The following is a 255,854-nucleotide window of genomic DNA, read 5'->3' as shown; positions in this document are numbered from 1 at the left end:
AAGCCCCACAAACCATGTGGGGCTGAAAAATGTGTTCATATCTTTCTGAAAAATGTCTTCCATATCTTTCACAACTAAATTCCTGTAACATCTGTAGAGTTCAACATTTGCATCTAGAACGCTAGTGCTCTGATGCATTCCTCTACACTTCTATTGTAGTGGGAGAGAGTCTAGGATGGTCTTTAGTGTTACAAGAGGTAAATAAATACAGCAAATTTTAATTCAGATCTTCACAGGCCTGGACACTTGAAAGAAAACTGTCCCCTCCCATTTCACACCCTACTTGGTTGCTCCCAATTGGGAGAGCACACGGCAGGGGGGAAAAAGATAAAGTGGAAGCCCTGGAGTTCACTGATAAGTGCGCTGTGGTGTAACAGTACTTATCTATAAAATGGAAGCAACATCGCTAGCTTCCTCACAATTTGCTGTGAGATGCTTTAGGTGTTCAACAGCTGATAGCAGACCACAAATGTTTATTGCTATTAACCGTAATGTTGAGGTAATAATGTCAATTATTATTAATTTATTTCCCAAATATCAGGAAATCCCAGTTGTCTCTATGTCCAATTGCTTTGCAGTGCTTTCTTGCCTAAGGGGATTAAACTATATAAATATTTTTAGCTTTGTATTTCTTCATATGAAATCTGGCAAGATACAGTTAGAAATTTTTTGATGTAACACTAGGATAAGAAATTTTTATTTAGTCATTCAACATATATTTAACGAGCAGCTACTAGACCTGATATTGTCTTTGCATGAGAAATAAGCAGGAAATAAGAAAAAAAAAAAAATTCCTTCCTCATAGAGTTTATATTCTTATGGAAAGGAAACAGAAACTTAATAAAAAGTGTATCATATATTCACCCAGTGGTTTTTCAAAGGGTAATTGTTAGAAATGCAAATCTTAGGCTCTTGCCCCAGTCCTACCCAATCAGAAGAAACTATAAGGGTGGGGTCTGGCATTCTGAGTTAAGAGACATTTTAGGTAGTCTGGCAGTCCCTGAAATTTAAGTAATTTTAGCCCTACCGAAATCACAAAGAATGAGAATCTGGGAGGGGAAATCATTAAAAGGATCATACTGGCTACAGTGCAGAGACTAGACCATAAGGCGGGTAAGAGTGGAAGCTGGGAGACCTGTTAAAAGAGGATTGCAATAATGAAGGTGAAGTATGATGGCTTAGACCAGAGGTGGCAGTGGAGGTAACAGGATGTCCTTCGTTTCTGGCTATGTTTTAAGTAGAGACATAGTATTTCCAATAAACTGGATATGAGGTATGAGCATAGGAAGAATGAAGATTGACTCCCAAGTCTTCAACCTGAACGCCTGAAAAGAATGAGTGGTGGTTAATTGCAGTAGAGATAGATTGTTGCTGAACGCTGCTAACATTTAGGCTGAAGTACAATGTTCCCAGGTTCTTGTGACCATCCTGAGTAAAGCTATTTGATAACATTGTTTTGCCAGTGCAGACGGAGGGGGAAGAAAAAATAAGATAAAGTTCTATCTGCACTTGATTGTCAGAGACATCTCACCAAATCACCACTGAGCTGGAGCTAGAAGCCAAGGACTGATCCCAGGGTTAGGGATCCCATGATCAAGGATGTATGCAGGCTTCAAGATTACACCCAGAAAAAGACTCCAGTTACAGTTCTTGAAAGTTAACAGCCTAGGGTGTTCATATGAATTGATCTCTCTATATTTACATAACTTGTACTTCTAGAAATGTGAGGTTACTGTGTATGCCTTAAAATTAGATTATATGCTGTTCTTTTAAAGGAATTTACACCCTAATAGCAGCATTGTTATAAATAATCTTCAACTCTGAAAGAACAGGAACTGACTAGGGGTTGAAGAGTTCCGGTTATCTCCACAACTTCCCCTACCCATCCCCATTATTTTTTAACTTCTCTCACGTTATGTATCAGAGCAATTGGATCAGATCATCTACTTTGGGCCATAAGTAAACTTTCACCAGTAGAAAGTTTCTTTAAAAAGATGACAAAATTTTAAGACATCCCTCATGTGGAGATGTGCTTACCTGGCTGGTGCCCACTAAGGACTAGGCACTATACTCAGTATTTTACATGTGTTAATTCATTTAATCCTGCCCGTGATCCTGAGAGGTGGGTCCTGTTGTTGTCCCTGTTTTATAGGTGAGGAAACTGAGCCAGATACTAACTGTGCCTGAAGCCATACAGCTAATAACTGAAAGTTTCTAAGCTCAGGCTACCTGTTTCAGACAATGCGTTATCATCCATGTAGGTAAATCACCAGTTAAATTGTGAGTATAGTGAGATGTTCTAAGTGAACTCCATATTACCAAGGTCATGGATCTCAGTCAAGGTCACAATCCCTATTATTAGTGGGAGGTGTATCAGCTAGATTTTTCAGTTATCAAGGCAATGTGTTACAATTAACTGCAGGTGTGAGGCAGTGAATAAAGAACAGGAACACACAGTCTGGAGCTGATGGCCTGGCAGTATATGGACTGAGTCCAGGGAGAAAATAAGCAGGAGTTGAATGCAAAGGATAAATATATTATCTTGGAAAGGGTGTCCCACATCACTAGGGAGACCAGAGCTTCCCATTTTTCCTTTTATTTTAAATAATACTACTATTTTGACTCTAAGTATACAAGGTTTATCTCAAGTATTTTTATTTTAAAAATACATTAGACCCATCAGGAAATCAGATAGGGATACGAACATCAATATAAAGTTAATAATCTTTATAATTAGTTACTTCCTCAAACTTCTATCTGAAAATCTGAGGCAAGAGTGCCTGTCCTTCCAGAAATCCCTTGAATTTGGAGGGGGAAAGAGGTGACTGTATAACAATGACTTCTAACTTTCTGGAGAACTAGCTTTGTGGTTCAGCAATATTAAGAGATCTTGTAAAAATATTAGCATCATTCATATGTTCAAAAATAATACGTATTAAGCATCCACAGTCAAGTAAAACTTAACATGATAATGTGATATTATTGGAGGTTATATACAAGACACAGTAGTTCTTCCTGGGAAGGATCAGGGAAGGCCCTGAAGAAGAGTTTGAACTGTAGGTTTACCAGGCAGAGACACAGGGAGAAGTGAGCAAAAACAAAGCATGCACAACAGCAGCATGAAGGGGAAAGAATGTAAGAAATCAGAGGAATTTGAAGAATTTAGTGTTCCTGTGGTAGAAAGCCTATGAGGAATGGGAGTTGTAAATGTGAGATCACAACGGTGGAAAGGGGTTAAGCACTGAATAGTGTCCTGCCGAACTTCCTAAGTTAAAGCCCAACCCCCAATGTGACTGTATTTGGAAATGGGGTCTTTCAGGAGGTAAGTTAGATGAAGTGAGCAGTGCGGCCTGAGTTCCATAGCACTGGTCTCCTTGTGAGAAAGGGAAGAGACAATGAAGATACCTGTCTCTCTCTTTGCTCTCCTTCCTCCCATTCTCTATTTCTCCAAGCACACAAAGAGGTCATGTGAGGCCACAGCAAGACGGCAGCCATCTACAAGCCAGAAAAGAGAGGACTCATGAGAAGCCAGTCCTGGCGGCACCTTGATCCCAGACGTCTAGCCTCCAGAAATGTGAGGAAAAAAATTTCCATCACTGAAACCATCTGTGGTATTTTGTGATGGCAGCCCAAGCTGACTAAGACAGGAGGCAAGAGGATAAAAGCACTGAGGGTCGGGCCAAAGAATTGACGTTATCGTTTTGAAAGTGATGGAAAGTATGACTTCAATTCTCAATTTCCTCCTAAAATCTGTGGCTCAATTTGTGCTTTAAGAAATGATCTGTATCTGTATCTCTACGAAGGCTTCAATCCCCTCAAATATGCCCTTGACCATATTGATTGCTTGCTTCATTGGTGGTAACCCATAGAATTGTTTTGGTCTTCTTGGGCCCTCGGTTGTAATGCTTGTGTTGTGCTCTGGGGGAGAGTCAGAGTCCCGGAAGAAGGAAGAAGGATATTTAGATGTGTCTGCTGCACCACGCTTTATACTTTCTGTCTAAAACTAATGAAACCGGTTCCTCTAACTGTAACCTGGCAAAAATTACCATTTTCCTCTTCATACATCGTGTAAGTTAAGCTTTACTTATACAAATCTCTCTTCATTAAGATGCTAACCTCCTTAATGGTGAGAGCTATTTAGATTTGTAAATCCTTAGTATTCTAGGTGATGCCTGATGTAGACTAAGTATCTCTAACCAGTAAAATTAATAGATGACTGGGTGAGGACTGAAAAAATTATACTGAAATCATCAAATAAATGTTAATTATTGTGCAGAAAACTGTTCTCTAATATTATAGTGTGAGATGAGAATTGCCTCAAAATATTCTGAAATTATCTGTTTATCATTGTTATCTTTAAAAAAAAAAAAACCCTCATTCTACAACATCAGAATACTGGATAATGTATAGAGTCCATACACACCACCCAGAAAGTCTTCACTCCTAATTCAAATGCAGGGTTCTTTATCTGTTGAAATTGTGAAGATAACAGTGAGTCAGATGTGCTCAGAACATTCCTATAGTATCCACTAATAACATCCTAGTAACGACATACAAGTTCTCTGCAGGTGTATGTTATATGTTCTTGATCCATCCATACTCTTGGAGAGATTAATATGTTCAAGCCGATTGTTTTACATCGTTGCGATTGTGAGGGTTAGTTTTCCCACAAATAACAGGAGTGGGCAGGGCTGGATATCAACATCCTTTGAAGATCTCAGATTCTTCAAGTCTCTGAATAATCCTTTGATACAATTTGAGGTCTATAGTCCTTGAATGACTCCTTATTTGAACTAGATGCCTCATTACATTATGTTTTCAAAACTCAAATCCTGACATCCATTTAATAAATAAATATCCCCTGAACATCTTATGCTAATATGTCATGAATTCAGTAAATATATCTCTTTGAATAAAGGGGAAGCCAAGGACCCAGACGGCAAAATAATTACTGTTCCTTTATGTGGGATATTTTCTTCTGCTAGTGTGAAGATTACCAGGGAGAGAAAATCTGACAAGATTTCAGAACAAAGTATACTCCCATGGATAAAGAGAGTCATTTTAAAATGATAAAGTGGTCAATTAATCAACAGAACATTACAACCCTGAGGGTTTATGTACCTAACAAAAGAACTTCAAAATACATGAAGCAAAAACTAATATAATTGCAAGGAGAAGTCTGCAATCATAATCAGAGATTTTAATACCCATCTCAATAGTTGACAGAACAATAAGAAAATATGCCTGGTATCCTAAACCCTTTAAATCTGTCCTTATGACCCTAAATAAAATGAATCCTTTTTTTTTTTTTTTTTTTTTGGCAGTAGTTTCCTTTCTCCTTTTTTTAGAGTGACTTCTCCATAGGATGATATGAGAATGATCTGCTGACCCTGTTTTCCTCATGATTGGAGGTTTTATTTCTACCTGTATGAAGACTGCAAACATGTCTGCCTTTTTTGATGATGAATTAAAATAGATGTCTTTATTTTTAAATGAGTATATTTATTTTGAGTATATACTTATTGATTCTTTTTTTAACATTGTCTTGAGATACTGCTTATGAACATCTCCTGATATCCTAAGTATTTTCAAAATGAATTAGTCTCAGAGCTTTTGCTATAGTAACTGCATCTGGGGAAAAATGTATTCCAAGTCACTATAATAAAAACTGTCAGATTAATTTATTAAGTATTGGTATCATTTTGGGGAAAAATCCCAGTATTGCTTAGAATAACATAAACAATCCTGCTAAATATGTGTTTGTGTATAAAATAATATATATATTTATATACACACACATATACATTTATGTATATGTACCAGATACTAGTAATTCTTTTGAAAATACTCTTTAGAATTATGTGGAGCAAAAAGCAAAATTGTAAGATAACTTATTTTCTATTATTATAACCTGAGGGCACAAAGTTTTGTTAGATGTTTCTGCTGCTCAGGAGCTTAAAATCTATGTAGGCACAGATGTGCATGAGTAAACATAACTGGAGGCATGGTTTTAAGTGCCAGAATGAAAATATTCATGAATTGCTACTGAAACTTAACAATTTTTTTCTCCCCCAAACTGGGGAAGCTGGAGCAGGAATTTCCCTGGGATGGTGACATTTGAGTTGTACCTTATTCCATTAAAATGAAGTGGGTAATTAAGGTAAAGGGGAAACATAAAAAGAAAAACACAGTAGTGGGAAAGGGCATGATAACTTTTTTCAATTACAGCGAAATAGCCATGAGGAGAAACTGGCTAACAGTATAGCCACATTAAGTGAGTACAGTCACATCATTCCAATGAGATAGACAGCAATCTCTTAAAGATGGAATAGATTCCAGTCTAAATCCTTTCCTTCTATATAAATCCTAAGTAAATTCTAAAGCCTTCTAAATAAAGTATTTTTATTCTTTCTCAAGCTGAAAGTGTATCTACTTGTAGATCCCATCTTCGTAGAAGGCCCAGTCCTCTCCATGATCTTCATCCCCCTGCTCTAGGCCTTATGTTTGTCAGAGACCTGAGATCACAGGGAGGGGTCGGTTCCTCCTAAGGATGAGAGTGATATGGGAACAGACAGGACAGAACAGGGCTGGGGGAGAGTGAGGTGGCAAGGAAATTGGAAGCAGGTCAGGGAATGGCTGCTTTAAGAGCTTTAGAAGAAGGAAGTAAGGGGTTAACTCAATCTCAGTAATTCACAGGAAATATCCCTGAAGTCCAACTCGGAGACTCATTGGTGGTTACCATCGCCTAAACTCTTCCACAAGAGCTTATGGTAAGTTATCAGGAAGCTTAAGTTTTTGTAAGAAATTTGTGGGAAAAATTCACCGTGTGCTCTCACAAAAAGGTTTCTGAAGACTTCACCAACTAATCCCTCTTTCATCTGGGTATGAAAGAGTCTGAGTAGGACTGGAGATAGAGCATGTCATGTCAAATGAGTCTTTTGACAAGGAGGAATAAATCTTATAAGGAGTGTGTTTGATAGAGTCACAATTTACTTTTTCAGGAAAGTCTCAGTCCTTAGACATTTAAATTCTTAAACTGCTTGGGAAAACTGAATAATCCTGGAAACTTGAATTCAGTCCTAATGAAGTGTTAAAAACTTTAGTAATGTGACATACACTCTGATTCACGAACTCTTCAAGATGGAAGGGCCCTTAGAAATGATCTAATCCCATCCTCTAAGCAGAGGTTGGGCTTGAGGCCCGGGAGAGATGCAGTTACTTGCTCAGGATCACAAAGCTGGCTAATCAGTAGAACAGAAAAAGCAAAAAGAAAAGAAGGAAAACTCCATTTCTCAGACCAAGGATCTTTTTGTAAAATATATCTTGGTCTAAAAGCTAGATCAAAAAGACTCTCTGCTAATTCTTGACATTTGCATGCCTTCTCCACAACACACATGTAAATTCAGTGAGGATTATTCATTGGATAGTTGGTCAATCACATTGTAAATATTCACTCGCTATTACCCTAAAAAGCCCTATTGCTGTCCGGAAAGAATGCAGATGTATATCCCTTTTCCTTGCAGAGATTCAGAGTGAGGCAGAGCATATATGTGAAAAGACGTCGAGCATCCCAGGGCAATGCAGAACAAGGTGCCCAAAAAACGAGAGAGACAAGAAGGAGGTGCAGGCTCTGCCTGTGTCTGGAAACAATGGAAATGTGCTATGGAGAACGGAGTTGAGAGAGTGACCAAGAGCAGCTCCAAGAGTCCAAGAAGGCTTTGTGGACAAAGCAGAGCTTGAAGAGGATAGGATTTTTCTGATGTTATCAAAACTCCCCCTTACCTGCCATGGTCTTCTTTCAGGCTCACTGTCCTGGATAATTCTTGTGGCCATGGGACAGGCTGTGCTCTCCCCGCCCATGTCAGAATAACATCAGGGTTATCATTTATTTTCTTCCCCTCCCCCCAATCATTTTATTTATTTATTTGAGAGAGAGAGAGAGATCACAAGTAGGCAGAGAGGACGACAGAGAGGCAGGCAGAGAGAGGTGGGGAGGCAGGCTTCCTGCTGAGCAGAAAGCACGATACAGAGCTGGATCCCAAGACCCTGAGATCATGACCTGAGCCAAAAAGAGAGGCCCAACCCACTGAGCCACCCAGGCGCCTCTGTGTTGAAAAGCACAGAGCTTTTCAACCTGAAAGACAATCTGGGGTTGTGGAGGAGAGGAAAAAAAATACATCTTTATTTTTTTAATCTCTAGCTGACATGTAACATTTCTTACAATTAGGAATATAAACCACAAACCATGGCAGGATTAACACTTCTTGTGACACTCTGTCACCAATAAAATCACGACAGATGTTTTTCTCCTTCATTACAGCCTTTGTGATTGTTCCTGATAGATTGGAAAGTCATTGATGGTTATCATTATTTTCCATGTATGGACATTATTTGATCTTCTCTAGATATTATTTATTAATAAAGAAAAACATATTATTTTATTGCAAATTTGGATTTTAATATAATTTTATTATTTATTTCCACATGATTGTTTCATTCATAACCCAATTAGGTAAAATAATGACCTTTAAGGAGGCCCACACCCAAACCCTAGAATCTGTAAGTGGCAAAAGGGACTTCGCAGATGTAATTAAGGTAAAGGACTTTGAGATAGGGATATTATTCTGGATTCTCCAGATGAGCTCAGTCTAACCACAAGCATTCCTGAATGCAGAAAACCTTTCCCAGTGTGGTCAGAGAGGAGAATGAACAAAGGATTTGATTAGCCTTTACAGATTTTGAAGATGGAAAAGGAAGCCAGCAGCCAAGGCATGTGGGTGGCCTTTAGAAACTGCATGAAGACAAGGAGCACAGATTCTCCCTTAGATCCTTCAAAAAGAAGTGCAGTCCTGCCAACACCTTAATTTTAGCCCACAGAGACCTCTCTCAGACTTCTGACCTTCAGAACTTTAAGATGATATATTTGTGCTGTGAAAGCCAACTAAGTTTGTGGCTATTTGTTCTGGCAGCAATAGAAAACTAGTACACTGTTTATTTTATACATTTAAAAATAACATTCTGAGAAACTTCTCCAAAGGCCTTCATGCACAAAAGTAAGTTTAAAACTCCTGCCTAGCACTGTCTGTTGCTACCATTAAAAGGAAAACCTTAGGTAGTTTGACAATGACACCAATCAGTAAGTGGTGAGGCCCCTAGGGGTAGATGGTATATTTTTTTGACAGTTGTCCAAATGTTCCAGTAAAAAATTTTGTAGCAAGGGGCACCTGGGTGGCTCAGTGGGTTAAAGCCTCTGCCTTCAGCTCAGGTCATGATCCCAGGGTCCTGAGATCAAGCTCTGAGTGGGGATCTCTGCTCAGCGGGGAACCTGCTTCCTTCTCTCTCTCTCTGCCTGCCTCTCTGCCTACTTGTGATCTCTGTTTGTCAAATAAATAAATAAAATTTTTTTAAAAAAAATTTGTAACAAAATCATAGTTATAGTTCTTATTCAAACTTTATTTTTTCTCTCCCTTTTCTTAGGGGTTCTTATTTTTTCTGGCTTCCACCATTTCCAAATCTAGATTACCTTCATATATGCAACTCATTCATGCAATAATCAGAGCCAAGGGAGGAGTGATTTTAATCCTTTTAATCAGCATTATTACTTTATGAGCTTCCAAATGAGCCCAGCAGCTACTAAAATATCATGTTAGGGAATTGTTGTAGGAAAATGAAAACCCAACAAAGAAGTCCTATGCCAAAGGAGATGTATTTTCCATTCCCAGTGGTGGTAGAATCTCTGATGATTCTTTATTGAAATTCTTGGGATCAATTCCTAATTTGTTATAACACATTAATGCAAAAATTATTTACAAAGGAGTTCCATTAACCTACTTGTTAAATATAAATGGCACCTTTTGAAGTATCTGGTTAATGAAAATTAGTAATGATATTTGGGTTCACTAAAGTTCTAGGGAAGTACCTGATATAATTCTACCAATGCATTCTTATCTATTATTTTGTAGTCTATCATAAAAAAAAGTTTTTTCTTTGTAATTCCAAAAGAGATGTTTCTTCCCTCATAGAAAACCACAATCATGAGGTAACTAACATGAGTTTGCCAACAGCAGCGTGATCTGTCTGCCGTTGGGCACTTGCAACACATTCTCAGCGTGTCCACATTCTCTTATTACAAGCAGTCTTTCTAGATGTGTGCATTTGGATCTTAAGAAAATTAAAAAAAAAAAAATAAAACTGCCAAGGCAAACATTATAAAATTCTAAATTATCAATCAATTTATTTTCAAAAATATACATAAAACAATCTAATCCTTCTTTCCTAGGACTGGGTCCTTTGAGTAATTAAAGACAGACATGCTAGTTTTGCTGAGGTCAAATACATACAGTATATAATAAAGGATGATATCTGGACCTTGGACAAAACAGAATGCCAAAACCAGAATGTTGCCAACTTTCCACTGTGCAAGGTCTCATTTAGTTAATACATCTGCTTTCCATACTTCATGAACCCTAATGCATTCTCAGGAATTCAAAGCTAGTATTTCTCATTACTAAAGATGCATAGTCATCCTGACCTCAGGAACATAAAGTTGTATTAAATAACATAGATTTTTACATAGAAGATTTTTAGAATGTCTTTCAGAGAGTTTTCTAAAATGTAAAAAAGTAAAATGGTGCTAAAATTTGGTTTAAAATCCATAAATACTTAACTTGTGCTTCATAGCAAGTTTTTTCATTAAAGCACTTACATACTTTCATACCTAACAGACATCTCATGTCTCTAGTAGCAATCCTCAACTAAGACTAGCATTTTATTGGTATATTCATATAACTACACACTTCCTAAATACTTGTGTATTGTATGGTAAATATTAACAAAAGAGAGAAAATACATATTGGTGATGCAAACAGTTTGGACTAAGCAGCTCTGGTTTTTTTGAAATTAATTTATCTCATAGAAAATAACATACTGCCAAAACCAGATAAAGATGCCACCATAAGAAAAGAAAATTCCAGGCCGTATCACTGATGAACACAGACACAAAAATACTTAGCAAAATATTAGTAAACCTAATTCATCAGTACACTAAAAGGATCATACACCACGATCAAGTAGGATAGGGTCCTGTAACTGAAACTTATAAAAATGTTTACTACAACATATTTTTTTGGTTCTGATTTTTTATTATTTAAACTTAGTTGGAACCCAACAACAGAATAAGATAAGAGACCTAAGTGCTACTCTTCATATGCTTTACAAATGAACGTCTGTGAAAGGAGAGGCTAAAGCTAATAACTAGTTTATTAAATTAGACCTGGGGGACAATATCAGGGCTCAATTTACTCTTTGTTAATGTAAGGTCTGACATCCAGCTTAATTGATTACTCTCTTTGATTTGATCAAGTATTTAGTTCTGAAATAAAATACAGCTTTTGTATTATCCTCATGCCACTTTCATTAAATAAAGATGATGGAAAACATGAACCTAGAGTCCATACTGTATTATATATATAAAACACAAGTATATGGAGTGCCTGGGTGGCTCAGTGGGGTAAAGCCTCTGCCTTCCACTCAGGTCATGATCCCAGGGTCCAGGGATTGAGCAGGGAGCCTGCTTCCCCCCCTCTCTCTGCCTGCCTCTCTGCCTACTTGTGATCTCTCTCTCTCTCTCTCTCTCTCTCAAATAATTAAATAAATAAATAAAATCTTTAAAAAAAAAAAAAACCACACACACACAAGTATATTTGGATCTATTCTGTACAGTCAAATCATGCATACCAGTTAATTTATATTTGTATTTTCTTGTTGATAATTTCCCCATGTAGATTCCTTTAACTTTGAGAAGAAATTAAAACCAAACTCAAAAAAAAAACCAAACATGGGCACCTGGATGGCTCAGTCAGTTAAGGGTCCGCCTTTGGCTCAGGTCATGATCCCAGGTCCTGGGATGGAGCCCTACCTTGGGCTTCCTGCTCAGTAGGGAGCCTCCTTCTCCCTCTTCCTCTCCCTCTCTCTCTGCCTCTTCTCCCCATGCATGTTTTCACGCTCTCTCTCTCTCTCTCACTCTCTCAAATAAAATACCTCAAATAAAATAATCTCAAATAAAATTTTATCTCAAATAAAATAAATGAAATCTTTAAAAAAATAAGCAAACATTTAAATAAATACATATTTGATTCCTAGCCACTAGACCACCAGGGAGTTTAAATAAATACATATTTGAAAGAAAACTTCTATTAAGAGTATCCTTAAAAGTATAATTGTGCTAATTTCCTTTATTCTCATTATGCTAATGTACTTTAAATTAATAACTAAAATAATTCAAAGAATTGTAAGGATCCTTGCTTCTCTGAAAACACTAAATCAATGTATCACCTTGTCACAAGACGCTGTGATGTAGAGAGCCCTGATCTAGGAGTCAGAAGACCCGCCCTTCATACTCCAGGCCCCGCCCCCCATTTAGCCTAGGACAGAAGCCTCCTGTTTCCGCTTCCTCCCGGTGCACAAGATTCAGGGAGATCTCTGCCTTTTCTAAAACGTTATCACTTATTTGTGAAATCAATCTCTCTCCCTCTTTTCAGGGTTCAGCACAAGATGTCGTGGATCAGAAGACTGCAGGAAATCGGTGTCTATATCTATCACATGAATTGCATATTAAGCACGTTTTCTGTGACAGGCCCTCGGCAAAGGGCGTGCTGTGTGTGCAATCTTACGGTAGCTCTGGAGGGTGTGTGCTCGTTCCTTTTTACATCAAAGGACTCTGAAACCAAAGAGATTGAGTAAGTTTCCAAGTCCCTGAAGCTAGTAAGGACAGGAGGTGGTATTTATATCATATCCCTGTGACTTCAAAGTCTGAACACTACCATTACACACCCGCACTCTTGTCACTTGCTGTCATAGATATTTCCTGGGTCAATGAGAGCATTGCATGGTCATCAGTCTCAGGAACAATTTTTGTTCTTGTAAGATACAGGCTTGGAATTTCTCTATTTGCTGTGGCTTAACCATTTTGTTCTTTTATATAGTAATAAGCTTTGGATGATTTTTTTTTTAATAACGGGCTTTTTCTGAAGAAAATGTAGAAAAATATATAAATAACAAGGATCACCCATAATCCCATCATGCTGAGAAATCCCCCCCCCCCAATAACGTCAGCATCCGTCCTTCTCAGACATTGAGGAGGAAAGGCAGCTGGATGTGCTCAGCTGTCAGGCTGCCCAAGGCCAACCAGACTGCAGTCCTCAAAGGGACAGTAAGAGACCCACCCTGAGGACACAGCTCCTAGCTTCTCCAGGGCCTGTGGTGAAGAGTTTGAAAAAGAAAAGCCCTGTTCCTCAGGAAACATGTACAGCTCTCTGCTCACCTCACCAAGCACATCTTTCAACACCTCTGTGTATAAGAAGGGATTGGTCTGCTGTAGTTTTAAGGTCTATCTGTGTAGAAACAACATGTCAAAACCTCCTGACCTAGCCTGCTTTTCTTAGTGAAATTCCCTTTGTCTGTGCTGATCTGTCTTCCTTTCTCTCTGGCTTCCTAACACTGTGGATGCATAGGAATCATGGAAACTGTAACCCCCACTGTGCACCACTATCTCAACTCTTCCCCATGAGGCCACCTGCCACCCTCACCCACCCAGTGCACTGAACTTGGAGGATGACATGGTCAATTATGTCTGATGGCTAATTCCTGCAGTGTTTGGGGAATCGGATCTCTGACAGGACACACAAGAAGAAAAACCAACAGGAGAAGGAGGAGAGCACTCTGATGGCCTTGAGAAGCAACACTCTCTGAGCAGAGGACGAGAGGTCTACTCTTCTACTTAGTTCGGAATTCTGTTCACCATTTATTGTCAGATGCTTTATCACTCCATTAAGGCAAAGACTGTGTTTCCTTCACTGCTGTAACTCCAGGCCCTAGACAGGTCCCAATACACTGTAAGCACTCAGTACATACTTGGTAAATTATTTAGATCGTCTGAAAAAAAATCAGGAACCCTCAATAGGATCTTCCTCCCCCAGCCATTAAAGGTGGGATCCCTCACACTGCTGATCTGGGCTCTTCTACCTCTCTCCCTACTCTGTCTCATCTCCCTGCCAACCCTCAGTTAACCACGGACTTGCTGATGATTTCTAATTGTATTACTTAGATCTTGTTTTTTCTTCTATATTCCAGACTTCATCTGACATTTCTATTGGGATGACTCTAAAGGTAGACAAGTTAAACATGCTCCAAACTTTTTAAAACCTTAGATCTGATTCTTCTGTACCACTGTTTAAACACCCTCAGTATGACCCCACTGCCCTGTGGCTAAAGACCAGAATCCTTCACAGTGCTTGTCAGGTGCTCTGTCATCTGAGCCACACCTGCCTCTCGACTTGGCCTCGTATTACTCTCTGCCTTGGTCTTCGTATGAAGCCACTCAAGGCTTTTCAAAGGTCCCCCCAAATCATTGTTTTCTCCTGCCCCAGGATGCTCATATATACTGAAGCTCTATCTAGAAATATTCTCTCCCTCAACTTCATTCTATACTTAACCTCATTCAATCTCACTCGTTTTTTGACATCAAATAGATTGCATATGTGTTTTAACACACTTCTGTATGAAAAGATCCTTAAATTCTAGATGTTATGTTTATTTGAAAAATTAGTGATGAACATATATTTTATTAGTAGTTTAAATGTTTCTCATACTTCACTTTGTATGCAAGTATAGCTGACATTTCATTATAAGAATTAAGAACACTGGGAGTATATTTGCCTAGAGAAGATGCCTTCTTTCACAGGAGCAAAGTGGCACTAATTCTATCAAGGTATTAAACAATGTTACCTCAGGATTTTATATCATAGAGCAGAGGTCAGCAAAGTATGACCCAAATCTGGCCCACCACTAGTTTTTATCAATAAAGTTTTAGTAGAACAAGGCCATTTATTTATATATTCTTTTATGCATTGTTTGAGGATGCTTTCATGATGCAGTACCAGTAGTTGACTAGTCAGGACCAAAATTGGAGAGCCCAAGAAAGCCTAAATTATTTATTTTTTGGCCCTTTAGAGAAAGTTTCCTGATTCCTGTCATAAAATATAATGACAAGGATTTTAATCAAGAGAGTTCAATGCCAGGAAGTACCAGTAATCCTGGAAGACATTAAGTATGAATTCTTTAGAAAACCTCGAATAAATTATACTCTGTTCTGACAGACCTGATAGAAAGAGTGGCCCACAAAAATGTACAATAATAACAGAATTAACTGATTTGTCTAAAGAGTGACTGGGAACTGTATATTCAAATATTAGAAATTTATGCCAAAATATGTGTGTGTGTGTGTGTGTGTGTGTGTGTGTTTGGAGAAGTTAATGTTATGATGTTGAGTTGTTCTATCAAAGAGTAACTAGTCATCAGTCTCTACTTTTAAAGATATCTTCGTTTATGATAGGAAAGAGCCATCATTATTGAAGAGGTTTTTTTTTGTTGTTGTTGTTATTAACCGACTGATGTGTGCAACTCATCTAAAGATCAAATCATTTAGAAATGTTAGCAAGAGGTAAGCATGGCTTTCAACAACCTCTTTTCTGTCCCTTAGTATTGTTCTGATCTGCCCAGAGAATATTTCTTTAATCTCCAACTCTAACAGTAATATTTCAATACTGCCTTTGAGACTCTTGTTAAAAGTAGGTCTTCCACTCTCTGAACCTCAGTTGAAGCAGTAAGTGCATGCTTATTTGCATAAATTCATCTGTAATTTTATATTTATGGGTATATAATAAATAATTATCTCCTCATGGGAAAAAAATAAATGAATAATAATAAAAATACAGGCCTCGATGTCCAGTCACCAGATAAATTCTGGTTCATCAACTCACTGGCCATGTTGCCATGGACAAGTTACTTAAAACGACAAAACTTCTATTTCTTTTTTTATGAAGTGGTGGAGATATTAATACCTAGACATAAGGTTTGCTTGAGTAAAAATAGCCTTTTTTGAAGCACTTATGTGATGTCCTGCGTAAAGTGTAAATGTAAGTGTGTCAGCCCATGCTTATGTCAAGTCATGCAAGTGGGCCTACCAACTTTTCCCACGTCTGGACATTAAAGCTGATGATAAACCAACACAAGAGGCAGAGTCCTAAACAATGATGGTGAAAAGGGTACTACATCTTCTGAATCTGTTCTCAGTGAGAAGAAAAAGCACAGGGGGGCATCTGGGTGGCACAGTCCATTAAGTGTCTGCCTTTGGCTTAAGTTATGATCTGAGGGTCCTGGGATTAAGCCCTGCCAGGCTCCCCGGTCAGCAGGGAGTCAGCTTCTCCTTTTGCCTCTCCTCTTCCCCCTGATTGTGCTCTCTCTCTCTCTCTAAATAAATAAAATCTTTTAAAAAAAGAAAAAAAAAGCACAGCTATGAGCAATAGTGGAAAAGCTATACTTAAATCCACTTCTTCCTTATTCAAGATATAGAATTGACATATTCAAAACTCCAGTATCTCAAGAAAAAAAAGTTATAATATAAAGTAATGTCTAAATAAACTGGGAGGCACACTTCATAAAAGGGAATTACTTCTTTGAAAATAGAATAAATCAATGCTTCTCAAATGTTCTTCTCCAGAAGACAGAGAATGAACACATATCTGCCAAGTGTTCTGGAGAGGAACAGAAGAACGTGACAGCTTTGAAGTCATGAGCTGTAGCTTCTGATTCATAAAAATGTTATATTCTACATCTTGCCTTTTATATTTATTTTGAAATTTCCTCAAAGTCTCAATGAAAAGGAGCATCTTACGCATTTGAGGGCTTCCCTACACACCATACCTTACTTGGTAAGAAGCACAAGTTGAACAAGGGTTCATCCCAGGTACAATCACCTGCTGAGGGAATTCTCTTTAAAGAATAAATTGATTTAGGAAGGGGAAAAAACAACAACTATGTCCTTGAACAACACCCAAACAGTTAGTTACAATAATTTTTCCCTTAAGGTCTATGAAATTAAAGTGATATTGGAGAGTCACTATTTAAACAGTCTTTTGGGGAAACCATTATATTTGTATTCAAGGGAACCCAAGGTAATCTTGACCTTAGGAAACTAGATGTGTATTGGGAAAAAATGAGAATTTTGCCGTTGGTGTGTTACAAACCTGGGTCTGCCACTTACTACCTGAAGGAAAGTTATCTAATCTCTCTGAGCCTCAATTTCTTCAGCTGCAAAAAAAAAAAGGGAAATAACAATGAAGAATTGTTCAAACAACCGGAAAGGATGGGTATGAAATGCCTGACTTAGTTATTACATGGAGTGGATGCTCAGCATAATAGAGACTCAGTGTCATATTGATGAAGTTTTATTCATTCATTCATATATTCATTTATTCAGTTTGGTACAACAGTGTGTCACTGAGACAAGGCGAGAAGTAACGGTCTGAATACTATTCTTGACAAACATTTCATTGATGTCTACACACAGAGGCTTCTCCAGGTAAGAGTGTAGATGACAGTGTGCCCAGGCTGCTGAGTAGCCCACAGCAGTTTGAACAATTTGTCTATGTGCAAAGCAATGAGGTCACAATTCCATTAGGATGAGTTTGCATATAAGTTCACCTAAAAAAATAGTGATTGAGCTCTCACTATGCAAAAAGCATCATCTTAGCCATAAAATGCAAAGGACTGGCATAAAATGGGAGTATAAATTATAAAGGGAGCAAAAACTGCTGTTCCTGACTTTTGGAGAGCTCGCTTCTAACAGAGGATAAAATGATGAATGTGCAATAAGCCCAGTGTATTTGTTTTTGGAAAAACACAGTGAGTCTAGGCTTGAAAAAACATATTCTCAAAGCTTATGAATAAAATTTTCACATAAATGGAATGCTCACGAGAGGCAGGAAGCACTCCAATAAAACTCAGAAAGGTCAACTCTAAAATTGCTGTGTTGCTGGGGCCTAGAGGCCATCTAGTTGCAAGGAGAACCAGACAGCTCTGCTTTGAAGTTTGGATGACTTGCACTCTGATTTTATTTAGGGTGCCTTTGGTGGTGGTGAAAAAGATCATGAAGAACGTTTAACCACAGCTGCTACCCACCATTCTGACCCAGTGACCTCTTGGCACCATCTAAGAAATCTGTGTTTTAGAACTGGTTTTATCCTTACATTTGGAACCTAGAGATAACACCTGTCCTTCAACTATATATTGAATACCTTACAGGTACTCCACTAAGTGCCAGGCAAAGACACAACATGTTTTCCCAGTAGACTCAGGGTCTAGTTCAAGGGACAGAGACTCAAAAATTAGTAAGTACAGCAGTATGATAAACATTAATCCAAACTTCACTCTTTACACAGTAATGTAAATGGGGTGGAAATCAGGTTTTCATTTTCAAGTGGGCTTATCTTTCCAGAATTGGGGTTGCTGGACATAAATGCAACAAGATCCAGGAAATCTTTCTCCATGGCCCAGTTTCTAAAAAATAGTAGGTTTATTTTCAAAACTCATGTTTGTTATAGATATTATCTCCACTGGTAAATTTTAAGAATGGCTCAAAATACAAAAGATTTACACATAACTCCCCTGAGCAAGCCAAAGATTGAAAAAAAAAAATCACTAGCACCGTAATGTTGCACTGGGAGAAAAAGAAAGGTACTTTGGCTGCCGGTTGCTAATACAGTTAATTAGTGCCCAGTGAAAGCAAGGCCTTGTTTTATAAAAAGTTGAATATATTGAGTTACTCTCATGAGCCAGGGATGGTGCTGGGTAATTTATGTATATTATCTCTGTCAGAATCCCTCAGACAGTGCTCCTTCTCTTCCTCTCCTTCTCCTTCTTCTTCTTTTTCCTCAGAATAGTCTTCTTAGATAAACTTATATCCTAAAGCCCTGAATTACTCTTCCCAACAATATTTTGATTTCTAGGAACATCCTTCCCTTCATCTACCAAATACCACTTCAAGGGCAGAGGCTGAAAAACAAGGTCTTAAAAGGGTCATTTTCCTTTTGATTTTGGTCTATGTGGCATCACAAATATCTGGTTTAGAATTGACCATTGCTATGGTATTCCTTAAGTGAGTAAATTCCAGTGTGGCTCTGACTGAAATATTTGCCAAAGTCTTGAGGCTGTCAGGATAGTCTGACTCTAAAGAAATGGATTTCACCAAAGTATAATAGTGCTCGTCTCCCTGGCTTGAAAGTAGTTAGTTTAAGTTTATATTAAATAAAATTTATATAAATTAAGTTCATATAAATTAAGTTTATATTAAATAAAACATTTCTTTATATGTTGAGTTTACTCAATACCAAATCATGTACAATTCAGATCATATAATGCAATGACTAGACATGTAGGGAGCAGCTAGCCCAGGCTGCTCACCTCATGGTTGAGGAAGCCAACGCCAAAGATGAGGAGTCTTCCTTGACATCATGTAGCTTCAAGAGAAATGCAGCTGAGGATAAAATTCACCTCTCCTCACTCCATTTCCCTGCCTCTTCCACCGCACCTCTGCATCTCTTGGTGCTGGCATACGTGGTATTTGTGTGCAGAGTTCCCAAGGAGTGCTCTCTCAGAGTATCATTTTGGTCCATGAGCTGTCTACTCATCCATTATTTTTCTGAAGTACCTCTGAACTTCAAAGAAGGTTACTTCAGAAAATAGTCTTTCATAAGAAAATACCCAGTTGGGATACAAAAGTATCTTAACAATTTGCTATGTCAGGAATCCCCTTCTCCCACTGGATGCTGTGGAATGAACATTGGTAATAATAGTAAAAAATAATTCATTAGAAAACCAAGATAACACATGATCAGAGTTTAGTGGAGAAATGGGCATGTCAACTGTGGGAAGAGCTAAGAGGTTACAATGACATAAACTCAGAACAATATGTTTCAGTTTCTATTAATTAATAGAGGCACAAAATTTCTTGTCTTTCTTACAGCACTTAAAATTTCTCCTTTTGAAACTGTTTTCTATTGGCTTCAGGTACATTGTTCTCTATGGGTCCTCCTTCTCTCCCTTCATCTCTCTCCCATCGGTTTTATTTTTGTTTGTTTGTTTTATTTTGTTTTTTACTTTTTTTTTTAGATTTTATTTATTTATTTATTTATTTATTTATTTGAGAGAGTGAAAGAAAGAAAGGGGGGGTGTGTGGGAAAGATCAGAGGGAGAAGCAGACTCCCCATTGAGCAAGGAGCCTGATGTGGGGCTTGATCCCAGGACTCCAGAATAATGACCTAACTCAAAGACAGACACTTAATCAACTGAGCTACCTAGACACCCCCCTCTGTCTCTCATCTTCTAGATGCCTACTTAATATAATCCTTAGACTGATCTCTTTCTCTCTCTCACTCACCATTATTTTTCTATGGAGCTGTAATTTTGTGTTTTCAACCCTCCCAGAGAGTTTCCACAATTTATTTCTAAGGCATTCATTTTATGTACAGACTTTTCCTTCAGTGGAATGGAGCATATTTCTTTATTCTTTCACAATGTGAGCTGTGCAGAATGACTTTCTTCCAAAAAGTGTAGTAAGAAAATGAGAGGAAAGGGATAATTTCACGGTGAAGAGGCTGGGCAAACACTACCTCAGCCAGGTGATCAACATCAACCAACAACTTGACAGTCTATACCCCTAACATGATATCATAAAAATGGTACTTTTTCTCTGTGTTCTTCCTCCCAAAGTCACGACTCTAGTCCAATCACAAGAAAAAACATCAGACAAATACTAATTGAGGTGCATTCAATAAGATACTTGACCAGTACTTCTCAAAATTGACAAGATCATCAAAAACAAGAAAAGTCTGAGAAACCATCGCAGTCAAGAGAAACCGAAGAAACCATAACAACTAACTGCAATGTCTTATCCTGGAAGAGATCCAGGAACAGAAAAAGACATTAGATAAAAAGTAAGACAATCTGAAGAAAGTATGGAATTTAGTTAACAATTATGTATGAATATGTGATTATTAATGGTGACAAACGTAACACGCTCAGATAAGAGATTAAAAATAGGGAAAATGAGTGTAAGTAGACAAAAAAAAAATCTCTGTGCCATCTTTATAATTTTTCTATGAATCTAAAACTATTCTAAAATGAAAATGTTAAAATAACAAATTCATAATTTTCCCTCCCAAGCCTTTTTTTTTTTAATTATATTCCCTATTTTGTCAGTGTAATTCTGATGGGACAACCAGAACTTTACCCTGGCTATCCATATTTATAAGGCACACGGCTTTTAGTGAATGTTTTATTAATTTTGATATTTAATATCTGAGTTTAGCACCTACATATTGAGAAGAAAATAGCTAAAATAGAAAACTGTCAGATAGCCTCTGTTTATTAATGACACAAATCTGAGCACCACACCATAAAGAACAAAGTTGATTTGAGGCCATTTAAAATGGAGAAGTCAAAATGAACCCACCTTGATTCAGATTCAGAAAACTTTAATTTTTCCATAAATTATCTAAAGTGCTTCATATGAAGATAACCCCACATGACTTCCTGCCTTTCCTGCTTTCCAACTTAATTTTATTAACATCTATTCAGTTTAAATCCTAGAATAAATTTTGAATACTTATCCCTCATCTTCCCCTTTCTGCTTGTCTGACCAGAGATGACTTAACATATCACACACCTTATGTGCCCTGTTGCATGAAGAGGAAAGGAGCACCTACTCTGCCACATCCCTTGCCCTGGTGGCCTCTTCTATGCTTTAGGTTGACCCCACTGGTCACTAACATGGTGCATGGGCTACCACCCACACCAGGTGGCAGACCTAGACCCATCCTGTTCTTTCAGATTCCATTCTTCTCCCATATTACTCTTCAGCAATGGTCTCTACTGCTGTTGTTCCTGACCTCTGGCTTCTTCCAGTTCTAGTACCACTTTTCCAATCCTGGTCCAACACATACAGAAAGTTCTGGATACCTTGCAATCCACATATAGGCCCTGGGAACCGGTAATGCCATTGGAGACCTTTCCACCTAAAGCCCTTCTTTATCACTGATAATAACTGTCTTTGTTCACTGCTGTATTCTTGGGCTGTCATGCTGCTCTGGGATTATGCTGAATGTAGGCCTCTTCAAAGGGGCCAGGCTGTAGAAAAGAAGGAACAAGTTCTCTCCTTTATGATTCTCCCAAACCTACTGGGACTTTTACACTAGAGGACCTAGAGCTAGATCCTCTCCTCCTTCCGCTTGACGAGGTAGCCATGGAGCATGGACGAGATCCCCCACGTGGCTCATCTCTTGCTCTTCATGCTTCACTGTGTTCATGCACTCTCTCTCTTTCTCTCTCTTCTACCTTCTCTCTCCCCGTGACACCCCAGCTCCTCTCCTTAGACATGGAAAGAATTTTTATTTCCTTTTCCTCCCTAACAGGAACTGCCTTCTTGTCCCAGCCACATCCTTCTTTGTTCTGAGGGTTTTGGAGGGGAGGGAGGTGGGGGATGGGTGAGCCTGGTGGTGGGTATTAAGGAGGGCATGTAATGCATGGAGCGCGGAGTGTGGTGCATAAACAATGAATTTGGGAACACTGAAAATAAAATTAAATTAAATTAATAGAAAAAAAACACTTTCTACTACAGTCCTCTGTTTATGACTCTTAATATTCAAAGCCGAGCTTTGAAAATTCTAAGAAAATTCTTTCTCTCCAATAAAGGAAGTCTCTTACAAAATCAAAAGATTTCTTTTAAAACTATCATCTTGCTGTGGACTTAAAAAAATATCTCTTTGAAGTTCAAAGCAGAGTAATGATGATTGCTGAAAAATGTCTTTTTCTGGACCTGCCTTCTGCTACCTTTAGGCAATAAGATCAAGTTTAGGTCTTGGACTTCTTGACAGAAGGACTGCCAGGGACAAATCTCAGTTACTCAGAGGGAAAAAAAAAAAGCAACAGGTAATGCTTAAACTATTATCTCAAAGTAAAAGTTTTTGCTCTGCTTGGCTTCAATCCCACCAGGCCATTGCTCTCATGGAACCCTCATCTGCCCTTGTCATCAACACTGGTAACCAAGACATTTCTTGATCTTTCCTGTGCCTTCACAGTCAATCAAATATTGGGTGTTGTCAATTATGTCATGATAGTATTTCTACTAGTTTCCCCTTTTCCCCATTGCCACTAATTCACCCATTACTTCTCACCTAGATTATTTTTTGTCAACTTCTAACTTCCCTGCTTGAAGTTTCTCCTTCAGTTTTTTTCAGTTATTCTTCCCTCACGTTGCAAATCTGAACCATGGACTGACGTACACCTGAGATCCAATTCTACTTGGACATTGGTGAATTTGAGCAAGCTTTGAAACATCTGTCTCCTTAATTTTGGAAGGATGCAAGGAGATAATATATAAAGAGTGCTTAGCATGGTGATTGTCTGATGCAAAGAAGGCCCAAAAGGTTGCAATTAAAACATAATATTAATATTAATATGAATGATTAAAATTCTCAAAGGTCTGAAATGTTTTCAGAGGTTCATAGATGAGAGAGACACTGAAGGTGGAGTAGGCTTCAAGGCAATGAAGCTGTGAGGAAAGACGGTGAACACAGGTGTGAGGGCAGGAAGGTGCAGAGCACTAAAAGGGCGACAAGATGGAGGTAGAGGATGGCAGGAAGCTAGGAAGAAAAAGATTGGAGAGGCAAATTACAGAGAAGGTAGGGATGACCATAATTTATAAGGTTAAGTATTTGTATTTTATTTCCTAGGCACTAAAGAAGTTTTTGCTTTATCCTAACAGTAAAGTCATGTGTGTGTAGCATGAGCACATGGGTTCCTCTGTGAAATCTACAAGCAAAATCTGAATGTTCAAAGGACAGCAAAAACTAAGAGATCAGCCTGTTGAAATAAACATGCTCACATTCTCTGAACAGTTACTTCAGAGTTTCTAAAGAGATGAATTCTTACAGATGAAATATAAGTATCATAAACTTTCACTCCTATCTATTAGCCAAATACATCATTGAGTTTCTATATAGTGTTTGTTAACTATTCTAATACTTTTTAGCCTTAGTTTATTTTTGCCTTTGGAAAGAGAGGAGAGAGAGAGAGATGTGGAAAGAGAAATGAGAAATGGGAGACAGGGAGAGAGAAATATGTCAGGACCAGGGATAAAGAGAGAAGGAAATTCACAATGTAAGATCAGGAAAAACCCAGGGACAAAATCTGAAGCATGAGAGGTTCATGGAAAGCAAACTTGATTAAGTGAAGTGGCAATAAATGAACTCATGTATCTAGAATAAGTATTCAGTAACTGCTCCCCCAACAAATAACTCAAATAAAGGAATAAGAGATACCATTAGGTAAGAAGCTGAATCTATTTTATCTTCAGAAGCAGAAGGTTCCACGTGCACTATGGGAACGGTGGGAAGTAAAGTTGGGAAGAACTCAGGATTCAGTTCACCAGATGATAAACTACCAAACTCTTAGCATGAAGAAACCATGCCTTGTATATTGTATCAGCTCCCGTCACTAACACATAACTGGCCTTCAGTAAGTTTATTGAACTGAGGTAAATGGAATATCTGAGCATCAGAGAATATGAACTCTGGCCATTGGTTTGGACTGACACTTCCCAGCCTTCACAAGGAGCTCTGTACTGTGCTCCATTAACTACATGAGACCTGGCCTGTAGAACTTGTTGAGTCAAGTCATATTTAATTTTACATTCTTCCAGAGGACTGTTCATTGGCCCTTCAGTGTAAGGAGCATTTACTCATCATGATTTCAATTACTCTCAAGGATCCAATTGTTTCCTTCTACTTCGGTTCTCAGGAACATCACAGAATGGATCAATTCACTGTGTTTCCCCAGAAGGACAGTACTTTACATACAATCCTGATTCACTCCATTTTCGTTCCTATCTGGTCCTTCCGAAAAGGGACTTGAGAATTACTAACGATAACTGAGGAAAAGGAGAGAAGTTAAGAATGCTGGGATTGGTGGATTAATAAAGAAATAAAAACTTAAAAAATGATGTTCTGTTTCTTTTATTCCATGTCCTTCATGCCTTTAATTAACCTCTTCAATGTACGACAAAATAAGGCCTTAACTCCCGGTGGATCAACGTTCCTTGAACCTTTATGGTACACTTCAATTATAGCTATTAATAGTGAGATCATGGAAGAATGAGTAAGACATTCCTACTCATTAAAGAGCTCCCAAATGATACATTCAAAACTTGAAGTTCCTTAAGTGGCTGTAACTTTCCATTAACAATGAAGAAAGATTCCTTATTTTAAAATGTCTAGAAATTAGAACTGTGAAATACATCTACCTCAAAAAAGGTCAATTCATTTGTTGTGAAATATTCTTTTCTCCTTTCTTCCTTATTATTGAGAAGGAGTGAGGGAGTCTTATCCTTTATTCCTTGGTCTCTCCAGGAAATTAGAGATGGATCAGTGAAGATTATGTTAAAGACTCAAAAAGTCTAAAGGTGTTTTAAAAAATGCAGCTACTGTTATTATTGACACGTTGTCTTTGCTATCATTCTGCTAATTTCCATTTTACCTGTTAACCTCCTATTCCCTCTCAGTGGTTTTATTCTGCTCAAAAAAGTCTTAATTTTTAATTAATATTCCCTTTTAAATATGTTAAATAATGAAATACTTTCCCCTTGAACTTAAATGAAAATGAAACTAAAACAGTTTTTTTCTTTTTCTTTTTCTTTTTTTTTTTTTAAGGGAGAGGGAGGGAAGTCTGCTCCTTGAAGAGTTATCAAACGTATTTAGGGGACATCTGTGTCCCAGAACAGCTCTGGTTGCCTGGATCTTTCACAAACCAAGTCTTAGTTTGAAAAGCAGTTGCAAAAAAAAAAAAAAAAAAGCAGTTTTATTTTTTAAATTATTACTATCCAGTTTGAAAATCTGCAAAAGGATGACAGTGTGTTTGTGTGTTTAAGACAAAGAAAATCCACAATTAAAAAACAACAACAAAAATCTAACCTTCTCAGTCCTGAAAAAAGCCCTAATTCAATTTCCTTTTTCCCACACAGCTGAAGTGCTCCAAAGTTGCAATGGGAATAAAATTGAAATGAACCAAAAATGATGTTGATCATAAGGGAGAACTCTGCAGTTTTACTTTTATTCAATTTCATGAAGGATGAGGTTGTACCAGGACCCGACAGGAGGACGAGGTGAGGTTGGCCACTGGGCAGGCTGCAACACTCCTGCAGGGGCACAGAGTAAAAGCCACAGACCGAGCCAAATTAACGTTTCTGCTATATACTATTTCCCAGGAGGTTCACAAATCTAAAACACGTGAAGAAAGTAATCGAGTAGCTATAAATTCCATCATAAAACTTTCCTACTGGGAATAAGCAATAAGTCCATTAAAAATAAACCACAACAGGGATTCTTGATGGTGGAAAACATTACAAATTACTCACACGCTGGCAAGAAATTAAAACCAATAAGAATGTTCTAAAAATAGTGCACGAGAGGAGGGAAACTACCTACAATAAATGATTTCCAAAGGAAATGCCAATTATTCGAAAAAGGCCAACAGATTTGGTGAGGATGGCCCAGGCTCCAGCCTGGAGGCCTCTCTCTCTCCCCACTGGCTGCAGTTTAAAGGAAGAATTTTTTTTTTTTTTTAATTTCCCCATTATAAGTAGTTCCCATGCTTTCATGGAGGTGGAAAATTTACGTATTTTTTTCCCACAATGTAAAAGGGGGCCTTGTTTTTAAAGAATAGGTATTGCAAGCAACTCTTACCACTTTTGTGCCTAGAGAGGTTTTTAGTTCTACATCTTGAAAAACCATCTGCAGAGTTTACAAATGAAGCTGGATGGTGGCTGTAAGTCTTAGTCCTTTAAGAAATGTAGGCATTTAAAATGTACACTTGTGGTGACTGCCCACCAAGAGGCACTGAGGGTTTCGACTCAGACAAGACCTTGGCCTTTCCCTCAGTAGTGAGGCTTGAATGGGGGAAATGAACACATACAAAGGTCACAGTATAATTTGTGTACTAAGAAGGGTCTGGAAAGCCCCAACCAATGAGAGATATCTAACACACTGGGAGGTGATCTGCTGACGTGCTGCAACCTGGATTTTCCTGAAAAATGGAAACAAGAAATATATAGTAAAAAAGTATTACAAGGTGGGTCAGCAATTAAGTCACAAAATATATTTTCTGTGTTGACAAGTTTGTGGTGTCTGGTTTTTGGAAATTATAGTTATTATTTCTTTTCAAATTTTTAATAAATATTTCTTTCCCCACATGATGCATTCTCTATGAGAGTCCCACAAGTTGTATAATAATATTGGAGACCCTCAAAACTTAGATATTTTTCCCTCATTCCCAGCCCATACTTTGAAAAAAGTCATTCTGACAGTTAAATATTACTTTATCATAAGGATTTCAAGTTGTTTGTTTTTGCTTTAAATGAATGTTTACTTGAAGAGAGACAGTAGCATATATTGGGCAGAGGTCTGGCTGGGAGTGAACAGAGCTGAGTGAGTGCTTGGTTTTGCCTCTAGCCTGTGGTGTGTCCAGGGAGATCTTCCACATTTCAACATCTACTCACACTAATGGTACTTCCGACTAAATGTCTCTGACGGTCCTTCTATGGTTCTGGGTTCTGGGGTTCTCTGAAAACCATATGAAAAATACTCTCTCTCATGGGGTGCCTGAGTGGCTCAGTCGTTAAGCGTCCGCCTTCCGCTCAGGTCATGGTACCAGCATCCTGGGATCTAGCCCCACATCAGGCTGCTGGCTCCGCCGGAAGCCTGTTTCTCCCTCTCTCACTCCCCCTGCTTGTGTTTCTTCTCTCGCTGTGCCTGTCTCTCTGACAAATAAATAAATAAAATCTTTAAGAAAAGAAAAATAGTCTCTCTCCATTTAATTTTAGTTTGGCTAATAGGAAATGAACAGGAGAAACCGAGTAAGCAACAACTTCCTATCTGTGGAAATTCGCTTCTACCCCTATCATTGGCATGGTTGAAGCATCTTTACCAATATTATATGTACAGGTCAGTTAAACTGAAATTCTAACAAGAGCAATTAACTATGAAGCGAAGAAAGGTAAGCGGGTCGCTGGGGCCGAAGAGGAACTCCAGATACAACAGAAGATGCTATGAGAAGGGAAAGGCCAGGCTTGGGTCCGTGGTAAATTGGAAGGCCAGATGCAGGTGTGTGAGAACGAAGGCCTGGCCGACGGCCCCGACAGTGAAGGACAGAGAAGGGAGGTGGCAGCAAGAGCAGCAACATCAGCAAGGTCACAGAGCCGACCAGGCTGGGTCCCCACTTTGGTTTGTGGTTCCCAGAGCCGCCAAATGTTAGAATTCACCTGCAGAGCTTTTAAAACCAATAGTGCCCCATCCCATCTCCCCATACTAGTATTTAAATTTTCAAGTGATTCTAATATGCAATCCATTTTGGGAGCCACAGACCTCGATGCTGTGCTTTGGGGGGAAGCCTAGAGGCTAGATGCTTCAGCCTTATTTTAAATAAAGACTAATATCAGAGTTGGATTCATTTCGTAAAAGAATCGAGTTAAATGGAGAGAGCCCACTGAAGGAAAAATATTTTATCATTAGTCACTTACCTGCTAATGCATCTCTTTCCCATCAATGGAACTTTCTGTGTTGATGGAAATGCTCTCTATATAGACTGCTCTCTCAATCAGAGGTTCACTAGCCACATGTGGCTGCTGAGCACTTGAAATGAGGTGAGAAAATCAAGCAACTAAAATTTTAACATGTAATTAATTTAAATTAATTTAAATTTAAAGAGCTACATGTGCCTAGTGGCACTCATATTGTAGGTCAGTGCAGTTCTGGTGTGAATGAGGATCTAAAGCATAGAGAATAAGCGTCTGGAGACTTCAGGAAAGGGTGAGCAGAGCATTACAGATCAGTAAGAAAACAAGGATATTTAATAAATGGCTTTGGGACAAACAACAACAACAACAACAACCTGTGAGAGACAAAGAGATTAGATCTGTAGTACATATCAAATATTTTTTTAAATCCTGGAAAAATTATCAAGTGCTTTGCTCATTCAGTATAATTTATACCATCATTAAATTCAAAGTGTTTATATAGATCAACATGCGTAAACTAATACATAAAAAGTTCAGAAACAGATAAAGTTGCAAGAGTATGTTTGGCATGCCACCACTTACTCAACACTTTAAAATAGAAAAGAACGATAGTGCATATTGTTCATGGAGACATATAAATGTGTGAAACACATAAAAACATGCAGAGCAAAAACTCCCAGTTTTCAGGTAATGGCTGCCTCAGGCAAGTAAACTGAGGAAAGGGAAGAGGGTGGAGGAAGTTCTAGTTTACGGATCTGGAACAAACATGGCGGACTATGAATGTTTACTATCAGCGTTGGGTGCACCTGAGTTATAGTATCTTCTGTGCTCTTTGTGTTTGAAATGAAAATTGTGAAATTTTCGGAACTACAAATTTACTTGTTGTGTGACAACGTTTTGCCATCAGTTTGGAGCAGAATTTTGGGAAGAGTTGTTGGGCAAAATACTTGCAGTCCAAAATCAGATTATAAAATACCAGATACTTTTAGATACTTTCATAGGTAATTGAAGAAATGCAACATTATTTTATGGTGGAAAGTATTCTATATTTATTACTTTTAGACAGCATACTTTTCTAGTCAATACTATACTACCTTGCAGTATCGATTCTACTAATTGAACAAAACTTTCCCATACTTAAAGCTTTGTGTACAAGAATCCCTGATCATCACCATAGAAAACATCAAAGAGAGAGATTTGATCTTTTAAAACAGAGGACCATGAAAGGGTGGTTGGGTTATAGTCATTAGGGAGGGTATGTGCTATGGCGAGTGCTGTGATGTGTGTAAGCCTGACGATTCACAGACCTGTACTCCTGGGGCTAATAATACATTATATGTTAACAAAAAAAGAAGAAAAAAGAAAAAAAAAAGGAAAATAGAGGGCCATGAATAAAAATAAATGAAATGACTATTGTCATATATCAACAAAATAGTTCACACTTATATCCATTTTCATCTTTAAATACACTGGCAAAATCTTTATAGTTTCAGCAAAAAATGCAAGGTAGCAATTTTTATTCTTACCAATAAATCCTCACATTACTAATTAGAATTTAAGCAGAAACTAAAAGATGGTGAAACTATTATTTTGAGTCCAGATTTATCCTATCTCTAATCCTTATTCTGAAACACTAAGCTACACTCTTTTACTTTCTTTATCCCTTTACACAGAGAAGTATTAAAATGAGAAAATCATTGAAAAGACACATCAGAATTTTCGAAGGCCAATATTAGTCCTCCTCGGCCAGTCGACAGTGACTGTTCTTGCCCGTGGTCTTGAGAAAAGTGCATAGGCGTGGACTCACTTCAATCGTATTCTGTGCTGTTGAACAAGGAGGATAAATACATTCAAAGATACCAGTTTTGTTACTAAAATTTTATAGGTAAGCTATTCTGTGTGTGAAGTTCCCAGGTAAATTTCCCTTCTTACTAAGACTAATACTAATATTAATTAACACAAATAAAATGCTAACAGAAGTGCAATGAATATTATAAAAAATTATTTTAACACACTAGGCAGAAAGCACTTTCTCAGATGACTTTAAACGATACAGCTAGAGGTGCCTGGGTGGTTCACTTGACTAAGTGTCCAACTCTTGATGTTGGCTCATTTCATGATCTCAGGGTCCTGAGACTGATCCCAGTGTTAAGCTCTGCGTTCAGCAGGGAGTGTGTTTCTCTCCCTCTCTTTTTGCCCCTCAGTGCTCCCTCCCTCTCTCTCTTTCAAATAAATAAATATTTTTTGGAAAATAAATGATATAGCTGTATCTCTCCTGTTCGATTGACTAAAAAGACCCACTCCCTCATCTTGACATTCTTCATGTATAAATTTGATCTTGCAAATAGTGTTCTGTTCTTCCATGAAACAGACCTATCAAAGAGAATAATTAATTGACAAATATTTAAATTTAGACAAAAATTATGATCAACAAAATATGATAGAGAAATCAGAGTATTGTTATGAGAAAGCTAAATATATTAATGTGAGAGTGATTTTACACCTGAAAATTGCTATATCTGAAAATAGATCACCATTTACTGCCTCTCAATCAATCTGTAGTTCAAGGTAAATAGTAATACACTAAACTTTGGAAAACTCAGATTAAACAAATTTAAATGTTTCATTACAGGACTTCTCAGAGCCTTTATTTTGTTAATCTGATTGATGTTCTTTAAGAGAAAGGTTTACTATGCATAACTGTATGATCTTCCTCTTTGTTCAGACTCTCCTATATGGTGTTTCCAAAAACGTAAACTGAGGTCAGCTGCCCCTAAAAGCTACATCTTTCAAAATCTTATCTTGGTCTTTACTTAGTATGTATGCATTTATTGGATTCCTTTTCCATGTTGGAATCGGGAGACCTCATGAGGTTCAAAGTTTGTTTGGAAAAGCAGATATATGCAAACATCTTGTTACACAATAGGCTTAGTTCAAGCTTGGCTCTGGGTTAGAAGGACACTGGAAGGGAAGGAAGAGAAATCTTTTGCATTAACAGTGCAGAGGAGAATAAAACATCTCGAGGGCAGGCAGTCAGAGAAGTAAAATTTAGGACAGCTCTCACCGGAGACTGAGAAGTGGGGAGTTTATCTTTCGTATCTGCCATAACACTGAAACTCCACCAGGAAGGAACCATGATTTTTCTTTTTCTTTTCAGCAATATATTCAAAGGATCTGGCATAGAGTAGATATTCAAATATTTGTTGGGTTAATTATTGAATGAATGAATGATAATTGGCACGCCCGTGCCAATAACTCACTTAGAATACTCTTCCTTGCAGCTTGTGGGTCTAATTTTTTGTTTCCAACTCACTTCTGGAAATCCCCTGAGGCTCTGGTCTCCTTATCCGTAGTTGAAGATCTCTTTCCTGAACCAACTGAAACACAACTTCCTTTAGTTTTTCCAGAAATGTGTTTTCTTATCCTATCTCTCAAAGCTGGACTTTTTCTATCTTCCAAGGAAACAGCCACTCTATCTGATGGACTGGTTTTCTCACTGCTGAGCTAATGGGTGTGTGTTAGTTTTAGGCCTCTGAAAGCAGATGCCAAAATGGGACTAGAGTGCAAGAGAGTTACTGGGGGACATGCTCGTAAAGGTTCAAGGAAGGGAATAGGAGAGGACATCAGAACCTTCCATCGGACCCCAGGAAAGGAAAGGTGAGAGCAGGAGGACTGGGATGAGAGGGAGAGTCCCAGACTACAGCACATCTCTGAGATTTCAGCCAGGCCAATGAGGGGGGTTCTTGGAACAAAGTTGCCTGTTACAGGAGACCCAGCCAGGTCAGGGTAGCTGGTTCTAATGCCCCTGCAAAGCTCAGCCACTGGCTGGGCGGGGAACACAGCGTGGAGAAGCAGGGTGGGGTGGGCAGCAACAGCTGTAGCCATCCGTCAAATGCGCTCCCACTGCGGAATCTGAGTTGTTCTTTTTTATGACCGCCACAGGAAAGAAGAGAGAGGCGCCCCTTTTGTGTTTCTCTCCTTGCCTGGTAACAAGTGGGCATTTTCTAGTGCTCTCTGGAAACAAGGCTCTCATTTACATTCAAACTTCCCAGGCTTTTTTTGTGTTTGGGCACACAGAGAAAATGATAATATATTGGCAGGGCATTATGGAAAACAGAAGACATAGAAGAGGCTGCTCTAAACAAAGACTCAGGGGCCCAAGCCATTCAGAGATTGAGAAAATCAGCCTCTCAAACTTTTAATCCACTTGAAGCTGTAGAGAATCTGTGCTTTAGGCCTCTGTATAAAATGACCCTCTGTATAAAATAACTAGTTACTTTTTTTTTTTAAAGATTTATTTATTTATTTGACAGAGAGAGATTACAAGTAGGCAGAGAGGCAGGCAGAGAGAGAGAGAGGAGGAAGCAGGCTCCCTGCTGAGCAGAGAGCCCGATGCGGGACTCGATCCCAGGACCCTGAGATCATGACCTGAGCCGAAGGCAGCGGCTTAACCCACTGAGCCACCCAGGCGCCCCAAAATAACTAGTTACTTTACAGAGGGATTTTTCTTTTCTTTTTTTTCCTTAAGATTTTATTTATTTCTAATTAGAGAAAGAGCATGAGAGCAGGGAGGGTCAGAGGGAGAAGCAGAAGTCCTGCCCAGCAGGGAGCCCAATGCGGGACTCAGTCCTGAGACTACAGGATCATGACCTAAGCTGAAGAAGTCACTTAAACAACTGAGCCACCCAGGCACCCTACAGAGGGATTTTCTCTATGCGGTGGTCCTCAACCCTGGCTATACATCTGAATTACCTGGAGAAATTAAAAAAAAAAAAATTAATACCCCGATCCCACTCCAGACCAGTCACAAGCTCATGGTGGATCCCTGACACTGGTATACTGAATTTTGTTTAATCAAAGTTGAGAACCACTGTTCTGGTGCCTCCTACAATGCCAGGACAATAGAAAAGAGAGCATAGGTCAGGCATATCCTACAGCATACATCCTCTTCTCTAAATAAATGTGGCAGGGAGAAGAATGATAATAGTAAAGAGTATTGGGATAGTTGTTGCCTTCAGGATTCTTTTTCTTATTCCCCTTGGTTTCCTAGGGGCTGGGAAGCCTGTGCGGGACTGAATTTCATCATTTGCCATCCAAGCCTGATTTTCAGTAGTGTTTTGTTAACGAATTCATATAGGAAGGCAAAAGAGGGGTACCTGGGTAGCTCAGTTGGTTAAGAATTTACCTTCAGCTCAGGTCATGATCCCAGGGTCCTGGGATCAAGCCCCTGTGGGGCTTTCTGCTCAGAAGAGAGTCTGCTTCTCCCCCTGTGTTCTCTCTCTCTTGCTCTCACTCTCTCTCATGTAAATAAATAAAACTTTAAAAAATTTTTTTTAGAAAACAAAGACAAAAGACTCAGAAAAGTCAACATGATACTGAAGAAGTTTTGTAGTTTTTTGAATTTTTATACCAAGGAAATTGGCAAACATTACAAATCATGATTTTTCTTTTCCCCAGAGTGAGTTTAATAGTATATCACTGTTTTTAAGTATTTTTTTATATTTAGCTTTCTCCTTCCAATGTGATTTATTTATTTACATTGTTGTTGTTGTTGTTGTTCATTTTATTTGTTGCAGATCCTTGGTTAGGTTTGGTGATTATAACATACTGTGGTGTGGTCTAACATGCATTTCCGAGCCAGTGGCATGACCAGGTTCAAGTTGATGGTTTTGAAGACCACATTTTTGGTGTTATGTTCTTCCATACGGAGGCACACAACTAGTGCTTCTCCTCCTTTTGGTGATGTTTGGTCCACTGATGTTCATGAACCTGACCCATTAGTTCATTATGGATTACAGTGCCATTCCTATTTTCTTTGCTTGACTGGAACACATCAATAAAGAAAAACTCCCCTTGTCTATGATTTGGTGACATCTCTTTTATAGGAAAGGCAGGACATACATGGGATTTTCCACCCCTTTATTTACCATTCTCGTAATAATCAATTGGTTCCACCACATCCTCTAACAGCAACCATTAGGCTCTGCTTGTTTCCAGTATTACTAGAAGTCATGGATATAAACATATGAGATGTGTTTTAATCCACTGTAGTCATTATCCTAATAGATGTCCCATCTTTGATCACTTTATGTTAGATCCTGAGTCCTTTTGACCCAATTCTAATCTTTGATAGTTTCATTCAGCTGGTCTAATAATTTGTTCTAGGCTCATTTATATACTTTCTGTCCCAGACGTAGGAATCGTACATATCCCTAAGATAAGTTGGTTTTGTTTTGTTTTGTTTTAATGGAAAATAATAGTTATGGGCCATAATCCATGCTCTAGGGGTACTTTGATACCACTCATCATTTCTAGGTCTTTTCAGTGAACAGAGCTACAAAAAATATAAACTAATTCTGGTATGTCCAATACAAATTCAGAATTGTATGGTTTTTACATATCCTCAACTATCTTAAGCTTTTTTTTTGTTTTTGTTTTTTTGTTTTGTTTTGTTTTTTACTTTTATCCAATACCAAGAATTCTGGTTTTCCAAGATAATGGGATGCTAAAATTTGAATATCATATAAATTACTCATTTGAGTAATGTGAATCACAGAACAGTCTCAGAATAAGAGCAAAATTACTACTAACAATATAACTAAGCATTTTAACAGTTCTTCTGTCCCTTGATAACCCACTAAAGCTACATTAATCCCTGTGTTTTAAAGTAACTTCAAATAGTTCCACTTGGTATATGTGTGGCATCAATAAATAAATACAAAGTAGATTGACTTATTTTTTATTTTATTATTTTTAAAAAATATTTTATTTATTTATTATTTTAGAGAGAGAGAAAGTGCATGATTTGAGGGTGGGGAAGTGGGACAAAAAAAGAATTTCAAGTAGACTCCACGTGGAGCACAGAGCCTGATGCAGAGTTCAATTTCACAATCCTAAGATCATGACCTAAGCTGAAATCAAGAGCTGGATGCTTAATCAACTGAGCCTCCCAGGCAGCCTGATTCACTTGTTTTTTTTTAATGATTTCTTTATATTTGGAAATCATTTTTTAAATTTAAATATTGTTTTAAAATTATGTAAAATACATATACAATTCAACATGCAAATCTATAAAGACAGGAAGTTGTATACCACTTCAAAATTAAAATGTCCAATATGGTTAATGTGAAACTTACACTGGCTGTTGTGAATATAACCTTTTAAAGTAAGTTTGAAATAGCAACATGGAATTTCTAATCTTCAATGGAGAGATATTTTGTTCACAAAATGAAGTGACAACAATATCACAAACTCCTGTTTTACCCATCCACAAACTTAGGAAAGTTTGAATTTATGGAGAAACTGTTTCTTTTTCTTCTCTTATTGATGAACGTGCTCTGATGAGTGAGCACACAGGCTTGAAGCCACTACCCGATGTTGCTGTTGCCAGGGGATGTGGCCAAGCTGATCCTCAGATCAGCTAAACCTGGACTGTAGCCTGTTCCTGGGCACCTGGCAAGCAAGCTCTTCCCACAGCCTCCCCAGTGGAGGAATAGGCTGGGCAGAGGCATTCTCTGAAGCTAGTTGCTAAAGCAGTTGTCGACTTTCTTGGTGATCTTGTTTGACTGGTCACATCACTGAGGAACGGTGAGTGCTAGGTGTTTGTCACCTGCTGGGCACTGGAGCCTGAGCCACCACTTACCATTTGAGGAAATCCAGACAAACCTGCTCTTGGTCAGAAATGACCATCCCCAGGGTTCCAGTCACCCTGAGGGCTGAGGAAATCAGTATCTCCCAGCATACAAGTAACTCGGACTAGCTGAGAAAAGTTGTGATCATGTACTATGAGCAAAACACATCTGAGAGAAAAATGGTCTCTAAATCCTTTCCTTACCACGCTATAGTGGTTGCTATAAAGGGAACGTAGGCCCAAATAGTTATTTTTAAACAGGATCTTTGAAAACTTTTTAGAAATTAGGAAGTTGGGCACCTGTGTAGCTCAGTTGGTTAAGCATTGGCTCTTGATTTTGACTCAGATCATGATCTTGACCACGAGATTGAGTCCCACATCAGGCTCTGTGCTGGGTGTGGAACCTGCTTAAGATTCTCTCTCTCCCTCTGCCCCCCACCCCCATCCCAGCTCATGCTCTCTCCCTCTTGCTCTGTTCTTGCTCTCTTAAAAAAAAAAAAAAAAGAGAGAGAGAGAAGCAAACCTACTGTAGATTTTATTACTTATCTGGATAAAAAGGAGAGTTTTTAGGTAGAAAAACTACGTGCATGTGAGTTGTATCTCCTGGATGACTTCTCACGTTGTCAGCCAGCTGAACTCCAATAGTTATAGCCATCCAGCTGGGTCCCTCAGATTGTGAATCACATCATGGCCTTGCCCTAAGGCTCCGTTCACTACAACTAAATCAGAGAAGTATAAAAATTACAGAGAAAGAATTTTAACTACAGTGTTCTAGTTTTTGAAGATCTCCTGTGAAATCATCACTTCCATGTACATTGAAATCCATTGGTTTGTCGGCACCCAATCCATTCACAATTGGTTGAGGTTAGCATAACAAATTTCTCACTTCTCCAGACAGATCTCAGGAATAATGTAAAGGGATGTGTGTGTGTGTGTGCGTGTGTGTTGGATGGTAGAGGATAGGCACTAAAGTAAGAATGTGCTGGGAGGGGAAGGAAAGTAAAGGCTGAGGGGAAGGCTGGAGAGGGACAGGATTTGGTTGCAAGGAAAGAGGAATTGAGAGAAATATGTGGTCAGAGACAGAAATTGTTATCGTAGTCACAGAAGTGCCCTTTTATAAATTGCTGGCTAATTCCACAAATACTTTCCAAGTGCCTCCTGTACTGGCAGCTGGGTTACAGCAGTGGATAAAACCAGATCAGCCCCCAGCCACTCACATTTTACATTCTAGCAGATTCGGTGCAGCTGCCAAACCTAAGCGAATAATCATCTTATAATATATTTAGGAAAAAAATCCCTATTAATAGTGTGTCTTGAAGGAAAGATGTACATTCTATTTGATTTCTAATCTTGAGAAATGTAGCAAAGAAAAAGTAGTACACAACTGTCAATTTCAAGAGGATGGTGATGTTTAAAAATGTGCAAAATATCACAAATGGTTTTTTGAGAGGTTCTAACAGCAAAGCTATACCGTTCAGCATCACTATGTATTCTCCTTCCTATATTTTTAAAAGGAACTTTGTGGGGTTTGTGTTTTGGGGGAATTTACTTTCAGATTGTCCATTGATCCCAGTATATAAAATCCCTTTATAAACTATCAAAGTATATACAGAGGGGACAGGAGGAATTCTACTTCCCACTTGTATTTCCAGAAGCTTCCCTACCCTGGAGCCTGACCTAGCCCGTTATATTAAACAGTACAGACCATCTTATCACTCTTTAGTAAACGGAACAATAGACCCAGAGGTCTTGTGCTGTGACTTTACCAGAGAAGCTTTGTGGGACAAGGGAGACCTCTGTCTGAAACAGCTTCATGCATCAGGAAGCACTAGTTTCTGTCACTCCTTCCAGAAACACCCAGGACCTGAAAAATCCATCCTACCAGCTCCATCGAAGAGAAAACCAGATGGAACAGCCCAATTTCTTAGCTCAAATCTAGAGAAAGAAGTGTGCCACTGGGGAGGAGAAAGAAAAGGAATATGGCCAGAGAAAGACAATGGACACTCTGACATCCATCTAAATTTATCACTTCGCACTGTGCTCTGGGCTCCAAAATAAGATTTTCAACTAGTAAGAATAAGGTTAAAGAGTTTCATAAATACTTTATTGTTATGGTTATTATTGTTGTTACCATAGAGACAGATTCTAAACATGTATCTCCATCAGACCTCCCATGCGATCAATGCCAGCCCCCAAGATGCAGCAGCAGGGGTCACAGTGGATGTCATAGAGCTGCAGACCATGCCCATTATACCGTGTCCATGGGAATGAGGGAGAAAAAGCCAAGTTCTCCACATCTGAGGACCCAACGTTCACCTTTCTCCTCTTCTGAGGCTCAATAAGTCCCTTTACATTGGTTCTGCTTTCAGAATAGAATGAAATTCTAGGCTGTGGACTGTTGGAAAGTAGAAACTACTCTGTGGAAAAGAACGAAATCCTTAGAAAAGTGTCAGACACCTGAAGTTGTGCTTTTCTCATTTAATCCTAACAATAATGCTGCATATTACTATTTTTATTATCGTTATTTTACAGACAAGCAAACAGGCTCAGAAAAGTTAAGGGAATTGTGACTGGTTACATTGGCCAATGCCTGATAAAAACGGAATCCCTCCTTGAATCTACCCAATGCCAGAGACTCCATATTTTGCTCTTTGTATCACTGCCATGTTAATTTAAGGGGCTCTGTGAAAATATTGTGTGTGCCTACAGTTGCACTGAGTGCTGTGAGGGCCACAAATGAGTCACTACATTGTGTGCTCAGTAAGCAGCTCTGGCTTATGGGCTCACATATTAGCCAGACTTGTTTCAGAGCAGGCATCGAGCATTCTGAGGAGGAGGCTCTAGGTGTTCATCTCCTCTGATGTTATGAAGAATGTTGCCTGAGGAAAATATTCTTTGGATGCCTTCTTTTCCAGAACCTGCTGTTATTTTTTCGGGTATGGGTAATAAGTAGTAAAGTGTATTGGTCAAAAGATGCCGTTTGGAATCAGACCAGAGCTGCATTAAAAAGCTGGTTCCATCACTTTCCAACTATGTAATTTTAGCTAAATTTTCTCATCTGCACAATGCGGATAATATGAATATCTACTCTTGGAGTAACTGAGAATTAATGAAATAATGTACCTAAAATCATAGCACATTGTTTCATAGTAATCCAGGTAGCTGTGTGAGTCTTCTTGGAACTGGCTATGCCTCAGTCAAGACATTATTGTTTACTTTCATTGCCAAGAGCATTTATTCTGACTTTTTAAAAACCTATTTCCCACTCTCTTTTCTGTTTAAAAGGTCATAATTTCTCTATAGATGATTCTCTCTCTTCTGGAAAAAATGATTTCCTTATAAATAACAGCCCCGTGAGGACTTGGTGCCCTTCTAATCACAGCCATGACGAAAAGCCATGTTTATAGACAGGGTTGATAATTCTCCATCTCAATTTTCCATGGTGAAGTTTGTTGTTCCTTTTCTTCTTCAGCCAGGCCACCAAAACACAAAAGGTTGTTCTTTTTCTTCTTCAGCTAGGCCACCTAAACACAAAAGCTCTTACCTATATGAGTGGGTCAAATATGTGTCAGACATCTCTAAAATATGTTTCTCAAAAAAACATCCCTCCCTCTTCAATGCCAAAGCATGGGAAGAACTCAATTGTTAATCAGGAAAGTGTTGGGGTAAAGTTTTTAACCAGCCACATTCTTCTTTTCTAAATATTTTGGTAAGCTTGAGTGGATTTGTATGCAATTTCACTTAATTCAGAGATTTTTCAATTATAAATAGCGAAGTTCATCCCCAAAGGTGCCTTTTCTGGGGTGAGAATGGAAACCCAGACATCAGTATTTCCATGTGATATACAAAAAATCTGGGGAAGCTCGAAGGTGGCAGCCAGATGTTAAGAAAAGTCTGCCTGATGTGGGAAGGAAATAGATCAAAGGGCTGTCTGCAACGCTTTTACTCCAAAAGCCAGAGGAATCCCTTCTAAGAATCTCCTGATTCTTGTATGCTGTATTCTAATAGCCCTGTCCCTCCTCAGCTCTTCAGGTGGTAGGATGGAGTCCATAATTCACACACTGAAAAGATATTTGATTGGTTTCCCTTGTGTTCCCAGCAGTTTGCTAGGAGCTCAGGAGGTCACAAAGAGAAGAGAAAAGCATGCATCCTGCCTTAGGAGTTTATATTTTGTTTGAATAAAGTTGAAACAACCTTTCCCTAAGACGAGTTTGCAAGGTTTGTCCCTCAAGAGCAAAGAACTTATAGCTCTTAATATGAAGTCAAATACATTTGGATACCTAGACGATGCAGTGTGGCCATGAAACAGGAGGGTGAGGAATATGTGAATTTAAAGTCGAGAAATCTGGATTTTTAATCCAAGTTTGTCTTTAACTTTTAGGGTCATCAAAGCCAATCACTTCATTCTAGCCTTTGCTTTCTTTGTTAATAAAGCCTTGATTAAGTCATCTTTAGGTCTCTTTCAGTAATATATCTCTACAGGTCTAAGTGTAGATGATATAATTCCAAGCAACAACACCATATGCAGGAACTTCTAAGCACTGTGCACCGTGTCCCTGGAATGGAAGATGGAGGCATGAGTGAGTCATAGATCCTATGGACAAGGGCTTACTTTCTACTTGGCAAATTGGGTGTGCATCCAATATAGATCTGTGACTAGAGAATATAGGGGGCTACATGCTCTAACAGAGGTCCAGGAAAAGTAAGATAAGAGTGTTTAGATATATTCATTGACTTCATATCTTGTACTTTCTAAGGCACTGGGAAAAGCCAAAAGATGTCTCATACCACACTGATAATTTCTTCTCCCTGATCTGAACCTCCCTTTATTATTATCTCACTCTATATACAAATATCTCTCATATACATATATATGTATACACACACATCATACACACACACACACATTACATTGTACATCATGGGCAAGATATGTTTAAATTGTGTTTTTTATATTAACTACTGTTCTTGATGTACAAGGAGAACTGGTACATTCATCAGGGTTCTTCAGTTGCAAGCAATGTAAACAGACTGGATAATTTAAGCAAAAAGGGAATTTATTGTAAGTTGCTGAGTGAGATCACAGAATTGAAGAAGTGCAAGACCCAGGATAAGAAAGTTCAGGAAACAGCTAGCTCCAGGGCTCCTTGTGGCAACAAAAACCCTATTCCCTTTATCAGTGAGCCACCCAAATTAGAAGGTGTACGTTACAACCATTTTTTTTTTTTTAAATTTAGGCTCAAGAGTTAAAATCCTTAAAAGACAAAATGTGATTAGCTCAGCTATGCCTTTCTGCTTGCCCTGAGGTGAGTCAGAGAGAGCACAGTATTCCCGGATGGCTCCAAGACTGCAAACAATGAAAGGAGATAGGAACCTGGGAGATGTAAATACCTAAAGGAAAGAGTGAATGGGTGCTGAGTAGGAGACACCAACAAACACCCACTGTGGTAAACTCTTGGAAGAAAACCTGAATTTTTCTTTAAGACCAATCATCCTTAAAGTCTTCCTTTGTTCATACAAAGCGAACAAAACTTTTAGAATCTCTAAAAGTAAGAAAGAGAGTTCTGTTCCAGCCCAAAGTAGGATAGCTCCCCAAGAAACACAATCTTCACAGGGAAGATAGTGTCCCGGAGAATGAAGAGTTTTTATGGGATTATATAAATTTTTATACCTTGTAAAAGCTCAAAAGACTATAGATTATCATATAGGCAGGAATCACAAGTTTTAATGACAAGGAACGCAGGGAGTGGGGCTATTGAACAATATCTTAAGGGCAAGATGGTTTTCCGTTTGGCTACTCATTTACAAAGCAGGTATGCAATGTATGCTTAGTGACCATAAACCGGGCTTTTGGTTTATGTAAAGTTTACATACAGTCATGTTGACTTAGGAAGAAATCTATAATGGCCGCCCTTACAACTCAGGCCTAGTGGAGAGTTTTTTCTCTCATCTACCTTAAAGGCTGAGTTTTGGTTTTCACTTATTTTTAAAATTAATGTTCTTTTTAATATATCTGTGATTTATTTATTTATTTATTTATTTAAATTTTTGTGTGTGTGTGGGTAAAATGGACGCCCCAGGAATATACAGCATGTTTACTTGGCTCTAAGTATCCCCTGACACATCCTGTGAAGCTCCTGAGAGCAGTATGGTTGTCTAGGAAAAGGTTGTGTTGAAAGGAGCTGGGCTGTCAGAGAATCTACATTTGAATCTTCATTGTCTACTTGGTGTATACCTTTAGATAAATCCTCTGGCATCTTTGAGTCTCAAATTTTTGAGGTTAAAAGTGCCCCAAATCCCTGACCAATAGTGCTGAAGGAATATAAAACACAGCAATAACCCCCAGATACAACACTCTAGTTACATTATAGTTGTTACTGCCCAGATCAATAGGTCAAAGGAGAGAGGTAAAATGTCTATTTTGCTTTCTAAGGAACTGGAAAAAGTCAAAAGGCTTCTCTCAGGCAAGAATGATAATATATTTTTGCTCTTTTAAAGTGATCCCTAAAATTCAGATATCATCATTTCCTGTTCTTAGAATGTACCACTCTAGCCAGGTATGCCTCCCATTTCCTACTTAGCTCTATTACAATACTTTTTTGATGATAGTGTTTTGCTTACAAATATGTGTCTCCTCCCCTGCTTTCTGTGTTTAACCCATTCCTACATCCAGATATGAAACCACCTTTCACTTCTTTTCCGATTCCCACAGAAGCTGGTCAGCTACTAAGCACATTCATGGAACTTCAACACTAACGATTGAATTTCACAGAAAGAAAGGAAAAGGGGGAAAGAATTATACTTGAGGAATCATAGAACTCATTGCTGCTCTGGGCTTTTCCTTTTCTAAAGTGAATCCAACTTGAATATGGACCCAACTGTTTTAGTTCGGAGAGTTCACGGATCAGAGATCAAAGTGGTCATGGAGGGGTCCATTACTTGTCATTTATTTTCTGCTTCAGAAACCTGAAGACCTCCACGAGCTTCACATATAACTTCCCAGTAAGCTCTCAGCAGCTAATGAGAGGCTATATTTTCAGCAGCTTAGGGATAATTTATACCTTCCATTTTTATTTTTTATTTTTATTTTTTAGTTAGAAGCTTCTGAGGCAGAAGTCAGAGCTCTGACTCCTTACTTTAACTTAGCAGTGGACATAAGATAACCAATCACAGAAAAACAAAAATGTCAATAGGGGGTCATGGGTTTCACCTCTTTGTATCCAGGTTGAACTATAATTGGATAATGATCTACACCCGATCATCTTTCTCAATTTTTAAAAGCAAGTATGTTATTCCACTTTTATCAGTAATCTATTTCACTGATTTACAAATTCAGCTGAACGACATTTTATGTTTTTTTTCTATCATCTTTTGTTTTATTTGCATTTCAAGCCAAAACACTAAAAACTCCATTCTGAGACAACGTGAAATTTACTTTCTATTTGCTGTAGAGGCTCCCTGCCCAATGGGGGTCTTTGCATATTTTTATCTCTGACATCCACATAGCGTTTTCCACAAGGAGCTTTTCACTTTGCTCTGGTTTCCATTGTGACCACTGGATTGTACTGACCACCCACCAGTTCCTTGTTTTTCATGCATAATAAGTTTCAAAACCACATGTTTCTGCCAACATTTCTACCTCAAGGGAGGGAAATTAGGTATTCTTTTGATTTATTAATTGGCCATTAGGCACACACATGTAAGTGAATGCAGAGAAATGCTGCTATGAGGTCCAGGTGGCCAAAGAATAAAGGTTCCTGTAAACAAAATAAAAGGAAACAAAAACAAGCCCCATAGAAACCACATTTGGGGAAGTTTCAGAGGGCATATCTTTATCAGCCTCAAGTACAGGGACAGTGTACAAACTTCTAGTGGAATTCTGAGCACTTATCAAAATACTCCCCTCACTCAACCAATGGGATATTTTAAGGAGGAATTTAATAATGACTTGGCAATGACAACTGTGGGGCACAGCTGCCAGTTCCACACTCAGCTTTGTCAACAGCACAAATATCAAGTGTTCATGATGTACATTTCTATACAGCTGGAAGGTACATAAATGATATTTTTCTTGGACCTTGTGTTGCTTCTGATACAATCCAAGTGAAAGTCTTTCCAGTCATTTTTTTCACATCCACTTATAAACAATTTGGGTTCTGTGTTAACATTGGCATGTTGCATAATAATAAGGTGGTGTTCTCTCTAGATCTTTTAAAAGATTACTCCCTTAAAATGTCACATTCCAGTTGCCATTCTGATGGTAAATATTTTATTTACTCATTTGTCAGAGCATAAGCAAGGAGAGCACCAGGCAGAGGGAGAAGCAGACTCTCCGCTGAGCAGGCAGCCGATGTGGGACTCGAGATCATGACCTGAGCTGAAGATGGATATTTAACTGGCTGAGACAAGCAGGTATCCCGCCATTCTGATATTTTTTCTGATTCCTACTAGTTGAATGTACCTGCTGATTATGGGTCATTTAAAATCGATAAACAGAACTGATTTCCCAGTTGCTGGCAAAGGCTTCTCCTAAAAATTTTCTTTGCGAATATTGTAAATTCCTGAAATTTTACCTTTAGCTATCTATTAATCTTATCCCCTACCTGTTAAACTACAAGTATCCAGGGAAGAAGGCAGCTTCTAGTTTTAATACTATTTATGGCTCTCTCAACTTCTTAGTTGGCAACAGATTTTACTAGGTGTAGAGAGAGAACAGAAAAATCACAAGGTAGCCTAGGTTAGGGACATAGGGGAAATGGGGGAGATAAGAGAAGGAAGATGGGCTCCTGGGTGGCTCTGCTGGTTAAGTGTCTGTGTTTGGCTCAGCTCATGATCTCAGGGTCCTAGGATTGAGCCCCACATTGGCTCTCGACGCAATGGGGACTCTGCTTCTCCCTGTCCCTCTGTGTGCTCTCTCTCTCACACTCTCTCTCAAATAAATAAATAAATAAATAAAATCTTTTAAAAAATAAAAAAATTTTAAAAAGAGAAGAAAAAGGGGAGGCTTTAGGGAGAGATTAGTATGACGGTTCACATTTTTAAGAGCCAATTTAATGTCACTTTCTTCCTGAAGTCTTCCTTGTGCATCCCAGTCAGAAGCAAAATGATGCGTCTTTCCTATGAAATCCAGGAAGATTTCAGCACCAGTGTCATCATATTTGCATATACTCCCTCACACTGTGGTGGTTTTTACAAATGCTTAATTTTGTGATTCGGGTACACATGTATTTTATAAATCTCTTGCATCCTTTCCCTGTCCCCTTCCCCCATGCTTCTAATTCATAAGGGGTTTTTCCTAAACCTGGAACAAGTAATTTTATGCAGTATTTAATTCTGGAGTCAAGAGATGAGGAGCGAGAACAAAGACTGTCTTCTTCCTTGAGAACAAAGGATGCTTCCCTGAACTGTGACCTCAGAATGCCCTGTCAATTAGTAAGTCTGACTTTGGCTATAGGAAAAGCATGCTCTAAACCAGATAACAGCCTGATTTAAGCAAATACTCTGTGTGACTAGATTACGTTCTATTTGAATAATAACAGTAATATTCAAGTCCACACAGGTCTTTGTCCTCACTGCAATATAGCAATTCTATGATGATGATTAGGGTTTGTTAATTTCTCTCTCTCTCTTTTTACATTTTCTGTCTCAATGGAGACATGAGTCATCTGAAGCTTAGCCAAGTTAAATGACTTGTTTAAAGAGCAGAAAGTTCCAGTGTACTATGTCCAGGAACAAGAGTGGCATAACTTTACTATCATAAATGTTTAACTCATTTTTTTCCTATACTTTTTTCTAGCTCTTATTTTGGAATTACCATCCTTTTGTTCATCTAGATAAAGTTTAGAACCATTTTGCCACCTCTTTTGTCCCCAGAACATCAGATCCCTCTTTTCTATTTAATGCCTGTTTCCTTGCCTGAACTGTTCCAACACACACATAAATATTTTAAAACTACAACCCATTTTCTACACTTGTCAGACTATTCTTTTTTTAAAAAAAAATTTTATTTATTTTTTTGACTTCTTTTCAGTGTCACAGAATTCCTTGTTTATGCATGACACCCAGTGCTCCATGCAATACGTGCCCTCTTTAATACCCAGCACCAGGCTCTCTCAATCTCCCATCCTCTACCCCTCCAAAACCCTCAAATTGTTCTTCAGAATCCACAGTCTCTCATAGTTTGTTTCCCCCTCCAATTTCCTCCAACTCCCTTCTCTCCATCTCCCCATGTCCTCCATGTTATTCCTTATGTTCCACAAATACGCAAAACCATATGATAATTGACTCTCTCTGTTTGACTTATTTCCCTCAGCATAATCTCTTCCAGTCCTGTCCATGTTGATACAAAAGTTGGGTATTCATCCTTTCTGATGGAGGCAAAATACTCCATAGAATATATGGACCACATCTTCCTTATCCATTCATCCATTGAAGGGCATCTCTTTTCTTTCCCAGTTTGGAGCCTGTGGGCATTGCTGCTATGAACATTGGGGTACAGATGGCCCTTCTTTTCATTACAGCTGTATCTTTGGGGTAAATACCTAGTAGTACAGTTGCAGGGGTCATAGGGAAGCTCTATTTTTAATTTCTTAAGGAATCTCCACACTGTTTTCCAAAGTGGATGTACCAACTTGCATTCCCACCAACAATGTAAGAGGACTCCCCATTCTCCACATCCTCTCCAACACACGTTGTTTACTGTCTTGTTAATTTTGGCCATTCTAACTGGCAGAAGGTGGTATCTCAATGTGGTTTTGATTTGAATTTCCCTGATGGCTAGTGGTGATGAACATTTTTTCATGTGTCTGTTAGCCATTTGTATGTCTTAATTGCAGAACTGTCTGTTCATGTTTTCTGCCCATTTTTTAAAATTTTTTATTTTTTATAAACATATATTTTTATCCCCAGGGGTACAGGTCTGTGAATCACCAGGTTTACACACTTCACAGCACTCACCAAAGCACATACCCTCCCCAATGTCCATAATCCCACCCCCTTCTCCCAAACCCCTTCCCCCCAGAAACCCTCAGTTTGTTTTGTGAGATTAAGAGTCTCTTATGGTTTGTCATCCCTCCCAATCCCATCTTCTTACATTTATTCTTCTCCTACCCACTTAAGCCCCCATGTTGCATCACCACTTCCTCATATCAGGGAGATCATATGATAGTTGTCTTTCTCTGCTTGACTTATTTTGCTAAGCATAACACGCTCTAGTTCCATCCATGTTGTCGCAAATGGCAAGATTTCATTTCTTTTGATGGCTGCATAGTATTCCATTGTGTATATATACCACATCTTCTTGATTTTTCATCTGTTTATGGACATCTAGGTTCTTTCCATAGTTTGGCTATTGTGGACATTGCTGCTATAAACGTTCGGGTGCACGTGCCCCTTTGGATCACTACGTTTGTAGCTTTAGGGTAAATACCCAATAGTGCAATTGCTGGGTCATAGGGCAGTTCTATTTTCAACATTTTGAGGAACCTCCATGCTGTTTTCCAGAGTGGCTGCACCAGCTTGCATTCCCACCAACAGTGTAGGAGGGTTCCCCTTTCTCCGCATCCTCGCCAGCATCTGTCATTTCCTGACTTGTTGATTTTAGCCATTCTGACTGGTGTGAGGTGATTTCACATTGTGGTTTTGATTTGTATTTCCCTGATGTCGAGTGATATGGAGCACTTTTTCATGTGTCTGTTGGCCATCTGGATGTCTTCTTTGCAGAAATGTCTGTTCATGTCCTCTGCCCATTTCTTGATTGGATTATTTGTTCTTTGGGTGTTGAGTTTGCTAAGTTCTTTATAAATTCTGGACACTAGTCCTTTATCTGATATGTCGTTTGCAAATATCTTCTCCCATTCTGTCAGTTGTCTTTTGATTTTGTTAACTGTTTCCTTTGCTGTGCAAAAGCTTTTGATCTTGATGAAATCCCAATAGTTCATTTTTGCCCTTGCTTCCCTTGCCTTTGGCGTTGTTCCTAGGAAGATGTTGCTGTGGCTCAGGTCGAAGAGGTTGCTGCCTGTGTTCTCCTCAAGGATTTTGATGGATTCCTTTCGCACATTGAGGTCCTTCATCCATTTTGAGTCTATTTTTGTGTGTGGTGTAAGGAAATGGTCCAATTTCATTTTTATGCATGTGGCTGTCCAATTTTCCCAGCACCATTTATTGAAGAGGCTGTCTTTTTTCCATTGGACATTCTTTCCTGCTTTGTCGAAGATTAGTTGACCATAGAGTTGAGGGTCTATTTCTGGGCTCTCTATTCTGTTCCATTGATCTATGTGTCTGTTTTTGTGCCAGTACCATGCTGTCTTGATGATGACAGCTTTGTAATAGAGCTTGAAGTCCAGAATTGTGATGCCACCAACGGTGGCTTTCTTTTTCAATATCCCTTTGGCTATTCGAGGTCTTTTCTGGTTCCATATAAATTTTAGAATGATTTGTTCCATTTCTTTGAAAAAGATGGATGGTACTTTGATAGGAATTGCATTAAATGTGTAGATTGCTTTAGGTAGCATAGATATTTTCACAGTATTTATTCTTCCAATCCAGGAGCATGGAACATTTTTCCATTTCTTTGTGTCTTCCTCAATTTCTTTCATGAGTACTTTATAGTTTTCTGAGTATAGATTCTGTGCCTCTTTGGTTAGGTTTATTCCTAGGTATCTTATGGTTTTGGGTGCAATTGTAAATGGGATTGACTCCTTAATTTCTCTTTCTTCTTTCTTGCTGTTGGTGTAGAGAAATGCAACTGATTTCTGTGCATTGATTTTATATCCTGACACTTTACTGAATTCCTGTATAAGTTCTAGCAGTTTTTGAGTGGAGTCTTTTGGGTTTTCCACATATAGTATCATATCATCTGCAAAGAGTGATAATTTGACTTTTTCTTTGCCGATTTGGATGCCTTTAATTTCCTTTTGTTGTCTGATTGCTGAGGCTAGGACCTCTAGTACTGTGTTGAATAGCAGTGGTGATAATGGACATCCCTGCCGTGTTCCTGACCTTAGCGGAAAAGCTTTCAGTTTTTCTCCATTGAGAATGATATTTGTGGTGGGTTTTTCATAGATGGCTTTGATGATATTGAGGTATGTGCCTTCTATCCCTACACTTTGAAGAGTTTTGATCAGGATGGGATGCTGTACTTTGTCAAATGCTTTTTCAGCATCTATTGAGAGTATCATATGGTTCTAGTTCTTTCTTTTATTGATGTATTGTATCACATTGACTGATTTGTGGATGTTGAACCAACCTTGCAGCCCTGGAATAAATCCCACTTGGTCGTGGTGAATAATCCTTTTAATGTACTGTTGAATCCTATTGGCTAGTATTTTGTTGAGTATTTTTGCATCTGTGTTCATCAAGGATATTGGTCTATAGCTCTCTTTTTTGATGGAATCCTTGTCTGGTTTTGGGATCAAGGTGATGCTGGCCTCATAAAATGAGTTTGGAAGTTTTCCTTCCATTTCTATTTTTTGGAACAGTTTCAGGAGAATAGGAATTAGTTCTTCTTTAAATGTTTGGTAGAATTCCCCCGGGAAGCCATCTGGCCCTGGGCTTTTGTTTGTTTGGAGATTTTTTTTTTTTAAAGATTTTATTTATTTATTTGACAGAGAGAAATCACAAGTAGATGGAGAGGCAGGCAGAGAGAGAGAGGAAAGCAGGCTCTCTGCTGAGCAGAGAGCCCAATGCGGGACTCGATCCCAGGACTCTGAGATCATGACCTGAGCCGAAGGCAGCAGCTTAACCCACTGAGCCACCCAGGCGCCCCTTGTTTGGAGATTTTTAATGACTGTTTCAATCTCCTTACTGGTTATGGGTCTGTTCAGGCTTTCTATTTCTTCCTGGTTCTGTTGTGGTAGTTTATATGTTTCTAGGAATGCATCCATTTCTTCCAGATTGTCAAATTTATTGGCGTAGAGTTGCTCATAGTATGTTCTTATAATGGTTTGTATTTCTTTGGTGTTAGTTGTGATCTCTCCTCTTTCATTCATGATTTTATTTATTTGAGTCCTTTCTCTTTTCTTTTAGATAAGTCGGGCCAGGGGTTTATCAATTTTATTAATTCTTTCGAAGAACCAGCTCCTAGTTTCGTTGATTTGCTCTATTGTTTTTTGGTTTCTATTTCATTGATTTCTGCTATGATCTTTATGATTTCTCTTCTCCTGCTGGGCTTAGGGTTTCTTTCTTGTTCTTTCTCCAGCTCCTTTAGGTGTAGGGTTCGGTTGTGTACCTGAGACCTTCCTTGTTTCTTGAGGAAGGCTTGTACCGCTTTATATTTTCCTCTCAGGACTGCCTTTGTTGTGTCCCACAGATTTTGAACCGTTGTATTTTCATTATCATTTGTTTCCATGATTTTTTTCAATTCTTCTTTAATTTCCTGGTTGACCCATTCATTCTTTAGAAGGATACTGTTTAGTCTCCATGTATTTGGGTTCTTTCCAAACTTCCTTTTGTTGTTGAGTTCTAGCTTTAGAGCATTGTGGTCTGAAAATATGCAGGGAATGATCCCAATCTTTTGATATCGGTTGAGTCCTGATTTAGGACCAAGGATGTGATCTATTCTGGAGAATGTTCCATGTGGACTAGAGAAGAATGTGTATTCTGTTGCTTTGGGATGAAATGTTCTGAATATATCTGTGATGTCCATCTGGTCCAGTGTGTCGTTTAAGGCCTTTATTTCCTTGCTGATCTTTTGCTTGGATGATCTGTCCATTTCAGTGAGGGGAGTGTTAAAGTCCCCTACTATTATTGTATTATTGTTTATGTGTTTCTTTGATTTTGTTATTAATTGGTTTATATAGTTGGCTGCTCCCACGTTGGGTGCATAGATATTTAAAATTGTTAAATCTTATTGTTGGACAGACCCTTTGAGTATGATATAGTGTCCTTCCTCATCTCTTATTATAGTCTTTGGCTTAGAATCTAATTGATCTGATATAAGGATTGCCACTTCTGCTTTCTTCTGATGCCCATTAGCATGGTAAATTCTTTTCCACCCCCTCACTTTAAATCTGGAGGTGTCTTCGGGTTTAAAATGAGTTTCTTGGAGGCAACATATAGATGAGTTTTGTTTTTTTATCCATTCTGATACCCTGTGTCTTTTGACAGGGGCATTTAGCCCATTCACATTCAGGGTAACTATTGAGAGATATGAAATTAGTGCCATTGTATTGCCTGTAAGGTGGCTGTTACTGTATATGGTCTCTGTTCCATTCTGATCTACCACTTGTAGGCTCTCTCTTTGCTTAGAGGACCCCTTTCAAGATTTCCTGTAGAGCTGGTTTGGTGTTTGCAAATTCTTTCAGTTTTTGTTTGTCCTGGAAGCTTTTAATCTCTCCTCCTATTTTCAATGATAGCCTAGGTGGATATAGTATTCTTGGTTGCATGTTTTTCTCGTTTAGTGCTCTGAAAATATCATGCCAGTTCTTTCTGGCCTGCCAGGTCTCTGTGGATAAGTCAGCTGCCAATCTAATATTTTTACCATTGTATGTTACAGACTTCTTTGCCTGGGATGCTTTCAGGATTTTCTCTTTGTCACTGAGACTTGTAAATTTTACTATTAGGTGACAGGGTGTGGGCCTATTCTTATTGATTTTGAGGAGCGTTCTCTAATCCTCCTGAATTTTGATGCTCGTTCCCTTTGCCATATTGGGGAAATTCTCCCCAATAATTCTCTCCAGTATACCTTCTGCTCCCCTCTCTCTTTCTTCTTCTTCTGGAATCCCAATTATTCTAATGTTGTTTTGTCTTATGGTGTCACTTATCTCTCGAATTCGCCCCTCGTGCTCCAGTAGCTGTTTGTCCCTCTTTTGCTCAGCTTCTTTATTCTCTGTCATTTGTTCTTCTATATCACTAATTCTTTCTTCTGCCTCATTTATCCTAGCAGTGAGAGCCTCCATTTTTGATTGCACCTCATTAATAGCTTTTTTGATTTCACCTTGGTTAGATTTTAGTTCTTTTATTTCTCCAGAAAGGGCTTTTATATCTCTCGAGAGGGTTTCTCTCATATCTACCATGCCTTTTTCGAGCCTGGCTAGAACCTTGAGAATTGTCATTCTGAACTCTAGATCTGACATATTACCAATGTCCGTATTGATTAGGTTCCTAGCCTTTGGTACTGCCTCTTGTTCTTTTTTGTGTTGAATTTTTCCGTCTTGTCATTTTGTCCAGATAAGAGTGTATGAAGGAGCAAGGAAAATACTAAAAGGGTGGCGACAACCCCAGGAAAATATGCTTTAACCAAATTAGAAGAGATCCCAAATCATGAGGGGGGAGAAAGGGGATAAAAAGAGGTTCAAAAAGGAAGAAAGAAAAAAAAGAAAGAAAAAGAAAAAAAAAGAAAAGAAAAGAATTTAAAAAATAAAACAAATAAGAAAAATATAAAAAAGAAAAAATATGTATATTAGATAAACTAGTTAAAAAACGTTAAAAAAGAAAAAGGTAAAAGTTAAAAAAAAATTTTGAAACCGCACTCCTTGGTAGGTGAACTTGGTCTCGGCTGGATTTCCTGTTGATTTTCTGGGGGAGGGGCCTGTTGTAGTGATTCTCAAGTGTCTTTGCCCCAGGCGGAATTGAACCGCCCTTATCAGGGGCGGTGTGAGTAATCCCCTCAGGTTTGCTTTCAGGGGCTTTTGTTCCCTGAGTGCTTTCCGTAGACTTCCAGAGGACGGGAATACAAATGGCGGCCTCCTGGTCTCCGGCCTGGAGGAGCCAAGAGCCCAGGTCCCCACTCCTCAGTGCGCCCTCAGAGAACAGCGCCCAGTAACTCCCGTCTGCCTGACCTCCGGCCGCGCTCCAAGCTCACCGAGCCTGCGACCAGTTCAAGGTAACACCGAGCTGTGAGCTTACTGTCGGCTCTGTCTCTGTAGCCGGCTTTCCCGTTCCAATACCCGCAAGCTCTGTGACACTCAGACATCCCTGATCCTTCTGTGACCCTGCGGGACCTGAGGCCACGCTGAGCCCGTGTGGGTTTCGCCCCGGTTTAGCCTCTGGAGCGATGTCCTTCAGCGGAACAGACTTTTAAAAGTCCTGATTTTGTGCACCGTTGCTCCGCCGCTTGCCGGGAGCCGGCCCCTCCCCCCGGGGTCTATCTTCCCATCGCTTTGGATTCACTTCTTCGCCGGTCCTACCTTTCAGAAAGTGGTTGTTTTTCTGTTTCCAGAATTGCTGTTCTTCTTCTCTTCTATCTGCGGATGGATTTTCAGGTGTTTGCAATCTTTAGATAAGCTATCTAGCTGATCTCCGGCTAGCTGAAGTAGTCTCAGCCTGCTACTTCTCCGCCATCTTGACTCCTCCCCCCTCTGCCCATTTTTTTACATGATTATCTGTTTTGTGTATGTTGAATTTGAGGAATTCTTTATAGATCTTGGATATTAGCCCTTTTTCTGCATTGTCATTTGCAAATATCTTCTCCCATTCTGTGGGTGGCCTCTTAGTTTTATTGACTGTTTCCTTTGCTGTGCAGAAGCTTTTGATCTTGATGAAGTCTCAAAAATCCATTTTCACTTTGTTTCCTTTGCCTTTGGAGACATATCTTGAAAGAAGTTGCTGTGGCCAATGTCAAAACGGTTACTGCCTACATTCTTCTCTAGGATTCTGATGGATTCCTGCTTCACGTTGAGGTCTTTTATCCATTTCGAGTTTATCTTTGTGTATGGTGTAAGAGAATGGTTGAGTTTCATTCTTCTACATATAGCTGGCCAATTTTCCCAGCTCCATTTATTGAAGAGACTGTCTTTTTCCACTGTGTATTTTTTCCTGCTTTGTCAAAGAGTATTTGACCATAGAGTTGAGGGTACATATCTGGGCTCTCTACTATGTTCCACTGGTCTATGTGTCTCTTTTTATGCCAGTACCATGCCGTCTTGGTGATCACAGCTTAAACATTGTTAAAATGTCTACACTGCCTAGAGCAATCTAAACTTTCAATGCCATTCCGATCAAAATTCCACTGGCATTTTTCAAAGAGCTGGAGCAAACAATCCTAAAATTTGTGTGGAATCAGAAGAGACCCCAAATTGCTAAGGAAATGTTGAAAAAGAAAAACAAAACTGGAGGCATCACGTTGAAAGCTTGATTTCAAGCTTTACTACAAAGCTGTCAGACTATTCTTCTTAAAGTTTTGAATATTTCACAACTTGATTCAACTATCCATGGATGTGTGTGGGATAAAAGGCACTTTCCACTCAGCAAGACCTTCAGAAAATTGCCTCTTTAATTCTTCATCTCAGTAGTTGATTCCCTTACTTCAAATCTAGTCATCTAGAAAAAGAAGCATCTTGGTCTTTACCGAGACATGTCTGTGCTGTTCTAACTCTGCTTCTTCTCAGTGTTTTCTCAACCTGATATCTATATCTAAAATTTGTTGACCTTATTCCATTTCCTGGGTTCTGTTTTAAGTAATGTTTATACATTATCTACCATTCATTCCTCACAACAATCCCGTGATAAGAGGTTTTTTTTTTTCCCCCAGTTTACAATTAGTACAGAGATAGAGTAACTGTCCAGAATTATAAAGTAAGTAAGAGCAGAATGTGAATCCCCATCTACCTGATTTTAAAGTGCTGCTCTTCATGTTTCTGCCTCTTGTATGGAAAATTTCCCAACTAACAAGTTCCATCTCAAATGCAAATATTTCCTTCCTCTTCTTCTACTATTTGTGTCGTACTGTATTTAAATCTCTGATGTACTTAGGGATTTTTGCAACTGAGCTTACTTACGAGAAATATTTGTGGATTTTTTGTCTTGCAATTTTTTCTTTCTGATTTTTCTGTCAGTTATAATGGCCCCATAAAACAAGTTGGTAAATATTCTCCTTTTTCTGTTTTCTGATAGAATTTGTGTAGGACTAATACTATTTCTTTAATGTTTGATAGGATTTACCAGTTAAGCCAACTGGGATCAGAATTTTTTGTAGAAAGTATTTTAATTATGAATTTGATACTTTTTTAAAAGATTTTATTTATTTACTTGAGGAGATCACAAGTAGGCAGAGAGGCAGACAGAGAGAGAGGAAAGGAAGCAGTCTTCCTGCCAAGCTGAAAGCCTAATGCGGAGCTCGATCCCAGGACCCTGGGATCAGGACCCGAGCAGAAGGCAGAGGCCCCAACCCACTGACCCACCCAGGCACCCCATGAATTTGACCCATGAATGGTGATTTTAAAGTCACCATTCAGATTTTCTCTTTCTTCTTAGATTCAGATTTTAGTAGTTTTTTTTTAAGGAACTTGTCTATTTAAGTATTGCTTCATTGGCATAGAGTTTTTCGTAATATGATCATTTCAATATCTATAGAACCCTCTCATCTTTTTCATTCCTGATATTGACATATTGTGTTTCTCTTTTTTATTGATCAGATGAGCTAGAGTTTTACCAATTTATCAAGGTTTTTTAAAAGCCACCTTCTCGTTTCATATATTTTCTCTATTGCTCTACTCCTTTCTATTTCATTGATTTCCAATCTTTTTTTGTTTCATCCATTCTACTTAAATAGGTTTTTTTTTAATATTAGCTTTTTAACTTGAAAGTTTATGTCTTATTCTAGATCTTTCTTATTTTCTCATGTAAGCATTGATTGCTATAAATTTCCCTTGAAGGGGCACCTGGATGGTTCAATCATAAAGCATCTGAATTAGGTTCAAGTCATGATCTCAGGGTCCTGGGATTCACCCCTACATTGGGCTTTGCATTCAGCCTGGAGTCTATTTATCCCTCTCCCTCTGCCCCTCCCCTCATCTGTGGGGTCACTCTTTCTCTCTCAAATAAATAAATAAAATCTAAAATAGAATTTCCCTTTTAGCCCTGCTTTATTTTCATTCTACAAATTTTGCTGTAACATGTGTCCACTATCATTCATCTCAAAATGCTTTCTAATTCTTTTTAGTTATTTTTTTGGCTAATGGGTTAATTAAATTTCTAAATATTTAATTTCAAAATACTTGGGTAAATTTCCACATATGCATGTGTTTGAATTCAAGTTTCATATTGTTGTTGCAGAACACACTTTGTATGATATCAATACGTCACATTTATTGATAATTGTATGGCTTTTGGTCCATATTGACAAATAGCCCATGTATGCTTAAATTGATTGTATATCATGTTGGGTTACGTGGTGTCTTCTATAAGTGTCAATTGGTTGATAGTGTGTTCAAGTCTTCTCTATTCTTCCCAATTTTTTTGTCTATGTTTTATATCAAATACTGAGAAAGGAGTATGAAAATCTTCTACTATGGTTTTAAATTTATCTATTTCTCCTTTTATTTCTGCCAGTTTTAGGAGATCTGTAATTAGATGTCTATAAATTTATATTCGTTGAATCAACTCTTTCAACTTCATGAAAGTTTCACTTTTTCTGCTGCAATATTCCTTAGTTAGAAGTTTTTGTCTTATATTAATAGAGTAATAAAGCAACTCCAGTTTTCTTGTGCTTTTTATTTATCTGTACATTGTATTCTCCCCTTTTTCTTTCAACCTATTTTAATTTCTCTCAATTATTTTAACTTAAAAATGTCTTGATTTTTTTAAAAATCAGATTTATTTTTTATTGGACCAATTTTCCTGGGATAAAATTTTTTTGTTTTTTATATATATATATATTTTTCATTTCTTTTCAGCATAACAGTATTCATTGTTTTTGCACCACACCCAGTGCTCCATGCAATACATGCCCTCCCTAATACCCACTACTTGGGTATTATTATTTTGACGAATTTAAGAAATTTTAAGCCATTATTTCTTTAAATTTTTTTGGTTTTGCTTTTTCTGCCAGCTTCTTTCAGTCCTTTTCTTCTGGGTCTCTGATTACACGTGTGTTGCATCACTTGATACTGTCACACAATTTTTTTCATTTTATTCAATCTTTTCTTCCTTTTTACTTGTCAGATGGGATAATTTTTCAAATGTATTAGTTTTTTTTTCTTGCAACATATGAGATCCTCTGAGTCCATTGTTATTTTTTAAACTTCAGTTATTGTACTCTTTTATATTTAGATTTTTCAGTTTTCAAAATTAGTTTCTATTTCTTTGTTGGTATCCCTACATATTTACTCATTAGTATGATATTTTCTTTAGTTATTTGAAAAAATTTCTTTTAATTACTTGAATATATTTGCAGTAGTGTTTTGAATTTTATAACTATTAAATTCAACCCCCTGGACCCACTTTAAATTAGTGTCTATTGATAGTTTTGCTCCCTAATTTTTCTGTATTATAGCTAATACATTTTAGTTAAAAATTAGACACAGCAGCAATTATGGAACCTGTTTTGCTCTTCTGAGGACTGTTGGTTTTTGTCAAGTAGTCTGCAACTTGCCCAGACTCAAATTGTGAAACTTGTCTTCATGTGGTGGATTGTACCTGATGTCTCTGCTGCCTAGTTTTTTGGGCTTATAATTGCTGTCTTTTGTTTGTTTGTTTGTTTTGTTTTGTTTTGTTTTGTTTTTGTTTTAGCTGGCATTCTGGAAAACCATTGATCAGGAAAAACAATTCATACAACCAAAGGGGTGTGTGTGTGTGTGTGTGTGTGTGTGTGTGTATGCACACACGTGACTTGTCCTAATTTTGTCTTGAGTTTGCTTGATGAAAATTACAGTTGTAGTACTATAACTCACTGAGAGTCTCCACTATACTGCCATATCAATACACTGTTTCTTTCTAAATTGACATGTTTTTTTCATTTCTTCATTCAATCTTGCTTCCCCTTCCAGAGAGCATGATGCCAAGAGGGTTGAAGGATGCTTCAGAGTCCATCCAGACTACCCCACTCTAATTGTTCCAAACATCAGATTATTGGCTTTGACCATGAATGTTTCTACTTACACTGAAGTACACTAAGCTCTGCCAAATCTGCCCAAGTTCTTCTCCTTGTATTCTCTCCTATAATGGAAGGGTTTTATCACACTTGGAGGCCCTTCTTAATTTATTATGGTTCAACATTATGACAGTGTTTCTTACTGTCATCAAAGATGAAGCTGTTGATTTTTTTATGACATGCTAAACTAGAAATCTAAAAACAATTTAAATCACATGGAAAATATTCAGATAATAACATATATGTGCCCAACCCTTTGCAGTTTTTAAGGCATTGCCCATCTATTATTTAATGTGATCCACACAATGTGTGAAATAGGTGTTGCTATAATTCCAATTTTACCAAAATTAAGCTAAATATTCAAAGTCTTTTAGATAGTTATGAAGCATAGTCACAGAATGCAAGAGACAATGCTTTAATATCCCCATGGTCCATTCTGTACTCCAACTTAGCTTCTCTGGAACTATGGCAAGGCTCCATATTTATTTTCACTCCAAAATTAATGCTTCTTTCATTTTATACTATGTTTCTGTACCTATAAATATTATAGAACCAGTAACTACATCAAAACTGTTAGTCTTAGAAATCTAAAAATTAAATCTAAAAGACAAATAATTAAAAATATTCTTACATTTTAAATTCAGATTAAATTTGTACCAGATATATTTATATACGATTACAAAACTCATACCTCACACTTATATTTATGTAATATATAGTGTGTTGATCAAACCCCAAATATTAACTTTACCATATCATTATTTTGCATATGAAAATTAAGGAAAATATATAATGTAAATAATTATAAACTTCATAATATATGCAAAGTGAAATGTGACCAAACAGGAAAAATATGATATCAACTTATTAATAAATTATAATGTATGGCAGAAATTCAGGGTTAAATTTGATTTGAAGGAAAGAAATTTATATCTTTAGGAGGAAATTTAGATACATAAAAGAATAAGTAAAAAATGATGAAAGTATTATGTCAAATCTTTTCCTTAATTATGGGGGATTGTTTTGAACACAAAATAATGGTACAAAAATAAAATGTAATACTTTTGTTAACAATAACAATTATTGTAATTTACTGAATCCCTTTTTTGTCCCAGGCTATATAATTAATAAATGTTTTATGTTTATTAGTCTTTTCAGTTAGATATAAAAAGGGAACTTTATTACATTGGTAAAATCTGATTAATGAATTTGAAGAGTAGCTTTAGATATGAGCACACATAAAAAATAATCTTCCAGTCTGGGATTATCATTCCTCTTTCTATGAAATACTGAATAATACCTCTCATTGAGTCCTTTATACATTAGAAACTCAGGAAATGTTGATTTGCTAATAATTAAATCTAAGAAATTCCCAATTGTTTCATGACTCTTGCTCGGAGGGTCAAATTATTTTCATATCTTCTCATCTACTTTTATAATGATTCAGAAAAGGGTAATTTCTTCCATAAGAGACAGTGGCCATTTTAAGTATATTTGAAAAATAAATCTAGCCACTTTAAAATATGACTTTATTTTGTGTTAACAGTGTTAGCGTGATGAAAAAGACTGAAGGCCAAACAGTGTCTAGTAGGAATAGATTAATAGTTCTCTTGAGCTTCAGTGGAGTCAGTTCCTCTCCAAAGCAATGACCTATGCCTTGATTATAAGAGTAAAAGCTTGTTGAGTCTAGCTGAGTTAGGAAAGCAAGATCTGTGATTCAGGTTCATTTGGGGAAACCATAAAAATGATCAGGCGTTCACAGACATGAATCTTATTAGTTTTGGCAGAGATTTCCTTCCACTTAAATCAATGGCCAGATATAAAAATAGAAATATGTGAGCTAATGATGCAACTCCATAGATCATAAATGGTATTTAGCATTCAAACAGTAGTCATGTTAAATTTAAAGGACATATATGGAGATTCTGACAAAGTAAAACAAAAAACCAGTTTGTGGTATGAATGATGATTTCTTTGATACCAGCCATAATTTTTTAAGTGGGTGAGGAGAAACTGATTACAAATATATTAATATGCTATAGAAATGATTAAGAAAAATAGCATTATACTACTGAATGAATATATCATTTAAAAATATTTTTAATAAAATACAGTTAAAAATATTTTATTGGTTGAATCAGTTTGGATTCTAGACATAGTTGCCCATGCCCAAATGCACTAGCATTTTCCATGTCAAATATTTTTTTTCCTGAAACTACCTAACCATTAGCAGCTGTCTATGTGAGAATAGAGGGAGGATTGTTTTCACTTCACTCAAAGATTAATGATATTTCACAGCTTCAAAAGAAGTTTTTAATTCTGGCTTTCATGGCAGGCACCTCCTTCTTGTCTCCTTTACTTTTATTGCCACTTTTTAAACATAATTATTCATTCTGTGGCATATTAAAATAGTCTACAAAGCAAAAGTTTTTATTGGAAAAAGATTTGCTTGCTATAAAGTCTATAAAGTTACCCTTCCCTCTTTCTTTCATTTACCAGGTAGCATTGTAATCATTCCAAACATTTTTTTGTTTTATTTTTGCTCAAATATTTAATGCTGGCTAATGGAGACAGGGAAAAGGGGGAAGAGAAGTGAGTAGAATTTGTTCTATTTTCCTCCAGGTTGAATTTATTTTTGGTTCTTCAGAAATGATGTAGCAAATTTCAAAGATAAGAATTAAGTTCTGAGCTAGTGAGATTATCCACAGCCACAATCTCTGACCTGTTATCAGAGGTGGAATTGGGTTGCAGAAGGGTCATAAACTTGTAATCAGCATGGACTCCACCAGCCCCATCCTGTTTCTAATCACAAGCATGACTCTGTTTCAAAAGCCTTGGGTTCACTGGGTACTTTGTAATGTTATGTGTGATTTCTATAGGACACCCTCCCAACTCCGAGAATTAAACTTCTAATAATGCATGTAACAACCAACCAAAACCTCAGCAAGATATTTTGTAGATATTGACAAACTCATTCCAAAGTTTATACAGAGAGGCAGGAGACTCAAACTAGCTAACATCAAATTAAAGAAGATAAAGTCAGAAAACGGACATGACCTGACATCAAGACTTATTATAAACCAACAGTAATCAAGATTGTGGTAATAGTGAAAGAATAGACAAACAGATCAGGAGCACAGAATAGAGCCCAGAAATAGACCCATATAAACATAGTGACTGATCTTTGACAAAGGAGCAAAAACAGCAGAGTGGGGACGAGATAATCTTTTCAATGAATGGTGCTGTAACAATTTTTTTGCCAAATGCAAAAATCAATGGCAGACACACACCATACACTCTTCATAGAAATTAACTCAAAATAGATCACAGTCCTAACTATAAAACCAAACCATTAGTCTCCTAGAAGGTAACCTATGAGAAACTATGAGTATAAGGATGACTCTTTAGATATAACACCAAAGGCACAATCTGTGAAAGACTTCATTAAAATTAAACATTTCTGCTCTGCCAAAGACAATGAGCAGAAAAGCAACAGACTTGGAAAAAATACTTGTAGAAGATACATCTGATAAAGGACAATTATCCAAGATATACAAAGAACACTTAAAATCCAATAGTAAAACAAACAACTCAGTTGAAAAGCAGGCCTTAACAGATACCTTGACAAAGAAGACATACAGATGAAAAGTCAATATATGAAAAAAGGCTCCACTCATATGTCATTAGGGAAATGCAAATTAAGATGAGATATCACTACACACCTATTGCAATGGTCAAAATCCAGAACGCTGACAACACCAAATGCTGGCAAGAATGTGGAACAATAGGAATCCTCATTCAGTGCTGGTGAAAATGCAAAATCGTACGGCCACTTTGGAATATAGTTTGGCAGTGTCTTACAAACCTAAATATATCCTTACCATATGATCCAACAATGATGCTCTTTGGTATTAATGCAAAAAAGTTGTAAACTTACATCTGCATGAAAACCTGTACATGGGTATTTATAGCAGATGTTTTCCTAACTGTTAAGACTTAGAGCCACCAAGATGTCCTTCAGTATGGGTAAGATTAAAAACACAGGAAATAACATGCTGGCAAGGTTGTGCAGAAAAAGAAACCCTCTCGCACTGTTGATAGGAATGCAAACTAGGGTAGCTACTGTGGAAAACAGTATGGGGTTTCCTCCAAAAGTTGAAAGGAAAACTACCCTATGATTTAGTAATTGTATATCCCCAAAATGCAAAAACAGTAATTCAAAGGGATATATATCCCTATGTTTATAGTAGTATTTATAATAGCCAAATTATAAGTATCCAGTGATAGTGGAGATATATATATATTCTTTATATATATGGAATATTATATATAATTTATTATATATATGAAATATTATTCAGCCATTAAAAAAGAAAGAAATTTTACCATGACATGGATGGAGCTAGAGGGTATTATACTAAATGAAATAAGTCAGAGAAGGACAAATAACATATGATTTCACTCATGTGTAGAATTTAAGAAACTACAGAAAAAGTGAGCAAAGGTTAAAAAGAGAGAGAGAGAGAGACAAACCAAGAAACAGACTCAGCTATAAAGAGCAACCTGATTGGGGGATGGGGGGCGCCTCCTTGGCTCGGTTAGTAGAACACACAACTCTTGATCTCAGGGTCATGAGTACAGATCTCACATTGAGCATAGAGCTTGTTTTAAAACAAAAAACATAAAACCCTCTAACAAATCAGTGGTTACTGGAGGGGAAGTGGGTAGGGGGATGGGTGAAATAGGTGATGGATATAAAGGAGTGCACTTATCCTGATGAGCACTAAGTGATGACTGGAATAGTTGAGTTACTATATTGTAAAATGGAAACTAATATAATACTGTAACTATACAAGAATTAAAATGTAAAAAAAAAAAGTTCTTCAGTAGGTAAATGGATAGATAAACTATGTCCAGAGGATAGAATTTTATTCAGCACTAGAAAGAAATGAGCTATCAAGACATGGAAGAAATTTAAAGGGGTATTGCTAAGTGAATGAAATCAATCATACATAAAATTCCAACCATATAACATTGTGCAAAAAGCATAACTATGGAGACAGTAAAACGATCAGTGGTTGCCAGGGGTTGAGGGAGGGAGGGATGAATAGATGGAGCATGGAGGATTTTTAGGAGGATGAAAATATTCTGTGGTACTATATAACATACATGCATGTCCTAATACACTGGTCCAAACTCATGGAATGCATAACAAGGATGAACTCTAACATAAACTATGGACTTGGAGGTTATAATGATGTGTCAGTGTAGGTTCATCAGTTGCAGTAAAAGTGTCACTCTGGTGGGGGGATGGTGGCAATGGAGGCGGCTGTGCCTGTGTGGGGACAGAGGGATGTTTGGGAAATCTCTGTATCATCCTCTCAATTTTGCTATGAACCTAAAACTGCTCCTTTAAAAAACGTCAATTAACAATAAGGTTAATTAATAATTTATGCCTTTGGAAGTGGAAAAAAAACCCTATAACCTTAAAAAGAAATGAAATTCTGATATGTGCTGCAACACAGATGAAATATGAAGATGTTATGCCAAGTGAAATGAACCAGACACAAAGGAAACATATTTGATGCCCCTAGAATAAATCAAATCCATGGAGATAGAAAGCCGAATAGAAATTACCTGAGGCTGGGGGAGGTGAGAAAGAGGAGTTACTGTTTAATAGGTAAAGAGTTTCAGATTGGAAAGATGAAGAAGTTCTGAAGATAGAAAGTACTGTTGGTTGACAACAATGAGAATGTACTTAATGCACTGAACTATACACTTGAAAATGTTTAAAACGGTAAATTTGTGTTATGTGTATTTTACTACAGTAAAAAAAAAGATGATGTAGCTCAATATATTATTCTAACTTTATTTTAAAAAATATGTTATATATTTATTTGAGAGAGAGAGAGAGTGCATATGCAGGGGGGGTGTGGCAGGCAGAGGGAGACGGAGAAGCAGACTCCCCTCTAAGCAGAGAGCCCAGTGTGGGATTTAATTCCAGGATCCTGGGATCATGACCTGAGCTGAAAGCAGATGCTTAACTGACTGAGCCACCTAGGTGCTCCTTATTTTAACTTTAGTTTGAAAAGACATTTTGGAATGTTTCAATAAAACAAATAAATTATTTTTAAAAACCCCATGCATAATACAAGTGACACTTCAGGGAAACTATGAGACCAAGAGTCTTGTAATTTTCTTGTCAATCAAAAACAGAACCGGTTTATAGAGAACTCAGAAAAAAGTAGTTTCTGGTGATGGTACTGCTCACAAAATTATTGGAAGGGTTTTAGGTGTACCCAGTTTACCTGGCTTATACATTTACAGTAAATACAGAGACACCAAAAAATCTTTGGTGGGCATGTCAGACCTCCATAGTCCAAGATCTTTGTCTTTATTCTATGGTGGTCAGCCAGACCATGAACATTTGAGATAGCAAAATCTATTACACCATCATTCAAGGAATGCTGTGTACAACTATATGCAAGATGGGAACATACAGACACTAAACAGAGTAATAGAATCCAAGTTGGTTTGATTTAATCACTATTTTTTGCTATATATTGTTAGTGAATTTTGCCTTCTTCACTGAGGGAATTATTTTTTTTCCATAGAAAGACCTGATTCTGTTTCTAGTTACAATTAATAATAATAGCTCCTGTCATCTCTAAGCTCTGACTCCACCCAACATTTTACAAATAAGATCTCTAAGCATAATAACAAGGAATGAAGCCAGGCATCATTTATTCCCACTTATTGATATGGAATCAGGCTCAAGACCAATCTCTGCCCAAGGCCACCTAATGAGTGAGTGGTAAAGCTTGGGTTTTTATCCCTGCTTCTGTGGTTCCCATCTGTGTGTTTTCCCCGCTGTGCTCTGTTTTCTACTGGAGTCCCAAGTTCATTACTCTTTCTGCTGGACCCAGGTTCTAGAACTTCTTGATTTCTCACTCTTTGAGGCCTCTAAATTCAATGAGCAGCTATTGATTTGAAACAAATTTGACTGCTTATTCCTTTTTTTAACAACTCTCCTCTACTGTTTAAAAGATATGTTTTATTTTCAGTCATATTTCTTGGCCTGGGATTGTGCTTTCTTTTGTTCCCAATTGTTCTGACTCTATCTGACAATTCTAACAATAAAATTCATTTCTCCAAAATCAGCAGATAAAATTTGATTAAAAGTGCTATGAAATAAGAGAAAAAGAAGTCCCAACTCTGGCAACATTCCACATCAATTAGCATACTTAATATCAAATCAATAATCAATAATCTAGTTGGAACTTAAGCATGCATACATTTCTAGACAAAATATATTCAAATGTTTAAAACATGTGAATTGATATCTTGGACTGAAAAATAAATTGTATAAATCTGTAATGAAAAAAGCCTATTTTTTCAAACAGTTGACATTGTAAACCAGTTCTAATTTTGCTAAGGAATACATGGATTTAAAAACTAAGATCAATTTTTCCTTCCTAAAAATCTTCTTATGGCAGATTAGTACCTCTACTTAGCTTTTCCTCTAGATACTGATAGAATTTTGTCAACTGTCAACATGTTTGATGAGTCAAGTATTCTGTGTATGAGGGAGCATTTGTTAGTGTTTCTAGAAGTATAAGCAATATATACTGATTTTGATTTTTGTTTCAAAATTTTCTGCACTAAAACCTGATATAAGAGTTGATTATTTCAGAATCACTGAAGAAGCATTGCAATAAGATTCAGTAGGATGTAGTAAGTATGCCTTAAAAATTAGCACTGGAAATGATAGCTACTATTGTTTTTGAGGTCTTTATATTTATTTATGAACTAGGACAAGATTACAGCACATAGGTATCTTAAATAAAATGTGTTAAATAAAAAAATGTGAGATTAACTTCATTGATGTTAAGAAATTGCACTTAGGGGGCGCCTGGGTGGCTCAGTGGGTTAAAGCCTCTGCCTTCGGCTCAGGTCATGATCTCAGGGTCCTGGGATCGAGCCCCGCATCGGGCTCTCTGCTCGGCGGTGAGCCTGCTTCCTCCTGCCTCTCTGCCTACTTGTGATCTCTGTCTGTCAAATAAAAAATAAATAAATAAAATCTTTAAAAAAAAAAGAAATTGCACTTAGTTCAAAGTTATGGCAGAGTAAAGATACTACTTAAGAATATAAATTCAATTAGCTCAGCATGACAAGGATTTTACATATTTTGAAACTCAGCTTTTAAGCATAATTTTTGAAAAATCAGAACAAAGGTATTCAACTTCAACTTTGTAAGTAATTAATTTTCAATAAATGTGCTCAAGTTCGTAAGGTATTCTTCAGGTTTTAAATGATCATTTTCACCATTTACCCCACTACTTAACATTTATTTTTCATGATCATGAAATATTTTGCCTTCGAACAAACTCCATCTTCAGTGGGACTTGGAGATACTTGTCATCCAAAGATCAATACATGAATTTGGAAAGCTAATGGAAGAAAGAAATGTTACTTCGCAGATGGAAGTCAAACTTAGATGTGCTGCGATGGAGACCAATAGTGAACAAGCATAACTGCTCTCAATCCAGGAAGGCTCAGAAATTGGAGGTACGAGGGACACCTGGGTGGCTCAGATGGTTACATGTCTGCTTGTGGCTCAGGTCATAATCCCAGGGTCCTGGAACGGAGCCCCACATTTGTCTCTCTGCTCAGAGGGGAGCCTACTTCTCCCTCTCCCTCTGCCTGCCACTCTTCCTTCTTGTGCTCTCCCTCTCTCTCTCTCTCTGTGTCAAATAAATAAATAAAATCTTGAGAAAAAAAAAAAAGAAAGAAATTGAAGGTATGAAATTCCTCTCCTTTCAATAGTGAGGAAGGGGACTGCTTTGGGATCTATATAAGGAGCAGCTTAGACGAAAGACCTACTAAGATGCAACATCATGGGTAAAGGGGAATTCTGACTAAGTAAACTTGACAGGATTCTTGCGCAGGTAAGCCACGATGACCAGATACTACCTGGGAAATGGCTGGGATGAGGAATTTTTTCAGATATTAAGGGTGGGGTTTCTGGCTAAACTGACTTAGCAGGATTCTTGCTAAAACAGCTCTTGAGGACATGCCCAAGGATAGGGTCTAGTTAGGCTCTGAGGAGCAGACCCAGAGTTTGGTCCAGAAGAGTCTTTGCCAGTTCTAAAATGCCTAAAATGTAAAACTGGTGTCTGTTCACATCTATAAATATTCTTGGCATGTGGTTCTAAATGAAATGACATAATGTCCTTTGTGTTGAGTGTGTTTATCTTTTTAGTCAGCTTTTCGAATTAATTATTTTTTCTCCAATTGTAGAAAAGTATCTCAGATATTAAGCTCTGTAGCAGTAAAGAATATTAGTATTGGTTTCACAAAGTGTTTACTTCCTGTCTCTATTTGTTTTTCTCCCATGAGGAATTTGATTTTCCCCTCTCTCATGCACATGCGCACGCACACGCATGCACATACACACACATATGCACACACTTTCCATTTTCTGCCAAATCCCTGGAAAATTACTTTCCTTTGATTAAAAAAAAAAACGGGTCACAGAAAACTTGTATAGAATAAACTCAGGAAAGCAAATACATAATAAAAACTACTACTTCCTGTTTGCTTGTCTCTTTTTGGCCAGAGTTATGAATATCATTACAGTTTGTGTTAAATCTGTTGCTCAATACTTTTGAAAAACAAAAATAAGATTTCCCACATAAAATACGTTCCTTTAAATTATTTAAATATCTTTGACATTTGACTGTATAATACTTTATCAATTCCTCAGATAACAGTTACTGTATCAGTTCAGGATTAACTAGATTATTCCCTAGTAACAAATAACCCCAATTTTAGTGGTTTATAGGAACAAATTTTCTCACTCACACTTGACTCTGCTGGTTTGCTGGAGTAGCTGTTCTAATCATCCTTACTTTGAAACTGATGAAATCAGCTGATGCAATCTCCACCAGTTTTTTGTTGTTGTTGTTGTTGTTTTTAGATTTTATTTATTTATTTGACAGAGATCACAAGTAGGCAGAGAGGCAGGCAGAGAGAGAGAGGAGGAAGCAGGCTCCCCGCCGAGCATAGAGCCCAATGTGGGGCTCGATCACAGGACCCTGGGATCATGACCGGAGCTGAAGGCAGAGGCTTTAACCCACTGAGCCACCCAGGTGCCCCACAATCTCCACCAGTTTTTAATATTGCCAGTGGCTGCATCAGGAAGAGATGGTGATAAATTTGCACTCTACTTTTTAAAAACTTCTGCCCCAGGGCATTTGGATGGCTCAGATGGTTAAGCATCTGCCTTCAGTTGAGGTCATGATCTCCAGGTCCTGGGTTTGAGCCCCATCTCAGGCTCCCAGCTTCTCTCTCGGCCTCTGTGTCTCCCTCTGCTTATGCACTCTCTCTTTCAAATGAATACATAAAACCTTTAAAAATAATAAAAAATAAAAAATAAAAACTCTGTCCCAAGAAATGACACACACCATTTATGCTCATCTCCTATTTCCCAAAGCAAGTCACATTCCTGTGCCTCACGTCCTAGAGAATGAAAGTCCTCCTACCACGTGCTGAGAAAGAGAACGACTACCCTGGTAAACAACCCTAACGACTCCCACAGCTAGAGTGTGTAAAAATAACAAAGGATTATGTATAATTGTGTAAATTAACAAGAATCCAGGCAATCATACTTTGTTGGGATGATGCCAAACATCAAAGAGCTTTGGTATCTGTTATGGAGTTTGGACTAGATAAGAACCACATCTCCTTGCCTTCATAAGCCTCTTGAACCTGTTGCTTGCTTTCCATTTCCATTGTTCCCACAATACTTTCTCACTCAGAGCTACTACAGTCCTCCTGTTGCATAAATCTTCTCCAATATAGTCCATCCTGATTAATTCTCTACAAACATTGCTTTCATCCTGTGGCTCCTTTGCCAACTAGATAAACAAAAACAGACGACAATTGAAAATAAGTCAAACTCTTTAGTCTGACCCTCCAAGCCTTCCACAATCTGCCATCAATTAGCCTTTCACTCCTTATCAGCCTCTAGAATCTATGACTGTAGCCAGGCCATTTCCTTGCTTGCCCTTAAGTATTTATCATCATTTCCTACATTGTGATTAAAACAGCCCCACTGCTCCAAATTCTCACTCTCTTTCCTCTGTTGCTGAGAATCAAATTTATTCTTCATGACTTCATGAAATTTCTTACTTTTCTAAGAAAGTTTATTCTACAAACAGTTGCCAAAGAAATTTGACAGAGATCTCAAGAAAAATCTTAGGATGCAATGCTTGCTTGCTTAATTAAGTAAGGAACTTTTATCAAGCACCTAACACACTTCCAAGCAGTGTGATAATTGCATGTATTATATTGTTTAATAGACATCTCACACTTACCATCTCTAAAACTGACGTCTTGATTTCCCTCCCAAAACTGCTTCTCCCTCAGTCTGCTCCCTCAGGTATTAACAACTCAACTCACTCAGCTATCGAGGTGAAAAGGCCAGAGTACTCGCATTTCTGCTCCAGATCCAGTTATCAGCAAATTACCTTCAAAATATCCCAAGTCCAATAACTTTTCACCGCTTCAGTTTCTATCACCTTAGTTTAAATCATTAGTATCTCTTTCTTTGATGATGCAGCCTGCTAAACAGTCTCTCTGCTTCCACTTTTGAACTCCTAGTTTCTATTTTCCAATATGTCAGACGACACTTTTGTCTATTCAAAATTATTCCAATGTTTATTTATCCTACAAAAAAATCCAATGTCTGTTCTCTTGCCTGTGCTCTCTCAAATTTCATTCTTTCTTTTTGCTTCAAGTCTTGTCTCTCTGTTCTCCTTACTCTGATATGCAGGCTAAGCCTATACTGCTACAGGGCATTTGCACATGTTATCCTTCCTGATTGGAACACTCTCCCTTTGTATACTGCCTGGTTCTATTCACCACTTAATTCAAATTTCTTCTATGATGGCATCTTACCAGAGAGGCTTTCCCTGACCACTCTTTTAGAAAATTGCACCTGTCATCACAATCTTTTAAAATCCCTCCTTGCTTATGTTTCATGGACTTATCAGCATCTATAGACTCCAAAAGTATTTTTTATTACCTTACCATTTACCTTCGCTCCTACCCCAAGGGGAATTTAAGCTCAATGAAAGCAGACTTTATTTTTGTCCATTGCTATAATGACAGTGCTTAGAACAATGCTTGACATAAAGTAGGCAATCAACATTTTTACTGATGAATGAACAAATGAATGAAAGGGAAATTAATGATTACTTGGATGAATGTAGCTCTTATTATCGCATTTATTTACATTTTATCTTCTTATATAATTCAGGATTGTCTCCCAGCTTTTGAAACTGAGAAGTTTATCTGTTTAGCTGGATTCTCAGACACGTTAACTAATGGGCACCCTGCTACTGAAAGCTGGTTTTAGAGTGCTTTTAAAAGCTGAGTAACACAAGCAGAAACACCTGTATGCTTGTACCTGTATGCTAGATCCATATCTACTTCGCTTGCATGTCTTCTGACCAGACTGCCCACTCAAACCTCTATGTAAATGTTCCAGGCAACTACAGCTAGACCAGGGTAGGTTGGTCAAGGGTTTAGGAGTTGAGGTAGAAAAAACTGAGTTTAAGTTTTGATTGTCTAGGCTCTTTTAGGCCAAATCTCAGTATCTTCAGTGCGAGTGTGAAGAGTAAAGGAGGTACTGCATGTAATTATTTCAATAGAGTGTCAGTTGTGTAGGCAGCTCTAATGATGGTAATTGCTGTCAATATTAATATTTTCATTATCAGTGGAAGACTGCAGAGCTAGCTGCCAGGGCCCGAAATTCACAGCAGCCTATGTTAGTCACCAAAGGCTAGGAGAATCAGACTCGCAATGCATGTCACATCAGCTTTAAAACAATACTTAATTTGTTTTCATTTTATCATCAGGAAAAAGGATTTGTGGGAAGTAGGATCTAATGAATTTGCTGTTCCTTCTAGAAATTGTCAAGGATGGGTTACAAAAGATAACTTTGAGCCCTTGAACAGAAGGAGATATTACTAAGAGCCAGTAAGAGCTCACCAAGAGCAAGTCCTATCCTCAAACTCATGTTCACAGATGGAAACTAGAACATCTAGATTGGTAAGCAGACCAGGAGACTATAAAAGCTATATGAATTTCCTGACGTATATACTGTCCTGCGATCATCTGGGGGGCCTCAGCTGGGGAAAACAGATGGTAGAAGAGTAAAGCAAGTCAGATAAGAACTGGTTGAAATGTGTGTCTTCCAACATTGACTATTAGTAAATTAGCTATTAGGAAGCAGCCCCTTCATGTCGTTCCACAGGGCTTTACTTGGGTCAGCATTGTCATTTATGACTCAAATATAGAAAATGGAATTATTAAATCTTCATGCAACAAAAACTTGGAAAAGATTAACAACATTAACACAGGAATCAAATTTCAAATGGATTTCTACAAACTGGATTGAATGCAACAAAATAAAATACTAGACGCCCTGACCTGGGTTCAAATTATTGCATTAGGGCAGGACAGGCTGTCTGACCTCATGACCCCTCATGGGAAAAGGTAAGTGGGGCCAACAGCGAAGAGAAGCTGTGCGGGAAAAATACAATATTGGAAATCAGACTGGTGTGGGCTCAGCTTTCCCTTCCTCGCTGTGTGATCTTGGATAAGTTGCATATGCACTTTGAACTTTAATTTCCTATCTTTAAATGGGAAGAACAATTATTTGCAGAGCACCTGAATTAGTGGAGGCATGATATTTTTGTGAGATTAACTTTTTGTTTTCCTTTTTCTCTTTAGTTATTTCCCCTTCTCCTTCTGCCTATACAAGTTTCAAGCTGATGGATGCTCACAGCTTCTGGAAATGATGGAGCCGAGAAGAAAAAACAGGAGGAATTTGGAGTGTCTGGATTTCTTTTTCATACCCTAAGCATCACACCAAGAGAACTAAGAGGAGTGAAGATATAGATGAAGTGTTGAGACACAGCAGAGAAAGAGAAACTATCTCCCTTCTCAGGTTAGAAGAGGAAGGAAGAGAGACTGTGGGTGTATTAGAACAGAGAACTGAGTGGTTTCCTGAATGCTGCCCCTCCCATCTCTGTGAGATTCCAGAGAGGGAACTAGGGCCTCGAATGGGCTAGGTTGATGGATAGTGATGACCCATCAAGAAGTCAAGAGAGAGTCGCAAACCTGGAGGGGACTCTTGACAAGATTGACAAACCTATGTGGACTGATGATCAGGTCATCAGCATCCCTGGACATTAGCGGGTTGATGTCTGCTGACACAGATAAATCAAGGACCTGTTTTTCTACCCTCCCTTCTAAAGAAAGCAGCTAGCCTTGTGAAAGGGGGAGGAATCCAACTGATTAAAGCAGAATGAGAGATTAAAACAGAAATTGGGTTGAATTATTTACAAATTAAGATATATATCTTGAGCAACTAGCTTTGTAGCATGAAATTTATACACTCCCTACCATGTGGTAGAAGATCAATATAATAATAGGTACTCCTATTCCTACTATAAATATTTATGTGGCTGCTTAAAAGGTCAACATTAGCTTTTGTTTACACAAGAGAAATATCCAGTTCAGGAAAGGTAAAGATCTCACTGTTATCAGGAGCTAAAGAATCCACCTTGAGTACATTGTCGAGAGGAATGATACTGACTCCCGTTTCCACAGGAAAGGGTGAATCACATGTGTAATGAGGGGCCAGGCACTGAATGGTTAAAATAATCATGGCTGTGGAAACTGAATAAGGAAAAGCTGAGTAGAGAGAGAGATGCTAGCTGTCTTCAGATATTTGAAAGGCTTTTTGTGGAAGATAGAATGTCCTTGTTCTGAATGGAAGTTGATGGCATGAATGTTTGATTCAATCAACAGAAAGAGGAAGTTTCTCATAGTTGCGTGTTCATCAATGCTAAGGATTCAAACAGATGTTCAATATTCATTTTGTCTGGAATGTTGTCAGAGGATTCTTGTGTGCAAAGGAATGTGGTCCTGTTACTTTCAGTTTTAGGATGAGGCATGAGGCAGGCAAAGGCAGCAGATATTACCAAATTCCAGGAAATATGCTGGGTGCTCTGTCTTGTTAGCTCATTGAAGCTGCCTAATGACCCCATGAGTTAAACATTATAAGTATTATTACAAATCAGGTTTATGGTTTACATAGTAAACTGCCAGAGTTCATAGTGCTGGTGAATTACAGGAACAAGTTTTGAACTCAGGTTGTTGCATTAAAAGATCATGTACTTTCCTGTTCATTCTCCCTTTCCCTAGCATGCTCTTTCTTATTTTTGTTTAAAAGATTTTATTTACTTATTTGAGACAGAGAAAGAGAGAGAGCACAAGCAGGGAAGAGGGTGAGCGGGAGAGGGAGGAACAGGCTCCCACTGAGCAGGGAGCCCAATGTGGGGCTCGATCCCCAGACCCTGAGATCCTGACCTGAACTGAAGGCAGGCATTTGACTGAAAGAACCATACAGATGTTCTTCCTAACAAACTCTTTCAAAGAAAAGAACAAATCCTCATTTCAAGGACAGAAGTATCAAAATATACAGGTTTCACTAATGTACTGATGAATGAGAGACCCTGTCTCAAGAAATATTTTACCTATGACTCATAGAATCATATAGAATAACAATATATATATTTTATGAACATTTTAGCATATAATGGCACATGTAAATATACTACTCCCATCTTCTAGGCATATGTGTATTTGTTTCAGTTACTATGATGTTTAATTTTATTTGTCTGCTTGGCTGGGCCACAGTGTCCAGATATTTGATCAAACATTATTCTGGATGTATCTGTGAAGATGTTTTTTAGACAAGGTTAACATTTAGATCAGTGGACATTGAGTAAAGCACATTCCTGTCCGTAATGGAGGTGGGCCTCCTCCAATTAGTGGAAGGTCTTAATAGAACAAAGACTCACCTTCTGCCATCAGACTACCTTTGTACTTGGACTGTAGCTCTTTCCTGTCTCTAGCCTGATGGCTTACTCTGCAGATTTTGAACTTGTATTCTACAATCACACAGGCTAATTCCTTAAATCTCTCCTTATATGTACATATATATCCTCTTTGTTCTATTTCTCTACAGAACCCCAAAACAATTATTTATATTTCATTTTTTGCCTTTATGTTTCCCAGCTTTAAAATTCTGAGGGGAGCCAACTACACACATGAACTTGGAAGTGGCTCACTCCTCAGTCATGCCTTCAGATGAGACTATAGCCTTAGCCAGTCTTGTGAGATACTGGGCTAAGCTGCCCTCAGATTCCTGCCCCTGAGAACCATGAAATAATAAATACTGTTGCTCTAAAGAAAATTCAAGGAGTAGCACTTAAATTTTCCTCGGACATCCTGGGGTCATAGTGCCTGATTTGAATTATAAGACCTGGTTTCTAGTCCTTGGCCACTTCCAGCTAGTTAGTGCAGACCTCACATCTCTGGGTCTCATTTCCCATTCTGTAATAGGAGAGCTCTGGAGAGAGGAACTAATTTTCCCTTAAGTACTAAATTCAATGTCTCTATTAATTATACTGTTTATTCATCAAAATAAACATTGATGAAAGTCACAAGAAGAACACACCCTGGGTTTTCAGCCCTCTGAATTTGGTGGCGGCCTTCCAGCTTCCTCTCTGCCAGTAACTGTCTGTGCTCCAGCCCTGCTCTACTTTCTTTCCACCCAGACAGTTTTCTATCCTGAGCCTATCCATGCTTTATAAATTTGTCGGCACTTCTTTGTGTGGCCCGTGTATGTATATGTGTGCATGCTCACCGTTCAAGCCGTTCAAGCCGGGCTGCTCCAAGGCAGTGCACTTTTCCTCAGTGAGTTCCTGGGGTTTGTATTTGCAAATCAATCCTGCTGAATGAAATGTTTTGTCAACATTTTCCCAGCCCCCTTCCTTCTTCTTCTTCTTTTTCTTCTTCTTCTTCTTCTTCTTTTTTTTTTTTTTTGAATGATGCAGGTTTTAAAAGAAAGTGCAATTTATGTAGTCCTATTTTTAAGACCCAGTGAAGCAATAGAGAGGGTCCTGGTAGGACCTGCTCAGTCAAAACTGTGGATCAAACAGTTTGCCACAGTCCTGCCAAGTTTTGCTTTCACTGAATCTCTCTGCACCCATTTTCAGACCCCCCCCCCCCAGTTTGTTTCCACCTCATATCACAGCACTCACTCCCCCTTCAAATGCTTCTTTCCTGAAGGGATTTGAACAACTCAGACTAAAGGCAGTGGCAAAGGTTTTAAGTATTACCACTTCTCGGCGGTATTTAGAGGCACGTAATGAAGAAGACAAAATTCTAAGTCAAAATGATGAATATCTACATGTGGAACTATAGGTGTCGGCAAATGGGGGGGGACAGGTAGTGGGTGTATCTGTGGTGGGTGCGGGAGAGGGAATAGGTGTACTGAAACTGCCACCTTCTCAGCCTCCTCTTACTTCTGGTCTTCACCCTCGGTGGAGAAGCGTGTGGTCAGAGACATCCCCTTTCCCGCAGAGACCACGCGATGGGGCGATGGTACCGGAAGACACACGGACTTCACTCCGATTTTTAGAAGGAAAAGGAACAAGAGAACGAAGAAAGAAGGAAAAAGGGGAGCGGTGAAAGAAAACAGGAGTTAGAGATCAGGGAAGGAAAAAGGACAGAAAAGATCAAGAAAAGTACAGAAAAGCAAGACGGTGTCCGGGAGCTCGGTGGAGGGGTCCCGCGCAGGGACCTGGGTGGGCTGAGAGCACGGAATCCCAGCAGGCGGGGAGGAGATGCCCACTTCGCCGCCCGCATTCCGAGCTTCTCGTTTCTTGGGCGGAGAGTCTCCCGAATTCAGGGCTCACGGCTTTCTGCTGACCTCGGGTCTGCCCCGTCCCCTCCCCCCGCCGGGAGCCGAGCCCGGCCCTGCGCCAATCGCCCATCCCGACCCGGCTGCCCGTTGGGGGAGCGCCTCTCCAGCCTCGCAGTCTGACTGCCCCGGGGCAGGCGCTCCTGGGTGGGGCAGCCGCGCTTTGGGGACGGCCCCCGCAGAGGAGCGTCGAGACTGGGGCCGCCGCAGGGCCGCGCGGGGCCGGGCCAGACGCCGCGCGCCGCCGGGGCAGCCGCACCTGAGCTCCCAGCTCCTGCCGAGTGGACGGGCGCTGGGAGCCGCTGGAGCCCGCGGGCGGGGGCTGGGGGTGGGGAAAGAGAGCCACAAAGGGTGACCACGTGCCGCCTCCCGCGGGCGGGGGCGAGGACTTGCCGGGTCAGACCCCTCCACCCCGCGCCCGGCCCAGATCACCTGGAGCACCCGGCACCAGCTCAGAGGCAGACCCAACCGCCCTCACGTCCTCGCCCTAACTTTTCTTAAACTTGTCTGTAAGGGGGAACCTGCCGCCCCGCCCTCCCCCTAACCGCGACGATCCGTACTTGAACTCCGCCGCGCCGGCCTGCCACCTTGCGCGGGCGTGGAGTGACTGCCAGGAAACCCCGATGAACTCTCCAGAAAGAGCGTGAAGGAGGGTCCGGCCGCCGCGCTCCGCTCGGGCGCCCGGGGTCTCCATCGGGGAGCTCAGAGCTGAAGAGCCAGGGGGAAGACTGTGGACCATGACCGTGCGGGCCCTGGGGACCTCAGCGCAGTGATGCCAGCATGTAAGTCTCACCTTTCAGCTGAGAATTCCTTCACACCTTTACCTGTATCTACCCCTACGCCCCCCACCTCAACTAAGTGATTTTGTAAGTACTACATTAAAAGAATAAACCGGTTTGTCTTCAGTTTGACCCCTGAGGCACCGAGGAGTGAGCTGGTATTGCCAGGCGGAGCTGTAACATGTGTGTGCGGCTTGCTTTTTTTTTTTTTTTTTTCCCCAGGGAGAGGTAAACCTCACATTTGGGCGGTGTAAAGCATAATAAAAAGGGCAGGGCTTCAAGAATGGAGAAAACGTGTTTTCGAGTCAAATTAAACAAGGAGTAACAGCCACAGCTCCTCTATGCAGGGGCCTTGCCCTGCCAAGAAAGAGGGATCCTGGATCAACACCTGGGGGCTTGGAAAGGTACTGGTATACCGAGAAAATGTTGACTTTACACGTTGACACCCTTGACTGTAGAAGTTATTCTTGGATCTTTGGGTTATTTGAATGGTTAAAAAAAAAAAAAAACGCGCAGAAAAATTTCTTGGTTGTATTTTGTAGATTAAAAAGTAATGAAGGAATATGCCATTTATGGGATGGTACCCGGGAGGCAACTTGCCTTGAATTAGAAGTGGGGTACATAAGGCTATGCATGGTCAGAGAAGCCTAAAAGGTTTTGATTTTATGGAGTTACCATGGAAGTGGTGAGGTTCCTCAGAGCGACCCCGCGAAAGGGCCACCGAGAATGGCATGGGCCTTCCAGCATGCAAAAAAGAAAATTGTTCTAAAAAGAGCCCATTTTTGTGGCCAATTCAGAAGTTGCTTTTTCTTGTAATATGTAATTTTCCCTCTGATGTTTTATTTAATCTTGCGCAGATACCCTGACAGACATTTTACTCCCTGCCACTGATACACACGTGTTTCTAGAAATTGATACTTACCCTCCCTTCCCCAGCTACTGGGTCCTTAAGTATTTCCATTAAAATTTCCTCTTTCAGCTTAATACCTGGGAAAAGACTTGCGCCTCAGGCCCTGTCTTTCCCTTGTCTGGCAGCTTCTCCTCTTCTCCCCTCCCAGCACACAGTTTTCAAACAGGAAAAGAGTAGTGCCCACAAGCCCAACACTCTGCCCCACTGTTCCTGGTAGTGAGCAGTATAATTAGGAAAGAACTACTTATTTTTATTAAAACTGCATGTGAAGTAATTCCACACCTGTGAGTTTTAAGGTTTCATTTATGCCAGTGGAATCAGTAAGGTATAACCTGAAATAATTTATCTTGGGATACGGCCAACAGTCCCACATAAGAGTGCTTCTCATACAGGCGGCATATTTTAAATAAATGTGAATTTGTTTTGAACTTTGGTTTTTCCTAAAAATATCGTAAGGTTTTTAACAGCAGATATTTGTCTAGCTTCCTTTCAGCTTTCCTAGGTAATTTAGATCTCATGGGAAATGAAGAAAAGTGGGAATACCAATTTTTAAAATAAAACCTGTGAAACTGATCAACAGGTATTGTACAGAATTCCTCATTATTCATTAAGTTATTTAGCCCGTTTGAATTGCATATGACTAAAACTTCTTGTTATATAGAGTAAAAATATGAATATTTAATCACCTAAGATACAGAGTTTATTACCCTAATTTCAGTTTCTTTATTGAGCTTTTTCCATCTCTTGCCAGATTATAACTGTTTCTTTTTCCATTTTGCTCTTTACAATTCATACGGAATGGGTTAAGATGATCTGAATTCTTTTAGATATTAGTATGTTAGAATATATGGAAATAATATCAACCTTTCCACAATAAATATTCTTACTATCTTGTTGAAAAATGTTAAAATGGAAATACAAACTCCATTATATTTTAAATTTTAATTTTAATGGGTTCAGGCACACAAACATATTTTCTGCCTACTCTTTGTGAAGAAAGAGTATTAATATATTGTAACACTCAAGTTATGGAATTACAGATTTTATAAGCATATTTGGAGTTGTAGCAACTCATTTTTCATATCCTAAGAAATTTAATAGATTTAGCAAGACTTGGTCTTGCTAAACTGGTCTCAAGCTGTATGAAGCTCCTGATCTTTCCATTTATGGCTTATATAAATTACATGACATTGTGCTTTTCCAGTGTGAATGGTGAATGAGGCTATTGTCTCTTGGCTTATGGGAAATATTAGAAGCTTGTAGTTTTACTGCCTAACTGGACACGTCACTCTGATTTCTGGAAATAATGATTTGAAAGAGAATCAGTTTATACATTAAAAATAAACTGACAACCACTTCCTTAAACTTGACCATTTTTTCTAACTGCCCATCTCTTACAGAGTTTACATTTCTGATGGGATGATTAAAAGTTTCTAGAGACAATTTGGACTTTAGACTAAATAGAATAAGACTTTGTTCGATGTGTGTGGCGTGCTTAGGCAAAAAAAACCCCATATCTTTCCATTTTGTTTCTGATTGGATGCCCTTATCTTATTATCTACATTGGATTGTGTTAAGATGCATACTTGGTGAGTGGGGTGCTAACATTTAAAGGACTTTTCAGTGGTAACTAAAAATGCCAGTAAAACTTGAACGTGGCTACCTGAGTATCATCTTACTTTCCCTTATAAGCATTACTCAGGATGGAATTATTTGGAATGCTCTAAGGAAAACTTCAAGATTACTGTGTTTAAAACTATTTGTAGCAAATATGACAAAGTTTTCATATATTAATTAATTAATTAATGTATTTTGTATAGCATTGGTTAAAAAAAATCACAAATCACTAAGAAAAATATTTCTATTATAATAGAAAACTTACAAAAAGAATTTGAACATGCCAACCCAAATAAAGGAAATCCAAATGAGATGCTACGTCTATCAAGCTGTTGACGATGAAAAAATAATAGTGATGGGAGTGTCATGAAAAACTTCATGTGATACACTTCAGTGTAAATGTGAATGGCTCTGTTGAAATTTATTTAGAAAGAATTTTAAACCTACAGAAAAGTTGCAAGAATAATACAAAGAACACCTGTTTATTCTTTACGCAGAATCATTTAATGTAAATGTTTACCCCATTTGCTTTATTTTCCATCCTTTCTTCTTCCCACCAACCCACTACTCTCTGTACACACACACACACACACACACAGTATTTTTCTTGAATCATCTGAATATAAATTATATACATCAGGGCTTTAGGCTTTGCTTTTTTAATTGAAAATTTTATTGAAAAGTTTGTAGATTTCATATGGTTGGAAGAAATAGTAAAGACCCAGTGCACCCTTTACCCAGTTTCTCCCAATTATGAGCAGACTTGAATAAACCAAATTACATTTTTTTCACTCTAGAAGAATTAAGGTATTCTCTGCTACTCCTCATGCCCCTTTCTGACAAGATTTGATACAGAAATACACTTGGGAGGTGAGGAATGAATGTAATTCTGACCGTTACAGGTAATGGAATTAGTGCCATGTCAGTTTCTCCACTGATTTCAAAATGTCTTCACTAATTCCTCTTTAAATTTGACTTTTAAGGGACCCTGTAGGACTAAAAAGGTGCAAGACGGTAGCTTTTCGAGATTACAGATTATTTCAGTGATGTGTTTGCATTAAGTCACATTTACAAGGGGTCATTCTGATGTTAAAACAATTCCTATGGAAGGGTTAAGTTCTAGAGTTCCTGAAATAGGACTCAAGCATACTGTATTTTGTAGCCTATGCCATTTGAAAAGGGGAATAAGTTTGCAGTTAGAGGTAGGTGACTTGGAAGCCCAGTGACTCAGAGGGTGTTTTGGCTGTGCCACCACTGATTACATGATGTTGGCCAAGAAGTTTAGCTTTGTAATGTTTTTTGCCTCTGCAGTGATAGTTTTATATTTTTGGATTCTGTTCAGGTGATAGTAGTCTATGTATGACTCTCATTTACTTTAAAAAAAAAAAATGTTCTTGCTCTCTTCAGAACTTTGAGGCTGCAACTCAAGTGATACAAGATTGCATTATGTTTTTTGTAGTTCCCATTTAGAATCTTAGTAACCCTGTTCAGGATTTTCCGTTCTTGTGAGAAAGTTATTTGAATCTCAGGGATGTGTCTTTTCTAAGTGATCCCCTGAGAAGACAGTGCTTTCCTTCCTCTGTTCTATTCTTAATTTATTTGTTTCTGTTCTTCAGAAAACAGTCAAGTGGATGAAAGTTGACTTGTCACGGGGTTTGAGTTTGGTTCCAAGTGCTTGCCCTGTCCTGGGTCCTTTTCAATACAAAGTGATGGAGTCTTGGGACCCAGAATGCATGAGGTGCTGGGTCATTTGAAGTTTTTGTCTGAAAGGATTGCAGGCAGTTTTTGTAAAACAACTTCAGGTTTGAGTCTGGAGTTCTTAACTGTCAGAACCTGTTGTAGCAAAACAAAGTTGCATGGTGAAAGAAATGGAATTGAATGTTACCAAGCTAACAAACATTCTTTGAGGATTGTTGAGAGAGCACCTAGATCTGAGAGGAGTCCATCATTCGCATACTGATAAAGGAAAGCTATCATGTGCCATAAAGATTAAGAAGCTGGGAATTCTCTTGGGCTGACATTCCTGACTGGTGATGGTACAGTAGGCAGCCAGTTTTGATGGCTCTGCCCCTTTATTTCCCTGGGCCTCAGTTTCCTCCTCTGTGAAACGAGAAGGTTAGACTTCATCTTTGGTCTTCCCGACTCTAAACTTCTTTGAATATATAACTGTGTTTTGTTTTTGTTGTTGTTGTTATTGTTGTTTTACAAGCATACTTATTCATCCGTGGCATGAATGGGAAACACCTCATTCATCTACCATCAGTGGGAAATGAACCTATTCTTCCAAATGAGTGAACTTTTCATGTAACAGAAGTCTATGGTCTACCATTTTTTCCCCCAAAGATTTTATTTATTTATTTAAGAGAGCAAGAGCTGGAGAACACAAGCAGGAGGAAGGGCTGAGGGAGAGGGAGAAGCAAGCTCCCCTCTGAGCAGGAAAGCTGACATGGGGCCGGATCCCAGGACCCTGGGATCATGACCTGAGCTGAAGGCAGCTTAATCAACTGAACCACCCAGACACCCCTATTGTCTACCCTTTTTTAAAGCCCTTACTAAGTGACGTGCAGTATTTCTTCTACCTTTTTGGTGGATGATACTCTATTTAAAGTAGAGGAAATAGTCCTGAGTTTTAAGTACTTGTCTCTAAAAAGTCACACAATAAATAGAAGCAGCAGGTTGTAATTCGCTGTTCCAGAGTTCACATCCATGATGATGATGATGATGTACGGTGGCATATTGCTTTTCATAAGTGGTAATATTGCTTTAAATTTCAAACATTTTGGATGGAGGTATTTTAAAACATGCCCTCCATACAGAAAAGTACTCTTCAGATCTTAAGCTTTGCCTAGTTTGGAATTTCCTGTAGGAGCTCTGTGATGCTAGAACTTCTAGTTGGGTAAATAGAAAAACATGGATGAGTATAAGACAGGCCTCAGAATTTCTGTATTCATGGCAGACTTGAATAACCCATTCCATTTCTCTTCCCAGGTGACCCAGAAGTAGTCACAAAGTAAATCGATTGGTGTTGGTTTATGACATCCTATTGTCCGCTCTTGTTTAAGCCTTTTCTTTTGATTTTACTATGGACAGAATAACCATTCTCACATTAGAATGCCCAGGATGGGCGCCTGGGTGGCTCAGTGGGTTAAGCCGCTGCCTTCGGCTCAGGTCATGATCTCGGGGTCCTGGGATCGAGTCCCGCGTCGGGCTCTCTGCTCGGCGGGGAGCCTGCTTCCCTCTCTCTCTCTCTCTGCCTGCCTCTCCATCTGCTTGTGATTCCTCTCTGTCAAATAAATAAATAAATAAAACCTTTAAAAAAATAAAATAAAATAAAAAGAATGCCCAGGATGGTGGTAGCAATAATAATAACCAATATTTGTTGAGTGCTGAGTGTCAGGCACTGTTCTTAAAAGATGTGCTCCGATTTTTTTGACATGTTCTGATTTAATCATCCAACAACTATATGGTTTATGTTCTATTGCTTTTTCTGTTTGATGGGTGAAAAATAGGAGGTGCAACCCTCAGTTTCTTTTGTGAGATTAGGAGTCTCTTGTGGTGGGGCGGGTAGGGACAGGGTGGCTGGGTGTTGGACACTGGGGAGGGTATGTGCTATGGTGAGTGCTGTGAAATCTGTAAGCCTGGTGATTCACAGACCTGTACCCGTGGGGCAAGTAATACATTATATGTTACTAAAAATAATTAAAAAAATTAAAAATTAAATTAAAAATTAAAAAAAAAATAGGAGGTAGAGGGTGGTCAAGTGAATTTCCCAAGTGTTGCATGGTTTAACAGGTAGCAACCTTGATCTGTCTCACTCTGGAGCTTGTTCTCTTTGCTGCTTAGATGGTTTCTAACAGTAAAGATGGACTGGAAGTGAAGGCTTGAGGCAAGTGTAGGAATCACTTGATGTCTCTTTTTGCTTATTTGAGCATTCCTTTTCCTACTTTTCTGGTTTTGTGCTTGGTATTCCAGATTTTGCTCCAGATAAACAACCTTCAGGTAAAGAAGGTATTACTGGGATCCTACAGTATCTTATTGGTTGTTTCTCTTTTTAGAAATAAAAAGACTCTCAGATATCCCCTGGAACTACAGTAACTCCTTTTGAAGATTTTAAGATCTGGAGATTTCTTACTGCTACTTAACCATCTTCCTGCCTGATGGCTGTCATGCTCACTGATCCTTTTATCGCCCTTATGGTGACTGACCTTTACACTTGCTACACTATTCTCAGGCTTGCCTCTTGTGATGGGGTTGAGTCAATGCATGGTATCATACCACTCTTTGAAGCCAGGATAAAATGGATGTTTCTGTCTAAACTATTATAGGTACTCTTTTGAGCTTAAAGATGAGGTCACTGTATAGGCAAATAATTGAGAGTTTTCAAAGCACCAGCCCTCCATCTAATGTCATTTACTAGTTCTATAATACTTGGTGTTTACTAGTGATTTAAAAACATTGGTAACTAGTGTTATATATAAAGAAGTTATTCTCCTTGGATGTTAATGCTTCATTGCTTTATTTTAGGGGAAAAAATACGAGTAGACAATTTATTTTTATTTTAAATGTTTCCATTTGTAAAAGAGCAGATTTTATAAAATGAAAACATTTCCTTAAAGTCTAAATTTTTGGAAGGTTATAGAAGTGGTATATAGAAAATCCTCTTGCCACACAGATGGGCATGTGACTGGTGATGCTGAAGGTTGAAACTGAAATTGCTTTATTTTTTAATAAATGAACTTGAATTATCTGAATATTTCCCCATCTTCACTGGGAAATCATGGGTTATGTATATTCTCTGATAAGGAAGGTGCCACCAAGTGGCAAATAACATGTATGGATTTTTTTTTTCTTTTGCCTAATTAGCTTAAAGTTCCCTCTTTATTAGGAAGCAAGATTGGAAATGATTTCTATTTTCTGATCTCTGCTGAAAACCTACACTTTGACTATGATTGTCTAATGCTTTACTGAATACCGAGTGTCCTGAGGGTTACTTTCTTCTGTTGCAGGATGTTTCACTCAGACCAAATGTGGAACTGTCATTGGAAAAGGAAGCTGCATTCTCTTTTGTTCTTACTGGCTTTATGTATTGTGTATGTTCCTCTTTCAGGTAAGTAAGACTCTTTCTCTTTCAAACGCTCAATTTAATAGTGATCGTATTGCCTTCAGTATAACTGTGCTACTGATTTAAGTCAGCTTTATTTCTTGTCTTTTTCTTTTTCTGCTACTTTCCTTACAGGCTTTTGCTGTCCATGGCCTCTCTGACATCTATGTGGATACTATTACTTTGATCATTGCTCTATTTTCTAATGAGTGTATTTCTTTAATCTTTGCTGCATTTCTATTAGTTTTATTTATTTATCTAGCCCATATTGAATGAGGAGATAGCTACATGTCTGACATTAAAAATGTGCCAGTTCTTTCTTCTGCTATTGAATAAATATACAGTACTTGATTCTTTCTTTTCTCAAGTTTTCTTATAGTTATTTATGGAAAGTAAAGTATAGACTTAGTTGTTTGTATTCATCTTGATTTTCTCACGATGTTGCAGTATAAGACAGGAATTTGAAATTAAGTTTTTAGAACAAGAAGTTTATTTAGTTGGCTTAAAATGATATGAAAAATTTAATTTTAATTATAGCATTTTTTGGAATAAAAATATCAAATATTTTTAATTACAATTTTTGAACTGTTAAACAAGATCCTTTGAGCTATTGTTGCAAGCAAAATTTTCTATGAACAGTTAATTGTGTGACTGAGCCAATCAACCTGAAGAATGTAAGTGATATTTAAAAGTAAACTTTCCCCAATATCTGATTTTGTGTCTGAGCAAACTGCATTTCTCTTAAACCCATTTTGTTTTACTCTTTTTTTTTTAATTGCTATATTCATTCAGTTTGCTTTATTTGTTTTTAGAATAAAATGGTTACTCATGTAGTCTTTTTTTTTTTTAAGATTTCATTTATTTATTTGACAGAGAGAGATCACAAGCAGGCTGAGAGGCAGGCGGTGGGGGTGGGGGGAGGGTAGGTTGGGGGGAAGGGGAAGCAGGCTCCCCGCTGAGCAGAGAGCCTGACATGGTGCTGGATCCCAGGACCCCGGAGATCATGACCTGAGCTGAAGGCAGAGGCTTTAACCCACTGAGCCACCCAGGCACCCCACTCATGTAATCTTATGTATTTATTACTTGGGGTTTAATCAAGATTTTATGCATTTCATATTTATAATGTATCTGTATGTTAAAAATCATACATTTAATGCATCATAAAATAGATTATCTGCTAAAATCGTTTATTCATGGATTAAGAGATTCAACTTGTATTTAATATATAAGTATGATTTTCCAAGCCAGCAAGTATTTTAAGAGTTTCAGCTACTAACTTGGAAAATCCCTGGCACTTGCTTAATGGCTTCAAAACAAAACTGATCTTTGAAGTTTTTTGTGTATTTGTTGCAGTTTCATGATAAAGCCACCCTTTCTCTTACTTTCATTGTCAAAAGAGGAAAGAAACTTGTGAAGAGAACTGAAAATTCAATATACATTGGATTTACTTGGTTACAGTATTGGACTTCTTCTTAACTTTGAAAAGTAATCCTCTAAGAACCAATTACATGATGTAGAATAAATTATGAGATTAAAATTATTGAGATCTGTTTACTTTCATTTTTATTAGGTCATGACCTTTGTCAATTTTCAAGCCTTCTCCAGACCTTAAATTGAGACTTTTTATTTTTGATGTCAACATTTTAATTGACATATGCACTTTCACTTTCTTAATCACTTGAATCAGTGAAACAAAGCACATGTTCTCAGACTAATTTAAAGGAGTTTGCTGGCTAGGCTAGGGTGGGGCCAGCAAAGCAACTAGGTTTCAATCTCAAGGTCATGGGAATCAGAGTCCTTAAGTTTGTTTTTAAGTTACCGTCTCACACAAGAAATCTTTTTTAAAAATTCTTTGCATTACCTAGTACTTTATGTGCATCATGTAGGGCTTTGTGACAGATAGTAATCTGTGTTTACTTATGAACCCAGAACACTTTGTATCTATATATCTATAATCATGAGTCACTCAGAATGCCGCCACTTCACCCATAAGTATCTAACTCACAAAAAATGTTTTGGGGATTATTACTGGTACTTTAATATAAAATTTTTGCCTTACAACTCGGTAAAGGATTCCCTAAAATAATACATATCAAAACTACAGACATATCCAATGATCAAAGTCCTATCTTTACATCATAGTGTAATTTTGAGTAACTCTATGTTTGAAGAACATTTGGTGCTTAACTGTGATGTTGTGTCTCAGTGTATGCACTCTCTGATGTTTTCACTTCTTTGGATGACCTCTAAGTAATCTTATGGAGTTCAGTGGTTTTCAATCGCATCTTGATGCCAATGTCTCCTAAATCTGTATTTTCAGCAGTGGCCCCGTCCTTGACTCTGGAGTTATTTCTATGGTAGCTTTTTTCCATCCATACTGTGATGTATGATGGGCCTCAAACTTGGCGAGCAAGACTCATGATTTCTACCTCCTACCCCAACTGACTTCACTTTCTATCTGTACTCTCCCACCTTACTGTTTTCTAGATAGGTTGCCCTGTTTCTTGACCATGCCTCCCTTATCCCCTCTTCTTCCTTAATTGCACATACCTGATTATTTCTTGACACTACGATCTTAATTATTACCACCTCAGATAAGCCTTCCGGTCCCCTAATTCAAAGGTGCCCCTTTGCCACCCTCTTACCATGTTACCCTTTACTGATAATCTGTATAGAATTTGGGTGCTCCCTTGGTTGTTAATGTTTTGGTGATTTGGTTGTGATAGCTGGGCTGGAGGGTTGAGAAAACCTCCTTTGATTGTTAAGATTGAATTTAGGCCAGGTGATTAAAAATCAGAATCCTGTAGATTTGTCTAACATCCTTCATTTAATTCATATAATAAAATTACAAGATTAAGTCTTTCAGTAGGTGAGGTAAGTTAACAATTGTAGCTTCAAGGGGGCATTTACAATGCAAATAGTACAAAAGTTTGTGCCCTTCAGGATTTAAAAAAGGAATGTAGAAAAAACTCATTCTCTATTGGCAAGTGACAAATATAACTTTTAATAGGGACTACAACAAATCAACAGCTGAATATTTAAACTAGTCCCACAGAAGTGCAGATTAAAATAATAAAACATGATTCTTTTTTATCCACTACCTGGACAACATTTAGAAACATTGATAATATCCATATCCAATATTCTCAGAGTTGTTGGGGAAAGGGAACACATTAACACTATTGGCTCTGTCTCTTGGGAGAGTAAGAAGGTAACATTTTTTTTTAAATTAGGAATTTGTATTTTATTTGATATATCACTCCCACATGTAGGTATCTATCCTACACAAAAAAATAATATACAGAGAAATATGTACCGGTATGTTAACTCTAACACTATAGTAGCAAACATTCAACAAAGACTTAATTTTTCTTCAATGGGGGAATGGCTATATAAATTATTTTACATTAATACTATGAAATATTATGCAGTCACTCAAAACAATGTGGTCAAATGGTATATTAGCTTTGAAAGATGTCATTGATAAGAATGTTAAGTTAAAAAACAAATTGCTGAACAATATCAGATCTGTAATCGGTTACATTATAAAACTGGAATGTGTTATGTGTATATATGTTTGTTTAAGATTATTTAAAAATCATAGTAACATATAGAATGATACACATCAGGTTTTATAATGGGGCATCCTCGAGCATAGGTTGGAACAAGGGGAAGCCAGTGGGACTTCATATGGCTCTGAATTATTTGCCTTGTTACAATGAACATATATTACTTTAGTAATTTGGAAAAACAAAAGAAAACCTGATCATTTTTTTTGTTTTGTTTTTTTAAGCCACGTAAAAAAACTGACCAGGGAGACTGTTGAAATACATGAATGTTTTGATTTTCTGTTAGACATGCAACTGTTACTCTGGCTCTTCCTTTATTTGATAGGAATCTCTTAAAGGTGTTTCAAAAAATAATCTCTTTTTATGTAGCATGACACTCCATGGCTCTGAGGATGAATGATGGTATCTGAAGCAGCTGAAGGTTACTGCTTGAAGTGAAGTGGGAAACAGCCAGCCAGGAGCCAATGAATTCCTAAGCAACCCAGAGCCTGTTTCCATACAGATAGCCTTAGTCATGAGCACTGAAGGAGGAGCCTCCCTTCTCTTCTGAAAAATAGATGATATCAGCAGATTATTTCAAAGCTCAGTGTTCTGATATCTATGATACATCAGTAGCTAAAAGGGGAAATGTTTTTGAAAGTACAATCTGGCCTGAATTATGTACTTTCTAGCCCAGAGCACAGCACAGTTCTAGAAGACAGGTAGGTAAAAACAATCCTATACTTGTTTGTGTGTTAATTTTTTTCATGATCAAAGAATAAGCAATTATCCTATAGCAGCAATTACCTTGCAATTTATATTTATGTGTTAGACATCTATCACCTTATACATATTTTTATATTTGATCAAAAAGGCTTTCAAATGGATAGAAAAAAATCTTTTTACAAGTCTGCCAATTTTGGGGGGGATATTTTAGTATGAAATGTGTCTGAAAGGTAAAAAAAAAAAAAGGCTCCAATTATGCTATTATCTTTTTAAATTCCATTAGAGTGAGCATACAGCGTAATATTAGTTTCAAATGTACAATATAGTGATCCAGCACTTCCACAGGTCACCCAGTGCTCGTGATGCCAGGTGCACTCCTTAATCACTATCACCCATTTCACCCGTCCCCCCATATGCCTCACTTCTGGTAGCCATCAGTTCTCAGTAGTTAAGAGTCTTTTCCTTGGCTTCTCTGTCTTTTTTCATGCTCATTTGTTTTCTTTTTTAAATTCCACATATGAGGGAAATCATAAGGTATTTGTTTTTCTCTTATTTCACTTAGCATTATACTCTCTAGTATACTAGAGTATAATGAGAGTATAATATTATACTCTCATGTTGTTACAAATGGCAAGATTTTATTCCTTTTTATGGCTGAATAATATTCCATTATATGCATATGCATGCCACATCTTATGATATGAACACCCTATAGCATACCATACTGTATCATATGTATATATACACATCTTCTTTATTCATCTGTCTGTCAGTGGACACTTGGGCTGCTTCTCAAATTTGACAATTGTAAATAATGCTGCTATAAATCACTCATCATCAAGGAAATGCAAATCAAAACTACTAATAAGATACCACCTAACACCTGCTGGGATGGCTAAAATCAAAGATACAAGAAACAGTAAGTGTTGGCAAGGATGTGGAGAAAAAGGAACCCTCACACACTGTTGGTGGGAATGCAAGCTGGTGCAGCCACTGTGGAAACAGTATGGTGGTTCCTCAAAAAGTTAAAAATAGAACTACCTTATGACCCAGCAGACTGTTCTTACCAAATGAAAAAAATAGCAGAATAATGATCAAGCAACTAACAGAAAATCATACAGTAATAAAGTTTGTTTTTCAGTCAGGATCAAAATATACCAAATTACTGTCCACAGCCATCAGCTACAAGGCTCTTGTCTTATTCTACACCTGAGATTAGAGGAGTCAATGTGATTGAATAAACAAACCCCAGAAATTGGTACACAAAAATTTCCTTGTAGCATCTTCCAAGATAATTTCCTCTGTGTACCTTTGAGATGATCTGAATTTGATGTAGGTAACCATGAAATCCTACACTGGGGTCGTTAACGTCAATCACATGAATGTGGAAAGAGGATGACTTGTACACCACAGTGATGATTTCAAGTGACTGAGCAGTGATGGGGCCACTAATGAAGCTGACCCCACTTGACGGCATTAGGAAGAAGGGGTTGTCAGCAGAATCCTGCTCTTCCTTGGTCAGGTCACACTGTCTCCAGGCACGGTTGTCATCCTTTAGAGAGAATTCATAAACGGGAGCAGCAGCAGGCAGGTCTGCTCAGTGATGGGTCTTGAGAGGTCTGAGGAGTGTTTCAGGACATCTCTGGGTCCCTGTGCTGTGAGAGCCTCTCTGGGCATGGGCTGCCACTATAGACTCACACCCTTTGTCAGCTACAACTTGGTTGCTTTTGCATAGCAATTCTTTCTTTCTTTCTTTCTTTCTTTTTTTTTTTTTAAAGTAAAAATCCTACTGAATAAAAAAAAAATCAGAGAGATGGCACTTTTACTTTGGAGCAATGAAGTCAGTCAGAGTAAGATAGTGGCCTTCAGATATTTGAAGCATGGTCATTTGGAAGTGATAACAGACTTATTCTAAATTATCTCCAGAGCAAAGATAAGATGATTGGGTTGGTGCTCTAAGTACCAGATGACTCTCCTAGTAATAGGTTGCCAAGAAATAAAACCAGCTGTCCTTTAAATTCCTCCTCGCTGGAAACCAGGACATGAAGAAGGAATCTTAATGCTGAAGAAGAATTTGTACTAAAGATCTTGAAGTTTTTCTCAGTTTACAACTTAGAAAGTGTGTGTGTGTGTGTGTGTGTGTGGTATAGGCTAGTTTTTTTTAAGGTACACATAGTTCAAAAGTTTCTTCTGTGTGCATTTCCTTTCAGTGTAGCAGGTAATTTCTACACTGGAGATTGGTCAGGTAATTTTGTTTGACAGGAGAGATCGGGGGGAACTCTAGACTTTGCCAGATAAACATTTTCCTGGATTTTCAAATGAATAATTCTTTAAGGAGTTTTCGTTTTATTTTAGCAAGTAGAATAGGTGCTTTTTGACACCATTCTTACTACGATTGCAATATCATAGGATTCCATAGGTAAAGAATGTGGAAAAGAACAAAATGGAAACAAACCAGAGAGAGAGAAACTTATTCCAGATTTTAAAAGTAAATATATTTTGCGAGGCGTGGTAGCAGAGGAGAGAAGTATGGTGATTAGATGAGAAAATATATTCATCCCACAATGAGCATGAAGTCACAATATTATAAACATCCTTTCCCTTCCACTGTGCTAAGGCAGTAAAACACCTGAAAAGAAAACAATGTCTTTTGCCGGCACATGGGTGGAGGCTCTCACAGTTCAGATAAACCTTTCTAACTATTAAAAAATAATAATAATTAAAAAAAAAAAAACCAAAGTGGGGGGGGAGACAAAACGAAAAAACCCAGAGAGGCATAAACTAGTCTTGGTTTAACAGTCATTCCTAAATTAGCTTCATTTTAAACTTGTGACTGAGAAAGGATACACTATTTAAAAAAAAGTTTCAAAGTTTTCTTCAGTACATCAACTCTTATGAACCAGAAAGGATGTCTTTCTCTAACATAATCTGCTTCACGCCTGGTGTTTCTGGTTTAGATAAAAGCAATGAAGTGTTCACACTGGAGCTCAGGTGATAGATTGTGTCAACTCAATTAAAAATCAGATTTTTTTCTCTCTCTTTAATTATGAAATTACACTAATCACTGTTATTAGTCAGGGCAAAGGTACAGGGATGAGCTACTGCTCATGCTATTTGCAAATCTCTGAACAAAAGGACCTTCTTAGAAGATTTCCTTCCCTGGTCAAAACTTTAAAGAGTGTTGTAACACTTCACTTTAAAGTAAAGTGAAATAACAGAGCTGGAGAAAAGAAAATCGTCTGAATGGGAATATTAATCACTGCTTTTAAACATGTCCACAGCTCTTTTCTTCCTTTTTTATTTTTTGCTTTAAATATGTATCCTTAATAGTCACCCCTATTGAGTGTAAGTAACAGTTTTGCCGGATTACTGGCTTTATTGAAGAGAATTTTAAGGCCCAGGATGAGAATTTTCTGGTCCTAGTGATTTCAGGGGCCTCCGTAATTGTGCTATGGGGCGAAAGCAAGACTTTTTAAAGATATTTTGCCTGGGTGTTAGGTGTTTCAGAAAGAATGAGCTCTAAGTGTGCACGGGGGCACTGTGGAATGTGGACTCCACCACTTCCTGAATGCTCTTAATCCAATTGTGTGCACCAACTGTCTGCTAGCTGGCTCATCACAGGTCAATATTAGCTTTTCACTCGGACTGCTAATCTCATCTCTCTTGAGAATGGTAACCTGAAAATCTGTGACTTGGAGGAAGCTCGTGACCTCGGCATTTCTATCCAGGACTGATGAAATACGACTGTTTCAATAAACAAGGAGGTTTGTGGTTTTTTCCTCTTGGAGCCTTTGCTCCTTTGACATAGGACCTTTTTCTTCCAGTTCAGTTGCTTTGATGCTTTTGTTGGTGTTTGGTTAGGACTCTCATGACTTACCTTCTGACTTGCATACATGTCTCTCACACATACAGTAGAGACGTCTGCCCCTTTTAGTAACTTCTCCAGAAGAAAGCCATCTCTGAATTTTCAAACATTTCTTGTGTTGAAGGGGTATCTGTTTATAAATATGATGCTTTTCTTGTGTTGAAGGGGATATCTGTTTATGCATATGATGCTTCTTGTGGCCCCAAAAGAGGTTTTCAGCAAATGTGTAATGAATGAATCAAACTGCTTTTCCAAGCCACCCTTCTGTGCCTTTGATTTCCTTAGCAGGGTGAGTCTATCTGATTTAAGATCAGAGCCTTGCCCCTTCCCCTAATAATATTAAAGTATGTTAAACACTTGTGAGAACATGGTTTTATTTAAGTGCCATACAAAGAAAATAGAATTAATATTGCTTTTTAAAGATGCGTTTAAAAGCTGAGGACTATGTCATAATAATATGTGAGTGTTGTGTGTGTATGTGTATCAGATCTATGTTAGAGCAAAATCATGGTCCTGAAGGTCAGGGATTTTTGACATTGTTGATGAGGAGGCTGACATGAGACAAGTAGGAAGTGCCATAATATGTGGTCTAATAGAATTGCAAGGGTGATCTATCAAGGGATGGCAGAGGAGAGCTCAGATATGCTTTCATGGAGGAAATAATGTTAAAACTGTGTCATCGGAATGCCTGGGTGGCTCTGATGGTTAAGTGTCTGCCTTTGACTCAGGTCATGATCCCAGGTCCTGGGATCGAGACAGGCATTGGGCTTCCTTGTCAATGGAGAGCCTGCTTTTCCCTCTTCTTCTGCAGCTCCCCCTGCTTATGCTCTCTCTCTTTCTCTCTCTGTCAGATAAACAAAATCTTTTAAAAAAAACCTCTGTCTTTTACCAGGGGCGATGAACAAAATATTTACAAAATGGTATGGCTTCCCCACTGGCCATTTGAAGGGATTTCCCTGCAATCAGATTGTATGGCCTACTGTAAAAACTGGGGCGGTTTTTCTACCCATCAAGTATCCCTTCTGCTGGGAAGAGAAAGCAGGAAAATGGAAAAAGGTTTTGACAATAGAGAAGGGCAGTGTTGGGGGAGAAAGGGCCAAAGGCAAACCTACGGATGCCTTGAAAATGACTGTGGAAGGATAAATACTTCTTGTTCCTAGAATAAAGGATCTCTGCAGAAGAGAGTAGGGAATGAAGTTAGACAGCCAGTGGAGGGCCAGACTGTGAAGGATGTCATTCAGGGAGCTGTGCTCAAAGAGCCGCGAGAACTTCCAGTCCAGGAGGGGAAAGAGACTTGTCACAACTAGCTAGGACCAGGGGGGTTTGAGCAATCAGAAATGCATGCTGAAGGGAACAGAGGTAAGGAGCTTCCCTACGATTATAGTTAGGTAACTCCAGGACAGACTGTTTTTTGTTTATTGAATGCATAGTGTATGCTTTTTCTCTATAGTATCATTTTGCTTCAGAAATGGTAGCCTCACCTTGCTCACCAATGGTGAATAGCATCCATACTCATGTCAAGAAGCTGGAGTTATAATAGAATTCCAGGCACCCCTGATGCCTTCTCTTTCTTGCTTGAACCCATATTTAATTGTGAGTAAGGGTTGCTGAAACTATATTAGAAATATCACCTTCATCTTTATAACTATTACCTCCAAGGCATTCATCTCAACCAGGTGTGTTAAATGAGCTCCTAATCATCTCCCTGCATTTAATGTTTCTGTTAAACTACACTTGAAATCATGATGCTGTTCTGATTAAGTTGCCTTGAAGATTCTCATTACCTACAAGACAGAGTCCAGTCCTGTTTATGTAATTTCATGGCTCCCGAGCTTTGGTATGTCCTACCAAGTGCCTGCCAAATAGTAGGACCTCAATTAAATATTGAATGAGTGCTGCAAGTGGAGAATTTGTATGTTTTTGTGAAGCAAAAGTAGGATTTAGCCATGGATTTATAAATAACTGTTATATATGAGTTATAAATATCCATTATATAATACGTATCATAAATAGTTACGTTATCATAGGTGCTTTCTTGTATGTTTTCAGTTTTGCTATCATAGGTGTTTAGTTTTAAAAACTAATGGTCGAAACTTCTGTCTTTGTGGAAAACCAACTATTTGAGAGATGAAGTTTCATAAAACTTTACAAGAATTATCTGTGCCAAAAGAAGAAAGTAGTCACTCTAAATGTGTACAATAACCAGAATAGTTTATTTATGTACACTTGCCTCAAGGACTAAGCTTCTTGTGGAAATATGTCTTTTTTTAGTACCAAACTACTCTCATCACTATTAAAATGTACACCTATATTTGTTTTTAAAAATGTCTGGTTTTATTGAAAGTGGAGAAAAAGGTGATTATTGTCTTAAAATTATTTTAGCTGTCCTTCTCTTTCCCCTTTGTTAGTTTTTCCCCAGCTGTCCTCACCATAACCTGTATCTTGAACTTTTATCTTGCTTTATGTCTTCCCCAGGTTAGCTCACAAACATATTCATGTATTGTCTTTTCTAAACAAAAATTTCCCACCTCCCCTCAAAGACTTTTGTTCTTTTAGGAAGTCATTTTCATTTTTTATTCCCTTCATTTTTGAATGCTTGAAAGCGTAGTCTACATTTGGATCTGTTACTTCCTCACCCTTAGAAAATAGATAATTCTGTTTTGGAGATGCATTGACACGTGTGTGTGTGTGTGTGTGTGTGTGTGTGTGTAAACAATTCTGTAATCGTTTTCTAAAGCCCTAAAGATCTCCTGAGTAGTCTAATGTTTTCCAAAGGTTTGTGGGTTTTTTTGTTTTTGTTTTTGTTTTTTTTAAGAATTTTTTAAAGTAGGTGGAACATATTTGCTATAACGATGTTTGCTGCTAAGGGAGTAAGGAAACCCTTCCTTCATAGAAAGTCTCTTTAAGGATGAAACTGTGTCACAAAATAGGATGACTAATGATTTGGAATTTAGTGTATTTGCATTTAACTTTCACAATATACCTTTTTGCATGCAGTTTTTCATATTCTTCAAATTGTTCCTTTAGGTGCCTCTGATTTCCCATCAGCTTATCTTCTCTTTTTTTCTCTCTCATTTAAATCATATTAACATCCCGATTTGCCTAGTTGTTTTCCATTCCTGTTTCTTTCCTTTTCAATATTCCCATTATATCTTAATATTTTCTGGTATTAGGATACTAGCAGTTATTAGGGTATTTATCTCAAAGTGGTTGGTTCGAGTGAAACTAAAAAAAAAAAAAAGCGTGTCTTTAATATTTGTCCCATACTTGTGCCTGGCTTCACTTTACAATGACCTTTATTTTTGTTGTAATTATATTTGAAAACATTTTGAACTGGGAAGTTTTGTTAATTTACATTTAAAGCTCCTATTTGTGGGAAACAGAGATATGTAAGATATAAAAATTTAGTGCTGAAAACCACACCTTACTTAACTGTTTTGGTCATTAGCCTTTGTTAAAATAGGTTGGAAGTCTTTTAGCTTTTAGGGCAGAATATGTAAACTAATCTGATTTTGTTATTCATATTGAAGCAGAAAATTAGATTTGAAATCTAATAATAAAACTGTAATTTTGCTTTCTTTATTATTAAAGGAATTGTCATTTTTTCAAAAGTAAGACCATATTACCTTCTGAGTGTTTTAATTTTCGTAATTCTAGTCAGAAATAAAATCAGAAAACATGTCATGGGCTATTTCCGGTTAAAAATGCTAGTGAATCCTGTACTGTTTGAGAGTAAAAATATGCTTTGGAGAAACATATTTTAAAAATTCAAACCTATGTTGGATTTTATTTAAACTTGAACTCTACATACCAGGACATAAAATTACTTTAAAATGCATCTAAACTAATGATGATAATGAAAAATTTTGTGTGACATCAATGGCATTTGATCAATCAGTAACATGAATTAAATGCAGACTCTGAAATTAAATATTGCAAAATGTTCATTTGCAGCCTGCGATACCTATTCAATGTGTGCTTAAGGCTTTGTGTATATATATATATGTAATTACTAAATAGTAAACATAACCTAAATATCCAACAATGGGGCATTTGATAAATTCTGGAATATTTACATGACAAAATGGTACATATATTTCTATTTTATTTCCAATGTTTAGTATAATGGGATCAAGATTCAAGCACAATTGAAAAGGTCAGAACATCAAACTATAACTAGTATGATTTTTTTAATACAATGGTCTGAGTTAAAATAAAGATAGAAATATAACATGATAGCAATGTGTTCTTGAGATTCAGGTATTTCCTTTTCATCACATCTTTCTTTATGTTTCTAGCAATAACATGCATTGATTTCATAATAATATAAAATTAATGCATACTTCCTGTTTTTATAGTTTTATGTATGAATGAAATGAATATAGTTTATAGACATGATTTTAAAATATCTTGATTTTGTATTGGTGTATATACAGTGTGTGTATGTGTGTGTGTGTGTGTGTGTGTGTGTATATTTATAGTGCTCATTTGTGATATGTATATAAAGTTCCCTAATCTAATTCTACTGGTTAACGTTTCTGCCTAAGAAGACTGTTTGGTTAGTGGTAATCTCATCCTGAAAGCAGGAGACACCACTTCATCTCCACTAGCTTAGCTAGAATTGAAAAAACTGAAAAATTCTAGTGGTGATGAAGATGTGGAACAATTGGAACTTTCATATGTTGCTGGGGCAAGTGTGAAATTGTACAGCCACTTTGCAAAGCTGTCCAGTAGTTTCTTTAAAAGGCTACACACACACACACACACACACATATCTACACTGTGATTTGATAATTTTATTATTGGGTATTCATTCAAAAAAAATTAAAACATTTGCTCACAAAACTTCCATAACTATTTCATAATATCATTATTCTTAATAACCCCAAACTGGGAAAAATTCATACGTCCATCAGGATGTAAATGGATCAACAGATTTTGGTGTATTCGTCAAATAGAGCAGTATTCTGTGAGAAAGAAATCAACTAGTGATATGTCAACAGCATGAATGGGGGCTGTAAAAAATGTTGAGTAAGGAAGGGACACAGAGTATATTCTCTGTGATTTTACTTATATGGACTTCTAGGATAGACCCAACTAACCCATGATGATAAAAATCAGAACAGTTGGTGCCTCCGGGGAGCAACTGACTGGAAGGAGACACAGGAAGATAGCCTGGGTCCAGAGTTTGGCAGGAATATGGTTATGTATGGGAATATGTATGATGGGAATACGCCCATCAAAACTCATTAAAGAGCACCCTTGAAATCTGTGCATTTTACCGCATGTCAGTTACACCTCAAAAAAAAAAAAAAGAAATTTCTAATTGGAAAAAATACTGGTTAATAGTTCTGGGGTCACAACAGATGGAATTTTAGGGACCTCAGAACTCTCAGGATTTTACTAGCTGTATCAAAAATTAAATAGTGGCTTTTAAAAGCACAACTTTATTGTATTTGCTGTGTTTTTTCCTGTTTTTTGTTTATTTGTTTGTTTGCCACCAGGAAAAGAATATTCAGTATTACTATATACGGATTATTATGGTTGTTCAATTTTTTTCAGTACTGAAGAATATTCTTTTGTGTATGTCAGAGAAGACATTTCTATAAAGGATATAAACTTCACCTAGCTCAAGAGTAAGCTTGCATTTCATCCTTCTTTAGTCCCTACACACATTCTGAAGTTCAAATCACACCTTTGCCTGGCAGCGGTTTTCCTTGAGAGGTTCTTTCCTCCATCAAGTAAACCGAATGCAATGATCAGCATATCATTCCTCCTTATTTTCTGTAGTTTTCATACATTAATTGGATTTTGCTTTTTAACTGAAACCTTATGGTAGACTTATTATAGTTTTGACTTGTTACCTTTAATGAAAATTAAAGATAAAAAAGGTGGCCTAGGGAAATTAACTCCCACTGACTTGTTGTAAGCATATTTTTCTTCTGTTTAATTTGTTCTAAATGGAGCGGTTGCTCGATTACTGTGAAGTTATTTGTACTCATTTAAAAAATTCATAGATCTTTTACTGTGAAGTTATTTGTACTCATTTAAAAAATTCATAGATCTTGTGAAAAACTTCACAAATCTTTTTGTAAATTTGATTGCTCAGCAAATATAAAGCATGAATCAGAAAGTAAGTTTCAGTTGAGCACTTCAAAATTCCAACCTGGAGTGGAGTGAGCACCTGGTGAGTGGTTTCTGAGAAGTTATTTGTTCTGCCCTGGTTACTGACTTGAAAGGTTTACATGGGTAAATAGTGGGTTGAAAGCATCAGTCAAGATAGTCTTATTTCTGGAGAAGCACCTGCTATGACTGTAGCCCTGTATAAAGGTCGCTATTTGCCTATGAAGGGTCTAATGAGAATGTGATCATTGATTGAAGCAAAATAATGGGACCTATTATCATCAGCTGTTAATATTAAGATCCCAGATGATGCAGAGATTATACACAAAGCTCTCATGGAAATGAGAATGTATCCTTATTGGGTGGGTAATTTGAGGAAGCACTATGTGTAATTCAGGAAATTTAAAGAGGGTTAGGAGTCTAACTTTACACTTCACAAATATTGCAAAAAGGTAAAGCTCAACTTTTACATCTTAAATTCTGGTCTCATTTCTGAGTTTCATACAAATTTAAAATTAAGCTGATTTGGCAGGTATTTTGCTATGGAAGGCCTGTGCTAATTGTTATAGTATCATTGGTGAGGCCATGGACTAGGACATTTTATTTTCTTAAAAATCTTTGTACATTGGGGCACTTGGGTGGCTCAGTCAGTTAGGCATCCTACTCTTGATTTTGGCTCAGGTAATGATGTCAGGGTTGTGAGATCGAGGCACTGAGCTCCATGCTGAGCGTGGAAAGTTGCTTAAGATTCTCTCCTTCTGCCCTTCCCCATTATTTTTGTGCTGTCTCTCTCTCAAAAAAAAAAAAAATCATACATTATTAAGGTACCAGGGGTATCTTGAAACCAAGCTTATAACATGGTAGAGTAGGGAAAATTTTATAGATAGTCTCTCTTGTGAAGCCACTACCCTCTGCTTGGGTTCCAGTTACCTGTGCAATGGCTCGGAGAGGACTTTCAGACAGATATGTGGGGCTTACCTAGTGTGTTTCTTTTCTCCCAAGGTTGAGAGAGCTTTGTTTTGTCAGTTTTCCAGTATCTGAAAGCAATTGCTTCATGTATTCCATCCACGTCTGTTTTTGCTTATGCTGGGAGAGGAATCCAATACTTGTGACATCATCATGGCTGAGCCAGGAGCCCCCTACCATTTAATTTGCACTTAACATAAGCTTACATTTATTTGCCATTGATTTCATATAGCACTGGGGCCTTTGAGGATAGCTTTGAACTGGAGCTCAGTGTTGTCTGTCTTGCATAAATCAAGCCCATAATGTGCAAGTGATTTTTAAATTTGATTCCTTTACACTGGAGAGAGATCCTTCTGACATGTTCTGAACGCAAAATCTTTGTTTTCCCACCAGAGTCATTCAAGATCGTCAAACCCATATCTAACTGAATGGCTGTTTCATTTATCTTTATAAAAAACTTTCCTAACCATTCAACCAAGTTTTCATGGATTCATATATCCTTTGACTTTCATGTTATTATTGGTTCATGTAAAATATAATACATTTGTAACTACGGTATGAAGTCCAACCAGGAAAAAATAGTCCGAGGACAAACATAGTCAAGAAGCACAACTCACCCAGTGGGAAGCAGCTGAATGCCAGCCTGCCAGGACTAACAACTTTGACTATTCAGCTTGTTGTATTTTTCTTCAATCTAAGATGTTTTTCCTAGTCTCAGTCTTACTAATACCATTATTTTTCTTTCCTCTAGAATTAAAACTTCCAGAGGTATCTTTGTCTCTTTTTTAGCAACACTTCTGAGATCATCTAATCTATTGCAAAATCTGGGAATCTCTTGTTTTTTAATGTTTTTTGTTTGTTGTTGTTGTTGTTGTTTTAAAGATTTTATTTATTTATTTGAGAGAGAGACAGTGAGAGAGAGCATGAGAGGTGAGTAGGTCAGAGGGAGAAGCAGACTCCCCGTGGAGCTGAGAGCCTGATGCAGGACTCCATCCCGGGACTCCAGGACCGTGACCTGAGCCGAAGGCAGTTGCTTAACCAACTGAGCCACCCAGGCGCCCTGTTCTTTGTTTTAATGCAAACTCATTGCTTCTTGCCCCAACTTTTGTAGACATAGAAAAAATTGGCGCTGTTGTCTCCTGTCTTCCTCTGCCACCTAGTAAAAACCACTTTCATATAAATGTTTAGTAAAGGGTAATTTGCTTGGGAACCTCAAAGGGCTTTCAGTTGTGAATTAAATGCTGCCTAAGAGATTGTCAGTCAAGGTCCTTCGCCACGGAGCTTCAGCAGGTATTTTCTAAGCTATTTCTGAGTTTCCCTATTCATAAACTAAGGAAAAAAAATAGAAAAACCTTCTTTTCTCTGGCATTCCATGTACTTCCCTGCCTTCAAGTCTTTCTTCACACCTCGTCCTCAACCTAAAACTCATTTCCCCTTTGCTACCTAATAAAACGCTTCCCCATCTCAAGACCCATAGTAAATGCCCTCTTGATGTCAGAAGCATTTAAAATGAGGCTTTTAAGATGGATGATTTCTTTTCCTTAATTTTCATGTCTGTGTATATCCATGTAACCACAAATTGGATCCCATTTTTAAAAGTAGAATTGGAACAGGGAAAGATTTTTTTTTAAATCTCCAATTTTTCTCCATCTCTCCATTGGAATTCTGTAACAGGCTGTACTTTAGGTTTTGTTGCCATATTGTATTTCACGATTGTTAATGTTCATATTTTTTTTCTTATTGATTAAGAGTGCTTAAAGTTGGGGTCATCTCTTCTTCTTTATTCTGCACAAAACCAAGAGAGTGTAGGTACTCCAATAGAGTGAATGAAGGTACACTATTTAAAGGGAGACATTTGAGATTAGGGTTACCCCTCCAGTCTACAGGTTTGATGGGAAAGGCATAGAAGCCATGTTGTGAAAAAGCAGGCCAAGGCACAGACATCCATTTTAGTTTAGAGCAGGTTTGGCTTGAATTAACCCAAGTGTGGCCAGCCCCTGGTGGCCCATTCTGCATTTCATTCATTTTGACTTTGTTGATAAATAGACAAAATGAGAGAATACCTCCCAAGAAGTTGGTACATAAAAGCCGTGACCTGTACCCCTGGGGATAAAAATATATGTTTATAAAAAATAAAAAATTAAAAAAAAAAGCTGTGATCTTAAAATAGTGTGTCTAAAGGCCAGTATCATGAAGTTTACCTCTACCTGTATTTTTCTGACTAACCCATCCCTTTGATAGGGTTGTGCTCCTGGCACATCCTTCTGCTGTAACCCACATTCCCCACCCTTTCCAGAGGAGAGAAGGAGAGGTACAAATTCATATTCTTTATACCTCCCATGAGGCTCACAGTTTAGCAGAATCTCAGGCTGACGTTCCAGGGTATTAAGTGGGCTAGGGAATCTGGGCTGCTGTTAATTTTGTTTTAGCTATGTTATGGGTTAGCCTAGGATTTTAACAGAATTTTATAATGTTATTTCCGTGGGAAAAAGAATTTTAAGATCCAAACAACCAACTAGGAACTTATTTTTTGCAATACAAAAATTAGTATATTTTGGACTTAGTAGTTTTGACTTTTTAAGACCAAATATTTCAGAATTTATTTTGTCTATGCCCTATTGTTAAAAAGTCAAATTAAAGCATCCTTATTGTGAATTATTTAGAAATATGATATAACCAGTGCTTTATCAGTTTATCTGATATGTTTTTTATTTAAATGAATATATGCAGATTTTTAAAAAGGTTTTATCTCTTGTAACTAGTGGATTTATTATAATAAAATTGTATATGTTTGATTTTTTAAAAATAGTCTTTGATAGATGTATCTGGGAGATGATATTATACCTTCTGATTAATTACTGGGAAAATCTCAAAGAGAATAATTTAATAAAAGCAAAGGCTTTATACATGCTCATTTAATACCATCTATTGTAGAAAAAACAACCATCTAAAGTTCCATTAATACAAAATAATTTTATTAACTACTTCAAAATGACTATAATTATAATGTAGAAATACAAGGTTTAGAATAATAAAGTATCAGGACTAAATATTAGGTATATCATGTTCACAAAATATGCATGTGTATAGGTGACTGGGAGGTAGTAAGCAAATATTAAAATAGGGGAAAGAGAGTTAAGAATATATAGCAAAAAATACATTTTTTCAAAATGTGTCTTCAAAATAATTCTCCTTAATTTTAAGTGAGTTGTTGCTGAAACAATAATGCAGGCTGATTTAAAGCAGTATGCATCAAGATGAATTCAGAACTTTGATTTTGTTTCTCTGTCCTCCCTCCTAAAAAGAAAAATTATTGTTGATAAACGATCCCCATTTGTTGCGGTTCCTTTTCCCTACATAGCTATCCCATTTGTGAATTTTTTAATATCCCATACAAAATAAATAGGAATTAAAAATTAATTTTAAGGGATGCCTGGGTGGCTCAGGTGGTTAAGCATCTGCCTTATGCTCAGGTCATGATCTCAGGGTCCTGGAATAGAACCTTACATCAGGCTCCCTGCTTCTCCTTTCCCTCTGCCTACTTGTGCACTCTCTCTCCCTCTATTTTTTTTTTTAATTTTTTAAAGATTTTTATTTATTTATTTGACAGACTGAGATCCCAAGTAGGCAGAGAGGAAGGCAGAGAGAGAGGGAGGGGGAAGCAGGCTCCCTGCTGAGCAGAGAGCCCAATGCAGGGTTCCATCCCAGCGCCCAGAGATCATGACCTGAGCTGAAGGCAGAGGCTTTAACCCACTGAGCCACCCAGGCGCCCCCTTCTCTCTCTATTAAATAAAAAAAATAATAAAACATTTTAAAAAGTTAATTTTAATTTTAGAAAGATAATTGGCATATTTATCAGGCCTAATTATTTATATTATGCAATGTTATCATAATTTTTCAGACTCTCAGCTTTTCTTTCTTTCTTTCTTTCTTTTTTTTTTTGGTCTTGAATGTGGTTCAAGATGAGTGTCACACTAATGTTGTCTCCTTGTCCAGAAGAGAGTTGTTTTGTTCTTATGTACCTCTTGACTGTTCACTGTTATTTTAACTTAATGGTGCAGGGACAAACTCATTCTATGAGACTGAGATCATCTGTTATCAAAACTTAGTTATTAGGTGGAGACAGACTTCATGGCTGAAGTGATTACAGAAGCATCTGTGAAAAGGGCCATACAATCAAGCTGTGTAAGGGTAAAAGGAGTGTGTGTGTGTGTGTGTGTGTGTGTGTATTGGGGGAGGTCAGTGGTTAGTTGGCTATGAACTCTTTCTATAAACTTACAGAATTTGTATTTCCATGCATTTGCTTTTCATTTAAAAATCTGTTCACTTTAAGAATCCATTTTAGAGTAATTGACATTGATCGTTCTTTTAGAAACTGATAACGTTCAGAAAAATCTGTACATTGTTTAATGATTCAGTACCAAATCGTGGGTATTGTAAAAGTATAATTTCTCATCTTGGTCTGATTATGAAGGACTAGTATAGGGGTGAAAAAAGGTTCCCTCCTTCTCTTCTGGGGTCTTTAGCTGCTCTAATAGTTAAATTGACAGAAGATGGATTCACAGGAAAAAAAAAAAAATTGAGTTTTGTGCATACTAGAGACCTAAAGATATAATACTCAAGGACAAGTCAGTTAGTTGAGGCTCATATCCCATCCTGAGCTGAGGGGTGGGATAAAAGCCTGGGCTTCAAGGAGAGGAGCAGTGATTCACAGCCTGATAAGAAGAGCAGATGTCTGATAATTAGATATCTGCCCTGTCACATCAAAAGTTATGTCTGGGAATAGCTATTTTTCTAGGGTAGGTCCCTATTAAAATTTTTTTAGGTAATTGAGGGAGAAGTATAAGTTTTTCTTGAGTCTGCTGGGTCTTGATTGCCTTCTGTTCAAAACAATCCACAGGCCAAAGTTGCACATTTTGGGGTGGCCTATACTGCTTCCCCACACTGCTGTCACATCTTGTTTTAATACTTTGCTGGGGTATTTATATTTTATTGTTTCCAGATGTAACGCAGTCATCGATGGGATATTTTGCTAAAAATGTTTTAATTTCTGGAGGCTCATAAAATGAAGGCCGAGGCAAATGAACCACGGTTTGAACTAGACTGACAGACAAGAAGAGAAAAAGAGGAATTTAGGTTTTTAAAATTTATTTATTTTAATAAGACTTTGAGAACTAGGAGGAACTGGAAGTACCACAACAGCAATTTTTTGTGCAAACTGGAAACTCCTCTAATTCAAATTTAACAACTGAAGTCTAATTTTTATACTAAGAAACATTGCTTCTGAACACAGTATGAAGATCAGTGCTAGTAAGGAACAGATTTTCTTAGTAGTGACTTTGAATAGACTTCTGAGGTTAAACAGTGTTACTCAGTTTGGTTTAAAAATGGCTGTTAGATATTTTTAGGAAATACATATTACCTTTTTTTGACAATTGCATAACACCAGAACGGTTTTTTACCTGTGTCTGGCAGTAATTGTGAAAGATTTCTTACCCATCACCTTTCTATTTCTGGTCTTTCTCAAGAGAATTGTATAATCAACCTCATTCATTTTATTTCTTGGGAGTCAGTTTTTTTTTTTTTTTTTTTTTTGAGTGCTTTGGGTAGTGCAGACATTTTTTTTTTTTAAGATTTTATTTATTTATTTGACAGATAGATCACAAGTAGGCAGAGAGGCAGGCAGAGAGAGAGGGGAAAGCAGGCTCCCTGCTGAGCAGAGAGCCCGATGCAGGGCTCGATCTCAGGACCCTGGGATCATGACCTGAGCCGAAGGCAGAGGTTTTTAACCCACTGAGCCACCCAGGTGCCCCTAGTCAGTTATTTTTATAAAGGGTAAACTCTTTTCCATTTTTCCCACTAAGTTCTCTTCCATGGTTTCCATTCTTTAGGAAACTTTTGAGTTAAAATGTACTCTAAGCATGATTCATTATGATCAACTATTCATAAACTGGTATAAAATTTAATTTTCTCTAAAGAAAACAAAAGGCCTACATTTTGAGACTAAATCAGATGTAACCAGAGTCACAGTAATATTTAGTTTGTTGTGTATATTTTCCTTAGTATATAAAATATTTTTTATTTAGTTACTTTATCAGATTCTTACAATGTTCCAAAAACAACAACAAATAACAAACAAAAAAAGAAGGAAAGGAATTATTTACTATTGTGTTGCACAGAAGGGGAGACCCACTTTAAGAAGCAGCAGTACAGTTGAGGCTCCTGGGTAGCTCAGTTGGTTAAGCATCTGACTCTCGATTTCGGCTTAGGTCATGATCTCAGGGTTGTGGTATGAAGCCCCATATTGGACTTGTACTCCTTGCTCAGTGTGACACCTGCTTGAGATTCTCTCTCTCCCTCTTCCTCTGCTCCTCCCCTCACTTGCTCTCTCTCTTAAATAAATAAATAAATCTTGGGGGGAAAAAAACAAAAGGCAGCAGCACAGTTCTATGGAAGAAGAACCAGAATGTAGTTCTTCTGGCTCCTAGTCTTTGTTCTTTCCATTTTGTGAGAGGTAAATCCACAAAAGGCCCACAAAGAACAAGCAAGCAAAGGCTGTGATGGTTCACATGCTTATTCTTCTCTGAGTCAATGTACTTCATCTCTGTAACCATGAGTCAGGGTATGCATTTTATGCCTAATGTTTATTCAATTATAGTACTGAACAAAATTTCTTCCACTATGTTTCAATTTTTAGTATCCCTGCTGTGATAGTTTGTAGTTCTTAAAGTGTGGGCTGGTCCTGGGACTAGCAGTCATCCCCATCATGTGGGAACTTGGTAGCAATGCAGATTCTTGGGCCCCATCCCAACCCTACTGATTCAGAAACTGAGAGTGAGATCCAGCAGTCTACGTTTTATCAAGTTCATGTTTTAACAAGTCTATGTTTTAACAAGAGAATCACTGTTTTACACTTTTGTTCATGGCTGTTGAAATTCAAGTTAGAGTTTATTAATCTTTCCCTGAGACATCTAAGGAGCCCAGGCAGTGTTTATAATACTTTTTTGTTTTTTGATTTTGATGTCTGCACCCTCCAACATGGGCTACCTGTGGTGGTTCAGTATGTGGGCCCAGAGGACAGACGACAAGTGGGAGTACTGCTTCTGTGACTTACAAGTCCTGCGGTTTGGGGAGAAGTTACTTCTGTGAAATGTGGCTCTGACAGTTTCTAATCCAGAGGGTGGCTGTGACAGTTGACCAGTCTGCACAATGTATCTATCAGAACCTGACCCCTGAAAAGGCACCAGTGAAATGGTGGCTATAGTTTCTATCATTATTCAGCATAGTGATTTGCACAGTGAATGATTTTTCACCCAGTAAATGGTGTTTTGGAAAATAATATTTTGTTTCAACCAAGGATCTCAAAAATGAACTTTTCAGGAAATGATCCATTTAGAAAACTTTCCAGGAGTAGCACATATTATGCATGTCTTGTTAGCCGTTTTTTTTGTTTGTTTGTTTGTTTTCTAAATGTTTGCAGTTTCGTCTTAATAAACAACTTATGAATAACTAAAAGTAGGCACAAGGACAATATTATCTCCTCCCCAATCATTAGAAGATAATATTCCTCATTTTCTTTCCTCGACTATTTTTGCTTTTGAAAGGGAAGCAGAGAATTATGTAAGCATCCGGCCGCAGGGCATCAGCCATCTGTAGCAACCCTTAGCATCTACTTTTGGTAATCTGTCAGATTTTCATGATCCTTGCTAAAAGAAAATTCTAACAAAGTGAGCTTAAACTACAACATCTAGCCTTTCCTTCTTCCTCCAGTGAAGAGTCATCACTTGTAGAAAGCTCCCATCACTGAAGTCAGAGCCCGTGGTGATCCCTACGAAGGGAGAATCAAGTGAAGGACCTGTATGTGATGAAAATGTGTTCTGACCCTGAAAGTTTCTTTTTCATTTAAACATCAGTGCTTAAACATCCAGGCAGCAGGGACGCCTGGGTGGCTCAGTGGGTTAAGTGGCTGCCTTAGGCTCAGGTCATGATCCCAGCGTCCTGGGATTGAGTCCCACATCGGGCTCCTCGCTCAGCAGGGAGCCTGCTTCTGCCTCTGCCTCTGCCTGCCATTCTGTCTGCCTGTGCTCACTCTCTCTCGCTCTCTCTCTCTGATAAATAAATAAAATCTTTAAAAAAAAACATTCAGGCAGCAAAGGCATTCCCAGGTCACTCCTTGACATCCCTTGCTCCTCTTGTAAGTTTATGGGAGTTGTGGATCTGCTGCCTATGAAGAGGGCAGAAAAAGAAAAGGTGGGGGAAGGCAGCTGTGCAAAGTTTAGTTGTGTGAGAACTGCTACAGAACTTCCCTCTTCAGGGCAGCCCATGGCCAGCAGCTGCTTGCTCTTTTATTTTAGTCTTTAATAGGTTCTGGCAAGGGAAAAAAAAAAAATGTTCTGCTGGAAGAATTTTTTTTTTTTTTTTTTTTTTTTACTTGCCACTGTAACTTTTTTGAAAAGCAGAAAAACAGGGTAGAGGAGAGCCTCAGAACTTGGTGGTGAGAACATTTTTTTCTTAATGGTATTCTCAGCCAGAAGGGACTTCTGCAAGCCGGAAAGGTGTGGGAGTGAATATGGTAATGTCATTCATTGATCATGAAAACCATATTAAGGAAAGGGCTTCCCCTGTCCTGTGGTGTCAGCTACAGGGTCACTGGATCCTGCTGGAACTGAGAGTCTTCTATACTCTGTTTGGAATCAAGAAACAGCTAGTGTGGTAGTGTTTTTGATACCTTGCCTTTCCCTTCAGGAAAAGAAATAACATATGCTTGAGAAGAAGACAGTTTGATTTACTATATAACCTTGTAGTGTTGAATGCATTCAGTGGGCTGAATGTTGAAAATAGTTTATAAGCCTTTTTCCCCGAATAGTCATTAATTTGGGACTTTGAGGAGGAGGAATTTACAAAGTATTCTTTCCATTTTCATTACTAAAATATGAAAACATGCTCTTTCTCTCTTGAAAAATCAATTTTCAATTTGTTAGACATCAGAGGAATCTGTAGCCTGGGATTTTTAAAGCATAGAATTCTTGGCCATATACAACATTTCAGAATTACTTTCAAAAAGGGATTTTTGTTTTAAAGCTTCATTTATGAACTGGGCTTGATCAACAGTTTTTCTGTGGGAGCCCAGAAGCAAAACTTACCTTTGCCTGGAAGTCACTGAAGGTTCAGGGTTCAGGAAGGTGGGGTGTCCTGAGTCGGGGTCAGGGATGCCTGCAAGTCACATGGATATTCTATGGGAGATAGCAGGAGAGCAATAATAATAATAATAAAACAACCATCAAACGAGTGTTTTTGGTTGTCCTAGACTTTTTAGTGTTTCCCCTTCAGTTCTAACCTTTGCTATCCCTGTTCCCCTAGTTCTGAGAAGATTTAGTGCGTCTTCTTGTTCTGTCACTGGCCCTCCCCCCTTGAATCTTATGGCGCCTTCCAAGTGTGTAGTTCAAAGAAAAGCCACAGTGAAAAGGGCTGTGTCTTCTTAGGTCCAGTGAAACATGTCCTGCAGCCCATGGGCTTTGTGTGAGGCTTTCTGTGATCTCATCTTGCAGGGTCAGAAATGAAAAGAGATTCTTCTGTTCTGTGTTTGCCGGTATAATCATCATGCTGTATGACGAAAATGCAATGGGGCTCCAACAATGACATGACCTCCTGAAAAGGATGCTAAAAGAAAACTTTTCAGAAATGTCGCTAACTTGACCTTGCAGTATTTTTATTGATGAAAATAGTTCTGAAAAACCCTGATAGTCACAGACTATGGATCCTGAATGGTATATTTAAAAAAAAAAAAAAGAAACAATATTGATCCCTAGAAGCAAGGTTAATGGAACAGAAGAGTTGATGAAAATTATTGCCCTCTGCTATTTTTTTTAACTTTTTTTTTTTTTTAGTGTACTTATGACTAAGTAGGAAAATATGTCTCATTACTTCCCCCATCCTCTCTCCATTAACTAATCAACTTAATTCACAGCTTGTGGAATTTGGCATGTTTTCATGTTAACGTTTTTGTCTAGAATGTTAGACCATCTTTTAATGAGATGTGAAGTAATACTGGTACCTCAAACAATTCAGGATGGTATTAATATCTTGTGTTAACAAGAGCTTCATGGTGGGACAATTAAATAAAAATCTTTAGATCTTTAGAATAAAATACTGTCAGATCTAAAATTTATATTGGTGTTTCAGAAGAGAAACTGTATCTCAATTCAGATATGGCACCCAGTTCTTCAAATAGATATAACAGAATTTAATATCAAAATACAGGTAGGTTGTCCCTTGTTGATTACTTTAAAATAACTGTATCTCTACATTGTAAAATAGGTTCCCATCCTCCCTGACAAAAGATTTAGATACAGAAGTATTGAAGAAGGGCTCTACTTTTTAGCATAGTGAAAAGTAGGTAGCGTGTCTTGGAGTGTTAGTGATAGTCTCTTTGAAGTCAACTCAGAAATTTAAACATATGCATTAGAAGACATTCCATAGAAATGGAAAGTTTTTATTTTTAATAAAAGTAAGTTATGTAAATATTAGCTTGGTGACCTTTCTGTGTTCTCCCCTAAACTAGAATGTTTTTAACCAGGATGTTTTTTGCCTCATTTGTGAAGGAAGTCTGGGTTAAGCACAGTTGACATTCTGCTGGCTTAGATAATGAGCCACCTCATTCCAAGGCAGTTTCTCTAGGAAATTATTTCCTTTCTTTCTAAATCTTGCTGTGAGGCTTGGATGGTGTGTGGACATAAAACATTATTATGTACCAAGCCAAGATATGAGAGCTTTTGCAAGAGGAATAAAGATAGGTTATGTTTATTTTGTATACATCTGTTTGGTTTGTCTTTGGGGTTTTATCCAGATCTCCCTCCTCTGTAAATTATTCTGTATAAATTAGTGAGAAGACCCTTGAGCCCCTTTTCCTCCTACTCCAGAGATACAAGGACAACATCTTTGGAGGGCTGAGGGATCATGGCAGAGGAACAGACCAATGAGAACTCTTACACTTTCCAGGCAAGGGATTCTATCCAGACGCCTGGAAAGTTAAGCATATGGCAATGCCAGTGTGCTGTCTAGTTATCATCCTAACTTAGCTACACTAGGAAATTGACTGAGTATAAAAATAGCCTGGCGCTTACCTTACTGACTCAGAGGTGTCTGAACAGTTCCAAAAGCTAGAGAGTAGAGATGGTCACAGACTTCCATCATCCAAATGGTGATAACATTACAGAAGTATGATCCTGTGGTTTGTCACACATTTCAGAACAAAGAGAATACATGATACGGGACTTGATTGAAACGACATTAATTTATTTTTCTTGCTTGGGTTTGTTAATCAGTGCCTCAGTGATCAGACGTGCTCAGGGAATAATGTTGAGCAGAATGGGAGGACCAGAGGATTAGAAAAAGAACACTGTATATTGAGTCATTTGTTTTAAATTCATTACCAGGTGTAACAAATGTTGGTATTTCAGGGTTTTATTCCTTCTTAATTATTTTACTATTCCTTAAGCGTCTGCATATGTCATTAGCATCATAAAAGATGATAGATCTTGGATATCAGGGAATTCTTCCTCATTTGAGTGTATGGTATACTCAGGAGTGAGTGTTGGGGTCAGTCCGGTTAGAACCCCTAACTCACCTTCACCACCTTTAAGCTTCGGGGTCTGGGAACTTAGAGACTATACTTCATGTTCTGATCTTTTAAAGATGGAGTTAAAAATACCTATATATTACCTATAGTCAGGTTGAAACAATGTAACAGATGCCTGCCCACCTCCTTGTAGTTTATTATTAGGGTTGAGTAAGTTGAGTTGCAGAGAAGTTTGGAGATTTGCCCATCATGACATTAGGAGGTAGTGGCTGGGTAGGGCTTAAATTTGGACATTCTGTCTCTAATCTCATGTCCTATCCAACTATCACTGCCGTTAATTCAGACATTTTGTGGAATAAAATCTTTTCCAAGGGATTGCATGTATGTAACTTAATGATGTTTGCCAAGGGAGAGCTAATACAGATTACCACCCATTGATGATATCAGATGGTTGACTTGGGAGGAAAGTGGTTTCTCCCAGTGAATGGGTGTAGCAGTCTATTCTGTGGTAGCTTCAGGATGTTTCCAAGGTGAGCCCAAAGCTATGTCAGCTCAACCTGAAATTCTAGAAATACGATCATTAGAAGAAATATAAAATTCTTAGATGAAAGATGGAAGAAAATGACCTAATGGAGAAGCTAGGATGAATAACAGTTCATGTAAGAAGCAGGGAATCAAAACAGTGAGTGGCTAAACAAAGTGGTTAAGGAGAAAGGAAAGGCAAAAGAACTCCTCACTCCCAATGCTATGAGACATACTAAATGGGGTTAGCCACTAGGTGATCTGGACTGGACCAGCCAGTTGCCCCTAAAACAATAAGGTAGATTTGCAGACATTAACAGATTGTAGAAATAACAGAAGCCCAAGTGTTTGTAGCATCAGAGCTGGGAGTGATGAGGAAAACTCACCAGGAAGTATGTGTTGGCCCAGAGTAAGGAAGAACTTTCTAACAATTAGAGCTGCCAACAATGGAATGTCCCAATCCCCAAAGTAATGAGCTTCCTCTCACTGGAGAGTCCGACAGCAGCCAGAACATTGTCTGGCAGGGGTTGCCACATTGGGGTTGTAGCACTGGGTCACAGTTCAAATCAGATGAACTCAAGGGTTCCTTGCCAAGAATCTGTAATTCTATGACTGTTTTGGTTACACCTTATTTCTCTTTCATACTCAAAGTTTTACTGTTTTTCATAAACATCCTTTAATATGCAGAGAGAGCGACTGAGGCTTATGCAATAAGATTAGCTGTGACACTCCTTTAAAACAAAGTAACCAAATAAATTCAAAGTAATGTATGTTTCAGGAAAATAAACAGAGTATGAGATTCTTTTCAAAGTCATATAAAAATCTTTGGGAGTGATTATAACTCTCAGTTGGGTAAGTGTGATTTGCAATGAATGCAAACACATCTAGTAAAGAGTTTATCATTGCATTTAGTATTTGGTATTACTCTGGCAGAGAAAGGAGCTTACACAGGGGAGGGGAAGCACATCTAAGGAGCTAGGAGCAGATATTTTCCTTTAGTAAAGCTGATGGGAGGACAGCACTGGGGCAAAAGCAGTCCGAAGCAGCATTAGGTATTTTGGGTTCAGATGTTTGGCCTTTGGACATGTGATTTCTGTCAAAAGGGTTTTTTTTTTTTCTTTTTAAAGACTTTATTTATTTATTTGACAGAGTGAGTGAGCAGAAGCAAGGCAGAGCAGCAGAGGGAGAGGGTGAAGCACGCTCCCCACTGAGCAGGGAGCCTGATGCAGGGCATGATCCCAGGACCCTGGGATCATGACCTCAGCCGAAGGCAGAGGCTTAACCTACTGAGCCACCGAGGGACCCCTATCGAAGGGCTTTTTTTTTTTTTTTTTTTAAATAAAGGCAGACATGAGTTTTGTTTCACAAATACTAATTTATTAGTAGTGGACAAAAAAGTTTCGGAAAGAAGGATGAGAAGGGAGGGATAAAATATCCAAGTGAAATAAGTTGAAGGGCAGACAGAAGTGGGAATTTGGCTCCTAGGAAGACAATGCTGCCTTTCAGTAAAATGGGAAATGCATAGGGAGGAAAGGATATGGAGGGTATCACAGTAAAGGCAGGTTGTCTTGTCCACCTGACAGCCACCAGTGCGGAACAGAGGTAAGGAATCGAGAAAGAGATCAGGAATTGCAACGGAGGCCAGGAATTGAGACTCGGATCTGGGAGTTATTTACACAGAGGACGAAACTGACATAATCCGATTTGATGAAATCCCAGAAGGAGAAACTCAGGAGAAAAGAGATCTCTAAGCTGAACTTTGGGGAACATCAAAATATAGGGAATGAGAAGGAAAAATCAAAGAAGACAATAATAAAAGAATGATGAATAAGGAAAATAAGCGAGAGAATTTATCGGAAGCTGAGAAAGAAGAGAATTTTTAAGAAAATGTAGTCAGGGGGATGCCAGGGTGGCTAAATCAGTTAAGCACTTGCCTGCATCTCAGGTCATGATCCCAGGGTCCTGGTATCCAACCCTGCATTGCATTGGGCTCCCTGTCCCTCTGCTATGCACTCCCTCTCAGTGTCAAATAAATAAATAAAATCTTATAAGGAAAAAAAAAGAAAAAGAAAATGTAGTCAGGGTCCCTCTGAGAGAGTTGAAGTGTGAGAAGTGAACAAACCCACGTGTCTTTTTCCCTGAGTTGGAGGTATCCGTGAAGGATTCGAACAGCCTTTCAAGAGCTTGGAAACTGGGGCGCCGTATAATTTTTTAAATGTGGAAGAACAAAACAGCCTCCAATTATAAGTTAAGTTTTGTTTGTTACTTGCAGTGACTTTTCATGATGTCCTTTTTTCCTTTCTGGGTAACAGCAATGCCTTTCTGTGCCCAGCTGTGCAGTGTTCTTCCCCACACTGCAGCTCAGACTTCTCTTGGGGATAAAGGCTTTTAAATCAGTCTTAATTCGTAGTTTTGGATCAGCTCCATCGGAGGTTGGCATGGCTCCTCTTTTTCTTTCTTGGGGGAAATTAGGCAACTGGGGCATACTAACAGGGAACTTCCAGTGATCTCTAAAATGACATGCAGGTGATAGCGTTGTCACAAGACTGACTTTGGTCTAAATAGGCATTCAGAAAGTCAAATCCTGATTCACAGCTGGGTTCGCTACACATACAGTTCAGACTGCAATTGTGGAGTCTTTACAGGTTTTCTTTTTTGTGTTTTTCTATTTGTATGATAGAATAACTGCTATAGTTGAAACTAAAATCCTTGACTCAGTAGTTTACTTATGATATCATAGCAACTATAGTATATGCTGCTGGTAATTAAATGCAGTCATTCTACTAATATAACAGCCACCACATGTTGAGGCATGTTCTAAAGTACTATGGTAGCTATTACAGACCATCCTATACACACACATACACAAATACGCATCTGTATTACCTTTTTTTTTTTTATGACAACCGCCTTAGAGAGATGGTGTTATTGTCATTATACCAGTGAGCAAACTGAGTTTGTAAATGTCTGTTTTCAAATCCAATATTCTCCATCCCTGTGTCGTGTTGCATTTTCTGGGAAATGGAGATGCTAAGGTGGGGCCCATCCACAGACTTCACCGTCAAGGTGTGAATGTGTGTGAGCTAATGTGCAGAGAGGTTCAGGGTACTGTTCCTTCCACTACTGTGTGCTTCAGGAGGGGCATTTTTTTTTTCTCTTTTTGAATAAATTTCAGAGACCATTCTATCTAATTTTCATCTTCAAAATTTCTTGCCATTAGCATTCCTTAGGTTTACATGCTATCATTTTATTATGATATTATGTGTCTTCAAGAATGTCACATGATCTGGTATTCTTTGTGATTTTGGGAGTGTGCATTTACCAAAAAAGCCTGAAACTCTGAGGGTGAACAAAATCTCCACCTGCTGGAAGCGCTCAAGTGGCACCAGAGCTTAAGAAAAAATGTTCACTTTGTCTTTTGGAAGTCTTAATTAAAACCAAATAAACTGTGGGTCGGTCTTCTTAGGTTCCCCCTCGCCCCATGGACTGGTTTGCTGAATGCTGCAATATGACTCAAACAATGTAACCAAAACAAACCAGAAAAATGGCCACAGTGTATAGAGGGCAGAAACATACCTTTTCTCCTGATGATTCCTCCCTGTGAAGGAAGCTCTTGGTTGATTTTATTCGTGGAGGAATTTAAATGAGGGGTAATCTGTGGAAGGTGTAACTACATCCTAAGTCTGACTCCACCCTCCTGTGTGGAAGTGACTTCCTACCTGAAGCACAAGGACACCTCTTGATGTAGATGACAAGAATATTAGTGACTAGTTAACATCTGATTACTTATATAACTTTTGACACTGGATTTAAATATATTTCTTACGCTGAAAATGAGAAGATATTCTGGTAACCTTTTTTTGTGCCCTGTACTTTTTATACTTTAATGAAATGAAGGAGATCTGTGGTTTTAATTAAAGTTGTTTCTTAAACAATGTTGAGAATACCTGATTTTCTTTGGTCGTAGTTCAATAATTAAATTCTTAATGAATGCTCTAAATAAGAGTATTTATTCTATTACATAAATTAAAAAACTTAAAACATATACTTGGTGTTTAAATAATGGCTAGTAAGTTTGCATAGATATGTAATCACACTCAGCCATAAGACTTTAAAATATCCAAATTAATTTTCTTTGATATCATTTTAATATAAAAAAGTTTCAACCAAAGTTTTTACTAAGGTAATTAGCATTTCATAAATAGTTGTAGAACATTGACATCATTAGATTTATATATTATAATCCTACAAATAATCTAAAAGAAATTAAGTATAATTCTTAATTTTATCTGGTATATAATGAAACCATTTTAATGATTTTTTTCCAATTCATATAATACCTATCATTTATTCATCCTTTCATCTATCTAGCTCCACACACCCTTGTAAATGTGGAAGCAACCCCGATATAAATGAACTTTCCTCTTGGTGACTGATCCAGAAATTCGCCAACCCCACCCCTTGCCAAAGACAGAAACACAGTCCACATCCCACTGGACATTTTATTAACTCTAAACTTGTAAGAACTTAATCATTATTCTTACATCTTCATATCTTGGACAAATTAATTTGTAACCTGCCTTAGCTAGCTCGTATACAAATCTCAGATATTAATATTAGTATTTATATTCCTTAGTAGGACAAATTCTTCACATTTTTGAGCCAGAGACCTTTTGAGAATCTGACACAAGATATGCACAGACTTTTATAACCACTTACCAGAGGTTAGTAGACCACTCAGAGCTCATGCAAAGACCAGCCAGGTGGGGAATCCCTTCTGTACTGTAAATTGCCCATTGGTGTTGAGGTATAACAATGTTTATGCCTCCAAAGAAGCTGGAGACCAGCAGGCAATCAGAATTGTCATGGAGCAGTGAAACTGAGGATTTGGTTGAGAAACCGTCAAGCATGGTTATACTAGGGCTGATCTCAGGGCTTTGTAGAAACTACATTAAAATTAGAACTCCTCCTTTCCCTCTATCGTGCCAAGAATGAGTACTGATACAAACAGGCCATTTCTTTGTTTCTCCTCCTGCTTTGCTAGAGTACCCATATTTGTCATTCTGTGTTCCTTCTGACATTGTCTTATGTTAAAAAACATAATCCTTTTGTGATTTCAAGGGGTAGGTTTGTGTAGCACTCACACTTAGTGATTACGAGCAGACCTTCCTCAAGACTACCCATGCTCTTCAGACGTTTGGACTTCAAGGATTCTTATGAGCCTTACTAGAAGCACAGAACAAAAACTGCTATGAAATTACCTACTTAATCTTTTCATTACAACTGTTTATATTTAATGCCAGATAATTGTTTCTCAACTGCCTTACATCACTGAAACTTTAGAAACCAGGTGCTTTTTTTCCCCCCATTTTATTCTAGTGAATTACTCTTCAACATAATAGAGTAAGTATTCCCTTCTGCATTGAGTTGTTATTTAACATGTGTCCTGCAGGTGTGGTTGACATTAGAGATTCTGGCTCCTGATCTACAGACAGAAAAGCTTTTAAATATTGGATGCAGAGTTAGGCAATGCGAAGCCACTCTTCTTTGATAAAATTAGCTCCATATTTTTGTCTTATTAGTGATAAATATTGCGTAATACCAGTGGCTCGTATGTGCAGTGAGATCGGGCTCTTGTCTGCATGTGACCACATGTCTGTGGGAAGAGGAACACTAGAAGTGGGAGTTAGATTAATATGTGGTGTTATGCTGACGTACCAACAATTGCTGCAAGTTATTTTGCAAAGAAGACGATGTGGAATACAGATGTAGTCCCAGGAATGAATGCTTATCTGTGGCAATTCATTTATCATCAAATGTTTATTGCCTATCACAAGTCTCCCTGTTCATGAAAGCCCAGTTCCCAGAATGTACATTTAAGCCCCTCTTGGAGGCCTTATGAGACTAAGATCACTTGCAAGAATAAAGAAGTGCTCATGTAGATGTAGGTGTATAAAGTCAGAGAGCACATAATCATCAGTGCTCATATGTCCATCATATAAAACAAGAACTTAAGTGTACTAAGAAGAATTTCCAAAGAATATATCCTTACTCTTTAGTTAACAACAAAATAAAGGGAGAAGGAGACTTCTTTTCTTTCTGGATTTTTAGGCCCTTTGAGTCATAGACTTTCCCAGAGAGAGAAGCATCCTTGTCTTCCCACCTATTCCAAGTAGAACCAGAGAAATCTATTTCTTGAAGAGTGAAGTTGCTGATTTGAAAGTGGGTAAATTTTAAAAGCTTGGAGCATTTATTTGAAATTTCTATAATGTATGTTTCTGTTACCCCAAGGTCTTTGAGGAGACTTTTATATTAAATTGAGGGGTTTATGTGAGTTAGAGTACTGCTTCACTCTATCATTTTCTTTGGTCATCCTAAACTTCAGGGTGTTATAGGATGACATGGGTTGTAACTTTTTCTTTTAAATATATTATTTATTATATATTTAAGAGTGAGAGAGAGAGAGCATGCGAGCGAGCACAAGAAGGGGAGGAGCAGAGGGAGAAGAAGAAGCAGATTCCGTGCTGAGTGTGAGTCTGACCTGGGACTCCATCCTACAACCCTGAGATTCATGACCTGAGCTGAAACCAAGAGTCCAACACTTTTTTTTTTTTTTTTGAAAGAGAGAGAGAGAGAGAGCAGGAGTGCTCAAGCAGGGGGAGTGGCAGACAGACGGAGAAGCTAAGCAGGGAGTTAGTGTGGGACTCCATCCTAGGATGCTGGGATCTTGATCTGAGCTGAAGGCAGATGCTTAGTGGGCTGAGCCACCCAGGTGCCCAGGTAACATTTTTAATAATTACAAAAAACAATGGTTTCACAAATGCAGGGGGTAGGAATTGGTTTAGGAAGTCACTGTAGAAAGATGTCTCCAAAATTAAATAGGGGCACCTGAGTGTCTCAGTCAGTAAACAGCCGACTCTTGATTTGGGCTCAAGTCGTGATCTCAGGGTCCTGGGATTGAGTCCTGCTGTGCTCAGCGTGGCGTCTGCTTAAGACTCTCTCTCTCTTTCTACCCCTCACTGCCAAATAAATAAATCTGAAAGAAAAAGTTAAACAGTAAAAATAAAAAGGAATATGTTAAGAGAGTATGCTTCTGGCTGGTGGATTTTGAGAAAGAAGAGGTCTTCAAAATGGGAAATGACAGCCTAGAATTGACTTCTGGTTTTGAAGGTAGTTAATGATGGTGCTGCTAGGGTGACAGGGAAGTCCTGGAGTGGATTCCTTTAGTTTGAATCCTGCTTCTGGTAACTTGGAAGCTCTATGACTTGGTAGTACTTACTTTTCTTTAAGGTTTGGTTTTATTAACTCAGTAGGGTTATTAATAGTTATTAATTAATAGTTATTAAATGATAGTTATTAATTAATAGTTATTAATAGTGTCTGCCTCATTGAGCGGCTTAGCATTTGGTAAGAGCTTAGTATACTTTTTAATGGAAAATCAAGATCTTGGCTTATTGCTCTTAGAAATATGAAGGGAGAGTTCATTGGAGAGCAAGATTCTAATGGTCGTTATACTATCGAGTAATGTGTGAGTAACTATGTGGCCTTGGACAGGTTACACCGTTTTCCTCCTATTCTTCCTCTTTTTCCTTCTCCTTCTAAATTACACAATGAAATCATGGACTGTCTGCTCTCTAATTCTATTCTAGTTAGAGTTCTATAATTCTGTGAGTATTTTATCAGTGAATACCAACTTTTTTAAAAAAACTTGATCACTCAAATTTGAAATACCCCCAAACTGGTTTTGTTTTGTGAATGTCAAGAGTGGAAGCTGGACTCAGATCCCATGCTTCGAAGGCAGGCCATTTAGGGCTAATCCAGGAAACACTTTTTTGGTGTTTGGTGACTCAGCTGGTTACAAGAGGCTGCCTTACAAGGACCTGTGCTCAGAGACAGAATAAAATGAAGTGAAAGGCAAGCAGGGCAGTGGGAGTTTTGGAAAGATGAACAACTGGTAAAGAGTCAAAGTATAACTGCATGGAAAAAACATTCCCCAGAGGCCAGAGGAAACTGTTGAAAGGAAAAACATTAGGGAACTAAGTTTATCTCAGGGATTTATTCCAAAAATCAGATTCCAAAAGAAATTCATTTCTATAATGCCTTCCCAATTCATATTTTGCTGTAGTTCAATGATAATTATTTATTTAAAATGAGAAATTATAAGATCCTGAAGAACCAAGGAAAATGTAGATGATTTTTATTGTTCTGTAGCACATAGTAGATTCTTTTAAAAGGAATTTTAGGAGACATGATCCTTATCATTAACTTGAAAATATTTATTATGAAACCCTTAATTTCCTGAGCATCCTTATTGAAGCTTTACCATCTAAATAAAGCATCTAAAAGTGTTCATAATTAACTGGCCATCTCAGTTGTTCTTTTCCAAAAATCAGAATAATAAGCCACAAAGCTGAGAGTAGGAGTCTTTCCATTGAATTTCCCTTTTCATTTTGCTAAACTTATAAGCAATTTAAAAAGAGATTATCCAAATTCCTTAAAGCCAATCATCTTGTAGGAAAAAAACAAAATTAATTTCATTCATACTCATCTGGCATGAATTATCTTCCCACACTAAATACATTAAATTTAGAAGAGGAAAATAATGGAAAAGACCAAATTTTACTTATTTTAAAATATAGTTAGACAAGTACAATTTTTACTGAGACTACAGATAAAATCTTGACTTCTGACTTACTCATGTACTACTGCTTTATATGGACCTCGGCTTGGCTCCCAGATACACATAAATGTATTCTTTGTATTAAACTGGGCAAAAATATAGATATTTGTCTACAAATGTATTCTCTTGCTTTTACTGTAAAATGTGATGTGCTTTTGACAACTCTATAAATATGTTGGCTGCTATTTCTAAACTTTTATTTAATAACTACAGTGATACCTAAATAAGTGCCTAGATGGTCTTCATATTCATGAAGAAATTAATTAAAATTTACTTGGTTGGTTGGAATAAAGAAAACACTTGGATGTAAGAAAATAACGTAGTATCCAAAAAAATATTCAGTAGCCAGAGATAGCCATCTTTAAGCAAATATATAGTAAGTTTTACTGTTAATAACAGTCAGAAAAACAAATTATATTTGTTGATTTCAATAAACATGAAGAGGTGCCTTAACATTCTGGACTAAAGATCTTTATTTACTATTTATTTTAAATTACGGTTTTTCTCTCATGATGATCTTATTTAATGAAATTATTCTTTGAAAGATAAAAATATGAAGTTTTTAGAGATGCATGTTTTATTATTTTTATTTTATTATTATTATTTTATTAATTATTATAATACAGGTTTTTCCTGAGATTGTAAAACTATAGATTTTAAGTTATGAATTTTAAAATTTCTACAATATAAAAATAGTTTTAATATTAATAATCAAAGAAGAGAGAAAGAGCAGTGTGTGGGTGGCTCAGTTGGTTAAGTATCTGTGTTCTACTCAGGTTGTGATCTCAGAGTCCTGGGATTAAAGCCCACATCCTAATCCCTGCTCAGCAGGGAGTCTGCTTCTCTCTCTCCCTCTGTCTCTCCCCCTGCTTGTTCTCTCTAGTGCTCTTTCTGCCTCAAATAAACAAATAAAAATCTTGAAAAAAAAAAGAGTGAGAGCAAGAGCCATCAATTTGGAAAATATGTTTAGTGATTAAGTGTAATAATATTTAATCATCCGTAACTTTAAGATTAATGAAATCCACAGCCATGAAAATTTGCAGTTCACTTATTTCTTCAAGACTTTTTATGTGAATTATTTGGCAAACGAAAAAATTCAAAAAGGGGAAGTTCTTAATTTATATTCTTCTGAATTGAAACATTAAGATTTATGATACCCCATCACATTATATTTGGTATACTTCCTTAATATTTGAAATTTTCAGCACTGAATTCCTGTTTCTAAAGTTTATCTACATGCTAAATGAAATGTATGAAAGATATCTGTGTTGAACAATAACTACAGTTCCTACTGGATTTTTTTTTTCCGGTTGGAAGATAGAAAAGATATTCAGAGAGAAATCAGAAAGATCTAGCTTGCAAGCTAACACATGATTCATTATTCTGGATTTATTACTCTATGAAATGTGAAAGGGAAAAAACCTCGTAGATGGTGTCACTGATTGTTTTGTTTCCAGAGTATTAGTGATAAGAAAAATATTGCATGAGGTCAAAATTGTAAAAAGAAAAAAAAAAGAATACATGCTTGAGAAAAATCCCATCTGACAATATGATTATCAGTATAAGTTTTTTTATACTGTAACTTTGTACTAAAATGATATTTGAAATGCTTTACTGCTACTATCTGATTATTTTTCATGAGTTTTAGCATACTACACAAAGTTATTAGGTCATGACTTGAAAGATATAATAGGATTTATCCTTTGCATTTAAAATTAACTTGACATTTAATCACAAACATATTTTAAAGAAAATAATGTGGGAGAATATTTAAACGGAAGAAAATTTCTGAGGCTAGATAGTCTATTAATTTACAATTAACTAGTTAAATGTTTTCTTTAGACATTTAATATTATGTGATATATTAAGAGTCACTGCCTCCTTCAAAAAATTTTGTTAATGTGGCTGGTGCTTTAAAATTGTAAATAAAAAGTTGTTTCCATTTCTATTTCCCATTCTATTTTAGGCGGTAATTGTAGGTAAGATTTAATGGAAAAGATACACAGAAGAGATACACACACACACACACGCACACACACGCCTTGTTTAACATATCTATCATTGTGATATTCACTTATAGTTCCTTAGTTGTCTTTGCAATAAAATAGATTGATGACTACAAAGATATTTGCAGATCCCTTGAGATGATGGTGATATGGGGAAATGATTCTCTCCCCCTTCAAAATAATTCTGCTACCAAGGGTAGAACATAGCAGAAAGGTGAAAGGGGGATTAGAGAAACTGAGTCAAATCAGCCCAAATAAATCAGCGGTCATTCAGAATCAGAATCAGAATCAGAATCAGGGGCATTCAGTGACCGGATAGTAAAATATTGTCCATGATGGAAGTCAGAGGGGGCTAAAGAATATTTCATTTGGCATTTTAAAAAACATGATTGAGAAATTGTCTGCAGAGGGGCAAAGGAGAAAAGAAATAGGTGCTACAGCTTTGGTGACGTGTTAAGGATTTTTGATATAAAAATGTAATTGTCTGTAATCTTTCTTTAGTTTTCAGTTAGTAGCTTGATGAGAGGAAAATGTACATAACTTGGAAAAATATCTCCGTCCTTGGCAGTCATAGCAAAGGCTGTTCTGCGCATACTTGTTGGCTGATGACTATAAACATTGTGTATATAATGAAAATAGGGAATAAAAGTTTGGTCTTTAACTATAAAGTTAAACACTATATTCAGTCTCTTGCTTTTTTTGGTTAGAAATCCTTTTCACAACATGATCAACTGTGTATGAATTCAAAAAGTCTTTCTGGTTTACATGTGAGTTAAATGCACTAATTTTTAGTGGGTGTTTCTGATACTCAAAAGAGAAACAATATCTTAAATATTAACCCCACCCCGTACAGTATGCTCTGAATATGCTCTCTAGGATGGTTTATATTATATTTCATGTAAATTTAGGATCAAATAATTCCCTCAACCAAAAATGCATTTTTCCCAGTGGCAACATGGCTAATGGTCTGGGGGTAAAGCAAAACAAATTGAAAAAGGAAGTTGTTGTATCTCATAATTGAAGTGACTATTTCAATAATCAAACTTATAACTACTAGCCATATTTTCATTTGCAGAAAATTGGCTTATTATCTTAATCCATTATGTTAGTTGCTGTTATGTCTTAGATTTGTGTTCAGACAGCAAAGAGTGTAAACTTGTTTTCTCATGCTGGTGATCTCCCTGTAGGTTCTGTGGGGGGTAATCCTATGGTGTCTGCAGGGCTGGGTCAGAACAGTGGGCTTCCTGTGGTAGGGAGGCTGCTGAAAGTTTCTCAGGAGACCTCTCTGAAGGCTACTCCTCAGCATAGTGAATTGATCTGACCCTGAGTCTTGAAGGCTCAGAAGTTTGGTTTTAAATCCACGATGAAAGTAGATCTATCTCCTAAAAGGAAATTCATCTGTACTAATATATGTTTGCTCATTCATTCATGTGTTCTCAGAGCTAAGGCCAGGGCTAGAACTTATACTAGGTTTTGGAGATATGGTGGCAAATGAGACAGTCCCTGTGCCCAGGAACCTCACTGTGTAAGAGAGGAGAAAAATGTTAAACAAGTAACTGGAAGTTTACTTACCAGTAAAAAGTTAAGTGCAGAAGTCACAGTCAGAACTGTTATTCAGCTGTTTTTCATGGTCTGCCTCTACTCTGATTGGTTAGGGCCCAAGTCCTAATTGTTATGGGTTGTTAAATATTTTTGATAATACCCCTGTTTGTGTTGCTTTTATGGGAATATTAGTACTTGAGAAACCAACTTGTAAAGAGCTAATTTGTTGGTATGTAATGAGTAATATCAGAGGAACCAGAAGAATTGTTGGTCCACCTATGCAGAAAACCAGACAGTGGTCTTAGCATGAATTAGAAGGTTTTGATGAATACCATTTTTGACCTTATCAATCCAGTGAGCCTGTGTCTCCATCTCCTGAGAGGTTTGATCTTATTAGTGGCAGGAGGTCACTGGGCCATTTGCTAGGATTTTCTTGCTGGCCCCATACAGTATTTAGATAGGTGCTACCATTGAGTTCAAGTCTTCCTCAGGAAGACTCTTTCTAAGATGATTATGTCACTATCAATACAAAAGAGTTAAAACTGAACACTTTAAAGAACAATCTGATTTCTAAATTCTTGGGGGAACTCTTCATCATAGCACCCAAGTACTAATAAGAGTTTTTGTTTGAATAAAGTTGCTGAATGTTCTCTTGGATTCCTGGGTTAGTTTTTTTATATTTTGGACCAAACTACCCTGTTTTTTCTGGCCAACAGATTTAAAATCTAAACATAAAGGTTTATTTTTCATAAATATGTTTTGAATTTGACCTTCACAGGGAACATTTTAAGTGTCGTGATCAATGAGGTTTCAGGTACCTCTTTACAGAGAACTACTGTGATTATGTTTTCGTGGTTGGATTTTTCTGAACCCATTAGCTACACGGGAATGGAGTGGTGGAATTAAGGTTTTGAGAATCATCACCCCGCCCGCTTACCAGAAATTCAATGAAACACAAACATGAGCGATAGGTTTATGTTCTAGTACAGTATATTTTTAAAATGGTGTTTGTGAAGCCCTCTAGAGAATATATCAAAGGGAATATAAAAATCCAACTTTGAACAAGTGAACCTTCTTATAATCAGACTCTGTATCGAATGCTAAAAGATCAAATGGGTGAGACAAATTTAGATACAGGCATGAGATAGGTCATTTTCCTGGTGGGAACAATATGTATCTTTGGATTGGTAAAACTAGGATATTCGGAAAATGTCATTTTCTAATTCCCTATGTTATTTAAAACTGTCCTTCTACTGTTCATTCCTGACATCACGTGAAAGCATCTTCACTGTGCACAAAAGTGCTCTTAAGTAGCCTCCTCTCTGGGCCTCAAAAAGTTCATGAGTCATGAGTGAATATATACATAGCCATGGAGTTTTCTTTTGGGATATTTAGAAGGACTAAAACTTACTTCTAGTCTTAGTGGTAATATAGGAAATTTTACTTTCCAATAATATACTTGCATTAGTGTTCCATAATAAGTTATTTTATGCATTTCTACTTGGCTAATCTGGAAAGTTGTGCATTTCAAAACTGTTAAGAAAAACATCACAAAGTTTAAATTCATCATCTCAGGCTTGTGAATGGATTAGGGTTTGATGAAAATGTATGTATTGATTTTTTTTTTTTCAATAGAGGTCATGTTTTTCTTGGCCTGGCCAAAATACTAGGGCCTCAAGGGAGAACTAAAAGGAAGGAACCTAAGCTTTATGTCAAAGTTATAGTCCATCATGTTTTATTTTATTTTATTTTATTTTTAAAAAAATATTTTATTTGTTTACTTGACAGACAGAGATCACAAATAGGCAGAGAGGCAGGCAGAGAGAGAGGAGGAAGCAGGCTCCCTGAGGAGCAGAAAGCCCCATGCGGGACTCGATCCCAGGACCCTGGGATCATGACCTGAGCCGAAGGCAGAGGCTTTAACTCACTGAGCCATCCAGGTGCCCCAGTTCATCACATTTTAAACCATTAAAGCTGGATATTAAATAAGCAGCACAGCATACCTAGGTAGTAACTGGAGCCAAACTTAATACCTTTGAGTTATCACTTTAGTATTTATCACATCTTTACAGTTTGGATAGAGATTTCTTTTTTGAGCATCCTCAATGTCTACCATTTCATTTAGGCACAAGACAATTAAATGATCAGATGATATAGGTTTGGTTCTTGTGGCTCAAACTCTGAGATGGAGATTCATCAGCGAGTATCCTTCAACCAGCCCCTGCGAGGCAGGGAGGGAAGAGCAAGACTGAGGGAGAAGCTGGTCTTCGATGGCCACAGTAGCCTCAGCAGATACTACAGGAAGCTCTGGATCTGGGAGGCTGGGACTTGTATTCTATCTTTGATCTGTCATTGGTTGGGGACTACACCAGGAAAGTGGTGGGACCTTGGGTGAGGTGTCTCTCTTCAGCCGATGGCAGTCTTGAGGAATACTCAACTGTGAACTGTCAACAGTAGCTGACAGTCCTAGCATCTGAGAGAAGAGGGATCTGAAGGGACATCTGCACTCATTACACCATGAGTGATCAAACAGCCATGTCATATCAGCCATGCATGAGGTCCTTTATGGAAGATTTCACTCATCCATTCAGTAGCCACACACACACACACACACACAGAAGGTGACTTCTTTCCTTTTCTAAGAAAAAAAAAGGGGTCTAGAGGTTAAATAACTTGCTCAAGATCACATACAAATGCCTAGTCTCCCTGACTCCAAAGCTTATGTTCTTTTTGCTACCTCTTATGGTAAGAAATATGGTTGGAGTGGGTTATCTAAACTCTAAGATTCCTTGAACTCCTTTCGTTCTGGAGAAAGTGTGGATTAAATTAATTAATATAATACTGTGACCACCCATACTGCCACCACCCAAAATAGGCTTAGCATGTGATATTGGCTAAACCAAGTTAGATGTGCTCCCTGGCTTTCAGAAGTATATGGGCTAGATTATAGAAGTAAAGTGATACATTAAAATGATACAGAGAAATCATTTTTCTCATTAATTAAATCATAACAACATGGTAATTTGCAAGACTGTTATAAGAATTTAATTTACATGTGGAAAGACGATTGAACATGACTTCAGATATTTTGGCATTCTAAATTTATTTACTATGTTTAAATTTAGTAGAGACACACACATATTAGAGAATATTTACATTTAGTGGAGCTGGGAAACAGAAATGATTCTTATTTTGATTTTAATTCATGGTGTTCTCCTTGGCAAGTCTGTTGGTATCTCTGGGCTTTAGCTTCCACATCTGAAAAATGAAGGGCATGGGGTGGGTGAACTAGAAGCAGTAGTATCCTACTAACTGTTTTGACGGTAGAGATCCAAGTGGTTCAAGATGAAACAAATAAAGTCAACAACTGGCATTCGGTAAAGCAGGCCTCTTCTAGATCAACAAGTTTATGACATTTCTGCTGTAGCTTCTTGTTATTCCTGAAGGAAATAATTTTCCTCTTTAGTGCTTATAATGTGTGCCTTATACATAATATATATAAGTCAACTAGAGAGAAGCAAGCATATTATATGAAATCAAATGTAATCTCAGCCTAGAATGGAATTCAGTTTAACTTCTACCATAAGCAGTTAGGAACAAATGACTTAATGCTCTTTTGCCATGTAAAACTCATGATTATTGCAAGAAAAAATTATCTCGTAACATATATATTTAAAAACATGTGAATATATTTATGTTAATGCTGTATATATTTTGAAGGATGCATGTGTAGGGTATGTATTTCCATATCCTTTTTTCTCACTTTTGGGGTGTTTGAGTGGTGAATCCTTGCCATGTGCCATTGGGCATTGGAGATTTAGAAGTGAACCGGGTAGGTGGGCAGCCTGACCACATGGAAATTGTCTACATATATATCATGTATGCATTCAGAAGGCATTATGGATACACACATAGAACTTTTCCCTTTTTTATTATTTATTTATTTATTTATTTTTTAGCTTGACTCATCTTATGAATTTTTGGTATTTAATTCAGAAAAAAAAATATTTGACAAGGAAAACAAGCAAATAAAATTAGGTGAAGGATGCCAAGGAAAATAGTCTGAAGTTTCAGAGGACATGCGACAAGATTTTCAGATCTCCCCAGTCCAACAACAAAAACCCGAAAATACAAAACAAAACAATAACAACAAAAGCTCACCAAAAAAAAAAAAAACAAAAAAACAAACAGTCCTTTCTCTATGTGGTTTGAAGGAAGTCTGTAATTTCATGTATTGGCATTACACAATGTCACAGTATGAACTCAAGATAAGTGGGTCATCTTAGAGATACCCATTTATTTTTTTTCTCTCTACTTCAATTTTTATTGGATACAACCCATAGAATCAAAGAGGAAGCAGACAGCAAAAGGCTCCCGCCCAAGCCATGTCTAAAATGTATCTTACTTTACTTTTTTATATTTCTTACTACCAATTACCAACATAGGTTGACAGGAAAATGTGATAGTTTCATCTGCCCTTATGCATTTCCAATTACATCTAACAAGATAGCACTTGTCTTGCAATGATTTAATCACATCTTATATCAGATATTCTTAGTGTAACATGTTCCCTCCCAGTCTTCCCCTACAATCCTGGGTCACATCAATGAGCACTGACATTATCTTTTCTTTTTCTGTTTTTTTTTTTTTTTCCCCATCCACTAAAGACAGTGAAAGGATAAGCTCATTAATATTACTTGAATGATACACAAAGGGGACTACAATTTGATGTTGTTTTTATTATTCACATTTCATGAACATTAACATTTGCCTTTATTAATGGTTTTAATAGAAAAGTTACTTCAACTTAGGATATTTTTTTCACCAAAGCCTTATATTTCTGAAAGGAGTGTACCCCCAGGGGTAGATGTACATCTTTTTACATGGCTTCTACATCACTGGAAGCCATGTAAAAAAAAAAATCAAACTGTGAATTGAAAGGCTGTACCTAAAAATGACATCATGAAGCAAATTGATTGAATTACACAGGATATAGTGCTGCCTTTGTCTTCTGCTTCAGCAGCCCAAAACGAATTGTTGAATAATGTGCTTTAGAGGACAGTAGTGTCTTTCACTGAAACACTGTGCAGAAAGTTCCAGCCAGTCAGTGTGCTATTTCTAGTCAAGTATATGGAGGGTTTACATACTGAAAACAGCTGTAAAGATGTTGGCATAGGAGCAACTTCAAAGCCAGTTCAACTAGAAACTTAGATTGGTGTCCAAAAGAACTTCTGTGAACCCTAGGTGTTTAATGTTCAGCTCTCCAGGGAGCAAATGTTTAAATCTAGTAAACAAATGACAAGACAGGCTGTCCTTTAACATTCTGCTTTTCTCATAGTCTTCTTTGGAAAGGGCTTTGCTGTGTCTGAGTTGTTGATGACCAGATATGATCCTCCATTTGTCAGCTGTCCGTTGTCTTAGGCACAGTCACTCAGAACATTCTCTCTCATGTTGTAGCCAAGAGCTTTGGCCTGCTCCTTAAGATCAGTGGGATATGTATATTTCCTCCTGACTCTGTTTGTTAGGAGACAGAGAGAATGACCAAGGAACTTCATCTGCATTGTCTGCTTTTGAATCGTGACTTAGTTTTATAGAAAATGTATAAAGTACCATAAAATAACATGCATAAAAATGATGTATTAGACAAAAAAAATTTTGCAGTAATTTAAAAAGTGATTCATTTCAGGCAAAATCACATATATGTAAACTTTTGACATCACTTTACAAGCAAAAATTAATTTTCCTTAAACGTTTGGTTAACTTTGTTCTTTGGCCCATTTTGCATTGTGAGGCTCAGTCCTTCCCCATAGAAGAGAATCACACTGGCTGGGTGGTCTTTCACAAAGCCTTATGTCATGCGCATCATAAAAACTGGAAGTCAGCTGAGTATATTGAAGAAGGAGAAAATTATTTTGATTTTCCTAAGTAGAAATTCAATTCAAATTATTTTAGTAAATAAATTTCAGAAAGATATGTTATCCTATTTACTTTAATGCATTATTAAAGAATCCCCACCCCTAAAGTTTCTCATCTTTTGGGGGTTGAGATTTGATGCCAAGAGGACTTACAGTCCTATAATATTCCTGTCCCTAGAAAAATTATATATATTTATCCAAAGCTTTATATTTATATTGGAATCCCAAATTGCCATTGTTTGAAATTTTCCTTCCAGTTTTTCTGTAAAAGCAACTTCCTTGTGTCATCGTGATAATCCCTGGGGCTCGGCCTGCTTCTTCATCAGTGTTACTTTGGAGTGGCACAACTAAACTGTGTGTTACTAACTTGTATTGAACCAGAATAGAGCTATACCTGTTGTTATTCCAAAGCCATTTCCTTCGAGAATGCCCTCCGAAACTCCCCCGCATGGCGTTCTACGGAGGATCATGAAAGGAATCTGCATGTTAAAATAATATTTCCCCTTTTCTCAATGCTGCACAGCTAAATAGGAGCAATTTATGGTCAAGAGTATAGAAGAAATCTGATGGGAATTTCAAGTGATCATTAAGCCCCTCAAATGGTAGCTGAAACAGATGTTTGCAGCTTGAGCTCACCTCCCCTTTCCAACGGCTGCCCAGTTTGCCCCAGTTCAAATCTCTAGGACACCAGCAAGCTTCTGTTCCTAGGTCTGTGCCTCCAGCTGGAAACATGCTGCACTGTTTGCTCTGCAGACCACCCAGCCCGCCCACTTGTGGTGGTGTGGCCTTCTGTCTGGCTTGTCTGCAGGTGTGACCTTACTCACCCACCTATGACAAGTCACTCTCCCATTTTTCTGGAGTTTAAAAATACAAGTGGCCAGAACAGAGTAAGCAAGTTGATTTTTCTACTACCCTGCAAATTTATAATTATAAAGTTTGGTGACCTTCATGAACTTTCCCAGATTGCTGCAGATTTTGTGATTAATGTGGGCGACCCCTGAGACAGAGGTGAAGCGGTTTAAATGTGAAGTCAGTGGAGTTGCCTGGATGTGCATAACCTTCCAGAAGCCCTGTGAAGTTTGCATCTACATTACCTCATTCCCAACCCAGGGCAGTTTGAAATTTAGATAAACGTTTTGGCAATAGTGTGGCAAACCAAAATTCAACCTTACTTCTCAATAGGTGTATTAACTTTATAAAAGTAATAAACTGTTTTTTCCTTTGTAGAGTAAGCTGGGAGACATCAAGAACACACTAAAGCAGCTATATTAGGTAGTGAGTAGGTGATTTTTTTCCCTGATGTAACCACACTCTAAATCTTTACAGTCTGTCAAGCTGCTCTATAATTCTGAGCCAGCAATATTCAAAATAGCATAATAACCACTGTTAGCAAGATGTGGAAATTTTCTTGAGCAGTCGGAATATGTCCCAGAAGCCAGGATGTTTGCTGACCATTAGCTCTACTTTTATTCAACCTGTAATGGCTGACATCTGGCTCAATGTGGACAAATGAACACAAACATTCAGGTTGGGACTCCTGGATACTCAAGAAGACGCCATTTCCTCATAGTTCCATGAATGATCAGTGCGTTCTTTTCCTTAGGGAAGTATCAGATATCCTCATGACTCTCCCAGAAGCTTTCTCCTACTAAAGGGAACAACTGAAGCTCTATGGTGTGTGAAAATTTGAATCTATCATCCATATTGGGGTTTCAGAGCTGGAAGAGACAATTCTTACAGATGTGGCAACCGAGGCCTTAATGGCTAGTGACTAGCTCAGAGTCCCATGGTTGGTTAATGGAAGAGCCAAGACCAGAACACACTGTGATCCACTCATAATATGACCAAATATTCATATAAATATTATCTCAAGAGGTAAACATTATCTCAATATAGTCTTCTCTCATCTGGCACAAAGTAATCACTCACCAAATGGCTAGTTGTTATCGGGTTGTTAAAATTATTCTCGTTTATATATATATGAGTTTAAATGGCTTATACTGAAATTTTAAAGAAAATACTTTGCGGGCACCTGGGTTGCTCAGTCCGTTAAGAATCTGACTCTTGATTTCAGCTCAGGTCATGATCTCAGGGTCATGAAATCGAGAACCACGTTGGGCTCTGTTTTCTTTCTCCCTTTGCCCCTCCCACTCATTCTCTCTCTCTCTCTCATAAAAAAAAATTACCTCGAAAAATATGATTTTACATCTGGAAAGGATTTTGAGAGAGCTTCTAACTCAGCATCAAGAGTATATTGTCCTTGCCACAGTGTTTCTTTTTCAAAAATAATAAAATATTTTTAATCAGCTCTTGTGATTTAGCTAGGAAAAAGTTGGAAATAGAACTTTATAAAGTTTAATTTCAGAGTGTGCGGAACAAACTTAAGAGAATCTGTTTCTCTTTTTCCTTCCCTCTCATACAGTCCTCAAATATATTATTCTTGAGATCTGTGTGCAAAGTTGACATTATGTAAATATTTTGAAAAGTAATTAATTCCAGCAATGGATTAATTTAAGGCAGTTAGACAGCATATTTAAACAACCCGTTTATGTATTAAATGGAAACTTTTACTAAAAAACATTTTAATTTTAAAAATCTATATTATGGAAATCTTACATCAGCCCTTTCTTATTTCCAAAATGTTTACACAAAAAGTATTCCATAAAGGGGCAAAATTATGCTAGTTGCATCTGTCATTTACTTTGCTCCAAGCCCTTCACAAATTAAACCACTGCCATTTATGTGAACAAACCTAAGTGGGTTTTTTTTGTTGTTGTTATTGTTGTTTTTAATGTCCTCAAATTATAGGCTTATTTGGAAAATTTGAGCTACAGGGCACACTTGCCCTGCCACTGCCATCTTCTTCCAGATATATTCTCCCAACTTATTGGGAGGGCAGGATTGTTAAACCAAAACCCGTTCTAGCAATTAATTTCAGGTTCTTCATCTGTACCAGATAACATGACATGAATTGGAAGCAATGACCTTTGACTCCAACCTCCAATTCTGCCCACCCTCTGTTAACCCTGTGTAAAGACATGGAAGAGAAATCTGGAAATGAGTGGAAGTAAGGGCCCAGTAAAAGGAATGAACGAACGAATGAATGAACTAACAGACTCTGAAATATCGCTCACATGCTCTGCTATGAAGCAGCAACCACAGTCACGACAACACTAAAAACTAACATTATTTGAGCATCTTTCTAGCAGCCAAGTGCAGTCCTAGTATATTGTATGGACCTCTCATTAGTTGCATTCATGTGCTCAAGAAGTAAGTAACTTCCAATAATGATATCATTGCCTTCATGGGTATAGAACTATAATTAGCTTTAATTAGGCTAAGACATTCTTCCATTTGTATTGGTAATATTTAGCAATATTTTTCTGGCTGATGCCAACGTAAACCAGTTTTACCCTGCAATGCTGCCTAGATAATCCATATGCAGAAGTTTTCTGTGACATTCTCAAGCGAAATGAACATTAGGTGGGTGTTTGTTTTTTTATAGTTCCCTCAGTTTTTCGTCAGGGGTAATAAAACGTGTAAGATCACAGTAAGACAGATCTTCGATGAACACTAGATTGGTCACTGTAGATTTCAGATCTTACCCATCAACAGTTAAGCTGTGCTTTGGGGAGTCCTTGCAAAATTAATCTTCCTCTGCTTTTGACCACTATTCTCTCTCCACAAATGAGCCACCAGGGTAGTTTGCTGTCTCTTTCTTCTTGTTTCCTGTCCAGTCTTTTGAGCGAGGCTGCGGGGATTCATACAAGGGAATTTGTTTGCTGGTAGTTTTGTGTTGTTTATATATAGAAGGGTAAGGTTTTAAAAAAAAAAAAAAATCTGTGCTAAACACAAATCAGATTAATTTGCTTTCCCTTAATTAAAACCTCGTATTTTCCCTACTGTTCTTACTATTACTTTAGGATGGCTTGCAGAATTCTGCAGAATCTCATTTCAGCCTACTTTGTCATCTTTATCTCTTGTTTTGCCTCACTTTGGATACTATGTTTCCACAAAATGAAACTCTTAGGTTATCTGAACAGTCTTGTTCTCTTTCATCTGCTGCCCTTTGCACCTGCTGACCTACTGGCCGGCACATTTTTCTTTATATGGCCCACTTCTGTGCTGCATATTTAGGTCTTAGTTTCTTTCTCATTTGTTCGAAATGGCGCTGTTTCCACAAGTTCTAAATCCAGGTGATTGCACTCGTCTACTTGTTCTATTAGATCAATTTTCACATTGTGCTTTATTGCTGTCTACTTACTTGTCTGTATTTGAAATAATCCAGATGTAGGGATTGCATCCTGTCCACAGTATGCTTAATATTCCCAATGCCAGGCACAGAGATGCTTAAGAAGTATTTACTGAGTGACTGGAAATGGGGAGATGGTAAGAGATGATAAGACAGCGTGAACAAGACAATATGGGTGCTGTATGTGTCATTCAAAGAAGCTTGTCTTTTTGGACTCTAGAGAAGATTTTGAGTTAGAGAAAACACATTTTTATCCTTGCATTTATATTTTCATAGATCTTTCTTGTAGTGACATGAAAGATGAGTTGGAGGTGATAAGACAAGGAGACTAGCTAGTGAGCTTTTTGTCCAAGAGAGAAAAGATGTGAACCTTTACCTGAGTAGCATGGGAATGAGATAAGGGATAAACTGAATAACTGTGAATAAGATAGTTACCCAGCTCTTGATCAACTATTTTTGAAAAGGTATAGGAGAAGGAAGACGGGAAGATTCAGAGTTCTAGTCTGGATAGTGTTTCTCGTACTGCTGACAATTGTAAAATGGATAAGAACAAATCACTTGAGGAATGGTATTTGAATTGAGGGATCTATGGGATATCCACGTGGAGCTATTGAATAGACATTCGAGAGTGTGGGTGTGGTATGCATAGGACATGCACATCATCAGCATTTGGACATAGTGAAGGCCTGTGTTTGGATGAGATCATCCAGAAAGACTGAGTGTAGAGACAGAAAAGCTGAAGGGAGAGGAGAGTCCCATAAAGTATTGCCTCGAGGCACTCTTGGTAGTAAGGAACAGAAATCGACTGAAGGTGGATCAAGAGAAATGAGATGGCAGGTGTAAGAGTTCTTATCATAGAATTCAAGGATGAGCCACAAAGAACAGCTCCTCTCATTGACGTCTGGACACGGAATGTATAAAATTAGTCTCTCTGTTTCTCAAAAGTCTGGTTTTCTCTTATCTCTGTGTTCTCTACATTTGCTTTCTTTTTTCTCTGCTCATCAGTGCCCTTCCATTGCAAGAAGGCAAGCTATGCTGCTATCCTTGAATTCATAGAACTTTGGGATGCCATTTTTTATCATTCTCCGAAAAAACCATCTGTGTCCCTAACTTCACATTCTCAGAGAATCTGGGTAGCCAAGCCCATGATTTAGTTCCCTTCAGGTTAGGGGTCCTTCCTTGTGGTGATAGTATCAATATGACACAATGAGTTGTGGGAGGGGCAGATCGCTCTGGAAGAAGGTGTATGTGCTATGATTGTGAATAGCTTCCATAGAATGTTGTTATTTAAAGGAGCATTTCTCAGATTTTAATGTACTTATGAATCACCAGATAATCTTCTTTTTTTTTAGTATTTTATTTATTTATTTGGCAGAGAGAGATCACAAGGAGACAGAAAGGCAGGCAGAGAGAGAGAGAGAGAGAGAGAGAGAGAAGCAGGCTCCTCGCTGAGCAGAGACCCCGATGGGGACTCGATCCCAGGACCCTGAGATCATGACCTGAGCCAAAGGCAGCGGCTTTACCCACTGAGCCACCCAGGTGCCCCAGAAATCTTCTTAAAATACAGGTTTTGCAGCCACCTGGGTGGCTTAGTGGGTTAAGCATCTGATCATGATCAGGTCATGATTTCAGAGTCTCTGGATTGAGACCTGGTTTGGACTCCCTGCTTAGTGGGTAGTCTTCTTCTCCCTTGGACCGTATTCTCTCTCTCTCTTTCTCTCATAAATCAAAATCTTTAAAAAAAATTAAAAGATATGTATACATATTTTTAAATACAAGTTTTGTTCAGTAGGTCTGGTTTATTCTGTATGTCTAACGAGCATGAAGTGATGCTGAAATTGTGGGTCTGAGGATCACACTTAAAATAGCAAAAATTGTGAGGGCAGTTAGAGCAGGGGCAAGCTCAGAGAGGACTAGGAGAAGAGCAGGAGGAGAATCAGGAGAAGATAGGAGCTATGAGTGGAGAGACTCAAGAATCAGGGAATGTTCAGAGACATCGAATGTTGAAGAGAGTGAGTGAGATAAATTTGGAAACCTCTTCAGTATAAATCCACACAGTTTTGTGGATTCTCTTCTGGAAGCCTATGTACTAGAGAGCAAAAGGTCCATGGCTGGATTAATACAGAGTTGGCGGGGGGGTGGGGTGTGCAGTGTAGGAATATGGAGGTCCGGGATAAGAGACTTGAACGTGTTAACCAGAGGTAGGTTAAGTGATGGGCCCTGCAGCTTTAGTTTGTTTAAAGTTATACATTGCCTTTAGGTTGTTTTGTTTGTTTGTTTGTTTGTTTGTTAACAGCTGGAGAAGGATTCAACCACTGGTTAAGAGAGGGGAGTTTCCCGTGAAAATGTGTGTGGGTATGTGTGCATATGCATGCAGACATGCTTGTCTGTTTAATCCCCTTGCAAGGGAAATGTAACTACATAATAAAGTGAGTCTGGAAGGATTTCCAGCAGTTCACATGTTTGGATCCAGAAAGCGTTATCTTTCACAGTTACATATGGAATGTTCTTATGCTCCAGTGATTATGGAAAGGCAAAACTTAAAGTTTAAACATTAATAATATTACAGAAGATAAAACTGTATCTGAAGGTATGGTGCATGTGAATCGCTTTGGGGATTTAAAAAAATTGTTGGGCTTTATGGTGCTTCATCAAGGAAACTTCAAATTCTCGTTAATTTTCTAGCTATATCAAACTTAATTGAACTGATTCAGGTAAAATGCTACCCTTTTAAACTAATATGCAAGTCATGGTGCTGGCTTCATATCCGTGGTGCCTCCAAAGAATATTTTGAGGCTGAAACATCACAGTGGGAAATCAGACAATTTTCTAGCTAACTCTGGGGAAACCAGTGTTTGAGGAGGAGTCGGGGAGCATATTGATATCCTTGCTTGGGTGCTGGAAACTCCAGCAGGAGACTGGAATGACCAGTGTAACCCTGGTTTAGAAGGGATCCTCCCCTCCATGGAAATACTATCTCTGAGTGCAGAGCTTGAAGAGGAGGGGTAAGGGAAGGTGGGAATGCTTGCCAAGTCTGTCACATTAACAGAAACGCAGATGTCACAGCCAGACTGCCTTCAAATTCCTTGCCATCCTGAAAAAATATGCATCGAGGCCTGAAATCACTTAAATTTAAACACTTACTTTGATGGCTATATATTATATATAGTTCTGTCTATTATCAGTCAGCTATTTGACAGCTCAGTGATGTTATGATTGGCAGCATTGTACTCAGTCTGGAGAAATCCTGTGTGACTCCTTTTGGCTTTGTGATGATTGAGGCATTAGAACAGATCCTGGAATTCGTAGTTGTTGACCTTTCCACTTAATCTGCAGAACCCTCTGAGGCTACTAAATATTTTAAACCAAAATTTTCTGAGCTGATTTTCACCGGCGAGGTTTTCTAACAGACTCATCAGCAGCAGTTTGAGATAGCATTCAAATAAAAAACAAGATTGCATTTAAATGCATTCTTTCTGCTCCTCATTTAATACAGTGGAGGAAAAAGTTATTCCATCTATAGATCTGTGTTGAAAGCAGCTAAAATTGATTTCTTTTGATTTATCTTTTGGAACCTGATACTCCAGCTTTAAATTGTAAAGAACATACTATTTGTTTCGGAGGAAGGATTTGAGGCAAGGATGGGATGAGAGTCCCAATCTCTGAGATCAAACGACGACGACAAAAAACGCAGAAGGTCATGATTATGAAATCTGGGTCTAAATGTTGCTTATAAATCGCAATAGGCTTTTGCATGACTGAGAGGCTTTCAGTCTTAGATTTGAGTTTCTTTGAAGAATAAAGTTTTGTGACATAAGCATGAGTAAGTTATTACTAAACATTTATAAGCATAGGCAGGGGCTGAGGGTGGAATTTGGTTTGTTGTTTAGATTACCAAAAAAACTTCGCTTTTATAAATTTATAGGTGTGAATATGTTACACGACTTTGGCTTTTGGAAACCATTTGGGCCAGATGTTTTGAGTTGAGTATCTTAGAAAATATGTTAACTCTGGATTTACCGAGACCGCATTCAGTGCCTCCCACAGTAGCTATCTTTTTAAGTAGCTGTGCCTTTAAGGGGGGGGGTACGAATTAAGTTCTAATGAACCAGTTCATTGTATAGGAATTGATTAAGAGTGACAGTTGATTGCTCTAAATGGTCAAATTCAAATCACCATATTGTGGAAACTTGTCCCCTAGAAAAACACTAGACTTCTATTTAGAACCACTGGTTTGAGTCTTGGTCCTCTTGCCAATTAGATGTTAACTTTGAGCAAATTATAAAATCTGTTAGCCTTATTAGTTCCATCTGAAGATGGAGGTGGTACTAATTCCCAGGGTTGTTCTTGATGTCAAATGAGATAATATATGTGAAGTCCTTTACTGTGAAGTTATCTACAAATATGATGGACATAATGATACTGTGCCTGGTTTAATTGATTTTTTCATCCAACTAAGATCATTGGGGTTTCAGAGCACTCTCTAACTACTGTCTAGTGACTTTAGATGAGAATTGTAGAATGCTTTAAATGGCTTTTAAATGAATATTGTTGCGTTTTTCTCTTTCACTTTTTCATCCCAATGAGTGCCAAAAAGAAAAAGAGATTCTATTAAAGTGGGATGCTGTTTTTATCTCTGAAGTTATCGATGCATGGATTTTGTGTTACAGGGATGGTTAACCATAGCCAACATGGGTGTGGTGCTCCCAGGACACTTGGTGCACTTCTATGGTGTGGCTCCTAGGACTTTTGAATATTAACCTATCTCATCCTCTCAATAACCGTGGGAGGTGGGTGCTTCCATTGCCATCAGTGTGAAATGAATGTTGTGAAACTCAGGCACAGAGAGATTAATTTGTTCAAGATTACAGACTCCATGTGCTCAGTCAGGTCGAAGGTTCCTGTAGTTTTCATTCAGCTCTTAGAGAAGAATTTGGTAAAAAAGTATATACACTGGTATAAAGCAAGTCATGAACATTACTTGGGTGTTCAACATAGGGGATGGTATTTCATTTTGCAAAAATGCTGATACATCACGGATGTTTAGATGACACAGAGATTGTATCTTATTTCCCTTTCCCCCCCTTTTTTTTATTTTTTATTTTTATTTATTTTATTTTAAAGATCTTATTTATTTATTTGATAGAGAGAGATCACAAGTAGGCAGAGAGAGAGGAGGAAGCAGGCTCCCTGCTGAGCAGCGAGCCCGATGCGGGACTCGATCCCAGGACGCTGAGATCATGACCTGAGCCGAAGGCAGTGGCTTAACCCACTGAGCCACCCAGGCACCCGCCCCCCCTTTTTTTTTTTTTAAATCTTTAGTGCCCTTTACTGGGTTCATTATTGTTAATTTAGTAGGATTACTTCCCTCTTTTCGGCTCACGGTATATTAACAGGAAGCTAAAGGGTGAGAGAGGCCCAGTGTTCTCAATCTTATACTGTGAGTGAAACTATTGGAAGAAAGAGCCCAAAGCTTCATCCAAACGGACATTACAGAGCTCATGTACTGTCTTTTTTCTGATTTGGACTTTGTTTGGCTTAGTTTCATATGCTATATTTAGTCCTTCTTTAATTGAGACATGATCTAAGCTATTCATGGATTTATTCACAAATTTCACAAATTTTACCGAAAGTCTTCTGTGTACCAGGGATGCAGTGAGGTCCTGAGGAGTAAGAAGGTAAGCAGAACAGTACCTACTCTGTTTTCTGGGCTCAGAGAAGAGTGGGAAAAACAAACAATAAGTGAATAATGTCACAAGTGGAAGGATCACAACTGCTCTGGTTAGAGATACAGAGAGGAACATGGTGTTCCAGAGGTGCATGAGAGAAGGCGTTTGGCTAACACTTGGTGATCATAATTTGTTTTCCTCTCTCTGTCTTCATCCCCATATAAGACATTGAAGACATAGGGAGGAGGAGCAGAGGGAGGGCAAGTTAGAAAGAATTGATGGGGAGCAGTGTTGTTGAGGATAACTCAACGTGGCCATTAGGGAAAGAAAAAAGAAAAACCTAACCTGAGTGGTGTTAACATATCTGAGAAGTCCTTGCATATTATCAACTGTATTTGTAGTAACTATCACGTTTAAGAAAAAATATTTTATTTTACTCAACCCAGTAAAAGGGGGAGGAACACAAATTTTGAGTGATTTTCATTAACATGGTTAAAGTGTTTTATTGTTTTAAAGTGTATGTGTAAGTTTTATGGCAGCTTATTTATCCAGGATATTGAATAAATGAATTTACTGCCTAGACTTACAGAAATATTTAAAAGAACATGAATATTAATTACCAAAGCACTACCAGACAGAAAGACAGTAGACCTCGGTGTCTGGTTCCACTGGTGACCAGGTCCTGGATGACTAATATTTGAGAAAGGATAGATTGCTTTACTTCTCTTCCTTCCTCTTACTACCATCTGTCATTATATTATTTGTTTATCTTTGGGCCCAGAACTGATGTGTAAGAATGATTCAGACATAGACTTCGTCTTTCTTGCTGATTAATATATACTGTTTAGAATAGTGCTTGGCATGTAACAGGCACTCAATAAATCTTCACTGCATGAATGAAAGAATGAGATCATCACACATGTATAGACTTAACAACTGTAATGAGCACAGGAGATAAGTGAAAGCATTTTAAAAACTATAAATGTTCCACACATGCAAGGTGATGCTAATTTTTTGAATTTTAGAAAAAAGTAAAGTCTGCCAGAAGATAACTTATTTGCTTGTTTATTTTGTATTAGTAGATTTCTCTTTAAATATTTATTTCCTACATATGGATGCTCCTTTATGTCCAAGGTTTTAATACTGACTTCTGTCTTCCTTTATGGTTCTGTAACTCCCTTACCCCAGTGCAGTTACTCTCTACAGTAGAGATTCTTCACCCGGGCCAGTGAACCTTTGGGAAATCCAGGGTTACCTCCTGGGGCTTCATGAACTCCCTAAAACAGTATGCTAAAGTGTAGTATTGTAGTGGCTTCTGTGCATTTGACAGAGATTTACTGTAACTTTCATTAGATTATCTTAGGGTATATGATCCCCCAAGTCTAAGAATCATTGCTTTAAAATTTTCTCTTTTTCTTTCACCTTTTGTTTCTCTGTTTCTTCTCCTTTTTCTCCTTGAGATGGTTTCATTCTTTTTTTATTTTGCATGATTGTGTTTTGGTGTTTTAAAATGCTTCTTGTTTGATTGTGCCCAGTGTGTGGTATTCTCGGTTTATTGTATGCCTCTGATCCCCGCCCTTCTCTCTGTCTCTCTCTTGTCTGGCCAACAGCGTGGGGATGTGCCAACTGCAGGGTTGTCCTGTCCAGCCCTTCTGGGACGTTTACTTCTCCATGCTACCCTAACGACTACCCTAACAGCCAAGCTTGCTTGTGGACCCTGCGAGCCCCCACCGGCTATATCATTCAGATAACGTTTAATGATTTCGACATTGAAGAAGCTCCCAATTGCATTTATGACTCATTATCCCTTGAAAATGGAGAGAGCCAGACTAAATTTTGTGGAGCAACTGCCAAAGGCCTATCATTTAACTCAAGTGCGAATGAGATGCAAGTGTCCTTTTCAAGCGACTTTAGCATCCAGAAGAAAGGTTTCAATGCCAGCTACATCAGAGGTATGTAAACCACAGGCGGCGCCAACCTTCTGCTTTCATTTAACATGTTCTACAGTAAACACCGGGACCAGAAGACAGAGTTATGTGCTTTTATGTGAATGTGAATGATTAGGATTAGAACTTAAGGGCAAGAATCTGTTAATATTCACTGAACATTCTCATTAGCAATATACAGTTACCAGATCCAAAATCTGGTCACAGTAGAGCCAAATTTGTTTATATTGTTTATATGCAGAACATTTAAAGGCTGCTTGGAAGATATTGTAGATATTCCACAGCTAATAATTAAAAGCTGCAATGCTGACAGCTCTTCACTGAACATTTAAAATATTCCTTTTCAGAAATCATTTTATTTTAGGCTTTTAAGATGTTGCCCTTTTAAGGAACTATGCTAGGGGACAAATATAAAAAAATTAGCATTTAAAATAAAAAAGAGCTATTTATAACTAAAGCTAATAAACAACATAGCTTGAGGAAAGCCCCTTAAAAATGACTAATGAAAGGAAAAAAAATTTCTTTCAAACATATTTCCCAGATTTTGGCATATTAAAGCATTGGAATAATCTCAGTCTCTCTAAAACCTCTCTTTGCTTAAGGAAAACTCAAGCTTCGAGGGTAGCTTCGTAAGTAGATGTCATGCGTGAAAGAAACGAAGGAGAAAGGCACCATTATGCAAATGACCCTCATCATTATAATGTTTTAAAAATTGTAAAACATTACAGGAAATTTGAAAATTAAAAAAGAAGCAAAGTGGAATTGGCCATATATCTATAAACCAGCCGTAACTACTAATAAAGTGTTGATGGACATATTTCCTTTCAGCCTTTTCAATAATACATGTAGAATACTGGGTTCCTATTACATAAATATCCCTTTGGGTAATCAGAGCTCTCAAATGCTTTGTTTAAGAAGTAGGCTAAAAATCCATGATTCTATTAAATTCCACCCTGGATTTTTAACTAGAATGTTTACTTTAAAATGCTTTTTCTACCATAGACCTGTTCTTGGTATATATTAAAAAATGTTCAAACTAGCATTCCTATAAAGCTAGCATTAAACAGAATTTTCAAGGAAAGCTACTTCTTTCTCAGTCAGTACATGTTTCATGGTGTCTATTACATTAACAGAGGGTGAAACCCATTATATTATTTAACAATTTCACATGCGTCAGAGATAGGCTGATTCATTTTACTTGGAATATATTATGCAGATGATAATAATAATCTATTAATAACTAGTAACATTAGTACACAATCTTAACTATAGATTGACTTTAACAGACACTTTCCTAGTGCTTTCCGAGTATTAATTCCTGTTGACCACCTGTGTGATATGTGCCATTGTCTTTCATTTTATGGATGAGCAGAATGAGGTACAGAGTGCTGAAGTAACAGGTCCAAGGTCACACTGCATTTTGTGGAAGAGCTGGGATGGGAAGTTGCATTGTCTGCCCCATTTTCCTCTGCTCCTTGCTCTCTCTCAGAAAGGAGTGCAGAGGCCTTGCTATAAAGGAAATATGGCTTAAAATTCCATTTTTATTTTTATTTTTTTTATTGGACTGCCTCTCCATAATAGTATTTTTACCTTTGTTCCTGAAATGGCCTGGTGATGGGGAAAATGAATAGGAAATGGGGTATCTGAAGTAGCATAGGAGTGTTTAAGAAGAGTAAAAGGCTCTTGTTAATGAAAAATAGAACTATTAGCTATTATGTTTAGAAAATTATTTGGAAAAATGTATAAACAGAGCTTTCCTGAAATAGTAGTTTCCTTAATTTGGGTTTTTGAGGGTTTTGTTTTTTGTTTTTGTTTAGGTCTGGTATTAAAAAAAGATGTTTATCATCTTGGTCGTCTCTAGCTCAAAAGTTTTGATGTGAGATCCCACCGTGATTAGAGTGAATATAGATTGGGTTGCATATTGCTGTTATTATTGGTACAAGGTGATGGGTTGGTGATAGAGAATCATGAAAGAGGGTTGGTGGGGCAGAGGTCAGTCAGTCAAGTGGTGTGGTGGGGGTGGGCATATCAGATGCTTTGTATCTCTCATTAGTTCTTATTTGAAGTTAATACATTTTATCTGTTATTATTTTTCCTAGTTGCTGTGTCCTTAAGGAACCAGAAGGTCATTTTACCCCAGATGCTAGATAGTTATCAGGTATCTGTTGCCAAAAGTGTCTCTATTCCAGAGCTCAGCGCTTTCACTCTCTGTTTTGAAGCAACCAAAATTGGCAAGGAAGACCATGAATGGATAGCTTTTTCCTACTCAAATGCATCTTTCACACAGTTGCTTAGCTTTGGAAAGGCCAAGAATGGCTACTTTATTTCTATTTCTGGCTCAAAATGCTTCCTAAACAGCGTGTTACCTGTGAAGGATAAAGAAGACATTTTCACAGAAAGCTTTGAGCAGCTCTGCATCATTTGGAATAATTCTATGGGTTCTGTTGGTGTAAATTTCAAAAGAAACTATGAAGAAGTTCCGTGCGATTCTACCATCAGTGAAGTTATTCCTGGAAATGGGAAGTTGTTGTTAGGCTCCCAGCACAATGAGATTGCCTCCCTCAAAGGGGACATTTATAACTTTCGACTCTGGAATTTTACCATGAATTCCAAAGTCCTCTCCAACCTCAGCTGCCATGTGAAAGGGAATGTGGTTGACTGGCAAAATGACTTCTGGAATATCCCCACCCTAGCTCTGAAAGCAGAAAGCAACTTAAGCTGTGGTAAGTCTGGGCATGCCCCCCCCCCTTTTAAAATTATTCTATGAATGTTGGTGAACAAGAAATCATACACATGTACCTGTGTCTATGTATGTGTGTATATATATGGGTGTGTATGTTTTTGTGTGTGTATATATGTAGTTGTCATTAATGAGCTTTTGATTTTTAAAATGTTATATGCTCAGCCAAACATAGTATACATTTGATTACAAACCTTCGTTATTCAATCAAAGCTCTTGGTTCTACCATTTTAAAGTTTTTCTTATGTCATAAAATATCACACAGTTTATCACTGATGTAACAAAAGTTGTAACTGTCATACCTCGAATAGAAAGGTTAACACTAGGACTGAAACAAAATTAATTAATAAGTAATTGTTTTTGACCACAAAGAGGTACAATAAAAAGCTGATCTTTATGAAATTTCCATTATGTCATTCAAATAAACAACTACCCCTGAAAAGGAATGGTATTTACTCAGCCAGGATAAAATATCGAAGCTGTCCATTTTATGGAAAAATCTTTGATAATCAGAAATTATCAGATTTTTCTTTGAACTTTCTTCTCTGTTTGAAAATGAGCATTTGTTGTTTGTTTTCAATACTCGTAATAGTTGCTCTTTGAGAGACTTAGAATGTAATATTACTGGAAGTAGCTAAATGCAAAATATTTAGGAAAATAATTCCATATGACAACACTATATTAAAATAGACTTCTATCAAACATTCTCTACATACCTAAGTTAATTTTGGAAGTCCTTATTTTATTATAGGACTGATTAAAATACAAAAAGTAAAGTTTCATTGTCACTTTTGATAATGTAATATGACTAAATCTAAAGTGTTGATAATAAATACTTTTTAGTCACAGAAATAACTTTCATTAAAAGAGGAGAGGAGTCTGATGTTAAAAAGTAATACTCATGTGGCTTTGGAGGAGATTTTTTTCAGAACTTCATTCCCAATAGTTTGAACAAAGTAGGACCCCTTTGAAGACCTGAGACCACTTCCCCCATTTCCCTGACCTGTGTGTACCCTTCTGCTCTGGGGAACTCTTGTCAGCAAACTCTCAGTGTAAGTCACCCATCCCTTCGAGTGGTCCATAGTGATCCCACAAATGGTGAGAGGTTATGAAGTGATGCCATTTGAGGGGTATTTTCTTGTGGGTTGTTGGCAGAGGGTAAACCACAAGCATGTTGCAGAAGACGACTGCAGAACTCTATAAGAGCTGATGGTGTTCCCCAGCATCCTCTCAGTCTGACTAGCTACAGAGGGTGGTCAGGGACCCTTGACAAGACTTTCACTCAGTGAAGAAATTGAGAAGATCAAGTGTGTGTGTTTGGTGTGGGTTGGTGAACAGTGAGAGGGCAGTGATAGTCTTCTTATGTCCAGGGTAATTATTTTTGCTCTAGTGGCCTGTTTTCACCATATCTTTGGCTATTATTAGAAAGTCATAATATAGACCATTTAATAGTTGCCTTTCTATGGTGAAATATTTGAGGACTATGGCAACCAAAAATATTTGAGTAGGTGTATTAATAATTGATAACACTTAAATTATGTGCTTAACTTGAATATTCAGTGCATATTTTCTAGGTAGTGTTTTAAGCCCTTTACACATAATCACTCTTTTCTACAACATAGACCCCTGATGTGGGTCTTATTACTAACTCCATTTTGCAGATGTGAAATGTAAGGCCCAAAGAAATTAAGTAACTTATCTAGTGTCAGTTAATAAGTGGCTAAGCCAGGAGGTGAACACAGGAGTTTAATTTTAGAGCTATGTCTCTTACAAGTATAAATTTGACTGTCTTTTGGAATAAACCAGACTAGAAGATGGGACATACTAGAGTAGATGAGCTAGTTCCTGCCTGGATAAGGAGTATGAAGGCCCAGGAGTGATCTGTGGGAAAACACTAGCTTTCTGGGGCATAAATATTTTATTTGTTTTAAATAAAAGTCATAAGTTTTCTTTCCTGTGTTGCCTCTTAGATACATTAATGTGATAAAATGTGAGGGATGTACATGGATTGGTTTCTAAGCTTCTCTAGGAAATCCTTTAGACCAGGGGTTGGCAAACTAGGAAGGCCTATGACAGGCCACCTATTTTTGTAAATAAAGTTTTATTGGACACAGCCATGACTAGGAGGCTTTGTATTGTCTGTGGCTGACTCTTGCTATAGGGTCAGAGTTGGTGATTGTGGAAGACTGTAACATGGCCCACCATCCTAATATTTTTACTATTGGCCCTTCCAGAGAAAATTTGCTGATCCTTGAAAGTAGTCTAAAAAATCATGAGGGTCCAACCTCCCGAAGCACACACTTTGGATGACTGTGGTAAAGACCTGCTAGGTCTCCAGGGCCAGGGGGAGTCAGTCAGCCCCTCATGAGCTCATTTAGCCCTCAGACATCCATGATGGTGGTAGTATTTAGTTGTTCTCATTTATTTATATTTGTTCCACACAAATGCTTTTAAACAATGATTTCTTTCCAACATTAAGAAAATGATCTCAAATAAAAATAAATTTTTGGATTTGCTGGCAAACAAGAAACGAAGCCTGGGCTAGTCTTGCTGCCAGGCCAACACAGCTGGAGCGAGGTGGTGTTCACTCCTTGTGAAGGGATGGGCGTTCTCCTCAGCCCTTACCGCTCTGGGTATTCTTCTTCCACCAGCCCCCTTTCATCTTCAGATGGCCTTCTGGCTCCAGGAGGCATTTCTGTTTGGAATTCCAACTTAGGCCAGTCCCTTCACTTAACATAGGGCAGGAAACTGAAACTTAAAAAAAAAAAAAATTAAGTAAGTGGTCAAGGCAGTTGGTGAACTAACATGCACATCTCCTGTCCCCCTTCCTCAGGTTTTATATCTGGGTGTCCTCACATTTTCTTTAACACTCTCTTTAAAACTCCTTTCCCAAGGCCTAAGATTACTGGGACACATCAAACATATGGTGGTGTAACACAGTCATCTATATGTTTTCAAAATGATTTCATTGAAAGAATAGCACAAGTCACAGACTCAGCGGGCTTGAATTCCTTTAATTTTTATAGCAGTCTTCTTAACATTCCACAGTGATGTCAAACACCCCATTCCGTGGATTCAGATATCCTGGGCTGCATTTCAGGAATCATCACTGGAGAGGGAGTTTCCCGCTGTTCAGTCATCAGCTTTGGGAGTTGAAGAACTGGAGTCACTTATTAACTGGCAGGAAATACCTGTAAGAGAGAGGATATCTAAGCTTGTTAGCTAAGCAGAACTTTGAACAAGTGAAAAAAAGTTTACTCTGTTAACATTTTAACCTTTCTTTTTTTCCTGGAACATTTGGCTTGCTGTTTATCGTAACAGTAATTTCCAAAAACTAATGATCAGTACAGTAACCAATGGGAAAATAGAATTTCATGCCTAACATTCCATTGGACTGACAATGTCTGTTAAATATGACCTTTAATTCCAGATTCAACTTGTGGTAGAAGAATGAATAGATTTTCCAAAGGTCTGTTGCTGAGTAAATTATGATATGAAAATTAAGATGGTAAAACAGAACTGATTATACTAACATTAAAACATCCTGTCATTTATTTCAAATAGTAAATATCCTAGCCTTAATAAAATCAACATGTTATTAATTAATGTTTCAACAATTTCAGATTTAGACTCTTGTTTTCCTACACTATTCTAAACTTTGTGGGGAACTATATCTTAATTAACAAATTTTCAGCAGGCTGTTTTTCTTTTTTTAAAACACAGTTAATCTTGTCTGTTTTTTTTTTTTTTTTCAGAAAGACTTTGTTTAGCAGTAATTCTTTTTCATTTTATAGCATCATTCCTTTTCTTAGAATTTTTACTTTATAATTTTTATTTTATTAAGCATATTTTACTTACCCAATTTTATTAAACATATTCAGTTTTATGACCTCCATAGATAGTTTTCCCAGTGAGTGGACTCTTTAATTATAACTGCAAGTATTTGCCTGTGTTATGTTTTAAGTTTAGGTACTGGCTACTGTCCATGAGTTTTCACAAAGAACAAGTAGTGCCTTCTATATGAGTTTTATTTATTTTCCTGATGACTGCTCTTTCCTGAGGAGTGGTACAGTATAACCCAATAAACAGTCTAAGCTCAAACAAACTACATTTATTTAACAAAATTTATTAAACACTTCCATTTATGAACCACTTTTGGATGTAGAGATAAGACACAATTCCTAAGTACCCAACTTTTTTGTTATTCTTTTCCAGAAATTTTTGGATTTGTACTGACTTTTATTTTCACTTCCAGATTTTTGTTCTTAATTACCAAGGCTTCATCAACTCTTGGATTCCTACCCTTTCATTGTCAATTGTTACAGTTCTGTCCTTCACAGCCATAAAATTGTGACTCACTATTGGCTCCTTCATTCATCCCTAAAAAAATTATTGAGTGTAGCATTTTTAGATAAATGAATTCTTTTTTTAAGTAATAAAATCAGGAAAAAATTACTTTATCTTTACAGAGGACTCTATTCTTTGAAGATGCCCCAAACTCTATGAGAATTAAGAGGTCCAGAAATAATGTTATTTTAAGTATATTTATGAAAAATTATAAAATTCATTTTAATAATAACTGCAAAGAGGGAATTGAAAGCAATTGTTTTTTTTTCTCATTATTGCTACTCGCTGTGAAGATTTGGCTATTATTTGGATTATCATTATGTAGAATATAAGATGAGTTCTTGGCTACACATCAGTCATTTTTTACCACAGCCTGTGTAAATAGTGACTCCTTTCAGTGGCAAGATTTTGGAAGGACAACAGATGGAGAAGAGAGATTAACAAGTTTGCACCCTTTCATCACCTGTTCATTTTCAGTGCCTACATCTTACAAGGAAACTTTGCACTAAGTTTTACAGTTAGTATTAAATAAATGCCTTTGTGGTATCCACAAACATCAATGAACATACATAGGTCACATTCTGAATATAGTCCCTTGATAATAATTATATTATGATCCAGGAAAGAAAATTGTCTCTTCTTCCTTATCAGTCTGGTTCATAAATATGTCCACCTAGGAAAACTGATGCTAGAATGACTTTTTTATGTGGATACGCTGAAAATGGAACTGGGTAGAAATAAAAAGTTTGTGTGTACTTTGTATATTTTATGTATTTGTTTATGTAATTTGGTATATTTGTAATAAAGCTTTCATTTAGCAATGTAATTTTCTGCTAATTACATTTGTCACTTGGAAAGCATCTAGGTGGTTCTGTCAGTTAAGGGTCTGACTCTTCGTTTCAGCGCAGGTCCTGATTTCAGGGTCATGATATTAAGCCACATGTCGGGCTCCCCTCTCAATGCAGAGTCTGCTTGTTCCTCTCCCTCTGCTTCTCCCTGACTCTTTCTTTCTCTCTAATAAATAAATAAATAAATAAATAAATAATGAACTCTTAAAATAAAAAAAAATAATAAGTTTTGTCATTTATACTTACACCAGGTAGTCTCCAGATCTAATTTCTGTTTCTGTATCGAATCATCATAAAACAGTGTTTAATGAGTGTTTATAATGCAGTATCAATTTGCTACAGTATAAGTACCTAAAAAAAGAGCAACCAATAATTTAAATATTGAGAAGTATTATAATTTACTGTGACAGGGATGTCCCATCTTGGAATTTATTCTTGTTATCATACAATGACACTTGTTACTATTTAATAAATTTGTAATTGTTACCATACAATGAATATTTAAAAAATTATTAAGTATCATGCTCTAAATAATAACTCTTCTGATTCTTTCCTCATTTCCACCTTTGAGCCCCTTAACATACTGTGGTGGCAGTGTAGTTAGTCTAGAAACTTCTTTCCCACACCATCTCCTTATCTCTCTTTGTCTTCCAAAGCTATGGTATCAGTGCCAGAAAGACCTAAGGAACCTTTGACAGCCAACATTGTGTGTAATTTGAGAAGCACAGGAACTCCATCCAAGGATCTTTCTCTCTCCCTTATGTTGCAGTGGCTGACGTTTCCTCATTTTGAGTTTTGAAGCCTTTTTAGTTTTCAGAAATTCCTCACTAAAATATAAGTAGCTCACAGAGAAGTAAGATTCTACAAAAAGGGGTCATAAGTAAAATAAGATGAGAAAGAACAGTGGACAGAAACTTTGACAGTAAAATTCTGCCTTGGTCCTGACCAGGCAAGCCTCAACGTCTGCCTCCTCAGATGCCCTTTTCCACAGTACACTGTCTAAGTTTCCAGTCTTTCAAACTCACCCTCCCTGTCTCTGCTTTCTTTCATAGCCAGGCTTCCTTTTCTTGCAGTCACTTCTCAAGTGGTGCTCCTGAGTTCATCATTCCCACGCTACCGAAACGAAGTCCTCTACCATTACCACCAAAATTCCAATGCAGAGTTAAAGGTCTTCTTGGTTTTGACCATTCTTGACCATTTCAGTATACTTGATATGGCCATACCTCTGTGAAACTTTCTTCACTTAAATTCTATAAAGTCACCTTCTTCAAGAACTCTTTTTACTTCTCAGATTTAGAGCTCTTTAAAAAAATAATATGACTGAAAATAAATAAAAAAATTTAAAAAATAATGATATGATATTTGAAAATAGGAGTATCTGTGGTTCCATCAAATCTCTACTCTAGCTTGAGCGATCCCAGACACATATGCAGATTTTGCAGCATTTTTTCTCGGCTAGACTCTTACAAAAACCTGTGTACCTGCCCATGTATCCAGATGTCATACAGGCACCTCAATTCCCATTACTGGACTTATTCATCCCACCCTACCTAAGTCTGCTGTTCTCTTAATATTTCTTCTTTCCTTCTATATCATTTTACACCAATTTCTCAAGCTGGAAACCAGAAAAATATGCCCTAGTCTTCTATTTCTTTCTCTCTTCTCTGATTAGTTACTAAATACTGTACATTCTATCTTTGGATGGCTTATATCCATTTCTTTCTTGTCATCCTCATTGTATTCATGATATCAAGTGTGAATTAATAATATTTATTCTTATATATTCCCTTTTAGTTGACCCTGGAGCCTCAAAAGTGGTTTCAGATTTAAACCTAATTTTCTCACTTACTTTCCTTTTATGTTTTCCCTTTCCTCTAAGAAAGAGTTCAAAATGCTCTCAGTCATTCATGATGTATCCAGAACTGTATTTGCTAAAGATTGAGTACCCACCTACTATGTGTGTGGGATACGCCATTGGAAGAGTCCTACTGCTCATGGTGCCAATATTCTATCAGGCCTCCACTAGTATCCATTGTCTATATATCCAATCATTCCTATACTCTACTCCAGTAATGCCATGTCACCCAGGTTCTCAGAGCTTTTTACTCCCATCTTGGTGTATAATTCAGTAATTCTGTTTGCTAGGAATATCCATCTCTAGTCTTCTGTCCCCACATCAGTATAGTGATACTACTTTCCTTCTTTGTACTGGATTCTCTTTCCCCCTTCTCACCAAGCTGCTAATTATACCCTCCTTTGAGCCACTGAGTACTTACAGCATTGAGAGAACTGTGATTCTATCTTCCATTCTGATGGCAGTGACAATGTCTTAGAGTGTTATTCTAGCCTGTGTGCCTCACACATTAAACAGTGATTACTTTTTTTTGAATGGACATGTAAATGTCTATGATGAGGGTTTCTTGCCAGGTAAATTCATAGACCTGCCTATAGAGTTGAGTTTTTCTGAAGTAACATTTCTTCCTTGGGCTTAGGTGCTTGAGGCAGTTGAGAATGAAGAAGTCATGATTCATGAGATGCTGTTAAAAACTGTTGGGAGGCTTTCTGCTTATGCACATCAATTACCTAATTAGACATCTTTTGTTAGATCATGTACCTGCTCTGCCTTCATGTACTATTCCCACAGGACAGGTTGGAAAATGTTTAAATATTAGACTGGAATCAGTGTTATAGAAATGTCCTTTTAAAATCAAATACATGTATTTGTGCATGCGTATGTATTTATTCTTCTGTCTTTCTGTATAACGCAGGTGCTTTGTGGTAAGCTTAGCACATCTTCCCCAGACTCAACCTGTTGATGAAAGTCTGTTAACTGTCAGGGAGATTTAATGTAACAGAGAAAATCCTTTATCCTACTAGAAAGCCAGCTCTACACTGTTTCTTGCTGAGGATGAGTCAGAAAAAAAAAAAATTGAAATAAAAAGACACAGAGACCAACTTGAAGCCACAGGAACATATTTCTGGAATTGTAAATGGCATATGCTGGTGCCTGTGAACCAAAAATATGCGTTTTATGAATATTAATAATATCTAAGTTTACTTTTGAAACTTATCTTTGATGTTTATATTACTTTATTTATATGAATTTCTTCCAGAGCTTTGTAATTTGTTCTGTGAAATGGCCCTGGATTTTTTACACAAACTTTAATGGGAAGTAGCACTTCTTTTCATTTCATGTGTGGATAGACAATAAATTGAGTTGAAGATTTTGAGGGAAATTTCAATAACCTGATTTTACACTTGTGGAAACAAAGACACAAAAGCTTTAAGAGACTTTCTTCGTGTTAGATTATTATTGATGGACTCTTCTAGGGCTGCTCCCATTATGCCAACCATAAGATTTGTGGGCATTTTGGTGGGTTGTTTTTTTTTTTTTTGGATAATGTCATTAAATCATCAATTAAACTTGTATAATTCCTCTGTGTTGATCAAGGTTCCTACCTGATCCCACTCCCAGCAGCAGAACTAGCCAGCTGTGCCGATTTGGGGACCCTCTGCCAAGGTAGGGAGCCAACATCGTCTTCCGGAGTCTGTTTCCTACTTGCTGTTTTGGATAATGGGGTTGTAATTGTTTTGATTATTATCTTACTTTTCACTTGAGAAGCCAGAAACCAGCAAAACAGAAGAATTTCTGGATGTGTTTTAGTTGTGTGGGTGCACAGTACATACACTGTGGAGAAAGAATGCATTCACATGCTTGACGACCATTTTCCATAAAGGACTGGGTTTTTAAATGTGAATGATTATATGTTATTAAACAAGGATTTATTTCATTTTTTCCTCTTTTTATTCTCAAGAGTATTGCAAAGATCCTGTATAAATATAGTTATGCAGTATTTTGAAAAGGTATTCATGTATAAAAAATAAGGGGTAAATTAAGTTAAATATTCAGTTAAGCTTGAGACAAGACCATAAGGCAGTTCATGGTGTACACTATAACTTAAATATTAAGATAAAATTAGTTATATTAAACTAATCTTAATGTAATTATATTATTATAATGCACAATGACTATATTATGGCCAATATTCCAGTTATAAATTATGTACTAAATAGTTGCATGCAAATAATATATAATTAAAGTTTTAAAATAATAAGTATTTTGCTTTAATTTTATCATTGTTTCTCCTAATTACTTATGACCCATTTTCATCCATTTATTCTATTAAATATTTCTTTACGAAGTAACATATTCTATGTGCCACATTAAGAATCATGACTATGCCTTTTGAAAAAGCTGGATCTCTTATCAGGAGCATCATATCCTGAAAGTGACAGTGGTTAGAAGTGTTTCTTAGTAGTAACCTAAACTCTCTTCTGTGGTTCTAGTGTAGGAGTAGTCAGGAAGAAGGGATGTAATTCAGTATTTCTCATTATTATTATGGATGAATGAGCTATGAAAATAAAGTCATTACAGAATTTCCATGAACTCACTCTAGTCTTGAAATAGTTAAATGAAATAGGAAGAAAACTTAATTTTGCTTAGTTCAAGATCTGAAGGGTTTGTTGTTTTCTTTAAATCTGAGACACCTATAGTCCTGATTCCACAGATCAAAGACCAAATGCCCAGCAATTCCCCTTCCCCATGTCCTAAATGGCCAAAAAGCATTTTTAAATTCATTGATGTATTTTGCATTAAGATAAATATAATTGTTCATAATTAAAAAAAAGAAAAACTTCAAAAAGAATACTTTGGCATGGAAAATTATTTTAGTTAAGGATATATATTTTGAATCAAAGAATTTCACTTTTAGAAGGTAATCATAATCATAATCACTCAATGCATAATCAAGTGAATGTCTTAAATTTAGGTAATATTTTTAAAATTGAGATATGTAACAAATGGCCATTGTAAAGCAGACGTGCTAACCGCTACACTGTGGAACTACGTTATGGTCATTGTGTATATGAATGTACATCTAGTACAAACATACTCCTAAGATAAACTAAAGGGAGATTGTGTGTGTATTTTACTACCTATACAGCTCCTCCAGAATCCCTTAGAAAGATAATAAAGCATTCCATAAGGGTTTAATCTTTGAAAGTTTTAATAGTAGAAGAAGCATAGCTATGACATAATGCCTTGAAAAGGTCTCCCCTGTAAGGCTTGTTCTTTTGAAATCCATTTTATCCATCAACATTTAGTAGAGTTATTGGGATCTGTAAATGATCCTACACATTAATATTCTATATAGTCTATACATTTCATTCTCTTTTGTTTTTCTTCACATTTATCTTCTCAAGAAGAAATACTTTTCCTTGGAGACTATTTCTCTAGTCTCAGTGGAAGACTAACTTAGTTTAGATAATTTCTCAAACTGATATAGGTGCAGTACAGACTGCCTTCTCTAAACTTTTCTTTTTACGAACTTTGGAAATTGGGTTCTAGAAAGATTTAGTAATTCACTCTGTGGTCATCAGTCAGACCTGGGTCTAGAATCTCAATGTTCTTCCTCCTTTTCCTTGGTACCAGCTCCATGCTCTTGCACAATGTGACCCCAGAGGCCATATGAAGTGATTCTTAATGTGCCATAGGAAGCATTGCTTCATTTTATACATTGTAACCCTAGAGTCTGTTGTATTTAGTAGCAAGAAATGGTTTCTATTCCTCCTCTGTATATTTTCATGCATTAATTGTAGATTGCTCATCCAAATTAACTGTCATGTGCTCCTTGCAAAATTACATCTTTCTCATCTTTATTACCAGCTACTGTAGACTCTCCTAGTACTACACCACCCACTGTCACCACTAACATGCCTGTTACTAATAGAATCGCTAAGCAAAGCAATGGTAAGAAATCATTACCTTTTTTACTTGTGGTATGCCGATGTAATAAAAAAATTGTCTTCTAAGAGTGGAAAATCAAATGTTCAAACAAAATTTCTGGTTTTGGACTCAGTCGGTACATTTATACATTTGTAAAGATTAGTAAGAGAAATAAATATTACTTGACTCCCTGGAGTTCCTTATTCTGATGACTGGTGGTATGAGTACATTTCCAGTACTACTCTTGTCCACTTTTTTTTTTTTTTTTTTTTTTTTTTTTTTTTTTTTTTGTGAAGTGTGTAAACCTGGTGATTCACAGACCTGTACCCCTGGGGATAAAAATATATGTTTACTCTTGTCCACTTTTAGCAAAAACTGCTTTCAAAGGAAGCGTTAAGAGAAAAACATTTAATTAAAAGGGATTAATTTGCTTTATACTAGATATCTGAAAAAGTATTCATGGTATTTTGTCAGATTATATGCTCCAGGAAACCAGTTTCTTAAAGAATTTTATAATTTCAAAAAAACTGAATTATGTTAGTAATGTAATTTCTCACTGAAACCAACTTTAAGTGTTCATGATATTTAGATCTATTTATATGATAATACTTTGCTCTCCATTTTTATTTCTTGAAGAGTAATGGTTAGAATATGATTGCATATCAACTAAGTCAATTTTCAACTGATGAAATTTCAATTTAAGTGTCAATACTTCTTGCCTATTTTTCCACATATACTCTTTTATTTATATTTTTTGTAATTTGTAAATAGGGCAGATATATGAGATACAGAAATGAGCAGGGAAAATGCCAGGTAATGTGAGTTATGCCACCTATATGGACTACATAGCCTTGGTAATTCAGAATAAATGGTTTAAGTCTCTCCTAGGAAAGAGAAATTCCAATCAGGTGACCACACCCTTGCCTTGCCTACAGCAATATTCTCAAATATGAGCTATTAGAAACAAAGGAATTTTCTCAACCCCAATCATTTAACTTGTGAGGCCAAAACATCTGTAATATATCAGCAGAGACCAAAACCCAGAGAAAAGAAACCCACATAGTTCATTTTTTTCTTTGGCTTCAGGGGTTACACCAACTTCCTCTGTGAGGACATTTAAATTGGAAGTATGGAATATTTTACATGCTACATAGATATAAATTTTACTAGGGTTATGAAGACATCGATTCAGGGAAGTGTTTATGGTTATTCTGGTAGTTACACCACGGAGATTTATGACGGGGCAAACATTCCAGCAACCCCCAGGAAAGCAGCAGCAGCTGACGTTCCCAGTGCATATTTCACATGGACTCCAGCCAGTGGATGGGAATATTATAATTCTAACTAAGTATTTCACTCTTTGTATGAATATACAAAGAGCCTCTGTGGCATTCTCCCTCTAGGACAGGCACATCCTCTACTGCCCAAGAACATTTATACGATGCTTCAGAGTCCTTGACTTGGTGGAGTGGAGCTGTATTCACTCAATCATGTAATTTCTGACATTCTTGAAGAGAGCCTTGTTCAGCCATTTCTCTCTGCGTCATAATCTTCATTGGATTTTCAACAAAGCAAGCAAATGTTAGACTCAGTTAAAATGGCTTGACTTGACTACATTAAAGGGAAAAATGCAATTTAGATGATTCTTGATTTAAAAAAAAAAGTAATCCTAGCATTTAAAATTACTCCACAGTCATCATGTGGTAGAAATATTCTCAAAATTATGTATTCAAATCTGCGTACTATCAGAATACTTTTTCCTACATCCTTGAGCCATCTGTACTATTGATTTAATAGTTTTAAATCTAAATTGACTCACATTTTAATTTAAACATTTGCACTTATATGGGAAAATCGATATTGCTCTTGTAAAATCAGTAGTTTGTTGTAAAACAGAAATGAAAAGCAAGAGCAAGTGTAATGAAAACAATGTTATTGAATTTTCTCTATATCCTATTGCTTTCTCATATCTCTATGCCTGAAGACTTCATTATCTTTTTAAAAAAGGAAGAGTTAACAAAGAGTTAGAGACAGACTATAATTAATATTTTTTCTTTGATGTAGTCAAATTAGAAGTAATTGGAAAGAGAATTACTTGTTCACCTTGTGAATAAATGGGATTTAACGTCATGTCCTAGACTATCTAAATCATTTATATACTGTCAGCAATTCCAGATACACTTTTCTTATTCCTTGGGAAACTCAGTCAGGCTTACGATCTGATATATCAGAAAATCCTGTTTCATTATTCACTGTAAGAAAGATAGGGACAACTATCAAATTTGTCATCTAACTTATCCAGTCCTTGAAATTCTGGCTTATTGAAGAGTTTTGCTGGGTCTCTCAGTGATGATATGCTGGTGTGGGGAGGGGTGGGGTTGTGACTGTTTGATAATCAGACAGATTTCTTAAGTGTATCCATAAAATTTCTTTTCCTAAACTTTATGAAGTATTCCTGTTTCTCTATGGAAAGTTCTTTTTGTTATCTTCAAATGACTTGTATCTGTTACCTCAGTTTGTATACTAGTAAAATCATATCTTTAAGTTATTTTTCATGAACAGATATTTCAATATGGGATGGATAATCTAGGTATTCCCACAATAACTTTTGGGCCTTTTCCATTATACTCTTAAGGAGAGCTCTTGGGCCAATTATTATTTGCATACTAAATTGTACTTTCTGTGCTTGAATCATCACTCCAGTGCTACTGAATATTAAATCTTGTGGGGTCAACACAAGTAACCCAAGTAAGGGAATAACTCTGTTAGTCCTTATTATTGTTCTAAAAATCTAGCTTACATGTATTAATTACATCACTACTTCCAGATTCTTTTTTTTTTCAAAGATTTTATTTATTTATTTGACAGAGAGATCACAAATAGCCAGAGAGGCAGGCAGAGAGAGAGTTTCCCTCTGCTGAGCAGAGAGCCTGATGCAGAGCTCAATCCCAGGACGCTGGGATCATGACCTGAGCCAAAGGGAAAGGCTTTAACCCACTGAGCATATGTCCAGATTCTTGACATATGTTTAACTATTCAAAAAACATATGTTTAACTATTCAAATAAAAAAAAAAATTCTCTGGATGTGTGTATAGATTGGACAATCAATCTAGCTTTGGATGCCAGTTACCTAAAGAAATGATATGTGTAGAATGAGCAGAACTCCAGTCATATTATAAATCCAACTGTCATGTTATAGTGACCTCATCACCAGTTCAAAGATATCATTTTGACTCTAAAATAACATTTGGTGTATATTATAACATCTCTCTTTTCACACAAATGTTTTAAAACCTACCTTCTCAAACCTATGTTACACATCCTTGACTATAGAATAAATACATAGTGTCATTTCTGTGTCTCCTAAGAAACCCTGGAAAGAGTGCTAAGAAGGAGCAAAAAAAAAAAAAAAAAAAATGATTAATTGGAGAAAGACCTATTGACAGGAATATACTCTTTTGACACCACATCTATAATGGCAAGCAATGATTTCTACTTTAAGGTTCTACTTGATTGGAAGAGTCCTTTATTGGAAAATGGGTATGCTTGTAAATTTGTCCCCCCACCATGCCCCCAACCTTAAGAAATGTCTATCATGAATTTTTTTGGCTTGGATGTCATTATTAGGACAATACATATATCTTTTGAAGTCTCTGGAATATATGAAAATGTGTGATTAGCGTTTCTATTGAGAACCTATGGGAGTTGTTACACCTATAGAAGATGCCTTGACTGCTGGGATGACGCGGGAAAGCCTGAATCAGTATGTCTTAATTGTATATTTTCTGCAACAGCAATGCTTAAGCCAGCTATTTTGCTGCAGTCCAAAACCCCTCCTACCAGTTCTTTGGTGGACATTTTATCTTGTTTTGACAGTTCACTCCTGGACTTGTTTGCCTACATTATTCAGAAATTTTAAATAAGTATAACAAGTAGACTCCCGAGTATATAAATGCCTCATTCTGAGGCTTCTGAAGGGAGATTACTTGAAAATGATCTATAGCATAAGAGAATCTGTAACATAAGATGTTACATTGTTCTCTGTGTTCACGTTTTATTTGCTGTAAGCAATTTAACTCTAGGGAGAGTGCTGTACTTATATATTGATTTAGGCTGTCTCTGATATTGGATGTCTTTTTCATTTATAAATAACAGCAGATTGGGGAAAAAATGAGGCAGGAAATATTTAAAATTTAAAGAAGAATATCTTAAATGTTTCCAAAACATTACAGAAATGTCAGTAATAAAAAAAAATAATGAGTTTTAGTATTTTGCAGTATTTTCCTGAGAGGGAAGAACACTTTACTCTTAAACACATGCTTTAGGTCTCCATCTAGTGGTTGCTTTTTAGCTCCTCTGCTGACACCGGGGATACACAGGATACCCTTAGGATCCTAGAATATCTCTTGGACATCTGCAATTTGGATTTCTCCTCAGTCACTCAGAATGTCCGTGATTTGATATGATGACATATACTGTGTGATAAAGGTTTTTTTAATCTGAATTAATATCATTTGTTTTAAATATACTCCTCTAAATATTTTAAATTCAGAATATTTTGAGAGGCATATAAAATAAAAAATCATTAAAATACTTGAAGAGCTTTAGAAGCTAAATAACCTAGTCTACATAAGTTAAGCCCACCTGTCCTTGGACTTGTGCAAATTTCATGTATTTATATTATTACCTCGGGGAGTGGAAAAATTTTTAGCATGAGATTGTGACCTAATAATGGAAAAGCATTCCTTTAGTAGTGTGACTGGAATTTCCATTTTGATAGATTATAGGGGTTTCTGGAGTCAGAGTTTTATATTTTTTCTACTGACTTCCCAACTTTTTTGTTACATCTATTCCCCCAACATAGTTTTAATTATATATTTCTACATTTTCTGTGCATATTTTACTTAAGATATACCAAACTATAAGCATGAAAAAAGATGACTGACAATAACAGATATTCAATTTTTTTCTCTGTATAGCCTATGATATTTTAAAATGATATATTTTTTATATTAGCTGCTTATAGTAAGTTACCTTCTAACACACTTCTAGAGAGATTTAGCAAAGCCTGGCTGGTAACTTCAATTTACCAGCCAACTCAATTTACATTTACAATATATATATATATATAAATTTACATTTACATTTTTATATAATGCAATTTATTTATATTTATTTACATTTTATATAAATTATATATAAATTTACATTTTATATATAATGTAAATGTAAATTGAGTTGGATAAATTGAGTTATGTAAATATATAAATATATATATACACACACATATATATTTTTTTTTTTCAGGCTACTTTAAAGATTGTCCCAAAAAGAAAAAGGCAGAACTTTCCTCTCCCATAAGATTTTCTTTCTGAAGCAACTTAGCCGAGATAAAACTCTATCTGCAAATATTTTTTCTTTTCCCCCTTTACTCTGAAACAAGCAACTAAATTTATGGAATTTTGATGAAAAATCTGGTAAATGAGTAGAAATAAATGCTATATTCGGGAGGGGAAAGAGTAAAAGAAGAATAAGGGGCCGAGGGCACCAAATATATGTATGCTTATTCTTTTTCAGGTTAACTTCGTCCATCATCCCACTCAAGTTTTCATATCCCAAACTCTGTTGTTCCTTATAGTGTACAAAAAAATGATAATTGTTATAAGAGATCAAATTGTACATGAAAAAGTCATGAAAAAATTTTAGAATTCTATATCCAAAATCCATAGAATTAAAGAAACATGTAGGTGATAATTGTGAGACAATGAATTATTTATAAGAATAAATTGAGAACTCTTTCTAAGAAGTTACAAAGGTCAATGAGCATAACGTCAAAATATCTCAAATTTTCTGTACCTATGTAGAAGGTGTTCTGTTCTTTTTAGGTTTTTTTTTTTTTTTTAACTGAAGTGTAGTTGACAGACAGTGTTAAGGCGTACAACATAGTGATTCAACAAGTGTGTGTGTTATGCTGTACTCACTACAAGTATAGTTACCATCTGTCATCATACAAATGCTATTACAATGCTGCTGACTATGTTCTCTGCACTGTACCTTTTATTATTGTGACTTATGCATTCCTACTGGAATCTCTATCTCCCAAAAAAGGCATTTCTTTTAAAGTGTTTAAAATTGTGTGATTGTAAATTTAAATTGGGAATTATATAACTGTAAATTATAATTAATGGACTAAATCCTATTTCCAATGGACAGATGGAATTATCTATAGAATTTCCATAGTGATGCAAAATATCCTTCGTCACCCTGAGGTTAAAGTGCAGAGCAAGGTAGCAGAATGGGTAAGTGAACTTTTACAATTTCTTCTTTGATTTGAAAACTTTAACCTCTGAAAATCTGGAAGGGACTCTGCTGTCTGGGTAACTGAGTCCACAGATCACACTGGTGCATAGACACTGTTCCTTATATATACTAAGAATAAACATGGAAGTGAGGTATATGCTGATTTCTAGAAAGGGAGGTGCACTTGAATTAAGGACAGGCCTAATAGACGATTAATATCTAAGGAAGAAAAGTACCACACAAATAGAAATATATTTTCATAGGTATATTTGTTTACTACTATATCCCTACATTTTTAGCAGAGCTTTAAGAAATAGATTATATATCTTTAATTTAATTGTTTGAATGTTTGATTCATAAACCAAAAAGCATAACAAAATATATCATGAAAATATTTTACCCATCCCTGTAGCTCATCTCCCTGGAGACCAACCCATCTGCTTAGAAATCAGTTAATTTTTCTTATTTGTTTTTCCCCCCTGAATTTCTTTGTGCATATAAAAGAAAATAAGACTATAGATTCATCTTTTCCCTCCTTTTTACACTAAAAACATATTTTGCATACCATTCTACACTGTACTTACTTTTGTTATTGTCAGATTTATATTGTAAGTGAGCAGAGACCTTCCTTTTCTTTTTTTTTTTTTTTAATGATGCATAGTATTGCATTATGTGGCTACCTGGTCATTGATTTCCCAAGTCTTCTGTTGTTGGAGATTTAGGGCATACTAATTTATTTAATCAGTATTCTATTAATGAAAATTTTTGTAATTTCCAGTAAAAAGAAAACAACCTCAGTATTTTTTTTCTTGTCCTTACAGATATCACCTATTTTTGTCTCCATAACAAAAATTTCATTTTCCATAGGTTTTGTTTTTTCTTTTTTGTCTTTTCTGTCTACTGCATACTGTGATTTTATACTGCTTTTTATATGTAATACTACTATCGACTAAACACTGAATAAAGTCACTCTAGTATACATTTTGTGAAAGACAGGTTTTCTTATGCAGAAGGTATCTAGTAACCATGCCCTTGGTAGCAAAACAAAGCTAAATCATACATTGAGATGTAGAAGTGACAGTCTTTCTGTCTATCTATCTATCTGTCTATCATCTATCTATCTATCTATCTATCTATCTATCTTTGAAGAATAACTTAATATAACAATACAGTCTTGTTTTGAAGGGTCTGTAGTAAGAAAACTCCTATTCTCAATACACTTTAAAACAGGTTAACATAGGAAACAATCATATGGATAGAACAATTCTATTATAAAATTGAGAGGAGCAACATTCTCTAATAGAAGTCAATGAAAAATGCTGCTGTTGACTTTTGGACTGACATATTACAGTCAGTAATTAATTCAAACATTGGGAGATATATGTCATTTCCAAATGGAGGGCAGCCTTACATAAAGAGCCTATTCTTTTTAAAAATTTAATCTAATTTAATTTTTTTTTATTAACATATAATGTATTATTTGTTTCAGGGGTACAGGTCTGTGATTCATCAGTCTTAGACAATTCACAGCACTCACCATAGCACATACTCCCCCAATGTCTTGCAACCCATTTACTTCCAAGAATTCTTTTTGTTTTAAGTCAGAATGATTTAAAAAGATAAAAAAGATAAAAGTGGCTCAAATAAGCCACTACTAATATTATTAACCTGAGAAATTAACATTCACTGGAGAGTCTGTGCCTTAGGCAGCATATAATTTTACATTTATATTTATTACATGCATAGTTTTCAATGCAGCTTCATTCTCATCTGAATCTAAAGTTTACTGGAAACTTTTCATTTAGGAGGCAAGATACCAAAGCAGATGCTTGATACTAGAGAAAACACAAGTAGTGTTCCTGATTCATATTATTGCTGTTTTAATTTTAAAATAATTTAATACTTTTTGTCAGCACCTTGTAGAATTTACATTCAACTTTAAGAATGCTTGCAAGGAAGGCTAACTGTGTATATGAAATAAGACCTAAAAAACCCTTTGAAAGTGATACAGAAATAGGAAGATTTCATAACAGTAAAGCTATCTCATTTGTGATCATATTGGACAGTGCATCATGGGAGGTTGCTATTTATATTGAGAATATAATCCATTGCTTCTTTAAAAAGTCTGGTACTAAGACCTATAAGACTATTAAATAACCCACATAATAATTAACATAGTTCCCAATAATATTGAACTCATTTTGTTTGTTTTTTAAAGGTTTGTTTTGTGTTGTTAATTTGTAATTCTTCTTACTAATATCCTTATGAAGTGATACTTACTAGAAAAATATGTTATTGTACCACAGTGTTTCTTGAAGGAAGAATATAGAAGGTGTTTATTATGCTTATCCTTCTATGTAGCCCTCAGTGTTATGGCTAATTCAAAGAACCACTAGAGTGGGGCCCATTATAATATGGACTAGAGAGGAAAAGTATAGTGTTTCCAGACATACATACTTGGATTCTAATCTGGGATCTGCTACTTCTTAGTCAGGGACATTGGGCAAGCTGTTTCCTCTCCATGAAGCTCAGTTTCTTCATCTATGAGGGTTGGGGAACAGATAATACCTATCTCATTAGTCGTTGTGAGATCGAAGAAACAACCTTTGTAAAGTTCTTGGCATATCATGATCCAGTGAATGTTATTTTTACCTTTCTTTCACTCCTCTGGCTCTCTGGGATTTTCCCAGGATCTTATTCAAATAACAACTTATCTTTTGGGAGGGAAGAAACTAGATTCAGATATTTTTTAGGAAGTATTATCAGAACTCACCCTTTTTCATTGTGTTTTTCAGCTCAATTCAACCTTCCAAAATTGGAACTACACTGTTTATGTGGTTAATATCAGGTAAATGACAGAATGAATGATTTGAAGAATAAAAAGTAGTGTCTAGTTTAATGCTACTCTTCATCTCTCTGACTATACCCCACACACATGACACCAGTACACACATATACATACACCATATATATAGTCTTTCTAAAACAACTCTGTATTATATAATTTCTTTGCATAAAAATCTTCAGTGCTTCAGCAATTGGTTTTAATTTTCTTTTGATCATGGATCCCAATCTTTTTTTTAAAAAAACTAGTATGTATTCCCAAAATATATTTGTGATTTTGTGATTTTATTTAAAATCTGTGTCTTACTTAACCAGTACATGTTATAAATATATTACAAAATATAACAAGATAATCGAGTATATATAGAAGTTGTGTTAGTTTCATCTCACACCCCAGTGAACCAGTGATAGCACCGCGGTTTAGAGACCGTTTTTCTACAAGATAAGACACTTACACTCTGCACCTAGCTTTTCAAAAATATATTTTACTATTCTGTTAAAATACTTGCACTGCCTAGCAAATAGTATCATCCACATATCCTCCTCTGCAACTTGCATTCACAGTTTCAAATTCGCTTTCAAAAGTGTATGTCATTACCCCTAGATAGATGTTCTGTGAACCCAAGAGACATCGTAAGTTAACACATGAAAAGGGATCACATGTTGAATTAGCTCAGGAAGTATGTTCTTAAACAAACTGAAGCAGATTTCTATAAATCCAAATATCTCAGATTATTTAGTGTAACCAACATGACATCATGAGTCTTGAAAAGAGAACAAGGGTGCACAGCTGTCAAGCTAATTTACAAAGGAGCCATTTGATCTGGGGCCTATGAAAAGAACTGGAACCTCAGGACACATGCTGGAAATACTGGCTTACAACGTTCACTTTGCCTCTTTCTTTTACCTCCTCAAATTTTGTTGCTGATGATGTGGCAGATGAGGTTGATAATGAATATTCATATTGTATTTATAGTTTTCACCTGAACATGGGAGAGGACAAGATTAAAGTCAAGAGAAGCATTGTGAATGATCAAAGGTAACACTGACAAAGTCTTATAGAAAGTATAACATCCTTTTTCTAGCTCTTTGTTTTGACTGGTAGAGAAGTGAAAATAATGAGATGAGAGAAACATTTTAACAGGTAATGCTTTTATAGAGGGCACAGATTGCCTGGAGCACTGGGTGTGGTGAAAAAATAATGAATACTGTTATGCTGAAAATAAAAAATAAATTAAAAACAAACAAACAAACAAAAAGCAAAAAACAGGTAATGCTTTTAAGTTATCTCCTTAACACTGGCACACTAATTTTTTTTTCTTGTGGTCAAAGGCATCAAATAGTAGAGTAGATGGAGATGTACATCTGGTGAAAAATAATTCAGAAGTAGAACACTTAAAATGTATGAGTTATTATTTTTTGTATTTTTAGTTTACTTACAATAACCCATTACCTCTTAATTGAAGTTTCAAAAAGGCTGTCAAAGAATAAAAAAGATAGTTACAGCTTTAAGTAAGGTACTTATGTACAGTAGCATCTAATAATATGGGTAATAGTTAATTTTTGGAAGTGTCCATTTTAAAATTTAAATCAAGATGATGACTTAAGCAAGCAGGTAATTTAACAGATCTGTCCTACAGATCCAGCTGGTAGATAAAGGCCAACTGTTCAGAGTGCTGTGTAATTTAAAAAAAAACTTAAACTACTAAATGAAATAAATCTAGTTGGCTTCAGGTAGTCTATTACATTTCCAAAGAAGAGAGAAGGAAATAGTTGAAAGGCAAAAGTTCATGTAAGTCTGGCTCTGTGTCAATACACTGAATTAATTTTACAGATTTAACCATAATGATGGAAAATCCTTCTTTTCAGGTGATATACTCTTACCAGGAGAAGATAAAAATAGAATTTCATATGAGATTTGACCAGAGAGTTTCTTCTTATTTTTCTTTTTCTGTTTAATATTAGGAAGCAGATGTGTTTAAGTTATAATTGAAACTTTTCCTTTTGGTATGTATTCAACAGATTGGCTCGAACTATCAGATGAGGGAAATTTGTTTTTTATCTTTTGTTCTTTTTCCTTTATGATCTGAAGAACAGAACAATTATTTTAATACTATACTCTTGATGGTGACAGGACTTTTCTATTTAGCCAAATCATTTTTTTCTCTAACCTATGCTGCTAGGTCATGTTGAGCTTTTAATAACAGATCAGAGATATGGATCCCTTTGCTGAACACTTTGTCTAATAATTGAGGCAGCCATAGTTTGGGGTATCACCAGTCGTGAATCCTCTTCAGGAAGTCAGCAGTGCCCTTTTTAGTGGACCTTCTGTGATTCTTCTACTACTCAGTAATACTAAGTCCCAGCCATCATTAGTGTATATCAATACCTCAGAAACTCTTGCTTGAAAAACATTTAAATTCATGGACTCTCCGTTTTCTGTTTGTCAAACCAACTTTACAGCAAATTACAGGGAGAGGGAACTAAGACCATGTATATGGGAAAGTCCACATGTTTAATTTTTCTTCGGTATAAATCTTTAAATCTTTGTCTCAAAAATTTTTGAAATTATTTAAAGCCTATTGTTTAAGCATGTTTTAATGATTTTTGAATTGTTTTAAAATGTATTCTTATAGTCTTTCCCCTTTTTTCTCTTCTCTACGCTCATTGATGAATCTTTGTAGTCCCTCATAGTTTTTCTCAAAACCAGAGTCAATTAGTTTTATACACACACTTTTTTCCAAACTTTTCCTTCTATTTGGTTGTAACACTTAACATAGACCATAAGCTCAGATAATGCTATCATCCTCTATTGCCTGGACAGACAGGAAACCAAAGCTGCAGAGACAGGCTTATTCAAATAAAGGATGATTGATGGTAACAGTCAATGAAACTTTGTGGAACCATAACTGAGTTTCATTTTTCAGGATGAGAGAGGAAAATACAGAGATAAGACCAGTGAAAATGCATGGCCGCTCTTGGATTGCTGAATTTGGGTATTCAGGATTATCACAATGCATTTGTGCTCATGATGTTCTCAATATTCAAGAGAAGTAAAAGGTCATGTTCCCAACACTAAGCTCTCAGGAACTGGAGTAGCAAAGCTTATCTTCCTACAATAATTTAATCAGAGGATACTTTTCCTAGGCCACTTAAAACATCATTAAGTTATCACAGTTCACCATTCTTTTTACATCTGTGTCTTGCTCAACCTGAAGTATGACTTATATATGAACAGTGGGGAGTAGATCATTTTTGGGATAAATAGCTTTTCGGACTGAATTATGAGAACAGTCACACTTTGTCTTTGAAATTAACACACATATTTAGGGGGGAAATGGAGCCCTTCTTTAATTTCACCTAGCCTTGAATAGCATAGATTTCATTTAGTCTTTCATTTTTTAGCACCACAAATGTATCAGTATTCGGTTTTATTTTTATTGACACCTGTATAATTTTATAAATACAATATGTCATGCCTCTCTACTGGCAATACTTATTTCAAAAGCAGCATTATTATGTTGAATTTGGCATGTTTTGATTTCTGCTATTGACTCTAGCTATGATTATAGTGGAACAGAAAATTACGTTATTTCAAAATGTAGAACCAAAAGTTTTGGTGGGGTTTTTAGGATACACCTCTGCTTCTCATAGAAATATTTTCTTTTTAAAGACATTCAAGGTCAGACAGTCTATAAACTCCATCTGTAATACCCCCGCAATCACCATGTATATTTTAAGTATTTATTTTGTAACTTTTCACCATACAACATACTTGCAATGCTTCACAGAGATGGAAAATCATTATCACTATTCTGGAGAAATTGTTAACACATTTGTAAACAATAACACCCTTAATAATTTTAAAGTCAAATGATCAGTTTAGTCAGGTTCGTTGGAGCTTAGCTTTTCTAAAAAACTTCATTTTTGGCTCTAAAGAAACAATTAACAAATTAACCACAAGTATGACCCTTTCTTGCCTGTATGCTATAAATATTACTTAAAATAGTTCTTAAAAGAAATGAGGTGATAGTGATATGATATAATAGAATTATACAGGAGATATATATATAATCTATTCATACTGAGATTTTTTTTAAAGATTTTATTTATTTATTTGATATATAGAGAGATCACAAGTAGACAGAGGTAGGCAGAGAGAGAGAGGGAAGCAAGCTCCCTGCTGAGCAGAGAGCCCGATGCGGGACTCGATCCCAGGACCCTGAGATCATGACCCGAGCCGAAGGCAGCGGCTTAACCCACTGAGCCACCCAGGTGCCCAATACTGAGATATTTTTAACATTATAATTTATGTAGCCACAGGAATCTCTGAGTGCCTTGGCCGGTTTCTCCTGTCTCAACCCTTCATGGTCATCCCTCTTACTACCATATCCAAATGTCCTTCTTTTCCACCAAAAAAAATAAAAATAAAAATAAAAATAAATCAACCAACCAATCAGAAATTCCAATAATTACATCTGAAACCTTTTTCTAGGTTGGTGATTTTGGCCCTTCTAGTTTACAATGCTACCAACAATGCCAGTTTAGAAGGAAAAGACATTGAACGGAAGCTCTTAAAAAATAACGAGTCCCTGGATGAAGGCTTGAGGCTGTATACAGTGAGTGTGAGGCAACTGGGTAAGTTGAGTATTTTTTTTTTTAATGTGTATTTTGTATAACTTTTCAGGTTTACTTGAAACAGCAACAACAATATTCTTCCTCTGTGCCTTGTTTGCTTATTGGAAACTATTCTTTCTGATGATGATGTTCATCATATTGGTGGTGTAGTAACAAGTGGGTGACATGGTTCACATCAGAGATATCAACACATGTGAATCTAAAGGAATGAAAGGGGCAGAGGAGAGTTTACACTTTATTTGGGGGACATATTCTGGAAAAACTAAGAACATGAGCAAAGTGCCCATTTAGACTTGATCAGAATTGACTATAGCTTAAGGAATAAAGAGTGTATATGTGGAAGTAGAGGTTATTATACTAAGCGAAATAAGTCAAACAGAGAAAGACAATTATCATGTGATCTCTCTGATCAGAGGAATTTGAGAGGCAGTGTGGGGGAGTCATAAGGGAAAGGGAGGGAAAAATGAAACAAGATGGGACTGGGGAAGGGAGACCAACGATAAGAGACTTGATCTCCGGAAACAAACTGAGGGTTGCTGGGGTGGGGCGGGGAGAGGGATGGGGTGGCTGGGTGATGGACACTGGGGAGGGTACATGCTATGGCGAGTGCTGTGAATTGTGTAAGACTGATGACTCACAGACATGTACCCCTGAAACAAATAGTACATTGTATGTCAATTTTAAAAAGTATATGTGTGGATATATGGGAACTCTAATGAGGTAAATCTTAGAAAAGGCAGTTTCTTATTAGAAAACATCTCTTCTCCTATGCTTCCCATCTTCATTAATGATAGCACTGACTTCACAGGAATAGGTAAAATATGGGACTTCGCCCAGATTTAGAATCAGTTCTTACCTAGACACCATTTGCATGTGGAGCTCCAACCACGCATGTGTACCTCTGCAGACATGCCATGCTCCTTGGTGCTTTTCTGTGTCTTGCCCACACGGTTCTTCCATACTCCCACCCTCCACTTGACATCACACCATTGTTTTAAAGACGGCCCAAAGCTGTCTTTTCTGTGGTGTGTTTTGTGACATCATGATGCATAAGTAGGAGTCAGTGCCTTTGAGCATCCACTTCCTGCTTTCTGGATCCCTAGAACACTGGACAAATTAGAAGACCATAACATTTGACTGGACTTATTTACGTTCTTATGGATATTTTCTTTAAACAGGAATCTCCTCTGGCTTGAGAACACCTCTTAGTATGTTTGTTTTTTTAATCACCCTCACTTCCCACCTGCCCTATGAACACTCAGCACATTCCCTATCACTTAAATACTTGAAAAAATAAGAGAATGAGGTTTGATGTAAATATTTTGGAAAAATTAATGGTCACAAATATGGACAACCAGAAGTGAAGTTATTATTGTAATGTTATATAATTATGTTATGATTAAGCATATTAATAGAGATCAAGAGAAATAAAGCTGATACTTTTCCTGATACACGCACAGTAGGCTAAGGTGAGGGAAGCAAGTATTTCTCAGTTTCTAAGAGGCTGATTCCCACTGAGGCCAGAATCCCGGTGTGATAGAGAAGCAGGCATCCCTGCTTCAATAAGGAATTACCCATATGTAATGTGTCCACTTACACAACTACAGAGAACTCACAGATGTGGTGGAATGCCAGTCATCATTATGGACATCATCCTCGTGAACACTTTCTCAGCCTCTGTGGGAAAGTGGTTGCTTATTAACAAATGAGGCTTCATGAGCCTGGAGAGAGTGCACATGCTGCCTTTCACAAATGAGTCTCCATGAGGAAGTGGCTTGATGAATGGTGGATTATATATGACAGGGTAGCTCTGTGAGGGTCAGTCAGCTTCATCTCTGTTCTAAGGGGCTGAGGAATTCCAGAAAACTCTCTGCATACCTAGACATATAATTTATATGACTTAATTTAAATCCTGTGCTTTATTGTTTTTCTCCAAGTGGGCCTATGAGGAAAAATTCCTACCAATTGAAAATATTAAGAACAAACCCTGGTGATGTTAAGGTTTAAAATGTGTAGATGGGAAATTTCTTTAAATATTTGGTTGGTAACTCTAATAGCAGTTTCCAATAGTCTGGTTTAACTTGCTATTCTTCTGTCCTGAAATGACATAATTTTGTTGTCATTAATATATTGCTTATATTTGAAGTATTTTTTAAAATTGTAAAATCTGAATTACTGATGTCATGACGTTTGCCCAGAGAGTTTTCCAACAACAGGTGGGATGATTTGAGGAGGAGGGCATGTGCAAGAGGCCTGTGATGCTGGTTCATGGGCCTCCTCTTGCCATCCCCCCAGCAAACTTCCAGGCAATAGATGTTTTCAGAGCAGCTAGAAAAGTTTTCCATAAAACATGCTTACAACTCAATGACAGCACAATTACTGCGTTACTTTATAGGGTTTCACCTTTGGAAAAAGATCATGTTTTGATCTTCAAAAATCACATTTTGAACTTTTCAGGATCATCATTGCATGCAGTGTTGTTTTTTTTTTAAATATATTTATCTTACTCATTTTATTGGCTAATGATTTGTATTAGAATAATGATGCATGTTTTATGATTATACTTAAGTGTGTGGTTTGATTTGAATAATTTTTGTATCTGAAATGTACTAAATGTTTATTGTTCCTGATTTCTAAATTTTTACAAATTCTGACCATAAAAAACTGGTACTTTAGTATTACATGAAATAAATACCTAAGTACCAACACCATCATTTTCTCTCATCTTTCACCCCTAACTTCAAAGAATAGATTAACATGTCCATGTTGGCTTTTATTTTCATGTAGGCTTTTGTCTTGCTGATGAGGATCCCAAAGGCTATTACTGGCCAGACATCCACCCTTCTGTATACATCCATCCCTGTGTAGGGAAACAGGGCTTTTCTGCTTCACGGACATGGTAATGCTTTTATTGAATCTTGCTAGTAGAGCTCCACAGTACCTACCTTCCTGGGTTACACAGGCTGCACGATAGCTCCCATGCATTGCATATTGATTGGGAAGATGGGCAAGAGAGTCTGTGAATACCTAAATCACACACTTCATGGAGGGTAAAGAGGCAGGTAGGTTACCCAGAGAAGCCTTTTGACCCCAAGCACCATGATGATTTAAGACTTCTCCAAAGAAAGATGGGGAAATCTGGAAACCATAGGGTGATTCTAGAGCAAAGCATGTGGATGAACAGCACTAACCCACAGCTTTGGAATATGCATCTGAAATTCCAGAACTTTTAAACAGTTGGCAATGGTTATTGTTGGAGTGAAAAGAGGCAGAAAAAGAGGGAATAAATTCAGGGCTCAGGTTGGGCTGCTAATGCAGGCTGTCGGGGAATAGATTTTTCTGAAGAGTTTAACAAAAACCCCAGACCCACGTTGACTGCAGAGGATTCACTGACTACTAAGACCAGCCCTTCACCCTCCGCCTCACCCCCAGTTAGAGTTTTCTCACAGGGACAGAAGAGGTCAGCAATGGAAACTGGCCCAACTTTGCACATTCTGCTGTTTGACATGTGGTAGGAAGGAAGGAAGGAATGAGCTTTAGAGAGTTACTGACCCTAGCTTGAAACAAGGCTCTCCCTCTTCCTGGCTGTGAGACTTCAGAATGTTCTTTGATTTCTCTGTCCTTTCCCTCACCTATAAAGTGTGGATTGTAACCCGATTTACTGAGTCTTGTGAAATCAAAATCAGACTTTATCAAAGTTCTTAAAGAGGTGTTTGACCCATGTTACTGAGTATGCCATTACCCTTAGTAACCAGAATATCCTAGCTTAGGACACACAATAGTGTTTCCAGGGTGCATGACACCTGATTATTTTTTCTAATAAGATTCTTAGTGGGAGTTTTATTTCCATGTATTACAATTTTATTTTCAAATGAAATTTACCTAGGTACCAAAGGCAAATTCTCAAACTTACTATTAACTAATTTTGTCATTTAAACTGTCATTTATGCCAAATATTTGAAATATCTTGTTTTGTTCCACAGTTATCTTAAGGCTGACAACAATTCTGTAGCCTACTGGGGGCCTCCTGATCTCTCCAATTGTTCAAGTGAGCAATTTTTCTTCAGTTCTCACAGGCAAAATGAAATTACTTCATACATCATAGTTTTCATCCTCTTCAGATGTATTCTCCTGCTAAATGATAATCATTGTAATAGCAAAAACTAAGCAAATGATTATTTCACTTAAGGTAGAAAATTCTGTTTTTCCAGATTCCAACTTTTTGTCCTGTTTTTTCTGTTGGAGATTAAAAATAGTCAATTTTAGAGAACATGTAATATATAAATTGATACTTGTGTCAATGTTTTTCAGTTGTGTATTATTTTCTTTAAATATTTTATTTATTATTCATTTGAGGAAGAAAGTGAGCATGAAACCTTGGTTGGGGGTGGAGGGGAAGAGGTAGAGGGAAGCAGGCTCCCCATTTTGCAGGGAGCCCACTGATGGTAGATCCCAGGACCCTGAGACCATGACCTGAGCCTAAGACAGACCCTTAACCAACTGAGCCACCCAGGCACTCCTAGTTGTGTATTATTTTTAGGCAGGAGATATACATTTATATTTTATGATTCTGGGGATATTTCTTTTAGGACTCTGTATGAATATTGGTCCCTCCAAAGTGGGGACTATGAAGTGAAAATATCATAGTATATTTTGGATTCCTGAAATGTTCAAAATCTTGTGTGTGTGTGTGTGTGTGTGTGTGTGTGTGTGTGTGTGTTTTTCCTGTATTTTTTTAGAGGAAGCAAATGAAGTGGCCAACGAAATTTTAAATTTAACCAGTGATGGGCAGATCTTAAGCTCAGCCAATATTACCAGAATCGTAGAACAGGTCAAAAGGATTGTGAATAAAGAAGAAAACATTGATATAATGCTTGGTTCAACTTTAATGAATATATTTTCCAATATCTTAACCAGTCCAGACAGTGACTTGCTTGAGTCTTCTTCTGAGTAAGTATTTTTTTTTTCTTCTGGAGAGTAAAATTTATTGGATACATGTTATGTAATTTCTCAGTTATCTGACTGCTTGGTGTCCAGCTTTCATCATTTAAATCTCCAGAAGATCCATGGACATTTCCCAAGATCATTCACAAAATGGATTTCAAAGTTCTCTATTTTCTCTCTTGAGAAATATAATTTACAAAATGATTAGGATTGTCCATCTGGCAAGATATATAAATAGCTCCAGAAAAACATAATCAGTATGTCATTTCTCATCTGAAAAAAATGTTAACTGGAATTAATTCACAAGATAAGCTATTATATATATTAGCATAGGACACTTTCCTTGCAAAGGAGACACTTAGCAAACATTCCGCTCACATCTTTTATGCATAACGTGGTCAATGTAAATTCTGTCCTACGGACTGTGACATGGAAATGCCATAGCTGTGATCATTGTACTTCAGGAATGAAAATGCTCAGGGCATGTGAAATGTATCATTTTTACACAATTAGTATGCATCCACTTATTTCAATTAATGTGTTAATATTTCTTGTTTCCTTCCTTTCACCCAAATTTTATCAATGAAAATCTTGTATCTTTTAAAATATATTTTTGACTTTCTTTATCTACATAATAATTATAAACTTTTTTATAGTGTCTTAGAGTCCAAAAAAATGCTTTTACCTCATTATTTTCCTTTGATTCTCACTCAGTTATGAAATAGAAAAGGTATTTTTATATATGAGGAAAGAAAAAGGCTAGGAAGTGAAAAACAATATTTGTTTAGGGTGATATAATGGTTGGTATTCCTTAAAGGATAATATTTCTCTTGAGGATGTATTCATCCGTATGATTCTGTATTTTTATTGATGTTGTTATGGTTTGGAGTAATTTTGTTGGTATTCATGCTGTTAAGATCAGAAAATTTAAAGGCAGTTTTACTTGGTCTGTATTTTGTCCCTGCTGCAAATCGCATGTGTACAACTACATAAATAACGTGTTGCTTAACAGTGGCACTGTCATTTCTTTAGAGCTTTAAAAACAATTGACGAATTGGCCTTCAAGATAGACCTAAGTAGCACATCCCATGTGAATATTACAACTCGGAATTTGGCCCTTGGAGTATCATCCCTGTCCCCAGAGACAAATGAAATTTCAAATTTTAGCATCGGTCTTCCAAGCAATAATGAGTCCTATTTCCAGGTAATGAGCTAGTGCTTTCTTTAATTTTAATTAATTAGACAAAGGAAAACTACCTGATCACTTGCCAGTTTCTGCTTCAGCATCTTGGTTGGTGGGGTAACAGGCAAGTAATTCAGGTACTGGCTGAGGTTAATAGTAGCAGTAGCCACAGGCATGTGGACACTGAGAGGAGGTATTCTTTTAGTACCTGCGTGATAGGGTGGTCAGCTTACCTTCTGCAAGAGGTGACGGTGGAACTGAGTGTTCAACCATGAGTGGGAAACCCCTATTGAGGTTGGTGGGCAGGGATCTGCTCAGTTAGAAGAAAGGGCTTTATTCAGGGTCCGGGTGGGAAGAACTGCCATGTATTCAACCCTACCAATTGTTGTCAAACTGCGTACTACTACCTGGTGTGCTTGTCAGAACAGAGTGAGGGCTCCCATCCCCAGAGCTTCTAAGTTAGTCGATCCTGGGTGGATCTCCAAGGTTTGTACTTGGAACAAGTTTCCAGGCATTGCAGATTGGGCTAGTCTTTGAACAGAGCTCTGTTGAGAACCAGTGGCGTGGATCCTGGGAGGGGGTAGGCAGTAATGAGATTGGATGGGTTAACAGAGAGCTTCTCTGCCCTGTGAATGTGACTGTTCAGCAGATAACTTTCAAGTTCCCACGTGTGTCAGTGTTAGCCGTGTGGGTAAATGAAATGATCGGAACATCGTCCTTGAGATGGGAGAGCCCTCAGTGGCGCTTCTCCACTGTGGAGATAAACCAAGATGGAATGTTTAAAAATCTGGAGGAAAGGAAGAATGTTTTTCGCCTCAGAGTAGCGGCTCTTTTGGATATTTCTGTTTCACATTTAAGAGTGAAAAGTTGGTCAGCCTCAGTCTCATTCTGAATCCATTTGTGGAAAGACACGTTTTGTCCTGATCTGTGGGTTCTGGGGAAATGATATCAAAGATTATTCATACAACTTCTGCTGCTTCCTCTGCGCAGAGATACTCGGTCTCAGCAACCAGACAAATCAACTCCAATCTTGTGGGTTTGTTTTTTTTTCCTTTTTTGTAGTTAGCTTTCACTAGGTGTTTTGAGAAAAATTCGAAGTCTATTAAGTGTAAATCTCACTCATATTTGAAGATGTTAACTGATTTGTGGATCGCTCTACTTGCCTTGAAATCAGTGCATCTTCTCTGTTTTTCCACATTTGCAAAACTCAGAGAAGATCCAGGCTTTTGTCTGTAGGGATTCAGTCAGGAGGACAGTGACTCCAGTGAAGGGAAACCCCAGCCCTAGCTAAGTAGCCCTTCTCCTGCCTCGCTCAGTACGTGGAGTAGTTATCATTGTAATTTGTCATTACTTGACCTGTGAATCTCTCTTTGTGTGGCAGATGGATTTTGAGAGTGGACAAATAGACCCATTGGCTTCTGTAATTTTGCCTCCCAACTTACTTGAGAATTTAAGTCAAGAAGATTCTGTATTAGTTAAAAGAGCACAGTTTACTTTCTTCAATAAAACTGGACTTTTCCAGGTAAGGGTTCATTAAATCATTTTTCAGTTGCAAGTTGAGTTTCTTTGTTCAGAAGGAAAATATGAAAGTTTGGATTCCTTGAAAATATATCAAGAGATATAGAGAAATTAACCTACTCTATCTTCAAAAATGAAAAATTTTAACATAATTAGTTAAGCATTTTATTTCAGATGATTATATCCTTATTACAGGAAGTGTTCATTTAGGTTTTTTAAATAAATCAAATACTAGATTAAGACTGGCATGGTACAATTAAGAATGGAATTTGTGGAGAAAGAATTATTTATTATTCCTTTTGTTAAATATTTTATGCTCTCCAACAATTTAGACCTTCAGAGTCAAAGAAACTGTATGCCAAAGGAAAGGTTTGGTTTTTGTTTCTGTTTTTTTAAAATTCAGCAGGAAGGACTGTTTACATAATGGGCAGCATTCTTGGCTTTAATCAGTTTTCCCATTAATATTTCAAAAGACCTTCGGCCATCACACCCCAGAGTTGGGTGGCATTGTGCTGAGCACATACTGTCATTATTATTGGCATCATTTCTAGATACTAGAAAGTCCACTGCCAGCAAACACTGGTGGCCTCTCATTGTCTGTAACAGTGCAACCCTATCCAGAGTAGTTTCACTGAACTCTTTTTTAAAAAATAGAAGTTGTCTACTAAATTAAAGATACCAGCATATATTAAACAATGTCATCTGTGTAAGAGAAAATAGGCAAGCATTGCTTCCAACTGTCACATACAGAGGCATGGCCATATAAGTTGCAGAGAAGAAATACCATGAAATCATTTACAATAATTCTAAAATTTTAACATTTTTTCAGCCAGTGTTTTAGAAACAAGCTATGTAAAATTTTGGGTAAATTAGAATGCGATTACTAATTATTTTGAAGGCTTTAATAGTTAGGAACAAATAAACTGCTCTTGTAAAAATTATTTGAGGCTTACAATGCCACCTTGAAAAACAAAACAATGCAGTATGTGTCACAAAAATGTGATGGGTGGTGAAGGAGGCTCTGTTCAAAGAGGTTGAGTCCAGAGGGAAGGATTTGGGAGAAAGGTTAGAACTGTCAGAATCTGTCATTGTTTCATTTTGAGTCTGTCTTCTGCATGCTGCCTTTCCCTTTTCCCTTGGCAGCTCCCAATCAACATATTATTAGGAAACATATATTTGTTTTTTAAAGCAAATTTATAGCAGAGTCAGAAGATTTTAAGGGTTCTCTGGTACTCTCTTAACATAGTGAACAAGAGATGAATATTTTTTAAAGAAAGGACTAGTTATCCTCAAGGCATTACCAACTTTATTGAGCATGATCACACGTAAGTAACAAAAAACCATACTCTGAATGCTGAGATTTATTTGGCATGTAAGAAGCCATGTAATTGTTCCCAGACAACTGATTTATAAGCTGCAATAGAGAAATGCAGGAGGTTTGACAAGAAAAACACGAGGGAAGAGGGAGTGAGAGAAGGTCTTGCTGGCTGACATGCTGTTGGCCCCAGTCATTTTGCAATATGGATTCACTGATTTGATTTCTTCACAACCTCATCTCCGAAGGGGAAGATCCAGAGGGTGGCAAGTGTACAGTGAAGGAAGGTAGAAATTCTGGATGGGGGTATCTAGATGGTGCAGTTGGTTAAATGTCTGACTCTTGGTTTTGGCTCAGGTCATGACCTCATGGTCATGATCTCAGATCTGAGATTAAGCCCCTCCTCCTCAGCATGGAGTCTGAATAAGACGCCCTCCTTCTCACTCTGCCCCCACACCCATGCTCGTTCTCTCTCTCTCTCTTGCTCTCAAATAAACCTTTAAAAGAAAAAAAGAAAATCTGGATGGGAACTTCATCTAGTAGAATTACATTTCGCTGTAAGTTACTAAACACGTCAGGTCATTGTTAGCAAGGATTTGAATGATGAATTTTTTTTTAGTTTATTTTTCTCTCCATATTTCTTTTATACTTCTCTAAGAGCAAGCGACTTCATCTGTTTTCTAGGGCAGGGAAATGATCTAATTGTTTCGTGGCTTTTATGAGTACATGATTTCTGGGTTCACATTGTTTCTGATGTTAACTGGCTGACATCAGTCACAGCAATCACGAGTGAGGTTTATGAACATTGCCTTATACCATCAGCTCATAATCTTCCCTCAATGTATTTATTATAATAAGGGAAATAGCAAAGCTCTTTCAGGAAAGCCAGCAATTTGATCTTATAAACAGGATGTTCTATAATTGAAAATCTTAAAAGCAAAAAGTGCTGACAGTTTGCGTGTTTGGGAGTACAAAATCAAATACAAGTGTACTTCTGACTAGTAATACACTTTTTTTTTTTCTTTCAAAGGATGTAGAAACCAAGAAATATACCTTAGTGAGTTATGTGATGGCATGCAGTATTGGAAACATGACTATCCAGGGTCTGAAGGATCCTGTTCAAATTAAAATCAAACATATGAGAAACCAGGTAAGAAAATGCCACAAAGGACAATGGAACAGAGGCAGATGACTTCAGAGAAGTGTGGGTCTTTTCTTCTTCTTCTTCTTCTTCTTCTTCTTCTTCTTCTTCTTCTTTCTCCTCCTCCTCCTCCTCCTCCTCCTCTTCTTCTTCTCCTTCTTCTTCTCTACATGTTAAGAATTTTATTCTGGCACTTTTTGGAGGAGGGCAAATTTCCAAAAAGGGGAGAACAGGTAAGCAGGTGGTGCTGTAATGTCACGGTAAATATTGGCAAGTCGGGGGATTCGTCCCTTCTAGGATTCAGCCTTCAGAAGAATGAGAGTGAAGAAGAGGACCCCACTTTTTAAGGAATGACACATTAATTTGAGAAATTAGAGGCAGTTGCAGTTGCACAATCCTGCCATTAAAAGGCTTGGATTGTTTTTTTTAAGTCAGAAATTACTGCTACTGGGAAAGCAGAAGGGAAACAGGGCAGGGTTGACTCATTTTTTGAGAGGTTAGCAGTTATCTAGAATCTTGGCAAATGTTGCTTTTTGTGTTGCTTCAATGCCCTTGCATTGACAATCATCTGTTTATTTGATAAAATTATATGGGGGTCCTTTGGTCTCAGGTAAGGCCAGGCCCAGGCTCTCCTCTCTTTTCAAGAGGGCCCACTCATGGGTCTCCCATTTATTAGGAAAGCAGGAAGGCAGGCAGGAAGGAAACTGGCTGATAAGGACCGAGGCTTGGAAGTTAGGTCATCTAAGCACTAGCCTGGCTTTGTCATCGAGCCCTCTGAGACGTCCTCGTTCTACCCTCTGGCTTCCTTTGTTTCAGCTCCTTCATCCATAAAGAATTTTTTTATTGTGGTAAAATGTACATTACATAATATTTACTATTTTAACCATTTTTAAGTGTACCATTCTGTGACCTTTTAGTGCCTTCCCATTTTTCTGTGCCCATAGAGCCATTCATCCCCGGAACTTCTTCATGTTCTCCAACCAAAACTGTGGGCCGTTATATAGTAGCACCCCATTTCCCCTCCCCTGGGCCCCTATGACCACCATTTTACTCTCCCTTTCTGTGAACTTAACCACTCTAGGCACCTCTTATAATTGAAATTGTATAGTATTTTTCCTTTTGTGACTAGCTTATTTCATTTAACCATCTTTTTCCAGGTTCATTCAGGTTATGGCATGTACCAGAATTTCCTTCCTTTTTAAGGCTGGATAATATTCCATATGCGTGTGTATGTGTGTGTGTCTTCTACATTTTTTAATCCATTTATAATACTTTGATTGTTTCCACCTTTTGGTTCTTGGGAGTAATGTTGCTGTGAACAGGGATGTTTAAAATATCTATTTGAATCCTTACTTTCAATTCTGGGCACTTACTTAGATGTAAAGGAGAATTTTGAAGGTAAACCGAGGTTACAGTGTAAAGAGCTTTGATAAATGCTGAGGACAGCATTTTATGGTGGGACATACATAGTCACCTTTAGATAAATGGGAAGCATGATTCCTCACGAGGTTATGGTTGATTTCCACTTGGAGTCTTTGTGAGAGGAGATCCTTCTGGACTGCCTGCCATTCCTAGGTCGTATCAGCGTGACTAATACTGGTCTCTTTCTTTGTGAAAACCTTAGCATTCTGACTCTTTTCCCATATTCAGATCTTAAGATCTTTCACTTATTTTAAACACAATTTCGCATGTTTATTCTTATGTTAATATAGGCAGTGCTTCATCCCATCTGTGCCTTCTGGGATCTGAGCAAAAACGGTAAGTTTTAAAATATTGGCTGTCTTAAGAACAACTGAATTTTAAACATTGTTAGACACCCCCGTTTCCTTTCATTCCACCCCAGCCAGAATGAGTCACAGTGTAAGTGTGATAACTGAACTGCGGAGTTTAGTTTAGGTAGCTTGGGAAGTGAACCACATTTCTGCAACTTTTTACTCATTGCAAGAAGACATAAGTAAACTTGACTTTTTTTTTTTAACCAAACAATCTCTTTGATTTCAGTTATTTTGAAAATACAGTATGCATTTTGATTGCCACTTTTAGATGAACGTCGATATATGTTTGATCTCATTCTTTTAAGGATGCCTCTGAGATTATTAATATGCATGAGGCACACAATTTAGAATCTAGCTACCAGACTTCAGATTATGTGGAAAACATGCTAAAGGACTATAAATAAGAAATGGTTATAATACATGTATGTTGCTTGAAAGAAATGAACTGCCTCCAAAATGGCATTAGACAATTAAGAGAAAAAGGCAAAATTAAGGGAGAAGTCACTAGGTATGAGGTATGGGGATCTCTTCATACAACTATGAAACTTCCCTCGTTTGCCCCCTAAGGGTCACCTTCTCTTGGGGATACCCGGTGGGATTATCCTGGCTAAATCTAAACCAGGACCAGTCCTACTGCTTCTTGGTAAAAAATGGAGTCTGAAGGTGTCCCAACCTCTGTTTTTGATAAGCCTTATCAGAACTGGAAAGTTGTGGTGTTTGGTTTCTAGTTGCACAGTTTTGAGAAATTGGATTTGCTGGAAAATAATTAAAATGGTATTACCTTGCAGACTTAAAATATTCTTCAAATATATAAATTGCTCATATTCCATATCCTACCATAAAAGTCAGATAAGATGTACTAAGGGCATTTATAAGAGGTTTCCACTGTGCATGATTGCTGTGCACATAATAATAAGAACTCTGACCTCTGTTTGTTCTTATGTCTTTGCAAAAATAAAGGCTGACCCAAGGCAAAAAATGTGTTGATCTTCAGGCTTCATTAGTATGTAACATATTAGAAAGAGGGATACTCTTTTCATGGAAGTTTATTTTGTAATACATTAAAAGTTAAACTAAAATCAAACTTTTGCAGGATCTTCAGTAGAACACAGTTGAAAACCACTGACTAGATAATGTCTTGCTGCCAGCACTAACAATCTATGATTCCAGGAATCTAAATTATTCCGAGTATTGGCAGCTTTAAGAATTGTATCTGTTTGACTGATAAACTGCAAGGCAGAAAAGACTGAGGCATATTTTCCTAAAGAAGGTATCATCCATTATAGAAAAGGAACTGGCCTGCTGTTATTTTCACACTGTTTGTGGACTTCCTCTTGCAGAAGGTTCTGGATTTTGGAATACTTCAGGATGTGTGACACAGAGAAATTCAGATGAGAGCGAGACCGTCTGCTTATGTAACCACCTCACACACTTTGGAGTTCTGATGGTAGGGGAGGAATTTCTAAACTCATTTTGAAATGGTATAATTTGGGAAGGCATACTTCTTTTTGTAAGTCAGCCTTTTTAGATTACGTGTTTTGGGAAATTATTTCCTGATAATTGTCATCTGTATTTTGAATCCTGGTAATTAGCAGAGATCACATATTTAAAATATGTAACAATAATTATAAAAAAGAATTCTTTTTTCCTGTAGTATTAACAGCAGTTATAAATAGTCCTGGAAATAAGAGGATCACCATGAGACTCTTGAATTAAGAGAGACACAGAGTTGGGGAGGCAGAGAGGAAAGGGGGAGGGAGAGAGAAAAAAGTTAAAGAGGAAGACAATGTTGGGTTTTACTCACACTGAGGGGAACTGTGAAAATTTTGATAAAATATTGTTCTTGTATTATCTCTCGTTGGACTGAATGTGACTTTATAGAAGGTACTGTGCTAGGTGATCCAGCTGTCACCCCAAATGATGCAGGCCCCCCCAACCCCTCGTGAGCACAGCATGTTGGGACAGATTAGGGACTAAGACACCATGAAGTCCTCAGGACTGTGAGAGAAGAGGGGGGTGTGACATGCCTGTTACCACTAAACTTCATATTATTCTTTCTTTCCTTCCTTCTTTCCCTATTTTTGTCTCATTAACCAGCCTGTCCACAGTTTTAAAAAACAAAAATTAGATCACATCAACATTTTTTTTTCATCTCGCCAAATTTTTGAGAGCCACCGTCCATGTAATAACTTTCTTGGATTCCCCGATAGACTTATTCCTCTGTCTTATATCTCATAGATGTGTGTCTTTGAGGATAGATTTCAGATGTGTTCTATATCCTTCCGCTTGTAACAGAGCTCTTGTTTCTGGTAGTTGGTTTAGTTCCCAAGGATCAAACCACATTTGCTTTTTAAAATGTTGATGGCATTCGTGTAGGCTGAGACAGTAAAGCTTTTTGAATTTGAATCACAAACATCATGGTTATGTTTCTCCCCTCCCTTAGATCTTACTCCCATTTCCCGTGGGACTAGGCAGGTGCAGTAGGGACTGTGGGATGTGGCATTAGGCTCATGAACCCACTTGCCAATGTAAATGGTCGATGTCATACGGCCATCCTGAAAGTGATCTTCCTGACACTCTACTGCATATATGCTCTGAGGGATAAAGCAAGTCATCGAAAAAGGCAGCAATTATAGCAAATAACTTTTTAACTTTCCAAAAATAGAAGTATTTTTCTCTACTGCTAGAGCATGAAAATGAACAATTAAACTAAAGCACGTTTTCTCTAAGTAAAACAAACACGTTCTTGGTTTTGTTTTGTTTTAAGATTTTATTTTTTTATTTTAGAGAGAGATACAGGTAGAGAGAGTACGAGCTGGAGAAGGGGCAGAGGGAGGGGGGAGAGAGAGAATCTCAAGCAGACTCCACACTGAGTCCAGAGCCTGATACGGGTCTTGATCTCAAGAACCTGAGATAATGACCTAAGCAGAAAGCAAGAGTCAGACATTCACCAGCTGCCCCCAAACCTACTCAGTTTTAACTTCCACTTTCTCCTTTCTCCAAAAGCGATAGTAGACATTCTTGTAGAAAACACTGATTTGCAACATTATTCACTCAGGTATATAAGCTCTAGCTTAATTCATTTATCTCTTTGAATTGTGTACATGTGCACACATGTATGTATGTGCACGTGTGTGTTTGAGCACGATTGTGTATGTTGTAGGTCTAAGGTTAGATAAATAGGTAACCAGTAATACAGTTCAGTATATAGTAGTGATTTATGTGTCACCCAAGTTGGTTTCCTGTTACTTTGGTTAGTTTCTTCACATATGGTTTGAATTTTATTATGAATTTGTAATTGTGTATTTTTCTGTTGTCATTTGATAAAATAATTAGTTTTACATATATGTAAGTATATGCATTTTTTAATACTGTTCTTTGCACCTTGGCTGCTCTTACAAGTTTATAAACTGCTGGGAGACAAACTTTCCAAGAATTTATTCTTCCTGGCAATGAGCCCATGTCCCCTCAGCTTTTCCAGACCACCAGGACTTTGCTAAGAAACTTTCTTGATTTATAAACTCTTTATTCATTTATATAAGATATTCTCAGAGTCTACATTGCCCTGTGACACACTGACCATAGGGGAGGTTAAAAAATATACCCCAGACCTATAATTATTTCTTTTAATCTACAAATATGCAAAGGTTTTAATGTCCTCTATTAACATTCTCTTATAGTAAAACTGAATTTAATGCTTTTAACATTAGTACATTTTCATGTTGGCTAGTTCAGAGGAATAAATATTTTCATATTCTTCATTCTCTAAAAGTACAAACAACATGAGAGTTGTGTATGAATGTGTAATAGTAAACAACATTATTTAATTTACACTTTAAGTTATGGTTTTAATTGTGGCTTGCAAGTTCACCACCTCACCTAGATGGGAAGCCACAAGTTTTTCAAGAGGTAAGAACAAGTCATCTGGAGATTCCTCAAGACCATTTCTCTGCTCCATGAAATCCTGGAGTAACCAAAATGTTGGTCAGGGTAACCTATCCGTGAGTCCACTGGCACTGACTTGAACCCCATCTCATGTGCCAGGGCAGTCCCAGGTTCTTCCAGTGTTTGGAGGGATTTCTGGGAGAAAAAGGTAGGCTATGTCCCTTCTGACCTAGAGCCCTGTGTCTGCTGAATTTGATCACTGTGCATTTTTGGGAGCCACAGAAGTGGTTACCTGTTTCTTACTGCCTTACCCAAACCTTAGACTGACTCTTCTGTCATCATTTCACAGACACAAACTCACATGCAGACACAACCTACCGGAGGCTTTGTTTGTGAGTAACAAGTTTTATTGGCATGCTGGTGAAAATTAAAGAGAATTAAGACATAAAATGAAAATCTTATAAAGCAGAATTTATTTTTTCATAATTTAAGACCTAAAAAAATTTTTTTAAGACCTAAAATTTTAAACCAGATATCCCCTTTGGAATATGGCCTTTCTCCAAGAAGTCTCCATTTTTGAACATCTGCGTATAACAGAGATGTCTTCTCTTCTCCAACCAAGATTAGTGGATGGTCTTAACTCAAGATTTATCCCTAACCCAATTCCCTATTTAAGGAAGAAAAGAAAGATTTCCCTCCCAGACCCAGACTTTACAAGTTTGCCTCTGCATAGTGAAATTAATACTTCATGTTAATATGCTAAGAAGTGTTTACTTCTTTCCATTCCACAAATCATAACACTTAATGGTGTTATAATAATCATAATCATAATGGTGCCCTCTCAGGTCAACAGGGATTTAAAAAAAAAAAAAGTCTCTGTAATCTAAAAATCTATAACGGTTTCTCACTTATAAAAAAATAAATAAATAAAGACCATTTAAACCAGTACATGCCAAGCTTTGAAATGACCACAGTTAAGGTCCTCAGCACTACACTCAGAAGCACCAGTCTCTGGCTGTCCATTGGCTGAGCCCCGCACTACTGGAAAGCCAGCACTTGCCTGAGGGCTCCCATTGGCCATAGTGGCCTCTATTTGTACTTGTGTCCTTAGCCCTGTGAATGTTAGCAATGGGCCTGATCATTTATTATGCAAGGCAGGGACTTCCCCAATTTCTGGTGAGGGACCAACCCAGTGGTTTTGCTCTTCAGTCTATTCTGGTGGGCAAAGGGTTTGGATTACCAGGTAATGAGAGAAAACAACATGCAACCCTCTCAGTAATGCTACACTTTGGTTTATGGAATTATCAGCAAGAGTACAATACATGGAAGCTTCCATATTGATTTGCAGTGTTGCTTTTAGCCCCTTAGATTGTGCTAAAATTGTAAGTGCTAGCAATGAACTTTCTAATAAAACACTATTCCTGTGAAAAGAGAGATTCTTAACAGCTGCTTCCCATGTTTTTATGTAGGACCTTCAAAGAACTGCCTCTCAGATAGATGCAAGAAACACCAAAGTTCTCACCTTCATCACCTATATTGGGTGTGGGTTATCTGCTATATTTTCAGCAGCCACTCTCCTGACATATGTTGCATTTGAGTAAGTATTTTTTATCTGTCAAAAGCCAGTGCTAACTGCCCCAAAACGTGAATAAGGAAATTGCCTTTGCTTTAAAAAAATACCTGTACACTTTCTGAATCATGGAGAGTGGTTCAACTTTAATGTTCAGGTTTCTCATAACATAGATCATGCAACATAAATTTTCTCACTATAGAATCTTAATGTATAATTATTGTATGTCCATGGATAAAACACATTTAATAGATGATTAACATATAAATAAATCAAATAATACATTATGTTAATTTAAAACAAAATTAGTCCTGAAACAAGAACCCTTTTTCGGTAAAGATTTTTTATTTATTCATTTATTTATTCAGAGAGAGAGAGAGAGCTTGTCCCAGAGCATGAACAGGGGGAAGGGGAAGAGTGTCAGAGGGAAAGAGAGAAGCTGACTCTCTTCCAAGCAGTGACCCTAGGGGTAGGGCTCCATCCCAGGATGCCAGATCATGACCTGAAGCAGAGTTCACCAACTGAGCCACCCAGGTACCCTAACAGGAACTTTTTTTTTTTAATGGATCCTTACCTCATTAAAAATCAAGGAAATTTCAGAGAATTTTAGGGAAATTTTTTTAACAAAAATCTCATTTTTATAACTAAGATGTTTTCTAGATTAAAAAAAAAAGCCATTGAAACTTAATTGGAAATTTGGTAAACAATTGGAAACAGTTTTGAAATAAAATTGATATTAAAAAAACTTTAGGAGAAGAATCAATGAAACAAGATGGGATTGGGAAGGAGACAAACCATTAGTGACTCTTAATCTTACAAAACAAACTGAGGGTTGCTGGGGGGAGGGGGTTTGGGAGAAGGGGGGGTGGGGTTATGGACATTGGGGAGAGTATTTGCTTTGGTGAGTGCTGTGAAGTGTGTAAACCTGGCGATTCACAGACCTGTACCCCTGGGAATAAAAATACATGTTTATAAAAAAATAAAAAATTAAAAAAAAAAAAACTTTAGGGACACCTGGGTGGCTCAGTCATTTAAGTATCTGCCTCCTGCTTGGATCGTGATCCCAGGGTCCTGGGGTTAAGCTCTGAGTCTGGCTCTGTGCTCAGCTAGGAGTCTGCTTCTCCCTCTCCCTCTGCCCCTCTCCCTGCTTACGCACTTGTTCTTCTCTCTCTCTCTCAAATAAATAAAATGTTTAATTTTTTTAAAAAACTTAGTAATTTGTCAAATACTCATAAATATTCTTAAATACTCCTAATTAGATACAAATCTCCTCCTAATGGTGCCATCACAAAGATGGCTTTATTGCGGGGATCTGTCGAAGATAGGAATTGACCACCTGTGCTTAAAATACTAATTTACGGTATTCCTTCTTCTCTTCATTTTTCCCTTTTCCAGAAAGTTGCGAAGGGACTATCCCTCCAAAATCCTGATGAACTTGAGTACAGCCCTGTTGTTCTTGAACCTCCTTTTCCTCTTGGATGGCTGGATCGCCTCATTTCATGTGGATGGCCTTTGCACGGCCGTTGCGGCCTTGCTCCATTTCTTCCTTCTTGCAACCTTTACCTGGATGGGGCTGGAAGCAATTCACATGTACATTGCCCTGGTTAAAGTATTTAATACTTACATTCGCAGATACATACTGAAATTCTGCATCGCTGGCTGGGGTAAGCCTCATAAACGTTTTGGCTTTGTGTTCACTGTCAGGGAAATTGACCGTCTCTCACAGGAAAGTCCTAAGTCGAAAGATTAGTGCTGCTAAAAAGAAACTTCAAAATTGTGAATGATGCGGGTTTGGTGTACACATCCCAAGGCAGGGGCTTCCTCAGAATGGTATTTTTAAAAACTATTCAGCTGTTCTTACTAAATTCAGGAGTAAAGTAAAAAGCCCTAGCCTCCTGAGTCACCACAAACTTATTTCCTGTGACCAGAGCCAGCCCACCCAAGTCTGGAGAAGCAGCTGGCGGACAGTGGTGCATTTCCATTATGTTTCAAAATATAAAAGCAGCTTAGACTCCTTGCTGTCCTCACCCCCAAACACATGCGCATGTCTTGGATCCAGCAAGAGAGTGTTATTTTTGTGTGTGCAACCAGAATATTGACAAAATTCTTGCCTTGTACTTCTTAACATGATTCCTTAGCCAGACATGGATGGTAGCCTTAGACTGTTTGGAATCTTCTAAATGGGCTTCTTCTCTATCTGGGTTCATAATGGAGCAAACATTTAGAGCTTGCTCGTTTCTTTTTTTTCTTGGGAGGGTGGTGGGCAGAGATAGCAATACAGATGTATGGGACATTTCCAAGGCGTTGGGAACTAAAAGCATCTTTCAGGGAATTAGGGTGGTGTGGGCTTCCCCAGTGAAATATTCATGAAAATACTTTATTGACTCTCTGGAGAGGAAAGAGGAGACTGTAAAAACTTTACAGCCCCATGGTTTCTTCCCCACTGTTTCTAAGGAGTTTTCTTTACATAGAAAGGGACAAAATAAACTGCAGTTTCCTTACTGCCCAAACTCTGGCAGAGTGGCAGCTGTCATCGACGAAGGACATTTGCTCTGGATTCAGAATAAACCAGGTTCTGGGTCTCTAATGAGTAACAGTAAGCAAACACAATATTTAACTGTTATTTAAGAACAGGTTTTAACTGTTGCCAGTTAAAGTTGGACATTCCTCACCAAAGAAGGGATCGTATTGTTGCTTTTAAGCAAGTTGCAAGTTCTAAAAAAAAATTCTGTGATGTGGGGGGTTTTCTTTCTCTTTCTCTCTTTTCCCCCGCCTGCCATTATCAGTCTTATAAGGCAGTTCTAGATGCTTTGGAGCAGTTGCTTATGTCATGGTCTTTCTATAACAGGTCTGCCTGGCTTTGTTGTGTCCATTGTTCTGGTAAGCAGAAAGCAAAATGAGGTCTACGGAAAAGATACTTATGGAAAAGGACAGGGGGATGAATTGTAAGTAATAACAACTTGTTGGAAATTTATTTGTGATGAGTGTATCTCCTTTGCTTTCTGTGTCATCAGCAGTCTGATTTATTGAGCATTTGTTATATGCCAGGAATCATGTTAGGGTCTGGGATTCAAAGATGTTCAAGACAGATTTTGCCTTTGTGGCAGTCATGTTCCAGTGTGGAATACATAACCCAGAATGATAACCATTTTTACGAGAATTTTTAGATGAATTTAATTGCTTTAAATACTTTATCCAATTTTTGAGGTACCTTAAGAACTCCCATAGTATTAATTAGGCCTGGGGAGCGTCTGTAAATTGTTTAGTTTGTGTTGACATTACTCATAGAACATGTTACACATGGTACCATTTTTAAATTAATTTCATCTATTTTCTGTCTATCTATGTGTGTGCATGTGTGTGTGTGTGTGTGTGTGTGTGTGTGTGTGTGATTCTGAATATCAAGTATATCCTTCCACATCTTATAAAGATGTGATTGGTGTAAGCTTTTTAACTTCATGAGGAGCATTACCATAGGAGTATCAAAGTTCTATAATGAAGTCTTGCCTCAACTAGGCCAATTATTTTGCAACAGTAATGGAATTCGTGATTTACATGTGTCTTAAGTAGGAATTTACTCCACTCGCATGATGGGAGACTTGGAATTAGGCAGCTACTGCCATTGGTCTTATGGCTGAAAATGTTGGGATCAGCAGCTCTACAGCGATCCTGGCCTTTCTCTCAAATTTAGTATGTGGTTGTACAGCTCCAGAGCTTGTTTTCATGGTGGAAGTGGAAAGAACACATTAGGGTCTCTCCCAAAAATCCCCTAGAAGATTTTGCTTCCCCATTTCATAGAACAATGTCCCTGCAAAAGAGATTGAGAAAATGAGTACTTTGATTTCCCATTCTCTGGAGAGTAGTTTCATAAGAGGAAAGGGGTCTAGATTTGGTTTTGGGTGAGCCAAACATGAGTGTCTTCACGCCAAGACAGAATTCAAGAAGCCACCTTGTTTTCTTTTTAACTGTTGACTTAAATAACTTGATATTAAGATGATGGCTAGCCAAAACAAGCCAAACAAACAAACATAACAAAACAAAACAAAATAACTGTGTAAACATCAAAAAAGAAACTGAGGCCCAGGAAAATGAAGTGACTGTCTAAAGGTATTGAGAAAGGCTGAGCTGTGAAATCTGCTGAAACCCAAGCTAGCCAGGAAAAGCCTTCAGTTAACAGGAGGTGGTAATAAATCTTTTTCTTTCTGGTTTCTTCTTCTTTCAGCTGTTGGATTCAGGATCCAGTCGTCTTTTATGTGACCTGCGCTGGGTACTTTGGAGTCATGTTTTTTCTGAATGTTGCCATGTTCATCGTGGTGATGGTGCAAATATGTGGGAGGAATGGCAAAAGAAGCAACCGGACCCTGCGTGAAGAGGTTTTAAGGAACTTGCGCAGTGTGATCAGCCTAACATTTCTGCTGGGCATGACATGGGGTTTTGCTTTCTTTGCCTGGGGACCCTTAAATGTCCCTTTTATGTACCTGTTCTCCATCTTCAATTCATTACAAGGTAAGCTAAGCAATTGCTGCCTTCAGACTTCATCATGGGTACAGACAGTTTCATTTAAGGCCAGATGCTATGCAAATTTCTACATCTTTGTTCCAAATAATGAACATAGTTCCAGGTACAGGGTACTCACTGAAAGGATCTTGAACAGAAAGGTGAGGTAGGATGTCAGTTTGTTTTCAGTGAGGTGTATCACTTAGAATAGTGCCTGGCAGGTATAGGTGCTCAACAAATCTGTATTGTTTAATGACTAAATATGGGGCACGGAGGTATCCAATGGCGAGTTTAAAGGGAGGCACAGATAACTTTTACCTTCTACACATTTTTCCTTAATATCCTACATGGATGTAACAATCTTGGCCAGAAGTTGTTTTAGAATCTATTCAGGGACAGAACAAGTCTCCTAGATTCTTTGACTCCTTGGATTTCAAAATAAATACCAGTACTCCAGCTCAAAAGTGCTCATTTTCTCATGAGATACAGCATTTAGTTGAACAATTTAGCAAACATTTGCCAATGGTCTGCTGTGTACAAAAATCAAAGGCTTCCTCTGAGGAGCTCACTGTCACGCTTCTGATTCCATAATACACACCTGAGTATACTCCATGAGGAACTTAACATTTAAACTTAAATAAACATAAATTATATTTTGCAAAAGGTGAATGACGTTCTTTAAGATATTGGATATACCTTGGGTTGTTGATTAATTTCCCCAATGTTCAGAAGCACCAGGAGGCCCACACAACAAAGGAACAAGGGGACAAAGCTTGGAATTTTTTGAGTAGGGCATTACTGCGGGCTTACCTGAAGCTCCTGGCTGTGCAGTTGTAAGCATGTGGGGAAAGGCAAGCTGACTAAAGCTGACGAAATCTGAGCTGGGGTGGGTGGCGTGGTGGGGGGCATGTTGTATTACTCACTGAATAAGATGCCTGGACAGCTGCTCCCTACACGTGCATTCTAAGAGAACTTGGTATTTATCCGCAGGGGAGTGTTTACTGTTTTATATCATACATACCCGCTTTGTCTCACTCCTAGTTTTTCCACCAGCTCATGAGCTCCTGCAAAAAAAAAAAATATATATATATATATATATATATATTTGTCGTGCAGTAGGTGCTCAGTGATTGTTAAACAAATAAATGGATGGCTGGGTGAAGAAGGGAAGGGGCTTTTGAGATGGCCTAAATCCAACCTGAGACCCTTCTGGCATAAAAAGGCATTAATTAGTTCAGCAAATTTTACAGGTTCACTCTTCCATAACAGAGGAAATCTGTGGGCTCATTATCTTTAGTAAATACAATAATAAGCATCAAGTGCACCTCTAGAAGTCGGAAACTGGATAAATACCATATGAATGCACTTTCATACCGTGCTTTGTAAAGTGAGCATTCCTCTATTTAATTTAGTCTGTAATATACAACATAAAAGTGCCTAGATAAATATTGACAAAAATGTCCATTAACATTAGAAATTCCATGGTTTTATATTTCAGGCACATTAATCTGCCAGCCCAACCTTGTTTTTGCTTTTAGAATTTCCTGGCAGTCCCAGTAAGCTTCAGCACCTACAGTTGTCTGTTCAGCTCTGTCTCCATTAATGAGAACTGGGATGCCTTATTTTTCCCAGCCTAGGTCTCCTGTTGGGAGGGAAAAATATTCTAAGCCATGATCAAGTCCCAGTTCTTCATAAATCGCTAGCTTTTAAGACTGATGTTAAATTATATAAATTCAGAACAGATTTCTGCATACCCAGTCACATTAAAAACACTTCCTGAAAAGGAAATTTAAATTAAAACACAGTGATACCGAGCATATGAGTCCACCAACAATTGCTTACTGGCTGAGCTTGTACAAAAACTTGTCAGGATGCTATAGAAAGTCACTTAATGGTTCTTATTTGAGTCATTTCTGAACCCTCCAAGAAGAGGCTGTTGGTTGTTGTCGGAAGTGTATGCTTTGTTAAAAGGTGCACTTAGAATCTAGACCATCTAAAGAAACAAGTCAGCGAACTGTAGGTAGTATCTAGGCAAAATAAATTGAGGTAAGACTTAGGCAGACTACATTGTCTTTTTTATTCTTTCTAATATTTTTTTTTATTCCAGAAAAAAAAAAAAAGAAACTGGACATGATCCCTTTGTCTCATGGAGTTTATATTCTAGTGGGAGAGACCACCACTAATCAGATAGTCACCTTGTGAAACGTAGCTGGTGGTGGGGAGAACACACGACAGAAACCACAGTGTCTAAGCTGTAATCTGAAGGATATGTAGGGAGAGCGAGGTGAAGGTGCGGGTAGGAACCAAGAAGAGAAAATTTCATGTGGAGGGCCCTCCATGCGCAAAAACCCTGCTATCCGTGATGATTATGAGTATGCCCCCAAAATTTAAAAAAATGCTCAAATAACAGGAGAACCAAGAAGGAGCCACAGAGTGACAGGGTGGGGGGGGAATGGCACAAACGGGAGGCTGGGGCTGGACCAGAAGGCCCTGTGTTTTGATCTTGCTAAGAGCCATGCAAAGTCTTTGAAATCTTCTAGGCCTGTGGAATGACATGATCAAATGTGCGTTTTAGAAAGACGAAGCTGGACATAATGTGGCGAAGGGATTGGAGCTCCCAGAGTATCTGTAGGGAGAGCAGAGAGGAGACTACTGCTGTGGTCCGGGGGAGATAAGGCAGTGCCGTATTTTAGACTATGATGGGGCAGGGGGAGCTGGAGATACATGAGAAGAGTCAAGAGAAAGTTTGGAACGATGCTGCCATAAAACACTCAACACTGGTGTTGAGTTTCATTAAAGTAAACTCTTCTTTTTCTAGAGTGGTTAGGGTGAGCGGTCTTCTTGATTAATGCCATACCATAGCTCATTAACACCTACCAGTATTGGACTCAGCAACAGCCAAAGGTTTAGAATGTGATATAATATTCAAAAAATTAAATCTATACCAAACAAATTTTAATCTCAGATTTATCTTGGAGCTGAGCATCTGAAAATCAGCAGGTCTTCATTTAGAATCCCACAAGTCACCCTTGAGTGTTATAGAGGTGAGGCCTCCAAGGACAGATGTACAAGCTGTGTCTGCAGGGAAGCCAAGATGTCTCTAACACAGGCGTGGCTTCTGCTAGCAGCTTGCATTTCATTTTTGTGTTTCTCTTCCAAACTTTGATTCAAACATGTGAAAAATCCATTTTATCTTTCAGGGTTCTTATAAATAAGTGCATGTATAGATATGAGTATGTTCAAACACATATACATGTATAATTATATGGATACTTACATAAATTCGCAGAGCCTACATTTTAAAATTTTGTACATGTTTTAATATTTTAATGTTCAGTTTAATATATATTTTTGTTATTAGTATATGTATTTTTTAATTTTTATGGGTATTTATAACCATACAACTTAATTGCCAAAATAGTGCTAATTGAATATTAGGAAATTATTATAACCTGTGTGGCTTATAATCAAAATCCTACCTATTTGAATGAGCAAATGAAATCATGAATTGAATTGAGCCTGCATCTAAGCTTATTTTCTAATTTTTCACAGTACATTGCTTCTTCACTTCAACAAATTATATTTTAATCAATCCACTGATTTTTTTTTTGTAAGATAAAAAGATAAATATGTCTTCTCTTGCCATGGTAGTGTTACTTATCTACCTGCTTTTGCTATCTTTGTTGCTTTCCCAGGATGAAAGTGGCAGATCACTGTACTAGATATTTTAGTTTTTTCTAAAGACTACAACTTGAGAAAATGGCATGGTATACAAATTGCTGTTTAAAAGGGAACAGATGTTTGTGTATCATAATTCACATGCCTGAGAACATTAGACTACACTTCAGGAAAAACAGAGTCACTCATTTTAAAGAAGTAAAAGGCAATTCCCAGATTGTTGAGAAGATCATGGCCAGAGTCCTCTTGGGCTCTTCTTGCCCTTGGCAATATCAATGTGCTTGTAGAATAAGTTATTGCTCTGAGATGCAGTATGTGCACAAAAGTCATGAACAGTATTCAGGCCATGTATATTTTTCATTAACTGTACAAAGACATTTGACATTATCTATTAGATTAGGCTTTTTCAACATATAGGGAAGTTTAACACTCCTGGTAAGTTTATCAAGATCTGAAGTTTATTCCCTTAGCAAGAAGGTAGTTTTCAATTTTCCTTTTCTAGGCATGTGAAACATTATTGACTAATCATCTCAGGCACAATCAGCCCATTTTCTATACATATTTTATGAAAGCATAAGATGCAACGTATGGTTCTAGAAATAGAAGCTGCCTCTGAACACAGAGGGTTGTCAGTCTACTCAGATAATGCTTGCTATTAATTAATTTGATAATATTAAGATATACCCAGAGCAATAAAATAATTTATATTTGCATAATGCTTTATGGCTTATAAAAAACTTACACACAGCATCAGTGATTTGATGTAATTCTTAAAGCAACAATAGAAAGTAGGTACCCAAGAAAGAAGGTATTTTCTGCATTTTATAGATGAATAAACAGGGTCAGAAGAGTTAATGATTCCCCCAAGCTCAGTCTGAATTTCACAGTGTAATATTTATAATATAGCATATATGAAAATAGAAAAATACATTATGATGGACTAAAGCATAAGGAAAATAAGTTACTGCCCTTCAATTTTTTGTTTCAAAGTTTCTAGGAAGTATCTGTATCCACTGAAAAAACTATCATTAATTATATGCTTAATGAATAAATGTTATTCTTACCCTTACTCAGAAAAAAATAATTAAAGAGAATATGTTTATTATTATTATTTTAATCTTACTGGTAAAGTAAGAAAATTAAATCCAATTAAGCGTTAGGAGCCTCCTGACAGCTAAGCTGGGTTGTAATCACATACGCAACATAGGGCATTGGTGCCAAGGTAAAGACGTGAACCACCTTTAAAACCCTAACATCCGAAATGATGTCATGTTGGCTGAGATGTCACACACTGCAAGGAAATAAATTACTCCTCTGTTGGCAGGGCATTTTGTGCCACAGAGAAATAATTTTCTAAAGGGCATCTTGGTAGTATGAAAGGAGGAGTCAAGAGGTTCTCAAGGAGAGCTGTAAACCCAGCCCTGCAGCCGGCTGGCTATGTCTCTGTGACAGCGGAATATATGAGCCATTCAGAGACTTGGACTCAGGCTTGCTAGGAAGCGGAGAGGTAATCTAGACCATTTTTGTCAAGAAGCAGTTCTCGTGGGGCGCCTGGGTGGCTCAGTAATTTCAGCAGCCAACCCTTGATCTCAGTCCAGGTCTTGATCTCGAGGTCATGAGTTCAAGCCCTGCATTGGGCTCTACCCTGGGTGTGGAGCCTACTTAAAAAAAAATAAAATAAAATGATTTATCTAAAACATGCATCCTTTTTTGCTCACATATGGGATTTGATTAATTCTTAATTGATTTACCCATCAAAATTCCAGAACAGCTCGTGCTTGTGGACCTGATTAAGATGCCATTCGCTCATCACTACCTATTCTGACTCCACCCTGCATCCCTGAATTTATCTATAGCTAATCTACAGTTTTGCCCCAACTATGTTTCTGGATCTTTTATTATCCAGAGTAAGAAAAAATTAAGGGAGGCCGTTTGTTGGATTTTGTTGATGACAATCTTTTTTTTTTTTTTTAAAGATTTTATTTATTTATTTGACAGAGAGAAATCACAAGTAGTCAGAGAGGCAGGCAGAGAGAGAGAGAGGGAAGCAGGCTCCCTGCTGAGCAGAGAGCCCGATGCGGGACTCGATCCCAGGACTCTGAGATCATGACCTGAGCCGAAGGCAGCGGCCCAACCCACTGAGCCACCCAGGCGCCCAGTTGATGACAATCTTGCTGGAAGTGTCAGTGGCCTTTTGTCAGTAAAGCACTCATTGAGAGTTGAGGACCCTAGGTTTGGGTTTTGATTTGGGTTTTGTTGTTTGTTGTTGTTTTCCCCTCCACCGAGGCTTCTCGAAAGGGACCTTTTGGACCCGAGAAAGAATGATAGTATGTGCTGCCCTGAATTTTACTTCCCCGCTTTCATTTTTATATCCAAGGGGAACTGTTCCTTGGCAATTTTTTTTTTTTTTAACTTTTGATAATCAGGCTCAAGATCTGAGAACATCCCTTTGGCTGCTCATTTTATATCTGCCCCCAGATAGCCCCAGATCTATGCCAGAATCAATCAAAGAGAATGAGTCCCATGCGGGAGCTAAATTCCTAGCCAAAATATTGAGGCTTAGAATTTTTTTTTTTCTAAATTCATAGTAAAACACAGCTCATAAAATCTACAGCAAACATCGTGCCAATATTTAGAAGGAAGCTTCCTCCCCACCGCAGACATGCTGCTTGAAGGCGTTCCCCGGTCAGTGACAGGAGTAGGTATCAAAAACCAAATCCCGTTCTTGATGAGAGTTCTCAGAAATCTTGCTCCAAGTTTAAGTCACTCTTGTAGGTGTCCCTTTGCCATGTTTGCTGACCCAGCTTTGGCCTGTGATGTGCTTCCCAGGGAGGATTTGGGGAAGTGGAGTTCATTACCTTTTCTTCCCTGGCAGTGCCCATGGGCAGACTCACCATCCCACATGCTCGCAACACCATCTGCCATTGAAATTGAAAAGGTCATTTATTTTAAATAAGAAAATGGTACTGTTCGTGGGAATGCAAGTTGGTGCAGCCTCTTTGGAGAACAGTGTGGAGATTCCTCAAGAAATTAAAAATAGAACTTCCCTATGACCCTGCCATTGCACTCCTGAGTATTTACCCCAAAGGTACAGATGTAGTGAAAAGAAGGGCCATCTGTACCCCAATATTTATAGCAGCAATGGCCATGGTTGCCAAACTGTGGAAAGAACCAAGATGCCCTTCAACGGATGAATGGATAAGGAAGATGTGGTCCATATATACTATGGAGTATTATGCCTCCATCAGAAAGGACGAATACCCAACTTTTGTAGCAACATGGATGGGACTGGAAGAGATTATGCGGAGTGAAATAAGTCAAGCAGAGAGAGTCAATTATCATATGGTTTCACTTATTTGAGGAGCATAACAAAAAGCATGGAGGACATGGGGAGTTAGAAGGGGGTTGGGGTAAATTGGAAGTGAAGGTGAATCATGAGAGACTATGGACTCTGAAAAACAATCTGAGGGGTTTGAAGTGGAGGGGGTGGGAGGTCGGGGTACCAGGTGGTAGGTATTATAAGGGCACGGATTGCATGGAGCGCTGGGTGTGGTGCAAAAATAATGATACTGTTATGCTGAAAATAAATAAATGAAAAAAAAAAGAAAATGGCAAAATTTACAGAGAAGTACAACATACTGAATTCACATATTCATCTAGATTTTTGTTTTTTAAGGGGGCAGGTCCCTCTTGTTAGTGAAAGATGGTGTGGCAAAAGGAGGAGATGGGGATGTGTGGGTAGAGGGTGTGTTGGGAATGTATTCGTTTAAAATATGTTTACGTTTTTGTTTTTATTCTTGTTCCAACATGGAATCTGGGTTCATGCAGGTAAAATAAAGAATCAAAGCAGTTATCAAGTCAAAGAAATGATTGCTAAGGAATTTTGGCTTGGATTCATTAGAGTGGTTGGTTTTCAGGCTAAAATTCACCAAAAAAAGACCATCATGAGCTGTGTTTCGTGAGTTATCAAGGTTTCATGGAGCTAGCATTTAGCCTGTCAGGATGAAGTAAAGGTTTTAATTCTGCTTGAATCTTTTCACCCCATTTCAGCTTCCAACTTTTATGAGCAATATTCTCTACTCCCTGGTCAGTTATATAAAGCTGTAAGTCAATATGAAGAGTCTAGTTCAATTATCCTGGTCCCTGCTGAAAGCTCTTTCCAGAAAGCTAGAAGAGCATGTTTTTCCAGGTGGTATGGACATACTCTTTGAGGTGCCGTCTGGTTGATAGGATGATTCTCAAAGGGAAAACATTTGCGGGATGCCTGGGTGGCTCAGTTGGTTAAGCAGCTGCCTTCAGCTCAGGTCATGATCCCGGTGTCCAGGGATCGAGTCCCACATCAGGCTCCTTGCTTGCCAGGGAGCCTGCTTCTCCCTCTGCCTCTGCCTGCCTCTCTGTCTGTCTGTGCTCACTCTCTCTCCCTCTCTCTGACAAATAAATAAAATCTTTTAAAAAAAAAAAAGGGAAAACATTTGCTAGAAAGGGAGCATAGATGGGGATGAGAAATCAAACAGATTCTCTGGGATGTCGGTGAAGAACTTTGAGGTTTTGTGATTTTTAGCTCTGCTTCTGGCACCAAGACCTATAAATAGATGAAGAGGGAGCAGAAAAACCTTCAGAACTGAGGGAATAGCCCTCTGTTTTCTCACTTTGGCCTCCAAGTTCCCTTGGCTCTCCTGCTGCATTTTCTCCACCTCCTCCCCGAAGTATTTAGAATTTCTCTCCATACTGAGTATGTGTGTTCTTCCAGATGCGCATACCTACCACATTCCCCACAGCTGAACTGTAAAAGGGATGTTTTGTCCTGTCAGAATTTTGGTATAATATTTATTGCCAGACTAATTTAAATTTACGCGGAAAGGGTTTGTTACTATGAATAGTAAAATAACCCATTATGAGAATTCTATTCTGCTTTAAAATGGAAATGTATCTCATGGCTAAAGAATCAGCCTAATACCTTGGCGTTTAAAAATATATTAACTCCTAAGAATTCTAATTTCTCGTGCCTGTCATTTAATTTTAGTCTTACAGCATCGCAGTTCGTAGTTGGGGGCAGGGATCATTTCAATGACTGCCATCATAGCAGTTGAGAAGAGATGTTCTGATTTTGAATCTAATTTACATTCCAGCATCTCTTGAACTTACTGGATGCCTCTAGATTTACTGGCACATACAGCTGCTTAAAAATAGGCCCTGTCATCTAATGCTGTGTAATTATAATTTAGAACAGCATTGCACAATCTAAAAAATTGTTTTATTGAGTCAGTTTTATCTTCAACCTCCTCCTCTGTGACTGTGGTCAGTGTCAGTCCCTCAAAGTAATGCCCATCTTAGCATCCCAGCAAGGATGTCCAAGTGACATCCCTCCCAGTGTCCTCAAAACACCAGACATAACCCCTGAAGTTTTTTTTTTCCTCAAATAGATATGACATGTATAAAAATTGTTGAGTGTGACACAAAGGAAGCATCATCCGGCAACTTCACCTCCTGCTCTCCACTAAAAGAAAATCATTTGCTCAGTGCGAGGCCCTATAGTGAGTGACGCATGAGGAGGAAAGTTTCTCATTGAAGTTTGTAATCTCTCCAAGCACCTCTACGTGACTTTGTGAAACAGTGTGTTGAGAACACATGGTTACCTGGGTTTTCAGGATCTGACAAAAAATACCTCTAAGAGCAAACCCTGAAAATTCTGCCCCAGTTCACAAAAATAGAGTAAACCCACGGCAGGGGCTCTGTCCCCTCCACCAGCAGCTGCCTTCATCTATGACTTGTGTTAACCTATCCTCAGGCTTTCATACCCCCTTGATTCTTGCTGCCACCACCTCAAAGAAACTTCAGAGAATCTGTTAACTGATTCAGATTGTTTATATACCTTGGTTCAGTGCTACCGAAAGGCATGTTTACCTATTAAAGGGATTGTCTGTATCAAGCTAACTGCATAGGGAACGGGGGTTGTAGGTGTGGGAAGGTTTTGACAAGCAGACAGATTTAGTCAGTCAGTGTGAGGGTGAGGTCCAGACCCAGTGAGGTCTTCTCCTACTCCCTGGGAAGGTGGGTCAGCCTCCTGGTGCTGACTCTGAGGGTTTGGAGTGTGGAAAGAAATCTTACCCCTACTCTGAGACTTGTCATGCCTAAGCCAGGCAGGTCTGTAAGCAGCCACTTCTCTCTGGTTCTCCCTGCCCAGCCCAGCTGCCATCTTCTTACCCACAGCACAGGCGCCGTCAATAAAGGGTGTGTGTGTGTGTGTGTGTGTGTGTGTGTGTGTGTGTGTTTTCTGATTCATTGTCTAAAATCGGATTCATATTTGTTAGAGCTTTCTTTTAAAATTAGAACTTCCTTACCCTATGTGATATCATTTTGGACAAATAACTAGGTCACTAGGATATATTTCCTTTACTGACCACTTTATTAAGAATAAAATATTAGTAATAATATAATAAGTAAAAGAATAGTTTTACTTATATAAATATACAGAGGATGATTTAATCATAAAAATAATAAATTGGTAATATTGCTGATGACCTATATTACTTCACTTAGGTCATTGTATGTTTTATTTATACCTCTTAGAGATAAATACATTTGCATTTCCCAGGAATTTTTAATAAGTTAGCTATCTATTGAAATCAGTGATCAGAGATAGCAATAGGAATTTATATAGTCCCTCCTGAATGTCAAACACTCACTGGTGATCCAAGAAGCTAATCCCAGAAGAGGAGAATCTGCCACGGTCCTTCACTGGGGTCAGGGCCCAGCCTATAGCAATCCAGCATGCTCCTTTTCTAATAGTTCATAATGTAATTTATTCTGGAATTAAATTATAAACCATTTTGAGTTAAGATATTGAAGCATAGAAACATACAAGCATAACCTTAGACAAACTTTCTGAGTTTAACGACCCATATCAAAAGAGAGTCCTTTGGATATTTTTCCCCACTTTTCCAGTTGTATACGCTACAATGTAATTTACAGTTTTCTTGATGAATACTCCATATTTGAAAAGAGCAGATAAGCCTTAAAGTCTTAATGTCCCTTAAATATACTGTATTTTTTTTTACTTTTATATCTTTCCATGCTAGATCCATTGCCTCATGAGTGCAATGATCATCTATTTTGTTTACCCTTGAATATCCAGCTTAAAACAACTGTTCCTCCTGCCTAACAGTGCTTAGTAGTCACCGAATGAATTGTCCTTTTTGGAAACTTCCCTTGCCTCCCTAGCCAAAGCTTTCTTCAGGTTCAGTTCAAACCGTGTGCCCTCTAAAAGACCCTCCCTTATGTAGATATTCTGGTTACCATGGTATATTACTAATTGGACATTCTTTCCTGCTTTGTCGAAGATTAGTTGGCCATATGACCTCCCTGATATGAGGAAGTGGTGATGCAACATGGGGGCTTAAGTGGGTAGGAGAAGAATCAATGAAACAAGATGGGATTGGGAGGGAGACAAACCATAAGTGACTCTTAATCTCACAAAACAAACTGAGGGTTGCTGGGGGGAGGGGGGTTGGGAGAAGGGGTGTGGGGTTATGGACATTGGAGAGGGTATGTTCTTTGGTGAGTGCTGTGAAGTGTGTAAACCTGGCGATTCACAGACCTGTACCCCTGGGGATAAAAATACATGTTTATAAAAAAATAAAAAATTAAAAAAAAAAAAAAGGTAGTACCTGGGCAACTAGGTTGCATACTTCTTAGAAACTTTTGCCTTAAATGTATTTTCTTTACATTCTGTGGCTCCTTTCTTTGTGTTCTACTCCTATCATTCATCCCCTACCCCCAAATACATTTAACACATTAGAATGTATGTGTAAGTATTCAGTTAGCTCATGTAAATAGATGAGCAGTTAATTACGCTTTCTGTTCATTCATTCAACATTCATGGAGTTCCTGCTTAGTTTCTGGTATCCTTCTGAGAATGACCAGTACAGCATTGGATGACAAATATCCTGTGCTCTTGGAGCTCATTATTTCCTAGCAAAAGACAACCAAGCAAACAAATAAATGAGGAATACAGGAATATCGGGTACTGATTAGTGCCCTGACAAAAGTACGTGCAAGGGTGTGATGAGAGCCAAAACATTAAAGTAACATGAAATAAACAGTTGGTTATGGCCTCTTTGAAGAGTTGATCTAACACCTGAGTGACAGATAGGAAGCACTTCCAGAAAGATTTGAAAGAGGAGCCTTTGAAATGGTATTGGACAGGAAGGAACTTGAGATGTTGGTTTGAGGGTAGTAGTGAAGAGGATGTCTGTTGAGAACATTAGGTGTTTGAGATGCTGCCAGGTAGAGAGATACAGCCAAAGAAGGTGTCCTGTATTTGGTGGTGGTGGCGGGAAGAGAAAGAAATGGGGACAAATGTAAAAATTAGCGTATGGCACTCATAGCACATGACTGGAGAAGATGAGTACTTACTGGCACAGTGTAGCCATAGAAAATATAGTAAGCCAGGGAGTAACTGGGTATGTATGCGGTTACGCATAGAGTCTCCTTGAAATTCTCTCCCCTTTTCCCTCTGCCCCTCATGGTTGTGCTCTCTCTCAAATAAATAAAATCTCTCTCTCTCTAAATTAAATGAATAAAATCTTTTAAAAATGTTGAAAAACTAAAGCAGGCTAGGTAAAGCCACATGAATTTGCTGATTTTTGGCCTGTTTTGACCCACAAAAATACCATTTTTCTGTGGCCCAAACTTATAAAAATACATATACATAAAATAGCTTAGAATATACAAATTGTAATTGAACTTATAGATATTTTCAGTTTTCTCTTTTTTTCTATGATTTTTAGATACTTTTACAGAATTTTAAAACAAACATAGGAGAAGTATTAAATGCCTCTTAAATTGAAAATTGCCCATTTCAGCTTAACTTTTAGGCCAAGTTATAGTAATTGCTGAACAGAACAGACAAAGACAGAATCAGATATATATAATTATTCGAGTTTTATTCGAGCCTTCCTATTCTGTTCTAAAAGATTAAAACATCTACATACTTCGGGGAGCCTGGGTGGCTCAGTGGGTTAAGCCTCTGCCTTCAGCTCAGGTCATGATCTCAGGGTTTTGAGATCGAGCCCCACATCGGGCTCTCTGCTCAGCGGGGAGCCTGCTTCCTCCTCTCTCCCTCTTTGCCTGCCTCTCTGCCTACTTGTGATCTCTCTCTCTGTCAAATAAATAAATAAAATCTTTAAAAAAAATCTACATACTTCAAGATCCCTTAAGATCTTGTTTCTCAGTGACTCAGACACTAAAAAGAAAAAAACAAAACAAAACCTTAAAGTGAATCCATGTGTTTCACAAGATTTATCTTTAAGAATGTGTCTATTGGCTTAAATGTTTATATTTTCTTCTGTTCCAGGCTTATTTATATTTATTTTCCACTGTGCTATGAAGGAGAATGTTCAGAAACAGTGGAGGCGGCATCTCTGCTGTGGGAGATTTCGGTTAGCAGACAACTCAGGTAAAGGGGCATGTTGGTCATTGGTTTTTATACCTAAAAGGAGAGTAGTCAGAAACCTTCCTCATCTGGCCTTCCGTTGTTAGAGCAATGCAGTCCCAGTGGTAGCACATTGTAAAGGTGGTGCCCGTGAAGATGCTTAGTTGGAATCTTGGAATACGAGGACTGCAAGCTATCTGAAGAGTCTGGGCCTGACCCTTCTATTCTACAGAGAAGCGTGAATTCCAGCCAGGTGAACTGAGTTGTTCAAGGTTTTATGTCCAGTTTGACAACTCAGGTATCCAGAGGTTCCACCATACCACCTGCTCCTTTCCATGTTTTCGAGGCCCTTGATCACATTATTACGCAAAGATATTTTTCTTTGCATAAAAATACTTGAAGAATAGCATTACTTTTTTTTGGCAATAATTACCTCTCACCCTTACAAAATTGCGGTAGGATCTTAAACAATATGTGCTATAGGTCAAAGTTTGAAGCTTACTTCTTCATTTTATTATTGTTCATATGCCAGTCTCTTCACTGAGCCCTTTGCTAGCATATACAAGATTGAGTGCTTTGGCTAAATTACTTAAATAATCCAGTGGTGATTTTTCATAGTAGAACATATACCCCCTAAAACACATTCATGGAGAGATGTTCTTTCTTTCAGACTGGAGCAAGACAGCCACCAATATCATTAAGAAAAGTTCTGATAACCTAGGAAAATCTTTGTCCTCAAGCTCCATTGGGTCCAACTCAACATATCTTACATCCAAATCTAAATCCAGCTCTACTACTTACTTCAAAAGGAACAGCCACACTGGTGAGTCACTCTAACAGTAGTAAAATGTTCTTTGGTCCATTTCTCACCATCTTTATATTACAATTGGCATATCATGAAGATTGATAGATAACAGTGCCCTTTAGGGTGCTTATGTTAGATTTATGAAAATCACAATCTCTTTGAAGACTTTATCCAACACTTTTGTGGACGTTTTTGTCTTTTTTTAAGTTTTTTAAGTTTTATAACCAAAATCGAGCCATAATATTATTAGCTCTGAGTATTATTATTATTTAGTTTGCTTTAAACCTGTTTTCTTTTCAAAAATACTGTATTTAAAAAGTTATGTTTTTATTTTAAGAATACAGAAACTGAGTTGTAATTATTTGTAATACTGCGTATTTCATGATTTATAACTTACTATGAAAGTTAATTAGCAAGTTGACATGGGAACAGGTAGAAACACTATACAGGGTATATTACATTTAAGGGTTAAGTCCTTAACCATTGGAAGTGTTATTGCCAATTGCTGATTAAATATGACAGAATAGAGAGCATCATATTTGGCAAGTGATACAGGATGGTGAGAAACATCATGTCTTTGTTCATCTTCTGGACTGTCATGATATTTACAGTGACCACAGGTTCTGACACTAAGCATGTGTGTGAATAATCCTGAAGACAATGTAGAAATAAAGATTCTTTTGCCGTACTTGATAGCCAGTGAGTGGTGTGGAAAGTTGCAATCTTTTAATAATTTCAAAGGAAAAAAGCATAATTGCTATTTTGAAATACTAATTATGCTTCAGGCAAACAGCTGTCAACACTTAGCACCAGCACTTTCCTAATTAAAGATCTTCTAAAGGGATAATGGAAATAACTTAATTTTGAATTTGTTTAGTTATTAAACATAAGCAGAGGTGAATGACACTGAAGAGATTCATATTTGGCTTTTTGCAAATAAGAAACATGTTGTGTAATGTATCTGTAAATGTTAATATTACAAACACTTAGATTTCAAATGACCCTTATGTACATTTGAATCATTTTACATGTCCCTGCTTGCACCACAGTTTGTAACTTGCCACTGGAATGGCCACTGCCTCAGATTCAAGATAGCTCTCTGGAAAAATGTTTGAGCCTTTGGAGAGTTTGTTAATTACAAAATTAATTAAAGGCCTGAAAATTTAGAGCAGCTTAGGATAGCAGTTCTAAACATTTCTTGTAGTAGAGGACACTTACAAGAACCAAATGAAAGCTGTGTACTCCCTTCCAGTATAAGATGCAACCTCTGAGTCCTGTACACAAATAATTTTGCCTAAAATTAAGAGGTCTGTGCATCACCTCTTTAAATAACTGAGTAAGAAAATTGATGACAGGTGTATAGTCTGAGATAGATTATCCTACCTAGTTGGTAGTTCCCTGGCACAAAATTTCTTTTACTTATAATGAATGAATTTTTCACATTATTTATAAAATTAGATGTTTGTATGATCATCTCCATAGATGCAGAAAAAGCACCCAACAAAATACAACATTCATTCATGGTAAAAACAAAGTAGGATTTAGAAGGACCATGCTTCAGCATAATAAACTCACAGGTAACATCATACTCAGTGGTGAAAACTGAGAGCTTTTCCTCTAAGATCAGGAACAAGGATGTCCACTCTCACCACTTTTATTCAACATATTTTTGGAAGACCTAGCCATAGCAGTCAGATAAGAAAAAGAAAAAGGATTCACATTGGTAAGAAAGAAGTAAAATATTCACTATTTGCAGAGGACATGATATTATATTCAGAAAACCCTAAAGATTCTATCATAAGACTACTAGAAATGATAAAGGAATTTCAGTAATGTTGTAGGATACAACACTAATATACTAGAATCTGTTGAATTTCTATATACTAATAATGAGGTGGCAGAAAGAGAAATTAAAGCAATCCCATTTATAAAAAAAAAAATTACTCAATTTTGCTTGCCCTTCTAAAATGCAAATAGTGCATTGTATGTCAGTTAGGAAGGAATAGGGATTAGACCAACTAAATTGTTTTCCTCTTAATACAGCTGAGGATAGCTAGCCAGAAAAATGCCACTATTAAAAAGGGGAGAAAAAATAAGAAGGTAGATCATTTGGAACAGGGGGCATTTTGGAAGGCTTAATGAAACATTTAAGCATATTAAGAATTATGGGGAAAATTGACCAAAAGATAAAAGGAAATACAGAAATGGAGGTGCCAAAGAAAAACTTTGCTATTTCAAAGTGTTGTGCATGTTTTTGTTTTTGTTTTTGTTTTTAAAGGAATGCATTATTGTTTTTCTGTTTCCCATAATAAAAACCTTGGGGTTAAATGAGTTCTTGTCAGCTAGCATAAGTCAGCTATATGACATTACTTCTGTGACATAATAACTTAAGGTTTCCTTTCAACTGATATACCAATGACCTTTAGCTACCTAGCCAGTTCTCAGTGTGACTGCTGGTGTACTGGGTCCCTAGGAGTATGCAAAAATTCACTGCATATCATCTTGGATATCTAGTTGGTTTATTTCTTGAAATTGATCTAGAAATTCATATGTTTATGGTGTAGATAATGTCTTCTAAGAGCATTCCTTCAGCAAAAGTGGATCATTCAGGTAAACATTTATTACTTTTTTGAATGCATGAATTTTTTTGCAAGGTAATAAAAGAATATTTGCATGGATTAAACTAAGATTCTTGCTGCACCAGCAAAATTGCTTGTTCTTTACAATACTCAGCTAGCACAATGACATTCCTTCATTGAGCTGGAATTTCTGGAATTTCGAATGGTTGTGTGCTGTGCTGGTTCTTCTCTGCATGTGGGTGTCTGCAAGCTGCTCCTTCTAGGAAATGTACCATGCTCTAGAGTTAATGGGTCATGTAGCATGTAAAATAATGAAGAGATAGTAGTACTTGAGAAGTTTGTTATAGAAGAGAGTAAAATTCTTTACTTTTCCACTGCTCTTATGAATTACTGGCGATGTCATGGTACATTCATAGAAGTCATAATGGAGAAATTGTCAATTCAAAGCCTGCTTTTGGAAGATTTTTACCTGCTTGATATTTCAGCATAGGTCAAATAATAGTTCATTTCCCTAGCTCCTGGTTTTCAAACTTGCAGCTATAACCAAAATCTCTATTGTTAATGATGTAATGTCTAACCAGAGGACTGGGAATAGCATACATATTGAAATACAGCCCTTGCTCACAATTCTACTTTATTGACTATAAGACCCAGAAAATTGGATCACATATTTGGAAAGGAGCTGGTCAAAAATATCTCAAAGGCCCATGCTCCTGGAAGTTGTCAATGAAGCAGAATGAGTGTATCCTTGAAGCTTCTTTGAGGATGTGTGGTTTTATTTAAAAACATCAAGCACAAATTTCTTGTTACTGATGTTTTAATTAATAGAAAAATCCCCAGTAGAAAACCAATGGCTAGTGACTATATGAACTGAAGGAAGCACAGGATCAATCAGCTTGCTGAGAGCTAAATGGGGAGGGGCCTTTCTACAATGACTTCCTAAGCCTTTCCTCAGCAGTCCTGGGATGTAATCATTCTGCCATGCTTCAACCTGCCATTCTTCCCATGAGCCATCTGTTCTCTCTTTCTTCCTTTAGTATGGGGTGGACACACCATTTCCTCTTTTAGCCTTCATTTTATTTAGTGTCTCCTTCCACACAAGACAGCATTTGAACAATTTGAGTCATTTCCAAAGACAACAGATGGAGCGATGATGGTTTTTACCAATTACTGATGGATTTTTCATGTTATGTCACATGTTGGGGCAACTTACACAAAGCTGAAAAATGGCCGCAATGAACATCCCAAATTTGGAGCCGTGATTCCTAGAAGGAATTTTTCATGATAGAGTTTTTGTCTTTTCCACAATTAATAGAGAATATACAATGTAGGGAATGGAATACTTTATCAAAGGTCACATTTGCTCCTTCATTGGTGTGAGATCCCTGTGGTTAATTTTAGGTTAGAATTTTTCTCCAAAGTGTGTTGAGGAGGCGAAAAGAGCGAATATTACAAAATATTCATAGGGTACATAAAGACAGCCATATGAATTTGTAGATAATAGGGCTTACGTGAGTTTTAGACTACTATCTGAACCAATTTTAGAAAGGTTTTGGCACTAGGGAGATAATACTTAAATATATGGTACTGAGCATTGAATCACTAAATTTCACACCTGAAACTAATATTACACTGCGTATTAACTAACTGGAATTGAAATTAAAACTAATAAATAAATAAATAATCAAATAAATAATATTGAGAAATTCGGAACAGAAATGTATTTAGCAGTCCTCTGTCACCATCAATTGCTCTGATATTATTGCCATCAACAATAACATCATTCTGAGAAAGTAGCATAGATAATAAAATACATACGTAAATATTTCTGATAATTTTGATTTCTATAATTTAGAAATAATTAAGAAAAGATTAATTTTTTTAAGATTTTATTTATTTATTTGGCAGAGATCAAAAGTAGGCAGAGAGGTAGGCAGAGAGAGAGGAGGAAGCAGGCTCCCTGCTGAGCAGAGAGCCCGATGCAGGGCTCAATCCCAGGACCCTGAGATCACGACCTGAGCCAAAGGCAGAGGCTTTAACCCACTGTTCCACCCAGGTGCCCCGAGAAAAGATTACTTTTTTATTCCAATCATTTTTTATAAGTTAAAAACTATGGAGAAATGTGTTCAAAATACCCTTTCATGTTCACTTTCATTCACTTTATTCTTCAACATAGTTTAGATTATGTGTCATAAAAGTTTTTATTATGGAATGTGGTAAACATATATAAAAAGTAGAGCGGATAGTGTAATGTACCGATCAGTTTATGGTCACCTACCCATTTCCCCCAGTCTGTATTATTCTGAAATTTTATCTTAGACATCAGACATTTCTTTCATAGATATTTTGGCCTCTTTTAATTGATTTGCTATATAATCTGTCCCTACTTCTTTTGAGTTATCTGCCACATTTTATTTTTGTGGCAATTTTCTGATTATTCTATTCATTGACCCTTTGAAAAATGCCAGGAACATTTCTTGAAACAAATTCCAACATACATTACTAGGAGGAAAATTAATATTTAATCATGCATAGAAATGCACTTTGAAGATGAGAAGCATGAAATGTTAGTGCTGCCTATTACCTAACCTAAGAAAGAACAGACTTTCATTTCCTTTGTGTACTTGGATGTGCAAATTAATGTCCATTTTGGTGGCCCTTAGGCATATCACCTCATCTGGCAGTCTAATTTCTGGTATCATTTCTTACAGACAGCGCTTCCATGGACAAATCCTTGTCCAAATTGACCCGTGCTGATGGAGAGCAAACATCAATCATCCCTGTCCACCAGGTCATTGATAAGGTCAAGGGTTACTGCAATGCTCATTCAGATAACTTCTATAAAAATATTATCATGTCAGACAACTTCAGCCACAGCACAAAGTTTTAACGTGGTTAGTATGCCAGAGAAGAATCTTTCTACGTGACATGAAGCTCTGTAGCAGTGAAAACCATCATGAGCACACAGGAACGTGCTGTGACCTTGGTAACTGGATGTACGTGTATGAGGAATGTACTTTGTTAAGAAGGCTTTTGTGAAATTTAAAATATCTGTCTTTTCAGTGCATTTCTTCCATGGGAGCATTTTGATCATCACTAAAACTTTAGTACTGAGAGCAACATGACCCAGTAGCCACAGGGGATATGATTTTTTTAAAATCTGTAATTGGATTGGACTAATTAGAACTCAGGGAGGTGGGGGACATTAAAGTTAGTGGACAAGGGAGGGGCAGAGCAAGGGGCAAGCACAGCTCAGAGCTCATTCACACCACACTATTAGGGTTTAGATATGGCCATTTGCTACATCATCTTTCTGAACAATGAAAAGCATAGCAATAGTCCTAACTATTTGGATGCCCACAAGTTGCTTCTCAGTGCTAGTGTCTATGAATGCAGTAGCAATTCTTCACTTTCCATAAATTTTCAACCACAGATACAAAAGAATGCTTAATATCTGGCCCAAGGATTAGAAAGGAATTCATTCTTTTTATATCAAATATTTCACCTACAGAACATTAATATGCTTGAGAAAGAATTTCCAAAATTTTGACTCCGTTAGTACGAGGCCTTGTAAATTTCTATTATTTCACTTACCATACTCAAGACATAAGGTTAAATTTAAACATCATCATAAATTAGAATTTAGTCCCATACATTTGAATGAAGTATAATGTTGAGATTATATTAAAGTGGACTTCCAACTACCTGCTGAGAATGAATCCATTAGACCTCTGGTTTTGCTCCTCTACTATCTGTTGAGCCTATAGACTCATGGGAGGAATGAGGATTTCCTTTAGACATACTGTGTATAATAGCCTCTCCCTTTTAGAAAATACAGTCCTTGAGACTCTGTGGTCCTGTCCTTGCTCTAGAGACTTTAAGACATTTTCATTTGCACAATTGGAAATCCTCTTTACTTCCTTTTCAAGTGTTTTGTTTCAAAGAATATAAACTGAGACATATGGGTGAATTGTTTTAGTCAAAATACTTTATAAACATGTGGGTCTGCAGTTGTTAGTCTAAAAAACATTTGTACATGAGTCCTCTGATTATAAGAGCCAGAGAAGGTCTGGCAAGATAGATAAATAAATTGGGTTTCTGTGTACAAATCATGCATATTAAGTAGTTTACCTAAATTTCCAACTGCCCTCAGTGGCCTGCTTCCTAGTGAATGTGTTAGAGAGGACTTTTAAATTTCTCTTAAATGATGGAGTTGTATTTAGGTCTTTAGAAATTGGTCTCAGTACATGTTGTACTTTTATATTTGCTCTGGGTTATCCGGGAAGTATCAGGTTCTGGGAGACATTAGCCTGTGTGATGAGAAGACAAAGCTTTCTGGTAGTGCCAGTCTGCTTGAAGACAAAAGCTAGAACTGAGCACCTGGGGGTCTTTCTGTGCAAAAAGCAGGTAGCTCTCTCTCTGAGACCTAAGAGAGCTTTCAGGCTATGCAGCATCCAAGGGATCTCTCACCTTTTGCTGATCTTCAGTCATAAAGCTATTTGCCAGACTTAAGTGGGTGATAAGGTAATATGGTGATGGGATTTTGTTACCATTTCATTTTGCAGCAGTCTGGACCAGGCCTGGGAGACATGAGCCTTACCCTGCTTGACTTTCACAGGGGAGGAGTATATATAGTAGGAAAAGATAATAAGCCTCAAGGTCACTAAGATTCACTGAAGTAGAGCCAGATCCTTTGCTATAGGCGTATTATTAATAGGCTGCTTATTCGGCAGAGGTTACATGTAGATAAAAATTAGTCTTAAATCATCACTGAACTTCATATACTTTCCCCCAAGTCTTAGAGATTCATGAGAGAATTTCATTATTTTTCTACTGTGAGATTTCTACTCAAAGTGCATAATTAGTTGATAGTATTTAAGAGATAGCTGCCAAAATGGCTTTCACTTCTACTCCTGTTCATTCAGACCAGGGAAAACATTTTCTTTTTTTCATCATTGACAACAGTGTCAACTCCGCTTTCAAAATTTCCATCAATCAGGTAAGGAGAAATAAAGAAGCAATTGAATAAAAACATTTGCAGATGGATTTAAGAGACTGAGCCAAATTCTACCCTCAGTTCCAAGCATGGGCTTCTCACCTTCAGTGGGTTCCCTCAGAGAAGAATTGTAGGAATTTAGCTGTAGAGCCAAAATTTAGTTCAGACTAATCTTGGGAGTAATACCAATTCATATTCCCTGGTGTTTCTTTTTTTTCTTCCTTTTCATCTTTTTTTAACTACATTATGTTAGTCTTAGTCTAGGGTTCTGAGACACTTTGTCTTCTTACCATTGTTCCTTGCATTGTGAAGCTTTTCTTTGTCCATTGTTGGTATAGAGTCTTTTGTACATATTTATTTATTTGTATAAGTGCCAGCTTGTTTCATATCTTAGCTTTATATTGCCTGGATTTGTTATTTTAATTAACTTTCTATTGGAGAGAATGTATATATTTTTTCCTACTTTGTGAAATAGTTTTCTGTAGTAATATCTTTGAATATGATGAATAAAAGTGACTGTGAGTGCAAATTAGAATTAGTAGTAAGAAGTTACTGTAACTGATTTGTCATTTTACTTAAATGGAGAATGTTTTTCAAATAAATACTTATGTTGTTCGTGATCCAGATTATTCAATTCCTTTATGAGTGAGTGTTTTTCTGACTCCTAAATAGGAAAAGATCGCTGGACAACTGGAAAATAACCTGCCACCAATTAAGCTAGTGACAAGGCGTTACTTTGCCCAAACACTAAGAATGAATATATTACGAAGATCCAGCTCACCGGGGATTAATGCATTTTGAAGTTCTTGGATTTTCTTAAGATGACCAAGCCAAGCCGTGTGGAAGATTAGAAGTAATGTAGGTTCCTTTTTGAGGATATCTTCAGCATCTCAAAAAGAGAACCAAATCAGTAATATAACATGGAGTGAGGTCTTGAGATGTTTTCTCATATTTATAGCTGCTGTTTTCATGGTGGAAAGCTTAGAAAATGACAGAATTTAGCCAGCTTACTTGCATGATTAGAACAGAACCTCCCCATGTTCCTTTTCTGTGGTTATTGAGGCTCTCTCTTCTGCAGAGAGCCAAGGCCAATTTGGCTCCCAGCCCTACTCAGTGCTAAGTTGTGAGGCGTGTTAGCTGGTCACTGTGAAATCGGGTCTTCCGAGCCAATGTTCACAACTCCCGGCCAAGCCCTGTTAAGAAAACAGGCAGGCGGTTGCTCCGATTCTTCTACACTCATACACAAGCCGGTTCCTTCAGAAAGCCTGGGGAGCGGCTGGGGCGCGCGGATGGGAAACACTGATTTGATTCGCTGGGGCGGGCGGACCTGTGTTTGCAATCTTGTGAAATCTAGAGGAACTGGGCTTTACACATGCAGTGTTTGGGAAGCCTTTCTGTGTTGGCCGTTGAATAGCATTCTAATTTCCTTATGTAAAGGCATTCGAGGCCTCTCTCCCTCCCTGCCTCCTGCCCACGGGGTCCTTCCTTTCCTCCATTCTGCTCTCCTCCTCCTCCCCCCACCCTTTCTTCTAACTGACCTCCCTCTTCGTTTTAAGGAAGAGTAAAGTAACGCTTTTCTGTTCCTGCCAACCTAGAGAAAAATGAGAACAAATGTGAAATAGTCAAGTGTTTGCATTTCTATTCTATAGCCTGTCAGAAACACAAAATTGGGGGGGGGGCGGGGGGATGACTTGTTTTATTACCACACGCAGCCTCACACCAAACTGGGTAATTTGGACTTGGGGGCGGTGGGGGGAAACACCTGGGTGGCTCAGTTGGTTAAGCAGTTGCCTTCGGCTCGGGTCATGATCCCAGCGTCCTGGGATCGAGACCCACATCGGGCTCCTTGCTCGGCAGGGAGTCTGCTTCTCCCTCTGCCTCTGCCTGCCATTCTGTCTGCTTGTGCTCGCTCTCTCCCCCTTCTCTCTCTGATAAACAAATAAAATCTTAAAAAAAAAGAAAAAGAAAAAGAAAAAGAAAGATCAAATCTACAAACATACTTGGGTACAAGATACTTCTTTGCTCTCTCTCCTACTTTCTGGCAGAATTCTAGGAGGGGTTATTGTTTTAATCTTCTATTTGGGTCATTGTTGATTGAAGTTGGTAAGTAACCTGTTGTGGCCGCAGAGGAAGTGAGAGTGGGTTCAAAGTAAATCTGTAGGTCTCTGTTCACTCTTCTACATGGGAGGGTCTTTGAGGCCTTCCTCAAAGAACCGGCATCCTCGTGAAGGAAGGCATTGCAAGGATGGGATCCACGTCATGAGATTCCAATGAGAGTTTCCAGAACGTCAGAGAGAAGCTCTGGGCCCACAGCAGATTAGTGACCGTGGGGTCTTCGAATTTCTGAGATTCTTATAGGCCTCTCCTGAGAGTAAGGAGAGTCGTTCCAGGCCTGGTGCTCGGGAAGTCCACAGCAGGGAGTGGAACACAGCTGAGGATGGCATGACTGTGGGGTGTGGAAGCAGAGGGAGGCCGAGTCCAGGTCACAGCTTGAGAGAGGGGCGTGTGGCTGGGGCAGGCACAGGGGAGGCATACAGGTTACAGGCAGGGAAGGAGCAGAATCCTCACTGCAAGGACACTTCAAGATGGTGACCACAGAAGGATAATTAGAAGGCAGAGGTCTCGGACTAGAGGAATGAGGAAGCCTTTTGAGAAGTTGACAGAAGAGCGAGGCGATCCTGTCTTGGGAGTGATATCGCCTGCCGCTAGGCTTCCCAAGGGGCCGCCAGCCCACATTACTAGGTAGGTAGGTGCAAGGTCATTGTACTTAAAACAGTGATGAGCACCCTGTTTGTTCCCGATATCATGTGGTTAGAGGCACTAAGAAACAAAGTAAGTCTTTCAAAGAAGCTGTTTATGTCAAATATGGCAAAGGGGGTGGAGGAGAAGAAATTGTGGTCTTGTTTAAAGAATAGAGTTGACCCTTGAACAACCCGAGTTTGAACTACCCAGATCTACCTATATGTGTGCCGTTTTTGATAAATACAATAAGTGCTGCCAATTATTTCCCTTCCTTACAATTCTCTTAATAATGTTCTCTTTTCTTCCGCTTACTTTATTGTAAGGATACATAGGAACATACACACTGTGTATTCATCAGTTGTGTTATCTGTAAGGTCTGGTTAACAGGATGCTATTAGCAGTTCACTTTGGGGGAGTCACAGCTTATACTGGCTTGTCAGATGCGTGGAGGTAGGTAACCCTAAGCCTGTGTTGCTCAGGACACCTTGAACATAAAGCAAAATGTCTTATGGAGTTTTGTTTCTTGTTTTTTTTTTTTATTATTTTAAATTTTTTTATTTTTTATAAACATATATTTTTATCCCCAGGGGTACAGGTCCGTGAATCGCCAGGTCCACACACTCCCCCCCCATATCCATAACCCCAAACCCCTTCTCCCAAGCCCCCTCGTTTCTTGTTTATGAATGGAATATAAAGGCCTTTTTGAAGGCAAAAAAGAAAGGCAGCAGAACAGAGTAGATGCTATGCTCTCCGTGGAAGGTCCTGGAGGTGAGGGTGTGGGAACTGTAGGGAGAGAGCTAGTCTTGGCAAAGAGAAGAGGCACTGGCGCTGTGTCCTTTGGAGGGAGGAAGATAGTTACTATGTGAGACAAGGAGGGGTAACCAGACAGAGAGTGAGGAAAGCTTGTTGAGTTTCTTGATTTTTATCAGTAAAAATAATGTAGAGCCTCACTTCACATGCTGGGTATTATAACAGAGGTGGTACCCAGATGGGGATCTGAGTAAAATTAAAAAGATTTGGAACAACCTTACAGGGAATGTAAGTCCTTGGCTAATTTACATTAAATAAATTAATAAGTGGTGTTTGCCCTTAGAGTAGTTTTTACAAGTATATTCCCTAAATCATCTCATTAAAATATTTTTATTTGGTATGTTTTGAAAAGCTTGTTTATTCAAGGTCCTAACCAAACACTTAATATTCCAAAGTCTCAAACCTTATTGATCAAGGATTTATTTTAAACATTTATGAATAATTGGATGATGAATCATTTCAGACATACTCCAAAATCTTTTGAATCTTTCAAATTACATCTTCTGGTTGGCTTGACTCATTTTCATTTGGAATCAGTTTAAATGATTTTTATAAATTCAAGATGCCAGTGAAAGTAAAAGATTTGATATTCACATTAAATCCTATTAATATTAATATTTAGAGTGTCTACTTGCACTGCATGAGAAAACAACAATACAAAAGAAAGTTTAAATACTCTTGGAGCAAAAGAAAGATCTCTAGAGCACTGCAGTATTTTCCTTAATTTCCTCCTCATCATCCTGAAGCTCCATCAATCAATTAAATGATTATAACCGTGTAACCATCCTACAAGGAATTTGCTGGGTAGAGTGAATGAATATGACAAGAAGCTATTTTAACTCAAAAAATAATATTTATCTGTAAAGATCTGAGATGTAATCGATACTGACAAATTAGAGTTCATGGATTGTCTGCCGTAACACAATGGCAACAAACATAAACTTGACACATTATATATTTTTTTAAGATTTTTAAAATTTATTTGATAGAGCGAGCAGGAGAGCACAGAGGGAGAATGTGATCGAGAAGCAGACTTCCCCCTGAGCCGGGAACCTGATGCAGGGCTTGATCCCAAGACCCCGAGATCATGTCCTGAGCCGAAAGCAGACACTTAATGTAATGAGCCACCAGGCACCCCTGTATTATGGTTCTTTTGAAAGAACCATACGTGTATGTCTTCTAGTGAATGAAGTTAATATTAAGGGTTAAGCTTATGCTCCTCATTTTCATAGGTGATAGCATATTGGGGCCACATATCAGGTGCTTGGTTTTAAAGTTTATTGAATTAAGTTGAAATTCATATGGACATTGCTGGGTCTGTTTGCATTTTATGTTTCGGAAAAGTAGATCTCCAAAGTACCTTGTATTTTGGTGGGTTTGCAAGAACATAATTTGAAAAACAAAGCAAAGGGAGGAAAAGTATTAACATTACATTGCACTTTGTATGATACAGCAAGTGGGGTAAGATTAAAAAAACATCAGTTTGGTATTAACTCTAAATAATTCTAATGGTATTGAATAAGGAACTAGGTTCAACTCAAGTCTGACACAAATAAATATATAAACCTGCTTTTGAGCCGTTGTCTTGCTAACTGTTGAACGGCGCAAACTAGCTTTAGTACTAGGGAATTCAATGTGAGAGCACAGAGGGTCCTTCTTTGGATAAACACCAAGGAGAACAGTGGCGGGATTGTGTGGTGAGAGTGTGTTTAGTTCCGTAAGAAACCACCAGTCTACAGTGTGGTGAAGCTATGATGTTTCAGCTTTGTGCATCGTTCCACATCTGCTCTAGACTCACGTCCCCCTCATAGCTGTGCTATCTGTGAGGTCTGAAATCACCACCGTGCCAATTTGGGCCTGCACCCTAAATGTGAAATTACAGCTCTGCCTCTCAGTACCAGACCACCTCTTTTTTCAGTATCTCTTAATTTAAATTCTTGAAAAAGAGCCCCTTGTTGGATTAAGATGTACCAACTTCCAGTTACTGATAAAGAACAGGGATGAAGAGCACAGCATAGGAAACGTAGCCTATAATATTGTAATGACCTTGTAGAGTGACAAAAGGTAACCACACTTACTGTGGTGAGCAGAGTATAATGTAAAGGATTGTTGAGTCACTATGTTGCCTATCTGAAACTAATACAACATTGTCAGCTTTACCTCAATTAATAATGGTCTTAAGAGAATGATCAGAACCTTGCAAATCAGAAAAAAAAAAAGAAAGAAAGAAAGAAAAACAACTCTGGTTGACCCAGCTTTATTGAAGTGTCTATATGCTGTCCAACAATATTTGGTATGACTGTGGCTGCACCGGCACCCCCATCAACGGAAGCTGTGGTCATTCAAACGTGCTAATTTAGACAGGATTCTTCAAGTATATTCAATTAGAACAAGTGGATTATGGAAAAAAGTGATTTATTACTAGCTCATCGTGTCAGCTTGGGTCTTCCAGGAAGCAGTATGGATTTAGAAACTCAAGCAATTTACTGAGAATAACACCTGTGAAAGATGAAGGAGCCAGAGGGAGCAGGAGGCAGGGAAGGAGCGTCTGCAGGTGTCACTCCCATGTAAGGAAAGTTGGAGGGAGAAGGATGGTGTAGGAAGAGCCTCGGAGTGCAGCCCAACTCTGAACAAGTCCTGGCAGCCTGCGCAGCCCACAGATCTCTCATCCCTGGGCACCATGTTGGATGGACGCACTGCCCCCCACCCCCATACCCCGCAACTTCTGCTGTGCTCCCTGCTGGTTGGGATTGTTTAGGAAAAGACGGTCTTCATGTCTACAGGGACACCGCACACAGGAGCAGACCTCTGAGGCAAATATCTAGAGGCCATTAGCTGACTCTGCTCCTTGCAGTAAGTTCTCTTGGGAAAGATCCAAGTAGTGCCCCCCACCCCCGCCCCGGGCACCCCTCCCAATTCACAGAAATACAAAATGGCTAGACAGTCTGCCTCAAAGTCTGTGTGGCCAGGAGCCATGCAGAGTCACCCTGATGGATTGCTACCGGACCCCTTCCAAGTGCTGCTGAGCAGAGGCTCAGCAAACATCCAGCACAGAACACCAGAGAGCAGTATCTTCCGCTATGAGTTACAGAGAGAAGATATTTTAATAATACAAAGCAGGGTTTAGAGATTAAATGTGACTACCATATTTTTCTCTCTCTACGTTCAATGCGTAAAATCAAGAGACATTTAGGAAGCATGCTGAATTGAGCATTTGAGAATTAATTTTTATCCCCATTTTGTAAATTCATCAGTTCCCTTGGATGTCTGTCAGGTTGTTGAGAGAACAGTGATAATTTGGCTAACAGAAAGCCAGTATCTTTTAGAGTTGCTTTGTAGGAACTTCTGGCAAATATACTATTGTTCTGGTTAGCTTGTTACAGTTAATGAAAAGTGTGATATCCCAACTAGCATATTAGCCTGGGTTCTATTACTATCTGTCTGACAGTTTCTACAAGTAATCTATGTTACAGCCTACAGCAAGGATGGTAAACTATGATGCTCATAACTAGTAACGATAAGAACTAGAGAAAGCAGTTAATATTGTTTAAGGTTTAGAAAGATATTGATCCCATTTTGCTAAAGCCAATAGCTCCTGCCCTCTGAAAGGAGTCATATATTGTAGAAGGAACATCACAAGTTTAATTTTTAGGAAATGTTTACTCTTCTAGCAATGGTCTATGCTGCATGACTTTAGTATGTCACCCATCTGCTGTGGGCCTCAGTATATCTGGTAAATAAAAGAGGTTGAGGACACCTGGCTGGCTCAGTCAGTGAAGTGTCTGCCTTCGGCTCAGGTCATGATCCCAGGGTCCTGGGACTGAGTCCCACATCGGGCTCCCCGCCCAGCAAGGAGTCTCTTTCTCCCTCTACCCTTCTCCTCTGCTCGTGATCTCTCTCTCTCTTTCAAATAAATAAAATCTTTAAAAATCAATAAATTAATTAAAAGAGGCTGATTAAGAGCTCAAATATTTTTAGCACTAGAATTTTATAATTCCCTTTAACTTCTTTAAATATAAAAACGCGTATAGAATCACACAGAATCTAAAGACCCAAAAACTATCAACCAAGTCTGATCTCCTTCCAACTGAATTTTTCAAGGGAATATGTAAATTCTAAGTCTTTTTATTTTCAAAATAAATGCCTTTTCTGTACACAAACTTTAATATTTTTAGGGCACTAGTGAAATCTTTAGGGATTAAATTAGTAGGAATATTCCCTCTCAAATACAAAGGAGAATACAGCTCATTAGCAAGTCAGTACTTATTGTGAAAATCAGAGATAAAACCCCAGTTTTCTTTGAACAAGTCTGTGGAATTAATGATCTTCCCAACATGGGTACAAAAAAGCCCCATTTCTCCTCCCCAGCTGTGTGACAACAATGTGCATAGCCACAGGGGAAAAGGAGAAAACAAATCAGCAGGAAATACAAAGACAGCAGGCAAAACAGACTTGCCTGTTGCCAAGAATTGTCCTCAAACTTGTAATACAGGATCTCCCTCTGGGTGAGTGAGAAGGCAAAACCAATAGGGCCATTGAATAAATATGCATGGACATGCCCCACAGCCCAGAGGACATCTTATCTTTGCCCCTGAATGCCGAGGCCAGGGCTGCATTCAAATTAAAGAAAGCTTTGTGCATAAAAGTTATGGAAGGCAGTTCTTAGTACAGAATATTGCAGAAAACAGAAGGCACATTTTGAAAGATAATATTCATGTGATTCACTTTCTAGGGCCCTGAGAGTCTCCTAAGTTGTAATGAGTTTACAGACATCACGACAATGGGAAACTGTCTATGGCAAGGCAAATATATTGCAGGGCAGAGGAGGAGGGTTTCTTGAATAACTTGGCAGTCCGGGCAGCTATTAAATTAGTATCTTAAAGTTAATGCAGGTATATTTCTGAAAATATACACTAGTCTGATTAGTTGGCTTCCAGTTACATTTTAACCCAAAGGTAAAACAAAAACCCCCCAAAAAACCAAAAAACAAAAAACAAAAAAAAAAAACCAAAACTGCATTTCTTCAACATTTTTGATAGGTAACTATATATGTGTGAAAATGTATACACATGCACACACAGACTGCTTTCTAAATAAAGTGCTCAGAATTGTTAAAAGGATGTTTTCTTCTCAGAAACAATCCCAAGGAAATACTCCCAACAGAAGAGTTAGAAAATGTTTTGCTAGACCTTTGCCACAATTTACAGAAAAATTGGTTGGTAGCTACAAAGCATTGGCTTGTTTTTTGTTTCGTTTTGTTTTGTTCTGCTTGGGTTTGGTTTGGGGGTTTTTGTTGTTGTTTTCATCCACAAAAGCGATAAGGGATTGCTAACATAGTTGAGGCTTTTCATTCTTCCAAATAATTCTCGATTCACTTGGACATTTTTTTTCAAAGGATCTTTTCCTCGAACATTTGTCCTGCTGTTTTGCACAGTCAGTGTTTACTCCACTGCACAGAGCAGATTCTCCGTAGTTTTTCCCTTGTTTTCTTCATATCTCAAATAGAATGTATATGGGATCCAAGTGGCCATGAATGACCTGGACTCATGGTGGCTCTAGCAGGTACATGACACAGCCTCTCCAAGTTTGCAGATGCCTCTTTATACCTACCGATCTACCCAGGCTGAATGATTCCTAGGGCTTCTAAGCTCTTCTGGAAAGATTTATGACATGCAGCCCCTTGCTTTCTCCAGCTACAAGGAAATAGCAGAGCAAATCCACCGTACCCCAACCCCTCCCTCCTCCTAAATTCTCATCAACACAAACCTCTGTGGAGTCCAGCATGGGTGTGCACAGGTATCTAGAATCTAGTGTTTCCCAAATGAGAGTAGTGTTCTGTTCTCGAATTCATGAACATGGGCTGTTGGTTTTGTTTTTAATTTTTTTTTAAGATTTTATTTATTTATTTGACAGAGAGAGAGGTCACAAGCAGACAGAGAGGCAGACAGAAACAGAGAGGGGAAGCAGGCTCCCTGCTGAGCAGAGAGCCCGATGCGGGGCTCCATCGCAGGACCCTGAGATCATGACCTAAGCCGAAGGCAGAGGCATAACCCACTGAGCCACCCAAGTGTCCAAGCTGATGGTTTTAATGAAACATTCCTTTGGGTACAAATTGCTCCATAATATCCAGGTGAATGAAAATGGTCTCAGGCAATTTGAGTCCTTCTCTGTTTCCTTCTCAAAGAAGGAAATTCAACTGAGATTATTGCCTTCTGTCTTGAACCCTGAACCTCAAACCCGGAGGCAATCGGGGTGTGGTTGTCATCTTGTTAAAAGGATGATCTGTTTACTTGGTCGGCATGCTAGATTTAATTTCATAGGGGGCAGTAGAGCTCATTCATTCAATGGTTGCATAGAGTGTACATAGAGGTGTCTATGAGAGTATCTATGCGTGTATGTATAATGCATATTATAAACTACATAATATAAGTAGTGTTATTGATTATTTAGGGTTCTCCAGAGAAATAAAGCCACCAGATACAGAGAAGTTTATTTCAAGGAATTGGCTCATACAATTGTGGACAAATCCAAAATCTGATGGGAGAGGAAGGCAGGCTGGAGACGCAAGGAAGAGTTGTGGTCTACGTCCAAAAGCCATCTGTTGGCAACACTCATTCTTGCTTGAGAGAAGCAAAAACACCTTCACAGAAACACCAAGCATAATGCTTGGCCAATTGGACACTGTTTCCCAGCCAAGTTGACATGTAAAATTCACCATCACCTGTATGTTAATAGGGAGGGACTCTGTGCAAGGTGCTTCTTGCAGGACAGAGTGCTGTTAACCACTTCATATATCTCTTCTCATTCTTGTCCCCACATAGGATTAGGACATTTTTGGAAGGCAAACACTTGAGCATTTCCTGGAACTTACAAGGGGCAGTGCTAGCTCATGTCTTTGGAAACTGTCTCTGAAAAGGCTGACCTCATGGAATTGAAAGAGGTCATGTGGCCCAGCCACCAGCTCCCAGTTTCTCCGGACCTTATTTCTTCTTTATAATCTCTCTCCAAAAGTCCAGGAAAATGATATAAAAGTGTCATTTCTTTTTAATTAAAATGTTAATAATATTGATGGTTCTGGGCACCTGGCTGAGGCTCAGGTGGTTAAGCAACTGCCTTCGGCTCACGTCAGGATCCCAGGGTCCTGGGATCCAGCCCCGCCTTGGGCTCCCTGCTCAGAGGGGAGCCTGCTTCTCTCCTTCTGCCCCTTCCCTCCCACTGCTTATGCTTTCTCTCGAATAAATAAATAAAATCTTTAATAAAAATTAAAAAAATATTGATGGTTCTTTCTGTCCCTTAAGTGTGATTGCTTTAAATCAAGAAGTTGATAGCATGATGTTGTGAAAACAACAAAAGACTTTCCATTAAGAAGTTAGTTTTGGGGGTGCCTGGGTAGCAGAGCCAGCTGAGGCCTCTGCCTTCTGTTCAGGTTGTGGTCTCAGGATCCTGGGATTAGGCCCCCGAATGGGGCTCCCTTCTCGGTGGGGTTCCTGCTTCCCCTTCTCTCTGTCTCTGCCTGCCTCTCTGCCCACTTGTGCTCTCTGTCTGTCAGGTAAATAAATAAAATCTTAAAAAAAAAAAAAAAAGAAGTTAATTTTGCAGTCCTGACTATTCCTGTAAAGTGATGGTCAGTCTCCGCTCTCTGACCATGACTGGAAATTGTGGTTATTAAAGAAGGCATCTCTTGTGTCTCCATGAGTTACTAACTTGTCGCTCAGAAATTTGACCTTAGACTTGGGAACACTTCTACCTCGTAAGTTGGTGGCCCTACCAAACACAGTCTTTTTCCTGGAATATGGAATTCCCTATTAGAGGATCCCTCAGCTTCGGGAAATGCTTTCTTCCTATAGCACAGCCAGCGGCCTCCCGCATTGGCTGCAAGGCTCTCAGAAAATTACTAGATATACCTCCTGTCCTGGCTGAGTGGAACCAAAACCAGTAATGTGAAGTATCATTAGGGTTTGTAGCTCCTGGGAAAACTAGTGTTTGTGATGCTGGTGACAACCTTGTGCCTTCAAAGTCCAGGCTCTCAAATAGCAATGGAAACATACGATCTTGGCCACATTCTGCAGATGTTGCCAACTTGTTAGTGGGAAAAAACCCGAAGTCCATAATGTCTCCAAAATTTATGATGTTTTTCTGTCAGAATCCAGGTTTCTAGCTAGGCTCATGTTCTCCAAATTTTAGGATGATTTCCTTCTCCCTGTTCTTGGTCTAAGAGAGATGTTTCTGTTTTACTATGATCTATTGTGGCTTTTTCATCCCTTAGTAAGATTCACTACCCAACTCTATCCTTACCATCTCTCAAAATAGCTGCCCATTAGTTTACTAGCATAATCATAATAATAGCAGATATTATGCACTCTATTTATCCTGCGTGTGAATTTCTATTATATGTAAAATCACCCACATCCCTGCTGTCTCCTGTCGCTAATATATATACATACCATACAGCGTAACAAGTACTAAGATTTTGTGAACCTTAATGTTACTCTTTTATCAGTTTGCATGGAGGACTTTTGCATTCATTTTGTTGCTTTGTTCTTAAATTCTTAACTTTGTAAAGCCGTATTTCTAAAATTCATCCAACCCACTTTCATTCAGTATATCGTGTGGTTTGTACACCAAACATCATACACACAGAAAACTGAATAATTTCCCTAAAATCTAAGTTCTGACTGTATCACTACCCTCTCCTCTGTCTTGTTTACTAAATCAGATCTAAAGTCCTTTCCTTAGAGTTCAAGGCTTTCATAATACTCCAAGCCCATGATTGATATCTATGTATATGGATATTTATTGTGGGAACTGTCTTATATGCTTAAGGAGGCTAAGAAATTCCACGCTCTGTTGTCTACAAGTTGGAGACCCAGGAAAGCCAGCTGTGTCACTCAGCCCAAGTCCAAAAGCCAGTCCAAGAGCTGAGCAGATGAATGAGGTGTCCCAACTCAACAAGGGAGGTAAAAAGGGATATGTTCTTTCCTCCACCTTTTGTTCCATTCAGGCCCTCGACAAACTGGATCATGCCCTCCCACATGAGGCGACCTACTCTACAGAGGCCACGGATTCAATGGCTCGTGTCATCCAGAAACATCTTTACAGATACACCCAGAAACAATGGGTAATCTGGGCACACATGGCCCTTGCAAGGTGACACATAAAAGTAACCATGACACCAGCCTTGATGGAAAATAATATAGTTAGTGATTTCTGAATCCCAGGAACAGAACAAAAACCTGTGACAGGGCCTCATGGCTAGCCAGAGTCATCTTGAGGAACCTGAGACTTTGAGGAATTTCACATTCCTCAAAGACACACATCTATTTTTGGATGAATATACCTGTCCCTGTGCTCCTTACATCCATTTTTCTTTTTCCCTGAATGAACTTTATTGATTGTAATCATTTTAAGCAGTTCAGTGAGATTTGACAAAAGTGTAAACCCTTGTAATGTAAACACTACCACAAAATACAGAATTGCCATCTTCCTGAAAGGTCACTCATGTTCTTTGCAATCTCTTTAATCACAGAAAATCACATTCCTGTCACTATAAATTAGTTCTGTTCTAAAAGTTACCACAGATGTAATTACCCAGTACTCATTTTATACTTATTCATTACATACATATTTTCCTCAGCATGCTTTTGAAATCCATCCATCCATCTTCTGGTATCAGTAGCGTTTTTCTTTTTATTGATAGTGTTAGTCCTCCAAATCTTTCTTCTTTTTCAAAATTGTCTTACCTAGGCTAATTCCGTCACTATCATATAAGTTTTAGCACAGAATGGCAATCATTTTCCAAGGGCTAGATAATAAATATCCTAGGCTTTGTAGGCTATAGGGATATGATCTCTGTTGTAACTTCTCAGCTCTCCCATTGTAGCATGAAAGCCGTATGAGACTTTACAAATAAATGAGCAAGGCTGTGGTCTAATAAAATTTTATTTACTAAAACAGATGGCTGGTGAGATTTCGCTGGCGGGCTATATAGTTTGCTGACCCCCAAATTTTTTAATAAGGTGGAGTTTAAGTTTAATAAGTCTATACCTACATCTATCTATCAGCACACACACACAAACACATACATGCAAACACACATATGTAACATATACATATGCCTTTTGGGATTTTGATTGAAGGTGCTTTGAATCTGCAACTCAAGTTGGGATAGCTGACATCTTAAATATATTGACTTCCAACCTGCTAACAGTGGACACATTTCCATCTATTTATATCTCCTTTAATTTCTGTTAGTCATGTCTCATTTTTAATACATCTATATATCAATTGTATCTTTTGTCAGATTTATTGTTTCATATTGTTAATGCTATTATAAATTATATTTTTTAAATTGCAACTTTTTGCTGTTAATTGCCAGAATATAAAAACACAATTGTTTTTGTATCCTGCAACATTTCTAAAGTCATTTATGAGTTCTAGCAACTATTTTATAGGTTCTATTGGATTTGTTATATATACAATCATGTCATCCAGAAATAAAGACAATTTGATTCTTTTCAACCTGGATAACTTTTATTTCTTCTTGTTTTATTGCACTGGCAGAAACCATCAGTTCAATGTTGAATAGGAGTGATAAGATGGGTTTCATTTTAGATAATCACTTACTGTGATGTAAACAGAATAAGGTAGAAAGGGCATATGATTGACTTCATAGATACAGAAAAACTCTCTTATAAACACCTGTTGGCAAGCTAGAAATCTAGATCACCTACGAAATAAATACTACCATAAATATTAGATTTCATATCAAAATATGAAAAGCTTTATTTTGCTTTTGGGAACAAGACAAAGGCTCATGCCAACACCACATCTATTCAGTAAGCCTTAGAGGGACAATCAGACAAGAAAAAATAGAAATTATGAAGACTATAAAGGAAGAGATAAAAATGTAATTATGTTAAAAAAATTAAAATGTAATTATGTGCAGATACTGTGATTCTGTACATAGAACATCTAAAAGAATAATATCTAAATTATTAGAATTAGTAAACAAATTTAATAAGACTACTGGATAAAATGTCAAAAAACATCAAATGTATTTCTCTATATACCTACATACTATGTATCTCTTTATATAAACAATAGCTCACATGAAAACAAAATTATAAAAGATTGACACTCGAAATAGCATAAAAATCATAAAGGTAGAAAAAATATGCAAGATCTTCACACTGAAAAATATAAAACCTTATTGACAAAGGCTGAGGGTTGAAGACGGTATGGATAAAAGGGGAATGTATATGCCACATTCATAGGCTGAGAAAGTCATTAATATAAAAATATTAGTTCTTCTCAAATTGATCTGTACATTCAATTCAATCCTATTTAAAAAATTCCAGTAGGATTTCTTTTGTTATGTACACAAACTGACAAGCTAAAATTACAATTTTTTGTAGAAAAACAGAGACAATCATAACTAAGGCAAGCTTTAAGATCTGAACTAACATTGGCATACATCAAGACTTATTATAAGGCTACAATGGGATGCCTGCCTGGGTGGTGCCATCGGTTAGGCATCCGACTCTTGGTTTCCATACAGGTCGTGATCTCAGGGTCATAGGACTGAGCCCCATACCGGGCTCTACCCTCAGTGAGGAGTCAGCTTATGATGCTCTCTCCCCTCTTTTTCTGCTCTGTGGGGAGCCTGCTTCTCCCTCTCCCTCTGCTGCCTCCTCGTTTCTGCTTTCTCTCACTCTCTCTCCTGATCGCTGTCAAATAAATAAATAAAATCTTTAAATAAATAAATAAAGTTCAGAACCAGGTACAAGTCAAGAAGATTCTTAGGGGAAAGGCTGAGAGCGCCTGTGAAATGGCTATGAGGAAGCATGGCAGGAGCTGTCTGGGACGCTGGGAATGTTCTATTTCTTGATGATGCTAATAACACAGGAACATCCACTGTTTCAAAATTCATCAAGCTGCATTTACTATTCGTAAGTTTCTTTTGTGTATGCAGTTTTAAAAGTAAAACCATGTGATAGTCACTAGAGGGCCAGTTTTAACTCTTCCTGGAATATGGAATTCCCTTGAAGTTCTATAATACAATTTTTGCTGTTTCATAATAAAAGACAATGGAAAATTTTATTTGAGATGCCTATATACTTTTTAGGAGTATTTTCTGAAGCATGCCTTTTCTAGAAACTAAAATACACCTGTAATTAGAGATCATCTCTATGTGTGTGTACTAGTTCCCAGTAGATGCTTTAACATGTTGCCCACAATCTCCGTGGCTTAAAATGATACAGATTTATTCTCTTATGATTCTGGAGACCAGAAGTTCCAAGTCGGATTCAGTGGGCTACACAATCAAGGTCTCAGCCAGGTTACGCTCCCTTGGAGGCTCTAGGGGAGAATCCATTTCTTGGCCTTTCCCAGATTCTTCTCCACTCCTTCCGTTCTCACCTCAGGAACCCTTCCTTCATTTCTAGAGACAAATCTTTCTCGGCTTCAGTCACATTGCCGTCTTCTCTGTCTCTTCCTTCCCTCTCCGTCTTATAAGGACACTTGTGATTATGTTTAGGACCCACGAAATTAATCCAGGACATTCTCGCTATCTCAAGATCCTTAACTGAGTTACACCTGCAAGCCTGTACCATACAAGGTATGGGTCACAGGCTCCAGGGATTAGGACCTGGATGGATTCAGGAGGCATAAATCAGCCTACCACCGTAAGCAAGTGAGAGGGTGCAAAATCTAACTGATACCCAGGATTCTTACCATACCATAGCCTTTTAAGGGGTTTATTTTTTTACTGCAGCTGATATTTTGTGTGTGTGTGTTGGGGGGGGGGGGTTGATGACCTTCATTCATACTCACTCATAACTCCGGAACTAAATAGGCGTTTGACATTGAACATGAATCATTACCTTCCGATTTGCCCTGTTCCAGGCATTCTCTCTGCCAGTCTGTCTCCACCTACAGTTCTGCTGTGGGAATTACAGCAAGCAAGTGGTATTGTGGGCTTCATGGTTTGCCGCCATCCCCTGTCCTATTTGCTCTTGTGCCCTTCACCTCACGAAGCAGCAGTTATTCATGAAGAAGGCAGGGTGGCTCACAGTAGATGTTTCCACGATTTGAATCTCATCTGAGCTAATCACCCGTTGAATGACGTTTATCCAGTTACTGACCTCTAAATTTCAGTCAGACCAACCACAGGCATACCTCAGAGGTATGCAGATTAGGTTCTAGACCATCTCAATTAAGCAAATCTAGTGAATTTTTTGGTTTCCTAGTGCATATAAAAGTTATGTTTATATTATACTGTGGTCTATTAAATGTGCGATAGCATTATGTTTTAAAAAAACAACACACCTACCTTAATTTAAAAAGAATACATTACTGCTAAAAAATGTTAACCATCATCTGAGCTTCCAGTGAGTCGTCCTCTCTCTGCTGGTGGAGGGTCTTGCCTTGATATTAATGGCTGCTGACTGATCAGGGTGGTAGATGCCATCTCATATCGTTGTGGTTTATGGTGCCCTCAACAATTATAGCAGTAACATCAAGGATTGCTGATCACCACAACAAATATAATAATAATGAAAAGGTAGGCTCTATTTCAAAAATTGCCGAAATGTGACACAGAGACACAAAGTGAGCAGCAAGTGCTGTTGGAAAAACAGAACGGATAGACTTGCTTGATGAGGGATTGCCACTAACCTTTCATCTGCAAAACAACACATTATCTGAAAAGCACGATAAAGTGAAGCATAATAAATCAAGGCATGGCTGTATATGATAACACTAGCTATTTCACAGAGCGGTTAGAACAATTAGATTTAAAACTACACATAATAAGATCTGCCAGATTGGCCACTCAATAAACAGTAACTTTGTCGTTGGAGTGAGATGTCTTTCTGATTTGGTGTACCCTGTATAGTCATGAGAGTGAAGTTGCGTTTTCAGAAATTTCACATCAAGGCTATTTGTGGCTGTGATTAATTTCAATTCAACCCGTTTTTATTAGATAGTTACTATATGCTACAACCTGAGCATTGTAGGACATACCTTGCTGAATAGAATCAACTCTTCTTAATTAACTCATCATGGTCTGGCGGGGGAAGCAGGTGTGTTAAAATGGGTGACAGTAATACACAGTGATTGGAGCCTTAAAATTAAGGATATTTGAACAGGGTATTAAGGAGTGGTTGACTTTGCGGAATCTGATAATAGCACCATGATTATATTAAAATCATTATTTATTAAAAATATGTCTGCTACCCATTCCCTATTGCTATTGTAACAGATTGCCATGATTTTAGTGACTTGATACAACACAAATTTATTCTCTTAATGTTCTGGAGATTGGAAGTCTGAAATGAGTCTTCTGGAGAAAGGTGTTGAGATGGCGGATTCTTTCTGGAAGCTCCAGCTTCTGGAGGTTGCTGACAATCTTGGCCGCATCACTTCGATCTATTTCTGCTGTCACATTGTCTTTTTTGATTTTGGTCTTCCTTCCCTCTTTCGAGGCTCCTTGCGATTACATTGAGTTGACCTGTATAATTCAGGATCAACCCCCCCATCGGACGATCCTTAATTTAATCACATCTGCAAACTCCCACTTGCCATGTAAGTTCTCATATTCACAGGCACTGTACCTGAGAGAGAGGAGAGATGGTGAGGACACTTTTGAAGAGGAAAGCTGAAATGCTTAGCAGACTTAATGGTTTTCAAGGTTGTAATTACCTTAGAGTTTCTCTAGAACAATCCATCTTTTATAGGACAACCTCGAGGCCCAGAGAAATCCCACATTGGAGTAACCTATTCTTGTTTCTAAAAAACACAAATTTTTCTCACAAGGGCTTATGTTAAAAGAATTTAAACATGCCAAGGAAGATTTTGTTTCTAAAGGACCAAACCGCATAACAAATCAAATTTGAGAATTTTCTAGGGAGTCAGAAATCTTATTGTTAATTTAAAATTCTTTAAAAAAGGGTCCCACCTCACCATTTAAGGTAAGGCTCAGAATGTCCACAGGGGGGCGCGCCTCCCCATTGTTCGGTTCCTTCTTCCCGATTCAGGTGTATTCGCTTCCAGCCTTTCCCTGGCTTGCTTAGAACTCTCACTATAGGTGAGGGTTCATGTTTTGTCATTTTTGCAGGGAAAATGAAGAGATTTTATGGCCTACAGAGATCATATTTTTTATTTTATTATAAAGACATAAAATGTTCCCACACAATTTTCTCTGTTAAAGCAACATAAAGCAACAAAGGAAAAAGTCCCTCAAGATTTTTCACGGATGCAACTGTAATTACTCATACTGCCAGCAGATGGCATTGCACCATTAATAATAGCTGAGCATAAAATTAGAAAGCGGTGGGTTCAATCTTTGGGGATTGGTATTAAAGAAGGCAGGTGTGTTGATGTGCACTCGGTGTTATACGCAACTAATGAATCGTTGCACGCTACATCAAAAACTAATGATGCCGGCTAATCGAACATAAAAATAAATTCACAAAAATTAATTTTTGTAGAATTAAAGAAAATCTTTGGGGATTGGTATATCAATATACTTAAATGTTTATGGATCTCCTACTGTGTGCAAGGCTCTTATGCAGAGTCTGGTTGCCACTGGTCAATAAACAGTCAAAAACTGCTGTGATGAGTGCTTCTAGTGAAGTAGTATGTGCAAGCAGGAAGAGAGAATTGTCTGGAGCTTCTCTTTAAATTTCCTCTTGTTCTTCCTGACCTTGTTGAAAGCCACATTTCCAAGACAAAATGGTGAAAAGAAGGAAAACAAAAACAGCTAAAATCCTCTTGTATACAGGGAGACTTAAGAATGGGAAAATGATTTCTCTAGTCCCTCAACCAATGTTAATTAGATACACATCAGTTGACCCAACATGAGATAGACTGCGTGACCTTTAAATTACATGGGTCATATTACTCTAGCTTTAAAACCCTGTAGTGACTGTCCTTTGCACTTGAGAGAAAAACCTAAATTCCTCACGTTGACCTATGAGCCCTGTATAATCTTCCTTGACGACTCCTCAACCTTAACTTCTCACTTGCTGACCACACTCCAGCCAAACTAACCTTCCACAGCTCCTGCAACAGCCCACACCTCTCCCACCTTTTAGAACTCTTACGCTTACGACTTCTTTCCCCAGAACACACTGGCATTTCTTAAAGCTTCCGCTAAAATATTTCTCCTCAGAAAGATCTTCTCTGACCATTCTGTCTCAAGTATCAAGAATCAAGCATGCTTTACTCCCTAGCACGGGGGTTAGAAAACGTTGACCCATGGACCAAACTAGCCCACCATCCATTTTTTGGATCAAGTTTTATTGGGACACAACCGTGCTTATTCATTTATGTATCACCCAGGGCTATTTTGGTGCTCCAGTGGCCAAATTTAATAGTTGCAAAGTCTAAAATATATTACTACCTGGCCCTTTACCTAAAAAGTTTTTCAGCCCCAGGGGTGCCTGTTGTAGCTCAGTGGGTTAAAGCCTCGCCTTTGGCTCGGGTCATGGTCTCAGGGTTCTGGGATGAAGCCCCATATCGGGCTCTCTGCTCAACAGGAAGTCTGCTTCCCCCTCTCTCTCTGCCTGCCTCTCTGCCTACTTGTGATCTCTCTCTCTCTGTGTCAAATAAATAAATAAAACCTTTTTAAAAAGTTGATCAACCCCTAGTGTAGTGGACTATCATATTTATTCTCTTCATCACACCAGTCACGTTGGTGATGTTTTTACCTATTTGTGTACTTGCTCATTGTTAGTCACTTCCTTTTCTTTCCATGAGACTGAAGAACTTCTCTGTCTTATTCTCAGTTAGGTGTCCAGGACCATGCCTAACACGATTTATAAATCTATTAATATTGTCAATTACATTGCTTGAAGAAAGTAATACTTGTTGGAGAAAAATAATAGAATCCAGAATCTTCATAATTTATCTTATCCAGTATACAATCCAAAGGACCAAGAAAAAGAAATCATATATAGATACATATCTTTCATAAGAATATGTATCTTTCATAAGTATATATATAAGTATATAGACTTATATGTATAAGTATATATAAGTATCTTTCATAAGATACTTATTTCTTCCAACAGAAACTTACTAATGGAAAATGTTAAAATAATTTTACAGAGAGGAAATCTGGAAGATACTACCTAAATCTGGTAATTGTAGTTAAAATCACCAGTAGTAAGATGGTTATTATGTCTCTCCTAACATGATATACTGAGAAAGATGGAATATTTTATGGAATTTTTGCCAAAAATTTAAAGCTTCAATCTAGTTATTAGGAAACACCAAACTAACTTAAATTGAAGCACATCCTACAAAATAAATGGCTCTTCAAAAATGGCATAACCAAAAAAGTAAGGCTGAGAAGTTTTCCATATTAAAGCATAGCAATTAAATTAGATGTGTAATCCTAGACCTGGTATCAAACCAGAAACATGAAATGCGCGCGCGCGCACACACACACACACACACACACACAGTATCTCTTGAAAGGATATTCATGGGAAACTGGAAATATTTGAAAAAGGTCTGTAGATTACGTAATGGTTCTGTATCATTGTTAATTTCCTGAATTTGACAGTTGTGTATGGTTATATAAAAGAAGGCTCTTATTTTGGAGAAATACACACTGAGGTATTCATCAGTGTATGGGCACAAGGTCTGCAACTTATAACTTCTCTCAAAGAGTTTAGAAAAAATCTATCCATCTACCTACCTACCTACCTATCTATCATCTCTCATCCATGGAAGAGAACGTAAGTCAGACTGAATGATAAAGCAAATGTGGTAAGATATTAGCAGTCGGGGATATAGGTTCAGGGTGAGCAGAAATACTTCATACTATTTTTTCTTGTTTACAGAGATAAAATTATTATAAAATATTATGCTAAAATATGAAGAATATGGGTTTTAGGGTGACCAATAGGAAATATCATAATTCAGTCTTCACACTCCAACATCATTTCATGGTAAATTATATTTACCTTTACAAGATGAAGCACAATAATCCTTAGAAAGGTTTGATAAGTCTACGGCCATACCACCCTGAACGCGCCCGATCTCGTCTGATCTCGGAAGCTAAGCAGGGTCGGGCCTGGTTAGTACTTGGAAGGGAGAAAGGTTTGATAATTCCATGCTTTCCTCCCCCTCCCACACATAGTACAAATGAGCCGGAAGGCTGGATAAAAACATAGTAATCGTGTTTATCTGTAAACTACGATTTCCTGGTGCCATTTGTTTTCTTCTTTAAACTTTTCCAGCTTTCTAAATTTCTATAATGAGTACTTGCGACTCTTATTATTGAATCCTTGAATTTCTACATATTTGCCACCATCAGAGAAAAGAAGGAGAAAAAGGGAAAGTGGGGCAAGGGGAGAAGGAGAGGGGGAAGGAAGACAGAGAGAGAGAAAGAGACCCTGGGATCTTCTTTGGCTGCCTGGGAGCCATTGAATGCACCTGGTTGGGAACAGTCCTGAGGTTGCATCGTGTTGGCTAATGCTTCCAAACCGGTACCAGGAGCCCCATCACGATCCGGCTGCCTAGGAGGGAATGCAGCTGCTCAACTCCCCAGGCTTGACGATGTGGGGGTCACTGACATCCGTCTGGTGGCGAAACTCTAGTTCTATTCCTTTTGTCCTCATTCCACCCTAGAGAAAGAAGCTCACCTCCAAAGACATGAATAAGATCAACACAAAAAGGCAGTGATCCACTGCCAGCTGATCCAAAGAAGCAGACGTGAAGAATTAATGTTGGCACAATGCTGGACAGTGACAAAAGAATTTGTGTGAACTCCTGGAGTGATTCAGATATTGCCGTTCCGTGTTTAAAGCCTTGGAAGTGTACCAAGTACCACAAAATTCACAATTTCCTTTTCTAGGGACAATTTCTTTATTAAGCAGCAGCAATGACAGGCTAAAATAAAGACTTTAATCCACTAGCTACTTGAGTTCTCTCTTCCTGAGTTACTCAAAGGCACAGAGAGGTTTCTTCCTCCATGCCTATCTCCTACTCCTTGGATAGATTTACACCCCACACCTGGCACTGCTAAGCACATTACAGTGCCACATGTTCTCATTAACAAAGCCACGTGCGAGGGTGGAAGTAGGTGTAGGAGAAGGGATGTCACGCAGTTTAATTACTTGGTAGGGGGAATAACCCCATGTGCTCCGGTCTAAAGGGATCGTCATGGTGTACGGTTAGGAAATGACTAGACTCATTAGGCACTGAGCTCTCTGAGTCTTGTCTTCCAGAAGACACCTGTTCTGAAGATGTTTTATAGACTGTGGGCGGAAGGGAGGCATTACATCACTTCGGAGAGGCCACGCTGCTTCCTGTTTCCACTTTCCTTCCGGCTACATTTCGCTCATTCATTCACTGGCCGTTTGGCGCCAAGAGTCAGGAGTACACACATCGTAAAAATTATTTTTCTTGTCATGGCTCACAGATAGACAAAAAAGCCAGCATGCAACACCTCCCTCCGTGAAACCAAATACTTCAGGGAATCAACCATTTGGTCTTGAGTTAAATAGTTTTTTCTGCGACCTCTCGTATTAAACACCAAATCTACCCCAAGCCAGTTCTGAGTTTTCAGGACGGACTGCATGAGAAAGAAACATGTGCACCTCATTTCCGATCTCCTCTCTAATCCAAGGTCACTGTATAACTGTCCGCAATTTCCTTATTCTGCGTGCTTTACTCTCCTCATCTAGAAAATGAGATTAACCACAACCACTTGTCAGTGTTTGTGTTAGGAACAGAAACGGTGCCTATAAAGTATCTTGCCCACATTAGGTGTTTGACAAGGACAATGTCTCTTACAAGTATTACTTCATGAGAATGTGGCTTACTCTCTGACAATTCCCAGGAAAAGAGATTTTCGTTTTTTCTTTTCGTTTTTTAATATTGTCTAATCCAATCGGCAAAGAGAGTCGAGAGGAAATGTTAGAGAAAGAGGGAGGGAAGGAGGGAGAGAAAAAGGAAGGAAGGAAGATTGATTCAAGGAAGAGTCTATTAGGATATTTTGGAGACCAGAGGTGATTCCCCATGGAATTTTAGACATAGCTCGTCAGGCTGTCAATTTTCTATTTGCAAAATGAGGACATCTCATGTGGAGACCGGAAGTCTGTGAGGAAGCAGTTCCTGGGTGTCTGCTTGAGGGAAAGAGTACGTTGTCCCCATGGACTGAACAGCCAGCCCTCTCCCGTATTCCGAGTGGGAACTCTGCGCAACTTGCCTGGAAGTACTTATTTCTCAGGGTGAGATTTCTTCCACAGGAAATTTCCAGCTGAGAATTCTACCCCTCAGAAGCCCTCACCTGCAGCCGCTTGTAAGCAGCCCTCCTTGCACTTAAACCGTGTCAACAGTTACTTCTCTCTTTGAGTTTCAAAAATTTTATTCAAAGGAACCTGTGGTAGTTTTGTGCTCTGGGTTTTTGTTTGGGCCAGCAAAATTATGCTCCTGTATCTCATCTTCCTATCTGGGAACTTTTTAGATTGCTTTTTGCCTATCTGTTTTTAAATGCGGTCTAAGAAATGGCCACACGGAGCGAATAGTCCTGAGAAAGGTCCTTGCTTCAACATGGATGTGTCCTCTTTCTGGTTTGCTGTGCACAGACCTCACCCAGCCTGCAGAGCAGCACTAAGTCGCCCACCTTTGGTAAGACCCTAATGAAAGATGTTAAGTTTAAATTGTTTTTCAGGTGATCTCAGGAGAAGAAGAGCCCTTGGATTTGGGTCTAGCTGCTGCATTTGAACCCCAGCCCTGCTAGTTACCTGCTGTGGGACCTGAGGTCTATAAGTGATGTATACTTTCTGCACTCAGTGGCCTAAGCTGTGAAATAATACCACCCTCTAGGGTGCTAAGAGGATAAATGAGTTAATTTATAAAACCCGAAGAACTGGACTTGACACAAAGAAAGTGCTATATTTAAATATGGTTAGATAAAAGCCACTATGTCTAATAAGCATAATTAGAGTGTGATGTTCCTCATGAGTTGCCTATTCCATAGAGGATAAAGGAAGTAAGTAGGGATCTTTGTTTTTCTTTTTCTTTCTGTGTCCATGGGTATGTGTGTCTCCACTGCTGCATCCGTGATTTTACTGCTCTCCAGTAATTTGCATATCAACCATTGTAATTGGCATTGTCACCAGTGGGCAGATCAGGGTCACGGAAGTCAACTGATGGCTCAGGTCACCACATTTACAAAGAGCAAGGATGGATTCACAATCCTGTTGCCAATATTCAGGACTCGTTCCCTCTCCATTCTCCCTAACCTCCGAAGATACACACGTATACCTGGAGTTGATCTTCACATTCTACTTTAAAGGATGTTTGGGGGAATAATCAGATGCTTTTCCTTTTTCCTTTTTTTTTTTTTTTTTTTAGAAGGAAGGAGAGAAAGAGAAAGACAGGAGGGGCAGAAAAAGAGAGGAAAAGAGAATGTTAAGCAGACTCCATGCTCACTGTGGAGCCAACTCGGGACTCAGTGTCACAATCTTGAGATCATGACCTGAGCCAAAATCAAGAGTCAGATGCCTAATAGACTGAGCCACACAGGCGCTTCCCCAACCACATGCCTTTTAACAGCAGAGGCTGCATGACAAAAAATAGGCCAAAAGGCTCAACGAGGTTTTATTAGAATGATAAAAAAGTCTCCATTTTTCTCTATTTTTTTTCAAAATTATGTTTTATTAAATTACATCCTTTTATATAAAAACCATGTTTGCTTTTAAAGCATCAAAATTGGTAAAATTATTTTTATGTTCTCTATTTAGAGTAAATCTGGGTTACCTGGTTTAAGGAAGAGATTCGAAGACTTCCTCCTCCTTGTCCCGAAACATGGGAACCCAAGTCTGGGCTATGGCTGGAGGTAGTAGGGTGGGAAAATAATGCCTAGACTTAGTAGGTGTCCCCTTCTTCCCAATCAAAAACTCTATACTATCTTCTCTCTTTCAGCCCTGGAGGAATTGTTCACATCAAGAGCAGGGAAACCACTTTAATTCACAAACAGTTCAACCCCTAACTTTTCCCATAAGCATTCAGAGAGCTCACAGAAATACTGGGGGCTGTCATGGAGATAGGCCAGATGCCTTCCAGAACAGAATGACCAATAAGAGACCTTAGACAATGGATAACTCGGTCAGTTTAACTGCTTAACTTCCCAACCTACACTCTAAGCATGAATCATTTTGCAGAATGACTCACAAAAGTACCTTTGGTTCTGAAATAAATCTGACACTGATCCTATCCACTTACAATGTACAAAATATTTCGGCTGGTCAGTCTGTCATTTTCTTCTTGAACTTGGGTTTTTCTATCCTATAAGTCACAGTAGGTAGAACTGACTCTCGTTTAGCAAGTGAAAAGGTGTGCTTGCTCTTCTGGGCCCTTTCACTGATCAGAATCATCTATTCAAAACTCTGAGTTTAAAGACTGTGATTCAAACGAGAAGGCAAAGTGAGAATCCATGCCTTCCAGGAATGGCTGCTACACCAGGCACCTTGAAGTGTTGGCAAAGGCAGAGAGTGCCCAGGTTGTGTCTGGTGACGTCACCAGGTAAGTTCTGGGCAGTGATTCTGGGCAGAACCTTCCACCTAGGCTTTCCCAGTGATTCTGGGCAGAACCTTCCACCTGGGCTTTCCAATCAATGAAGACTTGATTGTCAAGTCTTCATCTCTATCAGCTCCATGAGGAGTTGGCCTCACTTGTACCTCATCCTCAATTCCAATTACACCACCAGTCAACACATGCTAGACCCTTTATAGTTGGATGATTCTTTCCATCCTCCGTGATCTGTCTTAGAAAAATTGTTAATTCTTCCAACACAAGTAATGGTTATAATCATGGCTAATGTTCATAGTGGGTAGACTATTTGCTAGATACTTTCTGGGATCACATCAGATAACATTTTAGAAAAATACTACTTAATGCAATAACAACTTTGCTGATTAAGAAATGTGCCCAGAATGATTACATAAGTGTCCAATATGCACAAACCAGTGTGTGAAAGAGATGGGGACTTAGTCCACATCTGTCCAATTCCAGCACCTGAATTCAAACCACTTCACTATCACATCTCTGGGGAATCAGCCATTCTGTGTTCTACTTCAGCCCAGAAAACTGGGTCAGGCTACAAATCAATCACTATAGAAATATTTCATATAAGTTTCAAAAGGCAAAAAAGTAAAGTTATGTGACTCTGAGAGATTTGTTGAATTATATTGTATAATGATTCAAATATTTCCTCTTCTCTTCAAGAGGGAGGGAAACATTGGAATAATTGACATTCCTTTGTAGTTTCAAAATTCAAAAAATAAGGAATTTAGAGAAAAAAACTTTTCTCTTGCTCTAGGTGTCAGGTCTTCTTTCAATATTTCCCTGGGCAATGTGACTTTGCCAGAACACTTTAAAAAAATTTAACAGACTTGAACAGTTTAAAAAATTATATATTCTTCTTCTTTTAAATGGGACCCTGATAAAATAGGCATGAACTCTCAATATAAAAATCCTTTCCTTGTAAGAAAGACATTGATGGATGCCTAGTTCCTCCTTCAGTGTTATGAACTCATATTCAGAGAACTCTTTAGTTGACACGAAAAATCATTGTCCAGCTCAGAAGTGATACTGCTTGCGTCTCATTTATAGATGTGGATCTCTGTAAAGACTATTTTTAAGTTTTCTTCTCTTATCTTTTTGGTATATGACCATTACTTTCGAGGTCTACTAATTTTTAATGATGATGATAATTCAAAACAATGGTGATGTTTTTCGCCAGGGCAGCTAAGCACTAGAAACCACAGTAAACTGCATAGTCTTTCCTGGCAGGAAGGAAATATACTAAGTCCAACTAGTAACTGACAGCACATGGGTTGGGAGACCTATGTTCTTCTGCAACAAACCCATATAAGGTTTTGGCTAAATAACTTGGTTATAGCATCTAAATTTTCCCAACCAAAAGCTGGGAATGGTACCCTTGTATCCTATACCTCAAAAGTATTATTCAAATTCGTGAATATATGATGTGTTGAGAGTACATTTATAAAAGAGAAGATTTATAAACTTGTCAAATTTCTTCCCTCATGTTTTTCTATCTTGAGAAAATTTACTATGTCATTTATGCTTGCCTTGCTATAAAATGATGATATATCAGCTATGGCAGGAGAAAGTTTGATAATGTATTCTGCAAGAGGAACATTACCACTGACTTATGCTGTAACCAGCCATCACAGGGCAAACAATCCATATTCCATTAGTAGCTCAGAGGAGCTAATGAAACATATCATTGACCTCCAACCCTTGTGTTTTCTGCTTGTTTCCTTTTTTTTTTCTTTTTTCAAATTACTATACCCAGTTCTATTTCTAATGAGTCCCTTCTCCACTGACTGCCTTCCTGCCTTTTCCACTCTGCCTTTCCAGAGTAGAACCACAGAGGCTTGAAAGTGGCCATCATGATGTGAACAGCCCCCAGGGACCTCATGAGTAGCCCTAACAATTCTTTCACTCAGCTCTCCTCCAATATTTACCAGAGCTTCCCTGTGGGTCACAAGAAGTAGAGAGATGAGGCAACCCTGTTCCCTCATTGCCTCTGAACTAAACTTTGTTTCTCTAAAACTAGCTTTAATTTTTCCTGCACTGAGGAGAACAGACTCGAGGTAGGAAGGGTGTTAACACCAGTAGACAGCAGCAACTTTCCCAAGATGAGAATCCTCTTTTCCCTCCAGTAACTGCGATGAGGAACATTAAAATAGGCATAGCTGGGATCAAATAATCCAGATTGTGCCACTTACAATGTGACAATTTCCTTAATTTCTCAGAGCCTCCATTTTCCTAGGATTTCTTATAAGATTTCTCATCCTATGCAAAATCTCATGTACATAGTAGGCACTCATGCCATGTTAGGTCTTTCTCCCACAATATTTTTGGAAAATTAGATTTTTAAAAATTAATATACCAATATCAACTAAAGAATATTTTCATAACAAGCACAAATCACACACACACACACACACACACACACACACACACACAGCCACACACACCCCCCACTCACCAAGCTATTATCATATAAAATATTTAAAAGTTTAGTTACACCCTGAACTTTTTTCATGGTTTCTCTAGGATGGCAATGGAATGTGGAATGTGATGCAAATGAGAAGAAGGAAAAAGGATTTTGGGTGGGGGGTGGGCACCTGGGTGGCTCTGACTGTAAAGTGTCTGCCTTGGGCTCAGGTCTTGATCTCCAGGTCCTGGGATCCAGCCATGCATAGGGCTCCCAACTCACATAGATCTCCCAGCTCATCAGGGAGTCTGCTTCTCCCTCTCCCTCTGCCTCTCCCTCTGATTGTGCTCTCTCTGTCTCTCTCGCAAATGAATAAATAAAATCTTTTTAAAAAGGACTTTTTAAAGATTATTTTAAAGGTTTATTTATTTGGGAGGGGGAAGTAACAGAGGGAGAGAGAGAGTCCCAAACAGACTCCCTTTTGAGTGAGGAGTCCCACATGGGGCTCCATCTCAGGACCCTAGATCTGACCTGAGCCAAAATCAAGAATCAGATGCTTAACCAACTGAGCCACCCAGGTGTCCCTTCAAGATTATTTTTTAGAGCCACCTTAGGTTTATAATAAAATGGAGAGGAAGAAAAGATTTTTTACTTCCAATGTTTGTGAAAGGGAAATGGAAGCACAGGCTGGTGTCTTAAAGAATAAGATCTTCAGGCCAAAATATATCAACAACTGCTCTCTTTCCCCCAACAGAATTAGCACTGTTTGAATCATAAAGGGATACATATTATGAGTGCCAACTGACCAATTGATAGCATGCACCATTCCGCTACTGAACAAATACAGATCAAAAAAGAGCATCTGGGTTTTGGCAAGTGGGGGGGGATACATAGCAAATGCAGTGGGGAATTACTCAGGGAACCACAGAGAAATGAAACTGCATTGCCTTCTGTTAAAGAAGCCACATACAAGGTCATGTTATGCAAAATAAGTATTGGCATGCAACCATCCCTTCTTCCTGATACAAGCTTCAGTTCTATTCAATTCCTGAAATACCGAGCACCTACTCTGAGAGCCTACAATGTATTTTAACACGTCAGTTGGCAGTTGTGGAAAGCAGCACACAAGAATGGTGACAAGTAGTGTCAGGCAGGAAAGGCCTTGAAACCCAAGCTACATCACTTACTAGTTTCTGCTTGTTTTTGCCTTGGGAAGTTTGATAGTTTTTTCTGTCTGGAAACAGACACGGAGGAGAGTGAGGCTCATAGCCAGACAGACAGATGGACATTCATTGGGACACAATGATAAAGAGGTAACAATAATAAAGCCTATTAGTTGCAAGATGTTTGGCAATTGGCTAAGTACATTTTACTCACTATTTTTCATTCTGTTAGAATACCGAGGCTAAAGAAATCTGACTTTCCTTCCTTGTTTCCACATCATGCGTGATTAAAGATGATCCAACCATACAGAAGTTATTATAAAATCTAAAAGGGAGTCTTTGGTTCATTAGCAATGAAGTGAGGACTTGTATAGAAACAGTGGCAGACACATAGCATGACTTCAAACCATTCGGCTGTACTTGACTCTGAGCATAATTGTAGGAAGCAATAACATTTTAGCAAGAATTAAAGGTGAAGAAGCAATAAAGCCTTTAACAATATGTGGGGGTAAATGAGAAATTAGCCTATACACAGTTTACTGTGAATAAACTGTGGAGGTTTATCTTAGAAGGCAAAAAGACTTACCCAGGATCTAGTGGGATGACCAGGTCCTCCTAGAATTTTCTTTTGAGAAAAATAGATCTTTTTATTTTACCTATCAATTTAAAAAATAAAATAAATACAATTATAAAAGAAGCTTTTTAAGAGTCATTTTAGGTTTTAAAATTCTAAAGTGCTTTATTACAGTCTTGCATCTTTTCTAATAGGTACACATACCTCAGATTTGCTTGAGGTATAACTGGCATGCAATCAACTGCACATATTGAAAGTGGATAATTTAAATTTTTTGTATAATTTTGTACAAAAATAAGAACAATTTAAAAAGTTTTGACATATGTGTACAACTGTGAAGTCATTACCACAAACAAGACCATGAACGGGTTCCTCACTTCCAAAAGCTTCCTGTCATTCTTTATAGTCTATCCACTCTGCCCTCCATTTTCATCCCCAGACAACTGCTAACTTACTTTCTGTCAGTATAGGTTAATCTTCATTTTTAAAAATTTTATATAAATGACGTCATACAGTATGGATTCTATGTCTAACTTCTTTAACTCAGCAGGATTATTCTGATTCACCGATGTCATTGAGTATGTCAGTAGTTCATTGCTTTTTTATTACTGAGTAGCTTTCTATTATATGGATAAACCACAATTTGTTTATTTATTCATCTGTAGATGACATTAACTATTTCCAGCTTGGGACCATCTTTAATGGGGCTGCTGTGAACATTTGTGTATAATTCCTTGTGTGGATAAATCTTTCTTTTCTCATAGGTAAATAATATGAGGGGAATGACTGGATCCTATAGAAGGTAGATGTTTATCTTTTTAAGAAACTGATGAAATTTTCCAACAAGTTATAACCATTTTGTACTCCCACCAGCAGTGAATGAGAGTGCCCATTCTTTTATACGTTTGCCAGTGCATGGCATGATTAATCTTTTCATTTTAGCCATTATAACAGGTACCTGATTGTGGTTTTAATTTGTGTTTCCCTAATGACTAAAGATGCTGAGTATCTTTCCATATATTTATTTGCCATCCCTTTGTCTTCTTTAGTGAAATGCCTAGCCAGTTATTTTGATCATTTTTTAAAAATTTGGCTCCATAGGGGTGCCTGGGTGGCTCAGTGGGTTCTGCCTTCAGCTCAGGTCGTGATCTCAGGGTCCTGAGATCGAGCCCTGCATCAGGCTCTCTGCTCAGCAGGGAGCCTGCTTCCTCCTCTCTCTCTGTCTGCCTCTCTGCCTACTTGTGATCTCTGTCAAATAAATAAATAAATAAATAATCTTTACAAAAAATAAATAAAGTTGATTCCATGTCTAACATAGGGCTTGAACCTACAATGTTGAGATCAAGAGTCACATGCTCAAAAAAAAAAAAAAAAAAAGAGTCACATGCTCTACGACTGAGCTAGCCAGGCATTGTGATCATTTTTAAATTTTTTTTTCTATTACTGAGTTTTGAGATTTTTTTATATACTGGATATGATACTGAGTTTTGAGATTTTTTTATATACTGGATATGAGTTCCTTATAGATGTTTTCCAAATATTTTCTGAGTTTGCCTTTGTAGTCTCTTAACAGCATCTTTTGAAGAGCTAAGTTTTAATTTTGATGAAATCTGATTATCATTTTTTTCTTTTATGTTTGGAGTGTCTAGTGTGGAATCTAAGAAATCTTTGCCTGACCCAAGGTCATGATAACTTCACCTATGTTTTCTTCAGAAAATTTTATCATTTCAGGTTTGACATTTACTCTGATTCCCTTTGATCTAATTTTTGTCTATGGTGTAATGTATAGCTCAAAGATCGTTCTCGGGGAGAGGCCATGTGGATGTCCAATGATCCCAGTTCCATTTGTTGAGAAGAGTATTCTTTCTCCACTGAGTTGCTTTGCACCTTTGTCAGGTATCAGTTGTCCATATAGGTGCAATGTATTTCTGGATTCTCTATTCAGGTCTCTTTATCTATCCTATTTTTATGTTGATACCACAGTGTGTTGATTACCAACACTTTATAAACAATCTTGAAGTATTATCCAAATCTGCTCTTCCTTTTCAAATTTGTTTTGTCTATTCTTGTTCTTTGTACTTGTGTATAAATTTTAGAATCAGAGTGTCAATCCTTACAAAATAGGCTTCTAGAATTTAGTTTGGGTTTGTTTGTAATGTGTAGGCCAATTTCGAGAGAATTAGAATCTTAATATTGGATTTTCTAACCCATGGATAAGGTATATCTCTACATTTATTTAGATATCCTTTAATTTTGTTAAATTCTCTCAGGAACATTGGTAGTTTTCCGTATACAAGTTATACAGATCTTTTGTCAGATTTACCACTAAGTTAATAATTTTTATATTATTGTGAACAGTATTCTATAAAATTTCAATTTCTTATTGTTCATTGATTGTGCATAAAAGTAAAGATGGCTTTGTATATTGAATTCATATTCTACAACTGTGCAAATTTCAGTTCTTGTTTTAGTGGTGAGAGTGGACATCAAGTATAGTTTTTCTGAGGAATGCGAGGTTGGTTAACTTTGAAAATCAGTCCGTGTAAGTAACATTTCAACAAACTAAAAAAAATGTATATTATCTCAAAAGATGAAGAAAAAACATTTGACAAAGTCCAATATCTATTCCTGAAAAAAAATCTCTTAATAATCTAGAAATAGAAGGGAACATCTTCAGTTTGATAAAGAACAACTATGAAAAACAGAGAGATAATATTGCAGTTAATTATGAAAAATTGAATACATTCTCCCTAAAATCAGAAATAAAATAAAGACGCTACCACCTTCCTACCTGAAGCTACTACTACCTTTCACGTGGATGGCTTCAAAGTTTTTAATAGTTTTATACTTTTGACTAACAGTTACTTTATCATTATTATTTACCTCGATCACTGGATTTGCCATAAGGGAAGGAAGGAAGGAAGAGAGGGAGGGTGAAAGGGAAGAAAGGAGGAAAGGAAGGAAGGAAGGGACTCTCCCAATGATAGGTATAAACATTCATTTACTGTGACTACCAGAACATTTTGTCCATCTTTTTCAGGATAAAATCAAGCCTTCCAATCACTTCCTGGCTCAAAAGTTCCTTGGTAATCTCTTTAAGGTTTTAGGCATAGAATATAGAATAGCAACATGAACATATTATAAAACATCTCAGTAAGAATCATTCTGGCAATATATACTTAATGTGATGGACTAGGAAATACGAGGTTTAAAAAATATATTGGAATGATGTAACTATAGATAATTTACAAGTACTGTGTTCAAGTGCTTGTGTATTTACCCTAAAGATACAAACATAATGATCCAAAGGGGCACGTGCACCTGAATATTTATAGCAGCAATGTTCACAATAGCCAAACTATGGAAAGAACCTAGATGTCCATCAACAGATGAATGGATCAAGAAGATGTGGTATATATACACAATGGAATACTATGCAGCCATCAAAAGAAATGAAATCTTGCCATTTGCAACAACATGGATGGAACTAGAGCGTATCATGCTTAGCGAAATAAGTCAAGCAGAGAAAGACAACTATCATATGATCTCCCTGATATGAGGAAGTGGTGATGCAACATGGGGGCTTAAGTGTGTACGAGAAGAATCAATGAAACAAGATGGGATTGGGAGGGAGACAAACCATAAGTGACTCTTAATCTCACAAAACAAACTGAGGGTTGCTGGAGGGAGGGGTTTGGGAGAAGGGGGTGAGGTTATGGACATTGGGGAGGGTATGTGCTTTGGTGAGTCCTGTGAAGTGTGTAAACCTGGTGATTCACTGACCTGTACCCCTGGGGATAAAAATATATGTTTATAAAAAATAAAAAATTAAATAAAAAAAATGAAAATAAACCTGGACAGAGATTCATTTTTTTAAGTTTTTATTTAAATTCCAGTTAGTTAAAATACATTGTAATATTAGTTTTAGGTGTACAATTTAGTGATTCAGCACTCCCATACAATACCCAGGGCTCATCACAAGTACACTCCTTAATTCACATCATCTGTTTCACCCACCTCCCTGCCCACCTCCCCTCCAGTGACCATTAGTTTGTTCTCTATAGTTAAGAGTCTGTTTCTTGGTGTGCCTCCCTTTTTCCCTCTGTTCCTTTGTTTTGTTTATTAAATTCTACATAGGAGTGAAATCACATGGTATTTGTCTTTCTTAGACTGACTTATTTTTTTCAGCATAATACTCTTTACCTCCACTCATATCATTGCAAATGGTAAGCTTTCATTCTTTTTATGGCTCAGTAATATTCCATTGTGTGTGTGTGTTTGTGTGTGTGTGTACTCACACATACACACATCACATTGTCTTTATCCGTTTATCAGTCGATGGGTATTTGAGCTATTTCCATAATTTGGCTATTATAGATAATGCTGCTATAAACATTGGGGTGCAATGTTTATTAATGTTAATACTTTTTAATTAATGTTAACACTTTGAATTAGTATTTTTGTATTCTTTGGGTAAATATCTAGTAGGTCAATTGCTGGATCATAGGGTATTTCTATTTTTAACTTTTGAGAACCTTCATCTTGTTTTCCATAGTGGCTGCAGTGGTGTACATTGCTACCAGTGGTGCAAGAGGATTTCTCTTTCTCCACATCCTCACGGACACCTATTGTTTCTTGCATTATTGATCTAAAGAGATGAACTTTAATATAAGATTATTTCTTATCCTTTCATATATATTTAACTTCATCCATTTATTTCCTAAAATCACCATATAAACTCATCAGCACTCTGGGGTGCACTCTGGGGTGCTTGTGCATTCTTTAAGGCATTTCTTATTTGCAATTGTTTACAAATTGCTATCTTTGAAAGGAAACTGGACTAATTTTCTTAGTTCTAGCATAGCAATTCACATGCTGAAAGGAAAAGATGCTGTGAAAACTCCCTTTAAGTTGATAAAATTATGCTTTCTTCTTTTTAAATTGATATGCATATTTCTAAGATTCTTTACCTCCACAGACAAAGAATAAAGGCAGCTTTTTTGTTCCTTCATTCATTACTCAACCAAGCATTTAAAAACACACGTTGAGTGTCTCCTGTGTTATAACCATAAGACCTAAGTCTTTCTCTTGTAAACTTAGAATCCAGGAAAGTTCAGGCTTGCACACAGCATTGCAATGACTATGACAGAATTATGGATGAGTTACTCGGGAAAGTCAGGAAAACAAGTAGACTTAACAGAGGCTGGGTAAGTAGGAAACCCATCAGAGGTAGCATTGGAGCTAGTGCAACAATGTATGTGTTCGCCAGAGGGAAATAGGAATAAAGAGTCGTTCTGGCTGACACAGCATATGAAAATATGGATAAAAAAGGCCAGTCAGTGGTACTGTCAATCTTATTGACATTAGAGAATGAATATCCTGAAAGACTTGAAACATGTCAGTTAATCTCCTAATAGTTATTTAACGTCCACTAATGGAAAGCTCTGGGCTAAGTGCTAGGTGCGGGAAGAGGGAATTAAACTGCCCACCAGTTTATATTCTAAATGAGAAAAGAAGACCTAAGCACATAACATGTAAGTAATGATACAAGGCTTTAATAAATGCTAAAAATTTTAGGAAAATGGGAAATTTACTGCTCAAAGCAGCTGATTCTCATTGTCTTCATAACTTATTCTTACTAGTAAAAATGTGTGAGGGGTCATGCTTCTATTGTATATTTACTCACTTAGAAATAATGCACTTGGGGTGCTTGAGTGGCTCAGTCAGTAAAGTGTCTGACTCTTGGTTTTCAGCTCAGGTCATGATCCTGGATTCTGGAATAGAGCCCCCTGTCAAGTTCCACACTCAGCACAGAGTCTGCTTGAGATTCTCTCTCTATTTCCTTCTCCCTGCTCCCCAGCTCTCCTTCTCTCTCTCTTTCAAATAGATAAACAAATCTTTAAAAAAAGAAACCACACACTTATACTATTGCCCCAATCTAATGAAATTAATAAAGTTTAATTTATCTTTTTAGATAAAATCAAATAGAAATAGAAATCCTATTTTTTTTCCTTCTCTAGTGGCTCTCCTTGTGCAAATCTTAGGATGCACACACCTACTTGGAAGACAACTAACTTTGAGAATTTAAACAGTTTCACAGAAAGAATATTTTTCTTTTTCACAGCATGGCAAAGATTTGGCCCAGAAGTGAGTGGCATTTTTAAGAAAGAGTGAACATGGGAACGGGCTGCACTCTAGAAACTGCAGAAAGAAAGAACTTACTAGATCTTTGATTAAAGGAGGCCATTATAATCAAGCTTAGTAAATCTATAACAGGGTTTCTCACATACAGTCCATGGACCCCTTGCATCAAAATGACTTGGGGCCATTTATGACATATACCAAAACTTGTGTCCCACCCAAGACTCAGTGAATGAGAATATCTGGAAATAGGAATAGGGAATATGTAATAAGCTGATTTCTTTCACCACTAACATTTTAAAACAACCTAAACAATGGAGACTTCAAATGGTCTGAATTACATTATGTAGTTTATGTAGTTAGGTAATCTTAAAGAGTTGCAGAGATTATAGACATGTAAAAAGAGTCTGTCAGAGAATCCATAGGTCAAAATCAATATCAAATCTGTGAAAAAGACTTCCTGTCATTATTTAGTTTTGCCAAGTAACGGCAAACTTGCTGTTCTGATCTTCATTCAAATAAGAAATACTTTCTCAGAGTTGAGAGCCCATTTGCAATTAGGGTTATACTTTCTTTTTTTCCCAGCAGACAAAATGCTCTATTATGCAGGGAGGTGGTTTTAAGTCTTTGGAGCTACTTGCTTTCCACATTGTTGAGTATAGACAAATAGTGTTGTCTGATTGAACACTTCCCTATAATGATTGTTAGTAAGACTTAATCGTTGGTTTATTGTTATTGTCATATTTGAGAAGTCCTGGTACAATTAGCTCACTCTCCTCTAAGGTTAATCACCTATGAGGTAACTGAATTAGAACCAAAATTTCTGGTTGGCTTGTTCAGTCAGTATATTTTGTTTCACATGGGAACTTCCACTCAATAGTACAAACTGATCTTTTACCTTGAATTGAAAGGAAACCAAATATTGGTTTATGGTGCTCTTCATGACATAATTCCAATTTGTACTCAAATGTGCCTTGATTGAATTGGAAAGTAGAGCTTGTTTGTGTCTCAATAATCCCATATTTAGATACAGATTTTGGGGGGTTTAAAAAAACCATGAGAAGTTATCACATCTCTATTACCCCCAACTGAAAGCAATAATTTTCCAAAGTCCCATAGCATTTTATCTACACTTGGCTTATGACACATGTCACTTCCTCACTTGTATGTCTCTGTATCTATCTCAGTGACATATGCTTTAAAGAAAATGTGATTGGGTGTTTATTCATCTTTGCAAATGCCACCATAGCTAACAGTAACTTAAAAATAAAACTCAGAAGTATTTATTTAATATGAAATGAGTTCTCAACACTTAACCAAGGGTCAGAGAAAAGTTTATACTTACAAACGTAATGTCTAATTTTAGGTCCATTTTGGATGCTTCAAGCTCTTACTATAAGCCTGCATCTCTATACTAGGCAAGGCAGGGACTTGAGTCCACTACCCTTCATTCGCGAACACCCATTTATGTCTTACTTACTAATGACAGTAATTAATATTTACTATGTTCATTCTTACTTACCAATGAAATAATTAATATTTAGTAGTTCATTATATTATAGAGTTGAAGAAACTGATACTTACAGAGATTAAACAATTTGCTCAGGACCACAGAGCATTAAGTAGGCACAGCCAGTCTTTCAAATCAGGTCTGTTTGACACCAGAGACTAGTACCATGACCATATTTTACCTGACCTCTGTTGTTGATTCTTATCCATTTCTCCATACTGGTCTCTGCTACTTCTTGAATTTATACAGGAAAAGCAAAATGTGTTTACTGGGTATTTATAATATTTAATACTGAATCATGATGCTCAGTGAGAAAATATTATTTATCAATTAACCCGTGCATTACATTGGTTTGTTCATAAAAAGTTAAGGACATTGGCTACATTAGACAAACATGTATAGTATGGCTGTATTACTTGTACCCCAAAGTCAGAGTAACCAAGCATTTCCTGGGAAGCTATATTTACAGGTTTCAACATTCTCTGAAGTAATTATAGATACTTTTTGCAGAGGCATCAATCATATACTAGTCATCATACTATCTATTTTCAGAGATAATAAAACTCCAAAGAGATAGTGGCTAAACTGCCCACTTTAAATAAGGGAAAGCAGACTCAAGTTGAGGGTGGGGTGGTGAGGAAGGTATCTTGCTGCATGAGGCACAAATGGGAAGCAACTCTCAAATCTTTCCCCTTTCAAAGATTTCCTCCCTCCATTAAACTGCTTTTCCCTCTAGATGCCTTTCTGGCTTGTTTCACCCCAAAGTCCTTCCTTCAAAGGGTAGAAAGGAATGCCATACCAGAACATTTGTTGTGCATGAAGCATCATAACTCTCCTGTACTCATTTCTTAATTTTCTAATTTGGAGAAGCTCTCTAAATCTTTAGTTTGTACTTCTTTTTCTTTGACCAAGACTGATATTTTCTCAATTAGCTGGGCATCCAACATCTGATTAATCTTGTAGTCTTGTTCTAGTCTTTTTTTTAATTTTCCTTTCTGGCACTTATTCCCCATATATTTATAATTCTGAGCTCCCCCCATGAATGTGCAGATCCTTTCCATTCCCTTTTGCTATTTTTAAAAATTATGTTTCTTCTGAGTCTTCCTTTATTGCATTTCCTTATTCCACACACATTGGCATTCCTCAGGACCAGTACCAATGAAAACATACAGTATGAGGAGAACGGACAGCCTGCTTCCCATCACCTGGCCTATAGACAAGTCCACATAGTTGCTTAATTAAAATCCATTCTAGGTCTAAAGGAACACTGGCCACATTAAACACTAATAGTCCAAACCTCTGCCAGCTATACATCTATAGAGAGGTTATTTTTCCAAAAGGATTCAAATTGTGTTTAAGATGCTCCTCACAGGGAAGAATTTTACTGAATTCTCTCTTCTGTGATTGTGACCAAGAAGAAATAGAAAAAAAGAAGCTTGCTATTTTAATTCTGGTGGAGGCTATATTTGGAGAGGAGGCTTGTGTTCTATTGGTGGCTAATTTTGGAGAAGATTACAGTGGAAATTAAGGATAACTAAGATGGAGGGCATTGAGCACATAAAATTGAAAATGTTACTTTTACCTATGACAAGCCAAACCAGGAAACACGAACACCAGTTGTATAACATTTCTTCAGTGTCCTTTTGGAGATGCTATAGATTCTGTGTTAGAGATAGAAAGCATTCACCAGTTTAAACCTTCCCTTTCCTCATTCAAAAGACTGCAGACTACTTTTTAAACAGCATACTTGCATTGGAGAAAATGAAATATTCTAAGATGACAAATGAATAGTAATTTACCACCTGAAGAAACAGCATGAAAAATGCTACCAAGCATTTTTAAGGCTAGGTAGATATCCAATGGCCATGAACATTTATTTTTGACATGCCCAGATCACATGTACAATTCCTGGTCTGGAATGGAAAATATAAAATGAATGCCACACCATCACGCTCCTTCCAGATGAATGCTAACACTATATGAACAGTCTTTTACTTCAGGAGAGATTTAACACTGAGGTAAAATACATTTTGCTTCTAAGAGCTGAAGGAAAATGTGGTCTATTAAAGATGTTAGTGATGGAGAATTAGGATGACAATTAGGATTAGAATTAGAATACACCACATAGATAGAATGTTGACTGTAGGAGTTGATAGAATATGCAGCAAATAGACTTTTCTTAATGAAAAATAACACTTAAAAATCAAAAGTAATATCTTTTCATTGTAGAAAACTAGAAAATTTAGATAAGCAAAAAGAAAGAGAGAAAAGAAAAAAACCTGTGATTTTTCCAATATGCAAAGAAAATTATATGATAATTTTTCCAATGCATTAATCTGTATTTTTCCTAAAAAAAATATTGAACATACTATTGTATACTGTTTATTTCACTTGAATATATATATTTATATATACAATTTATATTTATATATAAATATATATTTGTATCTATTTATTATATATATACATATAATAAACAGGCTTTTATCATTAAATATACGTATTCTTTTATTTGTTCATTTCAGTGGCTGTATCAAACTTAACAAAATTCTAAATCTAATTTCCTCTTATAGATTATTTTGTTTCCTGTTTTTTTTTTTTTTAAATTAACCGTGCTGTGATAAATAATTATATAATTTAATCTTTTTACTAAAAAATTTTTTCTTCAGGGGCACATGGGTGGTTTAGTTGGTTAAGTGTCTGACTTCAGCTCCAGTCATGATCTAGGGGTCCTGGAGTTGCACCCTAGAGTAGGGGTCCATGTTTAGTGGAGTGTTTGCTTCTCCTTCTCCCTCTGCCTTTGTCCCTTCCTCCACTCCTGCTCTCTCCTCTCTCTCTCTCTCAAGTAAGTAAATAAAATATTTAAAAAAACATTTTTTCTTAGTGGAATTGTTCAGAGCAAATATGCAAAATTCCAAAATCTAAGGGCTTCTTTATATAAAATGAAGTTATTATTTATTATTTTGAAATGGATAATTCTATAAACATTTACAATCTCCTCTCAAAAAAGTTGAAAAGTTGTTTAAATTAATTTAAAGGTCAAACTGTTTGCAATAAAAAAATGTATTTTATTTTATTATTATGTTACATAAGTCACCATACAGTACATAATTAGTTTTTGTTGTAGAGTTCCATGATTCATTGTTTGTTTATAACACCCAGTGCTCCAGGAAATCCATGCCCTCCTTAATACCCATCATCAGACTCACCCATTCACCCATTCACCCATTCACTCACCCCCACCTTCAAAAACCTTCAGTTTGTTTCCCGAAGTCCATAATCTTTCATGGTTTGTCTCCCGCTCCTATTCTCCACCCCATTCACTCTCTCCTTCTTTCTCTTATTGTCCTCCATGTTATTCCTTATGTTCCACAAATAAGTAAAACCATATGATAATTGACTTTCTCTGCTTGACTTATTTCATTCAACATAATCTCCTCCAGTCCCATCGAAGTTGATGCAAAAGTTAGGTATTCATCCTTTCTGATAGCTGAGTAATATTCCATTGTATATATGGACCACATCTTCTTTATTCATTCATCTGTTGAAGGGTGTCTTGGTTTTTCCACAGTTTGGTGACTATGGTCATTGCTTCTATGAACATTGGGGTACGTATGGCCCTTCTTTTCACTACGTCTGTATCTTTGGGGTAAATACCCAGTAGTGCAATTGCTGGTCATAGGGTAGCTCTATTTCTAATTTTTTGAGGAAACTCAACACTGTTTTCCAAAGTGGCTGCACCAACTTGCATTCCCACCAACAATGTGAAAGGGTTTCTCTTTCTCCATAACTTCTCCAACACTTGTTTCTTGCCTTGTCAATTTTTGCCATTCTACCTAGAGTAAGGTGTTATCTCAATGTGGTTTTGATTTGAATTCCCTGATTTTGATTTGAATTCCCTGTTAGTGTGGATGAACATTCTTTCATGTGTCTTTTAGCCATTTGTATGTAGTATTCAGAAAAGTGTCTGTTCATGTCTTCTGGCCATTTTTTGACTTGATTATTTGGTTTTTGGGTGTTGGGTTTGAGAAGTTTTTATAGATCTTGGATATCAGTCCTTTGTCTGTAGTGTCATTTACAAATATCTTCGCCCATTCTGTGGGTTGCCTCTTCACTTTGTTGACTGTTCCCTATGCTGTGCAGAAGCTTTTTACCTTAATGAAGTCTCAAAAGTTCATTTAAAGGTAGTTTTTAATTCATGGATAAGTGTGCTCCAAAAGGCAATTTGTAATTCAATTATTCTTTCCTTTGGACAAGATTTTAGGTTTTAAGTTTTGTGTTTTAGGTTTTCACATGTTGGTGTTATAGGTTTGCACATGTTGGTGCAGTCTCTAGGCTATTCATAATTTATTATTCATTCTACAGGGTTGTTTTTTGAGATTTCTACTTACAGAGGTATGGTTAAAATCCTATCTCTGCTGGGAAAATGGTAATAAGAGCTTCTAGAAAGATGAAAAGGAGTATACCAGAGGAGAAGGCAGCATGAGTGTACTGTAGATGAGTCCTTCTACCGCTCCATGCTCCAACCTCTAGTCAAGTACTTCCTTTGTGCACTGGATCTTGTCTTCTTTTGTTCTCTCAAAGTCACCACTTTGCAACTCTTCCCTCTCATTACCCTATCAATTACTGCTTTTTTATTGGGTCAGTTGTGTTATTTTCATCAGTATAGAAACATGTTTTTATATTTCCTATCTTAAACATGCACACACATGCACACACGGAGATCACAAGTAGGCAGAGAAGCAGGCAGAGAGAGAGGAGGAAACAGGCTTCCTACTGAGCACAGAGCCTGACATGGGGCTCTATCCCAGGACCCTGAGATCATGACCTGAGCCAAAGGCAGAGGCTTTAACCCACTGAGCCAGCCAGCACCTTCTACCTCCTCTTTTAAAACCCGGCTCAGGCATCTCCTCAACCCCCAAATCTCACACCCTCTGAATCTGAGATAATTTTCCTCTGTCTTCTTCTGCCATCACAGTTCCTACCACCTGGTATTATAATGACCTGCTTACTAGACACTTCTCTCATTAAACTGTAAGGGCCTCCTGAACAAATACAAAGTCTTATAAAGTTTAATTCCCCAGTGCCTATAGTAGTGTCTGGGAAATTATAAATAACCAATAAATATTGCTGAATGAATTGAGTCTTGAAAAATGATCAGTAGTCCACAGTGAACCACGAGAAGAGTATTTTAGCCAGAAAGAACAGAATGTGCAAGAACACAAAGGCCAGAAAGAACATAACAGATACATTCAGTACAAGTCATTCAGTGTAGTAGGAACACAGGATAGGTGTGGGGGGTGCAGAGAACCAAAGTCAAATTTATTCTATCCTGTTCATTAAGATTCTAATACCCTATGATAATAAAGAGAATTTGACTTTATCTTATTCTTAACAAAGATTCACAAAAGTATAAGCTGGCTAGTAACTTGATCAGATTTTCATTTTAATTATGTTAACTTTTATTTAACTCCCTATGCCTATTTCATATAGAAGAACATAACATAAAATTTACTTGAGTTATTAGGGTACATAACTACAAAGTAGTAAATCATTCAAAACCAGATCACTCTTGAGTACAGAAGACCCTCTAATCTCAAATTCAATACAGAAAGAC

At 37.6% G+C, this 255,854-nt stretch overlaps 1 protein-coding gene across 5 annotated transcripts; it reads left to right on the top strand.

Annotated features, from left to right (window-relative positions):
• Positions 1-75,608: 75,608 nt before the first annotated feature.
• Positions 75,609-212,932, top strand: ADGRG6 (adhesion G protein-coupled receptor G6). Of its 5 annotated transcripts, none has more exons than XM_004752735.3 (26): positions 75,610-76,527; positions 76,747-76,928; positions 84,058-84,158; positions 141,155-141,496; positions 143,590-144,213; positions 152,877-152,945; positions 155,151-155,234; positions 161,425-161,510; positions 164,307-164,359; positions 165,332-165,394; positions 168,851-168,993; positions 171,781-171,892; positions 172,977-173,041; positions 173,733-173,943; positions 174,970-175,141; positions 176,502-176,642; positions 178,984-179,103; positions 180,807-180,852; positions 182,210-182,316; positions 186,224-186,351; positions 187,720-187,988; positions 189,173-189,269; positions 190,547-190,830; positions 203,855-203,956; positions 204,603-204,755; positions 210,028-212,932. In XM_004752735.3, exons 3-26 carry the CDS (start codon positions 84,059-84,061, stop codon positions 210,204-210,206), a joined length of 3,750 nt encoding a protein of 1,249 aa, XP_004752792.1. In that variant the 5' UTR covers positions 75,610-76,527; positions 76,747-76,928; position 84,058; the 3' UTR covers positions 210,207-212,932. The 5 variants fall into 5 exon arrangements, with proteins under 5 accessions (XP_004752793.1, XP_004752792.1, XP_004752790.1 ...); XM_013056234.2 differs by lacking the exon at positions 76,747-76,928 and adding an exon at positions 207,302-207,347 and having other exon boundaries at positions 75,612-76,527; positions 210,028-210,163; XM_004752733.3 differs by lacking the exon at positions 76,747-76,928.
• Positions 212,933-255,854: the final 42,922 nt, after the last annotated feature.

The sequence above is a fragment of the Mustela putorius genome, unplaced genomic scaffold (assembly GCF_011764305.1).
Source record: "Mustela putorius furo isolate JIRA1106 unplaced genomic scaffold, ASM1176430v1.1 tig00003863_pilon_pilon_pilon, whole genome shotgun sequence".
Classification (NCBI taxonomy): Eukaryota; Metazoa; Chordata; class Mammalia; order Carnivora; family Mustelidae; genus Mustela; species Mustela putorius.
Note: the sequence above shows the minus strand (reverse complement) of the source record. Positions and strands in the feature narration are given on the sequence as shown.

Excerpts from the sequence above, each read along its gene's own strand:
- ADGRG6 (XM_004752733.3), top strand. Across the intron at positions 152,946-155,150 it reads TTTGGGGACCCTCTGCCAAG|CTACTGTAGACTCTCCTAGT; the intron begins GTAGGGAGCCAA and ends CTTTATTACCAG. Across the intron at positions 182,317-186,223 it reads CACACTTTGGAGTTCTGATG|GACCTTCAAAGAACTGCCTC; the intron begins GTAGGGGAGGAA and ends GTTTTTATGTAG.